A 267,206-nucleotide genomic window follows, 5' to 3' on the forward strand; every position below is an offset into this window, starting at 1 on the left:
TTATCTCGTTTAGCATGCTAAAATCATTTGATGATAGTATTATGTTAGGCACGTGTCTGTGTCTGTTGCTTACAGTAAGACCAGACCTCAAAACATATTGAATAAATTTATGTAAAGGAGATATTTTCCCTCTTCAATATCCCCTTCTTTTCATCTTTAAGTGTGTGTTTCGTGGTGCAAATAAAGTTGATTCGCCTATACGTGCATATCCAGGGGCGCCGATCCGGGGGGGGGGGGGCTCAAAAAAGTATACCAAATATTGACTAAAGACTGCAACACACTTTTAGGCTCTCGCTCCCTCGTGTAATATCCTTCAAAATGTATAGGTAAATATCGCATTAATTCGTCCCCCGCCCCCGCCGGTCATGAAAAGAAATTGCCGCCCCTGTGAATATGCCTTCAGATGATAAATCAAATTGATATTTGGAGTAAATGTAATAAATGTAAAGACTGCTCACAAATTGTATTTGAAGACCGAAATAACTTTCAACAAAATACATAATTGTCTTGTAAAATATAGCAAGTGGCGTGTGGTGTCAACATAGATTTTCTCACTTTGGGTCCGAAGGAAAATAAAACCCGACTAATAAAATGTTTTCTCACGATCGTCCGCATTCTTCTATGAATCACCTATCTGCGCAGTTTTTTTTGTTTTTGTTTTTGTTAAAGATTTTTTTTAAAGTTATTTTCTCTCAAATCAAATACATATTGTACAAATGATAATATTATATAAGTATATGTATATGTGTAAGTATATGTTTAATAGTGTAAAATAATATCTGCTCCAAATGATACAAGCACTTACAAGTAAAAAGCAAAAACAACAACTACAACAACTACAACAACACACAAGTGATGATTTCTTATATGTTGCTATAAATGCAACCTACTTGCTCTTCATGCTGCAAAATAACGATTATAATATCGGAGATTATTAAGTAGTCTTATATAAATTATAACCCTCGTAATGACGATTGTAATTTGGAGTTGATGTTTCATAAAGTTTGCATTATTTTGATAGAACGATAGGCTTTTACTTATTATACAGAAGCATTTCATATCTTCTTACCTTCAAACTCGTGCATGTAAGACCCCAAATTATCTTACTAAAAATAACCTTTCTCAAAATCTACATTTCTAATTTTGTATTAAACTGCGTAGACTAACATAGTGAAGAATGCAATATAATATACAGCTTTATACAATTGGTTATTGGCTTTACTCCTGATAGGCTTATGAAGTATAACTCTAGCCACACTTATGGATGGTAGACCTGCACACACTTTGCAAGGTACTATTCACATGAGGTTAAAAACCCAGATCAGATCGAGCTTAATTTTTAGATGTCAACATCCCTCCTGCACCTGTCTCTGACCCGGTGTATACTGATGCTGTAAAGGTATTCACATTGTGTTTGATAAATAACGCGTTAAGTTTTTTTTTTCTTCATAAAGCAGCAGGGGTGCCAAATCACTGTACTAAACAAGGTGTTATCACACATATTCTCCTCCTAAATCGACCTGCTGGTAACAATTGGGCGGGAAAAGAAACACCTAAAAACAGAGAAAGAGAGAGAGAGAAAGAGAGAGAGAGAGAGAGAGAGAGAGAGAGAGAGAGAGGGGGGGACAGAGAGAGAGAGAGAGAGAGAGAGAGGGGAGAGTGACAGAGAGAGAGACAGAGAGAGACAGAGAAAGAGAGAGAGAGAGAGAGAGAGAGAGAGAAAGAGAGGGGGGGGGGGGGAGAGAGAGAGAGAGAGGAAAAAAAAAAGGGGGGGGGGTAATTATGATATTCATATACTATTCGAGATAATTTCTTCTTTAGAGTATTTTGTAAAAACTATACCTTACGTCATTCTCATCCATCCATAAATTAGGGGAGTTGTTTTTTGAATATTTTAAGCGACAATATAAATAAATACAGTTGTATGCCAATTTAAAGCAAACACATGATCATAATGTATAATAAGATTATCGTTACTGTGTGCAGCTATATTAAATCTATTATGCTTTGTTATTACATTGTAGGGGCCTACTTTGATTGTCATCTACTGCCATCGTGAAATACTTGTTTTACTCTGTTACTTCATATAAAAATTCAAAACCCATAATAAACATTTCTAATTTCATTATATATCATAATACTTTACTATTCACAATAATCTATTTATGTGTCTGAATTAATTAGGTGAGTTTCCGCGACAATGGCAGTAGGCCTACGCAAAACATTACTTTGGCCATATATTGTACTTTGAATAGAGTTGAATGTTTTTATTACGCTTCATTGATTCTTAATAATCAATTTTGGAAAATTGGATGTTATTTTCTACTAAATCCATCAAATGATAACAACGAAATATAGAACCACCTTTTAGGCATCCACTTCCAGGCGCGGATCCAGGATTTCTTAGGGGAGGGGGCCCAACTTTTTTTTTTTTTGCTCCCGAAAATTTGAAAAACGCGCCGGCCAAAAATTCGCTCAGTGGAGGGGAGGGGGGGGGGGGGGGGGGGGGGGGGGTAGTGAGCACATTTTTTTTTTTTTGATCCTCAAAAAAATTTCAATTTGCACCCCCCCCCCCCCCCCCCCCCCTTGAGCGCCAGGGGGGGGGGGGGCCCAACCCCCAAAAAAGGTAAAAATCACGTGATTTTACATGATTTTTTTCTCAAGGGGGGGGGGGCGGGCCCCCCGGCCCCCCCCCCCCCCCCCCCTGGATCCGCCACTGTCCACTTCTCAGGCCATGAGCAAACAAGGACATTATAAAGGCCATCCATATCCATACAGCTGCTTTTTCCTGGTACATTTTTAAAGCTACCGTAATACATAGGCGTATCCTAACCGGAAGCGGGAACCGTAGACGCGATCAAAGTAAACAGTGTCTGAGAATCGTGATTTGTGAGAAGTTTGTAAGCATTGATTGAAATTTGACCACAGTCTTATTCTTTGTAATAAATAGTGGATTGTCAGCAGCTCATATAAGTAGTATTTCTAAGAAATGAGCATATGAATCTTGTAGACATTTCATGCCCACAATGACTCGTCCCACGTACTGTAATCTGTGTTGGGCAAATTAGAATGTAGTAATATCGGCGTAGCTGCAGCTGATGCGCTCGCTCTCGCAGCTCAGCTGTCGCACAAGTTATGTATATCGACCACTATTACAAAGTATAAGAGCTCACATCGCATGAGAAGAAGTTATAATTTCGTGGTGTTTTCTTAATGAAAAGGGAACTTAAATTAACAATTTATACACTCGACATTCATGATCCTGCCTAATAAAAAAGTAAAAAATTGTTATTATTATTTGCTGGAGTAATAATTGTGGAGTACCAAGGTTGGCAATGTCCCAGAAAATATCTGTATTTCTCGCCCGGCCGGGAAATACTTGTAAGCGTACCATTCAAATTGTATAATGTTACATAACAAACGTAGCAATATGACTACAATCCATCAATTAGAACTTCATGTTTCTCAGTTGTTTATTTTCAACAACTTCATGGGTATCTAAGGACTTGGATCGCTTGTTTGGATATTCTATACATATTCTAAGAAATTATATCAAGACATGTTGCAACACCTTCTCCTGTTGGCTACCTTTGGACTGTCAATCTCCTGGCATAGAGTATATACGGTTGCAAAACCTATTTTACAGAATTGTTCTTGATTTGAAATGTTCTAAATCAACATACAATCAAACATGAATTCTGGTTAAAAAAAGTATAAAAATATGAATGGTCAGGCTCCTTCTGGAAGCATCCAAACTACTGTGTGCTCCATGAATACATGTACACATCAGAGAAAGCTCTTTCCTCCTGTATACAAATTGGGACTTGCCTATTGTCCTACTAGGACTTACATGCAGAATACAGAAGTGCCCCTCGGAGTGATATTGTGTATAATTGGAAATAATATGATGTTAATTCATCGGTTCACGTTACTGATTTCTATTTGTATTGCCCAGTATACAGTAGGGAGGTAGAGGCGACTATAAAATAATGATTTGTTAAGAGTTTTATCTTGTGGAATCTAATAATTATACAAGGTTTAAGGCAGACATTTGGGATCATTGAAAATTGACATACTGAAATGTAGTTAATGTTCAGTTCAAATATATATTTTAAATCTCCAGGGTGTACAGCAGCGATTCCAATACAGTCCAACATTTATTATATAGAGGATGCGTTGGAAGTTAAATTGAGTAGACTAAGAAACATTCAGCATTTCTCACTCTCCATTTCAAAGATGGTTCTTGCCATAGCTTAAATTGTTAAAAAATACTGTTTTCTGTCCAAATTTGCTAGGTGGTATTTAATACTGGCAAACATGAGTGCTATATAACAACCCATTATTAAAATTATTATCATTATTATGTGTTTTCTTCCTCAATTTTTGCATAAACTGAATTGCTTTATTGTGCCATCTTTGACCAGGTTGCTTTGATGCAGGCTTAACAACAAGCAATGGGTGTTAAAAGACTCCTGTCTTATGTCGAAGGACAATGCCCAGATGCATTTGAACATGTGGATCTTCGCAGACTAGCTGACCAATATTACCGAAGATACAACACCAAGCCTCAGCTTTTGATTGACTGCAATGGTTACATTCGGAATATCTATGGCAGACTTGAGTTTGGCTTAGGAGGACAGTGGCTGCAGTACCTCGAAAACATTAAAGTGTTTGTAAAGTATTTTCAAAATGCCGGATTTGAACTTCTTGTTATGTTTGATGGAGTTGTGGAAAAGAAGAAAATGAAAAGGTGGCTTGATAGGAGGAAAGATGAACGGAAAATAGTATCCAAAATCTTTGATGACATCAAGCGTTCAGGACAGCATCCAGACCACAAGCTGTTCCACATTCCAACAAGTCTTAGCGGTCTTACACGGATGGCTCTGAAGGGCCTCGGCGTGACTGTCTGCAGTTCCTCCATTGAAGTTGACAGAGAACTCTATCTTCATTGCAAAGAGAATCAAAGCTTTGGGATTATCAGTAGGGACACAGACTTTATGATCTATGATGTCCCACAGATGTTCTACATGACCTGCAGCAATGGACATGTGAAAGAAGTGCAGTTGTTTAGGAGAGATATCTTATGTCATCATCTGGGTATTCCTCCACAATTACTTCCTCTTTTTGCTTGTTTACTTGGTTGTGATACAGTGTCATTTCAAATGCTGTCTAATTTTCACCAAAGGGTGACCAGCGGCAAACGTGATCCTCTTGTTCCCAGCGTAGCAGGTTATATTAGATCTTTACAGCTTAAAGACCTGTCAAAGATAAGTCTTCACTCAGTAGCCAAGGACATAGGGAGCGCTTTCCAAGATGACTACTTGTATGAATGCGTCCAGGACTATGCATGTGAAAATCAAGAAGAGAATGATGTCCCATACTATAGTGATGCTGCTGATCTAGCTAGAGCTCCTGTTGAATTAACTGGTACATCTAAAATCAACCAGTCTGTGATGGACAAGATCAGGTCCTACCACAGGAATTTGGACATTACTGACTTTGTTCTGCCGGTCATAACCCATCAAGAGTACAGAAGTAACAAGACCATGGATGACGACACTGATACTTCCATGCCTTCTTCTGGTCTTGTGTATCGGCCTATCCGCCAACGCTTGTATGGCATTCTTCTGCAGTTACATGTGATAGCAAGGGGAGTTGATCCTCCTTCATGTGGGCCAGTGAATGCAGAGGGTCGTCCAGTGCAGTTTGGAACTGTGGAAGAAATGTGTGCTTATGCTGGAAATGCAATGAATGCCCCAGATGTTGTTCAAGGGATGCCTCTTGATATTGGTAAATACTCATTTGTGCAATATTTGAAAGATAATGAAATGCTGATGATTATACTAATGTATAGGCTGTATGTGGTAACAGATTTTCAGTGTTGTGTTTACAGTCAATGTGATTCCATATAGATTTCTTTTTTTAAAACATGGTGAGCTTAAGTGTGGACTAAGTATTCTGTATATTTCAAGTGAATCAATGTCATTATACACTTTGCATTATATGTTTCCATTTCACAAGATCGCATTTATCATCTCTCAACTTAGTGTTTCTTCAAACATGAGAGCCTGCCACTCAAAGACCTTTTGATTTTAATCAATGTATTTCTAGAATGTTGTTATTTTGTTATGATATGTAGCCATTGCCTGTCTATCTAAGAGAGACTACAAGGTTTTGAAATTGAAGTTTATTGTAAATAGAAACATGATTGTTTTGTTGTTGTTGTTGTTGGAGGGGGAATTAAGAAGGACTTTCTCTCCCTTCAATGACCAGCAGCTCCCCACCCCCGACTGGAAGACCTTTGGGTTGATGATACCACAACTGATGTTCAGAGGCTACGTCTCAAGGTCTTCTTCTCCTGCATGCACTGTACCAAGCTCCTTGAAGATGGGATCTTGGATGCCATCCCAGATCGTCACATCTTGCTCTGCTGCATCCTCCATTTCCTGCTCCTCCATGCCCCCGAGTCTACCCTCAGATCTTGTGACGTTGATGCCTTTGTGGCGCAAGCCATCTGCTTTCAGAGTCATAGGCCTGCATCACTGGAGCGATTGAAGGTTTGTCAGATTATTGATGGTATGAAGTTCGCAAGTACATGTACAGTGTATGAAGGCCTTGGGGTAGGAGTAAAAGTCTCAATCCATTATCAGGACAGTTGAAAGCCTGTGCCATCACACCCAATTCATCCAACTTCAAAGTGCTTGATATCATGCCTTTTGCCTACATTTGTAAAATACTTCACAATGCACAAAATATATGGCCGATTTAATAATATTTCATTCCTTTCATTTCATTTATTGGTTCAACCATTTAAAAAAAATCAAACATTCAAAATAACAAACGATGTTCGAAAGATATATACAAAACATATTTGACATACAAAGTCTAAAATGGTTATGGAACCCGAAAGAAGCTTGAGCTTATAAGTGGGGTTCCATAAACTTGTAAAACTGTATAACAATATCAAAGCATTTCAAAAAAACCTCTTGAGTGTATGACGTAGGGCTACACACTACACTAACTTTTTCACAGGGGGTCCCAATTTAAATTTGTTGGGTTTGTGTACACAGGGGCCCCTTTTGTATATCAAAGTTGTTGTTTTTTTTTGGGGGGGGGGGGGAGGGGTGTTGAGTTAAAAAGTGGTTGGTATGATCTTGAGATTTTGTAGTAGATTTTATTTCTTTACAACCCTGTCTAATTGTGTCATATTGATCTCCCTTAATTGAGTAAGCTGTTGTATTGATACCTTGACTCTTGCACACATACTTCTATTAAGTTTTAATACTCGTTTTGTCACCCATCACATTACCCTATGGGTCAGAGTGCTTAAAGTGGAAAACATATTTTTAAATGCTGTAAGTAACATTCTCTTGGACTGGCCATTTTCCTCTTATTTTCGTTTGGTTTGGAACATCTAATTTTGATGAGTTGTATTTCATTTATAAGCTGAGAATCTCCTCATTTAGAATCAGACCAAAGCTAAAAATGATGTCTGGCGACTCTTTATTTGGTTTTGGTGCCGGGTCACATTAACAAGTGCTTTTGATGGTATATCAAAATGTATGTTTGATGTATTTAGTTTAAAGGAATGTTCTAAAGGAATGAAATATTATAGGAGATCTTTTTCATTTAAAAGTTTGTGTATCATTGCTTTGTAAATCAACTGAATACCATCAAATATTGTATTTGTAGGTTCCCAGAGTAAGTCCCAGGGCCGTTCACCTAGCAGCAATCTTCGTGAGAGGTCTAACCACTGGTCTCTGTACGAACTCCACTTGCTGCCTCCCATTCCAGATGGAATCTCTAATGCCCTGGTATACCTTTGATGGCAAACTCTTCCACATCAAGTATCTAGCTGCTGAGAATGGTAGCACACTACATCAGCTGTGTGATAATAAGGTAGGCTTTTCCTTTGTTTACAACTACTTTTATAATCTGATTTCTTTAATTCTGTATGAACATTTAATCGAAAGAAGTTGTCTCTGTTTCACAAAAAACTTCAGTTGAAGCTAGGTTTTAGAACGAGATAAAAAAAAACTCTCTGTGACTAATTTCATTTAAATGCAAAATTTCTTGCAACCAACCAACTCGAGACATATCCCACAATTTTTCTGAGACTGCTTGTGAATACTAGTTGCAAAAGAAAGATTTAACTCAGCATCATATATTTGCATACTGTCAACAGAGCAATTGATTATACAAGACAACTGCAAGAATACTGTAAAAGGAACTTCAAATTACAATATTTCTTTTAATACTTAAATATAGACCATAAAGCATATTTCTCTTTCTAGACTGTATCAAGTATATATTAGGAATACAAACTGTATAATTGGAATATGATTTTGTTTTAAGTTCATTTTTTGAAAACTACTTATAAAAGGATATTTTTCATGATATTCCAGGTTGAAGATATGTATGAAAATTTCCTTAAGATTTTGATAGTTTGCAAATAGTTGACATTACCTCTACATTTTTAAAGAACAATTGCAAGTTTCCATCTTGTATGTATTATATTTGTACAAAGTAATTTTGATCTGCGAAATTAAGTCAGACACTTTAATCTCATCTTTGCACCTGGAACAGATGTGAATTTATTGCCCCAAAGTAATTAAAATGCTATCATTTAGTTGTTCAAATAGATGTAGAAATATGACTATCAATGCGAGGTGTGATAAAAGTTGTCATACATGTTTGCTCTCCCGGTTTATCAGCTCTGGTTAAGCATTATATGAAACCATCAGATAATCATTTGTGAAATTAATATTTAAAGGAGGTCAAGTGCTATATAATGAGTGAGGGGGGGGGGAGACAATTTTGTTTCTCTTCAGGTACATCTAGTTTGAATGGTGTCTGTGGTATCTTTGATCCTCCCACAATAGATTCTCTCGATGCAGATTTTATGTTTTATGAAAAATTCAGGAAATGTTTGTGATATATGATCTCTGAAGAAGTTGAGAGATGACATGGTTGCTATGTACTTGAGCCTTCATACTATGTGGGATAGAAGCAGCTGTACATGCCAAGATGGAGTATGATAAATGATGACACAATATGGACTTTTATTCATGTGGAAAATATAAAGAAGAAAGAGATGAGAGGATGTAAGAGGGAGAAGATGAAAGGACGTAGACTCAGAATTATGGTCGGAAGCTTCGTTGACACTTCTACGATGATAGCACTTTAGCCAAGTGTATATGGAGCGAGCTATGACAGAGTGTGGTGATTAATGGATGTTCATGTCATGTTGATAGAATATGAAGGATGCTTTCATGAACGGGATGTAAATCAATTTTATGATTCTACTCCAGAGAAAATGATGAATGTTATATTTACTAAGTGCTCCAAAAGCGCAATAAAAGTTGTGAAATGAAAGCTGTGACGTAGAAGAAATTGTTTCTTGCAGACAATATCATGTAAAGGAAATTTGGTTATATCGTCTGTAGTAACCAAACTATGTTACAAGCTCATCTTGTATACTTTGCTTTACTTGGTTAATAAGTTGCTTTGTTCTACCCACATCTCTCCTCACTCTCTCTCTCTCTCTCTCTCTCTCTCTCTCTCTCTCCCCCCCCTCCCCTCTCTTCCTTCACTCTCCCCTCTCTTTGTATGGGATAGTTCTTTGGTAAATTGAAACTGTCAACTGGTCTGACTTTAACTTTCTTGTAAGAGGAAAGAGATATGATCAGGCAACATGAAACTCGTAAAATTGTGTTTGAATTTCAAATATTGAATTTTAAACAAATTGTAATTTAGATCCATTTAATTATATTATATCATTCTGAAATTTGGAATGTATCTTTTTTTTTACGGGGATATTGAAAATGTTCATGCAAAACATATCTTTACAACATTCTATTGAAAAGTTTTTTTTATAGAAGTTCTGAATTTCTGAAATAAAGATGCCGAATGGCAAGGATTATGTATTTGTTGTCAATATTTTAGATTTAGATATTGAAGAGGCTGTTTATTTGTAATCGATTGTGTATACTGCTAGAAAGAAGGTATGATAAGTGTTATGTTAATGAAGGAAAACAAAAACCTACTTTGATATCATCCAGGAGAAAATGAACAGCACAACATTTAAGTTGTACAATACACTTATATCTTTAATAGTAAACATAGTCTAATTATTCTAATATCAGGGGTATTATTTCATTGGCTACGCATTTGACAAAATCTTACTTTCTAGAAAGAAATTAAGGAAACATACAGTACATGTAACATGGAAACAAACTTCTACCAGATAAACAGGTACTGCCCTCTCAACTAACCGAGTAGGGTATATCATCCGTTTTAAGTTTCTACCCGAAACAATACAAATGTTAATGAACTGGTAGATGGTAAGCGGTTAGAGCCTCTGGTTGACCTTGGCTTTGGAAGTCCTTGTGTGACCCTGGGAAAACGGGAAGTTTGTTGATGATGGTGGTAATAAAAAGCATGGGAATTCACCCGATTACTTCCTGCCATGACTCAAGTGATACAAATACACAATCAGCGTTGGGAAACAATCATGGGAACCTGCCATCAAACAAACTTGTTTATTTGAATTTGTTATGCATCCATTGTTTGTTGACTTCATTTGAGGCAATGTAATTAGTGGCAAACTTCACTATTAAGTCATAATAGTAAAGTATCCACACTACCTTTTTTTTCTTCAGTGGGGGTCCATATTGAAATTTTAAAGATCGCCATGCATGCCCCCTCCCCTTCCCTATCTCAATTTTGGGGGTCCACAGTTAGAATGTGGGGATCTATGTGTAATGGACCTGTGTAAGGGTCAGGCCTTTCAATAAAGATATTAAGTTGGGTTGCATTCATCTTTTGGATATAAGTAATTAGCCAAATTGGATTACTTCAAATCCTAATAAGGAGTTTGGAATTAAACACAAAAACAATAGGAAAACAACTGTAATGTACAGTAGATATGGCACTAGGATCTAACTTTTGAGCTCTCATTTGCGTAGGACTAGTACATGGACTTCACTCTTTTTACAGCTGCTTAATTTGTTATTATTTTTTTTCTTCTTGAAAGGACATTAGTAACAATTCTAACCAAAATTTGATTTTGTGCCATTTGTTGAATTTCATAAATATCTTCTATTCATTGAAATCCAAGTAACGTAGCATTTTAAGAAGCACTTCTGAAGTTTGAAGTAGCAGTGAGTATTCATAAGTATTGTGAAAACAAGATATTAATATGTTTGGGGATAGGGCGTATGCACCTTGAAAGGATGAACTTAGTTACATTGTACTGGTTTTCTGTTGCAGGTTTCTGTTAAATTGATATTAAAATAGTGATTGATGCATAAAGTTTCTCAATATTAACACCTCCTAGATCAGTTAAGAGATGTTTAGGTTTTAAGTAATTGTACTGAACTAATTTTACAGAATATTCTATAAAGGTTGCACCGAACGCTTTAAACACATTCAGGATATGTTTTTTTTTTTTAAACATTTGATGATGAATGAATAAAAAATTAATGTGACTATTTCACACCCATATGAAAATAAAAACATCTCTAAATGAATTGTTTGAATCAATTTAAAAGAAATTCTAACTGTTTTATTGAATCATAAAGACTTTGATAGCTGTAATCAAGTCAGGTTATCAGTGGAAATGGTAAGATCAACATAAATAAATTGGTCATGGCCACTGGTGTATAAGTGGCAGTGGAACTCACATGACAGAGATGAGAGTAGCTAATGGGAACTTTCTGAAATCACACGGTCTACTATAATCCATCAGACCAGTATTTTGATTGTTGCTAGATAACTTCCTGAGTCAAGAAGATAGGCCAATAATATTTCCTTTCACAGAGGTTCAATGTTTGGAATACAAACATCGGAGGTCTACGTTTCTCATCGTACCACCATATTCATTCTGCATACTCACTTACGTACTGTTGATTCTGTTTTGGCTCTAATTATAATCATAAAGTGTTCGCACGTGTATCTTTTACAAGGATATGGGAAAATATAATGCTGTACTTTATGATCAAAATATAGTCGTTCCATATTTGTTTTTATTAAACAAAAGTTTTTCCATCTTTTTATTAGATTTTCTCCTTTGTCTTGGGGATGCTCAAATCACTTGATATTGAATACCAATATAAAAGAAATATAAGTAGAAAATGTTTTACACAATAAAGAAAGAATTGAATTAATATACTAACATGTATTAGTGAAAGGACCATCTACGGAGCTACAAGTAATTTGAAATCTCACGATCAAAAAAATATTTAAATATATAAATTTAATTGTAGAAATTTAATTTTGAGAAAGATACTTTCAACATTTGATTATTATTTGAATATTACATGAAATACCTTTTTGATCACCCATTCAAATTTCAAGTCAACATGCATATTATTCTCAACTTTTTTTTTGCTTTGATACAAGTCCATCATAAGTTGCTTTAATGAAGATCCAAACTGCTCATAACCAGTGGTTAATTATGAGATGAAACCATTAACATGATATCCAAGTACCGGTATAAACAATGGCCAAAGATCCCCTTCTATTGTTATTATCGCTGTGTGAATGGGGGAAGTGTTTGTTCTAATCTCAGAGTTATTTTTATGTTTCATTCTTTACTGAGGGTATTAAAAGGGAATGTGCTTTCTTTTTACAGCTGATTTTCACTGGTATCCGGCCTCGTGGTATTTCTCTTTTTAAAGAATTTTCTGCCAGGAAGTTCACATGCTCGAGTGTACTCTCTTAATTTATATTTTAGCAAGCATTGTCTAAACAACATTACCTAATTTTTATCTTTATCTTGAATATGGTATGGATCATGCCACAAAACTAGATATTAAATTCTACTCCAAATTATAATGTATAATGCAGGTTCTTTATTTTGTTCTATGATGTACTTACTGTAATTTGTAAATATCTTTAAACAAAAATATTCACTTTATGTGGACAGATGTGCACACAAAGTATTACTTTTCAAACATGATATTTGCATTGCTTACATTATGTTTTTCATTATGTAGTCTTTTATATCTTAATTCACATCTATTTTTTATGTTGACCCTTTGAAAGTGGAAAATAAAATTCAAAGTCTGGTCAAGTTCAAGATGTTTGAAACCATATATGCTTTATGGTTTAATACACCGATGACAAAACAAAAATTAATTAGGGATATATTATCAAGACTTTTACGTATAAAGTAGATACATATTCAATAGAGATGCATACCGTACACACACATATTGAGAAGATAATGAAATTTCTTAACCTTTTCCTTCACAATACTGTATTTCTGTTTCATCCCATTTTTTTTTTAAATTCATGTTCTTTTTTTACTTTTTTAAACAGCCCAGAGCAGTGGAAATGTGCCACAAGATGAGAGATTGGATCGTCAAGGGAACCAGACTTCAGAGTAACTAGCTACAAATATTACTTGTAAGTAAATTGTTTTGCTAGAAGGGTATTACTCTTTGTACAACACATGTCTATATAATGTTTCGGTGCTGTTGTTGATGTTGGTTTTTATTTGTTTGTTAGTTAATTTCTTGTAGTTGATGTTTATGTTATATGGTTTAACTAATGCCCTGGCATAACTTGCTTCAAAGCCAATGTCTTAAACTGTTCATATTCTTAACTTCAACCCTAGAGCTAACATTACATTTAACCATAAACATACCATGAACCTAAACTAAAAGCATGTTACAACCTGAACTGTAATGCTGTATGTTACACAAAATAGAACCTGAACATAAGCTGGATAAACCAAAGAATGCATATTTCTTTAATTAAGTTGATAAAATATTGGTGCAGATTTTTTGAGGGCTATCTTTGGCAGAAACATTAAGAAATAACTTTTATTGGAAAAAAGAAATAATTGTACTTAAATACCACTTTGCTTTACCCAAGAATGTGAGATAGACAAGGTCGAAGAAGACAATAATTTTTGTAAATTAATGATTCATTATCACTAGAGAAAGAAATGTAAAACCCTTCACTTATCTTATAACTTTCTCTTAACTGGTTATGCCTAAACTAGCCCTACTTGTGTCAATGCAAAGAAGTACATGGAGACGGAAACAATATGTGTTACTTCCACTTCTATCTTTCAACTGTGCCATCTTTACTACTCTGTAAAACATACAAAACTATAACATTCCACCCGTCTTGGAATGATAGTAGCCTGCCTATAGCATTCCTCCTTCGTCTTTATTGGTATCAAGAGAGAGTCCAACCTGCAAGAAACTGGGCCTGTACTCAGTGTACTGTAAGTTAAGGAAGAAACAAAGTCATATTCACATCACAAAATTAATGTCAGCTCTTTCTTTTCTATCTTTAGTTTTGAACAGAATTTCTGGAGAAAAAAAATATCAGTTCGTTTTTGAGGATTAACTATTAATGTAATGAATTATAGAGAGTAAGCTAAAGCTTTTAAAATTCATTAATTTCACTTAAATTCAAGATTACTAGAGTATTATATAAACAGGAGACTTTTTGAATAATCTGCACTGTGTTTTAACCTAGAGCACTGTATGATGATTTCATGAATATGAATTGGGCAAAATGAGGACGAAGTGGACCGCCAAAAATCTGCCTCCTCTCCAGGGGCCAATAAGCACATAATAAGATTGATGCTCCTGGTATCATACCATGTCTGAAATATTTAAAGTTAGAATCCATGCCCATCAGCCAGTATCATACCATGTTTCAAATATTTAAAGTTAGAATCCATGCCCATCAGCCAGTATCATACCATGTTTCAAATATTTAAAGTTAGAATCCATGCCCATCAGCCAGTATCATACCATGTTTCAAATATTTAAAGGTAGAATCCAAACATAATAGCCAGTATCATACTGTGTCTCAAATATTCAAGGGTAGAATACCAGCTAAACTGGAAGTATCATACTATGTCTCAAATAGTTAAAGTTAGAATCCGTACTAAATAGTCAGTAAGCCGGTATCATACCTTGTCTGAAATATTTAAATATTTACTTGTCTGAATAAACTGAACCTGACTAATTTTTTTAATTTAACCCCTTCTGTGCATGAAAACATGTTTGAGGAAAAAAGGATTACAAAAAGAGCCAGATGTGAAAAGACCTCCCCCCCCAAAAAAAAAAAAAGAATAATATAAAAACCCACAACAAACAATTCAACCCCAAAACTTTCTTTTAAGAACAAAAATGTGGGTGTTCAATTGAAATGGGGTGGGTGCACAGTTGCTGATGCTCCCAGCACGATGATGGGTTCTATCTCAGCGAGACACGCATGGTTCTCGTGCCAGCACAACATGGTAGTATGTTGGTTGCTAGGTAACCAAGGATGATGCTGGTGTAGCCATCATACTGTCTTTACTTGACACAGGTCAGGAGCAAAATTGACAAGGAATCACAGAATGTTGGACAGGTGTATTAAAAAATATAGAGAATAAGATGAATATGGAACAGGGACAATCGTCATGTGGTGTAATAGAGAAACTCAGGCAAAAACAAAAAATAATTGATGATGCGTGTATGGTTAGAAGAGATATCTAATTAATGAAAGACAAAAAGGAGAGGGGGAGGGAGGGGAGAGAAAGGAAGGGAGGGAGGAGGGAAGGAGGGAGGAAGGAAGGTAATAATAGAAGGATGGTGAGAGATGAAAAGAAAAGGAGAGTAAGGTCGAAAGTGAGTGTGCTCTTGATTTTGAAGTTGGGATTCTTTGCTAAAATTTTGAGTGTCAACCCCAGCCCATCAAATGAAAAAAAAAGTTGAAAATTAACATAAACAAACAAATATGTATGATGATGATGTTATATAAATGTGCTGCATTAACTACATTACTGAGATAAATAAAGGAAAAATTTGATGATACTCGTGAGTGGAATGAGATGAATTTTGGACCAAGTCACTAAAATTGAGAAGATGATGATGGTGATGATTATGATGATGGTGATAATGGTGATGATTATGGTGATGATGGTGATGATTATGATGATTATGGTGATGATGGTGATGATTATGATGATGAGGGTGATGATGGTGATGATTATGGTGATGATGATGATGGTGATGATGGTGATGATCATGATGATGATGGTGATGATTATGATGATGATGGTGATGATGGTGATGATTATGGTGATGATGGTGTTGATTATGATGATGATGAACTTGATGATATTGATGCTAGTAATGAAAGTAGATGTGAACAATGAAAGCTAGCTGATACTATATGTTCTGATGAATAGAATGATTTAATTAAGTTTCATGGCATTGATACTGATTACATCTATAACTCAGCTGCAACAAACTCTTACCAATCACAAACTTGCACTGATGCAGAAAATGTATGACCCTGGCAAATCAGTCATTTCCAAGATATTTTTATTGCCCTTTTTTCAACATCACAAACAAAATTAGATTTTCTATTAATCAATTAGAAACCTGTTGTTCCCCTTTAACTATCACCCAGTGTCTAATGGCGGGAGGATATTTCATCCTCATGCACCAGAGCACACATCTCTTCTAACTTTATTATCAATATGTAGAAAATCCATATCTTTATTGCTTTTTTCCAACATCATTAAGAAATGCAAATTTTTCATTAGTGCATAGAAACCTGTTGTTCATCTTCACTATCCTACTTTTAATGGCGGAAGGATATCACTGTTAGTTGCATGGATGCACACATCTCTTAACATAATCACCCTATTCTTTTTGGTTGGCACGTGGAGGCACGGGCCAGGGGTTGAGGCGTGGAGACACGGGCCAGGGTTTGGGGCAGGCGTGGTCACCACCCCATGCAGTATAAACCCTTTGATTAATATACAAGGTTGTCATTAATACCATCAAAAAGAATCTACAGGTTCATCGGATCACTAATGCACAGTGTCCTTTTCACTCATATGCAGTGAATTGCTTCAGTGATGATGACAGTTTTTGATTTGTTTGAATTTTTAACTTTCAAAATGGCAGGGTTTAGGATATATCATTATCCATGGGACAAGTCAACCAGAAAACTAGATTCCATGGAATGATTAATTAAGCAATCAAAACTTTATCTTTCTAGCCTGACAAGCTTGTATCGGTAAAATGAAGCTTATACTAAAATCAATTATTTACTGATATTAATATTCAGAATATACTCCAAGTTTGAGCCTCTGACAATTAGTAAACTTGTGCATCATGCCTAAATCTATTAAAAAACAACATGTGCACACTTGAAGAAGAAAAAAAAAGTACCAGAAGTAAAAATGTTAGGAGCAACAGGACCTTTTCTATGTGCGTTATACTTGTGACAAAATTTGTTCTTAAACAATACAAATGGAAGACTAGTACATAGGAGTGTTACTTTAATACCAAACAACAGTAAGATCTATTTCAAGTGAGTGACATGGATACCAGGAAGAAAAAAAAAAGATTAATTATATAACTAAAACCGGGAGAGCTTTTTCCCAACCCATGTGACTTTACATAAATAAATAGCACAGAATAGCAAGATATAACAAATAATTACCGGTAATTGCAAGTATATTGTTTTATTATCAATATTATTTTTTTAAACTTTCTTTTAGAACAACTTAAAGTTCTAATACAGGATCAGCATGTCTGTGATGCCTGCATGTTCCTTTGATTTCAATGTGTTAGAAGAGTATTAAATTTCTTTATTTCTTTAAATTAAAATTTGTTTCCTATACGTGTAAAGGCTCATCCAGCTTGATGTCATTGGTCGCTAAAACTAAAACTAAAACATTTTTCAATTTTACCAAATTTTTAATATCATCAATTTTAGCATGATTATTCCCTGTATTTTGTTTTCATAGTCTTGCTATAAACCAGTGACCACAAGTCACTACTTACAGTTTTTTACTTTGTATTTTACATTTTGTCACTTTGAATGTTGAATAGAACTTTAATGAAGTCTGTGATTAAAAGTGAAACCAAACTTTTAGATATTTATGCCCTGTGAATTCCAATAATTGAAGTGACCTAACTGTTGATAAGGTCATTCACTTGTCTTCTGGTTAGTGCCTTTATCGACCTCTTCTTCAAAGGTTAGTTTGACCATGGACCTATTACGATTTGACCTTTAATGTTACAGAGTAGGATATGATGTCAGATGCAGACAAGGAAATGACATTAAAACAAGGTAGAAATAAACTGGTATCAATTGTATCGATTTAAGCCCTAAAGGATAACAGTAACACTCACAGAGATAGTTTCATTTGTTTGCATTACTGTATAATACATGGTAAATGTACAGAATAGAGCTATCTCCGCCGGAATTTTTTTCTTCGATATTAGTTTTTACATCTGTAACTGTAATATCAATGTGTATGGATAAAATAGAAAACATTTATGTGACATTTGTCTTATCGCAAAATTTCAAATGATAATTTTCATATGTAAATACTCAAAATACAGGCAAAATAATATTTGTTCACCTTTCTTTTTCAAGAAAAAACATATCTTTTTGTCAGCCTATATTTATTAGAAAGCATAAATAATTTTGTATACAATAGGCCTGCGGGTGCACCATGTGTGAGAGAGAGAGAGAGAGAGAGAGAGAGAGAGAGAGAGAGAGAGAGGATTGAGGAGTCCTGAAAACGACTCTGACTCAGTAATCTTTCTTGGGGGTGTGTAGTCCTGAAAAGGACTGTTTTTTATCTTTCTTAGCTTATAGTTCTAAGGAGAACTAATCGCTTGGAGAGGATGAGTGGCTCGACATTTCGAACAGGTTGACTATCCGTCGTCAGGTGCACCCGCAAGCCTACTGTATATCTACATCACCATGCAAGCCGACACTTACAAGCAGCATCAAATAATTTTTTGTTTGCAATTTTTCTTTTTTCTTTTTTGTTGTTGGGTGTGGTAGACCATGGTTTAAATTTTAAAATTCTTGTCATGAGGGCGTTTAAAAGCATAGAGCTTTGAATAGGAATCTCATGGTAAGGTAACTAATACTTTATGATTGAGGATTATGTATAAATTCACTTTCATTTACTACCTTGAAGTATAGCTGTGGTCACTGACCTATACCTTAACCCACAGGTCATTATTGACTGACCAATACACTTACTAGCCTTTAGGGAAGAAAGTAATATTCATTTCTTGATTTCTATTTGTCTAATCGTCTGGACAACAGCCAGAAAGCTTGTTAGAAGGTCAATATATAGTCTACTGAGTGCCAAAAATGAGGTGAACTAATATACTTTTATATTACAGTAAATGCCCTTCTGTCTCTAACTTCTTTTTCTCAACAGATGCTATGCATTAATTAGTGAATAAATGTCCAACTTGTATGGCCCTTAGTCAGTCTTGCTCTTGCATTGTTCTGTTTGTTTTAAATCTAAACATATTTAAGAAGTAAATTTAATAGGTGATATTGCTGGTCTGTATATCCTAGGCTTCAGGTGTCATTGTATATTGAAAGAAATTGTTTATCAATTGCTGTGTCCAGTGGTCAGTATGCACATTTTAGATCCCAAACTTCTCCAGAGATTCATTTTTTTAATTTTTTCATTATGATACCCATGGTAAGAAAATTCTGTACCTTGTACATTTTCTGAATGTCTGCACCTACAAGACCTGGCACTCAGGGGGGATGTTTCACAAAGATTCTAAGTTGAACTTAAGAATTGTGGAGAGCCATTTGTAGCCTTAAAATAGAATATATTCAAAAGCATAAATTCAAGTATTTTAGACTTTTCATAAATTCCACATCAAGAACATAAAATCTCCCATAATTATAGAAAATATGAATGATTTGAATCAACATTTTATGCTTTTTAAATAACTTTTACAAAATATTCTCAAAGATGCTAAGGGCTTTCCATAGTTGTTAAGGCCAACTTAGAGATAAGTTCAACTTATGATCTTTGTGAAACACCCCCTAGCACTTAGTATCCCTGATAGTACTATTTAGAAACAATAGCACAGTGATGCAATTTAAATAGGCAAATCTTCCAACAACACAGCAGTGTATGGAACATGCAGTTGAAACACCCGAATGAATATATTCCACAAGTAATCACTCAATCGAATTATCTCTGCTTTTAATGCTGGGGTTGTAATAATTGGTTATAAGATACATCAGTAAAGTTAGTGTTTTGCATCAGATCACATCAATTTATTCCCCCTACTGTCTCAAAAATGATGTTTGACTTTGATCATTGAAACATTCTGTTTGGTAGCATAAAAGCAGATTGCATAGATAGTAGAATTAACAACTCTATATCAACTCATACATGAGCTCATCATCCCAGCCGACAATTTGACGAAACAGACATGCACTTTAGAAAGAGCTCGCCATTAGGAGCCTAAATTTCATATACAATTTTCAGTTGCAGGGCGGCATATACATGTATATATGCACAGGCAATATACATCAAATAAAGTAAACAATAGTATTATATAACGAACAGGGTCATTGAACTCTTAACGATGAAGCCAGTCAAAACTACCACTGGAATGATGCAAAATTCATTTAAGAAGATCAAAGAATCCCTACAAATATTGTGCTTTCATGAAAAGTTTTTGTTTTACGTCTTCAGCAAGTAAGATGCCTGTTATTGTTGGTTCTCCTCCGATTTGAAAGTTTATTTTGCTTTCTCTCTCCCTCTTCCTCTTCTTCTATGTTTTCTGTGTGTATTTTTAAATGTACTTGAATGCAGGAGCTGCCCATATTTCATTTTGCCTAGCATTTTACTCTTACTATCTCCTCATCATCAGAAGCAATATATCTGTCAGCAAAAATAAGAGTTAATCTTTCAAGCGAGAGCATCATGACATTTGGCATGATGCCAAAAGTTGTAACACCATAACCACAGTGTTAAGCATAGTAAGGTTTCTAATTAAATTCCCTGGCAGTCTTTTCTGCATGCTTCCCTTTATTCTGTAACAAATTAATGCCATGAAACCATAAAAACACCAAAGTTAGTTAACAATTATATTGTTTCCAGGAAAATAAGTATGTTTATTTTGAATTTAAGGAGATATGAAAATTCCAAGCAAGGCCAATTATTGATTGATCAGACAAAGAATGATCATTTCCGAGTGATGGATGGAGAAGAGGAAAAAAGAAGAAGATTTTGCATGCATTGCAGAAGATGAAATGATGAAATGATATATGAATAATTAAAGGAAAAGTTCACACCAGTAACCTATATTTCAATTTCAAAGATAAGAATAATAATCATCATATATCCATTTATATATATTACAGTTACTATACAAATATACTGTACTGTGCTTGATATAAAGTATCATATTAGTATTACCCTGGCTGTAGCTGAGCTGCCATTATAAGGTGCTAAAGCATTCAAGGAATTTCTTCCTAAGGTACCTATCTACTTCACCTGGGTGGAGAGTGGCAAATGTAGATAAATGTCTATTTTCTCTTGCTGTCTTCTTTTCATCTCTTATGTACCATCTGTCTCTCAATGCAATTCTCTCTCTCTGTTTTTTCTTTTGTATTTTAGCAAGCCTATTCTTTCTTCATATTTTACAGTCTGTTCCTACTTCCTTCTATTTATTTACCCTTTCTTTCTTTATTGTTTGTTTTTTAGTGTGTTTTTGTCTCCTTTTCTTTCTCTTGCTGGTTCACTTTTCGTCTTTTTTTCTTTATTTTCCATAGGGCCGTCTGTTTTCATCTCTCTTTCTTATTTATCTGTCTACCTTTGTGTATGTCTTTTTTCAGCTCTGTTTTGCACATACTTTTTAAGTCTTACCATTTGGCCTTTTCAGATTTCCTTATATCTTTTTCATGCCCACACAGTGCACACCATTAAAGCTAAAGACCAGTTATGGTCATGCAGTTGCATAGTGAAAGAAACGTTGTGAAATCGATCAGAAAAGGTTGATCATCTAGCATAGATGTACTGCAAGGTTCTGGAATCATCAAAATTATAAGAAATTAGGCCAAGTCTTCATAAAGTTAGAAGCACTGTACACAGAAAGATGTATATGGGACTACACACACGTGCACGACACGTGCATTTGTATCTCTCAACAGTATATAGATATACTAATTTACCAAATATATCAATTAGTAGGCGGTTTCCCGTCAACATTGTTATCGTCATGTAATATTCAAAACATATTCTTTCACATGTAACAAAAGCTTCCATTTCTTTTTTTGAAATTGAGGCGTTTCCAATACTGGTCTTTACCTTTAACCCATATATACCTCTGGAAACAATTTAATTGTCAAATGGTTTGGATGCCTAATGAATGAGCAAAATTAAAGATTGACTGTTGATGACTTGTTAAACGCTTACATTGGTTGATTTATTCATAAGAATCCGATAGAAATTAAATTTGCATATTTTAGCCATCATTTTAATCAGCCTCATTTCCTCCAAATTAGCTGAAGTACATGTTGGGGGATCAGAAACCTTTCTTTAAACATGCCATTGTTTGTGAATTCATTAGCAAAAGAAAATAAAGAAGGCTCCTTTGGCTTTGGCAGTCAAGTACCATCCCAAATTACTCCTTTTAATCATTAGTCAGTGTAGCCAATGTCATTAAGGAACACAGTCTATGTTGAGGCTAATTAATGACTGTCCAAGATTAGATCTTAGCATGCCTTCAAGTGCATTCAGCAGCAGATATATCTTAGGCTGCTGAGTGATAATGATGTTTGCCATCGTTAGTGGCGTATCAAGGCGAAGATTATTCGTTTTGGACATTAGGAGGATCCAGTTAAGTCCACCGTGCTCTTTCAAGTCTCTTAAAAACAAAATGGTTCATCTAATTGAGGCTAATGAGAGAGTCTGCTCCATGCTGTACTGATTCTGTTGAAACCCAGGCGATGGTGATGACCAAAGTCATGGCAGAAGTTTCCTCTACTTCATTAATGGTTGTTTGTATTGCTCTCCGATCCATACAAGGAGTAGAGAGAGGAAGCTGCCTGTAATGTTGATCAATAATGACGTAGGCAATCTCGTGGGTTAGGGAATGATTGCGTAGAGTTGGGTATGAGTATGGGAAATGGTTAATCTAAACGTCACTATTATATTCAATTTGTGGTACATGAAACCACAGGTTTTAAAAATGTCATCATTCATTCCATATATGCATTCCATTGTGTTCTTTTCCCAGAAGTTGATACTTCAAAGTATGAAAAAGGAGATGACAAGCTCATTAATTCTCTTTGTTTTTCAGGATATGGGTCAGAAATATATTGAATTCATTCACACAAGCTGTGACCGTTTGGTATCTTTTGGTAATAAATTCATGAATAGGGTTGTTTTGTTCTTGACATCATCATCACTAACAAAGAGTAAACAGAATTACGATTATCCTTTGTGCTTTTTTACTTCTCATGAATGAATTTAATAGAGAGATGAAAGATAGAGACCTACAATTCATGATGAGGTAATCAAGTATTCTTATCATGTTCATCATTAGTGATAGCTGACCACAATGATTTTTAGTCCTAATTTGTAACAAAGAATATTACAATTCTGTGTCAATCTACTCTCGTTATTTTAAGATAAGAAACAGAATTTATCTCATCTCATTAATTTTGCAAGATTATATCTGTATTTATCTTCATGAACTAGTTGCTAATAGACTCAATATTTCTCAAATGAAATGTCAACACAGTATTCTTGAACTTCGAGTGAAGGTTATTTCTATTCTAATCCACATGGTTCTCACAGTGCACTAGGTACCCTACTAGGATATTGATGTGACATTGAAAACAGTGGGAGAAATCAATAAGCTTATCACCTACTTCAATTAGTGTTTTTTGTTTTGTTCTGTTTTTGTTTTTACTGTAACTGCTCATTTATTTGTAAATAAATCCCTAGGCATTTATAGAAGTATGAAGATCATGGTGCTTGCTTCAATCTGTAAGCAGTTTATTGAAAATCTATACATTCAAAGTAAAGCTCTTTAAAAAAAACCCTGATACCTTAGTAGTAGCAGTATATTTCATAGACCCAGTAGAAAAATTGTGGTGCGATAATGAAAAATGATGCTCTAAAGTGTCTGCAGTTGTAGTGGTGGTAGTGCTGGAAATTTCAGGTTATGCAATACTAAAGTGCTAAAATATGTTTTTTGTCTATGTTTGTTTAATTATTAGTGGAAGTAGGATGAGAAGTACCGAAATATAAATAATCAAGTATTATTCTCCTCCTTTCTCCTCTCTCCTCTCTCCTCCTCTCTCCTCCTCCCTCCTCCCTCCTCCTCCCCCTCCTCTTCCTCCCAAATCCTCCTCTCTCCTCTTCCCTCCTCCTCCCTCCCCTCCCAATCCTCCTCTCTCCTCCTCCCTCCTCCTCTGTCCTCCTCCCTCCTCCTCTCTCCTCCTCCCCCTTCTTTCTCCCTCCTCCTCTCTCCTCCTCCCTCCCTCCTCCTCTCTCCTCCTCCCCCTCCTCTCTCCTCCTCCCTCCTCCTCTCTCTTCCTCCCTCCTCTCTCCTCCATCCCCTTCCTCCCAATCCTTTCATCTCCTCCCTCCTCCTCTCTCCTCCTCTCTCCTCCTCCCTCCTCCCTCCTCCATCCCCTTCCTCCCAATCCTCCTCTCTCCTCCTCCCTCCTTCTTCCTCCTCTCTCCCCTTCCTCCCAATCCTTTCATCTCCTCCCTCCTCCTCTCTCCTCCTCTCTCCTCTCTCCTCCCTCCTCATCCCCCTCCCTCCTCGTCTCCCTACCACTACTACTACATGTCATACTAATACTACTACTACTACTACTACTACGACTACTACTACGACTACTACTACTAATACAACTACTGATATTACTACTATCACTACCACTACCACTACTACCACTACCACTACTACCACCACTACCACTACCACTACTACCACTATACCGTACATATGTGCATGTCCATATATCATAGTCTTATCCAACATTCATATCTATTTAATTCTTCTGAGAGTTAATGATATCAAGTAACTCTTTGTGGCTTTCATTGCCTTGTAATGAAGTCTTTTGCTCAACATTTCTTTGTGTAACTACTCTCCTTAGAGTCGTTTACCTCAGATTATTTGTCCCTTGTCTTGTTTCTTTCAAAGCTTTAATTGAGCATGTACCATTGATAAGAATCATACCACGTGGCTCTCCCGGGCCCAATTATGTTTGCACCTGCAGTTCTTGTTACATTATGGAGTATGAGCTAATCACAATCATTATGTTCATACATTCACTCCAAATTACATCTAATTAGTATCTGCAGGCTATTCTCCAGAGACCACTACTTTCCTTCATTTTCTGAATGAAATAAAGAGGGAAAAACAGGATTTCTTTTCCTTTTAAAATATGATTGTCAATGAGATATGAATACATCATGATTAAAAATGCTTTCTTGATTCATTCATTGTCCAATTAAGATGTCAGAAGTGTTAGAAGGATATTGTTTTCATTCTAGTTAATTCTCTTTCTCACTAGAGGGAAATGAACTCATATTGTTACATATCATGCAACCCCCAGGAGAAATACTGTTATTTGTGTCTTCCTTAAACTGCAGAAATATGATGTATAATTGAAGTTTGCTGTTTGGCATCGGACTTGTGAACATGTTTTACAATCACAGCCTAGAATTACTTGTAAAGATATATTTGTTAGAAAGTTTCAAGCAAAGAATAGCATTTAGTACTTTGAAAGAAAAGTTTAAATCTTGCTTTACCCAGCTTTGCAAGATGAATGGAGAAGCTAAAGCATGCAGTAATTAACTAAAACAAATTAATAGTTTGAAGAATTTTTAGCTTGTTATGTATATTGGTAGCAAAGCTGCCCATGCCATTTTTTAATATTGGCATGCTAAGTGATTGCATTTTCAAACACTCGCTTTGAAGGTAGAGTAGCATTGAATGCAGCTCATTTCCTTTGATACTAGTACGGTAACTGACAAACACTGTTGAATGGGATTTTGTCAGTAGGCTACATGAAGCATGCAGCTTGTGCGGTTACCTGATGTTCACCAATAGATGGTGCTCTTGCATATGTTTTGGGTGTATGCTATGCTTGTCTCAGCATGATTAATGTCAGGTCAAGTATGTCAGAGAACCTAATTGAAAATCTACATTTCATTACAATTACAAAAATTAATAACTGAATCTGAAAGTCGAATTAAAGGCTAATTATGAAGCTAAGATCAGTGAATGCAGTTATCATCGATAGGCTTCTGAGATGGTCTAATTCTGCACAGCATTATTCCTGTCTGTTATTAATTTGCTGTAGTAGCAGTGCCTCGAAACCGAAGCTCATATCTTAAGATTAACGTGTTCCTTGTTAGTCAATCTTGTATGATTGAATCGGGTCTCTGTTTCACATTTGGACTTTATTTATTTCCAGGATTGCATTCTAATCTCCATGAGAATCAGGCAGCTGATGCTGACATGTTTCCACTCATTATGTCCACATTTAATCTTAATAGCTCCTACTAATTGATGTCAAAGGTCATTTTAGAGAGATGTTGTCCTATGATAAAACATAATCTCTTTATCATTGTCTCAGTTTTGATTCAATACTCTGTGGTGTCGTTTGGTGGGGTTATTGCAAGTCAGCTCAGAATCAGAGTAATTTTGTTAATTGGAGGGAATTCATGAGAGTTTCAGTACAGTAAGTACTGGACTAATATTGGTGTAATACCTAGTTCCTCTTCCATTCTTTTGTGTGGGACAAATTGATTATATATATTGTGTGTGTTTAGAAATTCACCGTAAATTTAGCCTAAGGTCACAGTTGGAGTTTAACATCAGTACTTTAAAACTAATATGATAGATATAGTATGGTATACCACAATGAATACTTAATTTCACATATACCAAAAGCATTTTTAATGGCTGCAAACATTTTTGTTAACAAGTGGAGTGTGCATATAGAGGTGATTTTTGTTGACACACTGCGACTTTAAAAAAATAAGATTGTCCAATTGAAATATACCAAATATTCCAATAAGGATTGTGATATTCATTTGTTGTTGTTAAAACCTGCCATTACTCTGTTCTACCCATGGAAGGCTGAATCAAACTGTAAAGCTATGGACTATAGAGGGTGTGATCAAGCTGAAACTATGGGTCACAAGTAAAGTAAAGATTTGATTACAATTCTGAATAAGCTTACTTCTAGGTAGATTGTACTACTTTAGAATGACATAGATTGTGGAACGACTGAGAACTAGACTGACACCAACTACATTTAAAGTCATAAAACGTCATGCCCTTCTGACTGCACATTAATGTGTACCAAATGATAGACATTGTTTGCCATCTCATAAGCTTCTTAGAGATAACCAGAGGTGAATCTATTACTAATATGTGTTATCACATGGAAAGGTCATTGACTTAAAGGCACACTGTCCTACTTGTAGCTACTTGCTCCCTCTATATAGAAAACTTCCCCAATGGGTGCCTCTTGGTCCCCCATGATCCTCTTTTTCTTATGTTAAATGAGAGCTGAGTTAATGAGATACCCACCTGTCACAGTGACCTCGCTGGCTCGCTTGGTGGTCTAATCCATTCTGGCTGAAGTAGTAAAGCTTGCCTTTAATTTAAGTTCTATATTCTTAACTTCTTGTACAACATTGCAAGAAGTCAGTAACCTCCCTCCCCCTTCTCTCTGTCTGTCTCTCGCTCTCTCTCTCTCTCTCTCTCTCTCTCTCTCTTTTTCTCTCTCTCTGATAAACTACTATAAGCTTTACTTTGTATTATCTCCAAAAGGGCCAGAATGGTGTGTATCATCTTTTAAGTTATATGGATGTGCATATATAACTTACATCTTAAATCCTTTATTTGTTTCTCCGCAGGATATCAACTGTATAAATGTTAAGTGTGGTAAAAATAAATAGAAGTTGCACTGTTTGACACTGACCAAAATTTAAAAAAAAAATTGTATTTAAAGAAAAAGAAGACATTTTGAGTGTTTAGGGGGTTGAACCTGGTTCTGCAGCTTACCGTATAGGGTTTGTGGCTCATTGGGCCTGTGTTGTAACCAATAGGATGTTAAACTGGGCTTTAGGTTTCATTTAGTTTTACATTACATTAAATTGTCTTAATACAGACAATGTTCTGACCTGTGATGTCCATATCTATTGGGATCCAAGCTGGCCGAGTGTATTTCGTCAAAAAGAAGGGGTTAGGGGTGCGATTAGGCTAAAGTTAGCTATGAAATTGGTTAGAAATTCGACTTTGGAGTTAATATTGCTGGAACATGCGTTATACAATCATAATCTCATACATATGATGATGAAATAAACAGTCATTAAAGGTAGTCTTCTGAAAAAATTAAATTATCATCAGAAGAGAGATTAATGGATGTTAATTATAAAAAAAGCCAGGGAGTCAGTGACCATGTTGATTACATAACTTTCTTAACCGATGTGCTTTTTACTATTGTTTTCCTACTCCAGGTGCAGATCCATAAGGAATTATGCAACTAGAGATGGATTCTAGGTAACAGTGGAGACATTCCTTCTCCAGGGAGTCTCTTCACAGTGAATGGTCATCAACTGTTATATCATCCTGTAACTGCAGCCTCAGATCATACCAACACCTAGCCTCTTGTCGATGCCCTCGCGCTGTTGGAGTCTCTAAAATCTGACGAGCGAAGCGAGTCAGAGAAACCGAGGCGCTTGCGCGGAGGGCCTCTTGACAAGTGATCTGAATTATATATTCATGAGACCCGATTTCCTACTGAATTATGCATGTCTAGACCGCAACGATTGCGTGTGTGTACGTGTGTGTTCGGGATTGCCCAACTAGGCTAGTCTGCAAGCACAGACCCTATTTTGACACTTTATCAAAAAATCATTGTGCCTTGAGAGAAGCCTAGCCCAGCTATCTACTGGTACCTACTGGTTGTACCAATATAGGTCAGGAGCAGCTATAGTACGTGGCATATGGTAGTCTTATAGTGCACACTCTCTTTTACGACTGACCAGGGTTTGTGCTTGCAGACTACAACTAGGCGGCCAGTCTCGCTCTGACGGAGGGAATTCGCACAGAGCGGTAGATATTACGTCATAGTAGCTCTCTCTGATTGGATGACTTTCACCGAACTCTGCTGGGTCGGAATATTCGCCAAACAAAGTAAAACATAAGAAATTCAGGGCACTTGTCAAGAGGCCCTCCGCGCAAGCGCCTCGGTTTCTCTGACTCGCTTCGCTCGTCAGAATTTAGAGACTCCAACAGCGCGAGGGCATCAACAAGAGGCTAACCAACACCGTGACTGCACTGTCAAAGAGCATCCACTACCAAGGCTAGGGAGAGTGATAATTAAACCATTCTTGTCCATATTACTGGTGTGTTAATAAGACCCTGGGGGTGTTGGGTCACAGTACTATGGCCATCACTCGTCATTGTTTCAGTCAAGCTATGACCCTGGGGATTCTTAATGTCAGGGTCGTAATGAACACAATTTTGTTTAATTAGTATTTTCATCATTGTTTCAGTCAAGCTGCAAGTCCTATCTATATCCCTTAGGATTTCCTTATTGCAGTTTTTTTAAGTTGTAGTGTAATTACTATTTTTCCTTTTTACCTTGTAATTTTTGTCAAGCTTCAAGTCCTGGAGTTTCTTTGCAACATAATTCCAGAGTTAATGAAATGTGTTAGTACTCTTGTTCCTTTTTTGTAATCTTTAAGTTTTTAAATCATTTGAAAAATTATTTTCAGTTACCGGTATAATAAAAAATGTGGAGAAAATGTGATGAAACTTTGCTTTTGTCCTTTGTAATCAAATTATTATTCTTGAATGTAGAATGTCAATAATTGCTATTTCAATCTTCTCTATCATTACACAATTAGTTATAGCTACAGTAAGCCTAAAGTGGAAAACATTATACCAAGGAACTTGATGCCTAACTTGCATGAGATGTCCAAATCATGATATTGTAGAAATAGGATATTGCACATAATAATCTGTCAATGGCATATATAGGAGATGAAAATTTGAATTTGTTTAATATATGAAGATAAACGTGTATATAAGGATTTGCTCAATATTTGCAATTTTATGCAATACCATTTAGCTGAAATTGGTAAACCAAATTAATTCAGTCAAGGAAAACCAAACCAAACAATATTTGATCTCCTATATGTTGCTGCAGTGCCTATCTATAAATTTAAAATCAGTAAATACCAATGTGTGTCATTCAAGAAAAAAATACTAAATAGATTTTTTTTCCAGTCAGAAGTGACCAAATTTTACATCAAAATTAGCCTGTATATAATAGCTTTGGAATGTTGAGGCAATTTATATGTACATGTGTAATCATAATGATATATGATCATGGTGCAGTAGAGTATATTTATATAGTAGCTGCGCTATATAAATTGATTTAATTATTATTACTATGATACAAGTATATGATGCAATAAATAGTAATATTTTTTGTTTGAATACAAATAAATGTTGTTGAAGAATGATGTAATATAATGTCAGAGGTAAAGAAAAGACTGAATATGATGCAATAGTGATAATCTTTACCATGCTGATGTCACATAAACATGTTATTTACACACTTTATATTGGTATGTTATGTGTTCGAATACAAATAAATGTTGTTTAAGAATGGTTGTCAATAACGTAATATGTCAAGACTGTTACAAATGCGAATTTTTTTTCCTAAAGAAAAGTCATACAGTCATTCTAATTCATAGAACCAAGGAGAACCAACAACTATAATTGAAACTGTTGGTTTTTGTTTTTTCTCATTCTCTCTCCTAGGTTCTCCTTGGTGTAATACAGGTTTAATACAGGTAGTACCTGCTTCTCCATGACAATGGGTTAAGAGAAATTGATAAAGTTTAATGTACTTGAAAAAGTGCCAAAAATGTGACCATATGGTCAAAAGTAATAAGCATTGAATTTATTATCATATTTTACACATGATTTGGCATTGCCTGATGTCTTTCATGGAATGAAGAAACAAATATTAAAATGTTTATATGAAAAAAGTGAATAGTGCCGTTTTATATTGCTGGTACACATTAATACATGTATTTCATTTTCTTGTGGAGATGATCAAATCTTTGCTATGACAAGGCTTCAGTCCCTGTTTTGTTACTCAAAATGATTATTTTAAATATGTGAATTCTAAAGTGTGTAACCATGTATACTTATTTTTGTATATTCAATAAGATTATGTATTTTAATATATAGAATGTCTGGAATACATATAATTTTTAGAATACCATTTTGTTCAAACTTGTCAAGTAAATGTGTGTTGTTAAAGATAAACAAATATATCTATGTATGTTCTTGCTACTGGTGAGGAAAAGTGCTATCATGTACTGAAATGTGTGCCTAGTTGCTCAACAAATTTTTGATTCATTTTAAATTGTAAGTCAAATTTAAAAGCACCCACCCTCCTATTAATTATGTTACATTAATGTCTTGTGTAATAAGCATAGTAGTATTACAAGTATAAATGTAGTTATATACACTTCAAACACGGTTATAAACTGATCTTTTCACATTTATTTTGATATCTGTTTAATTCTTATATTTCTCACTGTAAAAAAAAAGCTGCCAGAATATGTAAGTTCTATTTAATATCATTTTTTTATACATAAAAGAAAATTAATAAGTGCAGTAATGTTCATCAATGCCAATTATTTTTCACAATATAACTGTACTTGATAATAAATTCACATTTGTCTTTAATACTCATAGGACAATTGTAGAATGAAATGACTGAATTGCCTCCATTTTGTTTTGAGTCACTTGCTTCAAAACTTCATTATTGTAGGAGCAGATTCCAGCCAATGGTACAACTGTCCTTAACCCCATCCTCATAATAAGAAGATAAATATAAAATCATGAAGTGCATTTTAAATGAAAATTCAAAGTGTTTGATTGTGCATAAAAAGCGCTATAAAAGCACAAAATGTTTCCTGCAATCTGGTCACAGGTTCATGTTTAAATGCATTCGAAAAATGGGATAAAATTGACTATAGTAATGAACAAACCTAATTTTCCCTAAGCAATTTTTTACTTGGTGTTTTTCCAAATATTCTGAATTGAACTGAATCTGCATTAGTGGTTAAAATACATGAAATTGTTTTAAGAACAATTTTTTTTTTTACCAAAAACGTAACAAAAAAAAGTAAACTGTCCTAAAATATATTCAAAATGATCCTGTTATAAAAATCCTCAATACGAAAATACAAATGCTGACAGTACCAGCTCACTCATTCATATCATACATGAATTTTACTCGCATAGCTAGCTCAAGTTTGAGATATTAAACTAATCAATGGCTTCTCAAGAAAATAATGCAGGCCTGCAGGGTTCAAGTCTCTGATCTCCATCAAGCCATACTCCGAATGCATCTTCACCAGATGAGCAGGCTATTTCACACTAATCTTAGTTTGCTTGGAATAGAGTGTTGCCCTACTATCACAAGCGCAATGGTATTTTGAAACCTCTGGCTAGATAGGACCTTGATACTGAAGACGCCCATCTTTGTAACCGAACTCTTCCTGTTAGTAAAGAAAAGGCTGGCATGATGATTGATGGCCAAGAAATAAATATACACGTACTTTCATACCCTGCGCTCACAGTTCATCATAAATCTATACGATTCTCTTACAGGGATACAATGAACTCTGGTAGTCCTGAACGTTGTATAACAGAATGTAAAGGAAAATGCATATTTGAGCATCTTTCAAATAAAGACTTGATAATCAATCAGGGTCTGGTTTGAACATCATAGCTTACAAAAGTTGTCTAAGTGGGCAGGGCTATATGGTTGTAGTGTACACTGATGATTGGCTACCTGTCATGTCACTTGATCTCTTCAAAATTAGTTCTTTCTACAATATTTCTTTATATGATGGAGTTTACTAGTCTGTATGCTCCTTTTGCTTCACAATGATCCTTTATACTTTTCTTTATACAAATATCCTAAAGAGCAGACTATAAAAGACTACTTTCTTAAAGAGAGTAGTAAGAAATCAAATAACTTTATCTACCACAGTCCATGTTTGAAAATCCTCATCAGGCGTCTTGGCACTAGATGAGAAAACAAGCCAATGCTCGAAAAAGACACATTATAAAGTACTGAGTATCGCCAGAAACTGTCTCAACATGAAACTTGACAATTGCTCTTTGAAGGACTGCCATTTTCATGGTAAGAATTAAGAAACATTCGCCATTTGCAAAAATCTAATGTTGTGCAAATTGTGATTAACTCTTTTTCATAGAGTTAAATCTATTTACCAATTCCCTGCATGAAACTTTCAAGCATGTGACATTTTCTGTTTTTACAGTATAACATTTAGACACTATCTTTTCACAATGATTAGGTCCATTTCTTACCTGACTGTTTGTAAATTGCAATTAGAATCCCTAACAGTGGTCTTAATAACATATACCATTTAGAGAATAGATATATATATACTGAAAACACTGTCACAGAATACAACATTATTAGACAAAAGTACAAATTCTGAAAACGCCTATGTGGAATACGGACATAATATTAATATTAATGTGTAAAGAGTCCATAATATTAATGATATATCAACCAGAAATGCCTTCATCTCATCTGCTGAGCCAGAAGGTTGCTAACCCACTCTTCCTTATAGAGTTAATTCTCTTCTGGGTCTCAACATACAATATGAGTTTCTTAGGTACTGTGTTATTTAATTCATTGACTGTACAAAAAAGAAAATCTGAATTCTGCATATTGAGGTACAAAGAGGCGTTTCTCCTGGCAGAACATCACAGAGACGAGATAACGGATAGGCCATGTTCACATTAGTAAGGTGCTGACAAGACAGATTTGTTCACACTAGTACTTTGATGGAGTTTCATCTTCTTCCAATCAATCCCCTGGTCCAACCTCCTACTAGTGATGAGCCACCTTTCTCCTTGGCCTCTGCTATTCTCTTCGCCTCTTCCTCTTGCTCACTCTACAAAAACAAATCAATACACAATATTACATTTAAACTAATGTTTTAATTAATGCTCTTTACAAGCTGTTTTGTTACAGCTGGATCGATTTATGTTATTTCCAAATGGATCGAACACAAGGAATTTTGTTTTAATTTATGCATAATGATATACAACATGTAAACCGTTTCTGCAAGCTGGTAGGGTCGGTCAATTACAACATCAATATTCCATGAAATCAACACACATGCTGCCAGAGTCTATTATTATTCAATGAAGTATTTTCATTGAATACTCCTGACAACATGACAGTTTCTCAATGTTCCCCCACATTATGCTGCATAGATAGCTCTTAATTGTCCAATCCTGAATATCACCCGAATCTCACGCAATGATATCAGTCAATCACGGAAATTGTCATCTCATTTAAAGCTTACTTACAACAATAAGAAAAATACATCATGAAATCCTTCTGTGCTCTGGGTAGCAAATCATACCCAAGAATTTCAGAGCTGAACAATTTTTTTTTGACTGAGAGGGTCTATATTTTTCTTCTAGAAACAAAAACAATCACCTCTATCATGAAGTATAATTCCATGGATGATATATTTTGCCCAATGTTAAGTAAAAATTACATTGTGAAAGTTCCTATACGATAATTGAGCACAAAGATGGAGGTCTAGCAGGGGTTAAGCATTGCTCTGACCTGTAATCTGGCTTGGTTAATCCTGAATGCTTCCATTGGGTCTTCAAATTGTTGGTAGAATTCCAGTACTGTCCTTACATCTTCCACACCACTAGCAGCAACGGCTTGGGGAGAAAAGAAAAGAAACATAAAATGATTATTGGTACTGTATTAGCATGCAATAAAGTCCAACAAAAATTTATGTAACTACTTTTAGAGTCCATAGGGTAATGAGTAGCACCTTTGTTACGAAACAAGAGAGCTATATGAAGTGAAATCTTTCTCTACAAATGGAACAACATTAATGATGTCAGTGAATAAATCACGATCCTTATCAGAGTGGTTTTAGACATCTACACATGATAACTGCTTCTTCTACTATAATTACTTACACTTAAGTAACAAAAAGGAAGACATGAGCTCTTAAAAAATGTTTTACTCTGAACTTCCTAATAACTGTATTGTAAACATGGCAAGTCCCCACTCTTATTGTTACAACAACAATGATTTTTTAATTTGTTTGTGTGTAAATGATTACTTTATGTCGAAATCACTATCTAAAAGCTTCAAATTAAAGATCAAAATTAAAGAACAGTGAAAATTGTAATAAAAATCTCATTTCTGGTGGAAAAATAATTTAATGAGAGCAGCAAACTACATAAAGGAACTTACTTCTGAGGAAGGCAGCTAATTCAAAGAGAGTTCTGTCATCATCATTGCCTTCCCATTTCTTCAAACCTAGAGCGTTCTTAGGCTGTAGCTGGTATGACTTAGCATTGCAGTCAACAATGATTACCTTAGAAAGATCACGATTCAAACTTGACAGATCCTGTACAAGAAGGGAACATAGACAAATATTGTTATCTATTTTTTACACACCACCTTCTTCTTGGTTTCCTCTGCTTTTTGAAGAAATGTGCCTGTACATAGGAGAAATGGTTGTTCTTTCAGAGTGGGTACCACTTGAGAGGTAGGAAACGAATAGAGAATGAAAATGATGTTTAAAGAATCTTGTAATAGAAGTATTGTCTGGTGCTACCAATATCTGAATTTGGGACGATTATCATATGGTTGTAAAACAAAATTCTTGGAATAGCACTGAATACAGACATATCAAAGCTTCTTTTACTGGCACTCGTAAAACTAAATCACAATAATGAACAGGAAGCTGAAATCAGATAATATAAGCAGAAGCTAAACTTAATGACAAAGGAAAAAAATACAAAAAATATATACAGGATGTGATTAGCTGCCAGAATGTAGACGTAATGCCAGCCAGCCATTTTTATGAGGGAAAAAAAAAAAAAATCTTCTTTGGATGTATTTTTGACATTAATTTGTAGCTCTCATTGCATACAGAAGTAACATCCTTCCAAGTAACCTATTACTACATCTGGGTTTTGAGAAAGAATTGTAAGCGAGGCATAATCTTTATATTTTGATTTGCCACAACATGTAAAAAGTTTGGTTGAATTATAAGCACAGAATTTCATGATATTTAAAAAATCTTAAGTCTGAGTCAATAAATAAAAAATAAAAAATTCAACGTCCACAAGACTACCCAATTATTCTATTCCAGACTTTGAAAGCTTTGCTAAAGAGAGATTTGACAAGAATTGTTATCGAATGACGCACCTTGACATGATGGCCGTTGACATACTTGGTTGCATCTCTGAAGAGTCTGTACATGATACAACCCTTGGGATCTAAGGAATCCAGGATGGGAAATGCAGTCTGTCAAAACAACAAAGAGTAAAATATAAAGGAAACAATGTGTTACATTGTGTTTCTACCCGATTTGTATTTCATAAAGAATAATCTTCTCTGAAAGTAATCCTGTTACTAGATCCTCTGTATGGCTAATAATCTTTGCACCAAAAAGCTAACACAACAAGTACATAAAATGTACATGTACGCAAGTTCTAGGAAACCTTCAAGATAGAAATACTTATTCAAGAAATAGCACTCGCAAACTGACTTTGTGTGGAATCTGGATTACCTCTAATCATAGATAGACCTTTGCTCATTTCCACTGTGCCACACTGCTTCCTGTAGTACCCTACACACTACATCTTAACAACCCAGGAAGTTTCTCACTAATCTGTCTCCACATTCCTTCCATCTCATCTTCCAGGAGGACCATCGTTTGTCTTATTACTATATGGCTTTGCAGTCACACATATTCTTTACTTAATAAGTTTTTTTATTTATTTTTCAGTATATTAAAGCGGGACTGCACTACTTGTAGCTACTTGCACCCTCTATACAGCCAACAATGCCCAAGCGGTACCCATTGATCCCCCCCCCCCCCCCCATGGCCCCCTTTTTGTCTAATGTTAATTGAGAGTTGATTTGATACTTCCTGGCCAAACTAGTGCAGATAGACTTTAATAAACTTTCTTTCATAGAAAAAATCCTGTACAATGCGCTATAAAAGCACAACTTATGGTCATTATGGTTATTCTCATCTTTTCTTAACATCTCATCGTTTGACACTACCTCATGCATCACCTGCAAAGAACCAGAGGGGCATTACCTCATATACTTCAACACACAGAGTTAATGCCCTTTTGGCTCTCAACAGACGACATGGTCAATCCAGAAAGTACTCACAAATCCTTGTTCTGAGGTGTAGATGACAATTTCAAATAATGGTGGGCCAGCCTGCTGTAAGAAGTATTCTACTCCTGGTCTCTTCTTGAATCTCCAACCATTGGCATACTGAAATTGTGAGATGAACAGAAAACATAAACTCATTTAAAGTTTATCTGCAATAGTTTGGCCAGGAGGGATTAGACCTCCCTGCATGGTCACTGACGGGTGGTTATCTCATCAAATCAGCTCTCAATTAACATAAGAAAAAGTGGACCATGGGGACCAAGGGTCACCGACTAGGCATTGTTTGCAATATCGAGGACGCAAGTAGCTTCAAGTAGTCCAGTGGGGCTTTAATATATCTGACAGATATCAATATCTTCAAAATACATTTTTAAATTTCTCAACAACTCATATATGACTTGTAATGTTCATGGACTATGAATGAATACAAACTAAAAACAGAGGATGTTAATTTGAAGACTTATGAGATTGCCTCTGATGCATTTAATGATGTGAAAGTTGCAATATTTTTATCATGAATCTAAAATGTAATTTCAGAAAATAAACTTTTTAACATTAATGACATGTAGGTTTTGAGTATATATGCAAAGCAAAAACCTGGTGGACTAAAGAGTGATTTGTTGAGCATCACTGAGGTACAGAAGAGAACTGGTAGGGCTTTGTGGATAAATCTAATTGTAAGACTGACCGTCCATTCTGGGTGGACCAGTATGTCTTTCATCTCTAGAACGAGTGTATAAGGTGGCTGGTAGTAGGGTTCAACCAGAGGATCTGGAAGCAGTTTCTCAGCTGATGGTTCTGCGATCATCTGGGCAAAATGAGATATAAAATCGAGGGTAAATTAAAGCCTGAAAACAACAAAAACTCTTCTTTTGTCCAGAAACCCATGTGACTTCATTTCCCATGAAGAGATATATAATACTTAAAATCTCCAATAGGCCAATAAAGCAAGCAAATATAATCCTAGTTCAACTGCAAAGGTCAGACAGGTAGGCTGAATTAATTTAGCCAAATGATTTTTACAGCAAAGACTGACCATACAATTCTGTACTAAATTTCTTCTGCACTTTATACTGTATTCTTGATGCAAGTTGTGTATACATGTATGTTGTAAAGATACAGATGTTTAATATCATTTGTATCCAACTAATCCATGAATATATTTTTGAGTTTTGAAACTTGATATAAAAAAACAAAAAGGAAACTCCACGACACTGCCATGATTTCTAGCCACAATGGACATTTCTTCCTGAATTTCTAATCTCTTTCAGAGCAAATATCTCTCAACTTTACTTACCGTTCGGTATGTGTTCATTTCTCTGTACGCCCTCTTCAAATAACCAAAGACGATGAAATCATCCTCAAACTCATCTACTATCTGTGTGTAAAACAAGTAAAAATAAAAATGAAATAATGTATTTAACAACCATCAAGTATTCATTAATCATTACAAATAATCCAAAGTGAAAAGGAACATTAAACAGCTCCTGTGACATTGTGAAATAAAATTACTATATTGTTTAATTTCAATTGGGATATTTGAATTCTAGCTCTAGTTTGAAGGCTCATATCCCTTGCTATAGATTACAGAATTGAAAAATAATAAAGTAAAATATATGATTAAATAATTCTTAGATGTGATGCTGATCAAGTTACAACTCCCTTGTGATACTTTTGTGTTTACAACTTCTTTATATTACTCCTTCTATTATCATTCTAACTGGCATAGTTAGATTTGTTACAACGAAGATAGACATTGGAAAAATCCAGATCATACACAGCTAGAACAGAAGAGACAGATAAGGTTAGTAGTAAATACACTGTACATATGACAAACAGTCTTGAAATCTGTTATAGGCAATATACACTTGGAAATTAATTTGATTTAAAAGTAACAAACTAGACCCCCCCCCCCCAACACATATATATACAAAAGAAAAAAGAAAAACAGTAATCTTACCACTTTCCCATGCTCGTCTAGCTGAGGTTGGCCTGTTAAACAAAATAGAAAAGGAGAGGTATACTATAATCATGATAAAATTTGTCTTCAATACACTGTAGAGGTTCATTGTATGGATCTAATATAGAATTTTGACAATGATATAGCCTTACAGATTATAAATGAAAGAAGTCAACAAAAGGAAACTAAATAAATCTATTTATGAAACACTGTGATAATACACCTTTGTTGAAAAGTCTTGTCCACAGTTTGTGAGCAGCAAACATTTTGGAGTGCAATTTTTCTGAATAGTGTGTACCGGTACTGTATGTACATGTATATTATAATAATTTTTCAATATGTTGTTACACTCTTTGTAAAATGAGATATTGTGGGAACCAATAAACTATCTATCAATCTATGTCACTGCTGATTTCCTCTGTCAGAAGAAGCCCAAACTGCCTCTTCAATGAAATCTACAGGTCAGCTAGCATGTCAAATAAGTGTCTTAGCAGTGCCAAGATATACCAGTGTTCCCCTGAGGAACGGAAACTGCAATGCTCTATGAGCAACACACTTGCATGTTTTAGTACAATTCAGTGCCAGGCATGCGACACATGGACTCACTTTGAATGCACAGGGTAAAAGAACCATGATCGAGCAGAACTAATAATAGACAAAAAGGCCCCATTCACCTGCGGTACCTGCAAAGCTATTAAGTACTACATGTACTACCTTGACACTACGAACTTGTGATGATACCTCACCAAGCCAACATCTCAGAGAAGCCCAAATGGATGAACAACCAGAAACAGAACAAGTTTGCTGACATGTCCCAGTGATGCTCGTCCCTTGCCTTCCAGTCCACGCTCCACCATCAATGGGTTGTTACAGATTTGCTCCTCACGATCGCAGCATGGCGGAAAGGGCACATCTAACGAAGGGGAGTACTTTGACAGCAATAATCAAGATGAAGGTACGCAAGCAACTTCTGTAAGAGGTGTCCTTGAGGAAGGTCAACCTGAAGAACCTGGACCTTAACTATAATACGTCATCGATGATGTAAACAAAGCTCTTCAAGAACATGATGAAAGTGGGCACACAGTTGGGTTGGAAGATGAGATGCAGAGGACTCTTTCAAATAACATCGTCCATATCCCAACTGCCTATGAGAATCCCCCATCAAAAACCTCTGAATATGAAGCTTTTTCCAAACATATGTAGGAGCTCAAGTACAAGTGTATTTGAGTTAGCCAACCAAAAGGTTGGAGCGCCATCTGGGGCAACAGACTTTGAGTTTCAAAGACGAACATGGAAGATCCGATGTTTGAGACAAATTGATGAATATATGCATCATCTTCATAGCTGTAGACAACTGATTGACTAAAAGGAGGCAAGAAGGTCAGTACTTAAACTTGCAGTGTTTAATTTGTGGGAAATATGTGTATAATCATGATATTTATGCAATAACTTTGAGACAGGTGCCCATGTATAAGAATTTAAGTTATATTAAGTGTGAAGACTGTTCAGGAAACACAAAGAATGCCCATGGGCCATGCTCAAATTCGGATAAGGAACCTGTAATTATTATAGCATCTTTGAATTAATGCCCATTTTTTGTTGTCATTTGCTTCTCTCAGTTTTCACAGAGTTCAAAGAAATGAAGCTACGCTCATAAGAAGAGCTAAACAAGAATACAAGAAACACTCCCGTAAAAGCATTGTCAACTTGTTGTTTTTGATTGGCCGCAGTTACATCAAGGAAGACTTGAAAAAAATGCAACATAAACGCAGTCATATTAATGGAGAATGAACAACTCCTCAACCAGACGCGACAGCTTCAGAGGGAGCATGACATGGTTCAACACACTGTGGAATAAGAGCACAATTCCAGAAGAACTAGCCGACTTATGAATGATGACCTCAGTATAGCCTTTCCTAGCAAGGTCAACTTCAGGAGTTCTGCCGAAGGCATGACAAACAACACTCCAAACTGTAACCTACAACAGAATATCACAGGATCTGAAGTCAGCAATCGACCAAGCCCAACTTTTCGCTTTTTCATTCTGCTGATGTTATGGCCAACAAACCTCCAAACTGGGACCTACAACAGAATGCCACAAGAATAGAAGTCAACAATAAGCCGAAGCCAAGGACGCTCTTTCGGCCAGCTGAAGTCATGTCGAGCAACATTCCAAGCAGTGACCAACAACAGAAGGCCAACAATCAGCCAGAACAGAGCTCTCTTTTTCGGCATGGCCGTGCATCGGCCGCCACCAACTAGTGGCAGATGGAGACAGTCTACTACCTCACAGCGTCTCTACTAAACCTTCTGACAATACACTCCATGCACCCATCAACTGTTAAAGCATTGGGTACACGAAGGGGAGCCTGTTCTTCAACTGTTACATGCCGTGTGACGTCACCCCAAAAGTTCTTGCTGAATATCAGGCCATCTTAGAGGAAATCTTGTGCATCATCCAACAGAACCATTCTGGCACCTTCGTTGTAGGTGGTGACTTAAGCGTTGATCTTCACAACAAGGAGCGTAAGAAATGAGCAAGGAACATCCTTGATGCTTTCATCACTGAAAATGAGTTTTCCTGTCTATCTATGATCTTTAGAGATCAGGAAGCTTACACCTTTCAAAGTGATGATGGCACTAAGCGGTCCAACACAGACACATTCTTGACCCATGCCCTGATGGCTGATGACTTCTCCAACCTTGAGATCTTCTACACAAGGCCTCTGAATCAATCCTGATGAGAACCTCTAACAGTCACAACCAGTTTGCAGTCAATTTTTGTTGAAACTCATTGAAAAACAGAGGCAAGGGCAAGGTTGAGTGAAATCTAGAGGTGGAGGAGTACTATCAGAGGTAGATCAACGTGTGGAACGTGTTATCTGCCAAGCTCAAGAAAGCTTTCCCTGCCAAGCTGCTGCAGTCAAAAGGCGCCTGCAGAAACAGACTTTTCTCAAAGATTGAGGAGGCCCATGAACACAGTGACAGGCTGTTCTAAACACTAGTGAAAGGAAGAGGACCAAAACACAGGTGTGCAGCAGCTTCACCTTGGAGGTCGTTGCTATTCATTTCCATTTCCAAGATCTTTCCACACCAACTGACTACAGGGCAGCACAAGCTCCCAATCCAACCCACCCAGAAAGCCAACTCCCCCATGGGTTAAAACATCTCTTTACATCAAAGGAGCTGTACACTGCCATCTCTTCCTTAAAGCCTGGCAAAGCGAGTGGACCTGACAACACCTGAAAACCTATTGTACGCTGGTTGCACTACCAGGATTCTCATCCTTGTCCTGATGAATTGGATGGTTCATTTGGAGCATTTTCCACCTAGCCTTAAGAATGGTCTTGCGATCCCTCTTCACAAAGGCAAAGACAAGAAACCATCTATCCCAGGTAACTATAGAGGAATCTGGCTCACCCCTGTCCTACGCAAACCTAAACTCACCCAACACCTACAACACCAAATACCAGACCCACTCCAATTCGAATTCCAGCAGGGAAGATCCTGCACTCTTACAGGAAAAGCCCTGGACCTTGTCATTGAAATCTTCAAGCTCTCTAACCAACTATACACCTGGATGCTCAGAAAGCATTTGACAGGATTTGACAGGAAGGTATCCTGGCATAGAAAGCAGCAACACACCCATCCCCAGCTCTGCTCCATACCATTGCAGAATTTGACAACAGCTGCTCAAGCAAGGTGTTCTGGTACCATTCTATACACTATGAACATGACAGACAATGAAAGCGGACAAAATATACAGTTCCTCAGGTAGACAAAGGAACATCCCTTCACTGCTATTATGTAAAAAGGTGAACATGCATGTGACACCTGTGCTACACATTTTTACATAATAGCAGTGAAGGGATGTTCCTTTGTCTACCTGAGGAACTGTATATTTTGTCCGCTTTCTTTGTCAGTCATGTTCATAGTGATAGGACCCTCTTTTCATGTCATACAAGGAGTTAGGCAAGGAGGAGTATTATCTCCCACGCTCTACACACTCTACATTGATTACCTCATCAAGCTCCTGAGAGCAAGCCATTTGGCTCTAAAGCAGCTCAGCCTTCCCACTCTAGACGAGCTTGTAATGAAGCCCCCAACTACCAGCTATGGAAGCACATGGTGCAGTCAGCAGTGATGCAAGCTTCTAAGTCCAGACAGTGTGTTGCCCTCACTAACAGGACTTCTTTATCCCAAAGGCCAAGGATATATATCCTGGGCGTATCGCCAACCTGAGCTTAAGGCCAGCTATCACCATTTGAGTCCAGATCTCCTGCAAAAACTTCCTGACCCAAGTCAGGTTTGTCAAGATTGGGAAGGCAGTCAATGACTGCTGCCGTCTGTGTTGGGCAGAGCGGGAGGATGATGAGCACCTTGTTGCAACTTGCCCAGCCTTATCAGCTGTGCGCCAAGACCTTATTAACAAGTTAAGGATAACCTCAACACAAAACAGTTTGCCCAAGACTTTAAGTCTGTCCCTGTACTGGTCTTAGAGTCGGTGCTCTTTCTCCCTCCTGGACCCATCAGAAATAGTGCCAAAACACAGCTGCATACACTTATCCTATATTTGATACGCAATCTTCACACAACCTGTCAAAATCTAGTTAATAACAGCCAAGTACCCCAGCAACCTATAGAAAGCCTGTTATGGAACTTCGGCAGACTCACAGTGCCGACGATCTCCGATCTTAGCTGAGGAAGGATACAAGAGAGAGAGAGGTTGCTCCAGCATAATATCAACTTTCGTTTTAGCCTTTACGCTTAAAAAATGGCGCTTTGCCCTTGGCGAGTTGAATACGCCTTCTTGCTGATCGTTTTAGGTTCTACGGTTAACCAACATGACATGTTCACACATGTATTTGTAGACTGTAGACCTAGGTTGTTTTGTGCAGCAGTTTGCACTTTGCAGTCAAACATGTGAAAAAGTGTAGGCCTATGATATAATGTCTTCATCTTTAGGAAAATTGCTTTAAAAAAGATAGGAAAATTGACACAAAGTGAAAGTCAAAACAGGTTAGAAAGATAATGACTTTGAAATCATGACCACACTTGTGAACTGATGCAACACACTACACTCAGGTCTACCTAATTCATAAACAGTCAATAGTGATGCTCCAACAAGCATTCCTCCTGTGATACGCATGGCCCACTTCTGGATGCGTGCCGTTCTCTTTTTTCTCTCCTCCTTCTTCTTTCTGTCGTCGTCTGTCTCCCGTTTCGCCTTCTCCTCTGCCTCGCGGAGCATTGCCACCAATGGCATCGCACTTTCTGTCGGCTGATTGGGCTGTTTTTCTTCATTTCTGACCACTGAAGTCACTGATAGTGGGCGAACTAATTGCCTAAGATGATGATTAGATGCTGGTAAGTTAGTCCTGCTGTTACTGTTGTGATCCACCCTCCTTGTTCTTGCAGCATTTGTACCCAAAAATCGTAACCACTGCCTCACGCACGTTCCACTGAGCGCTGCCATTTTGTTAAGTTTCGTCAGCATGAAATAACACAAGAGGGAGACAAAGCAGCAGTCATGGCATGACTTATGTAACTTCTGGCTTTGCATACATGTGCTAAAATAAATAAATAAAATTGTATGCAATAAAGTACAAACTTATGCTTGTTATGTATGAAAAAAAAAACTTAGAAGAGGGTAGCTGGATTCAGTTTATTAAATAAATACTCAATTAATTAGGAATTGGAAACGTTAGGCGTAACCAATGTGCTGACATAAATTTGTCATGGTTAAAAAATTGATGTAGATCTATCAACTTTCAACCTCTGTCCAGTTAGCAGACACCTAATCGGTTCCATGTCAAGTCGCCCAATGTCAGCCCGCCCCCTTACAAAGTCGCCCCCAATTGGTCATGTCGCCTCCCGATTTTTTTTGCCGATTTTGGGATTCTTGGTCAGCTCGCCCCCACTTTTTTGGTCATCTCGCCCCCTAATTTGTTGTTTTAATTTGATGTATTTTACAAGTTCAAAGTCAAGCCATTTTTAGTTCCTTGTATCTCAGTACTATGTTATTACTTTGTTATCACTAAATATTGAAAATTTTCCTCGTAACTGCATATTTTCGAGGATATTTGCATCTAAGTTTCCACCAGCTTTACGTACTAGTACTACCACATCGCTCGTTCTGACTCCACTGACCACTGGCTTAGCTCTAGTGACGGAGCTTATGGATGTAAAATAAACTTGAATACAACCATATTTTCTGTATTTGTAATGAAAGAAAGTGTTCTCACAGTGAAAAGTTGTTAAAAGTTGAATTTTGAAACAGCTACATTTCAACTCTTAGACTATTGAATTATTCATTGGGAAGTCAGCGCTGCTGCGACCTAGCCTGCGCCTGCATGTACTGGCCGTACAACCGCCCACTCGCACCGGCGTTATTTTTGTAAACAACACACCCCAAATCCAACACAGACACACACACACAAAAAACAACATGAGCGAAGCTACTTATTTGCATCTGGCCCATTCTAGGATTAATGTAGGCCTATAAACTTGTTTTTATGTATGTGTTTTGACAGTATTTGATAGGTAATGTATGGCAATAAAATTCATTAAAATGTAAGAAATTCTTTTATGGTAAGATTGGGTTATCAAGTTATCATAGATTTTTTTGTAATTAACAACAAACGCTAACAGTGTACACCACAACGCTGTTAACACAAACACAAACAACAACATGAGCGAAGGTTTTTTTTTCAATACAGCTTCTGATTTGCATCTGGGATTAATACATTTAATTTATGCATACAATTTGTGTGTTTATGTATGTGTTTTGACAGTATTTGATAGCATACTGTCTTCTGTTTGGCGATTTTCGAAAGCACGTTTCGACATACTCCTCAATAAGAATTGTTAATCATATAACGCATATAGCCAGATTTAACCCTATCTAAAATATTCATTCAAAGATATTACAATCATGCAAAGATAAAGGAATAAACAAGAGGATGAGATTAAGTATTGTCACAGACGAAAAATGATAGGGGAAATGTTTGCTTCTCTCTCGCTCGCTCGCTCTCTCAACGCCATTTTCCATCTTTATCCAGTGGCGGATCCAGGGGGGGGGGGGGGGCACAGGGGGCACGTGCCCCCCGGCCAAAAAAAATATGTTAAAATCAGCCCTAAATTCGCCCAAAATATACTGAAAAACAGGGGCGTGCCCCCCCGGCCAAATTTTTTTTTTTTTTTTGTGTCCTCTTACCCCCCCCCCCCCTTATTCAGCGGCCGGCTGAGTCGTTGCGATTTTTGGGGGACTAAAAAAAAAAATATATGTTCTCTTTCCCACACGGTGCCCCCCCCCCCCCGGCAAGAAATTCCTGGATCCGCGCCTGTTATCTCTCGTACTGCTTTTTGTTCCGCTTTTTGTTTTTATACCGAAATTATTTCTTCCGATTTTGAGAAAAAATATTATACAATAATTTTTAAATGAAGAAAAGAAACCCGGAACGAACGGCTGATATCGAAATGAGAAGAATATTACTGTACAATAATAAATTATTATAAAGTAAAAGTTAGGATATAAAAGCATCTCTTTTGCATACAATTAATATGAAAAAAATATTTGTTGACAGTATATACGTCGGACGAAGGAGATAACTCCTTGGTCGGACATTTTAATTTAGCGAAAAGATATAAACAAACAAAAAGAAAGAAACCAAAGAAACATTCGGAAGGGGGGGGGGGGAGAGAGAAGAAGCATAATAATAAATACAGTACAGACTATACGTCCAACTTTCTAACCCCCCCCCCCCCCGCTCTCTCTTTCTCACTCTGTCTCTCTCTCTGTCTATCTGCCAATGTTGTTCACAGAAAAATGTCACAGAAAACATGATTATGAAAAATGATTGTTTCTCTCTCTTTTTCTCTCTCTTTATGTCCCCCTCTCTCTCTCTCTTTCTCCATCTATCTCTCGCTCGCTTTCTCTGTCTGTCTCTCTCTCTGTCTATCTGCCAATGTTGTTTCACCATTTGCTTGTATGCCGGCGACATTCCTTCTTTGAGCTTAATTATTATAACATTATCCCTGATGATGTACAAATATATACCGTATTATAGGGAACGAAATAGAAAACGAGCGGCTGATAATGTCGAAAAGGGAAGAATGTATACTGTACAATAATAATATACAAAGTCAAAGTTTGAATGTAAATCTCTGTTGCATCAAATTGATATTAAAAAAATGTTTATTAATATATATTGACGGTACTACTATACGTCGGACATTGTACTTTAGCGAAACGATATAATCAAACAAAAAAGAGACGGACTAAAGAACAAAATCAGAGCTTGGGGGGGGGGGGGATCGGAGTGACAAAGACAAAAATCATAATAATAAACACAGTACAGACTACGTCCAACTTTCTATCTCTCACCCCCCCCTCTCTTTCTCTCTCTCTCTCTGTCGCCCTATTTCTCTCTCTCCCTCTATCTGTCAATGTCGTTTTCCATGTTCATCTTTCATAATGTTTTCTATTCCTCCATTTGCTTGTACGCCGGCAGCATCCCTTCCTTGAGATTAATTATTATAACATATCCCTGATGATGTGCATGCACAGTATACCTTATATTTATTTTAGGAAACGCTATAGAAAACGAGTGGCTGATAATGTCGAAATGAGAAGAATATTACTGTACAATACTTATAAAAAGTAAAACTTTTGAATGTAAATCTCTGTTGCATCAAAATAAAATGAAACGTTTATTACATTATACTTAAGCACAAAATAGTTATCTAGAAGAAGGTGGACAACATAAAAAGAGAAAGAATGAAACTTTATCTTTTATTTACAAACATAATTTATAAATAGCTTAAAGAATATTACTGTAATATTATAAACAGTAAAACTTTTGAATGTAAATCTCTGTTGCATCAAACTGATATCTAAACAAAAAATGTTTATTATGCTTCATTGACGGTATACGTCGGACATTATTATAAACAAACAAAAAAAGAGAAAAACAAAATCTGAGCTGGGGGGGGGGGGGGAGGGGAGTCGGTGAGAAAAATATCATAATAATAAATACAGTACAGACTGCGTCCAATTTATTTTCTATCTACCCGCCACCCTCCTCCCCTTCTCTCTCCCTCTCTCTGTCTATGTCCATCTTCATCTTTCATAATGTTGTCTATTCCGCCATTTGCTTGTATGCCGGGCATCATCCCTTCCTTGAGATTAATTATCATAACATATTCCTGATGTTATACGTCGGACATTATACTTTAGCGAAAAGATATGATCAAACCAACAGAGACTAACTAAAGAACAAATTCAGAGCCACTGGGGGAGGGGGGGGGGGGTGATCGGAGAGACAAATATAAATACAGTATACAGGCTACGTCCAAATTTCTACCCCCCCTCACATAATTATACCTTATATTTAGTTTAGGGAACGAAATAGAGAACAAGCGGCTGATAATGTCGAAATGAGAAGAATATTACTGTATACAATACTTATATTATAACAAATAAACATTTGAATGTAAATCTCTGTTGCATCAAAATAAAATGAAACGTTTATTAAATTATACTTAAGCACAAAAGAGTTATCTTGAAGAAGGTGGACAACAATATAACAGAAAGAATGAAACTTTCTCTTATATTTACAAACATATAAATAGCATAAATAGCCTGATTCTGACCGCTGCACTAGCGCACTGCCTAGGGGGCGACTGTGTTTAGGAGGCGACTGTGTATAGGAGGCGACTCGACCACACAATTTGGGGGCGACTACATTAGGAGGCGACTGCGTATAGGAGGCGACTGTGTATAGGAGGCGACCGGCTTGGGGGCGAACTGACCGGGTGCGTTATTTTTTTTATGCGGCACAGATTGGGGCTTTTTTTAAAAAGGGGTCTTGATTTACAGACTAAAACTGGTCGTGTGCGTACTAGACAGTATAAGTAGTAGAGGTCTGTTTTTAATAGTGTTTAATGTAATCCACTACCGCATGGAAAATCATTACATCAACAATTAAAATCAAATTGGAAATCTGAAGAGGAGGCAGCACGTCAATAAGGAGAACATCACAATAATTAGTCAATAAAACTTAACTAACTTAAACGAAGAGGAATGTTATCTAAACACATAGTTCGCGATGAATATACAAACTTCTTCGCAGCGCTAATGCGCTAGCGAACATGACTAGTCTCGCGTACGTGCAGACACTATTCAGAAGGGAAAGAACGTACTTCCCATAGGTTTAACACGCGCCATGCCCCAATCTGTGCCGCATAAAAAAATAACGCCGACCGCGTGAAGCTTTTCTTCACACACCTAATCGGAGATGAAGGTAGCCCATCTTATGTGTAAAAAATGCCAATTTGATAAGTGTAAGGATCGCATTGTACACGTACAACCGCTACACTAAACACACGCAATATATTCTTTGTGTATTGTATCCATCAGGCATGATCAGTGCAACGATGGCTGGCTACCAATTAAAATAGGCATGGTGGTCGGATATAATGAGAGTAGATGATGGGGGGGGGGGGGGGGGGGGGGGTAAAGCGCAGTACTTAGGGGCAAATCAAAGAATTATACTAAGACCTCACCTCATAATTATGTTAGAAATTAAAACGTTATTATCTTCTTTCGAATTGCAATTGCAATATATCCCCGCACCATAATTAAAAGCATGTCATGCATGCCTTTTTTCTAGGAAAGGGGGCATTGACTCTTTAAATACCAAATCACATGAACTATTCACCATTATGTCACCGTCATGTACATATTTTCTATGGATATAATTTTTCACGATCTCAACTTTTCACCACCCTAGCGTCATGTAAATTGTCAATTATGGATAAAGTGGAATATTAACTCATTACCACCCTACGCTAACTTTTCACCACCCTAGCGTCATGTACATTGTCTATAGATAAATGGTAATAATAACTCTTCACCACCCTACGCTAACTTTTCACCACCCTATAGCGTCATGTACATTGTCTATAGATAAATGGTAATAATAACTCTTCACCACCCTACGCTAACTTTTCACCACCCTAGCGCCATGTACAGTGTCTATGGATAAACTGGAATATTAACTCTTCACCACCCTACGCTAACTTTTCACCACCCTACCGTCATGTGCATTGTCTATGGATAAGCTGGAATATTTAACTCTTCACCACCCTACGCTAACTTTTCACCACCCTAGCGCCATGTACATTGTCTATGGATAAGCTGGAATATTAACTCTTCACCACCCTACGCTAACTTTTCACCACCCTAGCGCCATGTACATTGTCTATGGATAAGCTGGAATATTAACTCTTCACCACCCTACGCTAACTTTTCACCACCCTACCGTCATGTACATTGTCTATGGATTATTAATTTTTCACCACCCTACACTAACTTTTCACCACCCTTCCGTTATGTACATTGTCTATGGATAAGCTGGATTATTAACTCTTCACCACCCTACGCTAACTTTTCACCACCCTACCGTCATGTGCATTGTCTATGGATAAGCTGGAATAATAACTCTTCACCACCCTACGCTAACTTTTCACCACCCTAGCGCCATGTACAGTGTCTATGGATAAACTGGAATATTTAATTTTTCACCACCCTACGCTAACTTTTCACCATCCTACCGTCATGTGCATTGTCAATGGATAAGCTGGAATATTAATTCTTCACCACCCTACGCTAACTTTTCACCACCCTACCGTCATGTACATTGTCTATGGATAAGCTGGAATATTAACTCTTCACCACCCTACGCTAACTTTTCACCACCCTAGCGCCATGAACATTGTCTATGGATAAGCTGGAACATTAACTCTTCACCACCCTACGCTAACTTTTCACTACCCTACCGTCATGTACATTGTCTATGGATTATTAATTTTTCACCACCCTACACTAACTTTTCACCACCCTTCCGTTATGTACATTGTCTATGGATAAGCTGGATTATTAACTCTTCACCACCCTACGCTAACTTTTCACCACCCTACCGTCATGTACATTGTCTATGGATAAGCTGGAATATTAACTCTTCACCACCCTACGCTAACTTTTCACCACCCTAGCGCCATGTACATTGTCTATGGATAAGCTGGAATATTAACTCTTCTCCACCCTACGCTAACTTTTCACCATCCTACCGTCATGTACATTGTCTATGGATAACCTGGAATATTAATTTTTCACCACCCTACGCTAACTTTTCACCACCCTATAGCGCCATGTACATTGACTATGGATAAACTGGAATATTAATTTTTCACCATCCAATTACAATACAGTTTATTGAAGTTAAAACGGGTATTATGTCCTATGTGCAGGCCAAAAATAATGACGAGGTTAAATTCCAACGCCGGTAATTTGAATGATAATAATAATTTAGAACTTCCCTCAAAACCAAAAGGTTTGAATTGAATTTAGCGAGCACGCTCGTTTAATTAGTCTGATTTTTACATAATAGACAAAATGTACATTTAGTACATGTAGAGAGGCGCGGATCCAGGGGGGGGGGCGAGCGGGCCTCCCCCCCCCCCCGATTAAAAAGGAGAGAAAGAAAAGAAAAAGAAGGGAAAGGGAAAGGGAGAGAGGAGAAAAAGGGGAAAAAAGAGGAAGGAGAAAAGAAAAGAGGGAAGAAGGAGATCGGGGGGGCAAAAGGAATTGCCTCCCAGGCTGCTGCCCCCTCCCCCAATCAAAAAATAAAAGAAGGAAAGGGAAAGAAAAAAGGAAAAGATGAGATAAAGGGAAGGAAAAAAGAGGAAGAAGAAAAGAAAAGAAGGGGGATATCAGTTGCAATTTTCCCGATCGGGGGGGGGGGGGGTGGAGGCAAAGGCCCTTGCCTTCCCCCCCCCCCCCCCCCCCCCCGTCCCGCGCGTTAAAAAAAAGAGAAGGAAGGAAAAGGAAAAGAGGAGAGCTAAAAGGGAACAAAAAAGAGAGAAAGAAGAAAAGAAAAGGGAGAAAAGAAGGGGAGATCAGTCAACAATGTGTGGAGCGGAGTGGGGGCAAAAATGACCTTGCCCCCCCCCCCTCCCCAGGCAAACTTAAAAGAGAGAGAAGGGAAGGGAAAGGGAAAGAGGAGAGAAAGGGAAAGAGCAAAAAGAGAATGAAGAAAGGTAAGGGATATCAGATAATTCCATAACGGTGGTTTACAAATAATGCTGAAATGACATAATTTTTCCGAATTAAATGCCTAAAACCACGAGGGCTCAGCCCCCTGGATTCCACCTAGGGCCCTAAGGCGGGCCCTTAGATGCTCATCTGACAGTAATTAAACGCCTAAAACCCCTGAGCTTCCGGGGGCTCTGCCCCTGACCCCAACGAAAAGCCTCAAGGCGGGCCCCTTGATACTCATCTGACCGTAATTGAGCGCCAAAAACCCTTGAGTTTCCGGGGGCTCCGCCCCCTGAACCCCACGCCAATTAGTGACCTGCAAATGTCACAATTAGGTATCAAAATAATGCTCATCTGACCGTAATTAAATGCCTAAAACCCCTGAACTTCCGGGGGCAGACAAGGTATCAACATAAGTTCATCTGACTGCAGGCGCGTAGCCAGGGGGGCGTGGGGTGGTCCCCCAAAAAACGCGTAGCGAGGGAGCGCAGGAGGGGGGAACTGAATTCAGACGAAGAATATTCTCGAGAGCGGTACAACGAATCGTCTTCTTTCTCTAAAAATTAAATGAAACGTCGAAGCTTCCGCGCTTCGCACGGGAGGGGGGAACTGAATTTAGACAAGGATTAAGAGTCGAGAACGGTACAACGAATCGTCTTCTTTCTCTAATGATTTAATGAAACGTAAAAGCTTACGCGCTTCGCACGGGGGGGGGGGGGGGGGGGGAACTGAAGTTAGACAAGGATTAAGAGTCAAGAACGATACAACGAATCGTCTTCTTTCTCTAATGATTTAATGAAACGTAAAAGGGGGGGGGAACTGAATTTAGACGAAGATTAAGAGTCGATAACGGTACAACGAATCGTCTTCTTTCTCTAATAATTTTTTGAAATGTCAAAGCTTCCGCGCTTCGCGGAGGAGGGAGGGGGGAAACTTGCCCCTACTTGAACCCACCCCCTCCCAATTACGTCACTGCTGGTCACCATAACGTACCAATATTTGGCTCGCATGATTTCAAATTTGCCCCCCCCCTAAGAAATCCTGGATCCGTGCCTGCATGTAATGCTCATGTACCCCTTACAGCTCTATTTATTACCAAAGCAAGTCAATCATTCATTCAATAGCGTCTGACGGTCAAGTCTTAAAAGTAAACAGGTTTCCTTGCATAATTTGAATTCTATAGGACACTGCTGACAGACATACGTATTCACAATTCCTGCAAAGTTCTTCAGACTTTCATGTTGGCTGAAAAAGAGATCATGGGGTTCAAATAAAACCTATAAGAGATTTATTATTTCCGATCGGTGGGTTTATGTATAAGCAATTGCTTCACGAGGATGAACTGAAATAAACAGTTGCGATCCCCTTCTGTCGCTTATATAAATTTAAAAAAAATATATAGTGCTTGATATGTAGACGGGTGAGATACTTTAACAATGAAACAGTCCTCTTTATTTAACAGACTATCAAACAAATTATAAAACTTGCACTCTCCAAAATATTATCGTCAAGAATTTAAAATTCTATTGTACTAGCCTGTATATCTTTTTCTAATACAACTGTAGAGAAAACATATATTGTAACATTCTGTAATATGTGGAATATATTTTACAAATGAACCTCAATATACCTGGCAAATGCGCAATTACACCTTGTTCCCGAAATATTTTGCGGTACCGCAAGACCTTATGTAGGTACATGCAACTGGGAAACTGTTGATTCGTCGGAAGTTTGCAACTTGAATGGATCTTATTTCAGTCGTTATGAATTCAAGAGAATCGGAAATGAACGGCGAAATTGTTGTGCTGTTTATGTAGGACCTCCACACAATTCCACATCGATTCCAAAGGGATGACAACATAATGAAGCACGAAGGCAAAGCTGGTCTCGTAAATGTTTTTAATAATATGTGGTTTTCATTGTGACTTGGTTGCCATGTCTAATGTTTTGAATATGTGCACAGCTGCATTTGAGATGTAAACTGACTCAGGCGCGGATCCAGGATTTCTTAGGGGGGGGGGGGGGGGCCCAAATGTGAAATTATGCGAGCCAAATATTGGTACGTAATGGTGACCAGCAGTGACGAAATGCGGGGAGGGGGGGGGGGGTGGGTGCAGGGAGGGGCGAGTTCCCCCTCCCTCTTGACGTTTCATTGAATTATTAGAGAAAGAAGACGTTTCGTTATACCGTTTTCGAAAATAATCCTCGTCTAAATTCAGCTTTTCCCCGCCCGCGCAAAGCGCGGGAGCTTTTACGATTCATTAAACCATTAGAGAAAAAAGACGATTCGTCGTACAGTTCTCGACTCTAAATCCTCGTCTGAATTCAGGTTCCCCCCCCCCCCCCACTCCGCGCAAAGCGCGGAAGCTTTTGCGATTCATTAAACCATTAGAGAAAAAAAAACGATTCGTCGTACAGTTCTCGACTCTAAATCCTCGTCTGAATTCAGGCCCCCCCCTCCCGCGCGAAGCTTTTAAGTTTCATTAAAAGCATTAGAGAAAGAAGACGATTCGATGTACCGTTCTCGAAAATAATCCTCGTCTGAATTTAGTTTCCCCCCCCCCCAACTCCCGCGCGAAGCGCGGAAACTTTTACATTTCATTAAATCATTAGAGAAACAAGACGATTCATATTACCTTTCTCGACTCTGAATCCTAGTCTGAATTCAGTTTTTCCCCTACCGCGCGAAGCGCGGAATTGTTGACGTTTCATAAGATTATGAGAGAAAGAAGATGATTCGCTGTACCGTTCTCGACTCTTAATCCTTGTCTGAATTCAGTTCCCCCCTCCCCTCGTGCGCGAAGCGCGGAAGCTTTAACGTTTCATTAAATCATTAGAGAAACAAGAGGATTCGCTGTACCGTTCTCGACTCTTAATCCTTGTCTGAATTCAGTTCCCCCCTCCCCTCGTGCGCGAAGCGCGGAACCTTTAACGTTTCATTAAATCATTAGAGAAACAAGACGATTCGCTGTAGAGTTCTCGACTCCTAATCCTCGTCTGAATTCAGGCTCCCTCCTCCCGCGCAAAGCGCGGAAGCTTTTAAGTTTCATTAAATCATTAGAGAAAGAAGACGATTCGTTGTACCGCTCTCGACTCTTAATCCTTCTCTAAATTCGTCCCCCCCCCTCCCGCGCGAAGCGCGGAAGCTTTAAGTTTCATTTAAATCATTAGAGAAAGAAGACGATTCGTTGTACCGTTCTCGAAAAATATTTCTCGTCTGAATTTAGTTTCCCCCCCCCCCTCCCGCGCGAAGCGCGGAAGCTTTTAGGTTTATTTAAATCATTAGAGAAAGAAGATGATCCGTTATACTGTTCTCGATAATAATCCTCGTCTGAATTCAGTTTTTCCCCTACCGCGCAAAGCGCGGAATTTTGGACGTTTCATAAGATTGTGAGAGAAAGAAGACGATTCGCTGTACCGTTCTCGACTCTTAATCCTTATCTGAATTCAGTCTCCCCCCTCCCCTCCTGCGCGAAGCGCGGAAGCTTTGACGTTTTATTAAATCATTAGAGAAAGAAGACCATGCGTTGTACCGGTCTCTACTCTTAATCCTTGTCTGAATTTCAAAGATGTTTTTTGTCTGCTCCTTTTTATTCCTACGCCCTCTTTCTTTTCTCTCCTCTCTTTTTTATTTTGACGGCGATTTTCGGGGACAGCCCCCACAGCCCCCCCCCCCTGGCTACGTGCCTGCGGTCAGATAAACATATTTTGATAACTTGTCCGACCCCAGAAGCTCAGGGGCTATAAATTACGGTCAGATAAGCATTCAGGGGTCCGCCTTAGGGCCCCTGGTGGGGTCGAGGCGGTGGAGCCCCGGAGGCTCAGGAGTTTTAGACATTAAATTGCCGTCAGATGAGCATCTAAGGGCCCGCCTTAGGGCCCTAGTTGGAATCCAGGGGCCAGCAGAGCCCCCGGAAGCTTGGGGGCTTTAGGCATTTAATCACGGTCAGATGAGCATATTTTGATGCCTCATTATTTTTTGACACTGGCAGTTAACTCTTTTTCTTTCTTGCTCTCTTTCTTTTTTATTTTTCTTTAATATACCTTTTCAAAAAAGTGGGGGGGGGGGGGGCTCGAGGCTCTCGATCCCCGCCATTCCTCGGGCCCTGACATGTAGGAATCTCAAGAATCACATTTCTTGCCTGGCTGTAAATTTAGGAATTTGTCACATAAAAACGTATAATTTACTAAAAAGTGAGGAAAAATCTCTGAAAATTATGTCATTTCAGCATTATTTGTAATCTACCGTTATGGAATTAGAAATAAACCACGTTTAAATTTGATTTCCCACAAGCCCCCTACCCCTATCAGTTCGCCAGTATCTCCCCTTTTTCTTTTTTCTTTCCCTTTCCTTCCTTCTCTCTTACTTTTGTGATGGGGAGGGGGGGGGGGCAACAGCCTGGGAGGCAAGGCCCTTTCGGCCCCCCGATCTTTTTCTTCCCCCTTTTCTTTTCTTCTTCCTCTTCTCTCTTTCCTTTCTCTCCTCTTTCCTTTCCCTTCTTTTCCTTTCTTCTCTCTCTCTTTTTTTTTTTTTTTGCGGGGGGGGGGGGGGGGGGCCAAGGCACGCTCGGCCCCCCCCCCCCTGGATCCGCGCCTGAACTGACTGTACAACATTGAATTTATCTCCCATATAATTATACTAGAGAGAATGTGAATAACAACGAATTTGTTAACAAGTTTGTGTTGTCTTGGTCTACAGAACACTATATTAAATGTTTGCAAGGGCAATGGTAAAACATGAGATGGAGAGGGAGGAGTTAATTGTGATAAATCGTTATTGAACGAATTAATTAACATTTTGAATATACTAGTAATAAAAATAAACTCGTATGAGAGTTTAAAGCGTACATGCATGATTGTGTATATAAACGTAAACAGACATACAATAAAATGGGCAAATACCATTAATCCCTTTTCCATAACCAACATGCACATTTGACACATGCTATAGAATGTAAGGAAGCTCCTTCTGTTGATGTTGTTTGTTTGAAACATTGTCTTATCTTATTTGTGTCTCGTATAATTATGGGAAAAGTGTTTGTACTTTAACATGTTAATACGTTTCCTGATCATGTACTTGACAGTACGTCATATATGCAGGCCGATTTGCAATGGTAAAAAGGCTGTTTGTGTCGGCTAACAATCATCATTATGATCTCTTTAAAATTGAAATTAATGTACAATCTTGTACAGTATCTGAATGTAATACTTTCCCAGTTGCTAACTATGAATGTCATAGTCACAAGGGAGAGTGGTAAATGAGCAAAGAGACGCACTTTCGTCGCAACTTTCTTCTCTAATAGATAAGTTTGATATTACCATCTATATCATAGGCGCCTGAAGTGGGGGGGGGGGGGGGGGCAGGGGGCGGGGGGCATTTACACCCCCATAACAAACGCATTTTGCCCCCCCCCCAAAAAACGCCCCCCCACAAAAAAACCCCCCCCCCCCCCCCCCCCCAAAAAAGGAAGGAGTAAACATGGTTTGTATTTTTAACGCAAAAGAACATAACAATAATAAAATCCTGAATTAAATCACATATACAATTCCATTCAAAGAAAAGAAACGTTCACAGGAATTAAATTTCATAAACATTGCGCATGCCACCTATACGGTATTTATCAATGGAGGTCTTTATAATAGCGCATATCATGGACATATGTGTGTGGGAAAAGCGTCTGTTGTTTTTTGTTTTGTTATAGGGGTGAGAAGACATGAGCCCCCGAACGCTGGCGTACTGATGGGGGGGGGGGGTGTATTTCTTATTCGATACCAGTGATTTACAAATGTTGTTGTTATGACATGATTTTCCGGTATTTTTTCTCCATTTTTTTTTGTAAGTCTTACCTTTTTATACGTTTGTTGGACGATAAGAAATTCCCAAATTACAGTCGAGCGAAAAATACGCTTATTTAGAAGCCTTTATGTCATGGTCTGCAAAGTGGCTGGGCTCGAGCCTCCCCCCCCCCCCCCCACCTCACTTTTTGAAAAAGTATGTTAAAGAGAAAAAGAAAGAAAGACGGAGAGAAAAAATAAGTGACCTGCCAATGTCACAAATAAGGTATAAAAAATGCTCATCTGACCGTAATTAAATGCCTTAAACCCCAGAGCTTAAGGGGGCTCCGCCCCGAACCCCACCAAGGGCCTTAAGGCGGCCCCCTTGATGCTCATCTGACCGTAATATACCTAAAACCCCTGAGCTTCCGGGGGCTCTGTCCTTTGGATGCTCATCTGACCGTAATTAAATACCTAAAAAACCCCGAGCTTTCGGGGGTTATGCCCCTAGACCCCACCAATGTCCCTAAGGCGGGCTCCTGGATGCTCATCTGACCGTAATTAAATACCTAAGCCCCTGAGCTTCCGGGGGCTCTACCCCCTGGACCCACTATAGGGCAGGCCCCTGGATGCTCATCTGACTGTAGTTAAATATTAAAACCTCTGGGCTTCTGGGGGCTCCCCACCTGGAACACGTCAATGGCCTTAAAGAGGGCCCCTGGATGCTCATCTAACCGTAATTTAATACCTAAAACCCCTGAGCTTCCGGGGGCTCAGCCCCTTGACCCCCTATCGAGACTCATGCCCTGGACCCTACGCCAATTTACGATTTTGATTTTGGCGCTGGTGGCCCATACTAAATTGCAATATCAAAAAGTGTTTGAACTAACTATAACAATCCCATTTTTGTCTTGATGTCTTGATTTGAAATGTCTTGATTTGTAACTGTCCCTTATTACCTACGCATGTTGGTAATGAGAGACCTTTGGTGATGACGTCATAAATTATTTTTATCTTATTAATCAGTTACATCATGACCACAATTTTGTTTCCCAATAAAGAGAAGAAGTTACTAAAGAGAAAACAAAACTTTCTGTATGTGTAACATTTTTCATGTTTATGTCAATTATGGAAATGTGCTTAAGGGTCTCCAATTCCCGACACACACCCTAGTACTATTAAAGAGGGCACTTACGAGAATGGAAAATGGACACTTATTGCAATGGAAAATGGGAACTTGTCGAAGGAAAAGGGGCACGTGTCAAAATAAAAGGGGCACTTATCAGAGTAAAAGGAGCACTATTCCTTTGTAAAAAGGGGCACTTTTCGGGTGCTTGAAAAAGTGGGGGGGGGGCACTGTGCCCCTACTCTCCCCCCTCCCCCCCCCGGGAGGGCGGCCTCTGCTGGGGAGTATTCCTACCATATGGTCACCGTGAAGGCATAGGCATAACTAACACAAACTAACACGGTAAAGAGTTAATATTCCAGTTTATAGACAATGTACATGGCGCTTTAGGGTGGTGAAAAGTTAGCGTAGGGTGGTGAAAAATTAATAGTGCAGTTTATCCATAGACAATGTACATGGCGCTGTAGGGTGGTGAAAAGTTAGCGTAGGGTGGTGAAGAGTTAATAATTATTCCAGTTTATCCATAGACAATGTACATTGCGCTATAGGGTGGTGAAAAGTTAGCGTAGGGTGGTGAAAAATTAATAGTGCAGTTTATCCATAGACAATGTACATGGCGCTATAGGGTGGTGAAAAGTTAGCGTAGGGTAGTGAAGAATTAATATTCCAGTTTATCCATAGACAATGTACATGACGCTAGGGTGGTGAAAAGTTAGCGTAGGGTGGTGAAGAGTTAATATTCCACTTTATCCATAGACAATGTACATGACGCTGATGTGGTAAAGAGTTGAGATCGTGAAAAAATTATATCCATAGAAAATATGTACATGACGGTGACATAATGGTGAAATATATAACATATGACAAATAACATTCATGCATGACTTATAATTATGGTGCGGGGATATATTGCAATTCAAAAGAAGATAATAACTTTTTAATTTCTAACATACATGAGGTGAGGTCTTATAATAATTCTTTGATTTGCCCCTAAGTACTGCGCTACCCCCCCCCCCCCCCCTCCATCATCTACATTCATTATATCCGACCACCATGCCTATTTTAATTGGTAGCCAGCCATCGTTGCACTGATCATGCCTGACGGATACAATACATAAAGAATATATTGCGTGTGTGTAGTATAGCGGTTGTATGTGTACAATGCGATCCTTACACTTATCAAATTGGCAATTTTTACACATTGAATTGGCTACCTTCATCTCCGATTAGGTGTGTGAAGAAAAGCTTCACCCGAACTGACCAGACACCCCTAATCGCAGTGGGAGGAAATTTGTAGAGGTATGAAGTCAATATATTCGTGTTGTTTTCGGAATAAATAGGAAAATATTATTAAAGTTTAACATTAATTGTGAGTAAACTAGGGAACTGTAGGATATTACCGAAGGAATCGAGCCAAGAGTGATTCCTCTTCTTATTTGATAGTCCGACGTGTTAATATGTGTGTGTTGTGGTCAGAAATCTGAATATAATTACCAGGTCAATCCATGGCAGTGGAAGAAGAATTGACGACCATTTTATCCGAAAGGATCAGCTTATGTATATCTTGAAGGAATGTGGATTTGTTTGTGGCATGTGTGATATGTGATCTGTTGATTTTAGACTCGCACTGGCTGTGATAATTCATGCTGCATGTTTAAATTCCACTAGGAATCTTTTGGAGGAACAACAACCAAATTGGACAGTAGATCCACACATAGTCATAGGCGCGCGAGCATCACTATCCTGGCTGTGTGTAGTATGAAGGGGTGACCAAAGTTCGCGCACATTTTAGAACATATTACAAAATGTGATATTCGATCTATGATTTCTCACATTCTACACAACTTTATTTATTTCATTTATTACCAAATGGACGGCAAAGTTTTTTACTACAGATTGGTTCAACTAGAAAAATTTACCGTCGAAGGATTTCGGAGATATCGCGATCTAAAAATTCGATGTCCGATCGTGCGTGCGCGCTGCATCTAAAAAAGTCGTAAAAACAATGAGACCTAACTTCACGCACGGTGGTTTACAGTTGATTTATCAAAAAATGTGATCCATCAAAAATAAGGTAATATCATAATTTGCAAGACAAGATATCGTACAATCAGTTAGTACCACTCTTTACTTACAATTTTGAGGATTTCTGATCTCAAAATGAAGATTTCCAGACCTTATCGGTAAGTTGATAATTTTTCGGAACGGACGCAAATAACTGCAAAATTTGCCGATCTTTTGTCAATATTTTCACAATTTCGCAACCAATTCTAAAGAAAATTTCGTTTCTGGGTAATTTTATGACCCTCTTTCCATTGGTGATATCAGATTTTCGAAATCTTACCGACTTTTTGAGAAAGCGAACTTTGGTCACGCGCGAACTTTGGTCACACCGCCATAGACTTATTTATTTATTTTATTTATTTCGTTTTATTTCAACATTGTAGCCCCATCAGTAGTTAAAATACTGTTATTCTTGGGGGCCCTGCATAACATAAAATACATATATGAACTCTAGACATACATAGGTATACATGAAAACATCATTTACATGGTGAGTAGTAAACATACCAGAAAGAATTACATATTAAATCTCAAATGCTTTTGATTCTCAACATTTCAAACACCACTGTACAAAACTCAACTGATTTCACTCTTAGTGACAATTGATGACACCTAAAGAGCAGTAAAATACATTTGTTTAAACTTAGTGGCCCAAATTCACAAAGGAGGTTTGTCGACAAACCGAGGTTTATGTACGTCATGTGACGCGTTTTGACGCAATTTTTACCAACCTGGTTTGTAAATAACAAAAGGAGGTTTGTCAAAACAAAAGGAGGTTTGTCAAAACAAAAGGAGGTTTGACGACAAACCTCCTTTGTGAATTTGGGCCAATGATGTTAAAAAGAATAATTTAAAAATTCAAATTGTAAGTACTCTAGTGTCAAATTTGTCGATCAGCCCAATCTATTGTGTGCAGTGACTGCAGTCTATGCAATATTGTGTGGTGTGTATATTTGTGTGTATATCTAATAATACCTGCCTCACAGCAAGTATGCAGTGCTAGAGGTCAATACGCATTGATTGACTCTCTATGCTTTGCTGGAGTGGGCCTAGATCTAGTACAGAAACAAATTCTGAACAAGAATTATAGTGAACTTCATCTGAATTTATTAACCAAACTCATTTTTATTTTACTCTTTCATTCCAGTTTGTTGCTGCTGCATCAACATTTATCCCCAACAAAGGGAAAGGAAACATTGTGTACATCATGAACCCACCAAAGAAGAACTTTTTTGTTCGCAACAAAGTGCTCTTCGTAGGTCTTATTAGTCTTTCACTAATTCATGTTGGTTGGTTTCACATCGCTAATGATCCGGTCTTCAACAAAGGAGAAAAAAAGACAGTTTCAGACCTTCTTCCATCCTACATCAAATCTAAGGCTTTGAAAGCACCAGCTGAAAAAGCCAATTAGTTGTAAGTTCATTGTAGCTCTTAAGATAACGTTTATTTTTGGCAGTTAATTCATGGGTTTTCAGACTTGCTAAGTTCTGTTTCCTTTTTTGTTATTATAAAGTTTAATGTTTTGATTCTAGATCACTTAATTTGTCAATATAGCAGATTAGGTATTTAATCAATCTGTAATGTTATGAAAATATTAATGTAGGGTATTTCAGACTTAAATCGAACAGCATGTTATGCTTGATAAAGGTATCACAAAAAAATTCACAATACACCCATTAAAATTTGCTAATGCTGAATTGTCTACAGGTTTTTAAAGTTGTTTCATGGAGACATCAAAATTCATGCCAGGGTATTGTTGTTATGCTTTGTGACAACTTATGGAATTCCTCAAGTAGCACTGAAGTTTCATTGCAAGTAATCAATCTACACAGTGAAAATGTTGTCTTCCTTTTTCTGTAAATGATATGTGCTTGTTTGATTATTATAATTAGGCAATGTTAGACCATGTTAAAAAATATTAATTATACAAAGTGAAAGATATTGTCTGTTAAGACCCAGAAGGATGTTAATTCTGCATTAGATTACATAGAGCCATTTATTATGCCTCTCAGCAGATAATATGCAACATGTTTCACTACAGATACTTGATCAATATTACATACATGTATATAGAATCAATGGTTCCGGCATTCAGTATAAAACGGTTATTTTTCCATAACTTGCATTACAGGTCAGTCGGTCAGTCATATCAGCCAACATCTGTGCAATCAATTGAAATTTAGGACACGCCAAAGACATTTCAAATTTAATTTCACTGAAGGACAGTATACCATGGGTCTTGGAAGGACTATTACGCAGCACAGATTTGTTGGTGCTTTAATTACGTTGGCCACGATTCACGTAGTGATCTATAATGTGCAGAAGATCGCGAAGACATCAGCCACTGCTGAGGACAGGAAGGAGCAGGAGACTGTAATGGTTATAAGAACAGATGAGAAGTAATACAATCTAGCAAAGCACATATCAAGGTAAAGTGTTAATTGATGTACCTGTGTGTGCCGTTAATCAACCAGCAAGTTTGTTGAGGGTTTTGTGGATTTTAGTAGTTCTGAGATGGGACAACATTTTGTACTTGCTGTATGTTAGGCAGACTGACAACTCAGGAATTTACAGGCCATCTTTCATGTAGATAAAATGTTAGTTTCTTCTCATTCTGTTTCTATTTGTACTGTCTAAATTTTAGTGGAAGAACCAAAGAAATACACTAGCAGAAGTAGTTTACTTTAATAAAAGGAAATATTGAATACTCCAAACTGTATAAAACTTATAAATGTAATAGTATTTAGGATTATATTTGTTTGTGATATATCAAACAAAGAGTGTCTTTAAAGTGTACCAATCATCCAAAATAATATTTTGTTTTGTGTATTATCGTTCCATGTGTCTATACTGTATTAGAAATATGAGCTTGAAATATTACTTCTAGCCATACACCAACTATTTGTTTAGGTTATTGGTACACTTTTAGCAGAGGGGACAAGTAATCCCCTCTCCCCACATCAAGTTTACATCTAAATTGGTAGGAAGATCTTACATTTAAGTTGGTTGACAGCTAGTTACACCAGTAAAGATCTCTTCCTTGACTAAATCAATGTAGCCTATTGAGAGATGTTTTCTCTTCTGTTTTCAGATGTGTGCTGTGTCTCCTGGAGCAAGTATGGCCTATCAAACTCCCAAGGAACAGTCTCACATCAGCTCCTATGACCAGCAACATCCAGCCAACATCCAGGCTCTCCAAGCCTTCAAATCCATCATCAAGTCTTGCTATGGGCCTCAAGGACACTTGAAAATGATTCAGAACCAGTGTGGAGGCCATGTTACCCTGACTTCCTCCAGCCAGAGACTACTGTCGACCTTGTCACTGTCCAAACCCGTGCTGAAGATGCTTTCTGCAGCTGTGGAGGGACACCTCAAGGTGTATTCAGATGGAGGTCTCCATGCTGCTCTTCTGGCGTGTTCATTGATTGAAGGCTGCTGGGAGACTGGACTGCATCCCATGATGAGTGTAGCCGTCAATGAAGTAATGCAGGACATATGCAAAAAGACCATGATGTCCAGCGATATCTTTAGGATACCTATCAATGTGGCATCCATGGAGACACTCTTGTCACTTGTTAGATCAGTGATTGCTTCAAAGCCAGGTTGTGGCCTGGTCAAGCAGGACCTTCACCTAATAGCTAGTCTTGTTGTACAGTCCTTCATATCCTCCATTCCCAGTGTGGACCATGGTCAGCCATTGACCATTCCCGAGGTTCAAGTCATTGGAGTTGAGGGGGAGATGCCTTCAGGGTCTCACATCCTGGAAGGCATTCTGATAGAAGCCCCAGATATTCCTGCATTCTATACTAAAGATCTTCAAGTGCCTAGGATAGACTCAGGACGTGATGCTGGCTGTATTAGAGTAGTGCTGTTCAACATATCCCTGTCAGGGGATAGTGAGGAATATGCTGATGTTGGGTAAATCTTCTTCTTAATATATATATATCCAGTATACCAGTGTTGAATGAAGGTTGACTGTAGGAAAAGGATATGAACAGAATTATCAGATTAGTAACAAGTTGTGACAAAATGATGGCAGCAGATTTATTGGTAACTTTCACGAGTACCACATTTGGTTACATACGACTTTGTACAGACAAGATAAATGGCTTCAGCAATTCTTCAAATGTTCCATGTTCTTTTTTTGTTTCAAGTAATAATCAAGGGGGCATTTGAAATGTATAATTCTCTTCCTCAATTATACACTTTATCATTATTAAGCCTGTAAAAATGAAATGATTGGGCATTAATTATATACAGGACTTTGTTTAGAAATAATCAATCGATATGATTTTTGTCATTTCAGATTTGAGTTGTCTCCTGGATTGACAGCTGAAGCTAGTAATCTCCAGGCCATGAGGGATCTAGTTGATCAGCTAGTGGACACGAGAGTTGGATTAGTAGCATGTCAGAAGGTCATTCATCCATCCATCAAACGCTACCTCAGACAGAAGGGTATTCTGTCTATTGACCGTCTGTCCATTCGCCATATTAGAGCTGTACAGCAGGTCACTGGTAAGTAATTAGAGCATTATTATTATGTTAATTTTGGATTGTTGTTAAATGATCTCTTTAAAATTAGCAAAAATATGTAAAGGTTTTCAAGAAATAATTAAAGTCCATGTTTACTGTTCATCTTTACAGGTGCACACTTGATATGATATTAGACCATCATGAATTGAAACTCATATAGAGTATTGTTACTTCAATTTGTTTTCAAAGCCTTTTATATCATTCCGAAACTGAGCGTTCATAATTTGTATGATTCATTTTCATTTTTTACCATGCTTCTAAAAGAATACAGTAAGCCAAGATACAGAATATCTGGATAGTTTTCAACCTTACTGAAACATGGGTTATGTTTATGTACTGAATGGATAGGATCAAGGTCATACATTTACATGTATCACATGTTGGAGAACGAGTTAATGAGTTGTCTGAACAAATTAAAACCAAAAATTATTTACAGCTGGTATTAATGTCCCAAAACAATTACTGCATTTCAGCTCTTTGCCATAACTGTTTCTCCCATTTAGGTGCAGAGATACTAGGTTCTTTCAGCTGTGCAGTCCCACCATCCAGTTTTGGTTATGTAACGGACATCAAGCACCTTGTCGTGTTTGGTAAAAGCTATCTTCATCTCCAAAGCACTTCTTCACTATGTACACTGGTATTGTGCAATCACACAGAACAAAGCCTGGAAGAAATGAAGGTAATTGTGATATGATGATGAAGCTTAGTAACAGTTTCATGTGGCTTGATATTGATTAAGGACAGAATTTTGGGTGCAGGAGATACACATTTGAGACAACAGACACATGCAAACGTTTTCTTCTGACTACCATAAATCAATGTAGTGAAATCGTTGTTTAAATCTTATCTTAACAATTTAGGACCAAGCTATTGTAGATTGATGTACATGTACATACATTATGTTTGAGTAATTTTCATCAAATGGATGATAAGATTTTTACAGTTATCCCAGAGATCAGTGAGCTTTTCCCAGATCGCAGTGAAAGTGATCCTTGGTATGTAAAAACTTCTGCTGTTTGATTTACAAAATCAAACAGTCATTGTAAAACACAAACCCAATCTGATCTTTGGGTACGTTTTGTATAGATAATATTTATTTATAATCTTGTTAGAAATTTCCCTGCTTTGCTTATCTTACTTTACAGTGGAATCCTTAACATTGCATTTTTTCCTTTGATTTTGAGCAGCATGTTTGTGAGGTGGCTCATCATACCCTGGCGTTGACCTTGAGTAACCCCACCGCTGTCCCTGGAGCAGGCTGTCTGAATGTTATCCTTGCTCATCATATCAGAGAACAGGTCAGAATGTAACTTCTCTCTCCCTTAATGAGTCTACTATATAATTACTTGTATACAATTTACCTTCAGCAATTAAAAAAAGATGTTTCTAGAAGCATGCATCATAAATTTACTTTACAACCACAATTAATTATACATGTTTATTAGTTGGTGATATTTTGCATGTAAACAAAGAAAGACAATATTTTAGTGATTTCTTTGATTAAGAATGGGAATATTTCAGTCTGTAAGACATTCTCCTAACATTTGTCATGCAATGAGAATTTGGAAGGTATTATCATTATCCCTTTTCAAGTTTTGCCAACTTGAAATAGTAAAACAAAATAGCTGAACTCTTAAAAAAAATAATTGTCTTTTAATAATAATATGTTTTGTCTGTATACTAGGTATCACATGTGGATGAGAGCATATGGAGAGATATAGGATGCTCTAAAACCCAGTTTCTACAATTAGCTGAGAAATTTGCATCCTGCTTGGAGGCAGTCTCCATGGCAACTGTTCATGATGATGGCAGCCATCTTGTGACAGACTCCACATCTCATCACAGCTGGTGCATCCCAAGAGAAGCCATGGCAGATTCTGATTGGCTGATGAGACTGGGTAGGTGTGGCTGTGGCATGAAGGTAGCCAATCAGCTCAAGAATAGCTCATGGAGCATTGTGGGGAACCTGAAGTATGGTGTGTACAGGAAGGAGAAGCAAGCTGCCAAAGAGGCAAGCAGGACTGTGGAAGACAGTAACAGTGAACAGGAAAATCATGCTAGGAATGTGTTGCATCCCACTTGCAGCAATCGGACTGCAGTGCAAGATGAGATGTCTGGTCATGAGCCTTCTAAGAGTCAAGATGGGGATGGGACGGGTCTGATCTTAGACTTGTTTGCTGTGAGGTTCAATTCATTTTGTGTGGCTGTGGACATTGCTAATGTTGTGTTGAGAATCGGACATACCATAGAAGACATCAATTGATGTTGTTACTTCAAATGGACTACTTCTACAACTTGTTGGCTTTGTAACATGATTAAAAAGAGAAATTATAGGAGTTTTCTAAGTGAATATTATATTCTACAAAAGCCAGTATTTAATCTACGATGTGGAATTTAAGTTGTTATATTCATGTGACAACTCTGCTGTCCCCTTTGTCTTACAGATGCTAAAAGATAATTCTTGTTTGTTATGTGTGAATACTTTTCATTCTCCATCTTTCTTATCATAAACAAATTTAGCACTGTATTTTGAATCAGATATCCACTTTTATGTTGCTTCAAGCTGATCAATGAAGGACTTCGCAGTATAATATTTGTTAGTGCACTAAACTTCCAACAGAACTTCCAACATGTCAAATTTTGGATGGAATGCTAATATTTGTTGGTGTTCAGATTATAAAGTGGAAGGAAAACTGATGTTTTCACTGACAAAGTGGTTTTATAGTTGTAGTTTCAAAATATAGTTTCACATGCATTTATATAGGCCTAACCATATATTTTTAATTTTTCATGTTAAACATAATTGTACTAAAAAAAAAATATATATCCTTACGATAGGAAGATAATCTATTATCAGCAGAACCACCACAATGAAAAAAAAAGGCATGTTTAGTTTTTATTAGTATCTTTACTTAGTTCTGCTGGGATTATTGTATCTGTGTTTGTTTGCAGATGTGTCAGTTCTATTTGATTTTGTTAGAATCCACAAAGAGTCCTTCAATATTTGTTAGCGTACAAAATTTTATTTTGTGCAGGTATAAACAAGCAATGAAATGAACATGAAATGGTTACTTATGTATTGATAAAGATTGCAAATGGGATTTCTGAATTTACAACGATTTGTCTTTTATAGTTGTGTCATAACTTTTAAAAAACTTCTTTGAGCTAATTTTCTATTTTTTTTCCCTTCTTGACTTTATTGGTTTTCCCTCAGCCTTCTCCAAACATATAACATGTATGTAAAACCTCGTCTTAACTGGAAAATAAAGTCGCGGTGACGTCCGGACGTTGTCCGGATGACATTGAACCACTTCCAATTAGACGCGTCAATCGGGTAACGTCCGGACAATTTCGAGGTAAATCTCACCCTAGACGAGCCAGGGTGATATTTTGGTGTTTGATATTGTGACATTTACCGGGTAAATTACGTCATCGCCGTGAAAAAATGTATACATGTACACAGCGCGCGCCAGCTGATCGCGATGGGGGAGGTGCGGTTGAGGTTTTTGCAGATGGCTGATTAAGACGGTGTCCAAAAGCTCATCCCGTGTTTTACGATCAGACCCCCCACTGTTTCTCATCCACATGTCGCTCGGGTGAGATCGAAAAAGTTCTATTAAGACGGGGCTTTAGAGAAGAAAGTATTGTAGGTATACCAAAAGTGAATATCTAAGTCACATAAAAGATGTTACAGATGTTCTTATGTTATCTCAATGCAACATGATGTGGTTATGTAAGAAGATTATTAATAGTGAAATCAAAAGGTCTTGCCAATTTAGATGAGATCACAACAATTTCCTTAAGATTAAAATAAATAAATGAATGTACATGTTGTCTGTTCAGATCTAGAAGGGCATTAACTCTAAGTAGAAGTATATAACCCGATACCCCCTGGCTCCAAACAGACAATGTCATCATCATTTCTAATCATAAAATGATTATTATTCAGAAACTTGATCTAATGTCTCATTGTCCCCTCTAATTGGAAATCATTCAAATAGTTATATTATGGACTGGACTGCAGTGTACATGTAGTAAGCATTGCATTTTTCAAGAATTCAAATCTTGAGTAGGTTCCTGACATTGTGTTATAATGAAACAATGTATTTGTGTGTGACAAATGTAAGAGATGAGACAGAATTTTATGAAGATGAAGTCACAAGTCGATTATGTGTGTTGAAATTGAGCATGAAATACAAAGAAAATAATTGGAATACTGTTTTGCCAACAAATTTGTATTTATTTTGTTGTATTAAGTGTTGTAGGTCACCAGCCTAATGTTTCCCGAGGTATGAATGGAATATGTAACAGGAGAAAGAATAATGGAATTATCTCTTGATTTTTATGAATTCAAACTCATTCATCATCCATTTAAAATAATAAGAGAGAATAAACAGTATTCATGATGCTCTTAAAAATAAAAGGGTATCTCCATAAAATCGATTAGATTTATAACAACAAAAGACACCTTAACATAATGAGGTTGTTTGAACTCGGTTTAATGATTGCTAAAGTGAAGATTGAGGGGGGGGGGGGAGAGGAAGAGGGGATAGATAGAGAGAGAGAGAGAGAGAGAGAAGTATTTATTTTTCTTGGATACTTCAGGTCACTTTAAATTCGTAAAAATATTTTCTGCTTTCACTCTTCTGAAAGAGCTTTATTGAATTAATATTTATGATGCAATGAAACAATATTTATTTCTAGGATTCCCTTCTCAAAAGTTCTTTCGACTTCTACAATAATAGGCAATGATAAAATGAGGTTGTTTGAATTGTCAATTTCTGCTAAAGTGAGACAGGAAGAAAGGATAAGATAGAAGATCGAGAGAGAGAAACATTGTATTTTCTCGGATACTTCATTTTCAGTTTAAATTTGTAAAACTGTTGTTTCTGTTTTATCTGGTTTTTAAACATTTAGATTGTCCATTTTGTGCAGTCTGAGTTAGATCACGGACTAATAGGTCTATCTAAAAGAGTTTTTTAACTAGCCTCGGCAAATGTAGACTTTTGTAAGAATCTTTATTATACGCGCAGGCCCTCGTATTAACCTCCCACAAACTTCACAAAAGTTAATACATCCGATTATCATACACTTTTTGTTTTGCACTATGAAAGATGGTATATTATTCCTAATAGTGATTTTTTTTTCCACATGATGCAAATGTATGGTGCGGAACAGCAATATATTATTTCCGAGTAGCTTTATACCATAGAGCTATCGCGAAGCAAGGCCAGTTGTTCATGCTCACTTCCCCCACCCCCCCCCTCTCTCTCTCTCTGTCTCTCTCTCTCTCTTTCTATCTTCATCCCACTTGAGCTAGACACAGTACATATATTTAAAACAGAAGATCATGGTTAATTTATCTAGCCATGCCCACTGTCACCATATAGCAGTCGGCTAAACTTCCAGAAAATACAATATAGGCCTCTTTCCTTATGAATTAAAGTAGGTTAATTTGATCTAGCTTTCAGACAGATGAACGATTATAACCTTTAAATGCAATTACAGAAGGATTAACTAATAGATTTCTTTCAATATGGGCCCACGATAATAGAAAACTTTAATTTTGTATACGATCCACCGCAAATTAGTACATGTATAGGCCTACCCGGGCATATTATACATGCATATTATACCAGCTGCGTTCGAGCGCTTAGCTATGCAGACGACACCATGCATGTAGTGTGCGTTCTTTTGTCCTGGATAACCTTTAACCCTCGGATATCAATATCATCAACTAAGCTAAGCAGCCGAAAAAACCCGCTCACCGACTCGTCTATTTGTAACTGTATTGGTGTGCACTAATGTGTACATAGCTTATCCAATCTATCGTACTTTGCTATATAGAATATTTTTTCGGCGTCACAACAGTATACAAGTCATGTACATTTTAGACTTAACGGTCTAATAACAAATTCACGCAGCTTTTTTTTACAGCTGTACACTCTTTTGTGGCGAGACCTGGGATTTGTATGCATCCATTTTGAGTTCACATGCTGTGTATATAGTACGAGTACATTATCATCATGGGACTCATTCACTACATCGCCGTGCTCGTCGGATTCCTGTTCATCTTCGCAGGCCTTCTCAAGCTCACACCGATCGAGCTCGGCAATGGTTTCAGCCAGTCAGAGATGAAGACGATGTTCAAACGTTACCTCTCTGTCCTTCCCGTACATCACATGTTCGGGGTTACGATCACCACAACGATTTACAGGTCGGCCGTCGGGTTTGCTGAAACTGTCTTCGGGAGCATGCTAGCATTCGGACGCTCTTTTTGGAGGGTGATTGGAGCTTTCTATCTTCTTATCATCATGATTGGAGCATTCCTCACACATCAGAAGATTGGTGATCCCATTGCAATGGCGTCGCCTCCTCTCTTCCTTGGTATTTTACTGTTAATCATTCTGCTGAATCGACGCCAACTGAATACCAACTATGGCAGGACTGCCAAGGCAAAAAGCGATTGAAATCAGATTATGTATCACTCTTGAGCGTCGTGCGAATAACTATATAAAGCAACTTGTCAAAGCGGCCGCACTACAACAAACATCCAAGAGAACAATCTTGAGAGACACTCATCCTATGTATTCTCGTCAAAGTTGTAGGAATATATTGTGTAAATAGTTTGTACTTTCTATTGGCTAATGCAACTTTTAGTAATACATGTAGTAAATCTTTTTAATTGTTAATCGTCTCTTTTGTTTTGTGTGTGTACAAATCTAATATGAGGGTTTGAAGTCAGCTGACGTCATTCGTACTAAATGTTGTGTGCTCACGAGAATTTGTCTGTTTTTTTCTGCTTTTGTATGATTTCATGAATCGTATACATTGTGAGGACCACATAATTATGCAAACCAAGAACTTCGGTTGTATGATTCATGAAAAAGAAGTATTAAAAAAAAAAAGTATATGAAACAGTCCTTTTTTTATTTTCATTCTAATTATAGGCATATTATGCATTCACTGCAGTTCTTAACAAAAGAATTCATTATGATCACTGGTAGTAACATCCTTTTGTCTTCTTTGTATATGAAGAATAACTGAATGTATATCTAAGTAAACGATCAGTATTTTTTTTTTATAATGATCATTTCGGTACCATATTGGCCCTATTCAAATTCGTGCTCGCCATTTCATTGTGGACAAATATGTCAGCAAAAAACAGATGTTTTTTTCCTTCTCTTTATCCCCAAGCGAGGTTTTTATTTCCATAATTTCAATACATATTTACAGTAATTACTCAATGATTGAGTGAAACATAACATTAGCTAAAAATTCAACAATTCTTCCAGCTTAGTATTATTTTCTTTGCTTGCAATATAACAGGTGATCGGCAGCTGATTTAGATTATAATAAGTGTGCGTTTTCGCATTTCCTTTTCTAGTTTAGGTCGTAAAATTGATCAAATTCAAGTTAATTCATGTTAAGCACACACAAGGTGCAACAATACTGTGGATCATGTTCGAAACTGTGACATCCAGGATTAGTAGAAATCTGTCAATGCATGGTTTCATTCCATCATAGATGCTTTGTGATAAAATAACCTTAATCATATTCTGAAATTCTCATACCTTTGTCTATAGTATTATTTTGTTTGTAAATCAAAATGCCTGCATCTGATTCTAACTACAATGAAAAAGGGTATTATGACGGTTCGTTATGTCATACTGAATGTGCGCATTATTGTAGAGAGTGATATAATGGATGATTATCGCTGGAGAACGTCCTTCACTCCTCGTTTAATACCTCGTATATCGTCTGCTACTTCAGCTTTTTTTAAATTCTTTGACTGAAAAAATGAAAAACTAAGAGAGAGAGAGAGAGAGAGGGGGGGGGGGTCAAACAAAGAGAGAGAGAGAGAGAGAGAGAGAGAGAGAGACGGTCACACAGAGACAAAGAGATAGAGAGAGTCTACATCTAGGATAGGAGAGAAAAACAATATGTAGAAATGAAAGAGTGCGAGAGAGAGTGCGAGAGAGAGGGCTAGCTGCATACTGCATGCAGTCTCCGAGAATGTGAAATTACCGAAACTTGTCCAGCGAGGTGCAGGGGGTCTCTTTATTTATTTCTTCCAATCTTCAAAATGTTGAGACAAAACTTATACTGTCACAATAACAAATATTAAAAATCGACATTTTTGCTGCAAAATTTTGAAACTAAAATACGTTTAGGCAAGAGAAATCCCCCTTCCCAAATTGTGTTCATGGTGGCGCAGAGGAGAGAGAGAGAGAGAGAGAGAGAGAGAGAGAGATGCTTAATCATTACATACATTGGAGAAGAAAAACATAATCAATGAAATTCAACAAATTAGGGGAGGCGCGTAGTAGGGGAAACGACCAAAAATAAGCAAAGGGTACATCCATCCTATGAGAAATTAGTTATAGGAAAGGTAAAAGTTGCCTTTTAGAACAGTTTATTAAACAATATGTTGCTATTGGTTTTAAAAAGCAATTATCTGAGGATTTCTGAAAACATAATTATTTTTAGAAAGATAATGCCATGAATAAAACAATGAACTTGCTTTCCAACTAAATGGGTCTGAATTTACTTTTCGGGTATTTATATAAAAAAGATATTAGAAAGTAAGTTTCGGGCTTTCTAATGATTTTTTTTCCTTCTATTTTTTGAGATTGTATTAGGAATGTAAATGTTAAACTATACGCGTAAAAATAACAAGAAACTGAAGAAGATGTTATGCTTTAATATTCTATCGCCCTCTACCATCTGTGATACATGTACCACAATATGCCCGATATCTACTAGAATTAGTGTTGTCAATTGTTCTTTTTAAAGTAAGATCAAAGAGTGATGAAATGGCAAATTACTTACATATGCTGTAGTTATCGCATCTTTTTAAATTGTAAATCGATGGCTCGGTGGTAGAGCAGCGGTCCCGTAACCGGGTGGTCCCGGGTTCGAAACCAATTAGTCGATGCGCTATAGTGCCCTTTCGCAAGGCATTCATCCGCATTAACCAAGTCCCTCGGAAATGACTGAAAGCTGTCGGTCCATCGGCTGCTTACTAACAAGCATACAATGCAGTCAGGTAAAAACAAACCACACCAAAAACCCCAAAACAAACGAACGAATGAAACGTTCAATATGAAGTTAATATGCGACCTGTTATAATAACGTCATGAGCCTGATAACAAACACATTTTTCTTCATGTTTATTTATTATCAACCATCGTTTTTTAAAGAAAATGTGAACCTATGACATCGATTGTGATGTGGTCTCGAGATTCTCGAGCCTCAGTCGAGGGCTCGAGGCCACACCTCAATATGGAATATGTCCAGTATTCCGTACAATGTAGGAAGGCGCGTACGCAGGGGGGGGGGGGGGGGGGGGGGGGGGGGGGGGGGGGGGGGGGGGGGGGGGGGGGGGGGGGGGGGGGGGGGGGGGGTAAACCCCTTCATTTTTTTGTTGATATGTGTGTGTGTTTTGGAGGAAACCCACCCCCCCTTCGTTTTTTTTTTTTTTTATTTTTTATTTTTTTATTAAAAAAAAAAAAAATGCTAATCGGTGACCTGAAAAAAGGTGACCTTACCCCTCCCCCCCCCAACAGAATGAAATGTTGATCGGTCAAATTTTCAAATTTCGGGACCGAAAAAAAAAATGACCCCCCCCCCCCCCCCCCCCCCCCCCGCTTATTCAGTGGCTGACTGAGTCGTTGCGAAATTTTTGGGACCAAAAAGAAAAATAAAGAAATATGTCCTCTTACCCCCCCCCCCCCCCCCCCCCCCACGCTTTTTCAGCGGCTGGCTGAGGCGTTGCGAAATTTTCGGCCCGATTTGAAATTGTTAACCCCCCCCCCCTCCCCCCTTGAATGTAGGCCTATATTTCAATTTTTCAATGATGAAAGAGGAACGTTCGCGGTTACCCTCACACGTGCCACATTTCACACTACGTTCAAAACATATAGGCATTTTGCTATTATCATGATGTTGAATTCATCAAAGTGTAAACGTACCTCCAGTACAATTCAACCTTCGAGCGTTTAAAGTATACATCCAAGGTTCTGAAATACTAATCAAATTAATTTGTAATGTGTTTTTTTTTATCTCTGCTTTATTAGTTCAAGCAACAGTTCCCAAGAACATACTGCATCAGATATATATGTTTCAGGGGCGGATCTAGGGGGGGGGGGGGTGTTTCGGCGGTTTAACCCCCCCCCCCGGATGGACAAGTGAGAGGGAAAAAAGTAAAACAGTAAAACGGCGCGATTTTTGGAATTTTTTTTTGGTCGAACCAACCCCCTGGCAAAAAGCTAGATCCGCCCCTGTTTTTAGCCTATACAACAAGCATTGAAACAAAATTTCTATCTAGTCATCAAAAAACACGAGATTTAAAATCTAAAATTATATGTTTGGTCATTTCATTGCCAGGAAAAGCAACCAAGGGGGGAAAAATACTTTGTTGCGGAATAAATGTCATCTCCATATTTAAAAAAGATAGAGTGAATAAGGTCATATATTTGAGCGCCATGGCAGCAAGCTACCCGAATGTCCTCATAATAAGGGGACATTTATTTAACCTCGCTGCCTGAAACCATGGACCTATACTGAACTAACTGAGCAAGAAAAAAGTACATTTTTCTCTGAAATCATATATTTCCTCATTAAAATACCCAAAATGATATACGTTTGTGGGTCTCTCGCGGTTTCTGATACTTTGTTTTAAAGTTGATGACATATTCCAATATATCATGTACAACTATAACATTCTCTTGCGCAGCACCAAATGGTTGAAAAACGATGTACTCGATGATGGTCACATTTTGAGGGGGCAGAATATATAACTCCTGCCCTTCTCTTATGTTTATTCATTGCCTTACTTCTTGCATTTGCAAGTTTTACATATTATTGTATAATTCACTGTATATTTATTGTTATTTTTATGAGTGTGGACCCCTTTGAAAATCAGCTGTGCTGAAAGGGCCATCCACCCTATGAGAGGAAATAAATAAATAAATAAATAAATAAATAAATAAATAGAGTGGGAAAAAAAAAATTCAAAGTGAAACGGTATAATGTATTTCATACTACAGATACCATTTTAAGAGTTATCACGTTAATTAATTAGTAGACCTATAATTATAAAAAGGGATTCATACTGCATGAAGAGCGTTACCATGCAAGCAATTCTAACTCTCTACATTATCTCACGTTCTTTTCCTTTTCCCATGCATAACACTCTTCACTCGCCCAAAAGGCATGATTCAACGGGGAAGGGGGCACGCACGTGCACGTGCCCCTGTGCCCGGCGCATAGCTACGCCACTGGTAAACCATATTGTGCGATTATAGCATGGCCATGTGTTGTTTTTCGAGCGCGAGCGGTATTGTATTGTGTTCCACACAACCGAGGCTGAGGCTAAACTCTACCCAATCGAGCACAGTCGCTTCCCTGTAGCTTTGTGAAATAGTAGAGAAATGGCGGTCAGTCACTACCTCGCCCTTGTCTTCGGACTACTTTTCATCGTAGCAGGCTTCGTAAAACTCATACCCCTCGACAACGACCAGAAGGGACATGGGCTTCCTCTAATGTACACCGACTTTGAGAGATTCCTAACCGTTCTTCCGCTACGGGACGTAGTGGGTATAAAGACCGCTGCGATGTACCTATCCCTGGTGGGCGCTACCGAGGTGCTGTTAGGTGCCTTACTCGCATTTGGGCGACCTGTTTGTCGAGTGTTTGCCGCCGTGCCTCTCCTCGGCATCATGATCGGAGCAGCCTACACTCTCGTGATGGTCGGAGAGCCCCTATCCCACACTGTACCAGCTGTCGTGTTTGGAGCTGCTTTGGTTTATATCTTGCTGAATCAAAGGGGGCTTGGAGGTGGGGTCATCAGTACAAAGTCGAAGAGCAACTGATTTGATTGGAGAACATTGGCGTATCCAACATAGTGGTTGATGAAGCTAGGAACGCCCCTCTGTTTGAATTGAAGCCCCCACCAGCTGTATCACCGGTACTTGCAGATTGTCTACGTCAAGCAGAGCTACCCAATTGCATTCCAGCCCCCCCCCCCCCCCACCCCAACCCTCTCTAGAATATCTTTAGGACCCCTGTATATGAGTCGTGTCTGGATACGCCTCTGAATGAGATTGAATGATGAATGCAACAATATATTGATGATTGGATCACTGGAGAACTTTAAACATTTCAATAAAATTGCAAGAAGGCTTTCACTCCAATTGAATACAGTAAGCTAGGATACTAAGTTCTACCTTCAGGAACTGAATGTGTCTTCTTAGAATGCAAGCTATCATCTTACCAGCTAGTGAAATGTCACAGAGACGTGGGATTATTAAGTGCCCTACTAATGATGCTGCATGCTGCAAAGTAATGAGAATGATGACGATGGTGACGAGAGAAGCAATTTGTGGACTTGGAAGATAATATGCCTTATTTTGCCTCAACCATTTATGTTTTTAACTTTCTAGTATTGTCTCGATTTCATATTTTACGGAAAGGTTTAGGTGAAGACGGAAAAGTTTATTTCATTGATTTTGTTTTTAAAAGTGGCATTGATTTCCTTTCCCGACAAGGTGAATTATGTGATTTCATCTTCCAACAATATATGCAAGCTATTTACTTAGTTGTTAATTGTTATGTAGGTTTCTCGTAATTAGGCTCATTGAAAAGTGTACTATGGCTCTTGCCCCCCTTCCTATATTCCTTGTGACCTCGGCACCAAATTCATAACTTTAAAAAAAAATCAGAGAACCTTGAATCATCGCTATACAAACTTGGCTATTGTAGTTTTATAATTGGTCTACATGTACTGCAGCCTCGCAACAGTTGTGTAGAAATTAAGTATTGAACAAATATAAAGCAGAACGAGAGCCCTAATTCGTTGATGACTGTATGGAGAATTTGAAGTACATATATGGCATACGGCATAAAAAGAATGGGAAGTTTAAAAAATTCCCATATTGAAATAAGAACTTATCAGTTTCCAACATACAGGTGTTCCTAAAGAGGTAATCAAAGAAGCTTTTTCAAAACTAATCAATTGCAATATATTAAATGGAAAGTGTATCCTGATGTTAAATTGGTTTTAATGAATGCAACCCCCCCCCCCAAAAAAAAAAAAAAAAAAATTAGTGAATTTTTAGCAAATTCAAATCAGAATTAAGGCAGTTTTGAATTTCTGAAGGTGTAATCAATGAAACGCAATCCTGTACCATCCTTATCGGTCTCCTGCTTACTCTGTCAAATAAATTTTTCTATTATTTCTGAATTATTAATGAAGGAATAGATTTGTTTTGTACTGGGAATGTGAGAAAATATATTTGCAATGATTATATCTAGGGTGCCTTTATGATGGATTTTTTTCGCATAGTGCAAGATACGTCATGGAGACGTATTGAATAATTGCAACTTAAAAAATGCAGAACTTAGTTATGTTGATTATATCCTGGGTATATGATGTCTCTAGTAGAAGTGCTTTACAGATATACCCTGGTCGACAGATTCAGGCTTCCCCACCAAATTTTTTTACACATTCTCCAGGCTCCCTGGTTGAAAAGAAGCAATGCAGATATAATTGCTCAAGGACATAAGTACCTTGCCGGGAAATCGAACCCACGACCTTTGCATGTCCAATCAAGTGCTTAACCACTCAACTATGACACCTCAACTTTCCTTTTTTATGATTAGATTTTACTTTAACTTTCCGTGATGTTAAGTAGGACAAACCATAATGTTTGTCCTACCTAGCAACAAATAATGTATGGAATTTGCATTCTGACTATTGAAATACAATCATGTGTATCAGGTGAATGAAATATTTTGTATCATGTATCATGGCACTTAACAAAGATTTATGCATTAAATTTGATTACATTACAAAAAATGGTCTGTTATTATTATGTGGTAATTATATATATATCCAATATTTCCCCTTCAAAAACTCATTACGCCCACTGGCCAACTGCATCAAAATCTTGTACTCGCGTTCATTATCATCAACAATTCATCTTTTAGTCTGTCACCATCTTCACTACCAATAACATCACTATCAACATCATCATCATCATCATCATCATCATCATCATCATCATCTTCAACTTCAACTTCATCATCCTCATTATCCTAATCACTGTTGTCCAAATTATCAGGATCATTTTCAACATCGTCATCATATACACTACAGAAATGCAAGTATAAAATACTGTGACAATCACTATAGTCATTCAAATTCACATTTATTGCTACACTTGCATAATGAAAATATGCCAGGGAGGCTGAATAAAATATATCAAAATAACAACCTACTTAAAACAAAACAAATAAACAAACAAAAATAAAAAACAAAGCTACATAATATAGTAATCTTTTTAAATAAATTACATTCTAAAAGTTTTCTACTAACTTATTTGGAAGCAATTTTTTTACATAGTTTGACATATAAATACTCATCATTGCCATTTTGCTGCATGCGTAATTGATCAAACTGATTGACATTGGCCAGACCACCAGTAATATTCATGATATAGCTAGAGGTTTATATAATATGAAAGGGTTGGGAATTCTTGTAAAATAATGTAATGAAGACAATTTGTTGGTTGTATGCTATACGTGATTCCTGGCTAAATTTTAACATAAATTACTCTTACATTATGAGAAACTAACAACACAGCACCCATATGTTGTGGAAATTATTTTTTACAAGCTTCCATTTTCCAACTTTTAAGAAATATACATGTATTCAAATACAAACATTGTTTACTGTACTCGGGAGGAACCTAGAATAAAATACTTTTCTAAGTTTGTTTTTCAAACTTGCTTCCCTGCAGCATATACACTCTTATTAGAACCAATCTCAGCAATGTAAGAAAACTAGGTACAGGCTTATCATAACTGAGGGCACATAAATTGGTAAACTCTCTGCTTGGAGACAGAAGGGCATTATCTTGTATTAAACACAGCTTAACCACCTTCTGGCTCTCAACAGACAATGCATTACTGTGTGTGCGATTAATATGCTGAGGTATGAAATAATTTTGCAAGAAAATAAATGTATTAGCTTATAAATGAAGCAATTGGTAAATAATTATGGTGTATGTTCTCCCATAATGCAATGCATGAATGAAATCTTTGTACAAATATATGGTTATATTCTTAGACTTATTGGTCTTGGTACATATCTATGACTATAAATAAGCCTAATTACGAGTATGGCCAACTTTGAAATGGGATGCTGCATTACCTTTAATAAACCATCGTCTTTTAAACTTCTTCATTATACATTACATACACAACATGCCTGCTGAGAGCAAAAAGGACATTAACTCATATCCTTGAACACACCTCACATCTTTCTGGCTCTCAGAAGATAATATTAAAATAAAAAGATGATAATGTTAAGCCCGTAGGTCATCTCCCTTGCTTTCTAGACAAAAGGGTACCGGTATTAACTCGTAAACTTTAACAGCATTAACACCCTTCTGGCTCTGAACAGAAAATAGTATTTTCTTTCTTTTGAGCAATGAAACGGAACTAGTTCTCTGCAGTTGCTCTCCTTCAAAGTTAACTCAAGAAAAGGAAAATTTACAGAACTTATCATTCATTTGTTTTTACTATAGGACTAATTATGAATTAATAAACCATATTTAAGAGTATAGTTCTAATTAATATAAGTTCTGAAAGCAATGCAGATGCTTGGATAGAAATATAAGAAATAAAAATGAACATGCAAATCAGCAAAGATGGCAATCACAAAAACTACTGATCAGTATTTTCTAAAAATATAACTAATTCTACTACATATTTCTCTGAACATTATAGTCTGTGTGTCTTTTTTTAGCAGACTAATATGTTATTTATGTTACATACTAAATACATATCTCTATGTACATCACTCATTCGTTTTCAAACTATACAATATCTCATTTGTAAACCTGTATCTGTTATCTCTACAGAACATATTTTGTGTGAAAAGGAATGTAAGATTTACAGGGCATCCATATTTACATGACAGCATAATAATAGTAATAATATTAATAATAAAATGACAATACATGTATTTCCTAAAGATCTTGTCTTGACTTTTCATCCAATAATTGCACCTGGCAATTTCATCTTCTCTGAGATTTTAGTACATTGTTTCTCTTTATTCATTTCATGTGTAAGTTTATACATCACTGAATTATAAAAAAAACATTACATAAATAAAGGACACTGATTTATACTTTTATATAAACAAGAACGTGTAATGTAATCATTCATTCAAGTCCAATCAAAGACTTCATTAAGCTTGTTTAAATTTAGCACACATTTAACAACAAATCTATAATCATAAATGAATTTCTCTGGAGATTGCAAATCCTGAAAAGGAATTCAAAGTTACCAAATAAAACCTAAAACACTGACTGCAAAAGCTGCTGATTAATCATTTGACCTTCTCTGTTGCAAGGACAAGAGTTTATAAAATCCTCGTATTGAAATGTTGCTACTTTGATTTTGGATTCCTACAGATTCAAATCAGCATAAACTGATTTAATTTGCATGTGTGTCACTAATGTCATACATACAAATCTATATATTACTTGTTTCAACAAATTTTCAAAACAATTCAGTACTGTGCCTTGTTTCTTCGAATTTCAGTTTCTGTAATTTTTACTATCAAAAGATAGAACTATAGCTCTCATCCAATCTTGATTTCCTAAGCTTATTAGATTATTTTCAATGCAAAAAAAGAAAATCAAAGTCCATTTCAGTTCATACATCATGATTGCATCTTGTCCGTAAATGTGTTAGTAGATTTGATTGCAAATAATTTTGAATACAGCTGGAGAAGAAAAAAATCTGTTTCACATTCCATACTTATCATCTAGTATAAATAATGTGAATTCAATTGAAATCATACAGCATTTTCTAAGTGGATAACTCTATACATTACATCTAGTGATCAAATAAGTTTGATCAATACATTCTTATGAGTTGTATGTAAAGGAAGAGGTGGTTACAAGTGCTTCATATAGAGCAAAAACACAAAATGAAAAGTGAAGCAAATATATGGATACATGTAACTCACTTTACTGGTAGCACCCAATTACATGTAAGTCAACAACATCCTAACGCTTACACAAACAATAAAGATATACAACATATGTAAGAAACTTTAAGAAGCTTCTTATTAGGACTTTAATGAGAAATGTTATGACAGTGTATCAACAGCGACTGTCATTGATAACAACTTGTTAATGTTATTTAAGATAGAAAAAGATAAGCCAAGGTCTAATTGATATACCGGTACATGTACTCCGTGCATACAAGCCTGGACATTACTTATGAAAGCTTATACATTCATTTATTCAAATGCCATAAAGTTTTCAATGCAACAGTCTCGTAGTTGTCTGGTAGTTGAAAATAAAATACTTGGTATATTGATATTATACCAAGTACTATATCTAGTATATTGATACTACATGTTGATATAGTATCAATGAACTTTGACCTTCTGTTTTTACAGATAAAAGATTTGAAATAGGATATGAATAAACTAAAGTTCACTACCTGTTGCTACCAGACATGGTGAAAGAATAAAGTCCATCAAACAAACACTACTCCTTCCTAAAATTACAATGATACATGTCGGTTTATAAAGCATAAATGTCCATAAACAGAAGCTTATCGGTATCTGTATCATAACTATACAAGTAGAATGATAACGCAGACATGACAAACAATTTATTGGAAGATAGAAAATGGTGTGACTTAATGCTTCTCATTCAACAACCATTTGATGATTCATAAGTACATATGCAAACACTGAACTTTAAATTGCAAACTGAATTATTTGTTGTTCCAAATTCTACTGAGAAAGGTTCATGTATACTTTTAAAGATAAGCCTGTAAATATCACAGTTTTACATCAGGATATTAAACTAGACATGGCCTTTTTATGTGTTTTATCAAATGGTTAAAGCTATAATTTGAAATCAAGAAAATAAAAAATGCATTACCAACAAAAAATTACAATAATTAAAATTGGTTGAGGTCTATAAATTGGGTGTGACTTGTATATTACATGTATTCATTTTGACATACTGGCAAGATCCATAAAATCAACCTTAAGTACTACACATGAAGCATCCATCAAAATGCGTCATAGTTTCATAATTGCATATCAAATTAGCATAGGACATTGCTTTGTATATATACACACACTGTTAGAATAGTTTGGATTGAAATACTATATCATATATGTGATTTTTTTGTTTTAAATCTTCAAATATACAAAAAGAAGACAAAGCTACATATAATGTGCTATATCTATCTAGACCTACCATCTACTGCTAGACATACCATTCTTTTGTCGCATACTCTGGTGGTAATGAAGGTTTTGGTTTTGATGGTAGGGTACCGTTTGTGGCTGTCGCGGGTAAGAGGGAGGTGCGCGTCGCTTCATAGTCATAATTCCGACTCTCGTTGATCTGGTACGAGCCTTCATTGCGATTCTTGAATTTGTAGATAGCGAGGATGACGAGGATGAATATAACGGCAGCTGCGGAGACGGCGCCCACTACCAGCCCAGCTTCACCCAGGAAATCAAAACCATTGTTACCCTGGCTGGCACCTGATTGGGGTGTGGATCCTGCTACCGTTACCCCAGTAGCATCCACGGGGGTGAAAGTGAAGTCTTTGGTAGGACTTGGCTTGGTGCCTGAATTCTCTCCTGATGCAGTCATACAATCCTCGTCATCATCGTCACATCCTGATCCTGGCTCCGTGCTGGAAGGGGGAAGGGGCTGAGGGGACATGGGTGAAGCAGACTCGGTGGTGACGGGGGCACCAGGCTTGTCAGGAGGGGGTGTACTCATTGTCTCTCCTGGTACAAAGATATCCTCACCTAATGAAAGAAATAGAAACATCCATGACTAACATGTGGACAAAGTATACTTGAAATGGCCTTCCTGGTACTGGAAGATAGTGCCAAAGAAATGCACATTTCCGTCCAATTTATGAGGAAAAGTGTTCACATAATTGGGATCAATTTATATATGAGATGGAACTTCAATACAGAACTATGCTATCACAACTTATAGGCCCTGGATTCTACTAAAATTAAACCCAATACAGGGTTCAGATCCCCCCCCCCAAATTGGGTTCAACAAAGAAGTTAGTCTTGAGTTCAAGTTTTCCTTTTGTTAAACGTATTAAACCTAGGGTCAGGTTTAAGTGAATTCATAGAATATGGACAATAGGGTCGTTCTTACTGTGAGTATATCAATAAAACAAACCTTGACATTTTGCTTGATGAAATAAATAAATATAGTGAAGGATTTTATTTTTTATTTTTAAAATATTTTTTTGGGGGGATGGGTTTGCTGGGCAGGGGAGGAGAAAATGGGATTTTGAAGCATTATATATGGTGGCTTGCATATATATAAATCATATGGTGGTCTAAGTGATAAAACGGAGGATTCAGGGAGTTGTATTTCAGGGGAATATACTAGTAATTGATCTTTGAATAGATCAAACAAAGCACTATCATAGTTGGTACAAAAGATAAGTTATCAATTACAGAATTGAAGAAAAGACACATATTAGACTGGAATGTTATCAAAAATGAAAGAAGTACTACAATCTACATGTAAATAGTGGTTCCAACAATATACCAGCCAATTCAAATATGAAAGAAATTGTAGAAATTTCCCTAAAATAATAACTACTCAAGCAAAAGGGAGAAAAGAGTTGTAAAACTTTTCAAATACGAAGCATGCACATAGGGATGTAGTTAAATATATACTTAAACTATAAGGAGAAAATAATCAAGTGTTTTTATTTTCACAATTCCCTCTCCCAATGTAAAATATCCTTAACTAAAATAAGAAAAGTCATGTTTGATAATTTGAGGATGGTTAAACTACATAGTACATGAAGAGGGAAATACGATAGTGCACATGGTAGCAGCAAATGGTGTCACACATTTATCCACAGGGGTGATAGTATAGTATTAATGACTGCTTTGAGAGAAATAGTTGTTTTTATACGCTCAAGGGAAGGTTAGAATTGAGCTATTACCCGAGGCGTGCCGAGGGGAATAGCCCAATTGTAACCTTCCCGAGAGCGTATAAAAACAACTATTTCTCGAATATTAAAGCAGTCATTAATACTTTTATATGCCGAAAAAAAATAGACTAAAAAATAAAAAATAAAAAATACTTTTTTTTTTGGTCCAAGATGAGATTCGAACTCTTGCGTACAAAAGGTGATGTATCTAAAGTCAGCGCCTCAGACCTCTCGGCCATCGCGCGTTATTAACATGCTTGGCAGTTTTGTACTATATATACATTAAAATGGATTGAAACCGGCTTTGCGTGTGATGAATGCTTCGCAAAAGCTCCATATACGGACTCTTCTTTTACTTTTGCAATGCATATTGGCACGAACTTAGATCAAGATCTATCGGCAGATGTTGTTTTTTTGTTTTTGGAAGTTTATTTTCGTCTTCATGTCAACAATGCAAGATAAAATTGTCGGTAAGATCGATCGAGATTCAATTGTATTGAAATTACCGACCAATTATTCGCACACATACGGTATCCTCCATCGCTCAAACCATTTTTTAACATGTAAACCAATGGGGTAACCATGGAGACTGACCTATTTTTTTAATAACCATGGTTATTAAAAATATTGAATGTTTTAAGCATAGTTACCGGGAATTTTACAGGAACAATTGAAGTTTATGAATGCAATTTCGACCAATCAGATGGCTGGATTACTTAAGTGAGGTATATAATGAGCACTAAAAAAAAATAGGTTTTTTGTTTTCCCCTCAACCACGCCCCCCCTTGAGTAAAAAAAAAAAAGAGGATTCGCGGGGAAAAAATGGCATCTAACAACATTTCCCCCCTTTCGAATAAGAAAATTGGGGGAAAAATAGGGCACAATAAGGAAGAATAGAGAAAATAAGAGGAAATCTGGAAAATCAGGATAAAATAAGGAAGAAAAAAAAAATTGGTAAAAAAAAAAAAAAAAAAAAAAAAATCTGGATTTTTTTTTTTTTTTTTTTTTTTTAAATCGAGAAGAAAAAATCGGAAAAAAATCGGGAAAAATAAAAAAAATCGGGAAACCGATTTAAATCGGGTTTTTATCAGGCCTGTATCCATTAAGTAGATAACTTCACCACATCCACAATCAGTGAGGAAAAGGAAATCAGTTCTAGCTTTGTGTCTTCCTATTTATTCCGAATTTTAATTCACCTTGGGTGGAACATAGAATGAAAGAAATATACAGCTCTTTGCAAATAAATAAATCTAAATGAAAAGAAAAAGGTCATGCTATGAAAGTGATTAAGTGTCAAGAGGACTTTTAATGAAGGAAAAAGGAGACAACCAACAATCCACTTGTATTAGAAAAAAAGGATGGAAAGCAACAATTAATATATTAGCTTAAAATAATAAAAAATGATATTGTTTACCTCTGGGAGTTACTGCAAATAAAGAAATAGATGATGCAACAAAAAAATATGAATGATTCTAAAAGATGAATGTTCCAGACTTGGGCATGAATCTAAAATGTGAATGTAATAAGGCATGAATAAAAAAAAAAAAAGACTATCAAAAGTAAGCTAAACTTCCCCCCCAAAACAATGTCAGAAAACTTTAGATTAATTTCTGTCATGACAATACCTGCTTTCTTTCCTAGTCATATGAATATTGTTTTAATATCACACCACATTGAACACTTGTTTGACAAGACAATCCCAAACCATCATGGAAATCTTTTGATACCTCCACTTTTTTTACTTAATTATCAAAAAAAGTCGGATTTTTTTTTCTTTCCTATGACTATAATGTAAAGGGGATTTACAAATTTTGTTTCAAGAGTATTGAACTCTTAAAAATAATAAAAGGCTCACTATCATTTAACTCCTTGTTGCGGCACAATCATAAACATATTTGGTAATTATGTTAGCTCATATCATTTTATGTAGATTTAATGCTCATATGGATCCCAAAAGACATATAAGCAGAGACATTAACTAATCAATGCAATTGGTATAGCCTTTCCTTCCATCTACATGAATGTAATACAGAAATGATTCAAACACAATAACCATTTCATAAATAAAGTCCCTAAAAACACTGTCTCTGTAATCCTTTACCAGCCATACTTTTCATGAAATGATTGACTGCAACTACATTAATGCTTCCTAAACTGAAAGACAAATATGATATGGATGACTTCTAATCCCTAGCTCACCTGCTGCTTGTGGAGTGCAGTCCTCAGGTACATCTGACATACATCCTGATCCAGTCACAAAAATAATGTCTTGATCATCAGGTGTATATTCACCATCAGAAGTCGGGGCTATTGACATTGTAATCTATAGAGGATTCAAAGCATACAAGTGTGCATAAATTAATGCTTCGTTAATGGGATTAGAATCTATATAACATATATTTTTGAGAGCTTAGTCAAGCTATCTTTGTATAATGTAAGCCTTTTATTTAAAATGCATTCTCAAAACATGTGAGTGCATTACCTCAAAAGAACAAAAGCTTACAATAGAAGATAATCAGAAGATGGACAGTTGTTTTGTAGACTTCTTTCAATAAGCTACATAGTATTTTGGATATCTTTGTGAATGATCTTTATGCATAATCAACAAAATGGTTTCAAGGGGCCCCCTTTTTGGCACTTCACACAATCTATTATCTGTTGTGTTCTGCAAATATGTCAGTGAAACACTGTAGAAATCATGGAACAATACACTAAGTCCCGACAAACTCCTCCTGATATTCTAAACTACAACATGATGTCCACAAACCGTAATACACTAACATTTTCTGTTCAAAATTAACTTCAGATGATTTGATTAAAGTCTTACCTTTGTAGGAGATGTAAGATCTGAATTAGCTGTACTAGATACATTGAGAATAGGGGGTAATACTGGAGTCTTCCTGGTGGTAGTGATGCGGTAGATGGTACTCTCATCTGACGTTGTTGGTATCGGTGTCCCATAGATGTAATTCTCTGGATTCTCGAGCTCGCCTACGTTCCCGCTGAGTACGACACGTGGGTCGTCTGACGCTGCCATATCTAGGACTCTCATGTCATTGTATGAGAGACCGGACATCATGCCTTCAAACTGAGATGAGGCGGGTGCTCTTCTTCTTCTTTTCCGTTTGCTGTCGCTCATTTCTCCGCGTCCGCCGAGGTTGATTATCGCCTGATCGTCAAAGAATGTAGACTGTTTGCCTGTCAAATAAAAGATTCATTATTTATTAATGGTTTCAGTTCAAAAAGTATTCCTAAATTTTTGTTGTAAATGATAAACGATAAAATCCTCTAAGAAATCCAATTATTTAACTCAATGAAGACAATACAGTGGCTAGAGTGAATATTCAAGACTCTGAGGTATTCAAAGCTCATCTGCTCCAGTGTCAAATACTTTTATTCCATATTATTTGATGTATACATCCACTCCAATTTGTTTTATTCCACAAAGAGTGTTGAGCAGTATTTCATCCACATAGTACTTTGTTGCCTACCTCCTTTGTCTCATCACTCTCAATACGATCTGGCTATGTAAAGCTTGTAATGAAAAGATTGAACCATAAAACCCCTTCCCTGAGGAAATCAGGGCTACATTTCATGTTTAACTACTGAATATGTGCATTTGAGGTATGCATTGTGAGTTACATACTACTCCAGACACATCAAATTGCCTTATGCATTTAAAAGTTTGCTTGGATGACATTGATGCATTCCTACCTTTTGGTGTCTTATGAATACGAGCATACTGGTCTATCTGCAGAGAAGCGTTGGCCCCAGTCCTTGAGAAATGGATGACATGATACGAGCCATCGTTGATGCGATTGGTGTCGTCACTGATCATGTGATCGGCTGATCCAAAGTTATACATCGTCCACAGATAACCGTTGACCTGAGAAGAGTTCACAGCATCATGACAAGGTTAGAAAAATCTCCTAAAATCAATCTACATGTAGTGTATTACATTAAAACAACCAGGTCAGATTATACTATACACTATATTTCATCCAAGAATTTTTAAAGTTTTATGTGATCATTGACTATAATTGTATACATATGTCAAAAAGGATACATAGCTTGGAATTTCCCTTATCATTTCAAATACGGGTACTGAAATGTTCCTTAGATATTTGCAATGATGAACTACCTCAAATATGAATGTTTGCAAATTCTAGAACAATCTTGAATTTGAGTCTAATTTAGACATATACAGAGTCTTCAGAATGATTCTTTTGTTTAAATTTAGATTTCATTTGCCACATTCTTCAATCATAAAAAAGCCCAAATCTTCTGAGAAATTAGATTGCAAATTAATTATGTTAAACCATTACTATTCAGATAATCGTTAGTATACTGCCAATACTGTTGTGAATTTTATTCAATAAAATGATTCATATGCCTTGCTTTCTTGTGATTTATCCTAAGGAATGAAAAATCTCATCAGACTCTATGCTTTACCAGTTCCATTTCGATGTAGTCATCAGACGTAGCACTGTCGATACGAGCTATGATGGCGTTCGCTGACCTGGTAGCCATTCCCATACTCAGATCATCATGATCAGTCCGTAACCATTGAGACTCAGGGATCTCCAAGGAGATGACACCACCACCGGTTCCATAACCAAATGATGTACTCACTGGAAGAGGAGGGAGAGGAAGAGGAAGAGAAACAACAGAGTAGTTGGGTTAATTTTCACTAAACCGTTGAGCACTTGTGTTCTGACAACAAATTGCAATACTGCAATCTTGTACCATCAATAGGACATTATTTGATACAAGGATTCCACAATTCTTTAAAAGTAAACCAAATCATTCCTTTGATAACATCTACAATTATTTGAAGTATACGTAACCAACAAAATTTCTCTGCGACACTAGGATTAAAAAGCTAGGCTTCTAGATTTGATCTCCCATATTTGTTAACATAAATCTATTTCCAATAAGTTTTCATAATGTTATAAATTTTTAGCAGCACACATGTATAACTGTAGAATATGTATTACAAAATAAATTATCTGCTCCTTGAGCTCTATACTCCAAAATGGTTATGTCCTGAATATTCATCCATCTCTATTCATATTTCAATTATCCATCAATCCATCTATCCATCTATCTAGCTATCTATCTACCAGTATCTATCTATCTATCTATCTTTCTATCTATCTATCCATTTATTTTTTGGCATATTCATATTCTTACAATAACAATGCTAGTATTTGGTATTCAAAATACATATTTATTAGATATAAAAATCAAATTCAGCACTCTTTTAAACATCATTTACCTCCTGAGCAATTGACCCCTGAGAAGCTGGTCATCCTGCAATCACAACTATACCCATTCCAGCCTGGTATACATAACCCTCCATTAGCACATACATCCGCTAGGCATAGGTCACCATTATCTATTAAAAACAAGAAAGAGAGAAGAAGAAAAAGGTTTAGTAACAACATCTAGACATGTATTCTAACTCACATATTGCCATATAAGCCATGGATAAATATACAAACTACACTCAGATCCTATAAATAAAATTGTAGGATAATTTTATGTCAGTTAACTTCTCCAACAGTGCTCACCCTTTTTCTTGTTTTTTCAGTTAAGAAACTAATTTGATTAAAATTGATCTTGTCAATTTTAAAAGCCATTTCTGAGAGTATTTAAAACAATTGTCTATGGATTTATAACTCTGATAATGTTCATGTTATACTCACTGACTGGCTAATATTTTCTGTGGTATATACTTAAAATAGAGTATGAAATATGCAAGTGTAATAGTTTTAAAAAATCAACATATTCACTAAGTCAGCAGAACAAAATGAACACACCAAATTACAACCATCCATTATTTCCAATATTTGCAAACCACCTGATTTCTCCAAAATCTAAACAAAGATGTCTTCATGGTGACACGTTTTCATGGAAACAATTGAAATTCACTTTAAGAATCAATACAGATTGTTATATCACAATATGAGTCCACCGCCAATCAATGTGAATGCATAGATGCCATGATAAGTTGATGTTTATTCAGGACTATTCATGACAAGGACAGTCAGAGAGACAGAGAACCATCAATACACCATGAGACAGACTATTGATTCATCACAAGATTGGGTCTTACTGCTCTTCGCTAAAATCATAAAATCATCTTTTCTTTGTCTTCCTTATTATCAGCGAGGAGTACAAAATAAGGTAAATGTTGCAATTAAAGACGCTGTTATGACTACACAAGATGGCGCTCATCTTTTTTCACAAATCAAGACTATTCTCTCACTTCCAAATGTTAATGATTTATGGTCCTTTCAGTGCATCACCTTGCAACTTTACAATGAAAAATTAAAGATATATTTATTGAACCCCTTAATCTCTAGTAATTTCCCCTGTACCAGGATAGCTACTTCCATTCAAGGATATTTTCACCATTTGGGGACAGTTTTACCCCCCAGGGATAACTTCCAAGAAGCTGCCAAAAAGGATCATCACTTCAATTGCACCAATGTGAAATATCACCTCTTCCATCATGCAATAATCATGATCTGATCCACAAACCCCACAAAGCCTCTTTATTTCTTTTGTCATTTTACTGAACATTAGACAGGAGAATGAATTGTCAATGCTAAAATGTCTACCAAGATCCACAAGTGTCTTAACTCCTATAATTTTACATAGAGTTAACTCCCTTCCGGCTCTCAGCAGAAGATGTGTAAATTTGTCCAGAACATACTCCCTGGAACACACTGCATATTACTTTATTTCTCAATTGATTTGTCACTTGACGAAGAACTTCTCTCCTGTTGCCCGACAAGTTTACACAACTGTCATTCGAAGGACATATATCCCACTCCAAAATCACAGCTCTTTTTGTCTCCTTACTCACTGTGCTATCAGTTATATATCTGTCTTTCAGTTTCAGCTTCTTATTGCTCTTATAAGTCATGTCATAAAGACAGAAACTTGTCAAGTCCAAACCTATCTTACCTATACTCATCAATTGCAAGATGAATCATATAATTTTCTACTGATCATACAAATGGGTACTACAATCAATTTTACACTTAACCAAAATCCTTGGAGTGATTCATGGTATATTACAAAAATAAGAAATATCAAAAGTCATCATGCTGCTGAGAGCCGGAAGGGCATAAACTTATATTTTTTAGCAGACTATGACCAGCTCCTAATAAGAATCTTTATTTGCTGAACTCAAAAGGGAATTATGTGTCTGATTTTTAAAAATTTGGTTGCATTATAGAAAAAATGTATGGTTACAGCGCAATGCACAATATCCTAAATGAAATACCTTATGGAAGAAAATGTTATGGCTCTTTAATAGCAAATACTTCAAGAACTTCAGCAGTCGCTATATGTCCATATTTGGGATCCTGTACCACATTACAATAGTTTGGGCGGTGTCTTTTTTTTTGGAGGGGGGGGGGGGGGGGGAGAGGGGTTGTTGTTTCTGATGTCTGCAAGAAACTATTATAAGCTTAATTAGGGAATATATACATACCTTCACAGCCACGTTTGAGGTTGGATTTGTCCATCTCAATGCTGATGGCCGAGTCCTCCAGATCCTGTTTCCTGCCATTGACTTCTAGAGATGCAAAGCAGCCCTGGAAGCCAACTCTGGCCTCCACCCCGCTCTGTAGATCCTCGTACATATCTGTAGATACGCCGCCCACATAGAGATTCTCAGTCAGGTCCAGATGTCTTGCCTTGGGTGACGGTTGAGCAATACTCATCGAGTTATCCACTTGCAGGACATGTCGACCTCCACTGTTCTTTGAGACGGAGACTTCGTGCCATTTGTTGTCATTGAGCATGTGGGGCGTGTTGGCGTGGATCTTGACTGGTCCGGCCCCCATGTTGAAGGCGTACTGTATCTGACCCTCCACTAGACCAACAGAGATGAAGTCAGTACGGCCACCGCTGCTGTAGAGCAGCAGACCATTGGATTCCGTGGTCTTGAAGTGAAAGAAGAGCGTCAGGGCTGGATAGGAGTCGGGTGTCTCCAGTTGGACGAAGACTTCTTTTGTTCTGAAGGTGAAGGGATTGACCTTTGGCCTCTGACTCATCTTCTCACCAAACGTTGCATTCAATCTGATGTAGTCCAGATCCCGTGCCTTAGCCATGTCAAAGTATGGTTGGTTGTTGTACAGGAACTGCTCCATGTGACCGACGAAGTTTAAAGGGTTGTCCGGCATGCTCTCCCGATTTGCAACACCCCCAACCTCGATGTAATGATAATCAAGGATTCCACTCTGGAAGTTTTCACTCACTGTATGATCAAAATGGAGGGTTATTTGTCACTATCTGGAAACATGGTATCTCTAAAAGCACCAAAAGGGCCTATTGACAGCTGTGTGAGTGTGTGCATGTGTGCTACTATTGTCATATATGGTTAATGTTAACCTGTGCTACACTATGTAGTACTAAAAGTTTTTCATTATTCCAAGTGCTGACAAAGCTTACGATGATAATGATGAAATTCATTATGACAGGCTCATGAGTGTACTGAAAGTGTGAAGTGTTTGAAGTGAAATTACATAGAGAGAAAATGATGTTGAACGTTATACATGCACAATGTTTGGCGAACATATTTGATGACTGAGAGAATATAGCAAGTGCGTAGAAAAAGGACAATGTTATTTGTTACATATGTTCACATAGTAATGTAGGTTGTGTTACGATGCAGTGTGAAAGTTATCTTTAAAGCAGAAAAATAAATTGTCTTCTTTTTCAAGGACAAAGCTTCATAACATAATGCTTTTGAATGGCCAATATTATATCGGCTTTCAAAAATGCAAGTAGAATGTCAAAAGGAAAAAGGGATTTTCTTCTCCCAAAGAACAAAACAGCAAGAAAGAGCAAATAGAACATACAAGAAATAATGTAATAGAGAAAAATGGAATAGAAAATGACAGAGAAAAAAGAGAGAAAGAAACTAAAAAAAGGAAAAGAGATGAAATAGGGAAAAAAAAGAGAGAGAGAGAGAGAGAGAGAGATAATTAAGAGACAGAAGCAAAAGAAAATGAGAAAGGGACAGAGAGACAACAAAAAAGAAAAAGAATGAGAAAAGAGAGAGCGTAATTAGAGAAGTTTAAGGAGAAACAAAGAATCATTCCAGAAAATAAGAGGCTTAATCAAGCCCTAAAGGTAGGGATCATAGCAAGCTGAAGATTAAGATGGGGATTATGAAAGATGGGCTTACAGTCGTCCAGCAGAAAACCTATACTCACCTCCATACGTTATGTTAAATGCTGGGAGAAGAAGAGTTTGCCGTGACACATACACGGAAGAGATTTAGAGCGTGCCAAGAAGGTTCAAAGTTCATAGGTCAGAAAGGATTTGTGAAGGTGAGAGTGACAAGGAAGATTCCAAGTTTTGAGAGGAATTTTGTTTGAAGATAGAGGTCAGAGTTCAAGTAAGGTCATGATGAAGTAGCAGGCAGGAATGCATGGTGGAAAGAGAAAACATGAGTGCAAATATGAGAGAGAAAAAAGTTGGTGTGAGAATGAGGTTCCTTCTGTCAGACTTAAGGTCACCCAAAATGGATGCATTTTTCATGCTTTCAACTACTAATATAAACGTTTGCTTGTGTATTTCAACCTTAAAAATGATCAAAGTCAGATTTCTTATATAGGCTTTTTTTTTTGGGGGGGGGGGGGGGGGGGGAGTCATTTGAAACTCGGATTTGAAATAAATTATATTCCCTTAAATTTAAGAACTGATTTTAATTCATTTGCAATGGGCCTCTGCCTCACATGTTTTTAGCCATAATTTCATCTCACAGAGAAAAGAAAAAAATTAAGGATAGCAATATAATTGGTTTGCTCTTGATGACTCATATGGAAAAAAATTATCATCATCAACAAATTAGAGGGCCCCTTTTCTTATAAAATTAATTCTGGCAGAGGTATTTCAAGTAATATATTCTTTCTAACCTCACTTGGAATCAAGGACATCTGACAAAAGGAACCATAGCATAAACCAGAAAAATGATATCTAGCATTTTCAGCTATACTTTTAGTAGTGGGGAAGAAATGTAGTAAGAAATTCAGGCAAGAGGCTGAAAGTTGGTTCTTAACCATTCTTTAAAGTATCAAAGAAGGAGGCAGCTTTTCATTGTTTTGGAAGGCAGCATCCATTCTGGTTGAATTGTAGAAAAGAGGGAAAATCTACAGAAATGTTTTCAAGAAAGATAAACCTACAAAGAGCTTTTTTTTACCCCTTGAAATTGGTAATTTTAGAAACATGATTGTTTAATTTTGGCTCTCGATGTTTAAAACAATCAAAAGTTCTCTCGAAAAAATAAATCTGAAATAATGGCATGGTAATGTCTGAGGGCTTTGATTGAAATCACTTTTTTTGTTGTTGACCACTCAAAATATAAATCATTGTAAAATATTAATTCACATTTCCAGAACAAAGTGACACAATATAGTCAGTTGAATTTCAAAGTAAACATGCTAGTACTATATCAACAAGATTGGATATATGAGCACAATATTAGACAATTGTCCAGGCTGTGTTAGTTGTGTTAGTAGAATAATAGTGAGTTTGTTAAAGCATGCTTCATGCCCTATTCAAATTGGTTATATCCGTCAAAATATCTTGTTACAGCTCAAAAAAGAGTAATAAGTCACATACAGAGAAAGAAGAGAAATGCAAACAGGTTATGATATGCCCACTAAGTGCAAAATGAATTTTAAAAAATGATTTATTAGCATCTATCTAGGTGCAATGCAGGTACATGCTTAAAAATCATGCAAAGTTTTGTGCTGTGTTGTTATCAAATGTGAGAATTGTGATAAAAGTGCACTTGTATTGGTTTGTGTTATTCATTCTCTAAAAAGAAAATAAAGCAGTCTAAAGTATAACTCAGACTGTTTGTTGAATAAAAAACAAAAAGAAATCAATGATCATGTTTGATCCGATCATCACTAGACATTCCTCATTGAGAACAAATAAAATCGAAGGAAAGGTCAAAATTGTCAGAATATCATGCCTCATCAGTAAATTAATTCAACAAAGAAGAAACTTCATTCCAAATAGTCCAAACAGACCATCAAAGTCTTCTAGATCGTTCTTCATTTATCTCACCATTATTAGGATGACGAGGCACATTATCTGTTTCAAGATTTATCAATGTTTTATCAATGGGAGAAAAATAAAAATAAACATGATAATACACCTGGACAAAACTTAAATTAAATATTCATCTTCACTAAGACCCATCTTGAAGCAAGAAAGCTCAGAAATGTATTCTCTTGATGTCTGAAATCCATCTCATCTAAAAAAATATGGAATTCAATGGAGATGTAATAGGAGCATTTATAAGAAAATTGGCTTGCCATTTTCCTTCATCATAATTAAAGAAAGAGGCATATAAGTTGAGTACAAATAAAGTCAAGTATAGGTTTCTGGATAAATGAAAGTCTATAGTCATTCCTAATTAAATTAGTTGAATTTCTTTCTTCTGCGCTTTTCTTGAAGCTTCTCAATGGGAGTAAAGATGAATAAACTAGATTGTTAGTATTTGAACAATTTGATTTACACACAGATGTTAGTACATAGACATAATGATACATAAGCTTTTAAATTAAGTGTTTGACCAAATGACAACTAAAACATTTTGCAAGATATGATAGCTTAATTCCATCAAATGAATGATGATATTATAATAATCACGAAGTTTGGAAAAAGATATCAAAGTTTAAGTTGAACCCAAAGATTATAAAAACAGATATGAAATAAAAAATAAAAATATATTCAAAGACTGGAAACTTTAATAATGGATGAATTACGTAATGCAAATACCACATTAATTTTGTTCCACATCATACATGTATTTGTATTTTGACTGGCAGATCGATGAATCAGTATTGTTTTGAAGTTTGGAATGTTCATGATTGTAATGAGAATACATATGATAAGCAAACACTGAAGAAAAAAAAACTGATTTAGAATGCAATAGGAACAGCTACATGTACGGGGAGTCTAACATGACTAACATGACAAGATGCATATGGGACTAATAGGATAAAATTCTGATAACTGTAGAGATGTTCATACACCGAACAGATAGTATATGAAACACATAGGAGATTGATAACAATAGGATATATCATAAGAAATAAAGACAATAGTCCCATTATATATTTGATGAAGGCATGAGAAAAGAAACTTGTATCTGGTAAAAGAAATTGATAGTTAATGATAAATTCAGAGTACTGGATAAAGGAAAAATGGCAAATACATGAGAGAAAGGATAAACAGACTGTGCAAGAGATTGAAAATGAAGCATATAAGGTATATGAACCACAAAAAACTAGTCCTTTCCATAGATTAGGATAATTTTCAATACAAAACGGATATACTGCACCCTGTGCAGATGCATCACTTTACACCTTACATTAGTAATTGGAATAAAATGGGTTCAAAACTTTGTCAACTTTGGAGGGATTTTCCTACCAGTGGCTTTGAAGAAGCCATCGATGAGAAATTATTCTGAGTGGGATCCGCTACATACTTGTAGGAATATGAAGGACTTTTCAAGGATTTTATAGAAAGACTGATTAAAGCTTCAATACAGGTTTCTGTTAGATGGAAATAAATCTTCTTGTGGAGGGTTATAAATCTTCTTGTGGAGGGTTATAAATCATTTATATGATAAAGGAAATTCAAATTTTATTTTAACAAAGGTTGAAATAGGTTCGGTTTCGAAAAATGTCATAGAATTTTATGACAGAATACTAACACAAGAACTTAATTGAATTCATTCATAATATTAATCTTAACATAAAAACATTCTCTGACATTTTGATTTTGACTTTCTGCTAGCTAACTCAAATAAACACCTTCTTGTCAGTTTTCAAAATAAGAGATGCTCATAAATTGATGAGAGATGGAAGAGTGAGTGAAGGAAAGTATAGCTCATGAAGACAGAAAAATATATACATTTGAATATTATGTGATAATCATCCACAGGGGTTATCATATGCATATTCACAGAAATGGAGTTCTTTCCTCCTTGAAATATATGATACTGGAAAAGAAAGTTATATATTTTGGATAATAATGATGATAGAAAAAAATTAGCAACAGAGTCACATGAGGTCAATAGAGAGAAAGGTAATTTAAATTGACAAGCTGAAGGTATATCAAAAAGTATTTTGTAGAAGTAGAGGAGTTCCAACAGAAACAACAAATGAATATAAAAAACATTTTTATTGAGCAGAACAGATAGTTGTCCTTACCTTCTGCTCTGTCAGTATTATCCACAGTGACCATGAGACGGTCATCTCGCCGCTGGACATGGACTGCATGCCATCGATTATCATCCAGACCGTGTCCTGCGGTGATCATCGTCTGACCAATACCGTAGTTGGTGATCACTCGTATCAAACCTTGCTTCACCTCCACCATCAGCATATCAATCACGTTATCGGATGAGGTCGCCACCAGGAGGCCGTCCGGGAAGCGCGTGCGGAACCTGAGGAAGATGTCTTCTACCTTGCTACGGGAGTTTGCTGATACCGTGATGCGCATGTACTGGTTACCATTGAATGACAGTCGTGCTACCTCTGTGTGAGGGAGGAGACGCAAAGAGGGGGAGGTTATCATTGTTATAGAATCAGAGCGTCAAAGAGAACAGGGACTGTGGCCCATCTACTGTTCCTCATTCAAAGTCCGTTAATTTGAAACCTATTATAGGATTACTTCCATGATCTAGACTAAATTTAAATGAAACTTACCGCATGGATATAAACCAAGCAATTATTTCAAAGTACCCTGTGTTAGTTTGAGTCTCTAAGCTCAGGTAATCTAAGAATAGAATTCTGAACTTTTGCATGGATAACAAAAGAAGATTTTAAACCTAATACAGCATAACATGGCTCTATTAGTACTTCTAAAACCCAGTGCTTAGACTGAAAAAACCACTCAAATGTAAGGGCAGGATAGCTATCTATTAATGATCTTTTAATCAAGAATAAATTTGAGGGGAGGCTCTAGCAGCCAAACCAGCCTATGATATAACGTCTTTAGAATGCACATCCCCTCCTCCTCCCCCAATACATTTAGTACTAAAGATTCTGGTAATTTCATCTCCATATAAATGTGTGACATAATGTGTGATAAAGGTGGAGCACTTCTCTACTGAATCGAAACAAAATTCCATTTCCCTTTGGTAGAATGCATGAAGGCCATTCAGTTTAGCTGCAAACATGGCGCTATCCATCCCCCGTTGAGATCTCATTAATAATGCAAAGGTGTAATCAGTTGGTTGACTGCACAATGAGTCCTCAATCATTTATCTACTTTGATTGTTATGGTTGTTTCAAAAACGGTTAAACCACTGGCCGATGCTGTAATTGAAATTATGAAGTTGTTAACCCATTGGCTATGGGAGCCAGTTGGCGCCAATAGAGCCTAAGGGAATGAAATCATTCAGTATGTGATGGGTTAAGTTCATGTTCCTTGACCCAGTCCTATTTCTATTCAAGTAGTGCAGCTTTCATGGAAGACTCTTGCAGATAAATAGATAAATAATAGATTTATAAAGGTAAAAAGAGAATTTTTTTAATAGAGAATATGAAAGAGAGAGAGAGAGAGAGAGAGAGAGAGAGAGAGAAGGGGTGGATAATTCTTGTTTTTTAAGAGTCTTAAAAAGTTATTTTAAAAAACACCATTAAAAAAAAATCTGTTTCAATGCTATTTCAAGATGCATGCAAGTTCATGATGCAATCACCCATCAGCCATTCTAATCTACAATCAAAGTCACTACAATTTATTGCATCTTTATCCATTAAAAAGACAAAATCACATTTTTAGTACCTGTATGTATTCCAGGAAATTAGCCTAAATCCCACATGCTCTCACATATGTTAGTAAAACTCACCTCCTTCCTCGGTGAACACTGATGAAAAGCAGACAGAGCGAGTGACAGAGCAGGTTAGGATTTTTCGTGAGAAAGTGATGCAGCATTTGAGGGATAGATTGTTAGGAGGATGGAAGATGGAGGAGGAGGAGGAGGAGGAGGATTCCAATTTTTGGAAGAGTAGGGGCAAGCAGAGAATTGTTAGTAGATGTCATGGAAGCAAAAATGGGGATGGATGGTAGTTACTAAAAGGAGATACTATTCCTATTATTTTACTGGAAGATCTCAAAACAGAAATAATAGTAAGGAGAGAAAAAAATACAAATTGAAATCATTTTTAAAGATGGATACACGTTGTAATGTTTTATTTTATAAAGATTTAACACACATAAGAAAAAAAATAAAAGTGTTTAGATTGACTAGAAATGGTAGTATAACAGGTATTGCCAATGAAATTCACTGGATAGTTATCTTGTTTAAGAAGAGATCTTCCAGTAAAATATCTATGAGTAAAGCAGAGAGAAGAAGTATGCTGTTTTGAAGAGTGAATCAAGAAAGGTTAGATCTTGCAGAGGAGCCTGCAAAAGATTAGTCAAGATGCACAAACTAAGAAGATAATGACGTCTGCATGTGTACATATGTGAACAGCTGAACACACACAGTATTAGTCACAAAACAGACAGCAATGCCTTTCCAACTGACTTTTTTTTTGGTTAAAACATTCCATTCCAACTCTAGATCCTCTTTCAACATATATGATCATGTTCCTTCCCTCAAAAAGAAAAATGTATCATGCTAGGAAAGAGATTGAGTTTTGCCATTACCTCAAAATCATCCATGTTTTTGATGAGGTAATCTACTTCATGAATGTTTCCGCTGATACATAAAGAACCCATTTACCCGTTTCCTTTTTTAAAAATAAGGAATATTTTATTGACATTCTTACAAACATGAAACCTATAAACTTGGCTGATGGATAGTATATCAATTTTGGAACATCTCATGTGAACACAAATGAGAGTTAAATAGAGTGGATGGCACAAGGCAAGTAGCAATTTGGTGAGGGAACTTAAAATCCATCATTCCATTGAAGTCAGTTGGAAAGCATGCAAATGTGAACGTTAGTAGAAAGATGACAATTCTAGATGTTAGAGCAGTATCATCCGAAAGGGTGTCATAATACGCCCTGAAGATTGCATTTTAGTTTCTTCTAAGAATAAAACCCTCAGGTATAAAATGCCATTAATTGATTGAAATGATAACAGTATACAGTGTTGATAGGTGAAAAATAAAGATGTTATCTTATAATAAACACAGTAATGTGAGAATCAATGAATTGAAGTCCACATCTGTCTTCCAGAATGAGGTTTGACTAATTTTCATTCAAAAGTGGAGATGGCAAATTTCTTGACCCAATTCATATGTATTTCTTTCAATTTTTGTAAAGTGCCAGGCATACTTGGCTATTTAGTTACTTTACACAGCATTAAGAAACCCTTCTTGACATAGTTTGAAGTTAATATGACACCCTCTCTGAAGAATAAACTAATCTAAAATGTACATAACAGTTGAAAAACATTGGGTAATCTACAAATTTACCCATTCCCTCTGAGCATTTCATCAATTTCTACTAAAGCCATTATTACTATGCGCATTTGTTAATCATGCAAGTGCAAATGCTCTAGGGTTCAAGAGAAAGGATAGACAAATTAAGAAATGCAATTTGAAGAAAGAGACAGTATATCTCCTTACTATCTCAGAATCCATTTGATGTCATAAGCTTTCAGGTCACAAGCAAATCCAGGTTGCTATTTTAGAAAATTACTAGTTATCTTCTCAACTTCATTGAAAGGATCACATCTAGGTAAATAGCTGTCCTTGTTGAAAAATAAATTTATGCTTTATCATCAATTTGATAATCTCCAAATTTACAATCATTTAATTACCACCCCCAACTAGGTCTTGTTTGACATGTAGAAAGGACTAGACTATCGATTACATTTTCATAATGCCCAAAATATAGCAACATGACCTAACTATCGTTCTCACATTCACATACCCGGTACTTCCATGTGTTTGCTGATTCCTTTGATAGAAGATCCAATCAAAACTGATATCAGTCGATATGCAAAATTTTATCAAGTTTCATTAATAAAAAGTTTCTTCTTGAACACAAAACTAACATTTCAAAATATTTGGTCCAAGATAACTAAAGTTTCCAAGACTTGGTTTCTTGGATGCAAGCAACCTAGATGCAGTACCAATCAGTGGCTATATCAAATGGATTAGGAGAAGATAAGGAGAAGACTTCAACATTGTATTGATGAGTAGTATTATCTTCAAGCAACTTTGTGCAAAATACACCGCAATCCAATCCACATGCCATGCACAAAAACCCTTTGCTTGTTTGCAAATGAACAACATATTAAGGTGCATCCCCATATTTCAAGGTATTTACAAAGAACATACTCCTCGAAAACCTAAATTCACAAATACTTTTGCCTTTCATACTGTGTGAGAAATAAAAATGCAGCAATTTGAGTGCAAGAGCAAGCAAGAAGTCCATATGACATAAGAATTTGCTGTCATATCAACAAACTGGCAGCCCTATATCAATGCTAAATCCAGTGAACAGAAAGAAGTTTTCAAGAATATAATTTGAGCTCGCTTTATTTTTTTAAAATCTGCAGTAGATTTGATGATTCTAAATTGCATATTACAAGTGAGATCATCAATGTGTTCTGATAAATAATGAGAAATTTCTTGGAGTATTTGATCCATAGTTTCATTACACCATTTTTGAATCAATCCATGTATGGAGGAAAACTTGAAATTACATCACAAAGTCAGGTTTGGAAGAATAGTTGTAATTTCTCACAAAAGAACATTCGATCAGGACTGCAATCGCATATTTTAACGGCCAAACCAATAAAGTACATGTGAGGGTGGTAAATTCAAGAACCCAGACGGGTGTGGCAGATCTAGATGAATATCTTTCAGTGCTTTTGAATAAGTCTCCAGCAACATATCAGCACATGTGATCTCACTTTCCAATAAGCTATTCTCAGTCTAGACAGCCCCTGCGCTTCAGATACATGTAAAGAACTTTCTTCAATTGCTAATAAAGCTACAGTCAGTGCGTTAGAGTGACGTGAGTGAAACATGCCAGCCAAAGAAATAGTAGAATGTGACTAGTTGCCATGGTAACCTACCTTCGTCACATGTCTTTCCCGTATAGCCAGTTATACGACAATCACAGATATACCTGTTCCAGCCTTCCGTGCATGTTCCTTCATGACTACAAGGGGTGCTGGGACACTGCCCTTCTTCGTCCCTACATTGTCAAAGAACAGATGAGGCTAGATCGCAATATGTTTCAACAAAATACACACATGAATAGATTAAGCTAGTACGATAATCATAACAAACACTTCTATCCTGTTCTTGGATGGCATCACAGCACATATCATCACGTTCCTTTGCATTTCCAAAGAACTTTGGAAATTGTTACACTGTGGATTTACCAATTATCAAACAATAAGGAAATAATATAACGGAAAATTATCAAAAATTCATCAGAAAATATCATACAAATTTAAATGATAATTAACAAACTAATAGCCCTACATATAGAGTTAATGCCCCACTTGCACTTAAAAGAAGATTTCATACCCATTCATTGTAATAATACACTATCAATAAATAGAACCACCTGCATAATTAGTCTAGGACATAGATCACTTCCAAGATGTACATTTAGACCTACCTGCAGTAGACTCCAATCTCATTACCAGTATGTTGTCTTAGAGCATAGCTAGGAAGATCAATGGAGGTCCCCTGTAGGACCAGGTTCTTGAGACACCCTACGTAGCCCCTCCTCAATGCCCCACTGTATAGGTCCATTGGTAAGAAGTTAGAATCATTCACAAAATCAATTCCTCCCAGCACCAGATGGTCCACCAGGTTGAGATGCTTACTTGTACCTCCAACGTTAAACTTGCCTGGGTCTTCATTGTCAATCTGTGAATGACAGGAATGAGATTCATACAAGTAGTCATAGCAGTGACAGAAAAATGTAGTAACAAAGTATTTTGAAATGCTGTAAGAAGTCGATGATATGAAGAACAAAATTTATTGTTGTTTCAAAATATAATCATGTTACAGATGTTTTCTTTACTACTATTTCGTAATTGGTAAGTCAGTATTTATTTACTTGACTTAGCATTAATTTCCTCCAATGTCATTGGCCACAAATGATAGTTTAATAAATATTTGCTCCACTTATTCCTAGTGCTCCATCATTTCACATGATTTGCATGTATCATCAGTAAGAACTTCCAAAAATAATGCCCCTTAATTTTTTTCTTGGTTTTATCTATTGCAAAATTGCCATCTTTAATAATGTCCATCCATGTCCACTGATATTGATGCCCTGTATGTAAGGTTCTTTCTGTAATATTCAACAGGACCAGGATATTCAGCATTAGAACATACAGACCATAGATTCATCAACTAATGGTATTTCTTTCTGATTAAGCAATTTAATACTGTAATTGTTATGATTCTTGAACATTTATGCTGTACGTTAAACACAAACAATACAATACAATACAATACAATACAATGAACATTTAGGGCGCCATTCCCATAAGGCTCAGAGCGCTAACATCAAATAATATTATTGGTCTTTACTACATGTAGTAATTAAAGGCTACAATTAGATATTCCATATAAAATATTAAATTCAATTGATTAAATTAAATAATTAAACATAGAGGAGAATTCATGTAAAGAGATGAGTTTTCAGAGCCTTCTTAAAAATATCGATAGAGGCAGATTGTCTGATGGACATGGGGAGATTATTCCACCCTTTGGATGCTGCTACCGTGAAAGTCCTATCCCCGGCTTGGACACGTGTAATTGGATAATTTAGACGGAGGTTATCATTTGAAGATCTGAGATTTCTGCTTGGTGTATATAAAGTTAAACAATTAGACAGGTAATTAGGAGCTAGGTGGTGCAATGATTTATAGACATATAAGAGTAACTTAAAAATGATTCGCTGTTGAATTGGAAGCCAGTGAAGGGAATTAATTAATGGTTGAGCTGAATGACTTCTACCGACCTCAAACACAAGACAATACATTCATCACTACTTTACCTGCAGTGTTCCTCTATTATGATGCCTATAGAGCAGGACTGAATGCCACAGCCCATCATTGAGAGGGAGAGAATCGGCCCTATAGCGAATAGATCCAGATCCCAGATCTAGGATCAGGTGCAGATAGCCGTCCATCAACTCCAGAGCAAAGAAGTCTGTGATGTGATCAGCACCTCGGTTGTACATGATCACGCCCGATGGCTCGTTGGTTCGGAAGCTCAGGGAAAGCGTCCCCTCCGTCTGTCGGGTGAAAGATACAGAATAGGATTACATAACAGCAAGGGCATGTGAACTTATCTTATGAAAGCAAACTGTTTACAACAAGGAAGGATAGAGAACCAAAACATGAAATTCAAAAAAATGTAAGAAGGAAATCCCAAGGTATGTCATATCATGTTGTGTCCCATATAAAATTATTTATACTCTTTGTACCATCATCAGATATACTAAAATCTTTGAAGTAGTTTGGGACTTTGTAGTGTATGGGACAAATCTCCTTGGATTTGCCTAAGTATTGATCAAGTGATCACATTTAAATGATTTCTTCTTCAAAATTATGCAAATCTACATAACTTGGGAGTGGTTTAGATCCAGGAATCATATTTCAACTTGCAGCCTCATCATGCTTAAGGAGAGTACATGTAAGAAGAACTCTGCTCCTGTTTGGTTGGCAATGGATAAGGGACAAAAGAAGAGTTACACAATCTTACAAAGCAAGAATGAGGGAAAAAGCCTCAGAAAAAGAATTGATGATATATATCAAAAATATTCCTAAATTTGCAACATGCTATTATCATGCTAATTAAAATTAATTTGTATAAGTTTATAAAAAGATATTTGATGGAAAATGTAAATTCATTCAAATCAGTGTAGTACATAGTCATGCTCTTACAATATCTACAAAAATGCAGACAAGTGAGGTGAAAATCTTTTGATATGAATAAAAAGTTACTTGTAAAAGAAATCTGAAATGTGAGAGAAATGGCAGAAAATGTGAATCTTGAGTCACTCATGAAATAACATGGCAGTTATCAGTATTAAGTGGTAACATGCATTGCAAAGAAATGGCATCCATAATAAAATACTTTTCCGAAGAGCTTTACTTAGGACATAGTTGTCTACTGCATGGATTCACTTGATGATACAACATACAAATATGTTGCTTACAATGATACAGTTCTTAAAATGAACTTTACACGCACGATAATCAAATGAAGTAACACTTATTAGTTAATTATAACAAATCTCAAACTTGCCAGAGCTTGACTCAGGTAATGGTTCTTAGAAAATGTAACATGATATTACAACAATAATGATAAACTTAAATGAAAAACAATGAAATATTTCCTGGGAAATAGAATTTATGGTGAATAATTACACTTTTCATTTAGTAGTAATCTGATATTTGTTGAATGAAACATACTCCAGGATGATCATTTGAAAAAAGGAATTAGATTATTTACCATCATGATTATTATATGGTTATAACGACAGACAGATATATTTGGTATGCCCTAGAGTAATACTTGCGCATTATTTGAAGCCTGGGATTATCATCATATTTTGCTGGGACACCCTATTTAACCAAAGAATAGACTAATATTCTACTCATACATCACTGACTAAGAAATCAGGAAAAAAATACCTTGAGGTGAACCTGTAAGCTAGAAAGAGCTATTACATGGTGCAGACAATTGCATATGATTTTATGCCTAAAGATTACCAATCTTCCTGAGACTCAGGCATAAGTGACCAAAGATGAAGACCTCGATGTAAACCTCTAAAGCTAGAAAGAGCTATTACTTGGTGCACGCAATTGCATATAATTTTTGCCTGAGGTTGTCCTATTTTGCTGAGGCACCCTGTACATCAGCAGGCTGGCGTGATGTTCTACTCATACATCATCGACTAAGAAAATCGGGAAGAAAATACCTTGAGGTGAACCTCTGAAGCTAGAAAGAGCTATTACTTGGTGCAGACACTGTGACACGTTTGCGATATTGCCCTTCCTTGCTTACAGGTGGCTTTTTATACAAGACTGGGCAAAATAAGATACAATCTGACCTGCTCCTTTGTCTGTTGTCAGCTAGAAAGGCGTTAACTCACATTTATTAAAAAATGAAGTTAATACTCTTCTGGCTCTCAGGAAATGATCTAATTCTCCTCATTCTTACAATTCTGTTAGCTATTGTATGAATATTCCACACAAAACAATTAGCCGACTTAGCATTATAACCTAACCACAATGTACTTGCAGAGTTTGCACATACGGGTAATTTCGACCCCCTCTCAACAACAAAAATAATAATAATAATACTGAAATCAAATCAGATAAGGACCTAGGTTCATCACAGGTAGCGACAAATCAGCGAAAAATCATAAGAAAAGCCACTTCTATCCAGAAACATTTTGAACGACTGTCATAGATGGTAGATAACTAGATACAATCATCTATATACCAAAGACACATTTCAAGTCTCTGCTAGAAGGTTTGTAAACATTAAAGGAGTGGGGGCTGGCCTACTCTTACCCTATTACCCGTATATCAGACCTGAGGTGCATCTTGCCACCTTACCACCATCATTCCAATAGCAAGAACATAGTGTCTCTCAGACTTGCACTAATTGGAGAGGAGGTTCTAAACTTCACCCTCTATTACTCCCTAAACACATCTTCATTTCCGGCAGAAAGACAGGACGAATTTGACACAAACCATAACATAATGAACTTAACTTATCGTGACCTTTCTAACTAAGTTGCACTACCTGGACCTTGATGGCACCCAGGTGACAAAGCTGTCATGTTTCGTATGCTGCTGAAATTTTGAAGAGAGGCCAGGTTTGAGGGGAAGACTGGTAAAAAAAGAGTGTTGCCACTTTTCAAAGACCCATTTTAGCCTGATTCAAACTCCTTTTCGGAACAGTGAATAATACATTATTGAACCTCCCTGAAAAGGAACTAGATGACAGTCAAGTAGTTGGTCTTTCTCAAAATACCCTTAACCTAATTGTGTATATATAGAAATGCTCCTATAAAACAGAAAACTTAAATTGCATTTCTCTCAATTAATTGAATAAATATTCATCCACTGTAAATGTATGCATACATTTTCCTCTTAATAATTAGGCATCAAGTAAATATTAAACGTTTGAAACATAATTACAGAGGCATTAAACATAATGCGAACCTATTTGATATCATATAGTGATAATAAAACCATAAGAATAAATACTTTGTTTATTTTAGAGATATCCCTAAATTTCAAAAGTGTTAAATAATATTAGATCCCTGAACCATCTATGGTAGATATAAACCTACAACCTGCCAATTCCTTATTCTGTTTAGTACATTTTTATTTTTGCATCCACCATCCTGCTATCATCTATCTTTCTCAAGTAGATATCCCGTACCAGTTTTGATCATACCTCATTTCATTCGACCCCTCATCTATCTCGAACATAAAACCCCAAACGGTTTCGTATTCTGACCACTATGTCTGCTTTCCCTTTTTGTGAGTCAGCTATGCCATACTTACCGAAGTCTCCCATTGGGATCAATGTTGGGGTAAATCCACTGAATGTTTAATGACATGGGCAATTTTTATGGTCAGCCCCTCATAAAAGATAAATCACCCTTTTTATGCATCACTGGATTACCAGATTCTGTTTCATTGTGGTAATGCAAAACAAATTTAAAAATAGCACAGATTTAGAAGAAACAAAGTATTGGTTTACAAGAATATCTTACTCATAAACATCCCTTGAAATCTGTGTTACTAGATTAGTTTTTTTTAAATTCACCTTTCTCATGAATTTGAAAACATTTTATTTCTCATAGCCAAAGGCAGCTATTAGATTGCCTATGTTTAAAAATTCATGTTATGTGAATTAAGAAATAATAAAAGTTACAAAATAGTATTTTCTACTACAAACCAAATCACAAAATCCAATATCTTATACCTTAATTGCATCCTTCATGTCCAACATCTTGAAACTGTGAGGGTTAATGAAATTCCAAACTAAATGCTATTTCTGTAAAGGAGTGGAATTTGTTCACTTTTACGATGTAATTTACAACGAGAGAGAGAGAAAAAAGATGAAGTCATCTGTTGTATGTACACAGTAGCAACACAATGCCAGAAACAGGGTACCGGTATCAAACTCTAAATAATTTACACACTGTCGCCTTGAGCCAGATTAAGACCTAGTTTAATACAGGACATATTTGAGATTCTAGAAAGCACCGACAGAGGAAATAAATCAAAGCAGAGCTGAATACTAATAAGATAATGGTTGTATGATTAATGACCATGCAGCTAAGAGTGAAAGTAGGGCATGAATAGATTATTCTGATGTGAACAGATCAATGTCTATATATTCACATAATTACATTCATCTGTAACAGGATTCCAGTGCAGGGAGTGGTCAGGGATAGCTCATGTGATTTAAAACATTTCCACTTTAAAAGATATACCCATTTTGACGTCAGACACCCCACGCAAAAGTATGCACACTGCGACGCATAATGGCCTACAGTGTACTAATGTGACGGATAAATGAGAATATCATTGAAGTTAACCCCATTCTTTTAGAAATATTTTCATATTTCTTGTCTTAATTAGTTCAGACAAAACTGGTGATTAGATGACATTTTTAGCTTTATGAATAGTTTACCCCTTAGTTTGTTTTTCAATGAAGGATATAAATAAAATATACCAGGCCCTGTTTTTGAGGCACCAGGTAAAATTATGGATTCTCTTCGGTGACAAGGACGGTTACTATTTTCTTTGAGGATGCGCCATTCTGAATACAGTGCTATGTTGGTCACCTCAGAGAGTATTTAATTTCTATAGGAGCCTCTCAGTGCATGGTTTATTTATTTATTGTAACCAAGAAAAATTGTTGACCCCTACATGCAATATTTGCAATATATCTTGTTACTAATATAATCATTATTAATGAATTTTTTACAGTAATAATTATTGTTATCCCTGAGTCATATCCAATTTGATGAATGCAATTCATTAGACTAAGTATTTCTACCATATCAATGCAAATCAATATTATTATGCCTTTAACATCATAAAAACTATAAATGACATATACAGCAGGAAATATCTATTCATAATATTGATCAGAATTTAACCTGGTAGAAGTTCCATTAATCAAAATTATTTTAGAAAACTGACTCCATTGTGCTGATTCTAAGGTCATAGTCAAAAGGAATTTATTGCTTTACGCTCAGTTCATTCATTCATCTCATCAATTAAATCAAACAAATTTCAGACCTCTTTCAAACAAATTCATAATTTTTCAACCGTAAATAAATATATTTCAACCTTTTCAGCTGCGAGATGGATTTCAGAAGTCTTGATTTAAGGCATTGAGCCATACATCAGGTATATCAACACAGGGAGACTCTCTCAATTATTCACTGACATTGGAGAACTGCAAAAGCATGTGTGACTTGTAAATTATGCATCAGCCACATCAATTATTCAAAAATTAGTTTAAGAGGCCGAAGATCCGCTCCTCATTTTCTCTAGCTCACCGTGCCTCAAATATCTAATGGGTATTTTTTCTTTGGTTCTAGGGCAATGGCATTGTAATTCAGATAGAGATTGGAGTGATATGCTGATTGAAAGAGAAAAGACACAGCACAGACACATTTTTGTCTCGGTTGTCCCTCATAGCAAATAATGGACCTCTAGGTTGCCATAATTAATATATATTTTGTTAGCACACAATAATGATACACTGTAACATACTTTAACAAATCTACATTCTCTTCTGAAATATGACAAAAGAATAGACATATGTTTTTTAATTAAAAAGTGGTTACCACTATATTGGGGAAATTCTTTTAATGAACATAACATGTTTAAAATGTTATGTAATATGACATTAAAAAACATTATTATCACTTGAATCAATTATCAAAACAAAAGCTTTATATTCAATGTGTTAGATAAGGAGGTTAATACTAGACTAGATACCGGACTGAACTTTGAATCAATAAGATGGATGCATCACAAATCTGCACAATGATACCTACCAGAAGTTAAAGCTCATTGTTATGAGTAAACAAAATATGACACGGATCATACAAGCCAAAAGGCAACCACAGTATATTTCCTGGGATTTTTTCCCTTTCGATTTGGAATGGCACATGACATTAACAATGGTGAAAGTGTAAGGCCCTAAAATAGACAGAAATCTTTGATGAGAAGTCATGTTTCCAGTCATATTTCATCAATCAAGCCGTTTGTCCGGGACATGCGATATGTCTGCATTTGTTGGTATGCAGAGAGATGTGGCCTCTGATTGCGATAGTGCAGTGAACTGCTCCTGCATGTTATGCATGGATTTGATTTGTAGAGGTATTTAGTGGAGTAGCACTGTGGAGGGGTTAAAGGATACAGTCTCGCTGGCTACGGACCAACACGGGTTAAGGATGAGGTTGGTATCAGAGGTGTATCCAGGATATTCTGGCTTCAAGGGGGGGGGGGAGGGTTACAACTAGGGAGCACATTTTCCTTTTGTACTTGATGTGTACTATAGGCTATGCCAACTTTGGTTCTCCAAGGTGAACATGAAGCATGATTAGTCACATTTGAACTTGGAATGTAAGGGCCTGAATTCACAAAGCAAGGTTTGAGCTCAGACCAAGGTTTGAGCTCAAACCTCCTTTTGTTTCGCCAAACCTCCTTTTGTTCTTTTACAAACCAGGTTTGTAAAAAACGCGTAAAACGCGTCATATGACGTACGAAAACCAAGGTTTGTCGACAAACCTCCTTTGTGAATTTGGGCCATTGTGTCTTACTGTGAAAGTGGGAGATTGTGTTATTTTAATTGTTCATAAAAAATTAACTGAAGTCATTTGATTACACTAGACAAGAAATGAGGAATTGTAGTTATTCAAAATGTTATTAATTTAAAATTGGCACCATGCAAGATAGTCGAATGCTAAGCGAATTAGCATTCAACTCAATAATAATAATACTGAACAAAATAAGAAGACAAAAAAATATAAAATAATTGTAGACATATATTCATTCACCGATTGATTCATAACATAACATAGAGAGAAAAAAAAAAAATAATGAATTGATATTCAAGCATTCTTATTGGAGATATAAAGAAAAATTCAAATTCAAATAGAGTTCAAATATTCTATTAATTCAAAATGCTTCCAGAAAATTGGCAAATTCATAATAAAATTGTAATAAAAATCAATAATCAATGTAAAAAGTATTTTTCTCACATGCTTTTTGAAAAATTTCAAATTACTACATGCAAAATAAAGTAATTAATACCTATTCCTAAAACAGCAAATTTAATTATTCAGTAATGTATTTCTTATTCATCATTTATGAAAACATTAAATTAATTACCAGTGAAATGTGAAAAATCAAAATGAAGTTATTTAATTCCATGCAGAGAAAAATTGGTGCATAATCTCAAAACAAAATGTAAAATGCCTAAAGTAGCTTCAAAAACTTTAAATGTGAGAAAATATCCAGAAAAATACAGTTTTCAGTTGATGCATGCCTATGAGAATGAGATTCAATTATCAACAGCAAAAACAAAATCCTCAAAGTGTTAATTTGTTTTGCTCTAAAGTGAGCAATAGTTATTTTCTTTAGCATCCTTACTGCTTTCATAGTGAATGATCAATAGTCTCAACGAATGGGTTAAAAAAGTAATTATTTGTTTTCAAAATTTGATGTGTTAATTGTTAAAATTCCAGGCAAAGTAGCAAAAAGAAGATCAACTCGTCTGGTTTACCTGGCCCTGACCTGGGGCGATATCACTTTCACTTTTCAGCTGATAAAATAAAATAAAAACAGGACAAAGGGATATTCTACTTGCAATCTAATTAACACAAGTAATATTTTTGGCAATAGAATTGATACAAGCAGTATACACTATTACTTACAATTCATTGTTCAATACATTTCACTGTTATCTGCACCTCTCATAAAAAGATGTGTTTTCTTCAAAAAATTTCCATCATTTTCGCATTCACTTTCTTACCATAATAAATATTCTTTGCACATTCAATCTCTTTTGTAGACTTCAAAGGATCTCCCCAAAATAACAAAAAATAGCATACAATCTACTTAACGCCAAATCTATCTATTTCCTGGCGGGAGAAACTTACCTGTTACTTAATAAATGCCATCATTGTATAGAATGATTTCCATTATGGCTCCACAGTAAATAAATACAAACAGATGTTTCATGCCTGCCTTTTCCCTCAAGTGGTTTGCATCAACTTTCCACCCCATGATATTATGTTCAAACTATTTCTCATGACTCAAAGGAGGTTAACTCTCATGCTACTTGAACAAATAAATGTATAAGGTTTAAAAAAAAAGGTTCTCAAAATCTAACACTCCTTTATTCTGTATAAAACAATTCATTGAATATTGTAATTGTATTCATTGTATGCAGAATAGTGATAACACCAAGCCATTATTTCAATATGCCTACTCCTACAGCTAGATGATAAACTACATCTTTTGCAATTCTTGATGCCAAGAGAATGGAGTAGCAGTTGGTGTTTGCAATTACAATTTGATGAAAGATGGATGGGTAAATTTCTTCTGGGAGCAGACGAGGTGTGAATAAGATCATCCAATCACTGGCTCTAGATCAAAGACTGTTATCGAGGGCAAGCGTTCCAAGATACTATCACTCTACCTATTTGAAGAGGTATATTTCTATGTGTTTGAAAATAATGAAGAAGAATTATAATTGTTGATGCTTTGCCCAATTCTAAAGATGTGTTGCAAATACTAACTAGAGTGTCAATTTGAAGACTTTTCATAGCATTTTTATGTCACAGAAGTGCATACTACAAGTTTTACGTGATCCTTTTCATGTTTCAAAGTTTAGAAACGATTTTATATACCAAACTAAGTGAATAATACTACCTTATTCACGATGAAATTTTACTACTACAGACAGAAAAAAAATGAAAAAATGTAGAAATAGGACTGGTTGGTCCCAACTCAGCATAATTTCTGGAGCAGAAAGTGCATTGTTTCAAATAGGAGGTGCATGCCTTCTTCTCACCTTCATCTGGCAGAAGATATAGCATCACTATGTGCAAGAGTTCTTAAAACGCAATATAAGACAATCCTGCAATTTTCATGCCAAAAAAACTTACCCTTTTGCACTTTCTACACTTTCTGCGTTTTCTAAACTGTAACACAATCAAACAAGTATCCATCCTGTTATTTATGGTTGCCACAGCATTTGTTATCCCCTTTCACTAAGAGGACACCTCATGACAATAGTTTGAATACTATCATCATACAGACTATTTGATGACTGAGCTTTCAAAAAAAATGAGCTATGGTCATATATTACTAAACCTAACAAAGGGTGATCTATACTTCTATACATCATAAATGTATTGTTATGTAGATAGAATGCACAACTGAGCATTCATCACGACTCATATGACAATGCTACCATTACTCAAAGTCTATTGGATTAATATCCCTAAAATATACCACTGTTAGAAAATATTATTTTGAGTAAATGTATCTATGCATGCAGCATAACAATGCTCTTTTCTTACTAAAAAAGACTAGCCATACTCAAATTCTATTGAGTAGATGAGTCAATAAAACCAACAACAACAAATTTCGAACAAGAAACACACACTTTGTTCTTCGGTTAATCAATATCTTTCCCAAAATGCAACCCTCCAGAAAGGATCCACAGTGTACAGGATCAAAATAAAATTACACAAATGACTGTAAGAATTCTTTGAAAAAACAGATCAACTAAAAAAAGATTAAAAATATAAACAAACCTCAAGATGTAAACACAAGTATTGTTACAACTGTAGAAGGTCTTACCAATATTCATCATCACTGTTATAAAATTCAATTCTTAATTACCAAAACAAGCAAAAAAATATAGAGCCTCAAAGAAATCAAGATTCCTGTAGCATCTTAAGTTGTATGAAATACACAGAGAGCAGGCAAGCCATGCAAACATACAAGATACATTGTACATACAACATGAGAAAAACAGAGACATATATATATATATATATATATATATAAAAACAACAACAAGTACCAAGATCATGACACATGAAATATCACATGAATTATTATTCATAAGGATTCTTTCTCTCATTTACTTTCATTTTTAATATATTTAGAATTTCACAATGCCCATGCTTATCCCACTCACATCACAGAACAGAATAAATAATTATTTCCCACCTTACTATTGTAATGGTTACTGACTTGACACAAAGGATTTCTAATTCAACTTAATCTAAATTTATACTTGTCTAAAGTAGTAACTTTTTCAAATCATCCCATGCAAACCTAGGCACTGAACATACTGTAAAGCACATACTTTGTGTTAACAGATGATGAAAGATAAAGAAGATCACGGGTGAAGCTTGACTGACACATATATATCTCAATATATCCACTTCATTCATTCATTTGTCTACTTTCATTATTGTACATCTTATTCATCCTGGCTTTTTCCTCAACACGAATCTTGCACGGAAGCTGCTAAAGTAAACATCTATATAACACGTCTCATAATGTGAGCCGACACCAAGTGACTGTCACTCATGCACCCTTCTTCTCAAGTAAGTCATCGCCAAAGATGTTATTCTTCAGAGGAGTCATCCTGTTGCGCATGCAGCCCACGCCCTCCTAATAAAGCAAAGTAGCCTAACTGGAGGCCTTTCGACCATGCCGTCTCCATGGCAACACAGGCGAGAGATGCTGCCGCCGATTGACGGAAATCAAGCAAATGGACCTCGTAATACCCGCCGAATTTGCGCTTCTTGAAAAGCCCTCCCGACACGCTTCTGTCTGTCGGCTTCGCAGAATGCTTGATAAACCCAATCTGTCAGGTGAATGATACTGTCTCACTTATTCTTGTTCAAGACCTTAACTTTGGTCATCAAAAGTTTCATGAGAAGTGCTTTTTTATCCTGCTGCATGATAATCTAATCCCTCTGATTACATTTTCTGAGGTTACTCTGTAGGATTTTTTAGGTTCTACCTGAGCTATCTTTGCTATGCTGAGAAAATTTCTACTTCATTTAAACTTTAAAGTCATGATCCAATATCTCCACTGTGGTGAATTTTATCAATCTTTTTCTGATTTATCAATAATTAACAATTTAATTGGATCCCTGTTACAAAACTTTCTCAATTCAAAAATCTGAACCTTCATACCTTTATTCTTTTCTTTATTTCCACACTAAGTCTATCATCTCTTCTTATATCTGAAGAATCAATTGTATATTTCTTCATTTCTTATTCTCCATTTAACTATCTCTCTTTCTCTTATATTTCTATTCTTTCTCCTTTCTCTCTTCCCTTTCTCTCCCTAACATGCACTCGCCCCCTTCCATCTTCGGTGGCAATTCCATTCATAAATCTGCTGAAAGCCTGACTTATCATGACTGCAACAGGATCGTAATAGATCGGTCCTTGCCGCACATAAACACTGGGTAACAAGATAGTTGTCTCATCCAGAGTCCAAATGCTAGGCATAACTCACCTCATCCTCATTGGCTTCATCAGTCCCACAAATAAACATTCGTGTTTGCATGCTTAGAAATGAGGTTTCCACTTTGATGCATTCCATGACTATATTTGCCATATCAGCATTCCCAGGAGTTGCACTTGTTCTTGCAAACTTTTTAATGTTAAAGATATCAAATTATCTCCTCATTGATGTCATAAAATGGTTGTTTCATGCCCCCCTAATTATATTCTAGTAACACCCATCTAGATATTCTTTCAGAACCATTAAACTGAATGAGTATGGACCCAGCTCTATCAATAAACTACACAGAATTTATTCATCTATGATCCCATAAAAATCAATCTAATTCAAACCTGTGTGTCTCCTTCTAATAGTACCCCCTTTATCCCTTCTGCACCATTCATCATCTGATGAAAGATACCCGAGGTCATAAGTTTAAACATGAACTACACCCAAGCAGAGTGACTGGGTATGCTTGTCTCTACACAAGTAATTCAGATGGCTGTTTAACAATCCCTCATCTACTGGTTGGCCCACTGTTTGATGCAACAATAACAGATTGCAGGATCGGTTAACCAAATTACAGGGAAGGAAATCCTGCCAGTACTAACATAGGAGTCACATGTTTAAAGTTCATTGGCATGAACCTGGAGGCTAGAAAGAGCGATAACAATCCACCCTCAAGAGGCACAAGTTGTGAAGAAAGCAAACAAGAATTTCTCTCTCTCTCTCTCTCTCTCTCTCTCTCTCTCTCTCTCTCATGATTTTTCTACCTAGATTTTGGAAAGTTGAACCTTAATTGTACCGTTTTTAAAATCTCTCTCTCTCTCTCTCCCCTCTTCTCTGTAATACTTGCTTTTTTCAATCTTAATTTAAAACAACCTTAACATTTATTGATGTCAACCAAACCAATTTACAAGTTTCACTCTTTTCAACCTTTCAACGTTTAACATGATTACATAACAAAACAACAGATAGAACAATCCAATAATCATGCATGTCAGGCCTAATGATTACATGCTAAAACACAGGACGAATTAAAACATAGAAATCCAAGTCAATTTACTTCAATATTTTTTGCATGAAAACATACATGTATTACATGGAATACAGACCGTGGTAATTACATAAACAGACATTGTGAAGTCACCAGTTCCAGTCGGAAGGGAACATTTTAATTGAAACCACGGCAACCTATCTTAGAGCTAATTTTAAAAAAGAACTTGATGAAAACATTGAGCTAAAATTCACTATTTTAATTTGTAGCTTTAGATGTATCCAAACATCCCTTGACTTGGTAAACCTGTCTTAATAAATCAAAACCATGTTTGGCAAGTATATGTCACTATATGGTAAGCATTTACTAATATTAATGACATGACAAAGAAAATAGGAAATATCTTGTTTGTATATGATTTGCCATCTTTCATTAAAAATATATTTATATTCAGATTAGATTTTCCAATGTGTAAAGTGTAAGCTACTATTTCAATATTCCTGCAATGTATTACTGATGTTATAATAACTAAAGCAAAACTAAAAAATGCATCTAGAGATATGCAATTTCTACTTCAGCACACACAACAAAAATTGCAATTGTAGAGTAACATATCCCCCTTTCCTTGGGAGGTACTCATGGTAGTGACTTAAAACATGCTATGTCTATAGATGATGTGTGTTGAGAGCAAGAAGGGCATTAATTCAGTATATTTTCAGACTGACTAAACACCCTTTCGGCACTCAACTTATGACCCATGCAGATATTTGCTGGCTAAATCTTTCTCCTCCTCATCCAAAGCTATGTCACAAGCATGCACAGTTTTGGACAAAATTCACACACAAGCTCTTTTATCTTCACCCATAATAGAGAAAGAAGAAACTCTGCTGAACAAAAGAAGAAAACTCTAGCTTACCTTTGCCATCCATTTTGGAAGAAGAAGGAAGGATTCTTCACTGAGGAAAGTGATAGGATCGATAGCATCGACATCTTCTGTTGTGAAGGTGATATCACCAAAGACCTGAGTGAAGTCATCGCCGCTGATAGCCAACTCAAGAAGCTCAAGCATAAAGTCTTCTCCATTGTAAACAACCTAGAAGATCAAAGACAAAAATGATAATGATAATGATGATTAGAATACAAAAGCTCCAGTATTAAGTCTTCTCCATTATATACAACATGTGAAATCAAAGACAAAGAAATTAAGGTCAAAATGTACATTATGATTTATAATGACTCAATTCTGGACATATTCTGTTTTCATATATTTTTAATCAAAATGAAGGGATGGGATGAATAAATAGTAGCCAAGTTTTTCTTTCTTTCTTCTCAACACTAGTGAATATTATTCTTTATATAAACGTTATTTCCAGAAGCTGGTATTATCATTTCCACATGAAACATTCTGAAAAACATCAGCAAACACACTTTTCTCCTTTTTAAATTTGATTTATACTTTTCCTCTGAATATCAACCATCTTTTATTTAATACAATAATCAAGATATTCTGACAACTGATGATGGAACATTAAAATGTTTTTCACAAAATTCATGAGCATAACATAATGGACATACTACCTCGTAAAATCAGAACTGAATTTCACATGCATTTAGATATTATCCCAGTGTAATTGACACTTAAATAAAGATTTAGGCACTTTCTGGTCTCCTTGCAGTAGTATTATCATGAATTTATTCAATATTCTTTTTATTTCTACCTTTATCTATTTTTATCAGCTGTATAGAATCGCCTCAAGCTATATAGAATTCTATTCATCCACAAAAAACACACAGAATATAAAGGTATTTTCAACAAGGTACTGAAAATAGCTTTGGCATGGACCACTTGAAATAAATCTGGGTCATTACTGAGTTATCTTGCCTTAAACCTCTTCATCACATATTCATCCCATATCTCATCCCATGCCCCATGTTCTATGCAAACAAACGGTCTGAATATTGCCTCTGGACAGTCAATGGCTGCGATCGACACTGTTTGGATTTCCAGTGTCTTGACAGGACAGCAAATGATGTGAACGCTGGCCAAAATACTCACACTCACCAACCTTCAGGGGTACCCAAGGGATGTTAACCCACTGCTTCTCATTCACTCACTTTCATATCACATACATTTGCCATATCCCAAGTTATGTTTAACCACTCCAAATTTGTATTCAAGAGGCACCAATCCTTCTTGATTCCTGTTATGAACTGTTGAATTTCTCCAGAAATGTTCTTTAAACAGCTTGCTCATTGCAGTTGATAATATTCCTATTCAAAGGTCTTTCCTTTATGTTTATATTGTCTGTTCAGGGCCAGGAGGGTGCTAACTCTGTGTTAAAGTATAGGAGACTGTATAGGAGACTGGACACCTGGACAAGTAATATACAAGTAATCTGTTCACACATGATATGACTGCCTAAAAAACACAGCAAAATAATATCTTTTAACAAAATAATTTGTAAAAGAATGGCAAGTGCAGGTGAAAAAAAGCAGTTCTACATGTACATGCGCAGCTCTGTATTACAAGATATAGAATTTTGAAGCGCATTTACTATTCTATCATTTTCTATTTGTAGCTGGAGTGGATTTTTATATGCTTTTTATATGATCATCAAGTATGAATGAGGCTTCAGGTAGAATCCCCCTCTAGGATGAACATGATAACAAACTTACAAAACCAATGGTAAAATAAGAATTTCAATTTTAGCTGTCACCCTATATTACCATACAATATACAGATGAAGACTCAAGAGGAGACTATATAACTTCTGCAAAACTTGATGGAAAATAATTCTAGATTTGTACTATTAATCTTTCTTTGGAAGCTCTCTTTGGCTTTTAATCCCATGCATATTGCATGGCTCCCAATATTCAGAATATCACAAGGAAATGAAAGAAGTTATATGCTACCAAAATTTGTATCAATGTGTGATTGATATTTCACCATGGATTTGGATATCACCATAGGTGTTCCCATTAGAGGTCTTACAATCGATATCTGCCTAAATTGAACCAACTCCTTGATAAGATCATTCCAATCATTAAAAGGCTACTATATATGTATATTACTTTAACAGTGGTCTCCTCATTTTTCAACTAGCAATCCCAGTACAGTTGGATTAGTGATATGGGATACTTGCACAGGATCACTATTGTTATATTGACTGATCTGATGTGGATGTTATCCCATTGCTATCTTCGACTATATACAGCAGCTACAACCCTAGAGAATAGTACTGTCATGAATTCCTGATACAACACAACTCAATCTAGTTAACTTTTATCCACATAGCATCTTACCCAAAAATAATCAGTTTCTCCTAAAGGTATAGGATGTTTCAATCGTGATGATATTATGATATCGAATTGTGTGAACTTCATTTTCCTTGGGTATGATGCTCAATTGCCCAACTTTGCCAAAGGTTCTAAATAAGATCATATTCTTTATTATTCATCATTCCAGATTTATTAAACCACATTTTGACTTAGGCCTTGATCTCAAAAGGTTCCTCACAAACAGCTTTCAATCACTATGTCATATACTTGAAGTCATCTGGGGATAGAAATACTCTGGTTTCTGCCACACTGTATCACTTTGTCAGCTCTTCTTCTGTTACTTGCCCTAAGACCTCAAGAAGTAGTACCTGGACTGATCTACCCCTACGAACCCCTACGGACCCTACACCTCAGAAGCCAAAATGGAAAGAAAGTGGCAACCTGCACTCAAGCTCCTGTCACTCAGTCACATGACTCTTCAATCCAGAGCTCATATCACATGACCCAATCACCACACCAACCATCATCAATGAAGTCTAAAGCTTCCAAAACCCTCTTCTACTGTCGGCATAGTACAGTGTAACTACAGCTAGGGGCCAATGGTACAAGCTTAGTACCAAGAACAAGCTAATATTGCACATGTAATCCATCCCACGTCCCATGTCTCAAATCCCCCCGAAACGCGCTTTTATTGATCTCCCGTATTCCATTTCTAATGAAAACATGTAGTCTACCACAGTTGGACATCGAGGTGCACCCACATTCCCCAAAATACGCCCTGAAAAATAAAGGTGGCAGTATTGATTACGAATGCTCAATTGCTTTTTTTCTTCGAGAGTGAATATTATTTCCGTGGTGAACGCCCTTGGGTGATAGCCGCGGCTACGCATAAAACGTTTGGCTTCTTGCTGGCTGAGCTTGGCACACTGGACTATCTACAATGTTTTTACAGGCGAGAAGTGTCGTCAAGTCTTCTACAGACAACTTGGCGACACATGATACTGCTTGCTCAGTGTGAACACACCTCTAAAGACTGGCTTTCACGTTAACACTCCCCCCTTGATTAACTTACTGAGACTCAAATTTGATACCGTGGATTTCATTCCCTCTGAAGCACAGAACAACGATCACAGCCAAGGTGGCTACTAGTCTCAAATCTACTGAAGATATGAAGATATTCATATTCCTTCTTCCTAAGAAATCACATAAATGTTCAAATCATATTACTGATTTAAACACTCACTCATTTTTTTAGATCATTTGATAATGCTACTGCAATCATCATGACTATGCAAACACAAATTTCTTCTCCAAAAGGTTCCTTCATAATATATAAGTTGGCATTGCCTTTAGTCATCTTCTGTAACACCCATCCCCACCTTCATGATATTTTGATCTTTAAAATGAGACAGCTTGGTCCTCCTACGACCATCATTACAAAACTAAGAAAGCATCAAATTCGTAACTCTATCTTCATATTTATAGAAGACACTTATGAGTTTAAAAATTTCAGTCTTTGCCCTTGAGTAACTAAAAACATGAGAACGTCATTAGACAGACAATGGGAAAGTTAGCGCCAGATGAGCCAAGCTGTCAACATCATTCCTTGTGCATGCTTGTGTGTCTGTGAGTACGGACTGATCAGATGCGTTCCCACTGCTTACATTTACTAGGTCTACACACCTCTCTGTGTGGTGCGCAGCATGTAAGCCACCATCTGGAACAGAATTGGCTTAAACCGATACAAAGGTGTAGAAAACCAATCTAAATATAGCAATGAGAAAAACCCCGCAAATCTTGGCAATAGGAACAGGGTTTTGAATGCATCTGAGACTAAGAGAGGAGGAAAACATGCATATCCCGGAGCTATAGATGTTATTTACCACCTCATCGTGTTCAAATACTAAAGGGATAGAGGCACACAGTTATAAAATATTCTCTATTTTGAGCCAAGCTGCAAGATTTGTGGGAGTAAAGTCACCATATCATTTCACTAAAAGAAGTTATTTATGCAGCTTTGGGAAAAACAAACAGCTAGGATATCAAGTGGTTACAACATTTGAATCCACAAAAAAAAAAATTGAAGCTCGAAGGCACAGCTAAGGCAACCCATAAACACTTGATAAGCAATATTTATACATTTAGTATCAAATTGGAAATTATCTGTGAGGAGCACCAGGGTATCAAATGACATACTGCTTAACTCTTTCTATTGTTGAATATGTTGGTATGTTTAACTAAGCATATCTGTATTAAAAATAGTAAGGGCATTACATATTTATTCCATCTATGATTCCAACGTGTACATAAAAGCAGATTAATTTCACAGCCTTTTGGGACTCCCAGAGCTGGATTTAGACAACATCAAGGGTGAAGTATATTCTCTACTAGGTATCAATCATTTGTATCCGAGCTTATTTTCCCATAAAGATGTACTCGGTCATTATACCATCAAGCAACCTATCAATTTACAACAATTGAACTGATGTCATTTATTAAACAATCCACTTACAAACCAACACCATGAACTTATCATTCCCCAACTTTAAGATTAAACAGGTAGGAAGTATAAATGGTAGCAGAACATTACTACAAGTACTTTTGATTGCAAGAAATCGTCGGCCTTATGCCAAAAGGGCCTTAACTGCTTTTGGCCATTTCGAGATAATCGCGTTTAAAGGTTTTGGCCTCTCTAATAATCAAAAGTTTGTGGTTGTTTTTTTTTTTTTTGAAGCCAATTTCGATAAATATGTTAAGTTATTAAGTTTTACATGAAATGTGTTAAATGTGTTATAAAATATTCAGAATTGTACATGCTATGTGCAAAAAACATGTTAGGGCCTTTTTGGCATAAGGCTTGAATGCAGCGTATTTATGCCAGAAGGGCCGTAACCTACTCGGCATTGTGCCAAAAAGGGGCGTAACCTACGCGTCGTTATGCCAAAAGGGCGCGCATAGTTAGCGCCCTTCTGGCATAAGGAAATTTTCTTGTTTCGCAACACCTTTGGTTTGCCAGAAAGGCCCTCCTACGGCTATTGGATCACAAAAACTGATAAAACTGGTTAATTAAAATGTTTGAAAAAGTATTTTTGATATCTGAATATTTTTATTAATATAATGCAGCTTTCGGTAAAGTTATTTTTTAGAGATCGTACATTTAGAACACCTTTTTCGTTGTTTATTTTTCATCACAGTCCCATACGTTGACATCTGCGTATTTCAACGAGTCGGTCGCATTTCATGCATCCATACCTAATTTAAATCTCACTCAGATTTCATGATCTAAATTCATGACATATACTTTCAGTGATTATTTTAAGTACATTGTGTCTATTCTAGACTAATCATGTTTTTAATGGTGTTTCTACTGATATTTCTTGAATTAAATGGAAATTACGAAATAACCTGTCATTGATTTGCCGTGAAGGTTAAGGCCCTTTTGAAATTCATAATTATCTTCATAAATAAATCGAATTTCAACAAGTGAAGCACATCATTTTAAAGAGAATGATGAAATCTACAAGGTGATGTTAATAACTCAATAACCCCCAAAATCGGGTTAAGGCCCTTTTTGGCATAAGGCCGACGAAATATACTATTAAGTGAAGTGGTTGAACTTTCCTACTTCAGCTATTTTGAAAATAAACGAGAGTAACTTCTTCATCACCCATCCTCCTCTCGGAATGTCTATTGCTGGTCAACTCTCTTTCTCTCTCTTTCTCTCACTCTCTCTATTTACTAATGCCCCGGAGCACGAATGGATAAAAGAAGCATGGACAGACCCAATTGCAACACAGCTCTACAGAACTCGGATCAGTTTTGGCATCGGAGACAAAAAATGCAAATGCCATATTGACTTTTTGGGCTATGAATCTCATGCAATGGGAGAGTCCACGGCCTAGAATTTCAGCACCTGTGTTTAAACGCCCGACTTGTTTGAAATGCTCCTCTGTGGCGTGCCATTCAAATCACGTCTCGCAAACTCTTTTCCTTTTTCTCTTAATATCCTGGACAGACGAAAGCGTCAAGAAAAAGTAAATACTGTTCAGAGGAATGAAATTCAACACCTTTTGAAAGTATCCACATGTCATGAGAAAAACAGGCGATGTTTTGTAATATTAGAACATTGCTTTTAAGCAGAACGTGGGAATGTTTGAAGAAAGCAACCAGAGTTTAATGTCCTTTACCATGGTGCAGACACCATTAGCCAAAAGCAATCATTAAAAATATTCCAAACTTTTGATACACTACAAACAAACATTATTAAGTCAGATATACTGAATTTATTTAATCAGGTTAAAATTCTCTTCAACTCACAACCTGGATCTACCTCTTTAAGTTTGGATCTTTGTTCAGTAAGTGAAGAACGCCAAATAGCTCAATCTATTTTTGCTCCTACTTGGAGCGATAAACATCAGAAGATTTTTGAGCACTTAAGGCTACATCAAGTACAACACAGAAAGAGATAGTCATCAGAATTCCAGAGAATAAGACATAAGGAAGAGTTAAAACAAAGAGAGAGAGAGAGAGGCAAGAAGCATTTGGAGTTACGGGTCGTCTTATCGCTGATGAGGGATGAGAAGCAGGAGCTCGTTGAGGAACTTGAAAGATGATAATTGGGCAGTCAATTTAATGGGCCATTTCCACATAAACATTCCTCAAATACGATTTGTTTAAATGCTGGACCTAGTCAGAAACTATGACACTTTTCAGAGCAGGCAGATGCCTGTGTTTCCCATTGACTTTATATTGTGTTCCTTTCGGACAAACAAGAACATAAACCGTTTTTAAATAAATATCATTGACCTTAGAGCTTCTCACTGACTTAGATACTTGTCTTTGTAAACCCACAGAATAGTATGCTAGCTATGACTCTGTAATTCTGTAAAATGATAATGAATAATGACAATTAAGTTAAATGAATTCGCTATTGTTGAAATTCCTTTACACATTTTTAGTACCTCCTCAAAATATAGTTTTCTGTCATTATTTTCTATTTATTGGCTTTTTGCTGAACATAATAATATCAATTATTCGCTCAATGACAGCACTAACTTTCTTTCTTGAGAATAACAGTATTAATGAGTGATGTAGTAAAGAATAAGCACATGAGCAGTGATTTACACTTGTAACCTGAGAAATAAATACTATCATTACTCAGCATATTAAACATCTTCACCACATCCAAAAGCCACTGCTTTTAAAGCACTTGCCTCACAGAAAGATAGCGCATGTATGATTGTATCATTATTCACACACGGCTAGATATCCCTTCCGTTGGAGGCATTCTATATTAATCATGTTTTGGATCGAGGCAAGTAAGAACGTAATAATGAGTCGTTGATACGTCCTACATGATCCTATCCTATGCTTCCAATGCGATAAATATGTCCTAAAATAGGAAGCTTGAACCGGCCATGAAGTGGAAAAACATAACGATCATGACACACTGCGCTATGTTCTGGTTAGTGCTATTAAAGGGATGCTATAGTCTAAGGAAATAGTACGTCACTAATATGACAACACCAGCAGGGATTGATGTATATTTCCTTTACAAGATAATATTACAAAACTAGATGGAATTTTGACTGCGCGCAGTCGAAAATGATGCCTCCGCAATAGAGCAATTTAAACAAGTTTGGAGTTTAAATCTCCAGTGGTTCTTGAGATATCATGATAACAATCTCAATGTATGGAATTTCATAAGTTGACCTCTGTGACCCTTGACCTTTGACCTACGTGCTCCAAAATCTAATCAGATTGTCTTCCTATGGTGATACACACTATCATTAAGTTTGAAGTTTAAATCTCTAGTGGTTCTTGAGATATTATGATAACAATCTCAATGTATGGAATTTCATAAGTTGACCTCTGTGACCCTTGACCTTTGACCTACGTGCTCCAAAATCTAATCAGATTGTTTTCCTATAGTGATACACACTATCACTAAGTTTGAAGTTTAAATCTCCAGTGGTTCTTGAGATATCATGATAACAATCTCAATGTATGGAATTTCATAAGTTGACCTCTGTGACCCTTGACCTTTGACATACGTGCTCCAAAATCTAATCAGATCGTCTTCCTATGGTGATACATACTATCCTTAAGTTTGAAGTTTAAATCTCAAATGGTTCTTGAGATATCGCGCTAACAAACTCAATACAAGGAATTTCATAAGTTGACCTCTGTGACCTGTGACCTTTGACCTACGTACTCCAAAATCTAATCAGATCGTCTTCCTATGGTGATAAATACTATTCCTGAGTCTTAAGTTTAAATCTTAAATGGTTCTTGAGATATTGTGATAACGGTCAAACGGGACGGACGGACGGACGTACGGACGGACGGACGTACGGACGGACGTACGGACGTACGGACGGACAACCCGAAAACATGATGCCTCCGGCACCACCTTCGGTGGCGGAGGCATAAAAAATCACTTTTTGAAAACATAAATAAATTCAACAAAATCTATTTTAAATGTTATCTTTAATTTTCTGCTTTATTCTGAAATATCATTTCACTGCATTTAATAGCACTATTTCTTCCTTTTATGTGCATAGATACAAACCTACATATTTTGTGGGATCTACACTTTATAAATTCTATGACTCCTAAAATGACATTCAATGACTACTTCATGGGATACCTATTTTGTCAGTAATGGGATACATAACATTAATTTCTCTATTTCGCTTTCACTCAAAACAGTATGCATCATCACATCATACATCTAACATGGAAGTCATAAATAATTTGTGATTTGCATGGAAGTGCACACCGCACTCAATCAGTTTTTATCTTCTATTGATGTATTTTCAATGTATCTGATGCCATCTGCTCTTTTTCTTTTGAAATCAAACAATACCAGCATTTGGCTTCATGTTGAATGATTTTTACATCAATAAAGAAATACAACATAAATATATACAATCTTCATAAAAATGTGCGATCAATTTTTTCAATGAGAGTAAAAAAAAAATACCCTTTTGGTTCTTATTAGATGAACATATTGTGTTTTTAGATCGACGGAACCTTTTTAATAGGAAATGAAGCTCTTGAATATCCATTACAATTAATTCAACATTAAATAAACAATAGCATCCATTTATAAACATCAAACAGATAATACCGCACATGCCTCTCTATCTCGACTGCAATATGTGACGATACTCCCTAAACCAATTACCCAATCCAGCTGAATGACCCTCTCCGTTCAACATTATCTCACCAAACTCATTAGAGTTAACTAATAAACAGTCAATATCAATTCCCGTTTATTTTAATTGGCTACATGACTAATTCTGTTTCAACACACCAATAAGTGCTACTGATTTTTCAGTGAAGCTGGTGATGAACTGGGTGATGTTTGAATTGTTTAGTCTGAAAGGACGAGCTTTTTAATTTATAGAGGACAGATTCAATTAGGGGAATTGCCTATTTGAGGAGTGAAAGATTGATACTTATCTGTCGAGATAATGACAGAAACGTGCTTCAACTCTTGTGGTTGTTAAACCATACTAAGTGACTTCTTGAATGGTTATTTTGCATGATTATTGCAAGAATCATTGCATTAAAGTGATAATGTACTTAGCATGAAATATTACATATTTTTTTCAAATAAAATAAAATGGTCCGAATTTCTGAAAGTATTATTTTTCTTTGTTATGATCTGACCTTTCATAAGGATTATATTACAAGTAATATTCTATACACAAAATAGTGACAAACACTTAAGCATTGAGTTCTAATTATGAATGATTTTCTTTAAACTTCCAGGCCATTTTTGAAAAGTGATAGTCAAACAAGTTATCTAAATTCTTGAAAGCCCTTCTGAAAGCCCTTTTACTTTCATTTCTGGTTACATACACAACACTAAGAGCTAAGAGCAAACAGAAACGTATGAATTAGATAATGCTTAGCTGCAGCTTTCCTATAGCCTTGACTACAGAATGATTTACTAATGAACGTTTCTGTACACTCATATTATCTGGCTGAATGACCCTATAGAAAATTATTCACAAGTCGCAAAACATATGACAATAACTCTTGTTCTCCATAAAAATTTAATGGGGATTTAGTTTCTCATGTAGCACCCCTCCCCCCTTTTGAAGTTTAGTTTGTCTGTATGGTACATGTACTAACATTTCCTAAATGTGCTACTGCAGAAATATGAGAATTGCTGTCTCACTGGATATAATAAACGGAAATCACGAGGCAACCTCCTCATTTCCGGTGTGGCACATAATGAAAAATGTGTGGAAAGTTTGAATCCCTCAATACAGTTACTCATTGTGTACAAGCATCAGCTAGCTATCATTCTACAGGAAAACCAATATTGATTTGAGTCGTTAATTATCATTGATTAGCTAACGTGAGGCAGGCACGGAGGAGGCCCAACAGGAGTAAGGATATACATTGTGATTCCAGTTTAAAGATTTATCGTATTGTTTGTTGGGGTTAGCATAATTGCCTCCCAGTTTGCGATATTACAGCGCTTTGCACGCGGTGTAGCAGAATGTCCAGCGTTTGTGAGTCTATTGTCATGATCCAGCCACACTGGAGCCAATTTAATCTTCACCTTTTGTTCATTGCATTAAGGTTGGTATATCTTAATTGCAGTATCCCTGATGATAGAGTATTATGTATTTATGAAATATCATAAGAGGAAAATCAGTGAAGTGAAGGTGAGGGCATTAACAGCATTATTTCAATTTCCTTTTTGATGGAACAACAGAACAAAAAGAATATTTCATTCCACTTTACCATGAACATTCATATTTTTTCTTCTTTTTTGTTAACTCTTGTACAAATTATCCATTAGAAAAAATTTCATAGAAAAATAATCAACAAAATATACGTTGAAATGTTTAAAAAGCAGAACTTTCATTAAAGGCATCAGATGATGACAAGATAGGCCTGTATGAACATAATTTTCCAAGAGAATTCAATGATAGGTCCATTTGACTCAATAGTGAATAACCAAGGAATATAACAGCCATGTAGTTTTGATCAAGTATTTACGTCACAACAAAGTTATATCACACTTTACAGTAATATCTAAAAACTTGTTAAAACACAATCCTTTTTGTCTGTCTGTATCTGGAGAGTTCTAAAAGAAGGAAATATAATAAGATTACCAGAGTACTAACTGACTGTTAATTATCAGCCATCTATCCACACACAGCCATAGATTTCACTACCTGACATGCCATATTGATTTCTTACACACTAATTAGATTCCATTGTTTTAAGGGACAACCTGCCACAGACGAATAAAAAGAATTTATAGTGAGGATAATTTTGTCTGCTGAGAGCGAAAAGGGCACTAATGCTATGTATGAGTTATGCCCTTCTGTTTCATAACAGTGAGACAGTGTTTTTCAGTATCTGGTATTAGATGAAAATAAGATGGAAATATGCTGGAATTGGAAGATAGTACCAACTCAAGAGGGTTTTTTCTCTCTAAAGGTAGAAACTATTGAAAGAAACTCATGGTCTTCCAGAAATTCAACTCTTCAGAATTTATAGTGAGGATAATTTCATCTGCTGAGAGCAAGAAAAAGGGGGCTCACCTTGATGAAGAATTGATAGTTGGCATATCATGATGAGAACAGTTATGAGAAATAAAAATGCAATTTACAGAAATTTGCTTTTTCATCAAAAGAAGATTAAAGAAGAGATGAAATGAGGCTGTCTGATGTCAATATTTCTTGCTTTTAGATATTCATAGTGGAAACAACTCTATTCTGTTATTATTAAATGATCTTCATTAGATGTGAATATACAAAGTACAAGAAAGTTGTAAAAATAAGAGTGTTTTTACTCTCTGTATGTGTCTTTCTTAAACAAAGTTGCTCTTGATGTTTACTATAAGCTAAATTAAAGCTTACCCAACATAGCAACAACTTGGGTATGCTTCTGGTGTTTTCTATCCATAATAATGCTATGATATATTACAAGTACATTAGAAATGCCAAAGGAAAAAAAACTATAAATATGAGCACATCCTTGCTCTGAGGATGATCTACTTACTGTGAGTTAAGCACTAAAAGATACCATTTATTCTGAGAAGAAAAATTAAGCCTAGTATGAAAATATTGCTCTTATCCATGATTCATAATACATATTCATTTATATATTTATTTTCAGTATTTTTAAAAAAGTTTCTATTTCTCATAATACTTGCTACTATATTATGTTGCTCTTTTATAAAGCTGTATTCAATTTTCATCAAATTTTGGTTTTCTACAACAATGACCTGACAAGACCTTTGCTTAATCTCTCCTTCATGACTGTATGTGTTGACAATGTAATGTCTTATCTGTTTATTGCAAACAAGGCTTGATGCACTCACATTAAAGCTCAATGACTCATAAAGCTCTTAATTACTCTAGCCCTTCAATTAAGGCGACTACTTTGTATTGTATTTGATAAAGGTTACTTGTGAGCCTTAAATTGTGAGGATAATTGGGCTTTGATTAAAAAACCTTGTACATTGGTGTTGCTGATACATTGTAGTGGTAATTATTTCACTGGAATCTGAAGTCTTACATCTGCATCAGTGGGCATTTCCTCTTTGTCACATAATCCTTTGATGGATTATGATACCAAGTGCTTCATTCTTTTCTTGAATCTTTGCAATAATAGACAAACTATGGTTTAAAATTGAATACACTTTAATGATATGGTGGCCACAACACTAAGGGAGTATTGCGGAGGTTGTTTTGAATGTTTTCACGTTCGTCTTTTTGGAAAAAAATTTGTTAGTAGAATCACCCCCCCCCCCCCCCCAAAAAAAAAAAAAAAAAAAAAAGTAGCATGTCTGCCACTGGATCTCAGTACATCTTGGCTCCTGAGAATGTGACAGGCAGATCAAAACAACTTACCATTGTTTAATGGAAATAGGGCAATAAAATTGAATTACTAGTTCATATTGGAACTAAGAAATTCACCACCCACCCCTTGCCACAAAATCAAGGAGTGAATCGGGTCGGTTTTCAATTTAAGCAGGAAGGAAAAAAACCTGTCTTCAGATTGTCCAACTAGATCAGGTGGAAAATGTGGGGCAATGAGGGGCAGTGAGGTACAGTGAGGGGGAAAATAGCTGTTCTGACAGGCAATACCAGATTCAATATACTCCTCCTATTAACATAGGACATGCAAGGTTTGCTACTGTACGGTATTGCTCAGCTGACCCAATAGTTGATTTAATTAATTAAATATCACAATACATGTGTATCTCTTTTATTATTCATAGGATACATAATATTTCTTACTCTATACATCTAAATTGATTGCTGTGATTCAGAAAAAGATTGCTTTTCTCTTTCTTCTTCCATTTTTCTATATATTCTTTTATTCTTTTTGATATCCCCCCCCCCCCCCCCGCTTCGTCTGTAAGTATATGTGTGACTCTACCAGTAGTATGTCTGTCTGTCTGTCTGTCTGTCTGTCTATCTTTCCCTTCTGAGTCTATTTTCTCTTATTCCTATCTGCTTTCCTATTTGCGTGTCTCCCCCATCTCTCTTTTCTCTCTATTCCAATATGTGCGTCTCCCCGCCCCTCTCTCTCTCTCTCTCTCTCTCTACCATCTTGGTATGTGCCTGAATACAGCATAACCACAACACTATTTCAACCTACTACTCCAAGACAAAAATAAGAATGGAACTCACATCTCTGAGATTGCCTCTGAAGTTCTGTGACACCTCTCTGTATCCAGGTACCAGCTCTGGATTGGCTGCACCCCCTACCAGAAACTCCCTGGTGGCCCCGAGGCGCATGAAATCCCCCTCTGTGTTCCCAGTTGCCATGATACTCTCATCCACTCTTATTGTTACCTGTAAAGATGATACATAATAGTTTGTCATAATCTCTTTATATGGGTAATTAAAAGAAAAATGTGGTCGAGGGAAATAATGGTAATTTAAAAATAATCAGGTTCAAAATATGCAATACAGAAAGATTTTTTAACGTTTGTTGAGGACCAGAAGGGAATTATCTCTGTGTAAAATAACATGTAAAGGCCCTTCTGCCCCTCACCACATAAACTTTATTAAAGAACAAATAACAACACATTATTCATTTAACACAAAGTTTCATGAAAAGACCTGACTGTCACCTCAATAAATGTCCTACAATACCATCATACCAATCATATCAATGAAAAATAATATCAGCAAATAGCAGAGCAAGTAATTTTAGTTCATGATGAATTAGAAAATAAAAATGATCCAATTAATCTGATCAAATACAATAATAAAAAGAAACAAATTAAATACACTTCAGAAAAAAAATGGAGGAAGTACTTTGTTTGTAAAGCTCAGTCAGATGTGTGATGCTAATGTTTCCTGTCAAAATGATGCTTCCAAAAAATTCTTGGAATAAATTTTAATTTAGAAGGTAGATTGGTGTCAATGTAACCACGTCCCTTCCAGCTGCCACGTCTAAAACACCTATCTACCCATCTACATCCTATAGCCTTATTTACACTTGATGAGTTAATCTGCCTTAAAATAGAAGCTGTGCTGCTGCAGCAATAAAACAAAATCCATTTACATTTAAGTAAATAGCATATGGAGGGGAGAAAAAGCTTGGTGCGACAAAGACCCGCAATAGTATCTCTGTATTTTTTGTATAGGACACAGAAACATAACGTGTGAAATGACTTTAGTTTGCTGCAAATATTTTTGTTAAAGGCAGTTTACTGTTGCAAGTGTGAATAGGGCTTTATACCAATTTATTAACAACATGACTTAAAGGACAACTTTTGAGTTTCTATGATTTATAAAGCCTTGTCAATCACATTCTTAAGCTTCTCTTAAACTCTTCAAATCGTTAAATAATTAGGTTTAAAAAATTATAATTCATGTGTTGTTTAAAAGTATTTCTTTCTGTAAGTTAAAAGATAATCTACCTCAAAAGAATTCATCAAAATATAAGTATAAAAAAGAAACTCCATATTTGCTAAAAACTGATAAAATACATAATCATCTCCAATTCAAATCTGCAATGTAATCATTAATCCATTTTCAAGGCAATTAAAAGGAAAATTTAACAATAGCATGGTATCTCTTTCAATAATTTTTTAATTTTTAATTCCTAACACTTCAGTGTAATCTTCAGAGTAGTGTTACTTCCATTTCGGTTCGCCAGATTCTTGATAAACATATTTTCCAAAACATCATATCCAATAAACATCTACAGACAGTCATCTCCCTTTTTTCAAAAGTTCACATATGACTAAAGGGCATAATATATCAACAATATCAATTTCAATCTACAACCAGCTAACTCATGAGGGTAATATCTGAATGGTCTTCCCTGTGAGTGAGCCTTTAACATTGCTTCTCTCGCTGATAATAGAGGATAGTGATGGGCGCCTCCCCGTCGTGCACCTGCTCTCAACGTGTGCCCAGATGTACCCCCACACTCACACTCGATAAAAACAGGGTGGCATGGCTAATATTCAATTACTCTCACAGATAGATAGCTTGACAAGACACTGATCAGCAAGATTATTCACATCCAATACTGACTAACTAAATCAATCTTTCTTTTCCCTTCATATCACCTTTCAAAATTGGATGCGGTTATGGAATTGGAAGATGGCTCAATTTTCTTTTGTTTTCAATATTCTATTCCAAGACTGGTTTAACTTTAGCATTTCATCCTATGGTTAATTAGATTACTGTCCTATTGCGAATTTGTACAGATATAAATTCCATCAAACCATCATTTTCATTTTTCATTTGTTTGTTGTTGTTTTCCTTATGTTTATGAAGTAATGTCTTTATCATCTTTTCATTGTCTTAACATCTTAATGTACTTGAAATCAATTAATGAGATTGCAATGTTCCCACATTTCAAGAGGCAGTTGGCTTGGCTTGGCTTTGCACTTCATTAAGAAAGTCTTCCGGAAAATAAATGTGTCCATATTGTGATAGAAAAGCAAAATGTTCTTTCTCTTACCTCTGTATTCTCCCTCGTAATCCTAACTTTATGCCACTCATTATCGATGAATCCACTTTGTCCTCTCCTGGCTGTGATAAACTCTCTATACTCTCCTGATCCGAGATTAATAGCTATCTCAATCCTGCCTCCATTCATAGCAGCGTAGATGTAGTCATACTCCTCCCCTACACTCAGGATCAGACCCGCTGGGGACTGGGTCCTGAACTCAAAGAGGACTTCATCACGATTATTGGAGATCTTCTTCTTGATGAGACTGTAGCTGATGTAGGTATTTCCATCAAAGGTAGCTGATGTGGCCGTTTTACCTGTATTACCAAGGAGAGGCAAAAGTTTTTATATCCACACTTTAAAGTATAGAAACTGACTTACATATGACATTGCATGACAGCATTCTCAAACGACAAGTGCTTCACAATCATTTTTTTTTCACCAACGACCAGATACCTCACTTCAGCCCTGGACCTAACACTAACTACTAACCCTAGATAAAATCTGAAACCCAGTCACAACCCTAACCCTCATCCTTTTACTTTGACCAGGGAGATGTCAGTTAACTGACATCTCCCTGCTTTGACCAAATGAAGCCAGGAGAGTACATATACAAATATTGTAGTAGGTTAATGTTCAGTTTAATGTGAAATGTTGAAACAGTTTCACTATTTGATCAAGTTCACCTATATTCTCAGAAATAAGAATATGAGGGCAAATACTACTAGCACTGTGAATTGTGCTTATCCCATGACAAAAAAAATGATTCTATATCAGTTTTGTAATGTACACAAATTCACAGTTTATACAAATATCAAAAGGCAAGAGATATAGCATGCAAATATGCAAATTATGTAAACTAAATATCTAATCAACAACAGATTCTTTCATCAAAAGGAAAAATAAGCACAATGACAGGTACAATATATTCAGACATAATCTACACATTGATCACATTCTGGTTTACCTCACAAACCCCAGAACAATGTCTTCAGGTTGAACAAAATCTCCTGGAGACAAGGTCTAAATTTAGCAGTCTTTGACAAATCTCTGCTCTTTAAAATTTAGACTGCTAGCATTACATAGGCGACAACAGTAAGCCCACGTAAGGGAATCTCTCTCTAAAACACAATCTATATCAATCTGACAGAAAGCGCTGCTACATGCTAAAAACAGAATGCATTTATAAACTAAACAAACAATACAGTTTAAATGCAAATCATATCCTCGGACATGCAACACCAACATGTTACAAGAATGCAAACGTTCCTGTGTGAAAAGCAGTGGATTGAATATAACTTCAGGTACTTTTTATGAGCTTATTGAGCTTCCAGTGACTTTATATTTCTTCTACTTTTTTTGATTTACCTAAGTATCACTTTTCCAAATTCAACATTTCAATTATATTTTGCTTAAATAAAAAAAGGATATAAATTTAGATTTTCAAAAAGAGTTTTGGTTTGGGTAAGAATATTTCATGAAATACAACACCATGAAGATATTTCCTTTCACCTTCAATACGTGTGTATTTCTATGAGGTTTAATAAGTTTCAACAACCAGAGGAACATTCTGATATTATCCCATGAATGTTTCCATAACGTTTCATAACGATATGAAGTAGATTAGCACTTTCATGCTATTTTCATGCTACCTTCTCAAGAATGAGATGAGACATTATTTTCAATCAGACTTTAACCCTCTCCATGCTCAATCATAAAAAGGGTGCATCTCCACCATGAGTGGTAGAATCCATCATCGATGAAGCAGGATGCAGTGCATTAATCACCTTCTACCAACATCATTTTCTCTGTATTACCAGGCAGCTTATCATGAATAGTTGATGTGGAAACAGAAAAGCAGCCCCTCATTTTGGGGCGAGCTGTTTGGATAACTGAAATGGGATATGGATTGAAGTCATAGACACCTCTTCCACTTCACCATGTGCATATCTCAACTCGGCAATTACGTCTGAAGTATGTACTTAGCATATCTCCCAACCTGCATCCACACATCGGTGCAGGAAAATGGAATTGATGGGTTTGGGAATTCTTCGACGCCTCTGTCTGGAAAAGTCAAAAAGCTCTCAAAATATCCATGTAATGAGTGGCTATCTGTTGTATAGTGAATCAGTAAAACAGTATAGTAGAGGCATGGCATGGCAAAAATAGGAGGACCTGCAGATATTCACTGCTGTACATCACAAATAAATACATTTATGGGACAAGCTATGAATCCATTGTTCTACTTACATAGGAGTGGTAGTGTTTTTTTAAAGAATTCTTTATTAAAACATGTATATTTTTAGAACAGGTGGGTCGATAGCCTTTATGATATCCCTGTCTCTGTAATGAACAGACTTGTTTATTAACTGATGAAGAGTATGATTCCACTGCTATTCCCATAAAATCCAATATACATGATGTATTCCCATGCATCATTTAAATGTACGTTCGATGCTTGTATGAACACTGTACCGATTTGCAATGCAAATGTAATTGGTTTCATTTTCGCATAGAACACTTCTCCTCCCTGGCTCCATCTATGCTAATTTTTTCCACTCATTATCCGTATGAGTTTGCTCCATTTATCGTACAGATATTTTCTTTTTCCCGGTCCCTTGATGGAGGAATTTGATGGCGTACTTGAACTTGAATCGAGGGATCGAGAGTTTACGCCCTGAGGCATCTTTCTCTGTACCGCCGCACCATACGCAGGTGCATGAAATGATATAGCCTCTAGCCACGGTGTACTAATGCATCCATAATATAGAAAGTGTTTCTTTCCAAAGAATCTAAAAGATGAGGAGAATACTGTATGAAAACTAAACAATAAACTGAAAATATGCCCATAATTGACACACCCCTTTTCAGTCTTTCAGGCTATCTTTATAAACAAAATCTCCATTCTAAGTTATATTCTACTTATTCTCTGAACATTTCTCACTTATAAATCTACAAACTGCTAGATGCACTAACTATATAACAAAATAAATGCTGATTGAAGGGAATAGTAAGACAGCATATACATTGTCCTTTTTACAAATCATTAATTTCACTGTTTGCTTAGGCATCTCTTGAAGTATTAGTTGAGCTCTCTGAATGAATATATTTAATAGACAAAGATACTTTTTATTTCAAAGAGCAATGCATCATCATATGTTTCATGAAAATGTCTGCTCTACAGAGGGCTTGATTTACGAGCATCCTCAAAGGCTACATTGAACTAATCTAATGAGAGCTAGAAGGACATTAACTCATGTAACGAGTCAATGTCCTTGTGGCTCTAACTTATGAACCATTTGGTTAAGAACAAACTATACCCTCTATCTATGACATTCTTTGATACATCTTACTGCCATCAAATGCCGACTGTCATATCCAAACACTTGACAACCCTTTCTGCTACCACTCTTCGAGAAACTGAAAACTATAACTGACATTTTACCGCAGAAATCTAGACTTATTCATCAGATTGCGGGCCTAATCTAGTCATTCTCCTGCTCACCGCCTCCTTCTCCCGACATCATCTCCATTATTCATGAAAACAGGGAGGTTTTGACGTCTCGAGTAGAGGCAATGGATCGGCTAGGTATAGGCCATGGCGCCAATGGTCCATTGCCGTACTTGATCTGCCTTAGGCTTCGAGATGCAAAGATTATTCTCTCCACTCTTTTAAACTCTGCTGTTTCATTTACTGGCTATCAAGTTCTCTTCAGAGTGACCATGACTTGCAGCTATGTGTAATGCTCAGTTCTATAACCAAACAAACCCTCAAAATATGGGCTTCGGTAAGCAAATGTTTACAGCGGATATCATATTCTAGCAATGAGAGAAAATGAATTTCCAAAGAATAAAACAAAAATCAATCAAACAAAATTATTTGCAATTGCGATTAATGTATATTATGACTTTGCTAGTCCAAACAACCCATCTCATGCATGATAAACAAATCAAATAAAGCTTTCACTTAAGAAGGAAGTTCTTGTAAGGACATGATGTCTAACAGTTTTCACTGTTAAAAACCCTCAAGCTTTTAAGTGATAAGACCCTATGTTATATCACTGCATTTTTCTCCTATTTAAATCTTTACTGCTCAAATCTTAAAGAGAATATGCTCAGAGGATCATAACACAATATGCATATTTAATCAATCAATTCAATGTTTATCCACCCAGGGAATAGAATGTGAAATTTGAAGAAGGTTTGTCAGTAAAGACCACTAAACCAAAGCTAAGGATTATTGCATGCTCATGGCCCTCGCTCGAGGGTGTTTGTCAAACGAACTAACAAAAAGTGGTCACATGACATGGGTCTAGGGTGACAGATGTTCGTTGTGACGACGATCAAACACCATGTTTGCGCAACTCGTCTCTTGCCAATTTAAACACACACTCTATCATAATTATCGTCCGCGGCTAAATCATTTTAACGATTGCGTGATTGTGCAACATTTCATGGGGGTGTAAACAAACCAGTCAATCACACACAGGTGCAATATGCTCCTAATTAGTCAACATGAAATCATGTGATGGAATGCTGGATACTCCTTTTATATTCCATACATCATACCTATCTGAAGCTTAAAGAAAGACATTCCTGACACTAATTATGTATTACAAATGCTTCACATTTTCTCAAATGTACATAGTAGCTCCATCATAATTCATTATGGAAATGGTGCAATTACAATTACCAGTACCAATATGTTGCCTCTTTGAACTGATTACACAATAACCATTTATGTCAACATCCCTTCTCCTTATATGAATACAGACATCCTACGTCAATAATCCATCATGCAGCTAGTTTGTTTTATCTGATATTAAGTCAGTTTTGAGATCCCTTTGAATCCATAACGAAATCCCCAGACTAAAACCAGTGCGTGATGCAAATGATAAATAAAACATAGAACAGAGGTGTGATCAGATTTGAGTCAGAACACGACTACAAACCACCTACTGCTTTTGGGATGGCCAGGCCAGGAATAAATTGAAGGGATGAGATAAAGATGGCAGTGATAAATCAATACTTTGTTTGGGAGTAGCTTCTGGCATGAGACTGTAATAACAATGCTAGCAGGGGAGGGGCCGGGTTAGATGGAGAATAATGGGGCAGGAAAGAAGCTGGAATAAACAGTGGAGACTTTGTTTAACCGATCCCTTCAGGTCATCTGTAGACTCACCTGATAACCCTTCAGTCTCCATTATCAAACAACTCAGTCTTACTTAACATCTTCTTCTTCTCCAAATGAAAAGCTGCTTTAGCCCATGTGAATGATAAGGGCAGGAACATTAGCAGACTTACCCTCAAAGAGTAGTCTTCATTAACACACCAATAAGGTGCAACATACTACCGGTACACAACATGTTGTTGTTGCTTTGTTTTAAAACTACTTTAGAATTTAGTTTAAAATTGAAATAAAAATAGAAATGATATAGAATTTCACCCAATTCGCTAATTAAATGCAACCAGCCACAATTCTTGACCAGTACTTAACTATGAATGACCATGAAACTGTTATCCTAAAAATTAACTTAGATTCCTCATAAAATATCGCACTGGATAAATACATTTATATAATGAAGAATGAGATTTTTTAGAACACCTGTTTCATTAGCATAACATAATTATTATCATTCTCCATGATATGCTCATCACTTGAAGGATTTATACTACACAAATAAGGACATCCTTTAAAGGTTGTTTTTAACTACATGTACAATGGACCATCTAGGTCATGGTAAAGGCATTGCCATTTGGTATAATATGGGTCAAATTAATTTCATAGATTTCATTCAGTATACATCATTCCTTCCGTATTTTCACCTCTGAGTAAACTAGGACATCTAAGGTTCCTGTATACCAAGCTTCTAGAGAGGAGGCATATCATGTTGTCTTCTTTGCCTCCTCCCAATTAAAGTGGAAAAGTCGGGTAGGGGAAATAAATCTCTGACTAAATGCTGTAATGGGCAGCAAGAAGCAAATGTCAAGCAATCATATTACACATTTGCATGTGGCATTTAGAATCCAATAAAATCTGAAGTCCCGGTGTACCGTATTAAAATTGCTCTCTCCAAGGGTCATACAGTCTATTTCCCTATGGTCACCACTCTCTCTTTCTCTCTCTCTTTCTCTCTCTGTCTCTCTCTCTCTGTCTCTCTCTCTGGGCCTCTCTCACTCCTCCTTCTACCCTCTTTTACCTTCTGTAGCACAACAATTACTTTATTTTTTGAAACATTTTCTGATTGCAGTAACCTCACATCTACCCAAGATAAAGTTTAGAATGTTAATGAAAGCAATGTCTATGGGATAAGTGTGTTTTTTTAAAGCAGTAGCCCATTTGAGAACATGTACTCTGGATCTTAAATAAAACCTTAATAAAGAAATAGATTATAATTAACTTAATAAATTCAATTAATGATATGTTAATATCATATTACTAGTTTCAAAATCACGTAAAGAATGTTCTAATTTTGGTTAACACAAATTTCTGAAAAAAATCTGAAGCTCTTCTAAAAAATAAGATCTTATAAAATGGAGTTGAGGTCTGTTTTTTCACAAGTTGTTCCCTCATGACGACAGTCGAATGACTGAAAAAAAGCGAGGAATTATTAATTCTTATTATCGCCTTATAAACTGGCTTGCACCCTAACCCATACGTTGGCCTAATTGCATAACATAATATGCAAGGACACTAACTTCTTCAACGGCAAAATTTGAGTAATATGTCTCCCACTATTTACTTTCTAAACTTCCCATTTGGGACGAGGCTGTCACGCGATGAAGTACGAAAACACTTCCTAAGGCAGAAAGAAAAGGTCAGGTAGTTGAGATGAAGATCTTATACACACTTACTGCATTGGTATGAGTAGGTTAAACAACACTGAATTTATGATATGTGCTTTCTATTGCATCTATGTATGACCAAAAAAATCTGACTCAAATATTAACTAGAATTCCATGAATATTTTGCTTTCATAATTCACGTATTTGAGATGATTGTTGCCGTTAAGAGAGCTATTTCATTAACATTTCAGAGGGCACATGTGACCTTCATATGAAATTAATGACAAATCCTCTACATACTTTGATGGAGGAAAAATGAAGAAAAAAAAGCTTTATGAAACCATTTCATAGCAAATGCATTCAATGTAAGAAGAAGTACATAATGTGATTTCATAAAATACTGAAGATTTCTATTTCTGTAACAAGCCTTCCTTCATGTTGGAGCAAGAAGAAAATATCCCTACCAAGTTGCTTGCTAACTTACTCTAGCAATATATTTTGGTAGTCAACCGTCTTTGTTAATGTAAATTATAATGGTTTTATTGCTGAGTTGAAATTAACTAATGGAACTAAAAATAATGATACCTGCACTATGTGAGAAACATGACATGAATATGAAATTAAGTCAAATGTCTCCTACATGTAAGCCTTCTTTTGTAAATTTGGGACAGCTGTCATCCAGCTGAACTTTACTGAATATTTAGTATCAAATTAAATATGTCAGCATGCAGTCTGTGTAAATTTACCTTACAAAATCACAGTATAACCGTAACAGTAGCAGAATAATAATTTTGGCAACATTCTGCATTACGTAGCTTGTCAAATAGATTTGTCCAGTAGCAGCTACCTACTCATAAATTTAGTCAATGAAACGAAAATTTCTTTAGGGCTGAATTGTGAAGCTGTAAAGGTCAGATTGCAAGTATAAAGTTTCTCCCTCTTGAGAGCGTGGATGATATACTTTGTTATTTTGTCCTGTGCCACATTGCACTTTCTCTTACCCACTTTAGTCCAAGATATGTTATTTTATATATCATAATAATCTGTCTCACCTTTCCATATAATCCAGTTCTTTACATGTTTCTTTTTCAAAGTCTCATAATTTCTTTGTTTTCTACACATGAACTTCATTATCAGCTATCGGACTCTGGCAATTTTCTTTCTATACTATATTCTACTTCTTATCAACCACTAACTGTTTTATATAAAGATCATTTATTATTTGTATTTATTTCGCATATTCTGTGCTGCATAACACTATAAAGTTCACTCTTCTGATTCTCTCTCTCTCTCTCTCTCTCTCCCTCTCTTGCACTCCCTCTCTTTCCTTTTCCCCTTCTGTTATCTCTCTTTCTATCCATCACATGCCAAACTCTGCCTCTTCACCCAACTTCATTGTTTTATTTTCATTAAGGTCACAAAGCCTGAGGACCATATGACCGACATCATGATATTTCTTGTCATCAATACACCCTCGACTAAAGAAAATATTTGAATTCGAACATCTGAATAGCTGCATTGATTGTTTATCCCACAGAATGTTTTTTAATGATGACTCAAAACAAATAGCTGACAAGGAAGCTCTTTCTTTTAAAGTTCCTGTTACAGGTGTCTTCCCTTGTCTTCTATCAGTTTTACCATTCTCACGCCCTTTTTATGCACAAATTGTCAACAAAATATGCCCCCTTTTTGCATAAAAACAGGTATCAAATTGACTCCAATTATAACCTTATTTTTAACTTATCAAGTACACATTCACAAATTTTGTACATATGCATTCACATTTAGATGTTTGCAAAGATCATGAAAATATGATATCTACTAGACTAGATCAAAGAAAATTGACATGAAGTCGCTCCCACATGTGTGAGGTTAAACTTAATAGATAACATGAAACCCCGCATAAAATGATACCACCAGGATTAATTCTTTTACCGTAAGAATCCAGGAGATTTTGTATGTGTGTCAGGGTATTGGGAGAATGGTGGATTTTCCGGGAGTCTCCCAACTAATCCGGGAGGTTTGGCAGCTCTGCCAAATCCTACACCAAAGCCCCATTACAAACCCCCTACGCATCATTCAATATGAGCTTCAGATAAGCCATCAAAAGAAAAGAAACTGTAAGAGTGATCTTGGAATGCATTTGATAAAACACAAAGTATACTCACACGCAAATCTTGAATTAAAAGATGTGAAACAAGCCCTATAACGTCCCCCTCTCTACCTGGAATTTCTGAGAGTTTAATTAAAAACCACCATGCCTGAACTTTGGATTAATGTAACCTGGCAATGCACTGCATTCCATAGACCTGGGAAAGTCATCTCATAAAGAAATCCAATTTAAGAAGACAGGTTAAGTATCAATGGGTCTTGAAGAACATCATGAAAGCAAATTTGATTGTAAAGTGAACTCTGGGAAGCGCTAACTTGACGGCTGACCTTTTGTTAAAGACATCTCGATTCATTGCAGTGTCAAGAACTGCACCATACCTCACCTGTAGGTTGGTATTTCTTAGACAAACACAAGCCAGCCAAACTAGTTTAACAGAAGAGCATCACCCTTGTATAAAATTAAGCTTGACTGATTAAGATTCGCCTCAATGGCTGGCAAGTGTCAATACCTGATACAGGCATTGATCACCCACAGGCATATTCCCCCCATCACCCCCATGATCTCATCTTTTATGCAAGCTTATAATAAAAAAACATAATCCTTTTTTTTAGTATTTGAACTAAAACATGTTAAAATTACCTTCAATGCTTTATATTACTACAAAGCTTATAAGGTCCTCGCAAGGTATACTCGCACTGACTTGACAAGTTTTTCGACTCGGTTCTCTTTCTTCATGATCGTTGGAAGTTGAAAAAAAAAACCCAAGGGACCACAATTAGCAATGCCAGACAGAACACCTAGGTAGACTTACATGAATATGCTACAAAACATATTCCTGATGATAAATTTTCATCAAGTTCCCATCCCCATAAGAAATACCAGCATGAAGCTCTGCTGAGCTACAGATGATATAGCATTGCATGGGTTAAGTGTCATATTCTTGCGTATCTTTCTATTCTTTGCAATTTTGATCAATTTAGATACCATGGCTTTTACATCATTACTTGAAAGGCATCGGCAATGTTTATCATCATCTTTCATTTTCCTGCAGATCACCGTAATGATTTTTTTTCTAGCATAAAACCATACGTCGAAAGCAAAGCGTAAATGCACGGCAGGCTAAATCTCATTTCCTTCGATCTACCATAATTCACCACTGGAATTTGTTTTGATGCTGCAACTATAGTGGCATTCAAGAGCGGCCATAAAAACAAATGTGATGGATAATTCTGAGGGATAAAAATATGGAAATGGATGTTATCAAGCAAAACGTGTAGTCAAACAAAAATGTTAATTTACATCCAAATTAGGGTAGTTTTAAACTCCGGATCTTATGGATTATGGCAGTTTTCTGCTTAATGGACCTTGTTAAGGTAATTTACCCAGGTACTGAGCTTTTCAGGACACTGCCATCATGTCTATTCTAAAGAGCTGCACAACCAAAATAAGCAAGCTGGAACCAAATTATGGTTTGCAAGTTTTTTCTGATCAACATTCCACAAAGAGGGATAACATACTGATCAGTGGCACTTTTATTTTAGATGTTGTTTAATATTGAAATACACGGCACAAATTTCCTTCTAGCTAATGCAATTAAAAGAAAGAAAGCAACAGATAATCATTGGTAATAAGAAAATCACAGAAAAATACCACATGATTACAAACACTATTCTAAAATTAAACACAAATATTCACCAACACGCATCTCCTCTAACAAATCTACAGAATCAAATTATGTCTAAATTTTGTGGTGTTGTCTCCTTTACTTTCCACTCACAATGCAACATTAATACACACAGGTACATTGAGCTAGATTGGAAACAATTTCGGGGATTTAACATTCAAAGCTCCCCCCTTTCGCCTCTTCATGAAGATCCTAGGACTGCCTGGCTTTCTGGCCATCAGCAGGCCGTCTTTCTTTGAGATGTCAAAATGCACATGCAGAGTTGCAGAATATCAAATTCTCTATGAAATATACATGTACATGTACTATGTGAAGTTGTTAAAGAGAAGATGTCACAACAAACTATGAAATATACACACAATTCTAACATGATTGTTGGTCATCCCCCATCAGGGTTTTTTGTGTGAAGAATGTTATGATGGGTGGCTCTAAATTATCAACATTTCAATTAAAACGTGTCATGTGGCAATCATACAACAAATGTTATCGTTCCTACTGATTGAATAAATTTGAAGTTCAGGCATAAAATGAAAAAGTTGTGAGGTTTATTTCAGTCATGAAGTACATATTTGATTTCAATTAATAACTTATCAAATTTGGGGGCAATTATGATTATTTTTTTGAAACTCCTTTCAATATTTGTTATTTCAAAATTTGAAGCATTGAATTTATTTTTAATTTACAAATTAACCAATATAACAACTGATACCTTAGGTGCAATAGCTGAAACTAGGAGAAGAAAAAAACTACAGTGCGAAGTTACATTTGCAATATTACCATTTTTCATCTCCTTCTTTATATTTTCTTCTACTCAATATGATGTAAGGTGAAAAAGTGTCATGAGCTTGCTTTACTTAGTCATGTGTATGTGTACTCTTGCAAAAGTGCATCTATAACAGGCTTCAGTTGGTACAGAGTGATAATGCATGTGTGAACCTTTGCAAAAGCACATAAACTCCTTCTCAGCAAAACAATGCGATTGGCTGCATTCATGAGTTTCACCTGTATAGCAGTTTTCTACGACTTCTTCGTTTGATCCTTTATAAACCAAACACTGTGTGACATTTCCATTGTGACGCCTTCTCTTAACAGCCCCTTAAAAAAATAACGAAAAATTAAGACAAAAACAAATAAAACACATTACATGACCAAGGAGTCTCATAAAGCAGGTAGTTAGACAACAAAGACTATACACGTCTATCGATTCACTTGACGAACTTGTTACCAAACTTACCTTCTTTTTCATCAGGTGCTGCAGATGCGCATGATGAGAAAAGTAAAAAGATTGGGTCATTTTGAAATTCAATAGACAGTACTGCATTCTTGCTAATATACAACATACATACTTCTCTACAAAACAATTTTCTGAACTAATACTGATATGTAACAAGAAAAGTATTTTGTTTCTCCGAAAATCAAAAGCTGATACAGAGCTTAATTGTTTGGAATAAATGACCTTATAAATAGATTTGTGTTTTTTTTCAGATTGATGTTTGTTTAAGCATTCCCATATTAATCTCACCTTAATGAGAATATCTAAAAAATCATAACAAAAGTATAGAGTTTTGAATAACATTTTGTGCATATCTTGTATCTTACTTATACATATGAAGCTCCCTTAAATTCATTTTTCTTGTTTTTCACACCTCCATACACCAATTATTCTTCAGCTAACATTCTAATGGAATCAAAGTAGTCTTATTCAGAAGTGCCGTAGTCTAATTTTTATACAGGCACATTGAAATAATGATTAAGAAATATTTACGCTCATACTGACTGTCATGATATTTAGAAAAAATACAACATGAATATATGCACATATAAAGACACAACAAAGAAGTTCTACTAAAATTTCTACAGATTAAGAAAAAAAAGTTGATCACAATGCTCCACTCACAAAAACAAAAAATGCTCATTTGAAAATGGCTTCACTTACAATAAAAATTGCATGCATTCCAATTAAGAAACACACATTACTTCAGATGTACTGCACTATCTATCTTATAAGAATAGGCATACAACATAATGCTACGTAACATTGAAAATTTCTCTTTTAAATTTGGTATATCATAAACATGTATACTGGTAGATGGTATTACTTTTTTCACTGGAAAAGCATAACTGAAAATTTGTATCCCCTTAAAAACAAACTATATTTTCATGATAAACAATATACTATAGGAGAGGCAGAAATGAGCACTCCCCTCAGAGAAAATCTTTAACTATCAAATTAAAATCCCATTCTTTGAAATGAAACTTGCTGAAGAGTATATCAAAAACAAAATGCTCTAAGTTCAGGAAGGTTAACAGACAGAAAAGAATTGGCTGAAATATAGGGTAGCGAGCTGATAGATTTCAATCAATACTGAATGCTGCCTAGATATGTCGTCTGGTTATGTCATTAAAAAAAAGTTCCTTGGAATCCAGTGCTACAATTTCTTTATAGATTTGTGGATTTTTGTGTAATATATAATTTCTTTCATTAAGGAATTAAATCATTCTCCCATGGTAATATATTGATTTTCTATCCCTATCATATAAGGAAAATCTCAGAATGAATAACAATTCACAAATTCTTAAACATGCTGATAAAGCAGGTTAACAGAAAGATGCATTACAATATAGAGTAAAAGAATTATTCAAGTAAAACAATTTATTCAAGAAAAACAATTTAACAGACAGAAAAGAAAAACAGATTAATAAAGCTCAGCATTATACACTAAGGAATGAAATATTACAAGAAGCTGCCATTACTTAAAACATATCAAACTTTTAAAAAAATCTCTTGTTATTATGCACTGATAATAAAACAAATCATTTGCTTATCTCTTCAAAAATGTGGGTAACATTTAAAGTAAAATAAAATATTAAATTTCCTTTGATTTAAAAGGGGCAAAATCCAACAAATTCAATAACACTATTGCTAGAAATCCCTTCCCCTAAAAAAATATTTTTTCAGATATATTTACACATATTTCCTTCGGGACTTGTATGAAATATTAGGAATAAAAAGATATAATTTGTTAAAATAGTTCTATACATATCAAGCTATATACCTCTACAAAATAACAGCATACATGTAACCAACAAAACACATACATATCACAGTAAAATAATACAAACATCTAAACAGACATGCAATATTCAGCTAAGTAATCAAGTGACACTTTCCTACCACAAATACATTTTTCTTGTAGATTTCAACTTCAACTTCAACTAACAATTGTAAAAAGATTAATTCAGAAACTTAAAAAAAAACTACTTCAGAATCAAGAAAGTCTGATATTTTAGTGATAATTAATCTCTTTGTAGTAAAATTCCACAGAATTTGCACAAAATCAAAGAGGTGCGTTATCATATGAGTTTGTTAGTGTATATTCAAAATACTGATGTACTAGGTTTTTCACTTGGGATTCAGGTGACTGACTTTTTAAGTGAAATACTAACAAAAGGCAAAATCTTAATATGCAAAATAAATCTCAACTTCCCCTAAGCCCCCCTCCCTCACAAAAAAGGCCTTAACAAAAGGCCTTAAAAATGTAAAATGCATTGACAAAAGTCTTGACATCAAACACGACTTGGATGCTTTCCATGCAGACATGTATACAGCTTACCTTCTTCAGATTGTGTTTGGGGTATGAGTGCTTCAGTGAAATAAACACAACAAATACTTCAGTTATCATTACATTTCCCAAGTAAAAAGACTGCTTGAGTTATTACAAAAAATGCATGATTGAGATTACTTATGAAAGAATAGATATATATGAGAATACACTAACTCCATGTATAAGCATCCTTATATTATTGACATTGCAATCTCCTCTGAAAGAAGTATTGTATAGATTATCAAAGAAAATAAAATGGGCTGTTTGGATTCAGAAAAGCATTAACTCATATATCAATTTATAGAGTTAACATTTTTTTTACCCTAGTTGAGATACTGTATACTTATGAGCAATTTCACAAAATCCAAACAGATTTAAGGAAATATAATCCATCCTTCGATGGAACATAAGAGGAAAAAAGAAAATCATGAAAGTTCACAGGAATACAATACATCTTGATGAATACATCTTGGGAAATTAAAAGTCTCACTTTATATCTGCTTTATTTCCATCATGGTTTAAGTTGGAATACTTGCTCAGGCTACGGATGAGGGGAGGAAGGATAGAGACAGAATAACAAGTAATTGATGCTATTGATTGGCGAAAGAGAGATTTAGGACAAATACAGAGACAGAGACGAAAAGACAGAGAGAGAGAGAGAGAGAGAGAGAGAACAAGATGAGAGAGAAGAGAAAGGGTGGGAGACAGAGAGAGACAGGATGGTGGACCAATACAGTCTGCTCCTTGAAGAAAAACAATCCTTGCCAAATGATGGATATAAGCCAGAATTCCTGCTTCCGACCAGAAGGCTGCTCAGGCGGCTCATGTCGGATATTCAGATCAATAACATTTCCAGCCTGTGAGCCAATGAACGGGTCGTACTTGCATATGAACTCTCTAAACATCCCTTCCTCTTTGCTTTTCAGTGGTTATCCCCCACCCCCTCTCTTGCTGTGCGTGTATGTGTGTGTCTCTCTCTCACAATCTATTATAAAATTCCTGTATTACCTTTTTTTTCAGTGGGGGGGGGGGGGGGGGGGACTACTCTCCTCCTCCTGCATCTCATCCATTCCCCCTGTATCCATAAACCTATCTATGATTTTTTTACATCCTCTTTTCTTCTCTCCTTTTCTAGCCCTCTCCCCCTCTCTCCTTCTCTCTCTCTCTCTCTCTCTCTCTCTCTCTCACTCACTCTCTCTCTTCTTCTTCTCCTCTTATAAAACCATCCCAAGGAATGGTGAATTTCACCATCTAGCTGGAAGGGGCAGGTGCAAATCTCCTGCTATCGGAAGAAAGCCACACCTGACTATAAACACAAAAACCTTATTCCTGATACCTCATTTGACCTGTTGAATGCTGCTATAGCCGGGTCTGGTGCATACTACAAATCAGATTGGTTGCTATCTTACCATGATTAGAGTTTTACACCAGCAAGATACCAACTGCTCAATTTCTTTGTTTCTTTCTATGCCACAGCAACATTGGCTGTCGATAGTTACAAAAAATGCTTGTGGTAATGCACCCCCAAAAGAATATATATATATATATATATATATATCATCCAAAAGGTTTTAATGAGACATCCAGATGGTTAATGAACATATGGGGAGAAAATGACATTGTATCTACTCCGACGTTTGGTCCTGTTAAAGAGAAGAATGTAAAACTCTTGTCTTTTCTAAATTGCAAAAGACATGTCTTGTGTTTAGTGATCAATGACTGATGAATAAATAACAACTTTTCAGTCTCGCATTAAAAACAAGTCATGATAATTACATGTATTTGTGAGGTAATGGATGTTATCCCCTTTCACTGTGTATGTATAATTCCTCTATCGGTTCTCACTGTTCTACATTTTTAACATGCAGATGAGAGCTTGATAGAGAAACTATACTTGCCCATGTTGTGCATCATACTTACGTGTTTCACAAGTGAGACCTGTGTAGCCTGTTCCAGAGCAATCACACTCTGCATCTGCATCAGAGCTGACACATAATCCTTGGTTCCTGCAGAAGTCATCACTGCCACACAGATCAGAAGGGTCTTCATCGATGCCATTCGCTGCCATAGATTCAGGACGGTACCATCTTTTGGGTCGCTCGCTCACCAGGTACACTAGATTTCGGACGTGCCCTTCAAAGCGATTCAGAAATTTGACCTCCGGATGAGAGATGTAGGTAAGAGGCAAAATACGTGGGACACCACCAATAAACAAATCTGAACTGCCGGTAAGAGATGCCTGACCATCAGGAATGGCTCCAGATTTTCTCTCCCCGTTCAAGATAATAACACACTCCTCGGGGCTTTTCATCAGTGTGACTTTGTGCCATGTATTTGAACTCAATTCTTCCCCGATGATTATTGTCCTAGCTTTGTTCCTGATGCGGAAGCGTAATTGTAACTGTGCATTCTCCAAGACCAGCTCTAAGAAGAACTTTGACCCCGTGCCCCCATCGTCTGTGTAGAGCAGTAATGCATCTCTCCTCTCCGTCTTGAATTCAAATTTGAGAGTTCCGTTGACCGTCCTGTTCCACTCCTCATATCGTGCGAATGTGTTCTCAGTCCCGAGGAAACGAATTGACATTGCTGTTTGCCATGACAGGGCAATGATTATTAAAAGTAAGAGTTTTGATTTCCAAATTGCTATTGATGGCTTCATGATGAGTCCTTTCCTCTCACACATAAACCTTCCAAACAAACAAGCTAGGTACGTTTTCTTCCTTCTAAAAGAATCTTAGTAGTAAGGTTTCCACAGATTAAATTGTGTCATCTATGCATTTTTAGGGTCTCTACAAAGAACAGCAAGAGCGAACGCCGTCTGCGTCTGCAGCCTCCCTCTGTTGTCAGTATTCAGCTCCTACCTGCATAGACAACAAAAAATTAAAAAACAAAAAAGATTCAGGTTAGAATCTAACAATTCAGTATTAACATACTTCTACACAAAGAGGCAAAATAGTATATTTTACCACTAACATTATTTGTAAAGCGCTTAGAGACATTTGTATTAAGCGCTATATAAAAGCTAAATATTATTATTATTATTATTATTATTATTTCTTAACTCTCCCAAAACTCTATATATTTGAGTGAATATGCAAATAATATATCCAGTCAAGCATTGCTGTATGGACACAAAGAAAGCTAAATTTACCTTCATTAACTAAAGCCTCCAAAGTACTTACGGTAGTGACTATTTTTGATACATGACAGACATCCAAATCAATATACATTGAATCCTTAATCAATGTAGCTTGTGCTTTATATGCTTCATTAATCACTAACAAAAGACAAAAAAGATAGCGATTTGTCTCCCTCACTCTTCATCGCTTACAACGACATGTGGGTCCATTAATGATCCCATATTTCCACTATCTCTTCATTTATTGATGGGGCAAACAAAACATCATCCTCATTGCGTCATTCAGGGCACAAGGTCAATGTTTTACACGTTACATTACACACAAAGGACATCACTTTCCTGTGCAATTAGAAACGCTGTACATCATAGCAACATGCAAACCTAAAACAATCAATGCTATTTAAAGAAGATTGTGCGATGTATCACGTTGGAATATTGTTTTAGAATGTTCCTTTGAAATAGTCCTCAAAGGGAGTCAGATGACTCATCACAGGCAAACATAAATTTCTTATTAAAACTAAATCATTTTAATTAAAAAAAGGATGAGGGGAAATTTTAGTCATGAAAACCTCAATGAAATGTAGATCTGTTTTGCATGCTTTAGTTTTGCTATGTGAGGGGAGCTTTCCTGTTGCTATTTGCATTATTTTTAAAATTTCCATTACCCAAAGAAAATTGAATTTGATATCTGCGAATAAAAAATTCAGCATCATAGAAAGTCTGTTCTTATTATGTCCTCCTCTTGAAACTAAATCAAAAACTTCAACTGACAGGTTTCTTACATTTTAAAAATATTTTTGCTTTTAGTCGCATGGATTTCATAACAGGATGGACTATCCTTTTAACTCATGAAGCCTCACTCACATGTGATGCAGTTAACCACCTACACAAAAAATTTTCAAATAAAACCATTTGAAGTGTAAACACATGGTAAATAAGGGTGAAAAGCAGTAGCTATATACATTAAATGCCTTTAGGTGTGTTATATATACAGAAATGTAAAGAAATATTTTGCAGCAGCATTTTAAAAGGCAGTTCACAATGACATACATGTATCTGAACATTGCTTAGTATTGATAATATTCAGTGTGGAGAAATGCTCTCTACTCCTATGCACATCGACATGTAAAATCGATAAGCGTACATGAGTAAGCAACTAAGATAGTGATATATATTTCATTAAAAGATACAAATACAATTACACCCTTGCACAGCACCTCTCTTCCCTTTGCTTTGCACTCTCTCTCTCTCTCTCTCTCTCTCTCTTTCTCTTTCTCTATCTTTCTCTCTCTCTCTTTCTCTCTCTCTTTCTTTCTCTCTCTCTCTCTCTTTCTCTCATTTACCACCTACTTCATTCCTTTTAATCTCTCTTCGCCCTTCTATGTTGCTTTCCTCACTCCCTCTATTTCTCTCTCTTCCTCCTAGTATCTTTCTTTCTCTCAACCCTCTCACTCTCACTGTCTTCCAGTAGCTTACTACACCTCTTACCTTCCTATCTAAGACAACTATATAGATCCGCAGTTTAATTTCAAAGCCACCAATGAGATGGAACACTATTACCTGAATGCAAGGTCTCACCCAACATCAAAGTAATTACTAAAAGTATCATTTACACATCATGGCACACATCTTCAGTCAGAGAGAAGGAAGATTATTATGAATGGCTTTTGGAAAAACAATATTGATTGAATGACATGGAAGAATTAAACATGACTAATACAACCAAAATACCTCCTATTAAAATCATTGGGTCTTATTGCAGGCCATGCAACTATTATTACTCCAGCATTGTTATGTATCCATTTTAAACCTAGGTTGTGTCTCAGGGACTTTAGTGTGGGTAAGCCGCCTTGTCCAAGTGTAGGCACCAAGTGAGGATTGAACCTAGGACCTCTTCAATGAAATCAAGAGCCTTCACCAACATAAGACACCACAGTGCTCCCACAATGAAAATAATTCCCTAACCAACTCTTTTGAAAAACATTGAAAGATTTACAATACTACCATGAGATGAAAATTAATCTACATACCTACTAGCAGGAGAACATGACTATTCCATAAACTTGTCTACTAAAATCTCTCAAAATATCCAGTCAGGTGTTACATTTTCCATCCCATCTTGCTCAGTACATTTCCGCATTTTGAACAGATGGAAACTCACAGTTAAGTGTGGCTACACAGGGAAATACACATTATGCCAGTTCAACAAACTTTTCATTGAGGTATTTTCTATTGTGATTTTCACAAAGGCATGTTTCAGTGTTTCATTGATTCTATACCAACTGAATGGTATTATTGTCTGTGGACGACTTTGTCTTCAAAGGTGAACAAACTTTTGTCCGAAGGTAAACAGCTCAAAGAATAATGAATTTCCTCTCACGATCCTTTGAATGATTTGGACAATACCATCAAGAAATCAACCAATAAATCAGAAATATTACTCATTATAAATAGTAACTTCTCTCTCTTTGAATTTCATGTAAAAGCAAGTGCACAAGTCTGAAGAGGTAAACAAACTCTCCTACCATGGGCATATATATATATATATATAAGGCTTGAAAATTAAGATGAAGATGATGATGAAGATGATGATGATAAAGACTATTCACAGCATTCCTAAACTATCTTCTTTTTAAAAAAATCTTTAAACATTCAAAGCAACATCATTTAAAGCTAAAACATTCAAAAGTGCATACAGGTGCAGGCTTCTCCAAAACACAAACAAAAAAGCCAATATGACATACTATAAGTGACACAAAGTGACGGTAGTGAGGAAAATCGTAACGCAAAGTGAATGCAATTTTTTTTCACTACCGTCACTTTGTGAAAACAGCGACGATATATAGGTGTGTTTTTACAAAATATGCTAAATCATTAACCACTTTACTAATGATTACAATCATCAACAAAATAATGTGTTGTTAGATTGTCCAATACAAACATGTATAAAGAAAAATAATTAGCACACTACACCTATTTGCCCCTTTTAATATATCCATCAATTAGCTCACTTCTAATAAATACACTGAACTATTACCACCTACTATAACTGCTACTCAATAAAAGCAAAAGAAAAATTGGGACATGCAAATAGAACGCTCCAAAAATCTTTTCAATTAGCAGACAGAGTAGGAAAAAATCTATTATATTGACGAGCCTTCATAAACATCATCTAATGAAGCACTAAGCGTTAAGGTAAAAAGTACACCTCTGTTAATTAGATTGGTTACATGTAGGACACTCTGGATTCAGAACTCTTTAGCATTTGTTATGATGATGACGCTGTACTGTCTAATCTAAAGATGGCAAAGTGATGTCATTAACAAATTGACAAGGGTGTGAGGGTGTTACAATATGGAGCTGTTTTGCAATGCTTCAATAAATCAAATAAGTTAGGTAGTGCTAGATGGTGTGAAATGAAACACTGTTAAAGGGACACAGCTTGAATTGTCTGCATTGACTAATATATTTAAATGGTGTCTTTTTTTCTTTGAGTATTCTGATCAATTAGATGTCTCTATTATCATGTATGGATAAACAAAACATACACACTGTTTTGTGATACAAACAATAATATTGGAAATACAATATCAGATTACTATGTTTCAAATGAATAATTGATTTGTTGCATTTTTATATAACAAGACAAAGGGTACCAATATTATGATATATTAATATATCAATACATTATTTATCTTGGTTTCACCAAGCCATTCCATCCCTGCACACAAATTAACATATAGGGATATTAAGGGCTTAATTTTAATCTAAATCAAGGAATTCACAGAATGTCGTAATGGACAATATAACAAATAATAACATTCCTTTTCATCATCTCTGACAAAGAATGTCACACAATGTTTACATAGTCAAACAATGCCAATCAGAAAGCAATGCCAATCACATAATTATCATCCATGTATAGTTTACAAGTTAAAATTTTGATGGCGGAATGGTATGTTTTCATGATGAAAGCAAGTATGAATTGTTTTCAATATGGTGTGGTATGTGAATCAAAGCCATAGTTCACAGTTCTTAATACTGATGTGTGAGAGGCTGAATCAGTTTGTTGGTGAACCCATTCATTCTCTGTAACATACACAATATAATTCTACCCACACCCCTCCCTCATGAGGAAGATATGGAATTACACAATTTAGCCTCCCTTCCTTTGTAAATGGAATAATAATAATAATAATAATAATAATAATAACTTTTACTTATATAGCGCTTTTCATAAAACATTTATATCAATATGCACTTCTCATGAATCTAATCATGTAAATTTATGTTTTTCACTCCAGCTTTTCTCCAAAATCAAAGAAATTCTAGAAAAAGTTGTTCATAAAAGATTGTATTCCCACCTTCAAATTAATGACATCCTCATACCTGAATAATTTGGTTTCCGTGAAAATTTTCAACTTCTATGGGTGTATTAAATATTGCAAATTTTACATCACAACAAATTGACGATGGCAATTACTGTATTGGATTATTTATGGATCTGTCAAAAGCCTTTGACACCATTGACCACAACATACTCATTCGTAAACTAAATGCATATGGTGTTAGAGGGCTAGCTTTAGATTGGTTTAAAAATTATTTGAATAATAGGTATCAGTATGTTGTGGTCAATGGTGTCCAATCTCAACGTAAACTTACTAAATATGGAATTCCGCAAGGCTCTGTACTCAGGCCCCTCCTGTTCCTTGTTTATATAAATGATATAACACAATCTTCCAAATTATTTCGTTATTCATTATTTGCTGATGAAAAGTGCATCTTAACTTCTCACAAGAATATCTATAATTTAATGTCCATTACTAATAAAGAAGTTAATAATTTATATGATTGGTTTTGTTGCAACAAACTCTCATTGAATTTTGACAAAACAAAGTTTATGATTTTCAGAACGAGGAACAGGAGGGTCCCGAATGATCTTAATAATATTACTATTGGTGGTCATGATATATCACGTGTGGATAATGTTCAATTTTTAGGTATTACAGTCAACAAATTTCTCTCATGGAAACTGCATATTAGTAGTATCTGTACTAAAGTATCAAGATAGGAATCCTATCAAGGCTCAAATTTATATTACCACAAAACATACTCGTCACTTTATATTATAGTTTAATCTTGCCTCACCTAACATACTGTAACTCAGTATGGGGTCATACTTTCAAAAGCCATCTTTCTAGATTAACAATACTTCAGAAAAAAGCAATTAGACTTATTAGATCATCCCCATATTACTGTCCGAGTATGCCATTATTTAAGAAAATGAATATTTTACCAATCTCTGAATTAATTTCTATGAACTCTCTTATTTTTATGTATAAATACCAGTCTGGATTTTTACCAAAAATATTTGAAAATATGTTCACCCTTAATTCGTCTGTACATAATTACAACACTCGTCAATGTAAACTATTTCATCAACCTAAGATTTCCACCTCCATGGCCTCAAACTCATTCCGTGTAAAATATATTAAATTGTGGAACAGCCTTGATCACAGTATTCAACAAAGCTCAACTCTGTCAAAATTCAAATTTTCTATAAAAAGACTGTATCTCACCAATATTAATATGTGCTAAGTAGATATATAAAATGTATTAATTAATTCTAATTTTCTTCTCCTATTTCATGAGCTCTCTCCACTCCTAAAACTTTCTCTTTCTCTTTTCTTTTCACCATGCCTACTCATTCTATTTTTTTCTTCTGTAATACTGACTCCCCCCCCCCCCCCTCCCCTCTCTTTCTCTCTCTCTCTCTTTCTCTCTCTCTTTCTCTTTCTCTTTCTCCTTCTCTATGTATTCCTTCCCTATGATATTTTACTCTATCTCATCTATCTTATTGTGTGTGTATGCTAGTGTGTGCATGCTAGGGTGTTTGTATGTCTGTGTGTGGACATGTACCTGTATCTGTCTATTTATAGTAGCTGTTAAGATGATCACAATTTCCTAATTTATATTTAATTTTCTGTTTTATAATTTTCTCAAATGTTTAGATATTTCTGTAACAAAGTTATAAATTTTATATTGTATACCGGGGCCCTGCTTACAAGCAACCTGCTTATTAAGGGTATCCCTCCATGTTTATGTTTATGTTGTTATTTTAATACAATGTGTCAATACTATGTTATATTTGTTCTTTTTTTTAAAGATGGAAAATAAATTGAAATTGAAATTGAAATCTTGCTTACTTTACATCTTCAGGACATTTATATCTAAACTCAGGCAAAGATGTGATGCAAAATAACACTAATTCTTTTAATATTAATCTCTTTCAGAGTAACCATTTAAAATTTAAATAGTAATCAATATACAAATGAAGTCGTTGCTCTCAATGAAGTATGTTTGAAGATCAATTTGCATTTAGATATGCGTCATTTGTTTTATTTGAACAGGGGAGTCCCATTAGTAACTAGAACATCTTCAGGACATTTATATCTCACCTCAGGCAAAAGATGTGATGCAAAATAACACTGATGCTTTTTAAATACATTTCTTTCAGAGTAACCATTTTAAATTTAAATAGTAATCAACATACAAATGAAGTCGTTGCGTTCAATGAAGTTTGTTTGAAGATCAACTTGCATTTAGGTATGCATGATTTGTTTTATTTGAACAGTGAAGCCCCATTAGTATGTTGCTGCAAGCTATACAAAAGCAATGTACTCAAAAGAAGTAAATTAGTAGGAGGAACTAACGGAGGAACTACTGGAGGAACTAGAATGAGTGTGGAAATGGTTAGCAAGTCAAAATGATTTTCCCTATAATAATAAAAAAAAATATATTGCCTTAATTGCTATCATTAAAGTAATATATGACAAACTACATAACACGATAATGATCTGAAATATAAAATTGATTGTGATATCTGTCATATATATATGTTTAAATCTACAAATATTGCTTCTAAATCTTGATTGTTGAATTAGTTTAAACTGTATACTGTAATACTAAAATTTAATCAATAGGTCTACTGACACAGTAAAATATATATTAACATACATACCCTCTATACTCAGAAGTTAAATGACATCTTCACTCATGCACAAATACAACGACCAAAATGCCCAAAGCAATTGCCCAATCTAGACTCAAGTGATAATTCCAGATTCACCAAATACTCCACGTCTGTAAACATACAGTAGGCAAGCTCCCTTCAAAAATCCCTTCCGTTCCGTTCCGCCAATACCGAAAGATGATAAACATAAGTCTCCAATGTGGGGCTTGGTGGCCGGCAAACAGACGAAGGTACGGAGATGCCCGTGAATAACACACCACTGACTGGATAAATATCCCTGTTATGCTCCTCCTCTGATCTAGCCCGCGAGTGATGCGATGGGGTATTAGTGGAGCGCGGAGAGCGGGAGAGGGATTTCAGATCTTCTGCATCCCACTTGCCGGATGACAGAGGCAGAGAGAGAAAGAGAGGGGGAAAAGAGAGAGGGTGTTCTACACACATAGAGCCAACTAGAAATACAGCACCAAAAGGATACACACACACTAACGGATCCTACGTGTATGCACGACGCACCGGCCTCTGCTTCTCTTTCTCTCTCTCTCTCTCTCTCTGTCTCTCCCTCACACACAAATACACACAGCCCGTATTCATATTCACGTGGCATCCCAGTCTCATTCTATGGTGTGTTAAACGCCCCACGTTTTAATATCCTCCCTTGTCAATGCGATACTCTATGCATCAGTGACGGCAATGTTGATGGACAAACAGAAAGACAGAACGACAGACAGATTCCTCCACACCGGTATCAACTTTCCTACACTGCTGCCAACAATATGAAAACTAAAGCCAGAGACAGAAAGAAAATGTTAGGGCAAAGATACTCAGGCCTATATCTTCCTACAGCCTAATTATTTAGGTTTAAATATTTCATTTCACAAACGTGACTGATACCTGTCGTGTCCACACTCTTTCATGATTAATTGATAAAAAATAGTGCATCACACAAAAAACAACTAGCCTAACATGCTCACAATGGGTTCATTCGTAGCAGAATTAGAATATGTATTCAATAAAACGCTGGCATAATCGATGACAGGTTATTGGCGATGCGCCTTGCCGGGGGACGCGTTTAATCAAGGCCCGGCCGTCATCCTCAGTTAGCTCCGCTTTCCATGGACATTGGGAATCGGTCAGGCATATAATGAACACATAGATACACACTCCATTGCTTCACCTTTCACATGTAAAGTTCACAGAGACTGTTAATATACCAGGGAGGGGGAGGGGGTAGGAAATCTCTTTTTTTTTAAAAGAGGTACACCAATTTATGATAACGTTCTTCTGTGGCTTGATATCCGTTATCCTATCATCTAATCAAAGATACTCTTTGTATAATGTAGTGAATAGGACTTAAATTTCTTCATCCACTTGACAGTCATCTAATATATTCAAAATTCAATTCAATAATCTTTTACTTAACAATATCTGTACTTTGCAACTGAAATAATTTATTCATTTTCATTTAGCCAAGAGCAATATTTTAAAACTCTTATTGAAAAGAAGCTCAATGAAATTGGTTTGAAGATATTTTAAAAAGTTACATGAAATGTGTGCATAATACTCTACTTTCTCAGCCTTGAAAACTTTTTTTTCTTAATTTTTTATCCTCATATTCAAACTAACAGGAAAACCAAACAAAATGACTTACAAGTATGCATAATCTTGCTTTGAAAATACACCTGTTCTATAAGCTATTTAAGCAATGTTTATCATTAATCTACTTCCATGCAAAATCCCACGTTTCACGAGATTTTTGTTATTTAATATTTTAGCAGTAAAAACACCTGCCATATTCAGCAAAGCCAATAATATCAATAAAATATACTTTAAGTGTGTCTTGCAGATTCCTACTTCAAAATATTTTCTGTGTATATATACTTGCTTTTATTTAAAGAAAAAAATGTTGTCCTAAGTAACATTTCGGTGATCTTATTGCTAAATAATTACAATATAACATACTGTAATACTCATGTCGTCAATAGCATCCTTTAAAAGAAATTAATTTGTTTTTGTTTTTTACTTATAAAATGAAAGCGGGTGTTTTTCTTATCTATATTATTTGCTCTAAATCTTATAGTATAATCATTATATCATTTTTGAATAGCAAAATCTGCTTCACCTATTCAGACAAATAAAAAATAACTAATTACCAAATTTTTCAGAAAAAAAATCAATCAATTTGGGAATGTATTAATTCTCTTCCCCTAAAACATGATTGATGCTATTTTAATGTAATCTTTTTATATTGCCCTGAAATTGAATTAGTGTAAAATTATATACCAATCCATCTACAAGCGATGAATCAATATATTTAGTAAAATCCAAGTTCTACTTCAATGTTCTCTAGCCTACATAGATTAAATACACATCAACACATCACAAAGGCTCTCACTATCCTTGACATCAAGTGATTGCTATCTCTAGAGCTATTTCTAAATGAAATCATGTTCATTACATCTACAAACCAATCACTTTCTATTTGTGTAACCCACTTTTAATGAATGGTCACATTCACATGCAAGACACACAAAAGTTCCTCTACCGACCCTGCTGGGAAATCAACAAAGCAATCAGTTTTCTCCAACTTAATCAAATTCCGCTCGCCGGTGACCGTGAAAACGTCGTCAATTTCGCCGCGAATGCACATAGCAGGAGAAAAATCATTCCTACAAGTATATGAAAATGGTTTATTCAGATGCATGTCATGGAGTGTGGTAGTGGGGAATTCAGTGCATAATAGATCTTCAAATGGAGCTAAAATGTCACGGCGCCAATATAACAGACATTCAATATTCTCTTGATTGACACACACAAAAAGTGCAATCTTTATTTTGTATTGTTGAAGTTAAGAAATGTTTTTTTCCTATTTTCTACCTTTATAAGATTAAAGAAGCCAAATAATATTACTTTGGCATCTTTTGTATAATTCATTGGCCTAAATTTTTCTTCATACGTATATTACCTTTGAAATGCCCCCCCCCCCCCTAGTTTAGAAAGAAAATGTATTATCTGTAAAATAGGTTTCAAAGAATAAGTGATGAAAAAACAAAAATTCCAAAGATTATTCTCAGTTCGATTTAATTAAGCAACGCTTCAAATCTCTTCTCATGAATTGCAATTTTAGAGAGGTACACACAAAGTCAATAAAGAAATCCTTAAAGGGTTTTACTTTTTAGTAGAATTTTTATTAATGCCAAGTAAATGCTCTTCTTTGATTTCATCTCATTCTACCATTCATTGCGTATGGAAATTATTTGAACTGGAGGTGTTGTGGTATAGTGGCAGCCCGGCATCAAGGTCCTTCAGAAAGGCATTAATTCACGTTTGTCACTCTCCATCCAGGTGTGTACCCAACATGCTAGAGCATTAGTCATTTGGCCATTCGGCTCAGCCCAAGGTAATAATGCTGAAACACTAGGAGCACCATGGCGTGATAGACATGTGCGCAATGCAGTATGTAAGAAGCTTCTATTACTATTGCAATTAAATGCATTTAAAATAAGAAATAAAAGATCTTAAAATGTACAAAAGTTTCCCTCTGAACATGAACTAAACAACCATTACTGCGAGATCCCATTTACATCAACAGCTTGCTTGTGACAGAATAGGAAAGGCGCTTGTGTCTCTGAGGGCTGCATTTTTCTGTTACATTAGCAAATCTCTTGAGTTGAGGTCAGTCTGAATTCAGCTCTCCTTGTACAGTTGTCCAGTTGTCATGAGATGCGACATCATGAGGTCAAACTTTCGAGAGCTTTTAAGATAGCCCACCATAGTCGAGTTTATCATTATGTGAGAGGAGACTGAGATCTAGGGCCTCTTGTTTGAAAAGTCCCATTTGATTGTATAGTCACTCTAAAGAAAACAAATGCAAGTCCTGAAATCTGCATGAAATGTTGTGTTGTGTTTTATTTTCATTCCTTTGCAAAAAAATGAAGATTAGCTTTAGCTATCACACATAATCATCATACTAAAAGTTTTAATTAATATAACAGCCCCTTCTACCCTACTTCCCCTGGGAACCTAGAAGCAAACTTTCAAATGCATTAATGATTTAAATCAAATAAACTATTTAAAAGATAACATCTTGCTGCAGCTCCAATGTACAATGCAAACATTTATTAAAATCCAGTTGTAGATCCAGGATTTGCATTTCTTTTTTTTTTTTTGGGGGGGGGGGGGCAAGTGCCTGTTAACTCTGGAAGAAAACATAATAGGTTGTCTCAAATTTCCAAGCCATAATTAAGAATGAAAAATAAACATTCAAGCAACAGCAACAACAAATTATATTAAAGTTTACATATGGCATCTGTGTGTGTAATATGTACCGGTATTGTAAATCTGCCACTGAAAAAAAAAAGAACCTGCAAACAACCTACCAGGTGTGTATGGCTACGTAGATATGAATAGAGCTCCCATGACTATTTATATCCAAGTATATGCCCCAGATATGCAATATATTTAGGAGCTAATTTCTAAGTGCCTGTGTGCACGGTATAAATGCTGCTGACATAATACATCTCCGTATTTACACACCACCAAACCTATCATCAGCAACCACTATTATTAAAAGGTTGTAACAAACTACAGCAGGAAGATACAAATTGTATGCACTAGACTGAACAGCAATATGTCTTACTCAGCAAACCATACTGCCTGTGGCTGTACAAGAAAATCACTGTAAATATGGGCCAATAGACAGCGAAAAGGATATAATATTTCTCATTTCTGTATCTCATTTCAGCAACCTTTTCTGACCTCTATGTCCTAGAAAAAGAGCAATTCTTGCAGGTGTTTTGGATGATATAAACCCCTCAAATATTATAATTATGGAATAATGTAAATCATTCAGAAAGTGGCATGTGAATCTATCTATCTATCTATCAATCTATCTATCTAAATCTATCTATCTATTTATCTATCTATCTAAATCTATCTATCTATCTATTTATCTATCTATCTAAATCTATCTATCTATCTATCTATCTATCTATCTATCTATCTATGTATCTATCTATCTAAATCTATCTATCTATCTATCTATCTATCTATCTATCTATCTATGTATCTATCTATCTAAATCTATCTATCTATCTATCTATCTATCTATCTATTTATCTATCTATCTAAATCTATCTATCTATCTATCTATCTATCTATCTATCTAACTATCTATCTTTATCTATTTCTATATCTATATCTTTGTTGTCTATCTATCTATCTACATCTATGTATCTTTCTATCTCTTTATCTATTTATCTATCCATCTATCTTTCTTTTTACCCACCGATCCATATCTATCTATTTATCTATCTATCTATCTATCTATTTATCTATCTATCTATCTATCTATCTATCTATCTCTTTATCTATCTATCTATCCATCTATCTTTCTATTTACCCATAGATCCATATCTATCTATTCATCTATCTATCTATCAATCTATCTATCTATCTTTATCTATTTCTATATCCATATCTTTATTATCTATCTATCTATCTACACATATCTATCTATCTATCTATGAATAGGTAGTATTGGTTTCCAAAGAAGTTGACAGCCAGATAATAATTAAATCTATTTATGTCACAGTCTGAAATCAATATAACATTCACTGTTGGGGAAAGGGTTGCATGTTTTATATTTCAAAAGTATATTTACATTATCAATTTCCAGTTGCCTACAATAGTTGGGCCTTAAACATGACATTTCTCTACAAATACATCTAATGAACAAAGATCAGAATGTTTAATCAAGCATCTGAATAATTAAATATGACCTATACCTTCCTTTTCTGTTCCTCTAAGCGGGAAGCAATCGATTTCACTCCTCACTAATCACCCATGAGTGATACAAAGGGGAGATTTATACTTGCCTAGCCTTTCTAAAATAATGCAAGTATTCTGAGGTTTCTGTATTTTGGACATGAAACTTTTATGATGCGGGGGAAGCGACAGATAAATGGCATTCACCACCAGCGGTTAAAATAAAAAGTGCAGGTGATGAATTAAGACAAGCAAACAAAACATCTTCATCATACATTACAGACTGATTTCAGTGAAATCAACCACTCAAAGTATGTAATGATGTACAAAATTCCCCTATAATAAAATATTGGTCCTTAATAACAAAGTGGCATTCTGAACCTTTTCTGTACAACTTAGTTTTTGAGCACTGTCGTAAATAAACTTTCAAGGATTAAATTTTGATGCACAGTATATATTAAGTTGGGCTAGAAATATATTCCTTGGGAGCAAATTTTTTCATGGAAAAAGATCTAGAATTATGAATTTAAGACACATTATTCATCACACAAATTATTGGGCAAATTTTACTGTCTATGGCATAAAAGGGGTTAACCATATTTCTCTATATCATTACAAATCACCACACTAATATTTTAACCAAATCCTCCTCTATTCTTATTTTACATCCAACTGCTACAATTGCCATTAACAAAATGGATGCATTCTTGCATGTAGTATTTATTATCTTTTCATATAATGTGTGCTTTACTCTTCTGAAATAGAGTCCTATTACTACTTATGTCTCAGAAACTCAATCCTGCACAGAGGGAAAAGATCACCAAAATCAGAGGAACTGTGAGATCAAATGACCTTAGTGCAATGACCCAGTCAGGTCACAAGATAATGTATCTCAGGTCGCATCAGCACTCCCTTCAGTCCAGCACTCACTCTATCCCAGCCATCATAACAGTGGCTGTCGGTACAAACACACACAAATAAAACAACGTCCCATTCATGTTGGTGGTAAGAGATAGCAACCGTCTCATTTTGTATGCACCCGCCCGCATACACGCCCGGCCGGCATACTTAGGAGGAAAAATGAACGTGCCTCAAATCACTGTCGCGTAGTGACGTTCCCCCTCTCTCTCTCATGCATATTTCAGGACAGAGCGGACTCTGAAAATAGCTAGCAGTGCCCTAAACATGAAGAAAACCCACGCTTGCATGTTATGTTGTCACATCAGATTAGCGCGCCTATCTGAACTCAAATTACATCTAATTGCAAGACTACTGCTGGTATGAAATTGATATTTGCATAGCCATTTACCTGAACACATGATGCATGAACTCCTGCCCTTTCCATATATAATGAACATTGTTTAACATAAAAGACAAGTTTCTCGGGATATACTGATACTTTCAGCTAATGATAAGGCAACATCAGACTATATATCAAGCGCTTTGAGCATTACACAAAGTAACACCCTAATACAGACAACCTCTCCTTTGACTACTGTACTTTAAAGATAAAGTTGAGTACTGGTCATGCAATTGCATTGTGAAAGAAACAGTGTGGAATTGATCAGAAAAGGTTGATCATCTAGCATATAAGTATTGGTGTGTACTGCAAGGTTCTGGAATCATCAAAATGATAAGAAATGTGGCCCAGTCTTGGTAAAGTTACAAGCACTATACACAGAAGATGTTTATGGGACTACACAAATGGTATTGGGGTTACCTACCTTGATTTCTTTATCTTTCTATGCTCATTACTCAGCCAGTATACATTTTCTACCAAAATTGCTTGGCAAATGACATTTATTTGTAATCTGGAACATTCAGTGTAAGTTTCATTTGATTCTGTGAGAATTCATTTTCTTTTTTTTTTACCAGAACTCAAGTTTATCTTTAATAACAAGATTTCCTTTTATACCTGTCTCTCCTCCCCCCATGTTCTCTATCTCTCCCCCCTCCCATCTCTCTCTCTCTCTCTCTCTCCCCTCCCATCTCTCTCCCCCTCTCTCTTCCTCCCATCTCTCTTTCTCTCTCTCTCTCTTCCTCTCTCTAGTCCCTGACAGAACTCTATTGAAATGTTGTTTTATACAGCATATACAGCATATACATTGTAGCTGCATATGAACATAGACAAATGCATGAAGCATGTGATGTATAGTGGCATACTCATTGAAATTAACACACAGTATAAGTGTAAGAGAAAGGGGTAGAATAATAGATTTATTTAATCATTTTTGGATACAAGCAAGTAGAATAATGCCCCTAAAACTTTGCTCTTGGAATAGGTACATGAACAAGAAATCACATTTCAGTTTTCATTGGTGGGGGATTTATCACCACTGAATAGCTTGTATCATTTCCAATTCACTTTCCTCATCTTACAATTGATAGATAACATTTTATTCATGCTGACATATCTCAAATAAAAGATTGCAAATTTTCAAAAGAGAAAAAAGTAATGAAGAAGAGAAAGAGAAGACTGATCCTGCTATACTGATCTTCATATTAATTTAGCATTAGCATTGAACTTTGAACCTTAAATAAAAACATATTTTTCTCCGAATCCAGAGGGGACCCTCAACCGACACTGTAGCTCCCTCCAATAGAGTGGCAGTGCTTTGATTGAAACCTGACCATCATATCAAAATGTTTCCGCCTTGCCCCTGCGACAAATAAAAAATGGAGGACCCATCGTGCCTGTAATCGGAGGGAAAAGATTCCCAATGACCATGTCGGACTGGGCTTCCTGTCACGGTAACAAGAGAGGGAGACGTGCGTATTTGCATTCTTGTCTGCTGCGCTGGTCAGGTGGGGTCGGCAAGGTTGTTCTTTTATGCATGAGTTAGTGTTACTATAGACTAGGGAGTAGGGAGGTGGAGTTGGATTAGGCGACACAGGGAAACAACAGGCGCCAAAATGCTGCATGTGGGACCAAGAGTCCCCAATACGGAATTGAGTATCAATGTGATGGTCAATATTACTTTATAGGAAGGGAAAGGTGTGGTCATGAAAGGAAATTAACTGAGGGCTTTTACAACAACAACAAAATCTTCAATGACACCACTTTTGTTGAACCTAAATCAAGCATACATTGTAGTATTAAGAGTATTGTTTTATTTATTCTCTCATATTTTTTATTTCTGAATACATTTCTATCTTTTTATTCTAGTTCTTTCCTTATGTCACCCTCCACTGACATAGAAATGAAATAAAGATGAAAAAACATTGAATGTTGCAACTTTGTATTTCACTTTAATCAATTAGTAATCATGTTATTGCTTCCATCAATCCTTAAAATCTAAGCTATCTAATGAAGATGTTAAAGTATCATCTTCATCTTGTTCACCTCAAGAGGGATGGAAAGGATGGATTAAGATCTATACAACCACAGTCTTATGCTTTAAATATTTAGAAAATTAAGAAATGAAGAAAGAAAATCCATGTGAGATACAGATAGTTCTCAAAAATCAATGTGTATTTGTAACAATATTTCTATGAAAATTTTGCTTGAAGATTCTGCTTGAAGATTCTGCTTGAAAATGACAAAGTACTAAATGAAGAGAGCATTTTTCTTCAAAAATAGCAGAATAAGTAATGAATCACGTCATTCATTCATTACTGTGTATAGTCTGAGAGCAGAGTAAGTGATTTCTTGAATGCATCACAATTCATACGTGGCTGAAAGCTTCCATTAGGCAACCCTAAAAGTCATTTCTCTTTTAGACACGCAGCGCTTTCCGCAAATGTCTGCTTCACATCAGAGAAACAAACGAGAGTAACCATCGGCATCAGCTATAGGCCCTGTTCACATCAATCAAGTATTTCTCCATCTTGTTTGGTTTAATGATTTATATTCAATTTGATCTCAATTTCCAGGCTTGCTATAGAGAAGGCAAAGTACACATGGTTTGCAATCATGGATAGGGTCAAATATAGTTCAAATGAGAACTTAAATTCAGGAATGGTTGCAGGTCGCATTTCATAAATGCCAGATATGATACCATTGGAACTAAAGATTGAAACTCATATTTTTATTGGGGGGGGGGGGGGGGGAGGGAGTTTAATATTTACTGATGTGTCTTAATTCTTCATCACCTAAATCTGCAGATAAGCATGCATCTGTTAATTAAAAATACTGCTTGATTATATGACTGCATTCTCATACATGTATTTCACCAACTCCTTTATGATTTTTTTTAAATCATAAACTTTCAACCACCTGTCATAATTTGTTTCCTATTTCATACAAACACAACAAGAGGGTTGAGTTTGATATCTGAAAACTTAATTAAGACTATTAAACTCTTCATCCACATGACGTCTTTGACTGAATGTGAACGTGAGTATGGGGATGAAAATGTGAGAGATCATTTACCGGTGAGAACGGAACTGGTTTAAGTGTAGACATAATTGATTCTTAATGGGGTGGTAGGAACAGAGTCAACACATATGATTGACTGCCAGTTTTTGACTTTATTCCTTTTTCCATTACAAGAGCTTCTGTGCGAGCATTTAACGGCACCATGCATGACTCAGCGACTAATTTTCTCATTCATAATATATTCCAACAGAGAGCAAAGCAGATGTGATATGATGCAAACATTGCCATACACCGGCTGAGAAACAGTAGTTAATGTCATTCCGAGAGGGAAAAGGTAGTTTGGGCATGAGGAGTTTTGCCTGCTTGCTTGCTACCGAGGGTAATTTGATGTAATTATGAAAACAGGCAAGTCAAAATCATTACATTATTATTCATATACAAATGCTCTATTCACAATTGAGTTTAAAAGTATGTATATTATATTCTCTGTACATGATGAATATACAAATACAAAACTATTCATTGTTTCACCAACCATACAAAAAAAAAGGAATGAAATTATTTAATATCACTCTCTATTTTTGCATCAAATATGAACAGGGACATCAACATCCAATTATTCCCATGTAAAGTTCAACTCATTGATTATAAAATCATTACAATGCTTTCTGGTACTGAAAATAATCACTATTCTGTATGCTTTGCACTGTCTGAATTAAAAGACACATTAATCTCTTTGTTCACTACATTAAACTTTGTTTAGAAGAGCCCATGATAAATATCTTAAGTTTCCGATAAAGATATATTATCTCAAAATTTGATTTTTAATGACTCTGAACGTTGAACAATGTATTCAAGGTTTCTCAAATTTATGATATCAAACCTCTCATAAAATGTTGACTGAATGTTGTACTAAAAGCATGTATCGCTATCTCTTTTTATCACAAGTGCAAATATTGAATGTGCAGAGACCAGCCATATTCAATGTTTATTCCATGATTCTAAAATGTGATTACTCTCAGTATCGAATATAAAAAAATCCACATGTATTTTGTACATTGCTTCAATACATGTTGGGTTATTGAACCCACTGCATTGAGCACATAAATGGAATCTTTTAAGATATGTTTAGAGATAGGAGCCGTCCCTGACCTCCATTTTAGTCACTTTCTCTTGAAGAGTACTCCAGTAATCTTATCAACACTTCACATCTTCTACTTCTCTACTCGCTCAGACGATCTTAACAAACAACTAGCCATCCCTCCTCCATGCTTCAGACCACTCCATGCTTACAGCCAGAGTAGCAATGCGTATATAATTCAAAGCTTCCCCTGTGATGTACATTTATGTCTGTTAATAAGGATGTGCAGAAAAAAAATTGCACTGGACAAAGAAAATCTGAATCATTGAAGAAATTAATATGTGTGAGTCGAAGAACTCTTGACATTTAAAGGAAACTATGCACAAAAATTTCCTTCTCCATCATGCTATTTAAGAAAATAACTGGATTTTTTGTGGATTAGAATTAAAGAATATGCGCAGCTGTAAAATGTGGACCATACACAAAAGAGACCTAAATCGTACAAGAATTGTATATGTATGTCTATGAAGCTTTGCAAAATGTCAATATATGTTTTTATTTTCTACTCTTGATTCTATTTTTCCCATGTTAGCTATCCCTAATTATTTAATTCTTCTCTCTTTCCTTATCGATATCACTTTCTACATAACGTATTTGCCGGCGATAAGGCCGCACCGCCGCATAGGCCGCACCCAAACTTTGACATTTCAAAGAGGGGAGAAAACAAAAAGGAAAAAAAACCAACGGACAAAACAAAATAATCATAATTTTCTTGTAAAACACTATTTTTTTTTACAAACTGATACCAAATTCATCAATATTCTTATTTTTTGCATGTTTGCTTCATGACATGACAAAGGAACAAAAATACTAGTAAATAGTCAATTTCAAACATCAATTAGGTAACTGATAACATTCTATTAAATAGTGCAATTCCATGCTGTAACTTACCTGGCAGGTTAACTGTCTTGATGAAATTCAAATCCTGTATGCAAAGAAAAATAAATAAAATACAGAGAATTAAAAACTTTGCTTTAAAATCATTGAAGTTATATAAAAATAAAATTGAAACTGAAACTAAGGCAAATCTTTTATCGTCACCCTTGCTCTCTTTTCTTTTCTATATTTCTTCTCATTCTCTCTCTCCCTCTATCTGTCTATGTTTACAATCAATTTAATCACCTACATTGGTCCCTAAATCATTCCACTGCAGGATCAAACAAGCAGACAGACCTCGAACAAGCAACAAAACAAGATTTACATTCAGACATTAATAGTACACAGTGCCAATAAACCAATTCCTGTGTTTCATTTTCACTTTCAAAGAAAAGAGATCTCTCCCACTCCATGTCTATTCCTATGCAGTACAGAGTGAGAGGTGTGTAATGAATTGAATAATAGATATAAATTATTGGCAAGGCCAGAGTGCGATCATCTATAACCATCACCCTGATTAATGTCACAGCAGCCATACCAATAAATTCTCTCCCGCCTGTCACACGAGAACAGCTAATTGGAACTCTCTTTCTCATCTACACATGCATACACCAGCTGATCTTAAAGGTACCAACATTCAAAATTGTTACACATAAAAACATCCATACTCCAAAGTTGTATCGGTTTCAAGGCAGTGCAAACCATTAGAAGGAGCAGTGAGTGATATAACTCCAGAAAGCTCTAGAAGAGCTCTGGCTCTCACAATGAGCAGTGAGAAAAAATGCATTTATTGCCATGCCTACACATCTCAATTTTCCTACATCATATTAAAAACTAAATCCAGTTAATTTTATTATATACATGTAACTATACTTATAGATAACAACATTTGTTGAGAATCAGGGTACTTCTCTATATCTATTTAAATCACAGAAATCAGTGGTATCAGAGGGGTGTCCCAGAGGGTTAACTTCACACTGATCCACTTTAATAGCAATGCTGAGAGCTTAATCAATTGCAGGTATTTGCACTGAATTTTGCATTGAGCATGGGATTTTAAACATTCATTTACTTTAAAGATAATTCAATAGGAACTGCAACAATGTATAACCAGCACTAAACCTCTCACAATCCAATCACCAAGTGGTACAAACTTAACCCTCGGACCAGGTTAGCCAAATTGTTCAAAATTGCTGAAAATTTGACATTTGCAGTTCTGGTAATTCAAAACTCAAATTTGGAGGGATTGTAACAGACACTCTCTTCTGATGATACATTCCTAGAAAACCATGTTTTGCTTTGAAGATACGTCATACCGTTAGATGATTTCTAAACCACTTCATATTGAAGTAAATTGCAGTACTTGCGTCATCATAAAGCATACTCGAGACAAAAGGATCGTCTTTCCAATTTCTCCTAGCTTGTTTTTTCTCGCACGGTAGAATAAAAGGCAATGTCACTAACAAATCAATGCACATAATGTGTATTGAAAAGGGAATGTTGAACACTTTGGAAACTTGCATGACTTGTCTATAAGAGTTGTAAATACATATGTTACTTCAAATAGAATGTGTATATGTACATGGTGCTACATTAGTTTTCCTGGCAGCCAAGAAAGAAGTAGAGTCTTGTACATAAGCAATCCCTGGATCTACAGATTTAAGACAAATACATGGGGCTTGGTAAAAAGGATCAATGCCTTACCAAATGGCACTGGTGCATCAGCTTGATTTTGAACCCAGGAGTACCCAGGACCTTCCTGTTACAAAACCATTCTTCTAAACCACTAAGCCATGATGCCCTCTCACATGAGATGATACAAGATGCAAACTAAAAAACATTATGAAACTTACTTTTTACATCCAACAAAAGATATTACCCTACTCTACTTTTAGCATTTGTTATTCTCTCTATAGTCCTAGGGCAATATATAAATGAATAATTCAAAATCTTGTTTCTATTATGTCAGCACCATAATTCTAAATGTAAAAAAAGAAGCATATATCACTGATCTACCTGTTATGGCATGTCAAAAACATCCGGAGAGCCGACGGCATACACCCATCCATTTTACAGAGACCCTTAATATATGCATTGAATTCCACAGACTTGCCAATACAGGGTGCATAATATAATTGCTTATTTACATCTCAAAGATGTGGGACATTGAAGCAAATTAAGGTGAATACGAGTCTGCCTATTCTCTTCTTGCGACAAAGATAATGGAAGCAAAAAACCACTCACAGTGATAATGTATTAGCATCACTAAGTCATTCACTACCACCATCTAGACTGCATCGCTTGCATCTCAATACTGCATCTGCATTCACATCCAAAATGCATTAATTCAGAGAAAAACAATCCACTCTTAACTCTCTTCCTGGTTTTCCACCATGCATCATGGATACCTTGACCTCCTTTTGGTGAGAGAATGATTAGTTCATGAATAGATGATTATGGTTTTGTGTTCTACAGCTTTTTGGCCTGGATGTCTAAAATTTGTAATACCTCTGAAGTCTAACAATAACAATAATTTAAAATAATGGTAATAATATTTCATCAACTAAATAAGTTGTCTGAATCATAAAAGAAGTGAAAAGTGTGTTTCACATCAACGATTTGTTCAGTATCCTATTTTTCAACTGTTTTTCTTATTTTACCATTTCTGGCTTAAAACGTGTTATCACTCAATTTTGAAATGCCAACTGAGGACAGTATACTCCAAACACCATGAATAATGCATTGCATTATGTGTGATAATGATCTCGGAAGATGGATTAGGGGAAAAACCCATTCCTCATCTAATAAAAGTTACTTTCTATATGAATTTAAGATAAATGCGTTTCCCTGACCACACTTTGTTTATTTTGTGGTTCATATAACTACGTCATAAAAGAGCACAAAGCCTACTGCACTTTTACAAATATATATCATATACTTTAACACAGAATTAATGTACTTCTGGCTCTCAAAAGATGACATATATAATTATGCACATGACTAAACCTCATTCACAGGTTTAGACAGATGTTGATGGAACCTACATACTGGTACTCAGTTATGTGCATAAAATGTAAACTATTGGCAGATCAGTATTTTTCATATAGAACTGGTATGTGCTGGCAAGGGTGGCAAAGCGAAATCTATAAAGATCCTTGACTGCAAGAACATTATACGCAGACTCCTACGCAGTATCTCTGGCACCGTTCCTCATGTCTTTCTTGCAACGTCTGTGATAAACAAGCCTTCTCCTATATCAATTTCCAAGCTTCCATTTCCATTCCCACTCACAAAAGAGTGGATTTTAATCAAGACAAGATAGGGGCTAGATAAGGGTAAGCTTACATCACCCTGTCTTAAGCCAAACTGATCATCATTTTTCTCTCTCAGCATTCAATGATTGATATGGTAGACACTTAGACTGATCATGATATTAAAGCGACATGTCAGATAGGCTTGGACTTATCTTGAGTCAGAATGTATGTTTGCTTCATGTGATATCAACTTCTTGGATTAATCTCTGATACAAAAGGCAAACTGTTATGACATGTAATACCTTGAAGTCTCTATCTATTTCAAGACACCATCTATAACATTGGGCTTTTGTGTTAAAGTTTTTTTTTTTTTACAAAACACATCCATCCCCCTAAGTTCCTGTTTATGAAATTTCTTTTATTTATACTACATGTAAGTGGCATCTCATTGAAAAATTATTTAAAAAATAAGATCTATTGATAATGCATGATTATTATTTTCTATTACTGTCTCTCAATTTTGGCAAAATTATATCATATTTCACACTTCTAGTGGTATAAATGTGATTACAAAATATTAAACAGGATTTCTTTACAATAATCTGCATCAATGTAAAATGAAGATTAAATACATCAAGATGGAACACATAATAAAGCAAGTCTTATAAATGTTTGTGAAATGATAAGCGAAGGTCTACCTCATTTAAAAAAAAATTAAATGGATCTATTCTTATTTGGAAATGGATATATTCTGTAGTAAAGATGCTTTCTGAGAAATTCATTGATTAAATAATAATCATAATTTGTTAAGTCATTGAGCTCCTTTAGGGTTGATGATCAACGTCATCTGTCAAGTACTTCTAATTTCCGTCATTCAGATTAACACTTATAATTCCTACCAATCAAACGTCCTTTCCTTGTAATTCTACAGTTCCTTGAATCCGCGAGGATATCATTCTCCCTACACCATCCCTCCGTGTAAGCACCAGTGAGTCATGTCATTAATGTCGAGCAATGATAACTTGGGCCTCCGTTTTAATATGATTTTCCTCTATCGGGGACAGTGTCACGGCATTTGCCCATGGGCCACTGGCCATCATTGTACGTCCAAGGGCGGTCATATTAATCTGATCAAGCCTCTAAGCGTTTCATACCGGAACACGGTGGCAGACATTATTTTGACTTGGATTTGGATGTATACCAAGAATTGTAGAAATTAAAAAAATAGGTAAAGATGTAAGCATCAATGCACACCAATATGTAAAGCAAGTGGTGAATACACATGTATTAGTCATAAAAGGTGTCTGTCTACATTAGATGTTAAATTGCAGTTCAAAATGGGACTGTGTATTGCATATCAAAATATGACTGAAACAGTTAGATGTCACAATTAATGCCTGATGTATACTTTTCAATTCATGTAATAACGACATACCAGTTCAAGGATCAAAATAGACTCTTGGAGAGAAGTGATACATAAATAGCATCACAGAACACATCCTCCACAAACAAAATGTCATTTAAAAAATAATTTATAAAACAGAGGAAAAACATCAGTGAAAATTTATTTCCTATCTGTTTCCAAATTGTAAGTTTAGAAAGAAGTTTCAATACCATGTAGAGGGAATAAACCTTTCTTTTCTTTCTTTCAAAGATAGTATAAAGCTATAGAAGCTGATGAAGAGCAATACAAGATTTAAATGAGCTAGTGAGAATAATAAATCAATACTGCCTTGATTGAATCTGGAAGTTCACACAAGGACCATTGCTGGAACTCATCACTACAACCATCTATCAGCATTGTCTATCTCATAATTAATTTGAGCAGTATCTTATCCTGCTTTACAACCTATCCATTTACTCTCCTACCCGTGTTTAATCAGATTGACGGAAATGCACGCCCCCACCCTACAAAACCCACCACCGCAGCGAGTTACGGAGGTGAATTACAACCATGGAGATGCCGAGACTCGACGTCAGATGATGCAATCACTGGCTTCACTGCCATTAATTACACCCCACCAATTTTCACCAAAGTGCTCTCAAGATATCTTTCATTTATAGCCCACCTTCACTTCCTGCCCTCTCGTCAATCCCATCATGCAATTCAATGTTACCAAAGTCCGTTGAGGATATTGTTTCTATAACAAAAGAGGAGGCCACTGCGGTTCTCTATTCAATGACATACTTATAAATATTAATCATCCTATACTAAGTGATTTAACTCACTTGTTCTCTACCATAGCTTTAATCACTACTGATTCCATTAGTAGATTTTAAATAAAGAATAAAATCATACCATATTGCTACTACCAAACTAATTACCTAATAGCATCTGGATATGCATTATTTATGTACATCCTGTTAAGTCTTTGTCTCATAGGTACCGGTAATACATGTACAACGTCAATGAAAGTTACAAGTTATTGAGTGGGTTCCTCTCCATAATTCATCATCCTTCTTGACAAATTTTGTAATACAATCTACCTAAGTTTTTATGTGACACAAGTAGAAGCTTTATGATAATGGTGAGGGTGAAGGTACAATTTAACAATTTGGGGACTATGACAAAGATCTCATGTAAGGAAATCTTTAAAAAAAATTAAAATAGCCTACTAATACACCCCACAAAATGAAATATTTCTCTTGAAAAACACTACTTGTGGTACATATATTTTGGGTATTTTTTTTACTTCACTCATGTACCTGGTATATGAAACATAGCCAGACAATTAAGAACTCTGTTCCCTCTTTCTTTCTCATATTTTACTTCATTAATGTGCATGTTCAAGCAGTTCATGGAATATTTATGTAATTCAACTCCTTAAATTTACTTTTTAAAAGTTTCTTTAAGATTACACTCCATTTTGTTTAGGTGATATCACATTTTCAGACTGGGCGAAATGAATGAATTAAGCCTCCCCTAATAATTAGACATAATTCATAGCTGTTACACACAATGAAAACAATCACAAGAAGGCTTCTACGTTTAGAATGTAAGCATTATCACCCTAAGTGAAAAGATTTTTTGTGTACATATGCCACAAACCAGGCATCCTCTAAATATACTGTATTAATATGAGAGCTCAAAGTAGCAATGTCATTATAATTATAAACAATTAATCATAAAATTTCAGCACTTTCCATATCAATTTGACAGGAAAGAGTTGTATGGTATAGAAGAGAAAGTAAACTGTATCCATTACAATGTAACAATGTCTTTCAGATGATGTAAGGGAAGAACAATAACCAATGTGCCTCATTTGTTGTGATGCCCTTAACATCAGAGAAAGAGAAACAACAACTTGAGCTTGATTGAAACCCGAGTACAGAGGGAGTCAACAGACTAAACCTGTCATTCGTTAATCACTATGTACAAATCTACATCTATGATGTCCCTAGGAACTACTTGCAGTCTGTAGTCCCATGTGTAGCACGATGAGGTGGTATATACTTGCATGGATCACTGCATTCTGCCCTGCATGAGGTAGAGATACACAGGAGCAGAGAATTCATTCTATAAAAAAACTAAATGAAGGTCTGCTAAAGTCATGAAGAGTTCTCCACAAAAAAGGGATAGAATTGAAGAATTACTGCCACAAGAAACACTCTTTCTAATGAAAATTCAAGTTTCAGGAACGAGGAAAGTTTAAAGAACAAAGAAGTGTTTTGTACGCTCATGTAAATATCTAATCTCAAAATTTGAGATGAATGTACTTGTAGGCTTGGGTAAATCAACTCAAATTTCAATTCCTTTTCAGAATATAAATCTTAACCATTCAGATAATTTTGTCTCTTCTTCAAAAATGATTGGATTTTTTCAAAAAAAGTGAAAATTGGAAGCAGTGGTAAAGTTCACCTTTGTGATGTACAGATGACATCACTACCATGACATTTACAAATGCTGTTATGCCAAATACCAAATCTATATGAGTTTGTACGTCAATAGGACAAAAACCCAGATGCTATTTTGATTGGTTGCGCATTCTCCATACAGAATACCTCACGTTCACTAAACCATCTCCTGTCAATCATTATTAACCACACGCACGAATAGCAACCCAATCAGTGATGTGACAATGGAATGATTTGCAACATTAGTTATCTGGTTATCAACATGATATATATATAACCTCCTAGTCTTGACCGTTTCTGTTCCGGTGACCTATCACGATTCTAAGTTCAGATCTAGCCTAGATCACCAATCCTCATGGGCAGATGATACGCACGTTTCAGAGACACATTACTGGTCGACCATGGAACTAATACAACACTGGGACACACAATTACGATGATCCTTGCATAAACCCGGTATAAAAGTCATAGATATTGACTACCGGTACAAAATTGCTTTGCCCTCTGAAAAGACAAAGGATTGAGGGGTAAATGCACTTATAATCAAATTCAACCTTACTAGGATAACTCTTAACAATTGACAGTCCTGTCAAAAAAGTGAAATAAAACAATAGCCTGTGATATTCATAATAACTGCACAAATCAACTTCAAATTCATTCTAGCTTTGCAAATGATAGACATGACAAAACAATATATGACGCAACTTTGAAATCAGTAAAGCTGTCTAAATGTCAGAAATGACAAAACATATATATTCAAAATCAAGAATCACAAGTGTAGTATATCAGCCACACCCTCCTTGTATCATCCAATGAACTAAACATTGACCAGCATCATGAAGTAATCTGCACAGCTTACTGTTCCCTTTTCCCCTTCTTTTTTTCACTTAGAATAAGCATACATAATATACATCTTCTGATACAAACAGGAAAACTTATTAAGAAAGTCACAAATGACAAACAAAATATATGTTTGAAATAAGAATATCCACCAATATCAGCCACAAACTGATTTCACCATTCAACAAACAGTAAAATGCCCTGAATGACTGAGGAAATCTCAATAGATTATATTTATTTCTGTCTCACTGAAGCATTAACAGTGAAAGTTTTCAGAGAAAGGAAGTTTTCTATAAAGAAAATCAAACCTGAATCAAATGCATACCACTGCATAGTCCCTGTGACAAATCCCTACGACAAGCTTCCCACAAGGAACACATAGACACGTAACACCTCCCCACTGTGTAAGACAACAATACCGCTGAGAGCAACTGCCACTCACTGCTAATCTACTTACCAAAGTTATACCGGACAAAATGGAGGAAGCGTTTAGGAAAATGTGTCGCTTTGGTTCCAGCAACGAACACTAGGGAGAGAATATGATCTGATTATCTACCGATGAGAAATAAAGCATGTCCCGTAGGGTTGGGTATACTTGTAATCATATGAAGCGTTGCTGTGGGCTCTAACACCTCTCTGAAGACACTGAGAGCATCTCCTGGAACATCTTAGACTGTTCAGACTAGAGAAATCTCATTTGAACTGGTATAAAGAAACACTGTATAGAGCACCAATCGTGGAGCAAAAGGGACATACAGCCTGGATATCAATATTGTAACAAGAAACGTTGTACAAAGAAGCTAGTTTTGAAGACGTCAGTTGACATGACAGCTGGCCAATCATCAGTGTGCACTCACCATGAACCCCCCCCCCCCCCTCCACCCATTTCTATGGTTTTCGTATGAAACTATGTTCAGACAGAATCCTGCCTCTTTATCGAGTTTTCATTAGATTAAAAAAACGGTTATTACTTATCGTATAACTATACAATGAAATCTGTTAGTCTAAACGAGGAGTTAGCATATTTTCATTCTTTGGTTCCCAGCGTTCTCCTCTGGCAGGTTTGGTTGTTTAGTTAAACATCCTTATTGCATTACATGAATTCCAAAAGGGCTGAAATGATTTGTTTTAAGTTCCTGATGTTATTAGATACACAGAGAGACAATGACTTGTAACAGTATGACCAACAAGACAGAAACAACCTGGAATGCTTAGAGAAACATATCATAATATTACAATTCATCAGGGTAATAAGAAACTCTAACGCTGTACAAAGCTTTAAAAAAATCAAAAAGTATTGAGGCATTCCCAAAACATTTCCCTACTACTATGTACACAAAAACTGTAAAATTATAGACAAGTGTTATCTATTTTAAAAACAACTATTGCATCCCCTGTATCTGCCTAAAAATTCATTCACTTTGCAAGCTTCCTATTTAAAAATAAAACAGCCAATTTTTCATACTGAGAGAACAGTCAACTTTGTGGATTCTCATTATAGTTAGCCCATTTCTAAAATTTCAGCTAGAAAAAAATATTATTGGTATTCTTCTGGGAAAGAATCCTGTGAGGTGAATTCAGACACCTTGCACATTAGGAACCAGAGAGAAAATCCATTTCTAATTTTGGATCTAAATGGGTCTTCAAAGGGCAACCACATGAATGCATTTAGATCTAAATTACATTAGCTAGGTTCCCACAAGAGTCCAGAAACTTTTAAATTTAGCTTGTGGTTTTAAACTTTAAGGCCAACTTGTTGTTTATTAAGGACTTTGAGTGCACATTTATATGGTTTTGAAAAGTTTAAGTTTAAGAAACCACAAGTGATCTGGAGGTGGGTGGAAAGGGGTGAGGGTGCTCTTCATTCACAATTATTGGCTGTGCAAGATGCAATTGACTTTGAGGTTTCTGTGGCCTGTAGTACTGTTTCAGTACTGTGTGAATTTAACTGCATCATTAAAGCAAGTCAATGTTTAAAACTTGAGGTTTCACAAATTGAAAACTATGATGGTCCCACACGAACCCGGCTGTTTATAGGGCACAATGATGGTGCCCCAAGCTAATCCATAATTTATGACTGTTCAAATTCCAGAATGTTCAATATTTTCAAGTCTCTTTCATGAGAACAAAATCTTATTAGGTTGATTTCTTTCATTCTGCTGATTACCAACCGTCTAGTGTCTGTAACTTCTTGGCAACAACTCAAAGCTACAGGCAAGTATACCATTTAGCAACCAAAAGCAAGTTTCCAAATTTAAACTTACAACAAAAAAGTGATTCAAGTTCATGAGATAATCATTTGAGACCATTGCACCCTTAGGTTTTCTTTCAATTTACTTCACACATGTATTTTAATAGAAATGATTTAAAACATCTAACATAAAACAAGATGATTTATTACAATAAAATAAACAAGTCATGATACATCCTGCGGCTGATATTTTACAGACATTTTAAATTCCCAAATATTTATCAGAAGCACGCACATGACCACATAGATAGACACAGCTATAAATTTCTACCAGGCAAATGAGTGTAAATCATGATCCAGATAAATGTCTAGTTGTGTTTGATTAATGAAACATTAATGGTTTGAAATATAGGTCTACTAATATTATTGTGTACCTAAGCTTGTACAATTTGAGCTGCCTTATCTTCATAATAATAAAATATTCTGGGATTATATAGCGCTTTATATCTCAACGGTGTCTCAACCCGGATTCAAGATATAATTTATCATTACCCAGGTCGTTGGATTCAGGCTTGCTTGCACACAATATATGCACATTCTCCACCCTCTGGGGAGAATTCCAGCCAGGCACCATTTCACAGATACGCACAATGCTGAACAAACTACAATGCCTTTTGTATTCTATCCAGTTCCCATTTGCCACCGGGAAGGAGAGTGGCACTGAACTGTGCATTAATGTCTTGCCAAATTAATGCTGGGGTGGGGTTCAAACCCTCAACACTTGGATTGAGACTCAAGTAAATGAACCACTATACCACAACACCTCCATATTTTCATGTACAACCTACAAGATTACAATAGAGCATTTCTAGTTGTGTGAGAGTATTGCCACTATCGTAACACTGTAAAAGGCATTAGGTGAATACCGGTACCCTTTTCTTTGTGTAAAAGTTTCAATGCTCTCTGCATTTTTTAAATTCAAAATTATATGAAAGTTTCAATGCTCTCTGCTCTTGATTCAAGATTATATGACTGTACTGTATTATAGTAGTAAAATGTCTTGGAAGTGGTAAAAATGTATTATAAGCTGGACTGAAGAAACTTGACTGATTCAAGAATCTGTGCACTAAATATCTGCACAATTCATAAATGTGAGTGCATTATCATTAAAGTAATGTTTCTCTGGCTACATGATCAAGGCCGCATAGATAAATACACTGGAGTTCAAAGCTCAAAGACAATGCCAGCAGAAAAATATAAAAGGGCTCATCAAAAAAATTATTACACTGAATTGTTAAAGTATTGATAAATGAAACAAATATTGAGAGCATAAAAACTGGCAAATTCATTATCCCGCATCTAACTTTTACACTAAGGTAATTTTTCAGAGAGAATTAATGTTAGCTCTAAATACATGTACATGATAATATTACAGATTTATATTTCTTATCAACAAAGATGATCACTCACAAAATGAAGACGAGTCTTTCATCAGCTAATTTGTGGCGCATAATGTTTAAAAAATAGATGTGGGCCTATGCGAACTGAACAACAATGATAAACATGCCACTTCTCATGGCTAAAGATAGATTACTTTTATCAAACTTCTAACAAAATTATAATCAGTAAAAGTATTCCACAGTCACTGGTACATATAAACTTCTGTCACTTCCATTAGGTGCTGCTCATTAAACAAAAATTAACAAATATCTAATGAAATCCAACCCTTGAGAAACTAATTTCTAGCATTGCAATAGTCCAATTGCAGCAGATGAAAGCGCCTTGACAGGCCTCTAATGAGTATTCCACACAACACTTATGTAGTTCCCATGATTCTCTGCAGCGCACGCAGGCGATAGGAGCTCAAACGGGGCACAAGCTTTGTCAGAGATTAATGACTGTGGTGGCAGTGTGCAGCTGTAAGGACTGTTACAAGAATTGATGTGAGCCGACACACGTAAAGTGAAATTACTGATTACTAAAATGCAATGCGTTAACCGGTGGCAAGTCAATTTTATTCTATATACCGCTACTCTTGAATTGTTATCTTATAAAGCCAGAAGATTGAGCACTATATTTTCCCAGTACATGAAATTAAATTCATTATTAACAACTTCAAATGAAAATCAAAGATGCTAAAACCAACTCGATGTATTCCTATAATCTAACACAATTCAATTTGATGTAATTGTTGGCTCACAAGCTCATATTTCTTTTCCTGAAAATATTAAATGACTTCATGATCACTTTCAATAGCAAGACAATACCAGCACTTATCAACTTCCTTGAGCAAAAATTAAGTAATACTCAATATCACTTCTCCCTTTACATGGTAGGATGATTGCAATCACATGCAACATTGACAAAGCCTGTCTGTAAGTTCTGCATGATAACCAACTTAAATTACTTTCTCTCATGATTTTCTTATAGCAACATGAGCTCTGGTTCTAATTCTTCTGAGCTCATGAATCTAAATGAGAACCAAAAAAAATGAACAACTATATTAAGAAATATTACTCTCATCGTAAAGAATGAAAGAATAAAGCAATTTTAATTTAAAGTAAACTTCATATATTCATGTATACTATGAATGTATATATTTATTTATCTAGACATTTATCGATTATCACTTATTTAGTTATTAAAGAATTAAGTTATTCCGTCATTGTTTTTTTCTTCCCCTGCAATTCTGTCTTTTTTAGACAGGTTGTTTCTTTAGTGCAAACACTAAAACAAGTATTACCATTTGTGGGTCTGTTGTCTATATGTTTGATGTTACTGAATATTCAATCATCATTCTTTCATAGTTGGTAGTGATTATTTCCCTATAGCTCAAAAGGGGAACTGTGAGGTGTATTGGTTGTGACAAATTCAAAGGTTCCTATGAAGGCTGCAATCTAATCAGACATGGACGTATTAGTTTGGAGTGTTTCCTTGAAACTTAAGGCTCTCAAGCTTGTGATCAGTCCTCAACCTCTCAAGACTTGATAGGGCTCCATATACTTCTTATCCAATGAGGAAGAATGAACGAAAGAATGATAGAAGGATAGTTTGAATGACTGATGGAATGAATAAATGGATGCAAAAATGTGTAAGATTCATGTAAATCTCACATTTTCCAGCCTTCAAAAAGTCACTGATGCCTAATAGCCAGAAAGACTTAACTGCTCTTAACTAGTAATTGATTAATACAATAGCTAGTTATGATCAAATTAACTAGTCATGAAAACAAAATTGGAAATACATGCTTAATAAAAATGTGAATGTTTCATAACATCCTGGAAGCAATGACACAGAATGAAAATGCACCCCTTACTTTCTGATATTTTAATCCTAGTATTTGTTTTATGCCTCACTTTCCAAAAGCAACATCTATATAAAATTTTAGAGGTCTGCCAAATCTACTGATCATTGCTATCTCAGTTATGTTGACTATTCCATTATTCATAATAATAATTCATAATAATCATATCCGAAAAAGCAAAGGAATCCATCATATTGCTGAGAACATACAGGGAAGAACCTACTGATGCCCTGAATAGGTACTCAAATTTGCATACCACAATTCCTGATTGATACTCTTGAATTCATGAATCCCACTTTCTATCCATCCGTAATCTGACACCATCACTCATACATATCTTTCTCTTTTATCAATTTCCCCTCTGCCGTTCCCCGCTATTCCGGAACCTCGGTGGCGACACACATATTGATTCGTCTCAATCTCCAGCATCCAACTAGAACAATTAAGGCCTGTTAATGCCATCTTGCTAACGATGACTGCATCCCTAAACCAGCCAGCATTACATCACATATAGCCTCCACCAGGCACTTTGCATGCTAACGACGTGAACAACAATTTAACGCTCGCTCTCATCAATATTTTCTACTTTTGGAATAGTGCCCCCTGGCAGGGCATGTTGGTATTTTTCTTTGCATGTATTGTGATCGAATATTATGCAGTCCCCATCCAAATGAGATAATTCATAGATTGACACGAATCATATCACGCATATATAGCCAAGTGCAATGATGCATACACACATATGACTGTGATTTTACAAGTGGTTTAAACTCAGTAAACATTCCCTCACGACATGAATATTCATTTCTGATGCAAAATATTACAAAATTAACTAATAATAAATTTGTTAACCTGCTATGAATCACATGAAAATCTCCAAAATTTGTATCACTTCAAGTGAAACATCTCAGTATACATTCAGTTTGTAAGAATTCAAATGCAATCAGAGCATCCTCTGCAATTTGTAAAATACTGGCTTTCTCTTCGAGCCTGGTTCTTTTTTTCTCTCTTCCTTTCTATAGTATCAATGTTTTCTTAGTTTTTTCCCCATCTTCTATCATGAAACAAGGATCTCTGAGCAACCTTTGTATTACCCATGAACCACTTCACTTCAATTGTTTTGTTTGTAGGAAGAAGAGATGGTCCCTGAAGCAAGCACACCTTTGATTGGCTCTGATGGGATGACCCAATTTTTAAGATGCTAGTTGATCACGATTCATGGAGGTTAATGAGAAAACAATATGGCCCCTGGATACCGATGTTCTCTCCCTTACAGGTGTATTCCCTGCCAACCAACATTGCACTCATTCACACCAGGCTGTGGACACACAGATTTTTTTAAAGCGTACTGATTAAAAATGACCATGGGAATTTTGAGATTTATAATTAGAGAATATATACAATTTCTAATCAAGCTCTTCCAGCAACGAGGCATCTTAAACTATCTATCTGTATCACCCTTTTGTTGTGGAGGAGGGGGGGGGGGGTCAAGTATATGAGGCCATCTTGAAACTTCCCTTTCTGGTTCAACGAAAACATGAAAGATAGTGATATTTCTTAGAAAACACATTGTTCCTATCCATTGCAAATAGTTAAAGAAAATTACCAGTAGATGAAAAATAGAAAGAATTTAAAAAAATAAATTTCAAAATAGATTATTCTGTTCAGACAGTAGATTAGCAAGAGAACAAACTTTATTCATAAACCATGTGCTTGTAATCAATTTAATTTTAATTTTACTATAAATCACAAAATATTTAAATAACAGCTATTGTTACTGTGGAGTTACTTGAAACAGCAGTTTATTTTTCACATAACAAGTTGGATTCCATGTCAGACTGGTCAGAGACGACTCAAGTTGAAACTTACTGGGAACAACTGTCATATAAAAAAAAATTGTCTGCCACCGATTAATCTGTCACAAAATACCAATCCATTAAGTGATCTGAAGTCTTAATGATTTCTAACATTAAACATACAGAAGCAGTTCTCAACATCGATTTGGAGAAGAAAATATATAAAGATGTTCAAGAGGATTGGCATAATGCACTCTAAAGGGCTCCTCATTATGCACACATAAGGTCGTGTTGAGGTGAGAACATTTATGAGGTACCTGGTATGATTTGGCCCTCGAGTGTGAATTGCATGAATGTATGCATGCTTCAAGCACAGACAGATGTTTTCATAGTCAATATTTGCCCACAATAAACAGTCATAATATATCCATAATTCAGAGGCAATGGGGCTCCATGAGAGGCAAAGAAATCTCAAAATAGGTCTAGAATGAAAGATATTATCAATACGTCATTAAAGCTTAATGATATTATCAATACATCATTGAAGCTCAAGGATGACATTATCAATACATCATCGAAGCTCAAGGATGATATTATCAATACATCTTTGAAGCTGAATGATATCAAAATGTTTTCATAAGAATCTTATATCTCATGATTTTCAGAAGTCTCGTTTTTACAGAACAATGTTTCCTTTCAGAAAAGAAATAAGAAACAGGTGATTACTTCAAATCAAACATAATCAGAAAAAAGCAGTGTAATTTTGATAAAGAAGTTTATGCTATTCATCAATGCATTGATAAAAGTGCTCTTTGGGGGGGAATTGTCTGAAGAGAGCCAGAGACTCATACTTGATCATTTCAAGTACTGTGTTTCTAGCTCTCAGCACAAGTGACACATGTTTTCCTGTATACATTTTATCAGAACTTGACAGTTTCATTAGTTCGTAATAAAAACATTTGAGAGAAACCTTCAAACAGTGTTTGTTCTTAAGACCTTAATCCTACAAATAACAGTTACCTTCTAGTTCTACAACAACTGCTGAAAAATATACTGTACCTACAAGAAATATGCACAAAGCAGGTAGCAATGTTTTTGTCCAATTTAAAGATCCTCTTTGACACTGCTATTATTCCAATTCCTGTCAAAACACCTCAAAAATGAGAAAATTTGTTGATCTTAGAAGTCATACAAAGCAATGAAAAAGGCTACACCACACCTCCTGGTAAGTATGTATGATAATTGAGTGGCTCACTAGGGTATGTATTGTGTTCGATATAAAAGGCATTGTTGTGCCTTGAGTAAACTCAATTTGTGACAAGAGGGTTTATTTAAGGGACTGCAACAATGGTCTATTTAGCTGTAGAGCATTTAGAACCTCCCTGTTAGGGAATGATCTCTTCTTATTTCAATAGGTGACCTCAAGATAGGACAGCTTCTTTTGGAGAAAATCAATTATAGACCTGGGAGGCAAATGGTAACAATGTAAAGTAGTTTGTAAGCTGTGCTGATCTCTGAAATTCATACTAATGGAGAATGCCAAGGCCTTGGTTAAAAGAGTTTTGCAATTTGTTTGCAATCACATATTGATTTTTTTTTCTTTAAGAAAATAAGTGAAGGAAAGCTAAACTTATATTAATATGTTCATAACAAGATATTCTAACTAGGTTTCCATTATAAAAGGTATTTTGACTAAAAATTGGTTTACAATTCCCAACTCAATTCCTTTTATTGAAATGAACACTTATTGGTATCAATTAATTCACAAATAATCCTATGAATGAACTGGGTCAATCTTAAGCAGTTATGAATGACATCTTGTTTTCTTATCAACTGAAATTTAGACCTTTGCCATACACTATCAGGTAGATGGACTCCTTCGCACTAGTGGATTATTGTGTTATCATACTAATAACCTAGGGTGGTGTTTGATTGTGACGTACAAGTATCTTGTCTGTCCACTACTACATGTATGAGATTATCACAGCTGACTTCCATTTTAAAAACCATGGTAACAAAATAAACTACAAATACTTGCATTAGACCTCTCTTTCAAAGTGTACTCCTCCTCACCTTCAGAAAGCAGATTACTTGCTCTGTACGTAGACCTGTTCCAATCCCTGGTTAGCGTTCGTCTTTGGAGGATGTCCTGTAGAAAGTTAGAAACGATTAAAAAGGTGTGTTTTCACCAATGTGTCAACACTTCAACTGTCATCACAATCAAGACTGCTAAAAACTCTTGTGTCAATATCTTAATTACTTGGTGAGTTTGCCCTAATGGACATGCTAGGGTCTACCAGGGGTCAAATCACTAGTCAGACCATGCAGAATGACTGGATACAAAGGTCAATCAACACTCAAATAGAACAAAGAATTGATTAGAGGAAGAAGCCACTAATGACATCAAGGTCTTGCATAAGCTAAAGTACTGATATACAAATGTATAATTCCTGAATTTAAATCAATGATAATCAGCTGAACTTTACAGTATTGTCAGTACATACTTAATACATATAGTTTATATATTTGGTACATACATGTATGTAAAATGCAAATAAAGTGCTTTTGTTTTACGATGAACAACATAATATCCAATTTATGAATATTATAAAATAATATTACAGTCATTGGCCAACTGTTTGTGCTTCTTTAAACAACATGGAAACGTGATTTACATGTACATTACAGTTAAATCTGTCTATAACAGCCATCCAAAGGAGAGCATTCTCAAGTTTCATCTTAGGTCAGGACAATGTGGGTTAGACAGGTGAGGTTTATACAAAGGTAGCCACCGATACAGGTGTGACTGTATTTACATACGCAGGCAATGCATTCACACTTCATTTGGGGGATTCTACTGGCCTACCTATACCGACCAACTTACAGGGTTGTATACGGTGACTGTTTGCAAACCCAAAGGAAATCGTTTTCAAATGTCAGAAACCTCAAGGGGTGAACTATTAGGAAGTGGAATTCCATCAAAGAAGCGCAAACCAACATACGACGGACAATGCGAGAGAAAGGACGAGAATGACACGTAAATAGCCACCAAGCCAGCCAAGGCAATCCTTTTCATTGCAGTGATGGTATTGATTTTTTTACCACCCTTTTCTCTCCCAAGTCCTGTGTGTAGGGAAGGAAGCGCTAGGGATGGCCTCGCACAGAGAGACATAGTGAACCATGGAAGGTAGTTAGCATGCTCATGTTACAGGTAGACCCTGGTTAGGAGAGACAGAGCAAGCATATCACTTCCATCACACAGGATAAGTGGGCAGAAGGCTAATATTTAAGGAGGGGTGTCATCTTAGTCAAGTTAAATCTAGCTCCTCCCATTTAATAGAAAAAAGCTCCATGTGTCAGTAGGAAGACAGAGTGTACTTTAGAGCAATGTTTGTAGAATTGCAAGTAGCGTCTTTGCTTCCCTGTTAATAGTTTGGTTAAAAACAAGATATTTACTGTGTACTTAAGGGGATGAGATTGTTCAAAATCATTTTCATTAGAGAGAAATACATTCAAACTTGACATATTTCATACTGAACTTTATATTTGTGCCGCACCATATACAATCCAGTATCAAGCTTGTGCTCGCCTCTCTCTTCCAAGTCTGTTATATTAGCCCCCTATCTTGTAAGACACAGCCCCTGAGTGGTGACGAATGAGAAGGTATCAATTTACCTGTGCTCACATGACAGTTGTCAAACAAATTGAGACTAATGTAACCCACGTGATGACCTTGCTTCAAACCTTGCTTCAAACCGTCAATGCACTCCATACACAACTGTGCTAGGTCATCCCTCAACGTATCATGTGCATGCTATGAAAACTTGGAAGATGGAAAAGGGATCTGTGACTCCTCAATGGAGGGTAGAGACCCTGTTAAAACACTTTCATCCTTGTTTCCACGTTAGAAACACTCAACATTCCTTCCATGATTTTCTTTTTACAGCCGCACAAAGTGGACATGCCTACACGCGCACCATATTTATCGAGTTCGCATTTTACGTGATTTCAATAAGCTATCATAATGAAGTTAGTTTTAAAGGAGCTTACCCACAAATGAGTCTTTGGTTGTATAAGACTTTGATGCCCATTTCGCAAATCCAAAACAAATCAAAAAGGATATAATGTGAAACATTCACATTTCATCATGTAGAGACTAGAGGCATGAGCGACAGATCAATAATGAAAGAAAAGAATATACCAATGTATCAGGATATGGCGAAATGCTGCTGTTTGTACAGATCTATGTGCTAAAATGGAACGGTCATAACATCTATGGAATTTTAATTCTAAAATTACATAAAGCAATGACTAGCATTCAATTTGTAAAGTGAAAAGCGTCAGTGTGAGATCAGTCAAAGCATATTTGCTTCAATTTTGATAGGATTGTTGTTCTTTGGGTCAAATTTGTAAAGTGACCTGGTAGACATTTTCTAATGTTATTCTTGAACATAAAGATATACCCCTTCCTTCAAAAGATATCAAACTCCATATTCAAGATGGTCTCATATTTGACCTAACCCCCTTCTACAATAGCTCCACACTTACAGAAGAATTCAAACACCTTTTCTGAGATGATCCCTAGATCACTCCTTACCAGAGACTGTCTCTACTTCCCTCTCTAATGAAGATATCAAACTATCATTCTGAGATGATCCCTAGATCACTCCCTAACTAGAGACTGTCAGTACTTCCCTTTCTAATGAAGATATAAAACTACCATTCTGAGATCATTTGTAGATCCTGTTGTACAAACATATCAAACTTGGTTTCATGCAGAGGTAAACCCTAGATCCTACTGCCAAAACATATCAGACATCCATTCTGAGATGATCCCTATTCCCTTTCTTCTACTCAAGATATCAAACTCCTATTCAGAGGTGATAGTACAAAACATATTAAAGACCCCTCATAAAATGATCTTCAGTGACACTTTTTAAAGCATGATGAATCATATAAACCAAAGGAAATACAGAGACTGTGATAGAATATTATGGCTGGTTATGAAAGGGGAGAGCACCAACTTCAGAAAGGTAAAATATCCAACAATAGAATCTAACTGGAAATGGGAGGAGTATAGGGATCCCAAACAAGAGATATTGAGTAAGAGCATGTCAAAAGACAAAATCCCTCCTCTTTACCCTGCCCGATGACCCTCAATTAGTCAGTGAGATGATTCGTAAATGGGTTTCTTAGCATTAATGCGGTGACTCTCGGGGGCAGGCGTGTGGCTGTGATGAAATTAACCTTTGGGATTCTGGCTGCGAGGAGGCAGGAGAACATCTGGTGGAACCATCTTCCACATAGATCTCTCCTGGCTGGCATCCCTCTCATCCTCACATATCTCATCCCCCAGCCAGCCAAGCAATGGAGGAGATGGGCTCCATCCATCGACATCTATTTCCAGGGACAGCACTCTTGCTTCTCCGAGATGGGAAGCCCGGCCTTGTGTTGTATGACGAAGGATTTTCCTTTTCCTTTTTTTATGAGACTAACAGCTTTGAGGTCTTTGGGGGAAAGATGCATGGTGCATGAGCCATGTATGTAATGTTGATGTGATGAGCAATGGACTGGTCTGCTGTGTGCACGGTAAAGATGTGATTTTATAACCCCTTTCAAAGTACATGGATGTAGACATACACCGAGGTGCATAATATTCAGTTAAACAACCAGTAGTAGAGCAATTCATAGAGCTTTAGATAGATAGTAAAATTCCGCACTCATTAAACAATTAATTAATTCTCTGCAAATATTTTTACCTAGCTATGAAACTGTATACATGTATTTACATTAGACATTAATTTTAACAATAAATATAAATACTATATATGGTACCCAATAAAAACAGCAACAAAAACAAACAACAAAGACAACATAACATGTAGATTTTAGCTTTACAATGCAATATTTACACTCCATTACATTTTCAAAGTACGTGTATTGGAGTAGAATTTGATAAAAGGGCGACTTCATTTACTCTTTTCCAAAATGACTTCTATGTGTAATTCATACCCCTCCTGGTTGTGAGCCAAAAATTTTGAAGTACGTAGTACCAGAAAATAGTTACACAAGGCCCAGAGTATACTTGTAAATTATGTAATAGTTGTCCCGGCCCCCCCCCCCAAGTCAGTGTTATTTAGGGTACGCATATTCATGTTCCCTCCTTTTGAAAACACCCCCCTAAGTCCGGTGTGTAAAGTCAATACGGGCCAGATTTTTGTGTACTACGAGCCGGACTTTGATGCGTGAATAGTACCCCTTTACTGGACATTTTGGGAACACGCATGGTATCCCTCCGTTCACGGAGTGGGGGGGGGGGGAATAGTTGTACTTCATAAATTCATCTTACTTCTACTACCTCATTACATATAAACAATTCTTTCATAATGACCATTTTACTATGTATAAAATGAGAAATCAGGCAAGACATGTTTTTAAAAAGGGGAGAAATGTGCTTTGGAGCGAAATCAATTTAACAATTTGCTTTTATAAAAAAAAGTTGTATTGGCAGCCATATTTTGATTGAATTAACCCGCCTACACAGAATTCAAACATGAACGATGACTGGGGAAAATGGTTACTCGTGTAGTTGTACAGCATCAGAAGTCAGTGATTTCTGAGCAGTTTTAATTAACTGTTTGCATACTGATTGAGATGCCAGGCTCCCTACTACATCCATACCCTTCAATTTTAATTGGCACATCGATAGAACTAATACAAACGTCCAAAATCAATCGTTATTTCCCCTTGACATTTCAGCTGAGCTTGAAAGCCTATTTCTTTTGCCCTCCCTCTCTGTTTACCGGAACTTTATAATAATTGTATTTATCAACCATAAATATATATTTTTAAATAATGACTAAATATGCTACAGATTTTTAAAAAGGAAGGGAATACTATGTAAATCTAGTAGCATGCTTCTTCCTTAGTTATGTATGTATCATCAACACACACTACATATTATCAGAGTAAATCTTCAATGTATGTGGCCATAAATATGCCCAAGATATTTAAAAACTGAAAAAATATGTTAAACCAAAATCAACATCAATAACATTTCTTAATGGCATTTTTCTCCTTAAAATGGTGAAGAAACTCATTCCAACTTTCAATAAACAGCAAATTTAGCAATACGATTTATAATCAATTTCAATTTATGTCACAAAATTCTGTATTACAGCAAATTTCATATTATTCTTGTCTTTTATTTAATTTGAATACCAATGACAACATGCAAGTTAGAGCAATGCCAATTATGATTTTAGTTTTTACTAAAAATTGGTGATTTGGATCTCTAAAATGAAACATTAAGACTTTGTGCTAATTCCAACACGTAAGTATTTTTCATGAGAAAGGAGATATGTTTTTTGAAGTTTTCTCACATGAGATCAGAACCAAGTATAATGTGACAGAACCACATTATACCTCCATTTTATTATTACTTGAATTATTGAATACTTTTGAAGAAAACAATACAGAAACTGTTCAACTTGCACTTCTCAGAATAAAATGTGTGCCCCTTTAGTTAGATATTGTTTGACTTGTGTTTTACTTAGATGAATGAAAGGTAAAATAAAACTCCAGTAAATGGAAAATCTTTATTTGAAAGTTATCTGCCAATTATCTAGTACTGATCAATACCGTTGATCATCTGGTATTTCATTTCTGAATTATTTGATTACCAGTCAAAATAATCCATGTGTTTACAGAATCATAGCAGCTTTAATTAGGGGAAATGTGCGGGTAACGACTTTACAATGTGATCTCTAGAATTATGTTGTTACAAAATTAATGAGATAAGGAAAACCGCAAATAGAATGGAACAAAGATGATAGAAGAGAGAGGTCCAAAATTATTATTGTTTTATTATAGCTAAGTAGTGAGTTCAAATAGTTTAAGATACATGATGCTGCGGTGCATGATAACGTCTCGTTATCATAGGATTAAGTTTCAATTTCAAGTGCATTTTCCCACAAGCACTTGTATGGCAAAAATGGTATGTCACTATTTATTTACAAATAACTTATCACAACAGCAGACACATAAGAATGTTTTGAGAACAAAGACGAGTAGTGTAATTAGACCTGTTACAGGCTGTTATAACAGCTTAGACTAACCACTTTATTACAGAAAGTTGCTAGGAAGGAAAACAGGGGGAAAGGAGAAACAGATATTAGAAAGTTTGAACAAAATCAGATTAAAAAAACATTATTCAAAAATTAAATAAGAAAAGCAGGTCTGATTTTTTAGGATATGTTGCTCCCATCTCAGTTGTCATGAATAACAAAGTACAAACGTTTTGATAAAGAAGGGTCATGCTTAAATCTCCTTTCCCAAACTGCAAAGAAGGCAAGATTATCAAGTCATTGGGCATGTGTTACACGGGTCAGATACTTAATTGAAGTGTGATTCTATTCTTGAATGACTTGTTTTCATGAAGCTGAGAAGATAAACTCAATTAAATTACGCATTTGCTCAATTCATTATTCTCCTTATCATCGGAATTTCATTTGGCAAAATGACATTTTGACCTTCATACTCACTCGTCTGTGACAACTGAAACTAAAGAAAAGGTACGACTATTAAGGGTGCGTTTAATCAACACTTTTTCACCCTAGAATCACGGTTTCTAAAGACGTTTAGTTTAAAAAGCAATGCGTTCAAGCGATTTTTTCGTCGGTCGTAAAAATAAACGTGTTTGAAAACACAAACATGAAACGCTGAAAAAGATGCGTTTTGTATCATGATTCAAAAGAATCACGGTCGCTAAAATTCGATTGAACGGACGGAGTTCTCAATCATGATTGTATGACGAAGCCTCTTCCGGTTTGGGAAAAACCGCGCGCCCGCTTTGCATGCAATTTGCGTTCACTATACCATCGTGGCCTGTTCCGTTATGTTATTCCTTGTTTTTCCTTCTATCATTTTCTCTTTCTGTCTTTCCTTATGTTATTCTTTGTTTCTTCCTTTTATTCTTATGTTATTCTTTGGTTTTTTTCCTTCTATCACCTTTTCTTATGTTATTCTTTGTTTTTATCATTCTATCATTTGCTCTTTCTGTCTTTCCTTATGTTATTCTTTGTTTCTTCCTTCTATACTTATGTTATTCTTTGTTTTTTCCTTCTATCACCTTTTCTTATGTAATTCTTTGTTTTAAGCATTCTATAAATTTCTCTTTCTGTCTTTCCTTATGTTATTCTTTGTTTCTTCCTTCTATCATCTTCTCTTATGCTATTCTTTGTTTTTATAATTCTATCACTTTCTCTTATGTTATTCTTTGTTTTAATCATTCTGTTACTTTCTCTTTCTATCTTTCCTTATGTTATTCTTTGATTCTTCCTTCTTTCACCTTCTCTTATGTTATTCTTTGTTTTAATCATTCTATCACTTTCTCTTTCTGTTCTTCCTTATGTCATTCTTTGTTCCTTCCTTTTTTCACATTCTCTTTCTGTCTTTCCTTATGTTATTCTTTGTTTCTTCCTTCTATTTTTATGTTATTCTTTGTTTTTTCCTTCTATTACCTTCTCTTTTGTTATTCTTTGTTTCTTCCTTCTATTCTTATGTTATGCTTTGTTTTTTCCTTCTATCACCTTTTATGTAATTCTTTGTTTTTAAGCATTCTATCACTCTCTCTTTCTGTCTTTCTGTCTTTCCTTATGTTATTCTTTGTTTCTTCCTTCTATCACCTTCTCATTCTTTGTCTTATTATTGTGATCTATGCTCAAAACAGCAGTCGACAGTCGGCCGTAAACAATTCCAGAAAGCGCGCGCCGAAGTTCCTGGGCCATACTGCGCAGTGTGATGCGCAGTGGTTTGGCTCGCAATGAGCTAGAATCAGCGTTGATGAAAAATCGCTTGAACGCAAACCGCAGTGACCTTGCTTTTTGTAACAGCGTTTTGAATTGTGATTCATGTTTGTGATTCTAGCTTCGAAAATTCGATTGAATGCACCCTTAGTCTTATTTTACAAGAGTGGATCCAGGGAGGTCAATTAAACCATCAATTCAAACCTTCCGATTTATATGCAAAACTTTTTTTGAAACATAAAGATGAACACTCATCAACATTAGCTTTACTTCATTTCTTCATCTATTTGTTTGGACCCATATTTAACAATTATCAAACTCAGAGAAAAATAATTCTTTAATTCTCATTTCATTCTCCTTCATTACTGTATCATGCAAACCACATTAGGAAATGGGTGACAGCAAAGATTCAAATTTGTTGACTTTAGAAGCCTTCAATGATGAGTTAGTGCATTTTAGTTGTGAAATACTGTATCAGAGACATACAGCACTCCGAGAAGGAGGTGGGGCAATTTAGCCACCTGGATCTTTTTAAAGAGAATGTAAACATTTATAAAAAGATACAAAATTATCCCAAGATAAATCAGACCCTTCCTGTATAGAACATCATAGAATAGCTCTCCTACATTATGAAAAATAAAAAATAAAAAGTAATTTTACACTGGTCTGAATCACCCTAAACTAATCAAAAGAAGGCTTACTAATTTACTACAGCAATACCCAAAGAAATTTACCAATGTTTAGATCATGAATCAATTGTGACTATCATTATCTTATCAAATGACTGTCAAAATATATTCTTAGGTCAATTTGTACATTGAACTTTGAAACGTCTTAGTCAGATAACTATCGGTACCTCGTTTAAACCTACAGTAGGCGTTCATCTGAATCTATAAAAACTGCTTATGAATACTCACTTACATTCAAGTAATTACACTTTTAAAAGGGAAGTCCACCCTGATAATAAGTTGGTTTTAAAACACAAGCAGAACAATTAGAGAAACAGGCCAGTGAAAATTATTAAAAATAAGAAAGTTGTGAATTTGTTTAAATGAGCGTGCAATCACACACAAATTGGCAACTCTGTGACTTATTGTGCAAGTTCCCCACCCATTTGCCCTATACTAAAAGAATTCAAAAATCCTACTTTCCCTTAGAAAATTTTGCAATCATTCATTTATCCTAAATATAATTACTGCAAATATATCTTCATACAACCCTGTGTGAAACAAATCTATTCCGTTGAACATACATCTGATGCACTGCTGAGTTTTCCCAACACAAGAATCTATCCAACATTATGTTTATATTAAAATAGTATTGCCATAAAAACCCTTCAAAAGGATAGTTTCCATTACAGCTATTGTAACGTATTAATTCTAAATCTAAATGTTCAACAACGTTAACAGCTTGACTATCTCCCAAAGCTACTTTTAATAAGGATTATCAACAAATATTTTGAATTTTGATAATTCCTTTTAAAGGTACTATGTCTCATTTGCAGGCCCCCAAAAATGAAAAGGTTGAATTCCAACGGCATTTGAAAGACAATACTAATCTAGAACATCCCTCAAAACAGAAAGGCTTAAAAATGGATTTCAGAGGGAAAAAATTACCTTTAGTTGTCCAGTCAACTTAAGTGATTGCAATCACCTGAGTAATAGTTTGATTTTCAGACCCTTTTACTGTCTGAATGGTTGTAAGTATTTTGCTGCACAAAGATTCATTCACTTTAATTTTAGCCATTACAAGTAGTGGGTTATGGACGTAGAGAAATGCTCATGTACTGTACCTGTTACAGCTTATTTTATGTACATGTATGTTATTACCAAACAAAATAAGATGTCAGTTAGTCACTCAATAGTGTTTGACAGTGTAGTCTAGAAGGTACAGGTTTACTTGCATAATTTGAATACTAGGACACTGACAATGTTTAAACTTCACAGATAAGACATACATGACATATTCATAATTCCTGAAAAGTTTGACAGAATTTGATGTTGGCTGCAAAAGGGACATAGCATCTTTAATATTTTATGGACATTTTGAGTGGATAACTACTGTTTTATTCACATTCACCCTAGATAATAGCTTGATTGTGGATAGTGTTCCTTATACACAAATACGATGGACCTCCAGAAATTGCAGAGGGAGACATTTTGATACCATATCCTACTTAATAAATTTACAATGCATACCTTGCATTTATTTGTTCTTATTTCACTTAAGTGTATCTAGTCTAAATTGGTTATTTATTCCCTTGCAATTTAATTATTGGTTAAATGAGATTCCAGTCATTGAACTGTAAAAATTCCACAGATGTGGATGAAAGCTCCACTTCACACTGATAAAGTCATAAGGAGAGTGGTGATATCATATACCTTGATAATAATTCTAATGAAAAACTGAACTTTGTGACTGAACCATAGATGAAAGAAACATGTGACTAACAATTACCAGTATCACTCAAAGTGTGTGTGTAAAAGAGGGGGGGGGGGTGCTTACATACATACTGTAGTGTTACCATGAGTGAATAGTTAAAAACAAAAATCACCATAATACATTGATTACATTTCTTCCAAAATAAAGTCACATTAAACCACAACTCAAGTGACAAGATTATATGAAACTCATTTAAGCTCCACTTTATTACCTGCCACCTTTGAACAACACAACAGCATCAATACAGGCGCATAGCCAGGGGGGGGGGGTAGGGGCAGTCGCCCCCCCCCCCAAAACGCCGGCCAAAAAAAAAAAAGAGAGAGAAAGAGAAGAAAAAAAGAAAGAGGATGTAGAAAGAAAAAGGGAAAGGAGTTGAGAACGGTACAACGAATCGTCTTCTTTCTCTAATAATTTAATGAAACGTCAAAGCTTCCGCACTTTGCGCGGAACGGGAGAAATTGTGTTCAAATTAATGATTAAGAGTCGAGAACGGAACAAATAATCGTCTTCTTTCTCTAATAATTTAATAAAACGTCAAGCTTCCACGCTTCGAAAGACAGGGACTAAATACAGATAAGTATTAAGGGTCGGGAAAGGTACAACGAATCGTCTTCTTTGTCTAATAATACGTCAAAGCTTACGCGCTTCACGCAGGAGGAGGGGGGGGGGGACTGAATTCAGACAAGGATTAAGAGTTGAGAACGGTACTTCGAGTCGTCTTCTTTAATGAAACTTCAAAGTTTCCGCGCTTTGCGCGAGAGGGGAGGAAACTGAATTCAGATAAGGATTAAGAGTCGAGAACGGTACATCGAATCGTCTTCTTTCTCTGATTAATTAATGAAACGTAAAAACTTCCGCGCTTCGCGCGTGAGGGGACTGAATCCAATAAGGATTAAGGGTCGAGAAAGGTATAACGAAAAGTCTTCTTTGTCTAATAATACGTCAAAGCTTCCGCGCTATTCGCAGGAGGGGCGGACTGAATTCAGACAAGGATTATGAGTCGAGAAAGGTACAACGAATCGCCTTCTTTCAAAGCTTCTGCACTTCGCGCGGGAGGGGGAAAACTCCCCCCTCCCTGCACCCACCCCCTAGGGAGCGCGCTATGCGCGCTCTTAAGTGATTCGCACACTTTGCGTGCTCACTACCGCCCCCCCTAAAATGAAATCCTGGCTACGCGCTTGCATCAATAGCCAATTAAAATAAAGCGCTATGCTAGAATTTATAATTGTCTTGAACAATCTCAACTATACAATGCAATTATGAATGGGAGGATACTGACACCCCAAAATATTGGACTGAATTCACTAATAAACTACAAACAGTCAAGACAGTCGCCCCATCTCTCGAGCTCTCCTCTCATTTTTCAGTAACCCCCACCTCGCGCTCGCCTCACGTACAAAATGTCAATGCCAGCCATCCATCGGTGCAGTAAAGATCGACTACGCCGCAACTTCGGCTCCGCTGACAGGGTACCATGGCATAAGTTCTTCCCATCGTCAAATAGTCTAGATATCTTTTAAAATTATCAATAAGTATGTATAGTGTGCATGATATATTTACCTTTGACCACAAAGCCTCAACTGTCAACGATATCGAGCGAAAGGGATGGTTTTTGCCTATCGACGAAAAGTGCACACCAACAGATAGGTCTAGCAGAGATGTAGAAGGATCCAATTCAATGATAAGCCGGTAACGCCGCGCGAATGCACAAGCTAGCTAGTTAGTATAGGCCGACCGTACCCCGACCTCATCCAGTCAGCTGGGAGATGGACCATCGGGTACCCCTGATGTAAATAATGTAACTGCGCATGCGTTTGCCGTATCATGAGCTCTCAATCTCATGCAGTAAATTTGAATTATTTAATTTTTTCCATTCTCCATTTTGAAATGTTTGACAAGAAACTTGGTAATTACCTGTGCTTTGTGACTTTCTTCCCGAAATTATCAATCACAAAACATAGATATCAAGCAAGATCCAGAGGCACATACCGGGGTGGGGGGGGGGGGGGGGAGGGCATATCCCCTCCCCCGCCGACAATGGCGCCCCTCGACCCCCCCCCCCCCCTCGGAAAAGGGGAAACTTTAAGAAAAGAAGAGTGAAAAGGAAAGGAAAAGGGAAGGTGAAACAGGGAGGTAAAGAAAAGTTAGAGAAAGAAAAGGACAATTAAAAAAAGAGAAGTAATGTGTGCGACATAGTGATAGACAGGAATACGGGGTCTGGAACGGCACCGGGTCAACTATTGGCTCCCGGATCCCCCCCCCCCCCCCCCCACTTATACAAAAAGGGGATCAGAGAGAGCAAGAGAGAGAGGGGAGAGGAGAGAGGGAGAGAGAGAAACAGAGGGAGAGGGGAGAGAGAGGGAGAGGGAGAGGGGAGAGAGAGGGAGAGGGAGAGGGGAGAGAGAGGGAGAGGGAGAGGGGGAGAGAGAGAGAGAGAGAGAGAGAAAGAGATAGAGAGAGAGAGAGAGAGAGAGAGAGATAAGATAAATGTGAAAGAAACGAAGGAATTAAAATTGGGGGGAAGAAACTAAGAGAGGATACAAGAAATAAGAAGAAAATGGGTTGAGGCATAAAAGTATCCATCAAACCTCGGCTTCAGGAATTTGGTAAATTATGACCCATAATGATGGGGCGTTGCAAGAAAGTTGCGATTGATTGCAACTTTCTCGCAACGCCCCAATAATCTCCTAAATTTCCTATGATTTTAGGATTAAAGTTTTAAGAATTAAACTAAGTAAACTAGATCTAGCTTTTATCCCCCACCCCCCCCCCTCTCTCTCTCTCTCTCTCTCTCTCTCTCTCTTTCTCTCTTTCTCTTACTGATGAGGCTTTGCAAGACAGTTGAGTTGCGATCAATAATTATTATTGCAAGATTGTAATTAATCGCAAAACTTATGCTTAATTTGGGAGATTTGCAATTATTGAACTCTTTGCAGCTGTCTTGCAGCGTACAATAAGAAAAATGGGAAGAAAAACTATTCTTTAGATAATCATTGTGTATATTGCCTGTGAAATGTTATAATGCTTTCCATATCATGCGCGACGGAAGCAGTTTGGGATTGGGGGGGGGGGGGGCAAACATTCCAGGGGGCTCACTTTCCAGGGGCAGTGACGTAATGAGCAAAAACGTTTGGAAGGGGGGGGGGCAGAAGAAAAATCTGCATCACCACCACTCTTACACGTTACATGCAGGCCCCGCGGAACGTTTTTCAAAGTGGAGTATTAACGACCAGGTAGAGCGTAAATTGGCGTGGGGTCCATGGTCTGGGCCTCGGCAGGGAGTCAAGAGGCTGAGCCCCCGGAAGCTCAGGGTTTTTAGGCATTAAATTAAGGTCAGAAAAACATATTTAGATACCTTATTTGTGACACTGACAGGTCACTAATTGGCGTAGAGTCCAGGGAGCAGAGCCCCCGGAAGCTCGGGGGTTTTAGGTATTTAATTACGGTCACATGGGCATCCAGGGGACCGCCTTAGGGCCCTTGGTGGGGTCCGGGGGCAAAGCCCCCTTAAGCTCTGGGGTTTTAGGCATTTAATTACGGTCAGACGAGCATATTTTGATACCTCATTTGTGACATTGGCAGGTCACTTATTTTTTCTCTCTCTCTCTCTCATTCTTTCTCTTTCTCTATAACATACTTTTTCAAAAAGTGAGGAGACTCGAGCCCCCGAGCCCAGCCGTTTTGCAGACCATGACATATTAAAGGCTTCTAAATCAGCATATTTTTCGCCCGAATGTAAATTTGGAAATTTCTAATTTTCCAACAAACGCAAAAAAGGTATGAATTACAACAACAAAATAGAGAAAAAATACCGGAAAATCATGTCATTTCAGCAACATTTGTAAATCATTGGTATCAAATAGAAAATACCCGCCCCCCCCCCCCATCAGTACACTGGTGTTCAGGGACTCATGTCTTCTCACCACAAAAAACAGACATGCTTTCCATTCGCTCAAAATATGTCCACGATATGCGCGTAGGCTATTATAAAAACCTGCACTGATAATAGGTGGCATGCGCAATGTTTAGGAAATTCAATTTCCTTTTGTTTGAATGGAATTTTATATGTGATTTAATTCAGGTTTTTATTATTGTTATGTTCTTTTGGGTTAAAAAGCTACCATCTTGACTCCTTTACTGCTTCTTTTTTTTTTTTTGGAGGGGGGGGGGTATTTTTTTTTTTTTTTTGGGGGGGGGGGGGCATTTTGCGTTTTGCCTCCCCCCCCCCCCTCCCCCACTTCCAGCGCCTATGATCATTATGAAGAGTGTATACTACTGGCGAAATCTTTCAGGGCTGGCAGATTTCCCACTTGCCTCTCCTTCAAAATAATACGATAGAAGTGTGGGAAGGGGTAGGGGGAGAGCCGGAAACAAGAGGGGGTGAAAGATACAGATAGATACAGGGACAGAAAGACAGACAGAGACAAATGGGTGTATACAAGTAGAGAGTGAAAAAGACAGACAGAAACAGTGACAGACAAGCAGACAGACAGACATGTCAGACAAAAAGTTCTCAGAAAAATACAAAAATAAAATGCAGTGTCTTAAAATTCTTCGCATCAAAATATGTTGGAGCTTGGGGATTTCAAATATCAGATTGAAAAAAATATTCGTTCTCTCTTTTCTTCCTCTCATCTTGCATCCCCCTCTCATCTTCCCCATTTCTTTTTTCTCTATTTTATTTCTCTCTTCCTCTCTCTCTCTCTCTCTCTCTCCCCCATCTTCTCATCCTTACTTTTTCCGGGGGGGGGGGGGGGGAATAAGACGGTGTGCAGTTTTTCCCCTTCCTCTTAACGTCCTGATTGTCACTTAATCTATTTTTTAAAATCATGTTTCGGGAAAGCAAACCCCACCCTATTAAATGCATACGGGAATTAAAGGGGGCTGAATTCCTTCCCGAGTGTCAACGTTTCAGATACTAAGTTTAGCGCGCGAGTGAACAAGCAAGGTTTTTACGCTAGATTTTGTAGGGAACAGTGCTGTTAGATAGAGATTGAAAATGAGATTGGTATCAAAATATACGAGTCTAAATTCCTGTAGAGATCGGTAGAGATCCTGTATTAAAAAGTGTCCCTTTAAAGGGCCCATGACATCGAAATACAAGTGTATTCCTGTTTGTGTGCAGTCCTGCATACATCTCATATTTTGAATTGAATTGAATTGAATTTCTTTATTGTCATGCACAAAATAAAATGAAGGCATAAAAATCGTTTTACAGCTCACATTTGTATAAATATAACAATACATTAACATATCATAGATAGTAAGTACAAATAACATAAATAACATAACAATTTAATATAATTTAACCTCTCTGTTGAGAGCCAGGGGAATTATTTGATTATTTGTACTCCCCTGGCTCCCAACAGACAATACTAACTTAAATAAATAGCAGAAAATGTACATGACAACAATCGATGTCATATAACATATAAATATAACAAGTCACAGCAAAGATCTAAAAATCAATTATGCATCAATTGTTAAAAATTTCAGATAAAAACTGTTTATTTTGAGTAGCAGACATAAATTAAAAGTACATCATACTGGATGGCAAAGAGGAAAGACAAGAGAGAGAACGAGAGAGAGAGAGAGAAAGGGAGAGAGAAATGGAGAAAGGGAAAGGGAAAGAGAGAGAGAGTAGAAGAGAGGAACAGTTCAGTGTGAGATGATGCATATAGTTTCATTCAAAACATTGCTTTGTAATAGACATTATTTATATTGCACCTGTGCTTAGTACTGTTACATTAATGAAACACTGCTATGCATGCCAAGAAATACAAATACAACTGTATGCTAGTACATGTACAGTACATATAAATGGTGGATACACTGTACAGTTGGAAGAAGAAAATTGATGCCAGATAGAAGAGGCTAGAAGAGAGACAAGAAGGAAAGAAGAAGAAGAAAGAAAAGTGGAGAAAAGGAAAGAGAGGGAAGAAAGGAAAAGGAGGGAAGAAAGGAAAAGGAGGAAAAGTGAAGTGTGAGATATTGAAAATATTGTTGAAATAAATTGAACTGAATTGATGAGTCCACATGTCACTTACACTACCAACCACCTAACCATACCAGCAGGGAAGACCCCCTCCCCCTTGACCTTATACAAGCTGACCCATCTTCACCCCCTGTACTTCCAGGATATGAAGAGAGAGACAGATAGACAGACAGAAAGAGAGAGAGAGAGGGAGAGATATATGTAGGATAGAGAGAGAGAGAGAGAGAGAGAGAGAGAGAGAGAGAGAGCAGAAGAAGACAGAGGAGAGAGAGAGAGATAGAATGAGAGGGTAGGGGATCGTACTCGGGGGTGTACAGGGTCATTCATCTACAGAAATTGTTGTTAAACACTTTCATTGCACTTGGGAGAAAGGACCTGCCGAACCTATCAGTTCTTATTCTTGGTAACCTAATTCTTCCTGATCTATTGACCACTTCATTATGCAGAGGGTGATTAGAATCCTTCACAATCACTTGCAGCTTAGCCAATAATGCCCTTTCTGCAACATCTTCCAGCTCTGTTTCACTATCCTATTCAACTTTGCTCTGTTTTTCCCACTAAGGCTGTTAAACCAGGCTAGACAGCAGAAACAGATGACTGACTGTATGACACATTGGTAGAACAGGAACATTGTATCACTTTTCACATGTAATGCTTTCATCTTTCTTAGAAAATACATACGCTGGTTGCCCTTGCTTAGTATTACCTTGGTATTACTATCCTACTTCAGTTAGATATATTGATCAGTTTTTGATATGTAAACTTCTGAATTTGTTTCATAGCTTTTTAAATATTTTTTTAAATGTTTGTTTTTCAAACTTGCTAAGCTCCACCCCAAAAACCTCCAGATCTCATTCCCCTTGTGACATCATCTGTCAGTCATCAATGAGCTAACTTGAGAAAGTGGCATGTAACTTTGCCAAAGTTGACCACCTGTTACAATACCACAAACAATAGCAACATATAAGTTGCTATGTCAGACATGTCAGACATGTCAGACTAAACTAATATTCTAGAATAGACAATTCCCCCAGCTTAGCACACGTTCATAATAGAATTGCATGCTTCCATACATGTACGATACATCATCATTGCCTTTGTCTTCCTGGTGATGCTACAGCATGTCTGACATAGCAACTTGTATGTTGCTATTGTATTACGTATTGCAACAGGTGGTCGACTTCGGTAAAGGGACACTAGTATTAAATTCCCTATAGCGCCATCTCAAGTTAGATATTATGCATCATTCTCAACAGTAAAAAGGCTCAAGAGCCCCCTATCTCGCACTATAATAATGATAATAATACATGAGATTTATATAGCGCCATTATCCATTTTAATTAAATGCTCAAGGCGCTTCAAAATATTAGGGAACACAATACATCATGACAAAGAATCGTGTACATTTACATGAGAAAGAAAATGCACAAATGAAAGAATGAATGAATGTCTTTCTTCAAAACGCAAAAATTAAACAAATGGGATTTAAGGTTGCTTTTAAAAGATGTTGAAGAGTCGGAGTTCTTCAGCTCCTGTGGAAGTGAATTCCACAGGGCTGGTCCGGCATGAGCAAAAGTTCCCCCAAGATTTCTTTGAAAGCGGTATGTGTAGAAGACCAGAGTTGGGGGATCGGAGGGTACGTGTGGGTTGGTAGAGGTGAACTAAAGACTGGTTGTATTCAGGAGCTGTTCTGTTCATGATTAATTTTGATGAACTAAAAGAAAGATTTTGAAAATTATACGTTCTTTTACAGGTAACCAATGGAGATTTTGTAAGATAGGTGTAATGTGCAGTGGCGGATCCAGGGGGGGGGGGGGGGCGGGGGGCCTGCCCCTCCCCCCCTTGAGAAAAAAAATCATGAAAAAACACGTGATTTTTACCTTTTTTACCCCATGGCGCTCAAGGGAGGGGTGCAAATTTTTTAATTTTCGAAGACCAAAAAAAAAAAAAAAAAAAAAATTCCTCACTACCCCCTCCCCCCCCCCCCCCCCCCCTGAGCGCCTTTTCGGCCGGCGCGATTTTCACATTTTCGGGAGTAAAAAAAAAAAAAAAAGTTGGGCCCCCTCCCCTAAGAAATCCTGGATCCGCGCCTGGTAATGTAGTCAGGTCAAGATATGGTTTGACCCCAAAAAATTGCAACAAAAGGTATTTCAACGGTTTCTAGTAGTATTCGACCTCAGGAATAACATACTAAAAGTCGACCAAAATCGAAGGTTCAGAAAGCTGTTATTTTCAAGATGGCGTCCAAGATGGCCGCCGATACCTAGAAATGGCCATAAATCACTTATTATCCATCCTAGAGACATAATTTTAGTGTCTATCCCATGGTTTTGGGGGTCAGAGAATCCATTGAGACAAGTAAGAATGGTTTGTGATGGTCTAGGAAACCCCCAAATCCAAGATGGCGTCCAAAATGGCCGCCATAACATAAAAATGGCCATAAATCACTTATTATCCATCCGAGAGACATAATTGGGGTGTCTATGCTATGGTTTTCGGGGTCATAGAATCCATTAGGATAAGTTAGAACGTTCAGCAGTGGTTCAGGGAACCACGAAATTCAATATGGCGTCTAAAGGGCCACAAAACCACTAATTTTTCTCAATAGAGGGCGCACTTTATAAACAGGAAATGAACTTATAATGTTTCTCTCACCCTTATGGTGTCATCGACCCCACTCCCCCCCCCCCCAGCAAGAGGGTCAATTCAATTTTTGACAGGTCATTGTCAACACTGAGAGAGTGACCGAGGGAGGGGGGAGTGACAAAGACAAAGTAACAACTTAATATAGGATTTCCCGGCCAAATTCGCGAGTTTGTCATTCGAATTCATTTACTTTGCATTTAGGTTAGCGCAGATCAGCTTTGCCATGCCAATTATCATTCAATTTTCCCGATTTTGTGTTTAATTTAGGATTTTGGTCGAAGGATTTCATAGATCTGTCATTCAATTTAGAAACTGCTCAACTAGCTTTCAAATTAATCGTCAGTCTTGTCGAGGCGTCATTTTTATCATTCAAATTAACACCTGTCATTCGTATTCGAATTATGTTTATTCAAGTTAGAAATGTTAGGGGGAAGAAATGCAACACACGTTTACAGCTTTAAAAAATGCAATTAAATACATGATTTGCTATTGAGGTCTTTTCTGTTATTCAACTTATTAATTTTGAGGACAAAGCATATGTTTGTAGTCAGACATTAGGTAAAGAAGGGGCGAAATCAAGGGATATGGCATCTCTGAACGGACATGTTCATATACCCCGGAAAAGTGGGGACACGAAAACACCTACCCCAGTCACAATATTTTACCTTTCCTCCATAATGAAATTGTGATAAATTTATTATGAAACACAAGACAAACAACTTCCTTACATGAAAATTTACACAAATCGTCGCTGTTTTCACGAAGTGACGGTAGTGAAAAAAAATTGCATTCACTTTGCGTTACGATTTTCCTCACTACCGTCACTTCGTGAAAACAAGGACGAAATATTGAGACCATCAAGTCCGTAGATGTACAGTAATTTTTTTTTAACAATCAAACTTAAAGGCTGATGAATATCTGATAAATCTAAAAGTATATAAAGAGTATAAATGCAAGAAAATAAAATAGGATAAAATTGAAAGAAAAAGAATGAGCTATAAAAAGTGTTTAAAAAATGAGAAATGTATATTGACCATTAATTTTAGTACACAAAGTGCTAATTTAAATGCTACAAATGAATTAGAATGCTAAAAGTACACCGTCGCGATGTCAGAAAATCGTGTTGCGCTAAATCGAATGACCAAATAGCGAAAGAAGCAATTTGTTCCATAATTGGAATGAAACATACATATACTATAACGAAAACTTCATAGATTTTAAATCTAGAAAAAGGAATATAAATCCGAGATATACCCGACAGCACTAAAACCGTCGAATTTGAATGCAAGACAAATGAACTTGAATGACAAACTCGCGAATTTGGCCGGGAAATCCTATACTAATATCTAGACACACATTCATAATACCTACCATACAATTAAAAATGTTTAAAACCTCGTGTTGTTCATGTCATCTTATACTATAGTCATGGGTGTCGATCCCGGGGGGGATGGGGGGATATATCCCCCCCCCCAATATTTCAGGTGGGGGGGGGGGGTGGCATGTACAATCATCCCCCCCTTAATAATTCACCATAAAAAAAAAAAAAAAAAAATGAAGAGAAAAATTAATAATGAGAGCCCGATGAGAGTAGTTAATGGTTATTACTCGCAAGATGACCATCAATATACACATTTTGCTATCTCATTTTCATAACACATACGTAAACGAGACAACCGCTCATAATTATGGCTTCATCAGGAATTGATGAATTTATTCAATTATTCAATCAACAGCATCATAGAAATGCAGTGCGCCAAATGCAAAGCCGCAGCGTTAAAAAAAAGCAACGAGCTAAATGTTAAGCGCGAAGCGCAAAAGTGCAAAAAAAGAAGTAGAGAGTGTGAGAGAGAGATAATGAGAGACAAAGAGGATACAGGCGCGTAGCCAGGTGGGGAGGCGGTGGGGGCGGTCGCCCATCCCCCCCCCCCCCCCCCAAAAAAAAAAAATGCCGGCCAAAAAAGAGAGAGAGACAGAAAGAAGAAAGGAAAAGAACGTAGGAAAAAAAGGTTTAAGAGTCGAGAACGGTACAACAAATCGTTGATTTCTCTAATAATGTGATGAAATGTCAAAGCTTCCGCGCTTTGCGCGGGAAGGGGGGGGGGGGGCGGAATTCAGAAAAGGATTAAGAGTCGAGAACGGTACAACGAATCGTCTTCTTTCTCTAATAATTTAATGAAACGTCAAAAGAAACTGCATTTAGACAAGGATTTAGAGTCGAGAACGGTACAACGAATCGTCTTCTTTCCGTAATAATTTAATGAAACGTCAAGCGCGGGAGGGAGGGGGCACTGAATTAAGACAAAGATTAAGAGTCGAGAATGGTACAACGAATCGTCATCTTTCTTTAATATTTTAATAAAATGTCAGAGCTTCCGCGCTATGCGCGGAGGAAGGGGAACTTGATTCTAACAAGGATTAAGAGTCGACAACGGTAAAACGAATCGTCTTCTTTCTCTAATAATTTAATGAAACATCAAAGATTCCGCGCTTCGCGCGGGAAGGGGTGGAACTGAATTCAGACAATGATTAAGAGTCGAGAATGGTACAACGAATCGTCTTCTTTCTCTAATAATTTAATGAAACATCAAAGCGTCCGCGGAAGCTTTGATAATTCATTAAATTATTAGAGGAACCCCCCTCCCTGTACCCACCCCCTAGGGAGCGCTTCGCGTGCTAGGTAAGTGATTCGCACGCTTCGCATGCTCACTACCGCCCCCTAAAATTAAATCCTTGCTACGCGCTTGAGAGGATAATAACCCAAGTTGCAAGCCCATTTTGGACCCACATGGATCCCATATTCTCTGAAATGTTATCTTTATTGAGGGTGACTTGAGAAAGTTAATAACTTGTAAGGGAGGGGGTGCAACCTGCCACACGCTTCTACCTCTTGGTTGCTTTGATCCATTGCCTAAAATATTTGGCAGCTATCATCCCCCCCCCCCCCAACCACGGATACAAATCGACACCGTTGACTATAATGCATACACATGCAGATCTTCATGTTCCTTCATTTTGATGAGGAATGTACTTTAGTAAGGAAAAATCATCTTCTGCTTCACTATCAAGTGACTCGTTATATAGATTGCGGCATTCATCAAGTTGGCAAGACCCCAAAGCCATGTCCAATTTTTAAACTATACATTCAAGAGTCCCTTATTGCCAGGTTAAACAACTTTTTTACATTTTCAGTACTACTTACATCCATTTATTCAATTTGTACACTCCCATGCTATCCTTTTCCAGTCTGTAAACAACTTTACAACATGAATTCAATGATGGGCAAGGTTTTACTCCTCATTAAAAAGCGCCCAAACTTCGCGAGGTGAAACAAAGGGTCTTTCAATTTAAGTCTATTCAAGCCCAATATGGGCTAACAACTCGCCTGCATACCCGAGCAGAATCATTTTGTGCTCGACAAAGACACACAGCCTTGGGTAAAAGAGGTCCATTATTATTATTTTTTTTAGTTATATTTTTGTATTGACAGTATACTATTAAATATCAGGAATATTGGATGCTCTGTTTCAAATACAGTCCAGATTGCCGAGCAACGAATTATCTCATGCTTCTTGTCCAAAAACCATATCTAACTGGTTTTTAAAACGGTATCATTTTAATTTCCATTTCCCAGCATTATTTTGAACTGTCTTGAACTGAACTTGTTTTCCTTTCTTATATTTCGATACCATTACGTCAGGAATGCTATTATTACCTCTCATGTAATCCTCGCAAGTGACAAAAATATTCCGTCAATAAAGGGAGGGTCGGGGTTTTTTTCAATTCATTAATTGATGCCATGTCAGAAAGAGCTGAATAATGTGTTACGTAACTATTCAAACATTGCAGGTGCAAGCTATTGAACACGGAATCAAATAGCCAAGCTTCCCTATTCATTGGTGCCCTGTTATAGAATTCGTAGCATATCCTAAATGGAATAGATCCGTGTTCTGTTCATTATGCTATGTCAGGGCAGTGGCCTATTGTAATATCACTTGAAGTTTAAGTCAGCAGATTGCAAAATAAATGAAAATAACATAAAACCTCACTATTATATCAGAAATATCAATAACAGAAAGAAAACATTTACGGGCAATCTTGACAACATCGGACTGCAAAAATATGAAAAATTATGCATCCCGAAATCGTTAAATCAGTAAATCAACATATTAAAGTCGTTAACATGCAGAAAGTGCTATAAGACCAAGAAGTGAACCAGTTAGTAGCAGTGAGGCAAAGTGGTCTTGTGGATAAGACTGATCGCTTCACAACGCAATGTATGTATGTACTCGGGTTCGACTCCCAGCTTCTTCTTTATACCTCATGTTATTTTTTTAATTTTTTTTCTTTACCCCATGATATTGACGTGTCCATCTCCTTGTTTTTAAAGGGAACACCCCCCCCCACCTCCTCAACAAAGGAGAAAATAACATTTGATACTCTTTCTTTAACAAGCGACTCTCTGAATTAGTTAGAATACGTCTTTTGCTACATCTACAACAATAAGTATCAATATGAAAAAATACATGAAGATTACCAGTGTGACACATTAGTCTAGTGGATAGGCAAACGCCTGGCAATTGGAAGGTATCGGGTTCGACTCCCAGCTAGTGCTTTTTTAATTTTTTTTTATAAATCTTTGAAAAAGAAAAACTGATGTTAGAACCCATTTTCATCTCACTCAAAGTTTGGTGTGATAAAATAATTATTGTTGGTGTTGTTGATGTATGGGAAAGGGTTCCAAATCACAATTGTCAATGGATTCCTCAAAAAAAACTTGAAAAAGGGCCTATGGTGAGGGGGAGCAGCTGAGTGTAGGAAAAAACTGTAATGTAGCCCCTTTGGGGGGGGGGGTCTTTTTTTAGGGGGGGGTCTTCTTTTTTTTTTGGGGGGGGTCTTTTTTTTGGGGGGGGGGGGTCTTTTTTGTGGGGGGGGTTTAATTTTTTTTTGGGGGGGGGGGTCTTTTTTAGCTGGCGGTCGTCAGCGTAGCCGGTGGCCGGTAGCGTTAGCCCCAAAGCCATGTCCAATTTTTAAACTACATTCAAGAGTCCCTTATTGCCAGGTTAAACAAGTTTTTTACATTTTCAGTACTACTAGTACTTACATCCATTTATTCAATCTGTACACTCCCATGCTATCCTTTTCCAGTCTGTAAACATTTTTACAACATGAATTCAATGATGGGCAAGGTTTTACTCCTCAAATGAAAGCGCCCAAACTTCGCGAGGTGAAACAAAGGGTCTTTCAATTCAAGTCTATTCAAGCCCAATATGGGCTAACAACTAGCCTGCATACCCGAGCAGAATCATTTTGTGCTCGACAAAGACACACAGCCTTGGGTAAAGAGGACCATTATTATTATTTTTTTTAGTTATATTTTTTCATTGACAGTATACTATTAAATATCAGGAATATTGGATGCTCTGTTTCAAATGCAGTCCATATTGCCGAGCAATGAATTATCTCATGCTTCTCGTCCAAAAACCATATCTAACTGGTTTTTAAAACGGTATCATTTTAATTTCCATTTCCCAGCATTATTTTGAACTGTCCCGAAATCGCTTTCCTTTTTTTAAATGAGACTACAGCCCCATTTTATCCTTTTCTATGGGGATATTCAAAGTGCGTGTCCTCCATGCAGACAAGGAGAAAGACCTCCTCAGTACCTTTATGGACAATACATCAACATAATGCGGTCATTGTTGCAATGTCAGGAATGCTATTATTACCTCTTATGTAATCCTCGCAATTGACAAAAATATTCCGTAAATGAAGGGAGGGTCGGGTTTTTTTTCTTCAATTCATTAATTGATGCTGCAGGTGCAAGCTATTGAACACAGAATCGAATAGCCAAGCTTCCCTATTCATTGGTGCCCTGTTACAGAATTCGTAGCATATCCTAAATTGAATAGATCCGTGTTCTGTTCATTATGCTATGTCAGGGCAGTGGCCTATTGTAATATCACTTGAAGTTTAAGTCAGCAGATTGCAAAATAAATGAAAATAACATAAAACCTCACTATTATATCAGAAATATCAGTAACTGAAAGAAAACATTTACGGGCAATCTTGACAACATCGGACTGCAAAAATATGAATAATTATGCATCCCGAAATCGTTAAATCAGTAAATCAACATATTAAAGTCGTTAACATGCAGAAAGTGCTATAAGACCAAGAAGTGAACCAGTTAGTAGCAGTGACGCAAAGTGGTCTTGTGGATAAGACTGATCGCTTCACAACGCAATGTATGTATGTACTCGGGTTCGACTCCCAGCTTCTTCTTTATACCTCATGTTATTTTTTTTATTTTTTTTCTTTACCCCATGATATTGACGTGTCCATCTCCTTGTTTTTAAAGGGAACACCCCCCCCCCCCCACCTCCTCAACAAAGGAGAAAATAACATTTGATACTCTTTCTTTAACAAGCGACTCTCTGAATTAGTTAGAATACGTCTTTTGCTACATCTACAACAATAAGTATCAATATGAAAAATACATGAAGATTACCAGTGTGACACATTAGTCTAGTGGATAGGCAAACGCCTGGCAATTGGAAGGTATCGGGTTCGACTCCCAGCTAGTGCTTTTTTTATTTTTTTTATAAATCTTTGAAAAAGAAAAACTGATGTTAGAACCCATTTTCATCTCACTCAAAGTTTGGTGTGATAAAATAATTATTGTTGGTGTTGTTGATGTATGGGAAAGGGTTCCAAATCACAATATGTCAATGGATTCCTCAAAAAAAACTTGAAAAGGGGCCTATGGTGAGGGGGAGCAGCTGAGTGTAGGAAAAAACTGTAATGTAGCCCCTTTGGGGGGGGCTTTTTTTTAGGGGGGGGGGTCTTCTTTTTTTTTAGGGGGGGGGGTCTTTTTTTTTTTGGGGGGGGGGGTCTTTTTGTGGGGGGTTTAATTTTTTTTTTTGGGGGGGGGTCTTTTTTTAGCTGGCGGTCGTCAGCTAGCTGGCGGTCGTCAGCTAGCTGGCGGTCGTCAGCTAGCTGGCGGTCGTCAGCTAGCTGGCGGTCGTCAGCTAGCTGGCGGTCGTCAGCTAGCTGGCGGTCGTCAGCTAGCTGGCGGTCGTCAGCTAGCTGGCGGTCGTCAGCTAGCTGGCGGTCGTCAGCTAGCTGGCGGTCGTCAGCTAGCTGGCGGTCGTCAGCTAGCTGGCGGTCGTCAGCTAGCTGGCGGTCGTCAGCTAGCTGGCGGTCGTCAGCTAGCTGGCGGTCGTCAGCTAGCTGGCGGTCGTCAGCTAGCTGGCGGTCGTCAGCGTAGCCGGTGGCCGGTAGCGTTAGCCCCAAAGCCATGTCCAATTTTTAAACTACATTCAAGAGTCCCTTATTGCCAGGTTAAACAAGTTTTTTACATTTTCAGTACTACTTACATCCATTTATTCAATCTGTACACTCCCATGCTATCCTTTTCCAGTCTGTAAACATTTTTACAACATGAATTCAATGATGGGCAAGGTTTTACTCCTCAAATGAAAGCGCCCAAACTTCGCGAGGTGAAACAAAGGGTCTTTCAATTCAAGTCTATTCAAGCCCAATATGGGCTAACAACTAGCCTGCATACCCGAGCAGAATCATTTTGTGCTCGACAAAGACACACAGCCTTGGGTAAAGAGGACCATTATTATTATTTTTTTTAGTTATATTTTTTCATTGACAGTATACTATTAAATATCAGGAATATTGGATGCTCTGTTTCAAATGCAGTCCATATTGCCGAGCAATGAATTATCTCATGCTTCTCGTCCAAAAACCATATCTAACTGGTTTTTAAAACGGTATCATTTTAATTTCCATTTCCCAGCATTATTTTGAACTGTCCCGAAATCGCTTTCCTTTTTTTAAATGAGACTACAGCCCCATTTATCCTTTTTCTATGGGGATATTCAAAGTGCGTGTCCTCCATGCAGACAAGGAGAAAGACCTCCTCAGTACCTTTATGGACAATACATCAACATAATGCGGTCATTGTTGCAATGTCAGGAATGCTATTATTACCTCTTATGTAATCCTCGCAATTGACAAAAATATTCCGTAAATGAAGGGAGGGTCGGGTTTTTTTTCTTCAATTCATTAATTGATGCTGCAGGTGCAAGCTATTGAACACAGAATCGAATAGCCAAGCTTCCCTATTCATTGGTGCCCTGTTACAGAATTCGTAGCATATCCTAAATTGAATAGATCCGTGTTCTGTTCATTATGCTATGTCAGGGCAGTGGCCTATTGTAATATCACTTGAAGTTTAAGTCAGCAGATTGCAAAATAAATGAAAATAACATAAAACCTCACTATTATATCAGAAATATCAGTAACTGAAAGAAAACATTTACGGGCAATCTTGACAACATCGGACTGCAAAAATATGAATAATTATGCATCCCGAAATCGTTAAATCAGTAAATCAACATATTAAAGTCGTTAACATGCAGAAAGTGCTATAAGACCAAGAAGTGAACCAGTTAGTAGCAGTGACGCAAAGTGGTCTTGTGGATAAGACTGATCGCTTCACAACGCAATGTATGTATGTACTCGGGTTCGACTCCCAGCTTCTTCTTATACCTCATGTTATTTTTTTTTTTTTTTCTTTACCCCATGATATTGACGTGTCCATCTCCTTGTTTTTAAAGGGAACACCCCCCCCCCCCACCTCCTCAACAAAGGAGAAAATAACATTTGATACTCTTTCTTTAACAAGCGACTCTCTGAATTAGTTAGAATACGTCTTTTGCTACATCTACAACAATAAGTATCAATATGAAAAATACATGAAGATTACCAGTGTGACACATTAGTCTAGTGGATAGGCAAACGCCTGGCAATTGGAAGGTATCGGGTTCGACTCCCAGCTAGTGCTTTTTTTTATTTTTTTTATAAATCTTTGAAAAAGAAAAACTGATGTTAGAACCCATTTTCATCTCACTCAAAGTTTGGTGTGATAAAATAATTATTGTTGGTGTTGTTGATGTATGGGAAAGGGTTCCAAATCACAATATGTCAATGGATTCCTCAAAAAAAACTTGAAAAGGGCCTATGGTGAGGGGGAGCAGCTGAGTGTAGGAAAAAACTGTAATGTAGCCCCTTTGGGGGGGGCTTTTTTTTAGGGGGGGGGGTCTTCTTTTTTTTTTAGGGGGGGGGGTCTTTTTTTTGGGGGGGGGGTCTTTTTTGTGGGGGGTTAATTATTTTTTTTTGGGGGGGGGGTCTTTTTTTAGCTGGCGGTCGTCAGCTAGCTGGCGGTCTTTTTGTGGGGGGGGGGTTTAATTTTTTTTTTGGGGGGGGGGGGTCGTCTTTTTTAGCTGGCGGTCGTCAGCGTAGCCGGTGGCCGGTAGCGTTAGCCCCAAAGCCATGTCCAATTTTTAAACTACATTCAAGAGTCCCTTATTGCCAGGTTAAACAAGTTTTTTACATTTTCAGTATACTACTTACATCCATTTATTCAATCTGTACACTCCCATGCTATCCTTTTCCAGTCTGTAAACATTTTTACAACATGAATTCAATGATGGGCAAGGTTTTACTCCTCAAATGAAAGCGCCCAAACTTCGCGAGGTGAAACAAAGGGTCTTTCAATTCAAGTCTATTCAAGCCCAATATGGGCTAACAACTAGCCTGCATACCCGAGCAGAATCATTTTGTGCTCGACAAAGACACACAGCCTTGGGTAAAGAGGACCATTATTATTATTTTTTTTAGTTATATTTTTTCATTGACAGTATACTATTAAATATCAGGAATATTGGATGCTCTGTTTCAAATGCAGTCCATATTGCCGAGCAATGAATTATCTCATGCTTCTCGTCCAAAAACCATATCTAACTGGTTTTTAAAACGGTATCATTTTAATTTCCATTTCCCAGCATTATTTTGAACTGTCCCGAAATCGCTTTCCTTTTTTTTAAATGAGACTACAGCCCCATTTTATCCTTTTTCTATGGGGATATTCAAAGTGCGTGTCCTCCATGCAGACAAGGAGAAAGACCTCCTCAGTACCTTTATGGACAATACATCAACATAATGCGGTCATTGTTGCAATGTCAGGAATGCTATTATTACCTCTTATGTAATCCTCGCAATTGACAAAAATATTCCGTAAATGAAGGGAGGGTCGGTTTTTTTCTTCAATTCATTAATTGATGCTGCAGGTGCAAGCTATTGAACACAGAATCGAATAGCCAAGCTTCCCTATTCATTGGTGCCCTGTTACAGAATTCGTAGCATATCCTAAATTGAATAGATCCGTGTTCTGTTCATTATGCTATGTCAGGGCAGTGGCCTATTGTAATATCACTTGAAGTTTAAGTCAGCAGATTGCAAAATAAATGAAAATAACATAAAACCTCACTATTATATCAGAAATATCAGTAACTGAAAGAAAACATTTACGGGCAATCTTGACAACATCGGACTGCAAAAATATGAATAATTATGCATCCCGAAATCGTTAAATCAGTAAATCAACATATTAAAGTCGTTAACATGCAGAAAGTGCTATAAGACCAAGAAGTGAACCAGTTAGTAGCAGTGAGGCAAAGTGGTCTTGTGGATAAGACTGATCGCTTCACAACGCAATGTATGTATGTACTCGGGTTCGACTCCCAGCTTCTTCTTTATACCTCATGTTATTTTTTTTATTTTTTTTCTTTACCCCATGATATTGACGTGTCCATCTCCTTGTTTTTAAAGGGAACACCCCCCCCCCACCTCCTCAACAAAGGAGAAAATAACATTTGATACTCTTTCTTTAACAAGCGACTCTCTGAATTAGTTAGAATACGTCTTTTGCTACATCTACAACAATAAGTATCAATATGAAAAATACATGAAGATTACCAGTGTGACACATTAGTCTAGTGGATAGGCAAACGCCTGGCAATTGGAAGGTATCGGGTTCGACTCCCAGCTAGTGCTTTTTTTATTTTTTTTATAAATCTTTGAAAAAGAAAAACTGATGTTAGAACCCATTTTCATCTCACTCAAAGTTTGGTGTGATAAAATAATTATTGTTGGTGTTGTTGATGTATGGGAAAGGGTTCCAAATCACAATATGTCAATGGATTCCTCAAAAAAAACTTGAAAAAGGGCCTATGGTGAGGGGGAGCAGCTGAGTGTAGGAAAAAACTGTAATGTAGCCCCTTTGGGGGGGGCTTTTTTTTAGGGGGGGGGTCTTCTTTTTTTTTGGGGGGGGGGTCTTTTTTTTTGGGGGGGGGGGGTCTTTTTTGTGGGGGGTTTAATTATTTTTTTTTGGGGGGGGGTCTTTTTTTAGCTGGCGGTCGTCAGCTAGCTGGCGGTCTTTTTGTGGGGGGGGGTTTTTTTTTTTTGGGGGGGGGGGTCAGCTAGCTGGCGGTCGTCAGCGTAGCCGGTGGCCGGTAGCGTTAGCCCCAAAGCCATGTCCAATTTTTAAACTACATTCAAGAGTCCCTTATTGCCAGGTTAAACAAGTTTTTACATTTTCAGTACTACTTACATCCATTTATTCAATCTGTACACTCCCATGCTATCCTTTTCCAGTCTGTAAACATTTTACAACATGAATTCAATGATGGGCAAGGTTTTACTCCTCAAATGAAAGCGCCCAAACTTCGCGAGGTGAAACAAAGGGTCTTTCAATTCAAGTCTATTCAAGCCCAATATGGGCTAACAACTAGCCTGCATACCCGAGCAGAATCATTTTGTGCTCGACAAAGACACACAGCCTTGGGTAAAGAGGTCCATTATTATTATTTTTTTAGTTATATTTTTTCATTGACAGTATACTATTAAATATCAGGAATATTGGATGCTCTGTTTCAAATGCAGTCCAGATTGCCGAGCAATGAATTATCTCATGCTTCTCGTCCAAAAACCATATCTAACTGGTTTTTAAAACGGTATCATTTTAATTTCCATTTCCCAGCATTATTTTGAACTGTCCCGAAATCGCTTTCCTTTTTTTTAAATGAGACTACAGCCCCATTTTATCCTTTTCTATGGGGATATTCAAAGTGCGTGTCCTCCATGCAGACAAGGAGAAAGACCTCCTCAGTACCTTTATGGACAATACATCAACATAATGCGGTCATTGTTGCAATGTCAGGAATGCTATTATTACCTCTTATGTAATCCTCGCAATTGACAAAAATATTCCGTAAATGAAGGGAGGGTCGGGTTTTTTTTCTTCAATTCATTAATTGATGCTGCAGGTGCAAGCTATTGAACACAGAATCGAATAGCCAAGCTTCCCTATTCATTGGTGCCCTGTTACAGAATTCGTAGCATATCCTAAATTGAATAGATCCGTGTTCTGTTCATTATGCTATGTCAGGGCAGTGGCCTATTGTAATATCACTTGAAGTTTAAGTCAGCAGATTGCAAAATAAATGAAAATAACATAAAACCTCACTATTATATCAGAAATATCAGTAACTGAAAGAAAACATTTACGGGCAATCTTGACAACATCGGACTGCAAAAATATGAATAATTATGCATCCCGAAATCGTTAAATCAGTAAATCAACATATTAAAGTCGTTAACATGCAGAAAGTGCTATAAGACCAAGAAGTGAACCAGTTAGTAGCAGTGAGGCAAAGTGGTCTTGTGGATAAGACTGATCGCTTCACAACGCAATGTATGTATGTACTCGGGTTCGACTCCCAGCTTCTTCTTTATACCTCATTTATTTTTTTATTTTTTTTCTTTACCCCATGATATTGACGTGTCCATCTCCTTGTTTTTAAAGGGAACACCCCCCCCCCCACCTCCTCAACAAAGGAGAAAATAACATTTGATACTCTTTCTTTAACAAGCGACTCTCTGAATTAGTTAGAATACGTCTTTTGCTACATCTACAACAATAAGTATCAATATGAAAAAATACATGAAGATTACCAGTGTGACACATTAGTCTAGTGGATAGGCAAACGCCTGGCAATTGGAAGGTATCGGGTTCGACTCCCAGCTAGTGCTTTTTTTATTTTTTTTATAAATCTTTGAAAAAGAAAAACTGATGTTAGAACCCATTTTCATCTCACTCAAAGTTTGGTGTGATAAAATAATTATTGTTGGTGTTGTTGATGTATGGGAAAGGGTTCCAAATCACAATATGTCAATGGATTCCTCAAAAAAAAACTTGAAAAAGGGCCTATGGTGAGGGGGAGCAGCTGAGTGTAGGAAAAAACTGTAATGTAGCCCCTTTGGGGGGGGGCTTTTTTTAGGGGGGGTCTTCTTTTTTTTTTAGGGGGGGGGGGGTCTTTTTTTTTGGGGGGGGGGGTCTTTTTTGGGGGGGTTTAATTTTTTTTTTGGGGGGGGGGTCTTTTTTTAGCTGGCGGTCGTCAGCTAGCTGGCGGTCGTCAGCTAGCTGGCGGTCGTCAGCTAGCTGGCGGTCGTCAGCTAGCTGGCGGTCGTCTAGTGGCGGTAGCGTTAGCCCCAAAGCCATGTCCAATTTTTAAACTACATTCAAGAGTCCCTTATTGCCAGGTTTAAACAAGTTTTTTACATTTTCAGTACTACTTACATCCATTTATTCAATCTGTACACTCCCATGCTATCCTTTTCCAGTCTGTAAACATTTTTACAACATGAATTCAATGATGGGCAAGGTTTTACTCCTCAAATGAAAGCGCCCAAACTTCGCGAGGTGAAACAAAGGGTCTTTCAATTCAAGTCTATTCAAGCCCAATATGGGCTAACAACTAGCCTGCATACCCGAGCAGAATCATTTTGTGCTCGACAAAGACACACAGCCTTGGGTAAAGAGTCCATTATTATTATTTTTTTTAGTTATATTTTTTCATTGACAGTATACTATTAAATATCAGGAATATTGGATGCTCTGTTTCAAATGCAGTCCATATTGCCGAGCAATGAATTATCTCATGCTTCTCGTCCAAAAACCATATCTAACTGGTTTTAAAACGGTATCATTTTAATTTCCATTTCCCAGCATTATTTTGAACTGTCCCGAAATCGCTTTCTTTTTTTTAAATGAGACTACAGCCCCATTTTATCCTTTTTCTATGGGGATATTCAAAGTGCGTGTCCTCCATGCAGACAAGGAGAAAGACCTCCTCAGTACCTTTATGGACAATACATCAACATAATGCGGTCATTGTTGCAATGTCAGGAATGCTATTATTACCTCTTATGTAATCCTCGCAATTGACAAAAATATTCCGTAAATGAAGGGAGGGTCGGGTTTTTTTTCTTCAATTCATTAATTGATGCTGCAGGTGCAAGCTATTGAACACAGAATCGAATAGCCAAGCTTCCCTATTCATTGGTGCCCTGTTACAGAATTCGTAGCATATCCTAAATTGAATAGATCCGTGTTCTGTTCATATGCTATGTCAGGGCAGTGGCCTATTGTAATATCACTTGAAGTTTAAGTCAGCAGATTGCAAAATAAATGAAAATAACATAAAACCTCACTATTATATCAGAAATATCAGTAACTGAAAGAAAACATTTACGGGCAATCTTGACAACATCGGACTGCAAAAATATGAATAATTATGCATCCCGAAATCGTTAAATCAGTAAATCAACATATTAAAGTCGTTAACATGCAGAAAGTGCTATAAGACCAAGAAGTGAACCAGTTAGTAGCAGTGACGCAAAGTGGTCTTGTGGATAAGACTGATCGCTTCACAACGCAATGTATGTATGTACTCGGGTTCGACTCCCAGCTTCTTCTTTATACCTCATGTTATTTTTTTATTTTTTTTCTTTACCCCATGATATTGACGTGTCCATCTCCTTGTTTTTAAAGGGAACACCCCCCCCCCACCTCCTCAACAAGGAGAAAAATAACATTTGATACTCTTTCTTTAACAAGCGACTCTCTGAATAGTTAGAATACGTCTTTTGCTACATCTACAACAATAAGTATCAATATGAAAAATACATGAAGATTACCAGTGTGACACATTAGTCTAGTGGATAGGCAAACGCCTGGCAATTGGAAGGTATCGGGTTCGACTCCCAGCTAGTGCTTTTTTTATTTTTTTATAAATCTTTGAAAAAGAAAAAACTGATGTTAGAACCCATTTTCATCTCACTCAAAGTTTGGTGTGATAAAATAATTATTGTTGGTGTTGTTGATGTATGGGAAAGGGTTCCAAATCACAATATGTCAATGGATTCCAAAAAAAAAACTTGAAAAGGGGCCTATGGTGAGGGGGAGCAGCTGAGTGTAGGAAAAAACTGTAATGTAGCCCCTTTGGGGGGGGGGGCTTTTTTTTTTAGGGGGGGGGGTCTTCTTTTTTTTTAGGGGGGGGGTCTTTTTTTTTTGGGGGGGGGTCTTTTTTGTGGGGGTTTAATTTTTTTTTTTTTTTGGGGGGGGTCTTTTTTTAGCTGGCGGTCGTAGCTAGTGGCGTCGTCAGCTAGCTGGCGGTCGTCAGCTAGCTGGCGGTCGGTCAGCTAGCTGGCGGTCGTCAGCTAGCTGGCGGTCGTCAGCTAGCTGGCGGTCGTCAGCTAGCTGGCGGTCGTCAGCTAGCTGGCGGTCGTCGGTAGCGTTAGCCCCAAAGCCATGTCCAATTTTTAAACTACATTCAAGAGTCCCTTATTGCCAGGTTAAACAAGTTTTTTACATTTTCAGTACTACTTACATCCATTTATTCAATCTGTACACTCCCATGCTATCCTTTTCCAGTCTGTAAACATTTTTACAACATGAATTCAATGATGGGCAAGGTTTTACTCCTCAAATGAAAGCGCCCAAACTTCGCGAGGTGAAACAAAGGGTCTTTCAATTCAAGTCTATTCAAGCCCAATATGGGCTAACAACTAGCCTGCATACCCGAGCAGAATCATTTTGTGCTCGACAAAGACACACAGCCTTGGGTAAAGAGGACCATTATTATTATTTTTTTTAGTTATATTTTTTCATTGACAGTATACTATTAAATATCAGGAAATTGGATGCTCTGTTTCAAATGCAGTCCATATTGCCGAGCAATGAATTATCTCATGCTTCTCGTCCAAAAACCATATCTAACTGGTTTTTAAAACGGTATCATTTTAATTTCCATTTCCCAGCATTATTTTGAACTGTCCCGAAATCGCTTTCCTTTTTTTTAAATGAGACTACAGCCCCATTTTATCCTTTTTCTATGGGGATATTCAAAGTGCGTGTCCTCCATGCAGACAAGGAGAAAGACCTCCTCAGTACCTTTATGGACAATACATCAACATAATGCGGTCATTGTTGCAATGTCAGGAATGCTATTATTACCTCTTATGTAATCCTCGCAATTGACAAAAATATTCCGTAAATGAAGGGAGGGTCGGGTTTTTTTTCTTCAATTCATTAATTGATGCTGCAGGTGCAAGCTATTGAACACAGAATCGAATAGCCAAGCTTCCCTATTCATTGGTGCCCTGTTACAGAATTCGTAGCATATCCTAAATTGAATAGATCCGTGTTCTGTTCATTATGCTATGTCAGGGCAGTGGCCTATTGTAATATCACTTGAAGTTTAAGTCAGCAGATTGCAAAATAAATGAAAATAACATAAAACCTCACTATTATATCAGAAATATCAGTAACTGAAAGAAAACATTTACGGGCAATCTTGACAACATCGGACTGCAAAAATATGAATAATTATGCATCCCGAAATCGTTAAATCAGTAAATCAACATATTAAAGTCGTTAACATGCAGAAAGTGCTATAAGACCAAGAAGTGAACCAGTTAGTAGCAGTGACGCAAAGTGGTCTTGTGGATAAGACTGATCGCTTCACAACGCAATGTATGTATGTACTCGGGTTCGACTCCCAGCTTCTTCTTTATACCTCATGTTATTTTTTTTATTTTTTTTCTTTACCCCATGATATTGACGTGTCCATCTCCTTTGTTTTAAGGGAACACCCCCCCCCCCCCTCCTCAACAAAGGAGAAAATAACATTTGATACTCTTTCTTTAACAAGCGACTCTCTGAATTAGTTAGAATACGTCTTTTGCTACATCTACAACAATAAGTATCAATATGAAAAATACATGAAGATTACCAGTGTGACACATTAGTCTAGTGGATAGGCAAACGCCTGGCAATTGGAAGGTATCGGGTTCGACTCCCAGCTAGTGCTTTTTTTATTTTTTTTATAAATCTTTGAAAAAGAAAAACTGATGTTAGAACCCATTTTCATCTCACTCAAAGTTTGGTGTGATAAAATATTATTGTTGGTGTTGTTGATGTATGGGAAAGGGTTCCAAATCACAATATGTCAATGGATTCCTCAAAAAAAAACTTGAAAAGGGGCCTATGGTGAGGGGGAGCAGCTGAGTGTAGGAAAAAACTGTAATGTAGCCCCTTGGGGGGGGCTTTTTTTTTAGGGGGGGGGGTCTTTTTTTTTTTAGGGGGGGGGGTCTTTTTTTTGGGGGGGGGGTCTTTTTTGTGGGGGGTTAATTTTTTTTTTGGGGGGGGGTCTTTTTTTAGCTGGCGGTCGTCAGTAGCTGGCGGTCGTCAGCTAGCTGGCGGTCGTCAGCTAGCTGGCGGTCGTCAGCTAGCTGGCGGTCGTCAGCTAGCTGGCGGTCGTCAGCTAGCTGGCGGTCGTCAGCTAGCTGGCGGTCGTCAGCTAGCTGGCGGTCGTCAGCTAGCTGGCGGTCGTCAGTAGCTGGCGGTCGTCAGCTAGCTGGCGGTCGTCAGCTAGCTGGCGGTCGTCAGCTAGCTGGCGGTCGTCAGCTAGCTGGCGGTCGTCAGCTAGCTGGCGGTCGTCAGCTAGCTGGCGGTCGTCAGTAGCTGGCGGTCGTCAGCGTAGCCGGTGGCCGGTAGCGTTAGCCCCAAAGCCATGTCCAATTTTTAAACTACATTCAAGAGTCCCTTATTGCCAGGTTAAACAAGTTTTTTACATTTTCAGTACTACTTACATCCATTTATTCAATCTGTACACTCCCATGCTATCCTTTTCCAGTCTGTAAACATTTTTACAACATGAATTCAATGAGGGCAAGGTTTTACTCCTCAAATGAAAGCGCCCAAACTTCGCGAGGTGAAACAAAGGGTCTTTCAATTCAAGTCTATTCAAGCCCAATATGGGCTAACAACTAGCCTGCATACCCGAGCAGAATCATTTTGTGCTCGACAAAAGACACACAGCCTTGGGTAAAGAGGACCATTATTATTATTTTTTTTAGTTATATTTTTCATTGACAGTATACTATTAAATATCAGGAATATTGGATGCTCTGTTTCAAATGCAGTCCATATTGCCGAGCATGAATTATCTCATGCTTCTCGTCCAAAAACCATATCTAACTGGTTTTTAAAACGGTATCATTTTAATTTCCATTTCCCAGCATTATTTTGAACTGTCCCGAAATCGCTTTCCTTTTTTTAAATGAGACTACAGCCCCATTTTATCCTTTTTCTATGGGGATATTCAAAGTGCGTGTCCTCCATGCAGACAAGGAGAAAGACCTCCTCAGTACCTTTATGGACAATACATCAACATAATGCGGTCATTGTTGCAATGTCAGGAATGCTATTATTACCTCTTATGTAATCCTCGCAATTGACAAAAATATTCCGTAAATGAAGGGAGGGTCGGGTTTTTTTTCTTCAATTCATTAATTGATGCTGCAGGTGCAAGCTATTGAACACAGAATCGAATAGCCAAGCTTCCCTATTCATTGGTGCCCTGTTACAGAATTCGTAGCATATCCTAAATTGAATAGATCCGTGTTCTGTTCATTATGCTATGTCAGGGCAGTGGCCTATTGTAATATCACTTGAAGTTTAAGTCAGCAGATTGCAAAATAAATGAAAATAACATAAAACCTCACTATTATATCAGAAATATCAGTAACTGAAAGAAAACATTTACGGGCAATCTTGACAACATCGGACTGCAAAAATATGAATAATTATGCATCCCGAAATCGTTAAATCAGTAAATCAACATATTAAAGTCGTTAACATGCAGAAAGTGCTATAAGACCAAGAAGTGAACCAGTTAGTAGCAGTGACGCAAAGTGGTCTTGTGGATAAGACTGATCGCTTCACAACGCAATGTATGTATGTACTCGGGTTCGACTCCCAGCTTCTTCTTTATACCTCATGTTATTTTTTTTTTTTTTTCTTTACCCCATGATATTGACGTGTCCATCTCCTGTTTTTAAAGGGAACACCCCCCCCCCACCTCCTCAACAAAGGAGAAAATAACATTTGATACTCTTTCTTTAACAAGCGACTCTCTGAATTAGTTAGAATACGTCTTTTGCTACATCTACAACAATAAGTATCAATATGAAAAATACATGAAGATTACCAGTGTGACACATTAGTCTAGTGGATAGGCAAACGCCTGGCAATTGGAAGGTATCGGGTTCGACTCCAGCTAGTGCTTTTTTTATTTTTTTTTATAAATCTTTGAAAAAGAAAAACTGATGTTAGAACCCATTTTCATCTCACTCAAAGTTTGGTGTGATAAAATAATTATTGTTGGTGTTGTTGATGTATGGGAAAGGGTTCCAAATCACAATATGTCAATGGATTCCTCAAAAAAAACTTGAAAAGGGGCCTATGGTGAGGGGGAGCAGCTGAGTGTAGGAAAAAACTGTAATGTAGCCCCCTTTGGGGGGGGGCTTTTTTTAGGGGGGGGGTCTTCTTTTTTTTTTAGGGGGGGGGGTCTTTTTTTTTGGGGGGGGGTCGTCAGCTAGCTGGCGGTCGTCAGCTAGCTGGCGGTCGTCAGCTAGCTGGCGGTCGTCAGCTAGCTGGGGTCGTCAGCTAGCGGCGGTCGTCAGCGTAGCCGGTGGCCGGTAGCGTTAGCCCCAAAGCCATGTCCAATTTTAAACTACATTCAAGAGTCCCTTATTGCCAGGTTAAACAAGTTTTTTACATTTTCAGTACTACTTACATCCATTTATTCAATCTGTACACTCCCATGCTATCCTTTTCCAGTCTGTAAACATTTTTACAACATGAATTCAATGATGGGCAAGGTTTTACTCCTCAAATGAAAGCGCCCAAACTTCGCGAGGTGAAACAAAGGGTCTTTCAATTCAAGTCTATTCAAGCCCAATATGGCTAACAACTAGCCTGCATACCCGAGCAGAATCATTTTGTGCTCGACAAAGACACACAGCCTTGGGTAAAGAGGACCATTATTATTATTTTTTTTAGTTATATTTTTTCATTGACAGTATACTATTAAATATCAGGAATATTGGATGCTCTGTTTCAAATGCAGTCCATATTGCCGAGCAATGAATTATCTCATGCTTCTCGTCCAAAAACCATATCTAACTGGTTTTTAAAACGGTATCATTTTAATTTCCATTTCCCAGCATTATTTTGAACTGTCCCGAAATCGCTTTCCTTTTTTTTAAATGAGACTACAGCCCCATTTTATCCTTTTTCTATGGGGATATTCAAAGTGCGTGTCCTCCATGCAGACAAGGAGAAACCTCCTCAGTACCTTTATGGACAATACATCACATAATGCGGTCATTGTTGCAATGTCAGGAATGCTATTATTACCTCTTATGTAATCCTCGCAATTGACAAAAATATTCCGTAAATGAAGGGAGGGTCGGGTTTTTTTTCTTCAATTCATTAATTGATGCTGCAGGTGCAAGCTATTGAACACAGAATCGAATAGCCAAGCTTCCCTATTCATTGGTGCCCTGTTACAGAATTCGTAGCATATCCTAAATTGAATAGATCCGTGTTCTGTTCATTATGCTATGTCAGGGCAGTGGCCTATTGTAATATCACTTGAAGTTTAAGTCAGCAGATTGCAAAATAAATGAAAATAACATAAAACTCACTATTATATCAGAAATATCAGTAACTGAAAGAAAACATTTACGGGCAATCTTGACAACATCGGACTGCAAAAATATGAATAATTATGCATCCCGAAATCGTTAAATCAGTAAATCAACATATTAAAGTCGTTAACATGCAGAAAGTGCTATAAGACCAAGAAGTGAACCAGTTAGTAGCAGTGACGCAAAGTGGTCTTGTGGATAAGACTGATCGCTTCACAACGCAATGTATGTATGTACTCGGGTTCGACTCCCAGCTTCTTCTTTTTATTTCATGTTATTTTTTTATTTTTTTTCTTTACCCCATGATATTGACGTGTCCATCTCCTTGTTTTAAAGGGAACACCCCCCCCCCCCACCTCCTCAACAAAGGAGAAAATAACATTTGATACTCTTTCTTTAACAAGCGACTCTCTGAATTAGTTAGAATACGTCTTTTGCTACATCTACAACAATAAGTATCAATATGAAAAATACATGAAGATTACCAGTGTGACACATTAGTCTAGTGGATAGGCAAACGCCTGGCAATTGGAAGGTATCGGGTTCGACTCCCAGCTAGTGCTTTTTTTATTTTTTTTATAAATCTTTGAAAAAGAAAAACTGATGTTAGAACCCATTTTCATCTCTCACTCAAAGTTTGGTGTGATAAAATAATTATTGTTGGTGTTGTTGATGTATGGGAAAGGGTTCCAAATCACAATATGTCAATGGATTCCTCAAAAAAAAACTTGAAAAGGGGCCTATGGTGAGGGGGAGCAGCTGAGTGTAGGAAAAACTGTAATGTAGCCCCTTTGGGGGGGGCTTTTTTTTTAGGGGGGGGGTCTTCTTTTTTTTTAGGGGGGGGGGTCTTTTTTTTTTTTTTGGGGGGGGGGTCTTTTTTGTGGGGGGTTTTTTTTTTTTTTGGGGGGGTCTTTTTTTAGCTGGCGGTCGTCAGCTTGGCGGTCGTCAGCTAGCTGGCGGTCGTCAGCTAGCTGGCGTCGTCAGCTAGCTGGCGGTCGTCAGCTAGCTGGCGGTCGTCAGCTAGCTGGCGGTCGTGTCGTCAGCTAGCTGGCGGTCGTCAGCTAGCTGGCGGTCGTCAGCTAGCTGGCGGTCGTCAGCTAGCTGGCGGTCGTCAGCTAGCTGGCGGTCGTCAGCTAGCTGCGGTCGTCAGCTAGCTGGCGGTCGTCAGCTAGCTGGCGCGTCAGCTAGCTGGCGGTCGTCTAGCGGTCGTCAGCGTAGCCGGTGGCCGGTAGCGTTAGCCCCAAAGCCATGTCCAATTTTTAAACTACATTCAAGAGTCCCTTATTGCCAGGTTAAACAAGTTTTTTACATTTTCAGTACTACTTACATCCATTTATTCAATCTGTACACTCCCATGCTATCCTTTTCCAGTCTGTAAACATTTTTACAACATGAATTCAATGATGGGCAAGGTTTTACTCCTCAAATGAAAGCGCCCAAACTTCGCGAGGTGAAACAAAGGGTCTTTCAATTCAAGTCTATTCAAGCCCAATATGGGCTAACAACTAGCCTGCATACCCGAGCAGAATCATTTTGTGCTCGACAAAGACACACAGCCTTGGGTAAAGAGACCATTATTATTATTTTTTTTAGTTATATTTTTTCATTGACAGTATACTATTAAATATCAGGAATATTGGATGCTCTGTTTCAAATGCAGTCCATATTGCCGAGCAATGAATTATCTCATGCTTCTCGTCCAAAAACCATATCTAACTGGTTTTTAAAACGGTATCATTTTAATTTCCATTTCCCAGCATTATTTTGAACTGTCCCGAAATCGCTTTCCTTTTTTTTAAATGAGACTACAGCCCCATTTTATCCTTTTTCTATGGGGATATTCAAAGTGCGTGTCCTCCATGCAGACAAGGAGAAAGACCTCCTCAGTACCTTTATGGACAATACATCAACATAATGCGGTCATTGTTGCAATGTCAGGAATGCTATTATTACCTCTTATGTAATCCTCGCAATTGACAAAATATTCCGTAAATGAAGGGAGGGTCGGGTTTTTTTTCTTCAATTCATTAATTGATGCTGCAGGTGCAAGCTATTGAACACAGAATCGAATAGCCAAGCTTCCCTATTCATTGGTGCCCTGTTACAGAATTCGTAGCATATCCTAAATTGAATAGATCCGTGTTCTGTTCATTATGCTATGTCAGGGCAGTGGCCTATTGTAATATCACTTGAAGTTTAAGTCAGCAGATTGCAAAATAAATGAAATAACATAAAACCTCACTATTATATCAGAAATATCAGTAACTGAAAGAAAACATTTACGGGCAATCTTGACAACATCGGACTGCAAAAATATGAATAATTATGCATCCCGAAATCGTTAATCAGTAAATCAACATATTAAAGTCGTTAACATGCAGAAAGTGCTATAAGACCAAGAAGTGAACCAGTTAGTAGCAGTGACGCAAAGTGGTCTTGTGGATAAGACTGATCGCTTCACAACGCAATGTATGTATGTACTCGGGTTCGACTCCCAGCTTCTTCTTTATACCTCATGTTATTTTTTTTATTTTTTTTCTTTACCCCATGATATTGACGTGTCCATCTCCTTGTTTTTAAAGGGAACACCCCCCCCCCCCACCTCCTCAACAAAGGAAAATAACATTTGAACATTTGATACTCTTTCTTTAACAAGCGACTCTCTGAATTAGTTAGAATACGTCTTTTGCTACATCTACAACAATAAGTATCAATATGAAAAATACATGAAGATTACCAGTGTGACACATTAGTCTAGTGGATAGGCAAACGCCTGGCAATTGGAAGGTATCGGGTTCGACTCCCAGCTAGTGCTTTTTTTTTTTTTTTATAAATCTTTGAAAAAGAAAAACTGATGTTAGAACCCATTTTCATCTCACTCAAAGTTTGGTGTGATAAAATAATTATTGTTGGTGTTGTTGATGTATGGGAAAGGGTTCCAAATCACAATATGTCAATGGATTCCTCAAAAAAAACTTGAAAGGGGCCTATGGTGAGGGGGAGCAGCTGAGTGTAGGAAAAAACTGTAATGTAGCCCCTTTGGGGGGCTTTTTTTTAGGGGGGGGGTCTTCTTTTTTTTAGGGGGGGGGGGTCTTTTTTTTTGGGGGGGGTCTTTTTTGTGGGGGTTAATTTTTTTTTTTTTTTGGGGGGGGTCTTTTTTTAGCTGGCTCGTCAGCTAGCTGGCGGTCGTCAGCTAGCTGGCGGTCGTCAGCGTAGCCGGTGGCCGGTAGCGTTAGCCCCAAAGCCATGTCCAATTTTAAACTACATTCAAGAGTCCCTTATTGCCAGGTTAAACAAGTTTTTTACATTTTCAGTACTACTTACATCCATTTATTCAATCTGTACACTCCCATGCTATCCTTTTCCAGTCTGTAAACATTTTTACAACATGAATTCAATGATGGGCAAGGTTTTACTCCTCAAATGAAAGCGCCCAAACTTCGCGAGGTGAAACAAAGGGTCTTTCAATTCAAGTCTATTCAAGCCCAATATGGGCTAACAACTAGCCTGCATACCCGAGCAGAATCATTTTGTGCTCGACAAGACACACAGCCTTGGGTAAAGAGGACCATTATTATTATTTTTTTTAGTTATATTTTTTTCATTGACAGTATACTATTAAATATCAGGAATATTGGATGCTCTGTTTCAAATGCAGTCCATATTGCCGAGCAATGAATTATCTCATGCTTCTCGTCCAAAAACCATATCTAACTGGTTTTTAAAACGGTATCATTTTAATTTCCATTTCCCAGCATTATTTTGAACTGTCCCGAAATCGCTTTCCTTTTTTTTAAATGAGACTACAGCCCCATTTTATCCTTTTTCTATGGGGATATTCAAAGTGCGTGTCCTCCATGCAGACAAGGAGAAAGACCTCCTCAGTACCTTTATGGACAATACATCAACATAATGCGGTCATTGTTGCAATGTCAGGAATGCTATTATTACCTCTTATGTAATCCTCGCAATTGACAAAAATATTCCGTAAATGAAGGGAGGGTCGGGTTTTTTTTCTTCAATTCATTAATTGATGCTGCAGGTGCAAGCTATTGAACACAGAATCGAATAGCCAAGCTTCCCTATTCATTGGTGCCCTGTTACAGAATTCGTAGCATATCCTAAATTGAATAGATCCGTGTTCTGTTCTTATGCTATGTCAGGGCAGTGGCCTATTGTAATATCACTTGAAGTTTAAGTCAGCAGATTGCAAAATAAATGAAAATAACATAAACCTCACTATTATATCAGAAATATCAGTAACTGAAAGAAAACATTTACGGGCAATCTTGACAACATCGGACTGCAAAAATATGAATAATTATGCATCCCGAAATCGTTAAATCAGTAAATCAACATATTAAAGTCGTTAACATGCAGAAAGTGCTATAAGACCAAGAAGTGAACCAGTTAGTAGCAGTGACGCAAAGTGGTCTTGTGGATAAGACTGATCGCTTCACAACGCAATGTATGTATGTACTCGGGTTCGACTCCCAGCTTCTTCTTTATACCTCATGTTATTTTTTTTTTTTTTTTTTATCCCCATGATATTGACGTGTCCATCTCCTTGTTTTTAAAGGGAACACCCCCCCCCCCACCTCCTCAACAAAGGAGAAAATAACATTTGATACTCTTTCTTTAACAAGCGACTCTCTGAATTAGTTAGAATACGTCTTTTGCTACATCTACAACAATAAGTATCAATATGAAAAATACATGAAGATTACCAGTGTGACACATTAGTCTAGTGGATAGGCAAACGCCTGGCAATTGGAAGGTATCGGGTTCGACTCCCAGCTAGTGCTTTTTTTATTTTTTTTATAAATCTTTGAAAAAGAAAAACTGATGTTAGAACCCATTTTCATCTCACTCAAAGTTTGTGTGATAAAATAATTATTGTTGGTGTTGTTGATGTATGGGAAGGGTTCCAAATCACAATATGTCAATGGATTCCTCAAAAAAAACTTGAAAGGGGCCTATGGTGAGGGGGAGCAGCTGAGTGTAGGAAAAAACTGTAATGTAGCCCTTTGGGGGGGCTTTTTTTTAGGGGGGGTCTTCTTTTTTTTTTAGGGGGGGGGGGTCTTTTTTTTTTTGGGGGGGTTCTTTTTTGTGGGGGGTTTAATTTTTTTTTTTGGGGGGGGGTCTTTTTTTAGCTGGCGGTCGTCAGCTAGCTGGCGGTCGTCAGCTAGCTGGCGGTCGTCAGCTAGCTGGCGGTCGTCAGCTATGCGGTCGTCAGCTAGCTGCGGTCGTCAGCTAGCTGGCGGTCGTTAGCTGGCGGTCGTCAGCTAGCTGGCGGTCGTCAGCTAGCTGGCGGTCGTCAGCTAGCTGGCGGTCGTCAGCTAGCTGGCGGTCGTCAGCTAGCTGCGGTCGTCAGCTAGCTGGCGTCGTCAGCTAGCTGGCGGTCGTCAGCTAGCTGGCGGTCGTCAGCTAGCTGGCGGTCGTCAGCTAGCTGGCGGTCGTCAGCTAGCTGGCGGTCGTCGCTAGCTGGCGTCGTCGCTAGCCGGCCGGTAGCGTTAGCCCCAAAGCCATGTCCAATTTTTAAACTACATTCAAGAGTCCCTTATTGCCAGGTTAAACAAGTTTTTTACATTTTCAGTACTACTTACATCCATTTATTCAATCTGTACACTCCCATGCTATCCTTTTCCAGTCTGTAAACATTTTTACAACATGAATTCAATGATGGGCAAGGTTTTACTCCTCAAATGAAAGCGCCCAAACTTCGCGAGGTGAAACAAAGGGTCTTTCAATTCAAGTCTATTCAAGCCCAATATGGGCTAACAACTAGCCTGCATACCCGAGCAGAATCATTTTGTGCTCGACAAAGACACACAGCCTTGGGTAAAGAGGACCATTATTATTATTTTTTTTAGTTATATTTTTTCATTGACAGTATACTATTAAATATCAGGAATATTGGATGCTCTGTTTCAAATGCAGTCCATATTGCCGAGCAATGAATTATCTCATGCTTCTCGTCCAAAAACCATATCTAACTGGTTTTTAAAACGGTATCATTTTAATTTCCATTTCCCAGCATTATTTTGAACTGTCCCGAAATCGCTTTCCTTTTTTTTTAATGAGACTACAGCCCCATTTTATCCTTTTTCTATGGGGATATTCAAAGTGCGTGTCCTCCATGCAGACAAGGAGAAAGACCTCCTCAGTACCTTTATGGACAATACATCAACATAATGCGGTCATTGTTGCAATGTCAGGAATGCTATTATTACCTCTTATGTAATCCTCGCAATTGACAAAAATATTCCGTAAATGAAGGGAGGGTCGGTTTTTTTTTCTTCAATTCATTAATTGATGCTGCAGGTGCAAGCTATTGAACACAGAATCGAATAGCCAAGCTTCCCTATTCATTGGTGCCCTGTTACAGAATTCGTAGCATATCCTAAATTGAATAGATCCGTGTTCTGTTCATTATGCTATGTCAGGGCAGTGGCCTATTGTAATATCACTTGAAGTTTAAGTCAGCAGATTGCAAAATAAATGAAAATAACATAAAACCTCACTATTATATCAGAAATATCAGTAACTGAAAGAAAACATTTACGGGCAATCTTGACAACATCGGACTGCAAAATATGAATAATTATGCATCCCGAAATCGTTAAATCAGTAAATCAACATATTAAAGTCGTTAACATGCAGAAAGTGCTATAAGACCAAGAAGTGAACCAGTTAGTAGCAGTGACGCAAAGTGGTCTTGTGGATAAGACTGATCGCTTCACAACGCAATGTATGTATGTACTCGGGTTCGACTCCCAGCTTCTTCTTTATACCTCATGTTATTTTTTTTATTTTTTTTCTTTACCCCATGATATTGACGTGTCCATCTCCTTGTTTTTAAAGGGAACACCCCCCCCCCCACCTCCTCAACAAAGGAGAAAATAACATTTGATACTCTTTCTTTAACAAGCGACTCTCTGAATTAGTTAGAATACGTCTTTTGCTACATCTACAACAATAAGTATCAATATGAAAAATACATGAAGATTACCAGTGTGACACATTAGTCTAGTGGATAGGCAAACGCCTGGCAATTGGAAGGTATCGGGTTCGACTCCCAGCTAGTGCTTTTTTTATTTTTTTTATAAATCTTTGAAAAAGAAAAACTGATGTTAGAACCCATTTTCATCTCACTCAAAGTTTGGTGTGATAAAATAATTATTGTTGGTGTTGTTGATGTATGGGAAAGGGTTCCAAATCACAATATGTCAATGGATTCCTCAAAAAAAACTTGAAAAGGGGCCTATGGTGAGGGGGAGCAGCTGAGTGTAGGAAAAAACTGTAATGTAGCCCCTTTGGGGGGGCTTTTTTTTTTAGGGGGGGGGGGTCTTCTTTTTTTTTTAGGGGGGGGGGGTCTTTTTTTTTTGGGGGGGGGGTCTTTTTTTTGTGGGGGGTTTAATTTTTTTTTTGGGGGGGGGTCTTTTTTAGCTGGCGTCGTGTAGCTGTCGTCAGCTAGCTGGGCGGTCGTCAGCTAGCTTTCGTCAGCTAGCTGGCGGTCGTCAGCTAGCTGGCGGTCGTCAGCTAGCTGGCGGTCGTCAGCTAGCTGCGGTCGTCAGCTAGCTGGCGGTCGTCAGCTAGCTGGCGGTCGTCAGCTAGCTGGCGTCGTCAGCTAGCTGGCGGTCGTCAGCTAGCTGGCGGTCGTCAGCTAGCTGGCGGTCGTCAGCTAGCTGGCGGTCGTCAGCTAGCTGCGTCGTCAGCTAGCTGCGGTCGTCAGCTAGCTGGCGGTCGTCGTAGCCGTGGCCGTAGCGTTAGCCCCAAAGCCATGTCCAATTTTTAAACTACATTCAAGAGTCCCTTATTGCCAGGTTAAACAAGTTTTTTACATTTTCAGTACTACTTACATCCATTTATTCAATCTGTACACTCCCATGCTATCCTTTTCCAGTCTGTAAACATTTTTACAACATGAATTCAATGATGGGCAAGGTTTTACTCCTCAAATGAAAGCGCCCAAACTTCGCGAGGTGAAACAAAGGGTCTTTCAATTCAAGTCTATTCAAGCCCAATATGGGCTAACAACTAGCCTGCATACCCGAGCAAATCATTTTGTGCTCGACAAAGACACACAGCCTTGGGTAAAGAGGACCATTATTATTATTTTTTTTAGTTATATTTTTTCATTGACAGTATACTATTAAATATCAGGAATTTGGATGCTCTGTTTCAAATGCAGTCCATATTGCCGAGCAATGAATTATCTCATGCTTCTCGTCCAAAAACCATATCTAACTGGTTTTTAAAACGGTATCATTTTAATTTCCATTTCCCAGCATTATTTTGAACTGTCCCGAAATCGCTTTCCTTTTTTTTAAATGAGACTACAGCCCCATTTTATCCTTTTTCTATGGGGATATTCAAAGTGCGTGTCCTCCATGCAGACAAGGAGAAAGACCTCCTCAGTACCTTTATGGACAATACATCAACATAATGCGGTCATTGTTGCAATGTCAGGAATGCTATTATTACCTCTTATGTAATCCTCGCAATTGACAAAAATATTCCGTAAATGAAGGGAGGGTCGGTTTTTTTTCTTCAATTCATTAATTGATGCTGCAGGTGCAAGCTATTGAACACAGAATCGAATAGCCAAGCTTCCCTATTCATTGGTGCCCTGTTACAGAATTCGTAGCATATCCTAAATTGAATAGATCCGTGTTCTGTTCATTATGCTATGTCAGGGCAGTGGCCTATTGTAATATCACTTGAAGTTTAAGTCAGCAGATTGCAAAATAAATGAAAATAACATAAAACCTCACTATTATATCAGAAATATCAGTAACTGAAAGAAAACATTTACGGGCAATCTTGACAACATCGGACTGCAAAAATATGAATAATTATGCATCCCGAAATCGTTAAATCAGTAAATCAACATATTAAAGTCGTTAACATGCAGAAAGTGCTATAAGACCAAGAAGTGAACCAGTTAGTAGCAGTGACGCAAAGTGGTCTTGTGGATAAGACTGATCGCTTCACAACGCAATGTATGTATGTACTCGGGTTCGACTCCCAGCTTCTTCTTTATACCTCATGTTATTTTTTTTATTTTTTTTCTTTACCCCATGATATTGACGTGTCCATCTCCTTGTTTTTAAAGGGAACACCCCCCCCCCCACCTCCTCAACAAAGGAGAAAATAACATTTGATACTCTTTCTTTAACAAGCGACTCTCTGAATTAGTTAGAATACGTCTTTTGCTACATCTACAACAATAAGTATCAATATGAAAATACATGAAGATTACCAGTGTGACACATTAGTCTAGTGGATAGGCAAACGCCTGGCAATTGGAAGGTATCGGGTTCGACTCCCAGCTAGTGCTTTTTTTATTTTTTTTATAAATCTTTGAAAAAGAAAAACTGATGTTAGAACCCATTTTCATCTCACTCAAAGTTTGGTGTGATAAAATAATTATTGTTGGTGTTGTTGATGTATGGGAAAGGGTTCCAAATCACAATATGTCAATGGATTCCTCAAAAAAAACTTGAAAAGGGGCCTATGGTGAGGGGAGCAGCTGAGTGTAGGAAAAAACTGTAATGTCCCCTTTGGGGGGGCTTTTTTTTAGGGGGGGGTCTTCTTTTTTTTTAGGGGGGGGGGGGTCTTTTTTTTTTTTGGGGGGGGGGTCTTTTTTGGGGGGTTTTTTTTTTTTTTGGGGGGGGGTCTTTTTTTAGCTGGCGGTCGTCAGCTAGCTGCGGTCGTCAGCTAGCTGGCGGTCGTCAGCTAGCTGGCGGTCGTCAGCTACTGGCGGTCGTCAGCTTTGCTGGCGTCGTCAGCTAGCTGCGGTCGTCAGCTAGCTGGCGGTCGTCAGCTAGCTGGCGGTCGTCAGCTAGCTGCGGTCGTCAGCTAGCTGGCGGTCGTCAGCTAGCTGGCGGTCGTCAGCTAGCTGGCGGTCGTCAGCTAGCTGGCGGTCGTCAGCTAGCTGGCGGTCGTCAGCTAGCTGGCGGTCGTCAGCTAGCTGGCGGTCGTCAGCTAGCTGGCGGTCGTCAGCGTAGCCGGTGGCCGGTAGCGTTAGCCCCAAAGCCATGTCCAATTTTTAAACTACATTCAAGAGTCCCTTATTGCCAGGTTAAACAAGTTTTTTACATTTTCAGTACTACTTACATCCATTTATTCAATCTGTACACTCCCATGCTATCCTTTTCCAGTCTGTAAACATTTTTACAACATGAATTCAATGATGGGCAAGGTTTTACTCCTCAAATGAAAGCGCCCAAACTTCGCGAGGTGAAACAAAGGGTCTTTCAATTCAAGTCTATTCAAGCCCAATATGGGCTAACAACTAGCCTGCATACCCGAGCAGAATCATTTTGTGCTCGACAAAGACACACAGCCTTGGGTAAAGAGGACCATTATTATTATTTTTTTTAGTTATATTTTTTCATTGACAGTATACTATTAAATATCAGGAATATTGGATGCTCTGTTTCAAATGCAGTCCATATTGCCGAGCAATGAATTATCTCATGCTTCTCGTCCAAAAACCATATCTAACTGGTTTTTAAAACGGTATCATTTTAATTTCCATTTCCCAGCATTATTTTGAACTGTCCCGAAATCGCTTTCCTTTTTTTTAAATGAGACTACAGCCCCATTTTATCCTTTTTCTATGGGGATATTCAAAGTGCGTGTCCTCCATGCAGACAAGGAGAAAGACCTCCTCAGTACCTTTATGGACAATACATCAACATAATGCGGTCATTGTTGCAATGTCAGGAATGCTATTATTACCTCTTATGTAATCCTCGCAATTGACAAAAATATTCCGTAAATGAAGGGAGGGTCGGTTTTTTTTTCTTCAATTCATTAATTGATGCTGCAGGTGCAAGCTATTGAACACAGAATCGAATAGCCAAGCTTCCCTATTCATTGGTGCCCTGTTACAGAATTCGTAGCATATCCTAAATTGAATAGATCCGTGTTCTGTTCATTATGCTATGTCAGGGCAGTGGCCTATTGTAATATCACTTGAAGTTTAAGTCAGCAGATTGCAAAATAAATGAAAATAACATAAAACCTCACTATTATATCAGAAATATCAGTAACTGAAAGAAAACATTTACGGGCAATCTTGACAACATCGGACTGCAAAAATATGAATAATTATGCATCCCGAAATCGTTAAATCAGTAAATCAACATATTAAAGTCGTTAACATGCAGAAAGTGCTATAAGACCAAGAAGTGAACCAGTTAGTAGCAGTGACGCAAAGTGGTCTTGTGGATAAGACTGATCGCTTCACAACGCAATGTATGTATGTACTCGGGTTCGACTCCCAGCTTCTTCTTTATACCTCATGTTATTTTTTTTATTTTTTTTCTTTTACCCCATGATATTGACGTGTCCATCTCCTTGTTTTTAAAGGGAACACCCCCCCCCCCCCACCTCCTCAACAAAGGAGAAAATAACATTTGATACTCTTTCTTTAACAAGCGACTCTCTGAATTAGTTAGAATACGTCTTTTGCTACATCTACAACAATAAGTATCAATATGAAAAATACATGAAGATTACCAGTGTGACACATTAGTCTAGTGGATAGGCAAACGCCTGGCAATTGGAAGGTATCGGGTTCGACTCCCAGCTAGTGCTTTTTTTATTTTTTATAAATCTTTGAAAAAGAAAACTGATGTTAGAACCCATTTTCATCTCACTCAAAGTTTGGTGTGATAAAATAATTATTGTTGGTGTTGTTGATGTATGGGAAAGGGTTCCAAATCACAATATGTCAATGGATTCCTCAAAAAAAAACTTGAAAAGGGGCCTATGGTGAGGGGGAGCAGCTGAGTGTAGGAAAAACTGTAATGTAGCCCCTTTGGGGGGGGCTTTTTTTTAGGGGGGGGTCTTCTTTTTTTTTAGGGGGGGGGGTCTTTTTTTTGGGGGGGGGTCTTTTTTGTGGGGGGTTTAATTTTTTTTTGGGGGGGGGGTCTTTTTTTAGCTGGCGGTCGTCAGCTAGCTGGCGGTCGTCAGCTAGCTGGCGGTCGTCAGCTAGCTGGCGGTCGTCAGCTAGCTGGCGGTCGTCAGCTAGCTGGCGGTCGTCAGCTAGCTGGCGGTCGTCAGCTAGCTGGCGGTCGTCAGCGTAGCCGGTGGCCGGTAGCGTTAGCCCCAAAGCCATGTCCAATTTTTAAACTACATTCAAGAGTCCCTTATTGCCAGGTTAAACAAGTTTTTTACATTTTCAGTACTACTTACATCCATTTATTCAATCTGTACACTCCCATGCTATCCTTTTCCAGTCTGTAAACATTTTTACAACATGAATTCAATGATGGGCAAGGTTTTACTCCTCAAATGAAAGCGCCCAAACTTCGCGAGGTGAAACAAAGGGTCTTTCAATTCAAGTCTATTCAAGCCCAATATGGGCTAACAACTAGCCTGCATACCCGAGCAGAATCATTTTGTGCTCGACAAAGACACACAGCCTTGGGTAAAGAGGACCATTATTATTATTTTTTTTAGTTATATTTTTTCATTGACAGTATACTATTAAATATCAGGAATATTGGATGCTCTGTTTCAAATGCAGTCCATATTGCCGAGCAATGAATTATCTCATGCTTCTCGTCCAAAAACCATATCTAACTGGTTTTTAAAACGGTATCATTTTAATTTCCATTTCCCAGCATTATTTTGAACTGTCTTGAACTGAAGTTGTTTTCCCTTCTTATATTTTGTTACCATTACGTCATCTTTCATACGCCTTCCCGGCATGCAACTCGAGCATTGTATACGTTTCTGTAGATCGATGTAATGCGCTTAGATAGCAATGTACCATACTTGGAACACAAGCCACCTCCAATCTTATATAGTGTAGTTGACGCAAATTAGGCTCCGTCTCATTTCATCTCTCTCGGAGCTTCTGATACCGATCATGTCGAATTATGATGTTTGGTTATTTTGGCACATCTGCTCCTACTTCTATAATATCAAGTTTTGGTTATATCATCAGGCGCGGATCCAGGGGGGCCGAGCGTGCCTTGGCCCCCCCCCCCCCCCCCCAAAAAAAAAAAAAAGGAGAGAGAGAGAGAGAGAGGAAAAGAAGGGAAAGAGGAGAGAAAGGAAAAAAGAAGAGGAAGAAGAAAAGAAAAGAGGGAAGAAGGAGATCAGGGGGAAGGACTTGCCTCCCCCTTCCCCCCCCCCCCCCCAATAAAAAAATAAAAGAGAAGGAAGGAAAGGGAAAGAAAAAAGATAAAGAGGAGATAAAGGGAAGGACAAAATAGAAAGAAAAGAAAAGAAGGGGATATCAGTTGCAATTTTCCCGCCAACAAGTTGTGGATCGAGGGGGGGGCAAAAGACCCTAGCCTCCCCCCCCCCCCCCGTCCCCGCTAAAAAAAGAGAGAAGGAAGGGAAAGGAAAAGAGGAGAGCTAAAAGGGAACAAAAAGAGGAAGAAAACAAAGAAAAGGGAGAAAAGAAGCGGAGATCAGTTGCGGTTAATCCCGCCAACAATTTTTGGAGCGGGTTGGGGACCAAAATGACCGTGCCCCTCCCCCCCCCCCCCCCCGCCAGCAAACCTAAAAGAGAGATAAGGAAGGGAAGGGAAAGTGAAAGAGGAGAGAAAGGGAAAGGAAAGAAAAGAGAATGAAGAAACGTAAGGGATATCAGTTGCAATTTTCCCGCCAACAAGGTGTAGATCGGAGGGGGGTGGGGGGGGGGGGGGGGGGGAGGGCACTGGCATACTGATAGGGGAGGGGGGGTTGGAGAAATAGTATTTAAACGTGGTTTATTTATAATTCCATAACGCTGGTTAACAAATAATGCTGAAATGAGATAATTTTCCTCACTTCATGCGTTTGTTGGAAAATGACAAATTCCTAAATTTACAGCCAGGCAAGAAAATGCTTCTTGAGATGCCTACAAATCAGGGCCCGCGGAACGGCGGGGATCGGGATCCTCGAGCCCCTCTCCCCACACTTTCTTTGAAAAAGTATATTAAAGAGAAATACAAAGAAAGAGAGCGAGAAAGAAAAAATAGTTAACTGCCAGTGTCACATTATAATGGGGTATCAAAATATGCTCATCTGACCATGATTAAAATTAATGCCTAAAATCCTAAGGGCTCTGCCCCCTGGATTCCACCTAGGGCCCTAAGGCGGGCCCTTAGATGCTCATATGACGGTCATTTAATGCCTAAAACCCCTGATTTCTGGGGGCTCTGCCCCCTGGACCCCACGCCAAATAGTGTCCTGCTAGTGTCACAAATAATAAGGTATCAAAAATGCTCATCTGACCGTAATTAAACGCCTAAAACCCCTGAGCTTCTGGGGGCTCTGCCCCCTGGACCCAACCAAGAGCCCTTAGGCGGGCCCCTCAAAACTCATCTGACCGTAATTGAGTGTCTAAAACCCTTGAGATTCCGGGGCTCCGCCCCCTGAACCCCAAGCCAATTAGTGACCTGTCATTGTAACAATTAGGTATCAAAATAATGCTCATCTGACCGTAATTAAATGCCTAAACTCCTGAACTTCCGGGGCTCTGCCCCCTGGACCCCGTCTAGGGCGCTAAGGCGGACCCCTGAATGCTAATCTGACCATAAATTAAAACTTTAAACCCCTAAGCTTCCGGGGCGGACAAGGTATCAACATATATTCATCTGACAGCAGGCGCGTAGCCAGGGGGGCGGTGGGGTGGTCCTCCAATAAACGCCGGCCAAAAAAAGAGAGGAGTGTAAAGGAAGAGGACGTAGGAAGAAAAGGAAATAGACAAAGAACATAATTTATTTGAAATTCAGACAAGGATTAACAGTCAAGAACGGTACAACGAATCGTCTTCTTTCTCTAATGAATTAATGAAACGTCAAAGCTTCCGCGCTACGCGCGGGGGAGGGCAGGGGGAACTTAATTCAGACGAGGATAATTTTCGGGAATGGTACAACGAATCGTCTTCTTTCTATAATAATTTAATGAATCGTCGAAGCTTTCGTGCTTCGCGTGGAAGGGGGGGGAATTGATTTAGACAAGGATTAAGAGTCGAGAACGGTACGACAAATCGTCTTATTTCGCTAATGATTTAATGAAACGTACAAGCTTCCGCGCTTCGCGCGGGAGGGAGGAGGGGAAAACTGAATTCAGATGAGGATTAAGAGTCGAGAACGGTACAACGAATCGTCTTCTTTATCTAATGATTTAATGAACCGTAAAAGCTTCCGGGCTTTGCGCGGGAGAGGGGGATGAATTAAGACGAGGATTAAGAGTAAAAAACTGTACAACGAATCGTCTTCTTTTTCTAATGATTTAATGAAACGTAAAAACTTCCGCGCTTCGCGCGGGAAGGGAAAAACTATTTTCAGACGAGTAGGCACGTACGGGAGGGGGGAGGGGGTTAGGGGTTGACCCTCCCCCCTTCGGTTTTTTATGTGTGTATTTTGGAGCAACCCCCACCCCCCCCCCCCCTTTTCTGTGATTTTTTTTTTTTTTTTTTAATTTAAAAAATAAAATAAAATATGCCAATGGCTGACCTAAAAAAGGTGACCTCACCCCCCCCCCAACGGAACAAAATGTCAAATTTTCAAATTTCCAGACCCCCCCCCCCCCGCTTATTTAGCGGCTGGCTAATCGTTACGATTTTTTTTCGGACCAAAAAAAAAAGTGGCCCCCCCCCCCCTAAGAAATCCTGGATCCGCGCCTGGGTTATATACCAGGCTTATGTTTAGGAATGTCACTAGACGTGAAAAACTAAATGAGAGAGAGAGAGAGAGAGAGAGAGAGGGGGGAGGGGGCGAGTTAGAGCGCGAGAGCATTATCACAATCTTTATTCCTAGATCGTGTAAGGGATTTCCTGACTACTTGCATATTTTGTAATGTTACTAATTTTTACATAAAGTTTTCACAATCTTTACTCTTTACCAATATATCAGATATAATCTGTATTATAAAGTACCAAAATGTCACGTCATACTGGCCAAGTTATCAAGGTTGCTGGTTCAAACAATCTTGTTCTAAACAATGGTGTGATGATCACACAAGCCCCATACCTAGTATGTTTCATTTTGAAGAACTTCAGTTAGTGTTCTCGCTCATTAATTATTAACTCCATAATATCTCCTAGCATGATTTCATTTAAACTTGCACTAACTACATCCAGCCTAGCACCCTCTCGATCTAACCTAGCACCCCCTCCATTGAGACTTAGAGATATTAGCTCCATCTATCCCCTAGCATGATTTCATTTAAACTTGCACTAACTACATCCAGCCTAGCACCCTCTCCATCTAGCCTAGCACCCCCTCCATTGAGCCTTAGAAATATTAATTAACTCCATTTCCTAGCTAGTTTGCCATTAATGCTAGTTTTCAAAACTAATTTATGTATAATACTGTTACTTTCAAGTTGCCTTTGATACCAGGTAAGGAAGTAATGTTCGATAATGTCAAAGTCTTCTGCGTCCCAGAAAAAAAGAAACTGAGAATTATCGATGTTTTATCATAACTTAATCAGGGGGAGGTGGTGGTGAGCACTAATTTGTACGGGTGTAGCTACGATGTTGACTAAGTTAACGAAATAAATCTTAATATATTCATGTTGTCGTGGAAAATGACCATGTGCCCATATTGCAAGTAGGCCTACTATACAGTGCGTCCCAGAAAAAACGAAACCGAGAATTAATCACAATTATAATTAATAAATGACATATATTTGTAAAGCATAGATCCTCCTCTTTCATTTTGATGTAACTCATATGATGCATATTTCACGCACGAGTGATTAAAAACAAATTGAAGAGAGGGTACCAAAAAGTCATTTGGCGGGCGTTATCTGAATTTCAAAGAGAAAATCACATTTCTAGAAAGTTTATTTTCTGCCCTTTCATACGACACCTCAATCAGGAATAACAAAGTTCTGTTTGTTTAAATTAATGCTTGCATTTCCATAATTTGATGAAACGAATTGGTTTTTACTGGTTGCCTGCCATAGCAACGAGCAGACTTGACAAAAGACTTAACTCCGTTTCGTTGACAATCAGCCATGCACAAAGAGGACGAAAGAGCCCCCAGAAGCTTAGGGGTTTTGGGCATTAAATTTCCATCAGATTAGCATCCACTGGACCGCCTTAGGGCAAGCGAATCACTTAAAGAGCGTGCGTGGGGGAGGGGATGAGTGAAAGGCCTCCCGCGCGAAGCGCGGTAACTTAGACGTTTCATTAAATTATTTTCAAAAGAAGACGATTTGTTGTACCGTTCTCGACTCTGAATCCTTGTCTGAATTCAGTTTCCCCATCCCACGCGCAGCGCGGAAGCTTAGACGTTTCATTAAGATAATATAGAAAGAAGACGATTTGTTGTATACCGTTCTCTACTCTTAACCCTAATTGTCTGAATTCAGTTTCTCCCCCTCTCGCGCGAAGTGCAGGAGCTTCAACGTTTCATTAAATTATTAGAAAAAGAAGACGATTCATTGTACCGACTCTAAATCATTGTCTGAATTTTCAAAAATGTTTCTTTGTCCGATAAAAAGTCACAGTTCGAAGGGGAAAAAATTGCTGGCCGACCTACATAAAAAAAAATCCCACCGACTTCAACCCCACCCCCCTCCCCCCCCCCCTTTAGCGACGCCCCTGATTGTAGAGTGGCCTGAGCGGGTAGGCACAGGTCGTGGTTCTAAACTTACAGAGACACTTCGATGAAGACATCTTTATTTCATGATTGCGTGTGTTGAACTGCCCTGGACTTTACAACTTTAAACCTCCAGGGTTTATTTTGCATATAGGTATTTATCAAATATCATAGGTAGCAAATAAAGGATGACTAAAAGAGGAATGAAAACGAACAGATAGGAGAGGATGATCAAGCAAAATGATGGGCACCAATCTATAATGATAATGATAACCGAGCCCGGCAAAAATATGTGGGGGGGGGGGGGCTCAATGATATCCGAGCCCCTCACAAAATATCGGGGGGGGGGGCTCCGTGATGTTATCCGAGCCCCACAAAAAACAATTGGGTGACATCTGAGCCCCACCAACATATGGGGGGGGGGGCTTAAAGATATCTGAGCCCCACCAAAATATGGGGGGGGGGGCGCTCAATGATATCAGAGTCCCGCCAAAATATTTGGGGGTTTCAATGATATCCGAGATCCACCAAATATATTTTTGGGGGTCAATGATATGAGAGATCTGATGTCTGAGCCCCCCCCCCCCCCCCTCCTCCAAATAAATATTTATAATTTTTTATATTTGAATGGTAAGCCTGTAGATTATAGGTGTACATGAGTTTCATGCTTAGAATATAATGATTGGGGAGGAGGGGGGTTAATGATATCCGAGCCCCGCAATAAGTATCGGGGGCGGCTCAATGATATCTGAGCACCACTTAAATATTGGGGGCTCAATAGTATCTTAGCCCCTAAGGACTCAATGGTATCTAAGCCCCACCAACAAATTGGGGGCTTAATGATATCTATAAGCCCCGCAAAAAATATTGGGGGGCTCAATGATATCTGAGCCCCCAAGCCCCCCCCCCCCGGTTCCTAAGCCTTTGTACAGGTCAATGAAGTCTACTTTTTGAAACTTAAAGGGATTGGGTAACTTTGTCTCAGGTTCTGAAACAAAATCCTGGAATGATAGTTAGGGCTAGTTCTGACCGGAAAACGACCCAAATATCGGATTATGGCTAGCTGCCCCAGGGCTTTGTCCTTTATACGGATCAGGGAAACAATACTTTTCAGGTCATGTGGAACGGCGGCTCAAGCCCCCCCCCCCCCCCCCCACACTTTTGAAAAAGTATATTAAAGATAATTAAATAGAAAAAAATAGAAAAGAAAGTATGCTCATGTGACCGTAATTAAATGCCCATACCCCTGAGCTTCCGGGGGCTCTGCCCCCTGGACCCCACCTTGTGCCCTAAGGCTGGCCCCTGGATGCTCACCTGACCGTAATTTTAATGCCTAAAACCCTTGCGCTTCCGGGGGCTCCGCCCCTTGGACCATACGCCAATTAGTGACCTGCTAGTGTCATAAATAAGGTATTAAAATATGCTCACCTGACCGTAATCAAATGCCCCTACCCCCTGAGCATCCGCCAATTTGTGCTACGCTCTACCTTATCTTAAATACTCTAGCCTCCCCCACTCACTTTCAACCACATTTTTAATCACTTTTATTTCCCATTTAACTCCTTCATTAAACCTCGAAAGGCCCCCAAATACTTGGGGGCGGGGCCTGGATCACGAGTATATACTAGTAGTGAGTTGGTTGAAGAACGAAGCCACGTACAAAAGTATAATCGATTACAACAGTTGTGGGGCCGATATTCATAGAATAAAGGTTTTAAATAAAATATTCACTTCTATTTTCAAAAGGACTGGCCCATGCATTTGCTCTTAAAAAATTGTAGAGAGTTATTATTATGTAATTTCTAGAAAAAATGTCTACCACATGATTTACCGAGTTGCTTCCTTTTATCAAATATACACGTAAACCAATATGAGGACAGACTGTGCGGAAAGCAAACCGCACGGATCTTCCCTCGGACGATCGGTGCGAGCAGAAAACCCGCATGTTATGTCCGACGGACAAACGAAACTGGTAGGACAAACGGCGCGGTCACACCGGTCTAACATGAGATGCGTTAGATGTGGCGAAAGCCACAAGTTTGAGGAGTGCGCCAAAAAGGACACCCCGAAATGTGTAAACTGCGGAGGCGAGCATTCTGCTGCTTATAATGGTTGCACACAAGCAAAAAAAGCTAAACAAGTACAACACATCAAAATCACAGAAAAAATCACATATGCACAAGCATCACAAATATGGACAAATAAAAAAATCCCTCTCAAACTAACATTGTCACACTAACCTCCCAAATGAGGAAAGAGGAACAAGAAAACACACAAATTAAACCAAGAGATGCGATACCTGGCTCATATGCCAACGCTGCAACCACACAAAACGTACCTCCCGCAACCACCAGCACCCCACAATCTCAAAATGTCTTACCACCTCGAACAACCTCAAAAAATCCTTCGAAAATCCCTCGAAAAATCCCACAAAATCCTTCAACAACATCAACAAACTCCACAACAATCACTTAAAAAAAAAACAATGAAAAGAAAGAAAATCCTTCTGTACCCCTGAACTTTATATCTACAGCAAATGATGATCAGATAATTGACTTTATATGTCAATTGATCCTCTCACTCACAGAGGGCAAAACTCTCAAAGAAATAAATAATTTAGTTCTGGTCGCAGCGAAAAGATCGCTGCAGCAAATAAGTAGTGCTAACAATGTTGATAACGATACTTAAAACATTGATGATACTGTTTTCCATACTACAATGGAATGCACAGGGATTACTAGGGAATGGAAAAGAACTTATAAAGTATTTAAATACACAAAAAAATTGCTATGATTTTATATGTATACAAGAAACATGGTTTCAGGAAAATAGAGTTCTTCTAATTCCTGAATACACATGTCTCCCAAGAAATAGGGAAAATCAGGCGAGGGGAGGATGTGCGATATACGTTCATAATAAAATCAAGTATGAAGGTCCAATGAATGATGTAAATTTAGAAATACAGCAAGTAAACATACACGCAGGAAATGTGAACTTTTATAATCCTTGTAAGAAATTAAATGAATATACTATAAATGTGCTATTAAAAAACTTGAATAAAAATGATAAAATTATTATAGAAGGCAATTTTAACGCTCTTGGTACCATGTGGGGAAGTGACAAAACAGACAAGAATGGACAAGTGATAGAAAAATTCGTGAATCATCATAATCTAACTGTTTTGAATGATGGCGAAGGAACCAGACTGGATCCACGAACAGGAAAACTGCCATGCTTATATTTATGTATAACCACTCCTTCACTGGCATGTAGAAGTACTTGGAGAGTCATGGAAAGCCTTTTTGGAACTGATCACTTCCCAATAAATATCCAAACAACTTTAGACGGGAAAAGCTCTGAATATAAAGATGCTTCAATAAGAAGTGCAGATGATTTTATCTCCTTAAAACATATAAATTTGAAAAAATTTGCTAAGAAATGTGAAGAGATGATTACAAATGATGTCATACTTATAAATAATGATATACAGGAAATATATGATAATTTCAGGAAATATTTAAAATTGTGTATAAAAGAAACTGTACCGAAAAGGAGAAAATGTCTCTAAAAATCCGGTGCCTTGGTGGACCAAAGAATGCACAGAGAAAATCAAAGAGAGAAATAGAATGTGTAATAAGATGTCACGGAAAATAACTTTTGAAAAGGTAGATGAGTACTTAAAAAAGAAAGCAGAAGCACAGCGTGTGCTCCGCCAAGCAGAACGAAATTACTGGCGAGCATTTTGCACGAAGCTTGATCAGTATATGCCAGAATCTAAGATCTGGGCTTGTATAAAACGGCTGAATGGTGTACTAATACAAAAAAAAAATATATGTCAACATTGATTGTTAATAGTAAAGATATTGTCTCCGATCAGGAGAAAGCAAATGCCTTTGGAAATTACTTTCAAAAAATAGGAATAAAAGACAGGGATACTAATAAGGAATTACCGAAGGCACCAAACAATGACATTCATATTTTAAATGTAGATCATGTTGTAAATGAACCCTTTTTTTATAACAGAATTTGAAAAGGCAGTGCAATCGCGAAAAATGACTGCCCCAGGAAAAGATAATATATCATACGTTGTGTATGAAAACCCGCCAAAAGCAATCAAGGAAATCATGCTGATATATGGAAAACCGGGAAAATTCCAATTCAACTAAAGCATTCTGTAATAACCTCCATTCTCAAACATGGAAAAGATCCCAGAAATCTTATAGACCAATTTCTTTAACATCATGTTTTGCCAAGATAATTGAACGAATGATAAAAGAAAGACTGCAATGGTATGTTGAAAAGCATGAATTATTACCCAATTTTTTAGGTGGATTTAGGAAAGGTCGTAGTGTGACGGACAATATTGTACAATTAGAAAATGACATCCAAAAGAGCATAAACTGTAACGAACATGTAATAGCAATTTTCTTGGATGTCGAGAAAGCGTTCGATACAGTTTGGATAAAGGGGTCTGGTTTTTAAATTAGCAAAAAATGGAATAGAAGGGAACATCCTGAAGTATATAGAAAATTATCTAGCAGCACGAACTTTTCAAGTACGAATTGGAAATACAAAATCTAAAACTTATAAAACGCATAACGGGTTACTACAAGGGAGTGTTTTAAGTCCTCTTTTATATGATGGGTGATATACCGACAGACCAAGATGTAAGAATATCTATGTATGCAGATGACTGCGCAATATGGATATCAGGCAGGAACATATTGTACATATTACTAAAAAAATACAGAAATATTTTAATCTTTTAATGTGTTGGTTTGAAGAGTGGGGGTTTTGACTCTCACCTGTCAAAACAGTGCCCGTATTTTTTACGAAAAGCTGGAATGCCGTACCGCCTGATATGGAACTGAATGGAAATGTGCTAATGTACGAAAATTCTCATCGCTTTTTAGGGGTTATATTATTTTGATAAAAGGTTAACTTGGCAACCACATATCGAAAATGTAATCACGAGAAGTAAAAGAAAATTAAATATCTTAAGATGTCTAACTGGAACAAACTGGGGAAGCTCCTCGAAATCACTTATTATGGTGTACAGAGCACTTATAAGGTCTCTTTTTGATTACGGATGTGAGGCGTATGACAGTGCAGCTAAGCCATTGACTCTGTCCAATACCAAGCACTGAGGATATGCGCAGGTGGGCTAGCTGCCCTTAACCTCCTTAGAATCACTACAGGTTGAAATGGGGGAAATGCCTTTGGATATAAGAAGACAAATGCTTTCAAGTAAATACAGACAAAACATCGAAAGATGGGCGAATCATCCGTTGTTGAAAAACATTGAACCATGTTGGCATTTTGAATACTTGAAGGGGAAAAACGTAAACAAACCTTTTGGATATATAGAATACAAAGCAAGCTGGGAAAACGTATAGAAACGATAACATATATCCTCCCCATTTCCACCATGGGTATTCTACCCTCCGGCAGTGTCAACGACATGGGTGTCGATCTGTAATTGATACCTATTGTTCAGGGGGGATGATCTATTCATTCATCCCCCTGAACAATAGGTATTACGTAAGGATCGACACCCATGGTCAACGGAATTAAGTACTCGAATAAAGAAAACAGATCATCCTACACAGCAAAAACAAAGCAGCCTGGAAATCATACAATAAATGGGCGACTCAATTACATATATACACCGATGGATCAAAAGTACCTGAAAGAGGGACCTCTGCAGCTGCTTTTTACGTCCCTTACTATTCTGTACATCGGAGCAAAAGATTAGCAAATTTCACCTCTTCGTACAGGGCTGAATTGGCTGCCATCATTCTGCTCTCAGATGGGTAGATGAATTAGATATTTTTGTGGGGGTTGTTATTTTTAGTGATTCACTGAGTGCACTTATTGCATTACAACAACAGAAGGACGAATCTTTTATTCTGGAAATTCTCACCATGACTACTCACTTAAAGAGTAAAGGAATTGATATATACGTATAGAGTGGATACCTGGACATTGTGGAATAAAAGGGAACGAGATGGCGGATTTCCACGCAAAGGCCGCATTTAGTAAAGAAAATAGAAGTCAATAATAATCTAAATATGTCAGAAATGAAAAGCTTAATTATTACAAGTTCCAAACTCCTTTGGCAAGAAAGGTGGAACAAAACCAACTCGTATTTGAAAACATTTCAAAAAGATGTTAATAAACAATATATATGTTCATTAGAGAGACAACATTCAACATTATTCATCGACTCCGCTTTGGAGTCCTTGGACTTAAAGGTAAAGACCATGCAGTTATGGTCATGCGATTGCATTGTGAAAGAAACGTTGTGGAATATCGATCAGAAAAGGTTGATCATCTAGCATCTAGCATCTGCTGTTTTTTGTTTGTTTTTTTTGTTTGTTTTTTTTCTTCTGTATATATTGATAGCATAACTTTGTTTATAAAGGTCGAGTAGAAGCTGTGACAATAAGTTGTTTTATACCATTAATTCGGATACTGACAGGTTAAAGAAAAGAGGAATGGGTATGTTGGACATTGGCGGGTTCTTACTTTGATTATTTGATTTCAAGGAAGAGGGGGTGAATTGTGGGCAGTCTTTGCTTGGGAAGGTCTTGCAAAGCTACTACTCAGGAAATAAATACTTTCTTGAGTAGTTTTTTTTTTTTTTTTTTTTTTAATTTTAAGGTTTGGTTGTTGTTGTTGTTGTTGTTGTTGTTTTTTTTTTTTTTTAAGGGATTTTTTTTTTTTTTTTTTTTTTTTTTTAATTGTAATGTTGTATGTATATTATGTTTGGGTATGCTGTTGTGTGTGTGTTGGTGGGGTTACTCTCATTTTTTTTTGCGGGAATCGCAGTCTCTTAGGTAAATGTGTAACTTGTTCTCGTATCATGAGGTATCACTTGAAACAGATATATTACTTTGCTTCGCCGTCCTCCGCTAAATATTCAATGTTTACATTTGATTACGAAAAGGGCAGAAATATTTTTAAAAATCAATGGATAATATAAGTACATCTTTTGTATGTAACTTCCTTTCTCTAAACGTTAAGGGAATTCGAGAAAAATTAAAGAGACAGAAAATATTGATGTGGTGTAAAGATAAACGGTCGGATATAGTGTTTTTACAGGAAACGTATAGCACCAACGAAGTAGAAAACGAATGGAAGGCACTATGGAATGGTAGTTCGTATTTTAGTCATGGGACAAGTCATAGTAAAGGGGTTCTTATTTTGTTTGATTCTAAACTAGATATTCAAGTCATTAATGTAATTGCAGATGATAATGGTAGGTTTATTATAATGGAGTGCATTATACAAGGGTTAAGGCTTACAATAGCCAATGTATATTTCCCAGTTCGTTCGAAGGAATTAGAACATATTAATTTTTTACTCGAGTTTGAAAAAGCCCTTACAACGGTTAATGGAAAAAAATAATCAGCTAATAATAGGAGGTGATTTCAACATGATCAGCAATTTTAACCTGGATTACATGGGAACTGGTAAACGAAAGGTTCTCTCAAAATTTGGTAGACTCTTTGAAAATTTTGTGGATAGATTAAATTTGATTGATATTTGGAGAGTGCGAAATGGAATGAAAAAACAATTTACGTATAGACAAATCAATCCTTTTATGCAAAGTCGACTTGATTATTGGTTTGTATCCGAAAAACTAGATGAAATAATATCAAAATGCAATATAATATCATCTATAGCTCCTGATCATTCAGCTGTACAACTAAACTTTCTTAATTTACCTTCGAATGATATCAAATTCAAGGGATCTTATTGGAAATTTAATAATAGTTTATGTAAAGATGAAAAGTTCATCGTGTTAATGAAAACCGCAATCATTGAACTGAAAGAGGACTATAAAACAGAAATAGAAAGTAAAAGAGTTTTATGGGATTTTTTGAAAATGAAAATAAACAGTTTTATCAGAAAATATTCGAAAGAAAAAGCAAAGCTCAGAAAGGAAAAAATTGGGAGTCTAGAAATAGAAATACTCTCCCTTGAGGAAGATCTTTTGAAAGCAGTAGATAATGAGAAGATTGCATCTTTAGAACTGAAACGAAGAGAATTAAAAGCATGCTATGATTATATTAATGAAGGACTTAAAATTCGTTCTAGAGCATCGTACTTTGAAAGAGGAGAAACAAATACTAATTACTTTACCCAATTGATGGAATCAAATAAGAGAAAAACAGTAATCAGAAAACTAATGATAAATGAAGAGAAAATAAGTTTTGATCAGAGAGATATAATTAAAGAAATACACAAGTTTTATAGCAAACTATATGCGCATTCCACGGTAGATTCCAATTCTAGTGATGCTTTTTTCACAAATCTACCCAAACTAAATCCAGACTCTATGGATATTTGTGAAGGGAAAGTTACAGAGAGGGAATGTATGGCAGTTTTGAAAGAAATGAAATTTAACAACACACCAGGTAACGATGGTTTAAGTGTTGAATTTTATTCATTATTTTGGCCGGTAATAGGAGACGTAGTGGTCGATGCTTTGAATGAATCCTTTTGTGAGGGAGAACTCTCCCACTCACAAAAACAGGCAGTAATTACTTTAATTCATAAAGAAGGCAAAGATCCGTTACAAATTAAAAACTACAGACCCATTTCCTTACTTAATGTGGACTACAAGATTTTAACAAAAGCTCTTTCAACAAGAATTAAAAAAGTATTACCAGAAGTTATTTGGATTGATCAGGTGGGATATCTAAAGGGAAGAAATATAGGTGAAGCTATCGGTTAATTGACGACATGATCTTTCATACAACTCAAAATAAAATACCTGCTTATTTGTTAGCGATAGATTTTGAAAAAGCGTTTGACTCGGTTTCACACATGTTTTTACAAAAGGTCTTAGTAGCCTTTGGTTTTGGACCGATATTTTGTAAATGGGTGAAAATAATTTATAATAAGGCTCAAAGTTGTGTTTTCAATGGACAAGTATCAACTGGATATTTTTCTATTCAGAAAGGTGTAAGACAAGGTGATCCTTTGTCTGCATATTTATTTTTACTTTGCATTGAGATTCTTGCTCGCGCAATCCGCAGCGACTCGGATATTCATGGGATTCCCTTTGATGATATTCACGATGAAATTCTCACCATGACTACTCACTTAAAGAGTAAAGGAATTGATATATAAGTATAGAGTGGATACCTGGACATTGTGGAATAAAAGGGAACGAGATGGCGGATTTCCACGCAAAGGCCGCATTTAGTAAAGAAAATAGAAGTCAATAATAATCTAAATATGTCAGAAATGAAAAGCTTAATTATTACAAGTTCCAAACTCCTTTGGCAAGAAAGGTGGAACAAAACCAACTCGTATTTGAAAACATTTCAAAAAGATGTTAATAAACAATATATATGTTCATTAGAGAGACAACATTCAACATTATTCATCGACTCCGCTTTGGAGTCCTTGGACTTAAAGGTAAAGACCATGCAGTTATGGTCATGCGATTGCATTGTGAAAGAAACGTTGTGGAATATCGATCAGAAAAGGTTGATCATCTAGCATCTAGCATCTGCTGTTTTTTTTTTTTTTTTTTTTGTTTTGTTTTTTTCTTCTGTATATATTGATAGCATAACTTTGTTTATAAAGGTCGAGTAGAAGCTGTGACAATAAGTTGTTTTATACCATTAATTCGGATACTGACAGGTTAAAGAAAAGAGGAATGGGTATGTTGGACATTGGCGGGTTCTTACTTTGATTATTTGATTTCAAGGAAGAGGGGGTGAATTGTGGGCAGTCTTTGCTTGGGAAGGTCTTGCAAAGCTACTACTCAGGAAATAAATACTTTCTTGAGTAGTTTTTTTTTTTTTTTTTTTTAATTTTAAGGTTTGGTTGTTGTTGTTGTTGTTGTTGTTGTTTTTTTTTAAGGGATTTTTTTTTTTTTTTTTTAAATTGTAATGTTGTATGTATATTATGTTTGGGTATGCTGTTGTGTGTGTGTTGGTGGGGTTACTCTCATTTTTTTTTGCGGGAATCGCAGTCTCTTAGGTAAATGTGTAACTTGTTCTCGTATCATGAGGTATCACTTGAAACAGATATATTACTTTGCTTCGCCGTCCTCCGCTAAATATTCAATGTTTACATTTGATTACGAAAAGGGCAGAAATATTTTTAAAAATCAATGGATAATATAAGTACATCTTTTGTATGTAACTTCCTTTCTCTAAACGTTAAGGGAATTCGAGAAAAATTAAAGAGACAGAAAATATTGATGTGGTGTAAAGATAAACGGTCGGATATAGTGTTTTTACAGGAAACGTATAGCACCAACGAAGTAGAAAACGAATGGAAGGCACTATGGAATGGTAGTTCGTATTTTAGTCATGGGACAAGTCATAGTAAAGGGGTTCTTATTTTGTTTGATTCTAAACTAGATATTCAAGTCATTAATGTAATTGCAGATGATAATGGTAGGTTTATTATAATGGAGTGCATTATACAAGGGTTAAGGCTTACAATAGCCAATGTATATTTCCCAGTTCGTTCGAAGGAATTAGAACATATTAATTTTTTACTCGAGTTTGAAAAAGCCCTTACAACGGTTAATGGAAAAAAATAATCAGCTAATAATAGGAGGTGATTTCAACATGATCAGCAATTTTAACCTGGATTACATGGGAACTGGTAAACGAAAGGTTCTCTCAAAATTTGGTAGACTCTTTGAAAATTTTGTGGATAGATTAAATTTGATTGATATTTGGAGAGTGCGAAATGGAATGAAAAAACAATTTACGTATAGACAAATCAATCCTTTTATGCAAAGTCGACTTGATTATTGGTTTGTATCCGAAAAACTAGATGAAATAATATCAAAATGCAATATAATATCATCTATAGCTCCTGATCATTCAGCTGTACAACTAAACTTTCTTAATTTACCTTCGAATGATATCAAATTCAAGGGATCTTATTGGAAATTTAATAATAGTTTATGTAAAGATGAAAAGTTCATCGTGTTAATGAAAACCGCAATCATTGAACTGAAAGAGGACTATAAAACAGAAATAGAAAGTAAAAGAGTTTTATGGGATTTTTTGAAAATGAAAATAAACAGTTTTATCAGAAAATATTCGAAAGAAAAAGCAAAGCTCAGAAAGGAAAAAATTGGGAGTCTAGAAATAGAAATACTCTCCCTTGAAGAAGATCTTTTGAAAGCAGTAGATAATGAGAAGATTGCATCTTTAGAACTGAAACGAAGAGAATTAAAAGCATGCTATGATTATATTAATGAAGGACTTAAAATTCGTTCTAGAGCATCGTACTTTGAAAGAGGAGAAACAAATACTAATTACTTTACCCAATTGATGGAATCAAATAAGAGAAAAACAGTAATCAGAAAACTAATGATAAATGAAGAGAAAATAAGTTTTGATCAGAGAGATATAATTAAAGAAATACACAAGTTTTATAGCAAACTATATGCGCATTCCACGGTAGATTCCAATTCTAGTGATGCTTTTTTCACAAATCTACCCAAACTAAATCCAGACTCTATGGATATTTGTGAAGGGAAAGTTACAGAGAGGGAATGTATGGCAGTTTTGAAAGAAATGAAATTTAACAACACACCAGGTAACGATGGTTTAAGTGTTGAATTTTATTCATTATTTTGGCCGGTAATAGGAGACGTAGTGGTCGATGCTTTGAATGAATCCTTTTGTGAGGGAGAACTCTCCCACTCACAAAAACAGGCAGTAATTACTTTAATTCATAAAGAAGGCAAAGATCCGTTACAAATTAAAAACTACAGACCCATTTCCTTACTTAATGTGGACTACAAGATTTTAACAAAAGCTCTTTCAACAAGAATTAAAAAAGTATTACCAGAAGTTATTTGGATTGATCAGGTGGGATATCTAAAGGGAAGAAATATAGGTGAAGCTATTCGGTTAATTGACGACATGATCTTTCATACAACTCAAAATAAAATACCTGCTTATTTGTTAGCGATAGATTTTGAAAAAGCGTTTGACTCGGTTTCACACATGTTTTTACAAAAGGTCTTAGTAGCCTTTGGTTTTGGACCGATATTTTGTAAATGGGTGAAAATAATTTATAATAAGGCTCAAAGTTGTGTTTTCAATGGACAAGTATCAACTGGATATTTTTCTATTCAGAAAGGTGTAAGACAAGGTGATCCTTTGTCTGCATATTTATTTTTACTTTGCATTGAGATTCTTGCTCGCGCAATCCGCAGCGACTCGGATATTCATGGGATTCCCTTTGATGATATTCACGATGAAATTCTCACCATGACTACTCACTTAAAGAGTAAAGGAATTGATATATAAGTATAGAGTGGATACCTGGACATTGTGGAATAAAAGGGAACGAGATGGCGGATTTCCACGCAAAGGCCGCATTTAGTAAAGAAAATAGAAGTCAATAATAATCTAAATATGTCAGAAATGAAAAGCTTAATTATTACAAGTTCCAAACTCCTTTGGCAAGAAAGGTGGAACAAAACCAACTCGTATTTGAAAACATTTCAAAAAGATGTTAATAAACAATATATATGTTCATTAGAGAGACAACATTCAACATTATTCATCGACTCCGCTTTGGAGTCCTTGGACTTAAAGGTAAAGACCATGCAGTTATGGTCATGCGATTGCATTGTGAAAGAAACGTTGTGGAATATCGATCAGAAAAGGTTGATCATCTAGCATCTAGCATCTGCTGTTTTTTTTTTTTTTTTTTTTTTTTTTTTTTTTTCTTCTGTATATATTGATAGCATAACTTTGTTTATAAAGGTCGAGTAGAAGCTGTGACAATAAGTTGTTTTATACCATTAATTCGGATACTGACAGGTTAAAGAAAAGAGGAATGGGTATGTTGGACATTGGCGGGTTCTTACTTTGATTATTTGATTTCAAGGAAGAGGGGGTGAATTGTGGGCAGTCTTTGCTTGGGAAGGTCTTGCAAAGCTACTACTCAGGAAATAAATACTTTCTTGAGTAGTTTTTTTTTTTTTTTTTTTTTTAATTTTAAGGTTTGGTTGTTGTTGTTGTTGTTGTTGTTTTTTTTTTTTAAGGGATTTTTTTTTTTTTTTTTTTTAAATTGTAATGTTGTATGTATATTATGTTTGGGTATGCTGTTGTGTGTGTGTTGGTGGGGTTACTCTCATTTTTTTTTGCGGGAATCGCAGTCTCTTAGGTAAATGTGTAACTTGTTCTCGTATCATGAGGTATCACTTGAAACAGATATATTACTTTGCTTCGCCGTCCTCCGCTAAATATTCAATGTTTACATTTGATTACGAAAAGGGCAGAAATATTTTTAAAAATCAATGGATAATATAAGTACATCTTTTGTATGTAACTTCCTTTCTCTAAACGTTAAGGGAATTCGAGAAAAATTAAAGAGACAGAAAATATTGATGTGGTGTAAAGATAAACGGTCGGATATAGTGTTTTTACAGGAAACGTATAGCACCAACGAAGTAGAAAACGAATGGAAGGCACTATGGAATGGTAGTTCGTATTTTAGTCATGGGACAAGTCATAGTAAAGGGGTTCTTATTTTGTTTGATTCTAAACTAGATATTCAAGTCATTAATGTAATTGCAGATGATAATGGTAGGTTTATTATAATGGAGTGCATTATACAAGGGTTAAGGCTTACAATAGCCAATGTATATTTCCCAGTTCGTTCGAAGGAATTAGAACATATTAATTTTTTACTCGAGTTTGAAAAAGCCCTTACAACGGTTAATGGAAAAAAATAATCAGCTAATAATAGGAGGTGATTTCAACATGATCAGCAATTTTAACCTGGATTACATGGGAACTGGTAAACGAAAGGTTCTCTCAAAATTTGGTAGACTCTTTGAAAATTTTGTGGATAGATTAAATTTGATTGATATTTGGAGAGTGCGAAATGGAATGAAAAAACAATTTACGTATAGACAAATCAATCCTTTTATGCAAAGTCGACTTGATTATTGGTTTGTATCCGAAAAACTAGATGAAATAATATCAAAATGCAATATAATATCATCTATAGCTCCTGATCATTCAGCTGTACAACTAAACTTTCTTAATTTACCTTCGAATGATATCAAATTCAAGGGATCTTATTGGAAATTTAATAATAGTTTATGTAAAGATGAAAAGTTCATCGTGTTAATGAAAACCGCAATCATTGAACTGAAAGAGGACTATAAAACAGAAATAGAAAGTAAAAGAGTTTTATGGGATTTTTTGAAAATGAAAATAAACAGTTTTATCAGAAAATATTCGAAAGAAAAAGCAAAGCTCAGAAAGGAAAAAATTGGGAGTCTAGAAATAGAAATACTCTCCCTTGAAGAAGATCTTTTGAAAGCAGTAGATAATGAGAAGATTGCATCTTTAGAACTGAAACGAAGAGAATTAAAAGCATGCTATGATTATATTAATGAAGGACTTAAAATTCGTTCTAGAGCATCGTACTTTGAAAGAGGAGAAACAAATACTAATTACTTTACCCAATTGATGGAATCAAATAAGAGAAAAACAGTAATCAGAAAACTAATGATAAATGAAGAGAAAATAAGTTTTGATCAGAGAGATATAATTAAAGAAATACACAAGTTTTATAGCAAACTATATGCGCATTCCACGGTAGATTCCAATTCTAGTGATGCTTTTTTCACAAATCTACCCAAACTAAATCCAGACTCTATGGATATTTGTGAAGGGAAAGTTACAGAGAGGGAATGTATGGCAGTTTTGAAAGAAATGAAATTTAACAACACACCAGGTAACGATGGTTTAAGTGTTGAATTTTATTCATTATTTTGGCCGGTAATAGGAGACGTAGTGGTCGATGCTTTGAATGAATCCTTTTGTGAGGGAGAACTCTCCCACTCACAAAAACAGGCAGTAATTACTTTAATTCATAAAGAAGGCAAAGATCCGTTACAAATTAAAAACTACAGACCCATTTCCTTACTTAATGTGGACTACAAGATTTTAACAAAAGCTCTTTCAACAAGAATTAAAAAAGTATTACCAGAAGTTATTTGGATTGATCAGGTGGGATATCTAAAGGGAAGAAATATAGGTGAAGCTATTCGGTTAATTGACGACATGATCTTTCATACAACTCAAAATAAAATACCTGCTTATTTGTTAGCGATAGATTTTGAAAAAGCGTTTGACTCGGTTTCACACATGTTTTTACAAAAGGTCTTAGTAGCCTTTGGTTTTGGACCGATATTTTGTAAATGGGTGAAAATAATTTATAATAAGGCTCAAAGTTGTGTTTTCAATGGACAAGTATCAACTGGATATTTTTCTATTCAGAAAGGTGTAAGACAAGGTGATCCTTTGTCTGCATATTTATTTTTACTTTGCATTGAGATTCTTGCTCGCGCAATCCGCAGCGACTCGGATATTCATGGGATTCCCTTTGATGATATTCACGATGAAATTCTCACCATGACTACTCACTTAAAGAGTAAAGGAATTGATATATAAGTATAGAGTGGATACCTGGACATTGTGGAATAAAAGGGAACGAGATGGCGGATTTCCACGCAAAGGCCGCATTTAGTAAAGAAAATAGAAGTCAATAATAATCTAAATATGTCAGAAATGAAAAGCTTAATTATTACAAGTTCCAAACTCCTTTGGCAAGAAAGGTGGAACAAAACCAACTCGTATTTGAAAACATTTCAAAAAGATGTTAATAAACAATATATATGTTCATTAGAGAGACAACATTCAACATTATTCATCGACTCCGCTTTGGAGTCCTTGGACTTAAAGGTAAAGACCATGCAGTTATGGTCATGCGATTGCATTGTGAAAGAAACGTTGTGGAATATCGATCAGAAAAGGTTGATCATCTAGCATCTAGCATCTGCTGTTTTTTTTTTTTTTTTTTTTTTTTTTTTTTTTTCTTCTGTATATATTGATAGCATAACTTTGTTTATAAAGGTCGAGTAGAAGCTGTGACAATAAGTTGTTTTATACCATTAATTCGGATACTGACAGGTTAAAGAAAAGAGGAATGGGTATGTTGGACATTGGCGGGTTCTTACTTTGATTATTTGATTTCAAGGAAGAGGGGGTGAATTGTGGGCAGTCTTTGCTTGGGAAGGTCTTGCAAAGCTACTACTCAGGAAATAAATACTTTCTTGAGTAGTTTTTTTTTTTTTTTTTTTTTTTAATTTTAAGGTTTGGTTGTTGTTGTTGTTGTTGTTGTTTTTTTTTTTTAAGGGATTTTTTTTTTTTTTTTTTTTAAATTGTAATGTTGTATGTATATTATGTTTGGGTATGCTGTTGTGTGTGTGTTGGTGGGGTTACTCTCATTTTTTTTTGCGGGAATCGCAGTCTCTTAGGTAAATGTGTAACTTGTTCTCGTATCATGAGGTATCACTTGAAACAGATATATTACTTTGCTTCGCCGTCCTCCGCTAAATATTCAATGTTTACATTTGATTACGAAAAGGGCAGAAATATTTTTAAAAATCAATGGATAATATAAGTACATCTTTTGTATGTAACTTCCTTTCTCTAAACGTTAAGGGAATTCGAGAAAAATTAAAGAGACAGAAAATATTGATGTGGTGTAAAGATAAACGGTCGGATATAGTGTTTTTACAGGAAACGTATAGCACCAACGAAGTAGAAAACGAATGGAAGGCACTATGGAATGGTAGTTCGTATTTTAGTCATGGGACAAGTCATAGTAAAGGGGTTCTTATTTTGTTTGATTCTAAACTAGATATTCAAGTCATTAATGTAATTGCAGATGATAATGGTAGGTTTATTATAATGGAGTGCATTATACAAGGGTTAAGGCTTACAATAGCCAATGTATATTTCCCAGTTCGTTCGAAGGAATTAGAACATATTAATTTTTTACTCGAGTTTGAAAAAGCCCTTACAACGGTTAATGGAAAAAAATAATCAGCTAATAATAGGAGGTGATTTCAACATGATCAGCAATTTTAACCTGGATTACATGGGAACTGGTAAACGAAAGGTTCTCTCAAAATTTGGTAGACTCTTTGAAAATTTTGTGGATAGATTAAATTTGATTGATATTTGGAGAGTGCGAAATGGAATGAAAAAACAATTTACGTATAGACAAATCAATCCTTTTATGCAAAGTCGACTTGATTATTGGTTTGTATCCGAAAAACTAGATGAAATAATATCAAAATGCAATATAATATCATCTATAGCTCCTGATCATTCAGCTGTACAACTAAACTTTCTTAATTTACCTTCGAATGATATCAAATTCAAGGGATCTTATTGGAAATTTAATAATAGTTTATGTAAAGATGAAAAGTTCATCGTGTTAATGAAAACCGCAATCATTGAACTGAAAGAGGACTATAAAACAGAAATAGAAAGTAAAAGAGTTTTATGGGATTTTTTGAAAATGAAAATAAACAGTTTTATCAGAAAATATTCGAAAGAAAAAGCAAAGCTCAGAAAGGAAAAAATTGGGAGTCTAGAAATAGAAATACTCTCCCTTGAAGAAGATCTTTTGAAAGCAGTAGATAATGAGAAGATTGCATCTTTAGAACTGAAACGAAGAGAATTAAAAGCATGCTATGATTATATTAATGAAGGACTTAAAATTCGTTCTAGAGCATCGTACTTTGAAAGAGGAGAAACAAATACTAATTACTTTACCCAATTGATGGAATCAAATAAGAGAAAAACAGTAATCAGAAAACTAATGATAAAATGAAGAGAAAATAAGTTTTGATCAGAGAGATATAATTAAAGAAATACACAAGTTTTATAGCAAACTATATGCGCATTCCACGGTAGATTCCAATTCTAGTGATGCTTTTTTCACAAATCTACCCAAACTAAATCCAGACTCTATGGATATTTGTGAAGGGAAAGTTACAGAGAGGGAATGTATGGCAGTTTTGAAAGAAATGAAATTTAACAACACACCAGGTAACGATGGTTTAAGTGTTGAATTTTATTCATTATTTTGGCCGGTAATAGGAGACGTAGTGGTCGATGCTTTGAATGAATCCTTTTGTGAGGGAGAACTCTCCCACTCACAAAAACAGGCAGTAATTACTTTAATTCATAAAGAAGGCAAAGATCCGTTACAAATTAAAAACTACAGACCCATTTCCTTACTTAATGTGGACTACAAGATTTTAACAAAAGCTCTTTCAACAAGAATTAAAAAAGTATTACCAGAAGTTATTTGGATTGATCAGGTGGGATATCTAAAGGGAAGAAATATAGGTGAAGCTATTCGGTTAATTGACGACATGATCTTTCATACAACTCAAAATAAAATACCTGCTTATTTGTTAGCGATAGATTTTGAAAAAGCGTTTGACTCGGTTTCACACATGTTTTTACAAAAGGTCTTAGTAGCCTTTGGTTTTGGACCGATATTTTGTAAATGGGTGAAAATAATTTATAATAAGGCTCAAAGTTGTGTTTTCAATGGACAAGTATCAACTGGATATTTTTCTATTCAGAAAGGTGTAAGACAAGGTGATCCTTTGTCTGCATATTTATTTTTACTTTGCATTGAGATTCTTGCTCGCGCAATCCGCAGCGACTCGGATATTCATGGGATTCCCTTTGATGATATTCACGTTAAACAAATTCTTTATGCAGATGACATGTCGGTGTTTGTTCAAGATATTGAATCTTTTAATAGACTAAACTCATTGTTTACTAGTTTTGCAGATATGTCTGGATTGAAGATGAATAGAGACAAAACCTTTGTATTATTGTTGGGTCCTAACGCGGATAAAGATGTAATAGTTCCATTAGGTAAGATAGTAAACATTGTAAAGATATTAGGTATACAGTTTACGTTAGACGTGGAAAGCCAGGAAAAAATCAATTACAAAGAAATCTTAAGTAAAATTAAAAAGCTGCTTATGTGGTGGAAACAAAGAGATTTGACTTTGATGGGGAAAATTCAACTAATTAAGACTTTTGTTTTATCAAAATTAGTATATGTATCATCACTCACACCTGTACCGCCCGGTGGGCATTCCGTGAAATTGAAGTGTTAATATTTGATTTTTTATGGAATGGAAAAGATAAAATCAAAAGGAGTACTATGTTTTTAGATTACGATAAGGGAGGTCTTAAATTGACAGATTTTCAATTATTTATTCGAACACAAAGAATCATGTGGATGAAAAGACTTATAACAGGAGATTCAAATATGATTTGGAAACGTTATTTTAAATACCTGACTAGAAAATATGGCGGCCTCTTGATTTTTTTCAGTAATGTATCGCCAGATTTACTTGCACTGTCATTACCAGATTTTTACCGTAGCATGCTGGAGGCTTGGCTGGGGACAAAAGCCTTTTTGCTTAAGAACGAAATTTCAAAAAGAAATCAAATTATTTACAATAATAGATGTATCCGCATTCAGGGGCAAATATGTTTCCATGAAGACTTATTTCTGAAAAATGTTTTTAAAATACATCATATTGTTGATAAGAAAGGTGAATTGAAATCTATCACAGAATTTAAGAAAATGGGTTTAAACAACATTGAAATAAATATAATAAAACAGTTATATGAAGGCATTCCATTCTCATGGAAAACTCTTTTGAATATATATGAACATCCTTGTGAGGATACTGAATTAAGTTTAGAATTCATTATTAACGGAAACCCTCACTCTTTGCAAGGCATAACATCAAAATATATCTATAGTACATTGTTAAAAATGAGAACGGAAAAATCTTATGCTACATGCAACTTAGAACGTACGTACAATATGGTCGAAAATGACACGAGAACAATTTTCTTAAGACCCCGAAAATCCACTATAGACAGAAAGCTGAGGGAATTTCAATATAAAATGTTATATAATTTAATTTATACAAATAAGCATCTGTACACTTTCAAACAAGTAGTGAGCAATCTTTGCTCCTTTTGCAATAAACACGAAGAAACCTATGAGCATCTGTTTTTTACCTGTGAAAAGGTAGCAAATATTTGGAAGGACTGCGGTGACCTTTTTTCTTTATCAGCATTAAAAAATCTACATTGGCAAGAAATTCATATCGGGATAAAAAGATCCAATGTAGGAGAAGAACAACTGTTAAATCACATTATTCTTTTAACAAAACATATGATTTTTAAATATAGTTCAACTCAAAATAGACCCCCAATTCCTCAAGAAATTAAAAAAAGAATAATAGAAAATAGGCAAGAAGAAAAGGAATTAGCGGGGGAGAGAGGCACTTTAACACTTCACTTCAGAAAATGGGACAACTTCCACAGTTAAGGACGGCGAGGCAAATACTTCTTTTTCAGACTCAGACATTTTTTGTTTGTTTAAATATATACTTTGGTCTTAAGGAAAAGGAAGAGACAGGATTTCCAACAAATGTGTAGATGTGAATGCTTGGGCAGGGAGGGGGGAATTTGTTAAGCTTTGGAATGAAGGGGGGAAGGGGGATATGTCAGTTTGTATGTGTGTCTGAGTATGTGAGCGTGTGTGGTGTGTCTGTCTGTCTGTAGGTAACTCTTTGATTTATAATATTCGTTCAGTGTAATTAAATGTAAACATTATGTACTGTGTATTAAACTATCTTATGTATTTTTGGAGAAATGTACAATTTTCTTTATATTTTGATATTATGTAAATCAATGAAGCTGTAATTTTGTTTGTTATATATTTTGTACTGAATGAATACAATAAAACAATACTACAAAAAAAAAAAAAAAATCTGCAAGGTTCTGGAATCATCAAAATGATAAGAAATTAGGCCCATTCATACAAGCGCTTGGACACAAAAAGATGTATATGGGACTACC

At 36.6% G+C, this 267,206-nt stretch overlaps 5 protein-coding genes across 14 annotated transcripts; 3 read left to right on the forward strand and 2 right to left on the reverse strand.

Moving 5' to 3' along the window:
• Positions 1-2,820: 2,820 nt before the first annotated feature.
• Positions 2,821-28,453, forward strand: LOC100888475 (constitutive coactivator of peroxisome proliferator-activated receptor gamma). 2 transcript variants are annotated; one of them, XM_030978543.1, is made up of 6 exons: positions 2,821-2,900; positions 4,425-5,790; positions 6,274-6,557; positions 7,693-7,899; positions 13,324-13,410; positions 28,316-28,453. In XM_030978543.1, the coding sequence occupies exons 2-5, from the start codon at positions 4,455-4,457 to the stop codon at positions 13,393-13,395; spliced, it is 1,899 nt and encodes a 632-aa protein (XP_030834403.1). In that variant the 5' UTR covers positions 2,821-2,900; positions 4,425-4,454; the 3' UTR covers positions 13,396-13,410; positions 28,316-28,453. The 2 variants fall into 2 exon arrangements, with proteins under 2 accessions (XP_030834403.1, XP_030834411.1); XM_030978551.1 differs by having other exon boundaries at positions 6,277-6,557.
• Positions 28,454-31,915: 3,462 nt separating this feature from the next.
• On the reverse strand, positions 31,916-44,593 carry LOC589731 (mitochondrial import inner membrane translocase subunit TIM50). Its single transcript, XM_011675298.2, has 9 exons — positions 44,159-44,593; positions 39,068-39,099; positions 38,405-38,485; positions 37,796-37,915; positions 37,102-37,209; positions 36,124-36,222; positions 35,161-35,317; positions 34,510-34,613; positions 31,916-33,823 (listed from the first exon to the last, which is right to left on the reverse strand). The coding sequence occupies exons 1-9, from the start codon at positions 44,562-44,564 to the stop codon at positions 33,722-33,724; spliced, it is 1,209 nt and encodes a 402-aa protein (XP_011673600.1). The 5' UTR covers positions 44,565-44,593; the 3' UTR covers positions 31,916-33,721.
• On the forward strand, positions 44,360-69,878 carry LOC115921243 (McKusick-Kaufman/Bardet-Biedl syndromes putative chaperonin-like). 3 transcript variants are annotated; one of them, XM_030978530.1, is made up of 8 exons: positions 44,360-44,434; positions 62,279-62,544; positions 63,263-63,560; positions 64,223-65,049; positions 65,438-65,646; positions 66,168-66,349; positions 66,852-66,962; positions 67,349-69,878. In XM_030978530.1, the coding sequence occupies exons 4-8, from the start codon at positions 64,223-64,225 to the stop codon at positions 67,925-67,927; spliced, it is 1,908 nt and encodes a 635-aa protein (XP_030834390.1). In that variant the 5' UTR covers positions 44,360-44,434; positions 62,279-62,544; positions 63,263-63,560; the 3' UTR covers positions 67,928-69,878. The 3 variants fall into 3 exon arrangements, with proteins under 3 accessions (XP_030834390.1, XP_030834388.1, XP_030834395.1); XM_030978528.1 differs by lacking the exon at positions 44,360-44,434 and adding an exon at positions 60,329-60,366; XM_030978535.1 differs by lacking the exon at positions 44,360-44,434 and adding an exon at positions 60,329-60,366 and having other exon boundaries at positions 66,168-66,343.
• Positions 69,879-71,690: 1,812 nt separating this feature from the next.
• Positions 71,691-72,134, forward strand: LOC115921234. Its single transcript, XM_030978503.1, has one exon. It carries the CDS (start codon positions 71,691-71,693, stop codon positions 72,132-72,134), a length of 444 nt encoding a protein of 147 aa, XP_030834363.1.
• An 8,094-nt stretch (positions 72,135-80,228) lies between these two features.
• LOC581904 (neurexin-3) lies at positions 80,229-201,105 on the reverse strand. Of its 7 annotated transcripts, XM_030978566.1 has the most exons (22): positions 201,019-201,105; positions 189,284-189,359; positions 171,986-172,019; positions 151,621-152,561; positions 149,710-149,739; positions 147,330-147,347; positions 135,522-135,829; positions 133,226-133,390; positions 119,188-119,364; positions 105,729-105,968; positions 104,334-104,587; positions 103,780-103,901; positions 98,946-99,272; positions 94,926-94,946; positions 93,197-93,964; positions 90,968-91,087; positions 90,142-90,320; positions 89,404-89,575; positions 88,517-88,887; positions 87,889-88,012; positions 87,104-87,115; positions 80,229-84,526 (listed from the first exon to the last, which is right to left on the reverse strand). In XM_030978566.1, exons 4-22 carry the CDS (start codon positions 152,381-152,383, stop codon positions 83,973-83,975), a joined length of 4,725 nt encoding a protein of 1,574 aa, XP_030834426.1. In that variant the 5' UTR covers positions 152,384-152,561; positions 171,986-172,019; positions 189,284-189,359; positions 201,019-201,105; the 3' UTR covers positions 80,229-83,972. The 7 variants fall into 7 exon arrangements, with proteins under 7 accessions (XP_030834426.1, XP_030834452.1, XP_030834447.1 ...); XM_030978592.1 differs by lacking the exon at positions 149,710-149,739; XM_030978587.1 differs by lacking the exon at positions 94,926-94,946.
• Positions 201,106-267,206: the final 66,101 nt, after the last annotated feature.

This window comes from Strongylocentrotus purpuratus, unplaced genomic scaffold (assembly GCF_000002235.5).
Source record: "Strongylocentrotus purpuratus isolate Spur 01 unplaced genomic scaffold, Spur_5.0 spur5_contig_813, whole genome shotgun sequence".
In the NCBI taxonomy this organism is placed as follows: Eukaryota; Metazoa; Echinodermata; class Echinoidea; order Camarodonta; family Strongylocentrotidae; genus Strongylocentrotus; species Strongylocentrotus purpuratus.

Coding starts and splice junctions, on each gene's coding strand:
- LOC100888475 (XM_030978543.1), top strand. CDS start 4,455: ATGGGTGTTAAAAGACTCCTGTCTTATGTCGAAGGACAATGCCCAGAT. Junction 6,558..7,692: donor CATCACTGGAGCGATTGAAG/GTTTGTCAGATT, acceptor TTGTATTTGTAG/GTTCCCAGAGTAAGTCCCAG. Junction 7,900..13,323: donor ATCAGCTGTGTGATAATAAG/GTAGGCTTTTCC, acceptor TTTTTTAAACAG/CCCAGAGCAGTGGAAATGTG.
- LOC589731 (XM_011675298.2), bottom strand. CDS start 44,564: ATGCTGACGAAACTTAACAAAATGGCAGCGCTCAGTGGAACGTGCGTG. Junction 38,486..39,067: donor TAGACGAGCATGGGAAAGTG/GTAAGATTACTG, acceptor TTTTACACACAG/ATAGTAGATGAGTTTGAGGA. Junction 34,614..35,160: donor ATTAGCTGCCTTCCTCAGAA/GTAAGTTCCTTT, acceptor TTTCTCCCCAAG/CCGTTGCTGCTAGTGGTGTG.
- LOC115921243 (XM_030978530.1), top strand. CDS start 64,223: ATGTGTGCTGTGTCTCCTGGAGCAAGTATGGCCTATCAAACTCCCAAG. Junction 65,050..65,437: donor GAGGAATATGCTGATGTTGG/GTAAATCTTCTT, acceptor TTGTCATTTCAG/ATTTGAGTTGTCTCCTGGAT. Junction 66,350..66,851: donor TGGAAGAAATGAAGGTAATT/GTGATATGATGA, acceptor GATTTTGAGCAG/CATGTTTGTGAGGTGGCTCA.
- LOC115921234 (XM_030978503.1), top strand. CDS start 71,691: ATGGGACTCATTCACTACATCGCCGTGCTCGTCGGATTCCTGTTCATC.
- LOC581904 (XM_030978566.1), bottom strand. CDS start 152,383: ATGTGTGAGAGGAAAGGACTCATCATGAAGCCATCAATAGCAATTTGG. Junction 94,947..98,945: donor TAATACTGACAGAGCAGAAG/GTAAGGACAACT, acceptor TTCTTCTCCCAG/CATTTAACATAACGTATGGA. Junction 90,321..90,967: donor AGGGGTCAATTGCTCAGGAG/GTAAATGATGTT, acceptor CTCCTCTTCCAG/TGAGTACATCATTTGGTTAT.